Source organism: Netta rufina, assembly GCF_964035555.1.
Source record: "Netta rufina genome assembly, chromosome: 19".
NCBI classification, from domain to species: domain Eukaryota; kingdom Metazoa; phylum Chordata; class Aves; order Anseriformes; family Anatidae; genus Netta; species Netta rufina.
The window spans coordinates 268,150-527,126 of record NC_140143.1 but is presented as its reverse complement, the minus strand read 5'-3'; the positions used below and the strand labels follow the sequence as shown (position 1 = coordinate 527,126).

The window sequence follows — 258,977 nt, the reverse complement described above, 5'->3', positions numbered from 1 at the left end:
CACCGCACGCACCTTGTGAGAGTCGAAGCCACCACCGACCACATCCCCACGGGCAAAGACATCAACACCGATGTAGACGTCGGCGTGGCGCTGCCCGGCCAGCCCGCGCGTACGCTCCAGGTGCTCCTCCTTCCAGTTGTAGTTGACGAACAGCCCGTCACAGGCGTCAAAGAACACCCTGGGGACAAGGGGCGGCGTGGGAGGGAGGATGCTGTGCCTGCTCCCCACAGGACACCCCACCGAGGGGCTGTGCTGGCCGTGGCCTGCCCACCCCAGCCCAGGACTGAGGTGTGGGGTGGGTTCATGGCCTCTCCCTGGGGCTGTCCTTGCTCAGGTAAAGCAGCAGGGCAGGTGTGTACCCAGCCACTCACCTATTCTGCTCGTTCAGCTCGTTCTGCCATCTCAGCGCGCCGTTCTCCAGGACGCTGTCATACCAAATCACCAGCCCGCCGGGCACGGCGCTGTGCACCTGCGCAGTCAAACGCCGCAGGAAGGGGGACAAATTTTCCACCGCCACCGCCTGGCAGGAGAGAGCAGAAGGCAGCTGGACACGGGCCGGGTACGGGAGCCCTGCACAGGGACCCACCGGCCACGGGAGCAGCGTGTGAGCCCCGGAGCCAGGGGGGCTGAGCCCCTGCAGGAGGCAGGGAGTGGGGGCAGGAGGCAGGCGGGGTGTGGGTGCTGCTCACGCTCAGCGTGTTCTCAATGTTGATCAGCCACCCGTCGAAGCGGTAGTGCTGGGCGATGCGGGCCAGCTGGTCGCTCACGGCGCCGTACGCTTCAGCCCCAGCAGCCAGGAACGCCTCGCACAGCTTCTCCCCACCCGTCCACTCCGTGATGAAGGTCCCTGGGGAGGCGACGAGGGCAGTGTCGCTGCATGTCCCAGTGAACTCACCACACGCCCCGGGGTGCCAGGCCTCGGCACCACATCACGTCGCAGCCGCCAGCCCTTCCCTCACCCAGCACGGGGACACCATTCCGGTGAGCCGCGTTGGTCCAGCACACGGGCGGGATGGTGACGGTGTGGTGGCTGAAGTAGACGAAGATGTCGATGTGCCGCCAGTGGTAGAAGACGTAGGGGTTGCGCGTGGCCGAGCCCTGGATGAACCTGCAGCAGAGGAAAGAGAAGAGGGTTAGGCAATGCGGGAGCGATGCCGGCGGCCAGCTGTAGGGCTGGGCAGGAGCCTGACTCACTCCCCGTGAGCCGGGCAGAGCAGCGGCGCTGCCACCCCTGCGGACCCCGTCTCGGAGCAGCCCAGCAGAGCGCACAGCCCTGCCTGGCCGCGGGCTGGGAGCGCACCCAGCGGGCACGGAGCATCCAGCCACCGCATCCCGTGCCCGGCAGCACCCACCGGTCCTCCAGGTATCCGCCCCGCATGTCGTGGCACACCAGTGTCCGGGGCCTCCGGCTGCGCAGCGGGGGCTGGCGCTGGGCCAGGGGCACGGCGGCGACGTTGAAGTCGTCGTTGGCATCGGGCTGCCAGGCCAGCAGCTCCTCCAGGCCGGACAAGAAGAAGCTGACGGGTTCCGTCGTGCCGGTGTCGAACTGCCGGGCTGTGGCGGGCGAGAAGCGGGCGGTGGCGGTCGGCGGGGCCAGGGTGGTCCCACCGCCACCCGAGGGTGGCTCGGCCCGCCACCCAAGGGTGCCTCACCTGGCAGGGGCTGCGGGCGGGTGCTGATGGCTTCGTGCAGGACCGTGGTCCCCCGGTGCTCCGCCGCCGGCTGCAGGCTGCCCGGGGATGGGGATGAGGCCGGGGCCGCCCAGCACCGCCGGGCCGGGCCAGCACCGTGGCCAGCGCCCGGCGCCCCGGGACGAGCCCCGAGCAGCACCGGGCCCGGCCCCGACCCCGCTCCCGGCCCCGTCCCCGTCCCCGTCCCGCCGCCCACCTCCTCCGCCGCCGGCCGCCCCGCTCCTCCTCGGCCTCCCCGGCCCCGGGCCTCTTCCCCCGCCGCCCGGGCCCGTCCTGCGCCGCCGCTGCCGCCGCCGCCGCCATCGCCGCCGCCTCCCGCACTGGCGGCCGCGGGGCCCGGCCCGGCCTGGCCCTGCCGGGGGCGCGGCCGCCGAGCTCCGCCCGGCCCCGGCCCGGCCCCGCCGCCAGGCCCGGCCCCGCCCCGGCTCCGGGCCCCCGAGCGCCCCCGGGGCCTCTCCCGGGCCTGGTCCCGGTCCGACCCCCCCCGCCACCACCCCCGGGGCACCGGGTGGGCCCGCGGCCCGAATTAATGGGCCCGAATTGGCCCCGAGCTGCCCTCCAGCCCCCGTTGGGGTCTGTTTAAGCTCAGCCCCGGTCCCTGTTTCCTCCCCCAGCCGTGCTGGTCTCCAGCTCAGCCCTGCCTGGCTCTGGGCCCACTGCTCGGGGCCCCCATCCCACAGAGCCCCCATCCTGCATCCTCCCCATCCCGCAGCCTCCCCCGCTTCCCCTCGGGGCAGCCCCATGTCCCCAGGCCTGGTGGATGTTCCCGGTGACCCAGCCACCATCCCCAGCCTGCCCTGCCCGGCTCGCTCAGCAGCTGTAGGATGGGCGCTGCCAGCTTCATCACACCCTGAGCTCTGGTTCCCTGGCCCTTGGGGCACAGCCGGCCCTCCTGCAGCCCGTCCCGGGGGTCCCGGTCCTCCCACCAGCCCAGCCCGTGGTCCTCAGGGAGCCCCCACACCGAGCGCCTGCAGGCATGGACCAGGGAGCACAAAGGTGTGAGCAGGGACCTGACCCGTGGGTGTTTAATGTGATCGCAAGCCGTACAGGGAGCGGGGCGCTGCCCCAGGCCCTGCTCTGCTGCTGCGTGTAGGAAAACAAAAAGCCTGGCCAGCAGATAGCCTAACCGAAGAGGAGCAGCTGAGGCTGAAGGCCGTGAGCCAGCCCCCTCCTCAGCGGGTGTGGAGCATGAGAAGAGGCTGCAACATGGGGGCAAGGAGGGCACCAGCAAGGGGAACGGCTGCAGCCCCCTTCCCGCTGGGTGCACGCAGGGGAGCTGCCAGCCCGGGGACACCCCAGCGCTGTGCTGCAGCCTCCTCCTCGCTGGGGCCCGGTGCTGCGGAAGGAGAGTGGCCGTTAGTGCCGTTATCGCCGCTCACCCTTATCTTTCCTGTGGGGCACCGAGAACCCTCTGCCCTTTTCTAGGAACAAGGCCAGTAGAGCACGTCCGTGAGGGCTGCATAGTGGAGGTGCCCTCGCACACAGCGCTGGTGGCCAAACCCTTTCGGCTGGTGCCAGCTCACGGCCAGAGCCACACGAATCTGTGCCCCAGCAAAGCCAGCTCTGCAGCAGGCACAGGAGGGGCTGAGGTCCCTGCCCGCCCCAGGCCAGCAGCCACCTCCCAGGGCACGCACGCAGCAGAGGCTGGAAGTGTCTCTGTCTCCTCTGGGTGCATCCGCTCGGCCTCTCAAGGAGCGGGGGGTATTCACGCAGCTGCTGGGGTAGTGGCATGTAGGAGGGCTAACAGCTTAATGCAGAGCGGCACGCGGGGGGCTGGGGGGTCCCCGCGCCCCAGGGGAGGGGAGCAGGGCGCAGCAGGCGCTCAGGGGTCCCCGCTGTACTTGATGAGGTGGCCGCTGAAGGTGATGTAGGTGTCGTATTCGTCGCTGAAAACTGCGTTCTCGCGCTCGCCCTTGTAGAGCCGCACCCAGACCTCATCCTGCTCCTGCAGCTCCAGCATGACGCTCTGGCTTTGCATGATGCTGCGGTCGCTCACCTGGGCGTAGAGGATCACCACCTCCGCCCCATTGCGCATGATGTGCAGGTAGGTCTCCTTCTGGTTCCAGGTGTGCACGTTCAGGCTGAAGTAGTAGATCCCAGGGACGTAGCAGTAGAACTTGCCCGTGAACATGTTGAAGTGCTCGTAGAGGTTGACAAACTCGGTGTCGAAGATCAGGGTCTGGTAGTAGTCGTTGCTGTGCAGGGGTTTCTTGCGGCCCACCGAGAAGGCAGCGTAGTGGCTTTTGCAGCGCTCCCCCGGGGCGCCCACGCTGCCCTTCTGTCCCTTGGGCCCCGTGTGGCCCCTGCTGCCGGCCACCCCCATCTTGCCGTACTTCCCCTGCACGCCTCGCTCGCCTCGGTCTCCCTTCTCACCTGGGCAGAGCGGAGGGGACGGTTTTGGTGTCAGAGGCGGGTGCCAGCTCCAACCCCAGCACCGGGAGCCCAGCTCTGCACCGCTCCTGGGGTCTGCAGGCGGGCTGACGGTGCCCTGCAGCACGGGATTTGGCTGGGGACAGAGCCCCCCCCCCAGCCCTCACCTTTCAGGATGGTCATATTGATCTGGGGCTGGTACTGGGGGTAGGAGAAGCGCTGCTCGGGCGGCTCACAGCAGCGAACGCAGCGGGGCCGGGGGGGCAGCCCCTCCTGAGCATCGCCAGCCTTCTGCTCCTGTGGGGGCCTGGGGGGAGGCACAAAGCAAAGCGCAACAGGGAGCTACGTGTGGGGACAGGGGCCCTTCGCGGTGCCAGGCCTGCTCTGTGCCCCCACGGAGCACCCCTGTCCCCGGGGCCCCCTCACCTGGCAGCGTGGTGCTGGGACGGAGCCTCCTCGGGGTCCATCGAGCGCCCATCGGGGCCGGGGCTGGGGCTGGGGCTGGGGCTGGTCTGGCTGCCCGCAGGGGAGGGCAGTGACAGGCAGGAGAGCAGCAGGACACCGAGCACCCCGAGCCCCTTCATGCTGCAGCAGCGCCCTGTGAGACACCGGGGGTGGCTGAGGGGGTGGCAAAGCCCAGCAGCACCCAGGGGTGGGCAGGGGGCAGGCAGGGACCCAGCCCCGCAGCGGGATGGGGGTGCAGCTGGTGGGCTTTGCGGTCCCCCTCGGCCCTTCTGAGGGCTGGCGGCATGGCTGTGCCCTGCAGCGTCCCCAGCGCGGGGCCTGGGGCACCTCACAGCCCCGGGCAGGGCACAGCCGTGGCTCCAGCCTGGAGAAGGCTCTTCTTGTGGCAGCCCTTCCCCAGCAGAGCCCACAGTGTGAGCACGCGTCCTGCAGCTGCAGGGCCCATCTGGAACTAATATCCAGCCACCTGGGCCTGCCTGGCCTCAGCGATGCTCCAGGGGGTGTCTGGGGATACCCTGCTGACCCCCAGGAGCAGCAGCTTGGAGCCCCAGCCCCTGGAAAACGAGGTGGCTCCAGCTGCTGCGGGGCAAACAGCAACGCTGCCTGTCCTGGGGGGGTCCCAGCCCTGCCCATGGGGGTCTGCACGCCTCCTCCCACCCCCATGCTGTGCAGGGATCCCTGCGCAAACCCCGTGGAAGGGGCTGCCCCTGCCCCAGGAGCTGCTGGCCCCCAGCCTGCAGCGCTGCGCCTTGGCCCTTGGCAGGACGGAGCAGGAGCTGCTGCCCCAGAGCCACGGTGCTGCCGGCGGCCCCAGCCGGGAGCCAGCCACCCCCAGGAGAAACCTTGCTGGGAGCCCACATCCTGCGTGGGGCCCAAGCTAATATTTGCAGTAGATGGAGGCACCACGGCCCAGCCCTGGCTCCTGCCCTTCCTTGCTTTATCGCCCCCGTATCAGCTTGGGGCCACGCGGAGTCATGGGGCTGAGCAGGGTGCGCCGTGCCCCATGGCCCCAAAGGTGCCAGGTGAGCGTGTGGCACTGCCCAGCAGCTCCACACCCGTGGCCGTGGGGCCCAGGGCAGTGGCAGTGTGCCAGGGCTCCTGCTAGGAGCCGGTGTCCCGCTGGGGCACAGCCGGGCAGTGGCCTGGGTCCGCACCGGGAGCGCACCCCCAAGTGCCAGGGGTGAACGGGCAGCGGGATCCTGAGAGGCTGTGGGGAGCCTCGCTGGAGTTTGGGGCGGAATCCCACTCTTTTGGTGACTGCCTGGGTCCTCAAGTGACGGTCAGGGTGGGACAGCCCGGGGCTGGCTGCCCCCAGAGCACGGGGCTGCGGGGACCCGGACAGGCGCGCTGCGGCAGCAGGCTGGGAGGGCGTTCAAGGGCAGGATGCCTGGCTGGTGACTCACATCCATGGAACAGGGAAGGGGCGGAGGGATGGGGAAAATCTCCAAAGGGCTTTCCCTCCGCTCACGCCCTCTGCAAAGCCCTTCACGTGCTTCTCCCGTGCCTGCCCTGCCCCAAGGAAGCCCCGGTGCGGGGCTGTCCCCCAGCTCCCGGCCCTACCTTGGCTCACATCCCGCTGCCAAGAGGCAGGGCCGGCGGCACCGCGGGCAGCCTGGCGCCGTGTCCTCCCTCCCCGTGCCTGCCGCCTGCCCACGCACGGCCTCACGTGCAGGGAGAAGCAGCGAGGAGCAGCCCCAGCCTGGGGCTCGTGAGCAGGCAGCAGCCGGGGAGCAGCAGCCCCGGCTCTCTGAGCCCCGCCGGGCCTCCAGCTGTGCCAGCCATATGCCGGCGATGGCAGCCCGCTGCCGGGGAGCCCCTGGCTTTCTCCCCACCCCAGGACCACGGTGCTCAGGCCTCCCGTCGAGCCAGACGATTCCCGGGAACCTGCAGCAGGCTCAGCCCCAGGGAACACACAGCTTTGCTCAGCGGGGAGGAGAAATCCTTAGCCAGGGCTGTTCCCCCTGAGAAAGGCAGGCTGCTTGCAGGCTGGTGCAGGGCTGGAAATGGAGGCGGGCGCGCTCTGCGCACGTGGCGCTGCCTGCAGCACGCGGGGCTCCCCAGCACCCCCAGCAGGCGTCTCCCCCCTGCGCCCCGCAGGCACGGCGGGCGGGCAGCACGCACGTATGTATGCACGGGCATCTCCGGTCTTGCTGAAGGGACTCTGTTTTTTCCTGTCGGGGCTGGATGCTCTCCAGGAGCAGTTGGGAGATTTAAATCCAGCGGCTGCTGAAGCCCCGGGACTGCAAGTCAAAACATCCTGAAAACATTCCAGGCAGCTTGAAAGAGCAGGATGAAAGAAGAGCAAACGCCGGGGAGAGATGAGGGGGTTCGGAGCGCTGCAGGACCGGCACAACCCCCTCACCCTCCTCGCCCTCCCGTGGTGGACGCAGCCCCCCCTGAGCCGCAGCAACGGGAGCTGGGATGCCTCTGGCGTCCGGGGATGTGCTGGAGGGACGGCTCCCCCCAGCCTCTCGCCCCAGCAGCTGGGATGTTTGCGGAGCCATTTGCAAACTGGGAGCAGCCCAGACCCGGTGGGCAGCGGGGCTGGAGCTGCACGGGGAGGGTGCAGCCCCCCAGCCCCTGCGGGCAGTACCGGTGGGAGGTTGTGCTGGGCACCCCGTAACTGTGGTGTGCCGCTGCCCTGGGATGGCCCAGCCCTGGCTTTGACGTGCTCATGGGGGCCGACTTTTTGGACGCAGGGCTCAGGTAGGGCTGGGGGGGCTTCAGTGGCCCCACACCGTGTCGGGCCTGATCTGCAGGCGCCAGCACTAACTCCCCCAGGGCTGCTGCAGGTTGAGCTGCCCCCTCAATGGACACACGAGGCTCAGCCCTGCGGTCCCCACCACCCCCTTGCGGGTAAAGCAAGGTCCTTGCCCAGCTACCTGGGGCACAGCCAAGGGGACGGGACTTGCCCCAGGGCACCCGTGCACCCACGCCACCTCCTGGGTGAGTCCACACCGCTGCTGGGCAGCCCGCCGCTGGCAGCAGGCACAGGGGCGCAGCTCCACGGCACTCATCCCGGCTCGGCAGCCGCCCCCAGCCCTGCCCCACACCTACCTCTGGGGCTGCTCTGTCCTGGCGCTGCCTCCCCAGCCCTAGAGCATCGCCCCGCACAGCCCCGAGGCGCAGGGCAGAGCCCAAGGCAGCCGCGCTCCCTGCCTCTGGCAGCCTCCTCGCCTCCCCTGGCCGGGCGGAAACTTTCTGGGAAGCAAAAGGAGGGGAGCGAAGAAGCAGCAGTGGGATAAACACAGCCAGCAGCCCTCCCCCTGCCAGATGCAGCCCAGCGCAGCGCGGGCGGCCGGCGTTAACCGTGTGCGCGCCTGGGCCTGCCGCCAGCGGGACGTGGGCCCGGGGGCAGGGAGGGGGCTGGGGGGGGCAGGGAGCGGGGGCTGTAAGGTCGGGGAGGGGGCTGGGGGGGCAGAAGCACCCCAGATTTTGGGGGCAGGGTGCCCAGAGGATGCGGCTCTGCTCTGGAGCGGGGTCTCCCCATGGGGCCACCGGCCCCGTCCCTGTGGTCCTGGGCCCCGCAGAGCCCTGCCCAGGGCCGGGGCTCCCTTGGGTGCCCCCGGTGCTGGGCAGCCCCCGAGCAGCGCCCCCCGCCCCGGGCAGCACTGGGGCTCGGCTCAGCGGGGTGCTGGGGGGCACTGGGCACATCCCGGGCCCTGCTGCGGGGCGGTGGCCGGGGGTGATCCGGGGGGACACGGGGCCGAGCTGGGGGGCTCCGGGCCGTCCCCAGCCCCCCCCGGGGCACACACAGCTCGGGGCGCCTCTGCCCCCAGTCCCAGCGCAGCCCCCCGGTAGCCAGGACTACAACTCCCAGCAGGCTCCGCGGCGCAGCGAGCTGCGCGGCGAGGGCGGTGGCGGCGCGGGGGATGCCGGGAGCGGTAGTTTTCGTCCCGGCGGGGAGAGGCGCGGGGGAGGTTGGCGGCGGCCGCCGGCAGCCGGGGCGGCGCGCGGGGGCTGCTGGGAGTTGTAGGCGGCGGCAGCGGCGGCTGCGCGCGGCGGGGGGAGGCGGCGGCGGCTGCGCTCGGGCGGCGCCGCGGTGAGAGGGGCACGGGGGGGGCACCGGGGGGGTACCGGGGGTTACCGGGGGGTACCGGGGGGTACCGGGGGTTACTGGGGGGAACCGGGGGCTGAGGCTGCGGGGCCGGGCCTGGGGCCGGTGCTGCCGGGGCCGCTGCGCTGGGGGGCACCGGGGGGCGGCGGCGGGGTCCCGGGGGGCCTGGCCCGGGCTGGGGGCGCCGGGGGGGGCCCGAGCGGCTCTGCCCGGGGCGGGGGCAGCGGAGCCCCCGATGCTGCGGCCCCGGGTGGGGGCTCGGGGTCCCGGGGGGGCTCCGGGAGGGGGTCCCGGGGGCGCTGGGCACCGCACCGGTGTCCGGCCGCCCCCCCCCCCGGGACGGGACCCCCGGGGCTGCCCCCTCCCGGTGCCCGCGGCCCTGCCGTGCCCGGGGGCTGCCCAGGGTCGCCCCCCCCCCCCCCGCCCGGTCCTGCTGGGGGCCCAGCACCGGGCTGGGGCCCTGCAGCGCCCGGGGGGCGGCCAGCCCCGTGGGGAGGGGTCCCTGCCCGGCGGGGGTCCCGTCCCCGTCCCCTCCCGTGGGGTGAGGTGAGAATGGGAGGCACCGGGCAGCGCCCAGCCACGGGCACTCCCTGCACAGCCCCGGGAGCCGCCACGTCCCCGGTGCCCTGCGGAGAGGCGGCACGGCCGGGACCCCCGCTGGGGCGAGCTGGAGGTGCCCCCCCCCCGCGTCCTGCCCGTGGTGGTGACATGAGCGTGGACGGGCCCGGCCGTGGTGCTGGGGGGGGGGCTGCTGCCACGGAATTTGTCTAAAACCAGCTCTGGGGCCGGGCAGGTGTGGGTGCGCGTCCCTTGGACCTGGGCGCTGCACTTCCTGCTCGGCCCGGGGCATCCTGCTCGGGCGGAGCTGCCACGTGGCCCCGGTGGCCCCGATGTCCCCGCGTCCCCACGGGCCTGGGGCTGCGCTCACCCCGGGGCGAGGGCCGTCCGTGGGCAGGGAGCGCTGCCGTGAGGAGCCTCCTTCGCCCCGGGCAGTGTGAGGATGAGGATGCTGCCCAGCAGGACGCCCCAACGTGGGGCTGGGGGCTCGCTCCTGCCCGCTGTGTTGCAGGCCTCTGGGTGGGCAGCGGTGCTGGGCCAGCTGTGCCTGCCTGCTGGGGCTCTGCCCAGTCTGGGGGGGCTAAGGGGGAGGATGAGGAAGGGCTGAGGATGGCAGGAGGGCTCCCGCAGTAGAACAGGTCCTCGGGGGGCTGCTGCTGCCCTGCACGGTACAGCGGTGCCTTCTGCTGCGGGACAGGGGCTGGGGCTGCCCGCCCGCCCCTGCCATCCTCCCCAGGCTCAGCGGGGCTCCAGGCCCCAGCTCTCACCCTCTGCTTCCCCCCTGTGCTGCCAGGATCTCCTCGGCCCCAGTCTGATGCCCGTCCCGGCGTGCAATGAGTCTATGAGCCCCCTGCGGATCAGCGTGGGCGGCCTGCCTGTCCTCGCGTCCATGACCAAGGGCGCCGACCCCCGGTTCCGCCCGCGCTGGAAGGCCATCGTGCTGTCCTCAGCCTGCGTGGCCTTCGTGCTGCTGCTCTTCTGCTTGCACCGGCCGTCCCCAGCACGGCCCGTCCCGCCCAACGCTCACAACTGGCAGCTGCGGCTGCGGGCAGAGGACCGCTACAACGACACCTACCCGCTGTCCCCTCCCCAGAGGAACCCTGAGGGCGTGCGCTACCGCATCGGGGTCATCGCGGACCTGGACACTCAGTCCCGGGGCTCCGAGGAGCACACCTGGTTCAGTTACCTGAAGAAGGGCTACCTGGTGCTGTCGGCCAGCGGGGACAGCGTGACGGTGGAGTGGGACGAAGAGGAGAGCGTGCTGCGGTCCCACCTGGCCGAGAAGGGCAGGGGCATGGAGCTCTCCGAGCTCGTCGTCTTCAACGGGAAGCTGTACTCCGTGGATGACCGGACGGGGGTGGTCTACCAGATCGAGGGCAGCAAGGTGGTGCCCTGGGTGATCCTCTCGGATGGGGACGGCTCCGTGGGGAAAGGTGAGCCCCCCCCGTGCTGCCCTGCTCGCTCCGCCTGATGCTGCGGGTGCAGAGCAGTGAAACCCTCGTCACTTGTCACCCTGTGAGCTTGGCCAGGCTTGGGGGGGGCTGCATGCAGTGCCGAGCTGTCCCGCCTAGCACCCGGGGAGCGGGGCCGTGGGGTGCCCTAACAGCTTCGTGCTTGTGCTGCTCTCTCTGCTGCAGGCTTCAAGGCGGAGTGGTTGGCGGTGAAGGACGAGCACCTGTACGTGGGGGGCCTGGGCAAGGAGTGGACCACCACCACGGGAGAGGTGGTCAACGAGAACCCCGAGTGGGTGAAGGTCATCGGCTACAAGGGCGACGTGGGCCACGAGAGCTGGGTGGCAAACTACAACGCGCTGAGGGCTGCGGCTGGGATCCGACCCCCAGGTACCGAGCCGGGCTCCCTCCCCTCACCGTGCACCCCTCGCCCTGCCTGGGACTGGGGCTGGGGTCTCCCCACAGGCAGTGGGACCGGCTGAGATTTCAGGGAGGCTGGGGAAGCCGGGGCTTGCCCTGCCCGGTGCTCTCCCCCCTGTCCGTGCTGGGAGCAGCTCGGGTGCCTCGGCTGGTGCTGGGGCAGCGGGAGGGGGCCAGCACCCGGCAGGAGGCGGTGGAAACGTTGGCAGCTGTGGTCTGCGTGTGGCTGTGACCCCACGGCGGTGTCTTTTTGCACGGGGCTGGGTCCTGCCCCGCAGGTGGGTGCCTGTGCTGCCCCGTGCCACCCGTCCCACTCCCTGCTGCAGGTTACCTGATCCACGAGTCGGCGTCGTGGAGCGACACGCTGCAGCGCTGGTTCTTCCTGCCGCGCCGCGCCAGCCACGAGCGCTACAACGAGAAGGCGGACGAGCGGCGAGGCACCAACCTGCTGCTCAGCTCCAGCCAGGACTTCGGGGACATCACGGTGGGGCGGGTGGGCGAGGTGGTCCCCACCCACGGCTTCTCCTCCTTCAAGTTCATCCCGGACACGGATGACCAGATCATCGTGGCGCTGAAGTCAGAGGAGGACAACGGCAAGATCGCCAGCTACATCATGGCCTTCACGCTGGACGGACGCTTCCTCCTGCCGGAGACCAGGATCGGGAGCGTGAAATACGAGGGCATTGAGTTTATTTAACAGACTTTGCACTGGACCAGAGGGGCGGGGAGGACGGGGGCTGTGGGGCAGGCCCTGCGCTCGGGGAGGCACAGGCTCCGAGGGACGCCGCGCTCCCGGCTCTGCTCGGTGTCGGCGTCCCACGGAAAGCGTTGGCCTTGCCGCAGCGTGCACGGTGCGAGCGTTTCGGCAGTGGCACCTGGTGGCAAAGGGCTGCCACCACAGGGTGCTGCCGCCTGCCACCAGCCCAGGCTCGGGGCGGTTTCCCCATGCTGCAGCCATCGGTGCCCGGCACCTCCGCGGGCTGCTGGCGCTGGTGGCGGCCGCGCTCTGGGTCGCAGCTGAGGACGGAGCCCCCGCTCGCTGCCCTGTGCCAGCCCTGTGAGGGCCCCGTCCTCGCACCCCTGTGGCTCTGTGCCGGGGGTGGTGCTGCCCTCTGCTCCCTGCTGCCAGCCGGAGCCCCCCTGGCCTTGGGTGGTGCTTTCCCCAACCTGCCTGGGGATGGGGCCAGAGCTGGGCACAAGGCCCCTCGGTGCCAGCGGCGTGTCCTGCGGGGCAGCCCCTGACCTGCCTCCCCAGCACCTCGCTGGGAGCACACAGGAGGTGTGGGGACAGATGTCCCCATGTCCCCCATGAGCGTGGGGGCAGGAACGTGCTTGAGGGGGGCGTTGGCCAGATCCGGCCCCGGGTTGGGACACGACCGGGGGGGGACACGGCCACAGCAGGGCGTCAGCAAGGGCAGGGCAGGGCGAGGTGGTGGCTGCCGGGGATTTCATCAGGCTGTTTTTCGCCAGTTAGCTGGTTTTACTTCCCCTTTCACATAAACCATGTGGCAAGTGAATGGGTAACGGTTTGCGTGGGCCCGTGCTTTCTGGGGAAAGCTTCGTGTGGGAGGGACTGAGGGGAAGCCCCCCCTCTCACCACATCCCCCTGCTCCACGGCTGGGCTCGGAGCAGCAGGCAGAGGCCTTGCGGCCAACCCCTCCCTGGGGCCGTGCCCTCCCGACTGCCACAGGAGCTCGGAGCAGGGCTGCGAGGGGACAAACGCCCCAGTGCCAGCCTGGCTGCTGCCCCCAGGCCCTGCTGCACCCATCTCCCATCTCTGAGGGCCCCAGGAATGGTGCAGCCTCTCCCCCTCTTTAGGCTGTTCATGGCCACACGTGGAGCCTCAATCCCCAGCGTCCTTCCCCTCCCCTCCTGCACCCGGCTGTGCTGGGAGAGGGCAGGAGGAGCGAGGCCAGGGCAGGAACAGGGTCCAGGAGCGCGCAGCCTTGGCACAGCAGCACCGGGGAGCCTGCACCAGCTCCGTCCCCGTCCTGGCCGGTTTGGGGTGATGCCGTTAGTGGGGTGCACACACGGTACGGGCACGTGCTCCGTGCCTGTGTGTGGATGCACGCATGGGGCTGGCTGCTGCAGTCCGTGCAGGTCCCTTGGCCTCGGCCCCCCTGTGCCACCCCCAGCTGCAGGGCCCAGTGGTGCCTGGGGACTGGGGGGCCATGCCCGGGGTGATTTTGTTGTGCTGGGGGGGGGAGGACCCACGGCGAGGCGCGCAGGGAGGAGCCAGGGGCCTCCGGAGAGCTCAGCTGGGCTGGCCCTGTCCCATCCCCCTGTCCTGCCCCTGTTTACAGTGTCCAGCATCTCTGGAGAGCTGCGTAAGAACCACGTTAGCAGCCGGACATGTGTTTCCATTTAGCCCAAACAACAATGACTCACGGCTGCGAGCGGCCGCGCTCGTCTGGGGGCACCAACCTGCTCCCAGCGCCAGCCCCGGCCCTGCCCCGGCCATCTGACCCCGGTGACCGCTCTGCCCTCGCCTGTGCCCGGCTCAGTGCAGCCCCTGGGCCTGGCCCGGGGCCCTGCAGCACCCATTGTGGCCCTGGGGCTGTCCCCCCCCCACCTCACAGACAGCGGGACCTCGCAGCACCCCATCACCTCCTGCCCCAGCCTGGCTCTTATCTCCGAGAGCTGGCAGCACTGGGGCTGCTGGAGGCTGCTGGGGGTGCTGGACCCCGGGGGCTGGGGGGCTGCCGGGCCCATACAGCACAAACGGGACCAGGCTGTAGGGTCCCTGCACCCCCAGCCCCACATAGCTCTCAGAGCCAGGCCTTGCTGCCACAGCCTCTGCGAGGCCAGGCCCTGGAGCCCCACCGCCAGTTTTCATCCCACCATGCCAGCAGCAGGGGCACCATTCACCTCCCACAGGTTCCCCGCGGGCTCCAGCAGGGCTCAGACCGGGTTTGGCTGCCCACGTTTCCGCTGATCCTTCTCATCCTACAGCACCAGAGGCTCCGACACCTCCTTCAGCCACAAGCAGCCGTGGTGGCCCAGCTCTGTAGCAAGAGGCTGCCCCGGGAGCAGGCTGCGTGGCCGCAGTGCCGACCATCCCGTGTGCCCACGGTGCCCGGCTTGGCCACGCTCGGGTCTGCACGGCCCTGCCCGGGGCAGAGCTGGGCCCTGCAGGACGGGCACGGGGAGGCCGGCAGCACCCCAGCACCTCCAGCAGCCAGGGCAGGGATGAGCTGGGGGGTTTTGGGGACGTGCTCCAAGCCGGAGGGCTGCGGGCACCTCGGAGCCATGCGGGACCCCCGGTGATGGTCACGGGCCAGGAGTGACCCCCAAGGGGAGGCAGTGGGAGCAGGAGGAGGCACGAGGAGCACAAAGGGGGTGAGATGAGCCGGAGGAGGCGGCAGGAGAGGAAATGCTTGGGCACAGACACAACCACGGCCCCCGCCTGTGGGCTGGGTGCCAGCTCTGCGAGCAGGGCCCGGCTCCTGCCCCAGCCCCGTCCCGTCCCGGTGCCGGCCCCCCCGGGGCATCCCGGGCCCCGCCGCTGCCCCTCGGCGGCTGCTCCGCGGCCCCGCCCGGGACCGGGACGGCGGAGCCGGGGCGGCGGCCGGGGGCTGCGGGCCGGGGGTCGGGGGGGGGGGGCTGCGGGTGCCCGGTGCCCGGTGCCCGGTGCCGGGCGGGGCGGAGGGGCCGGGGGGGGGGCGAGCTGGGCGCGGAGCCGCATCCCGCGGAGGGGCGGGAGCAGCGCGCAGCCGGGCTGGCCCCGCGCCATGCAGAGGAGGAGCAGCGGAGCCCCGGAGCGCATTAAAACGCGAGGCTCGGCGGCGGCCGGGGGCAGCCTCCAGCTCCGGGGAGAGGCGGCGGAGAGCGGCGAGGGGCCGGGGCGGCGGCGGCGGCTGGACCCGAACTTCGCGGCGGGCGGCGGCGGCTCGGCCGGGCCCGGCGGTGGATGAGGCTTTGTCGGCCGGGTCGCTGAGCCCGCAGCCCCCCGCACCATGCCCGCCGCGCTGCCCGGCCTGCTGGCCTGGCTGGCGGTGCTGCTGCTCGCCAGGGCCCGCCCGGCCGACGGCTGCAGCTGCTCGCCCATCCACCCGCAGCAGGCCTTCTGCAACGCCGATGTAGGTGAGCGCCGCCGCCGCGCCCGCTTTGTCCCCGCCGAGCCCCGGCCCGGGGCAGCCCCGGCACGGCCCGGCCCGGCCCGGCCCGCACAAACTTCCCGGGGAGGGGGCGGCAAGTTGGCGCGGGGCGGCACGGCGGGGACGGAGCGACCCGGTCACGGTCCCGGTCACGGTCCCGGTCCCGGTCCCGGTCGCGGTCCCGGTCCCGGTCCGCGGCACCTGCCCTGCAGCCCCCCGCGTGTGCGGGGCTCGGCTCGGCTCGGCCCGGGGGTGTGTCGGGAGGGAGCTGTCTGTGTGTCCGTCCCTCCGTCCGTGTGTCCGCCCGGGGTGTGTCCGCGGCTCCCCGAGCCTCTCGCCGGCCCGGCCGGGTCCGCTCGGCTGCGCCCCGCAGCGCTCCCCGGGGCCGCCCCCGGTCCCGGCGCGGCTCGGTCCCGGCTCCCGGCGGCGGGGCCCGGGCCCGGGCTCGGCTCCCGGGGGCGCGGAGGAGCCGGGCCCGGGGAGCGGCGGCTGGGACGTGGCAGCGCGGGGAGCCCCGGGGGCAGCGCGAGCGCCCCGGGTCCTGCGCGGAGCACCGGGAGCGGCCCCGAGCGCGGAGCCAGCACCGGCCCCTGAGCGCCAGCAGCGCCGGGCTCGGCCACCTCCCGTCTGTTCCTTATTTCCAGGCATTTCCTCTCCCCCGTCCCACTTTGTTCGGCTTGGATGCTGCTGAAAGGGAGGGCTTGGCAGCGCCGGGATCTGGATTCCTCTTTCTATGAATAATGCCCTTATTAAATTTTAACATATTAAACAAACAGACCAGCCCCAGTTCCCGACGCTCTCCTTTGCGGGGCTGTTCCCAGGCTGGGCTGGCGAGGTAGCATTCCCAACCCCTTAGGCAGCCCGCGCCTCTGCACGGCCCTGCCCCGGCCCCTGCTCCGCAGCCAGGATGCTCCTGAGATTCCCGGGCTCCCCTCGCCCCTTCCAGGCCCCGCTCGCGACGTTTCTGCTCCACGAGGGCGAATCCCCCGAGCACCCGGCAGCTGCCCCCGGCGCTCCCAGGCCTGGCTGGGGATGGGGAGGTTTCGAGACAAAATGGAGCTCCAGAGTTTCAGAGCTGCCGCGTGAGCCGGCGTCCCCGGCACACCGGATGCCCCGCAGCTGCTCCGGGAGCAGGGCTGAGGCTCCCTCCCGTCACGCTCGTGTCACACTCACGCCGGGATCATCTTTCCGGAGCTCTGGTGACTTACCCTGCCCTTCCCGGGTGCCGGCTCAGGCCGTGACTCAGCAGCTGAGTCACGCACCGTCTGTCTCGGCGTCTCGGCAGTCCCGGGCAGGGCGAAGCCGGGGCCAGGCAGCAGCCGCTTGCCCAGTGCCCCAGCAGGTGCCTGCCGTGCTGGCGCTCGCAGCTCGCCCTGCCCAGGCAGCCCCTTCCCGGTGCCACCCCCGGTGTTGGCACCCCCCAGCTCCCAGCCCGAGTCCCTTCCCAGCTGCTGTGGATGGGTTTGATCCCGGCAGGAACCCGCCAGCCTTCCCCTCCCACGCAACAGGAGCCCCGTCCCTGCTGCCTGTGATCCCTGCCCTTTTGGCTCCCGTCTCATCTTCCCTCTGGAGCTGGGAGGCTCGCAGCCAGCTCCCTCCCCGGGGTGAGCCGGCCTGGGCCTGGGAGCTGCTGCTGCTTCCCCTGCCAGGTCTCCTCTGCTGCCCCACAGAAACACCGCCTGCTGGGCACGGGGGCAGAGAGCGGATGGGGGAGGCTGGGACCCCCGTGCTGGGCTCCCCACGGAGCCCCCCGTGTGTGCCTGGGTGCCCCCATCTGTCTGTGCCACCCCAGGGCCCTGCCCTCGCTCGTGCCCTGGCAGCCGGCTGCGAGGCACCGCCTGTGGTTTGGAGCAGCCGGAGCCCGGAGCTGTGCTTCCAGCGTGGGGAGAGCGGGATGTGGCTGTGCTGCTGGCCACGGGGTGCCAGAGGGGCTGGGAATCACCGCAGCTGGAGACTTGTGCAGTGTGGGACAAGTGACCCAGCCTCTCCATGCTCACGCTTCCCGGCCCGGCAGACAGGCAGCAGCTTTCTGTGGGGCTCAAGGGCTCAGTGTGGGTGCGGAGCTGCCCCGTGTGCTGTGCCCGCAGGGGCTGTGCCCAGGCATCTGCTCGCTGCCCTCTGGGGTTTGCTCTGCCCGTGTTGCTCGGGTGTCAGCTGGGGGCTGCAGCAGCAGAAGCTCCAGCTCCTGCTTCTTGCGCAGCATGGAGATGCAGAGGGTGAGGGAGGTGATGCTCAGGCTGTGGCTTCGGCTCCGTGGGGCAGTGGTGGCCCTGGAGGGGTGTGTGGGGCAGTGCCGAGGGTGACAGGGCAGCCAGAGAGCGGGTGCTTGGCCTGCCCCTGGGATCCAGCCCCTGGCAGCGCCGTGCTGACCCTGGCTGTCCCAGGGCTCGGTGCCTTGCGATGGGGCGCAGCGATCGGGGCAGGAATGGTGAGGGCTCATGGTGGCCAGGCAGGGACTGGGGCAAAGAGAAGGTTTGGGGAGCAGAAGTGGGACCGGCCCTCGCTGCTGGCCCCGGGGGCAGCGCTGCCCCTCGGGCCCCGCTGAGCCGTGGCCGAGCAGGAGGCCGCCAGCCCCGCTGCCGCCCCGCTGCCACCCCGCTGCGCTGTGCTCGCGCGGCCGGGAGCTCCCAGCGCCGGTCCCAGCCCTTCCCGTGCAGCTGCGGCAGCGGGGCCGTGGGCTGACGGCTCGGGGCCGCCGCTGATTGGGCCCCGTCCCGCTCCCGTCAGAGCCGGGATGACGCAGGCCGCGATCGGGAGCGCTGCGCACGCTGCAGCAGCCGCGCAGGCCGCGGGATGAGCGGGGCCTGGTGTGGGGCTTCCCCTGCCCGCGGGGCCGGGACGCGGGGCTGGGGCTGGGGCTGAGCCCTTGTGCTCCCCGCCGGGAGCTGCCGGGAGCAAGGGGAGCCCGGCCCAGCCCCAGCCGCCATCCAGCCCGAGCTGCGCCGCGTCCCCCGGCCTCTGCGTGCTCAAAGCTGCCCTGGCCGCGTGCTGGGGCTGGGTGCCCTGCTCTGCGCACAGGGCTCGGGCAGGTGCCCGGGGCTGGCCCCAGCCCGTGCTGAGGGTCTGGGGTGGAGGAGCCCTCCCTGGGGACGTTTTGCTGTGTTCTGGCTCTGCCGGTGCCGTGCGGGCTGCGGTGACCCCGGGGCTGCAGTCGCAGTGGGGCCGGGCAGGCAGCGGGCAGGGCTGGCACTGGCAGGCGGCCCCTGGGCTCCGCTGGCTGCCAGCAGCCCCGGAGAAGGGAGCTTTGTTCCCCGGCCATTCAGCCGGGAGCGCTTCCCGTGCTCTGCGGGCACCCGCGCTGCCCAGGCGGCCACGGGCGGGGGCCGTGCGGTGGGTTTGGGGCAGGATGTCCCGGGAAGGGGCTGCTGCGCGCAGTGCCCCTGGCTGGGAGGGGAGCTGCGGGGGCTGAGGCACCTCGTGCTGGCCCTGAGCCCCTGGGGCAAGCACGGGGAGACCTCTGGAGCTGGGGTGGGCAATGGGAGGATTCGCCCCGCTGCAGGGCAGCACCCGCACACAGCCCCAAGCCGTATTTCCTCCTTCCCCCAGGAGAACCCGGGGGGAGAACCCGCATCTCCCTGCAGCACCCTGGGGGCGTCTGCACCGGGTGCCTGGAGTGGCTCCTGCTGCAGTAGGGGCTGCCCGCAGCAGGGACATGGCTCGGTGGCCCTGCACGCCCCGTGGTCACCCCATGGCACAGGGCAGCAGCTTGTCCTCCTGCTCATCCCGGGTGGGCTCAGCCCTCGCAGGGAGCTGCAGGCTGGGTCCTGGGGCTGACAGGGAGCAGAAGGGTGATCGTGATGGACAGCGAGCCACAGTAGCCTGGCACAATGTGCCAGTGGGTTTTACAGTGACGGGTGGCAACCTCTGCCTCCAGCCCCACTCCTGGAGCTGCCCCTCAGCTGTGGTGTCCCAGCCGGTCGCGTGCTCGTCTCCCAAACAGGGGGGCTGGGACGTGTCCCAGCGCGGGGCCATTCCTTGTACAGGGACTGGTGTGCCGAGGGGTGCCCGGGCCTTTACAGCCCCCTGCCCCAGGCCCTGGGTCCTGTCCAGCCCAGGCTGGTCAAGGTGCAAAGCTGCCATATCCCGGAGGACACCCACCAGGCTCCTGGTGGCACGTTGTAGGGTGTCACCACACAGCTGAGGACATGGCATCGGCTGCCAGGCTGGGGGAGCTGCACCGGGGAGGTGCTGGGCACCCCCACCCCATCCCACGGGGCTTCCACAGCGCTCACGGCAAGCAGGTGCTGTGTGCCCGCAAGCAGCACAAGTGCTCCCCACCACGCTGTGGTGCCGGCCCTGCCCGAATCCCACCAGGACCCTCCTGAGCCCAGGGGTGAAGCCCCCTCCTCTGCCTCCCCAGTGCCCGCTCCCGGGGTGTTGTTGTGGGGCCAGCGCTGCTGGGGCCGTGCTGTGTCAGCGCAGCGGGGTCATCACAGGCACTTGGATCCCAGCCCCGCATCCCCCGAGCCAGGGGCACAGGGAGGGGGGTAACACAGCCCCACGCTGCGGGCAGGGCCTGGGGTGCTCCCAAGGCACAGCTGCGGGCACAGAGGTGCTTTGGTGGCAGCTTCTGTGCAGGGTGCTGAGCTACGGGCAAACACCGGCATTTCTGCTCAAAGGGTGGCGAGGGGACACGCTGCCCCATGGGCGTGGGGTCTGCAGGGGGAGGGAGGTGGCTGCGCCTTGCAGCCGGGCCGGGGGGGTCGTGCCTGGTACCTGCAGGAGCCTCTGGCTCGGTTCTGCCACAGGGTGAGGCAGCCGTGGCCGAGCCTCGGCCTCTGCGTGATCCGGCCTTTGTGGAGACCCGGGGAGGCCCTGGTGCCGCTCCCCAGGTGCCGGGGTCCTGTGGCACCCTCCTCCTCCTCCCCGGGGACCTCGGCTGCGCCTCCCCACCTGGGCTTCCCCCCGCTGCCTCCCTCCGTCCCTGCCCTGCTCTGGTTCCTGGCCTGCGGAGCAGCTTGGCTGCGCTGCTGGGGTCTTGGCGGGGAAAGCACAGCGCAGCCGTCCCCTCCACAAAGCCGCACTGTTCAGAACAAATCCGCCTAGAATTGGGCTGCATTTTTGTCAAGTGATTCATCAGCACGTGAATGGAAACGGCTGGAGCCCACTGAACCAGTAACCGTCCCCCACGCCTGCAGCCACGGGCAGGAGGCGGCTCCGGCTCTCGGGGCTGCCGGCAGCGCCGTTACACCGCAGGCGCACGGAGCGGGGCCGCCGCGGGCCTGGTGCCCTGATGGACGCGGAGCCTGGGCTGGCCCCACGGGGCCCAGGGGCTGAACCCTGCCAGGCAGAGCTCCTCCAGCCAGGACAGGGCCTGGGGCTTTGTCCCTTTGTCAGGCTGGGGCTTTCGGCACGGCCGCGGGCAGCGGGTGCCCTGCCTGGGCCAGGGGCTGCTGCCCTGGGCAGTCTCTTCCCTGTCCCCAGCCCGTGCTGGTGGCCGGCTTCTCCTTTCCAGAGTAAACTGAGTCAGCGCTTACTGTGCCAGCGCTGACCTTGAGTCTAAATAGCTCGTCTGCGTGCCCGGCTCGCCCCGCTGTATTTATAGAGCGCGATCAGATCCCCTCTCCGTGCTGTGCCAGGCTAAAGAAGGCAGCCTCCGGGGCAGCGGGGCTGGCAGCGGCCCCATGCACGTCCCCCGGCTGCCCAGCTCTGCCCCGTCCCCCAGCACCTCTCTGTGGGGACGTGACCTGTGTGCCCCAGCTTGGCTGGAGCCTGCCCCCGCTGACGCAGCTCCCTGCTTCCATCCCCCAGGGACACGGGTGCAGGGGCTGCCCGGGCACTGGGTACCCCCAGAGACAGGGGTTGGCCCCTCTGGGGACCCCACGGCACAGCAAGGAGCCCTGCCCTCTGCCAGGCCCCCTCCCCAGCTGTGAGGATGCTCATGAAACCCCACAGGATGGGGCAGAAGGGACCTCGTTGTCCCCGCCAGGAGGGTCCCGGTGGCCCTGGAGGGAGGCAGGCAGGGTGCGGGGCCGCGGCTCTCGGGGCAGGGACCCGGGATCGGCCGAGAGCTGTGCGGCAGGTTGCAAGCAGCTGTCCCATCCCGAGCTGTGGTGAGGGTGAGCTGGCTGCCCGCCCGCCGGGAAGGTCCCTGCCATGTGCTGGGCGCTCACGTGTGGTTCCCGTGTCCCTGGGCTGTGCCGGCGGGGTGACCCCGGGGACCTTTCCACGGCAGAGCTGTCCCCACAGCGCTCTCCTGCCCCTGCTCACCTGGGCTCTGGGGCACTGCGGCCTCACCAGCTCAAGGGCACCCGGCCTTGTCCCTCAGCACAGAGTGAGGGGCCTGGTGTGTGTCCCCGGCCGTGCCCGTGCCCGTCCTGCTGCCGGCGGTGCCGCTGCGAGTGCTGGGGGAGCAGTGTCTGTGCGGGGTGCAGGGGGACGCTGCCGTCCCCTCCCGCAGCCTGCAGGCCCCTCTGCGGGTGGGTGCTGCCCTGCGGGGAGCCGCATTTTGCACAGGTCTTGTAGGGAAAGGAGGGTCCGAAAGCGGGGGTCAGGGACAGCAGGCTGGGGCGCAGCTCAGCGCAGAGGTCCGGGGCCTTTGCCCAGGCTGCCCGGGGGCCACCTCACCGCCCCCTGTACCTGGCTGCATTTTTCTACTGCCCCGGCCTTCAGCATCCCCGTGCAGCCGGCCGGGTTCTTGCTGCAGGCAGCGAGGGCAGGAAGCGGCGCGGGGCGGATGCGGTTTCTGTGCCTGCATGACGTGGAGGCTCCGCGGCCGGCAGCCGACATCTGGCAGGGAGCTGGCAGCCGAGCATCGCCCCGCGGTCACCGGGGCACCCCCGGGGCTGGACAAGGACACAGTTCCCTGGCTGCATGGTGCAGGAGGGGGCAGGGACGGACCCTGCGCCCCCATTGTTGGGTGCAGGGGGGCCAGGAGCTCCCTGAGCCCTGCTCCCAGACCTTTCCGTGTCCTCCCCGCTGAGGGTGCTGCCGCGGGGCTGCCCATCGCGGTGCTGCGTGTGCCAGCGCCATCCCTTTGGGCACCACGCGTGACAGCAGCTCCACGGGCAGCGGGGTGGGTGCGTGGTGCCTCGGTGGGACGGGGGAGAAGCGGGTCGGTCCCACACGGGGCAGCAGCACTGGGAGCTCCGCACGGCCCCCGGCATGGGCAGGGACACGGCAGCTCCTCCGGTCCCCGCCACCCCTGCTGAGCTCTGCACCCTCTGTTGCAGTGATCCGAGCAAAGGCCGTCTCTGCGAAGGAGGTGGATTCGGGGAATGACATATACGGGAACCCCATCAAGCGAATCCAGTACGAAGTCAAGCAGATCAAGGTATGGGGCACGGTGCCTGGGCCCGGGGCGGGCAGGGAGAGGCAGCGGGGGGCCGCTCACGCCTGCGCTCTGTCCCCAGATGTTTAAGGGCCCTGACAAGGACATCGAGTTCATCTACACGGCGCCGTCCACAGCAGTGTGCGGCCAGCCACTGGACACGGGAGGGAAGAAGGAGTACCTCATCGCAGGTAGGTGCTGGGCAGGGACTGGGGGCGGCTGGGGAGGAGCGGACCCCAGACCCCCGGGCACCCGGTGCTGCCGTGGGGTCTCGGGGCGCCGTTGGGGACGGTCTGAGCGGCTCCGTGTCCCCAGGCAAGTCAGAGGGCAACGGCAAGATGCACATCACGCTGTGCGACCTGGTCGCCACCTGGGACTCGCTGAGCCCAACCCAGAAGAAGAGCCTCAACCAGCGGTACCAGATGGGCTGCGAGTGCAAGGTGAGCACCCAGGGCTGGGTTTGGGGGGGGGGGGACACGGAGCTGCCCCCCGTCCCGCGGCGGGTGGTGACGGTGTCTGCTGTGCACAGATCTCGCGCTGCCTCTCCATCCCATGCTTCGTCTCCTCCTCGGACGAGTGTCTCTGGACAGACTGGGCGATGGAGAAGATCGTGGGCGGGCGGCAGGCGAAGCACTACGCCTGCATCAAGAGGAGCGACGGCTCGTGCGCCTGGTACCGCGGCATGGCCCCCCCCAAGCAAGAGTTTCTCGACATCGAGGACCCCTAAGCCAAACGAGCGCATTCCAGTAGCCAGTAGAAAAAAACCTGCGAGATGTTAGACTGGTCCACGCTGATATCAAGTCCTGGAGACAGCATGCAAATCCGCTCGGCCCCGCGGGTCCCCAGGGTGCGGCGCCTGCCACGCGCGTGCACGGGGCAGGCTCGGGGCCCGCCGCGCCGCACTCAGCTCTGTCCCTGCCCGGCTCCTCGCCCCCCGCGGGGTCAGCGGGGCCGGGGGCTTCCTCCCCGCCGGGGCCGCGTCCCCTCCCGGCCCTGCTCAGCCCTTGTGCCCCTGAGAGCTGCGAAGGAAGCGAACGCCCGCGAGCGGCGGGCGCCGTCCCCAGTCTGCGTAGCAGGTCTACCAGGGGCCCCGCCGCGGGACGGAGCCGCCCCCACGCCTCTCACCAGACCCCGTCCCGACACCCGTCCCTCCCCTTGGGGTGCCCGAAGGCTGCAGCAGGGCACCGCGGGCGTGCACGGCGCCAGCAGCTCCCACGCAGGCGTCCCACCCACCCACAAAAGCCACGGGGGGGGCGTTGGTGCAGCCGGGGTGCCCCCAACCCACGGGCTGCAGCCCCGCTGCCCATGCGCTCCTCTCCGCGGTCGGGCACGTTGCGGAGGCTCTGGCTCAGGGCAAGCCCCGGGGTGGGTGAGCGCTGCGCCCGGGGCCCTCCGGTGCCACTGCTGAGGGGCCCAGACCCCCCCACCCCAGCCGGGCCGGCACCCGTGGCCGTGCTGGAGCTCGTCCCCACACAGGATGGGCGCCAGGGCCGGGAGCCCCCAGCTGCGGGGCTGCCGATCGCCGTCGCACCCTGCGTGGATCGGGGCCCCCTGGGTGCCCCCCCTGCGGTGCAGGACCCCCGTCCCCTCATCCCGTCCCCCCCCCACCTCCCCGGGCCCCGCTTTCTCTGAGCCATTGTCCCGCTGCGGCGGCGCCCCGTGCGCTCGGTGGCGCGGCCGGCCCCGGCTCGTGCGCGCAGCCCCCGCCGCAGCCCGCAGCGATTTCATGCTGGGCGTCCCCGCAAGGCTCCACGATGTCGTACTGGACCAGTCTGGGCAACTTCGACGTATTAAAGGAAAAAGAAAAAGAAAAAAAAAAAAAAAAAAGTTAAAGGAAAAAAAAGCCCCAGCCGCCCTCTAACCAGTGCCATGTAAGAGTCCCGCTCGCTTCCCGTGCGGTTGTATCAGCTCGCGCCCCGCTCCGCTGGTAGTCTGCCCTTAACACTGCCGTGCTGCCGTCAGCTGCCGCCTCCCTGTGCCGTGATTTGATTTGGGGGGGCCGGGGGGGCCCGGTGCTGCGCCCCTTCTCCTCCGGGGTTCTGCTGGGGGGTCCCAGCGCGGGGGAGGACGGGGAGGGACCGCGGGGTGCCCCGAGCGGGACCCCCAGAGCCCCCCAACCACATCTCGGGGGTCCCGGATCCCCCCTGCTCCGGGGGCCTGGACCCGGGGAGGAGGAAGGGATGGGGGAAGGGAGGGAGGGAGCCGCCGCCCCGGGACCTGCCGCCGTCCCCGGGTGGGCCCCGCACCGGGCTGCAGCTGCCGGGGGCTTGGAGGGGACCCGAGGGGCGGCTCCGGCCGGTGGGAGCGGGGCTGGGAGCACGCGGACACTGAGGGCCGGGGGCTCGGTGGGGATCCGGCACGGCCGCTCTGCCGGTGGTAACGGGGTGCGGTAACACACGGGGTACGGTGATAAGCGGGGTACGGCGGTAACCGGGGCTATCGCCGGTAACCGGGGCCGGTGCCAATAAACCGGGCTGCCGGTGGTGAATGGGGTCGCCGGCATCACCCCGGGCTGCCGGCACCGCCCTGCACCGCTCCGCGCCACCGGCAGCGAACGGGGACACCGGCACCGGGCAGCCACGGGGCGGGGGGCGGGGCTCCGGGATGGGGCGGGGCTCCGGGGGTAACGGGGCGGGGCTCCGGGAGGCAGGGGCGGGGCGTACCGGGGCGCGGGCGGAGGCTGCGCGCGCTGGGGGCGGGGCCGTTGCGGTGCCCGCCCCCCGGAGGGGCGGAGCCTGGGGGCCGGAAGGGCTCCCGCGGGCAGCGCCCCGTGGAGGCGGTGACACGTGCGGGCCGCCGGGACCCGGATGGTGCGCGGGGACCGGGGGGGGGGGGGAGCGGGACCGGGGCCGCGGGGGCGGGGCGGGACCGGCACCGGGAGCGGGAACCGGATCGGGATCCGGATCCGGATCCGGATCGGGGCTGGGATCGGGGCCCGGACGAGGCCGGGAGGCGCCGCGGGCGCTGTCCCTGCGCGGTCCCGGCCGGAGCCGCCGGTAGCGGCCGAGCCGCACGTGGCGGGAGGGACGGGGCCGGGGCCGGGGCCGGGCGGTGGCGGCGCCGCTGCTGAAGGTCGCGGGCGGCGGCCCCGGGCCCCCCTTCGGGCCTAGGCCGCGGCCGGGCCCCGCTGAGCGCCCCCCTCCCTTAGCCCGGCCCCCGCCATGCCCATCGTGGAGAAGCTCCGCGAGGCGCTGAAGCCGGGCCGCCGGGAGCAGGGCGAGGACGCGGAGCTGGGCCGGCTGCTGGCCGCCTCGGCCAAGAAGGTGCTGCTGCAGAAGATCGAGTTCGAGCCCGCCAGCCGCGGCCCGGGGCAGCCGGAGGGGCTGCGGGGCAAGTACCTGCTGCTCAACCCCCGGCCGCCGCCCGCCCCGCCGCGCACAGCCCCCGAGGGGCCGCCCGGGAGGCAGGGTACGTGGGGGCACCGGGATGGGGGGTGGGGGGGGCTGCCCGGTGCCCCCCACCCGCCGCTCATCCCCCTCCCGGTGCCCGCAGGCGGTGAGCATGGGCCGGGGGACGGGGTCCCCGCGCCGCAGAAGGTGCTGTTCCCCGCGGAGCGCCTGTCCCTGAGGTGGGAGCGGGTGTTGCGGGTGGGCGCCGGGCTGCACAACCTGGGCAACACGTGCTTCCTCAACGCCACCCTGCAGTGCCTCACCTACACGCCGCCCCTCGCCAACTACCTGCTGTCCAAGGAGCACGGCCGCGCCTGTGAGTGGGGGGCTCAGCCCCGGGGGGGGTTGGAGGGGGGGAGCAGCGCTCACGCATCCCGGTCCTGGGCTGTGCTCAGCACCCCTGTGTGCAGCCCTGCCTGTGGGTGTGTGGGGGTCCGGTTTTGCCTCCCCGTCCCCCAAATGCCCCTTTCTGTCCCCGCACACCGCTGCGTGCAGCCCGCTCAGGGCCGGGGCAGCTCCGTGTCCTCGCGGCTCTGCTGGGACCCCTGGGTCCCATGGGGGCTGCTGGGGACTGGGGGCTGGGGGCTGCACACAGCACAGCCCGCGCGGGGCCATTTGTGGTCGGGTTCGCTGTGCCAGCCCGGGCTGTGCTGCTCCCTGTCACCTGGGCTGCTCCCGCGCTCTGCTGTAGCAGGGAGCTCCCAAGCAGGGCTCGCAGTCGTGCTCCCAGTGCACTGGAGCAGAGATTCCCCTTCCCCTGCGCTGCCTCCATCCCTCCCGCGTTGTTCCCAATGTCCTTTCTTCTCCCCTCCTGCTCCAGGTCACCACGGAGGCTTCTGCATGATGTGCGTTATGCAGAATCACCTGATCCAGGCTTTTGCCAACAGCGGCAACGCCATCAAGCCGGTGTCCTTCATCCGAGACCTCAAGAGTAAGGATGCCTGCCCCCCCCGCCCCCCCCCGCAGCCTCCCTCCCACAGCTGCGCTCGCCGGCGCTGACTAACGCATGAGCAGAGCCTCAGACCGGGGCAGGTCCCGGCGGGAGCTCTCCCGAGATGAGTCACGGAGCCGACCGGGTGCCCCAGCACCATGTGGGGCTGCCCCTGCCGCCGGCGCGAGCCTGCCTGGGTCGTGCTGGGGGTGTTGGAGGCCGGGAGCTGATGGCTGTCTCCCTGCAGAGATCGCCCGGCATTTCCGCTTCGGCAGCCAGGAGGATGCGCACGAGTTCCTGCGCTACACCATCGATGCCATGCAGAAGGCCTGCCTCAACGGCTGCACCAGGTACCGGGGGGCAGCGGGAGGTGGCTGTGCTGCAGCCCCAGGTGCTGTGGCTGCCGGGGGGTCCGGCCGTGCTGCATGGTGCAGCCCCCGTTGGTGGCCATGGGGGAGCAGCTCTCCCCTGAGCCCTCAGTCCCAGCATGGTGGCATCTCCTCTGTCTGCAGCACCGGGCTCTGAGCTCCAGCCAGGTCGGCTGTGCCTGGGGGGTGTCCTGTGCCTGCAGCCTGGGCCTCTGGGCTCCCCCCAGAAAGGCTGCAGCGTCCTCGAGCTCCCCACAGGCCGGGCAGGGGTCGGGGCTGTGCTGCTGCAGCGCCTGGGGACACGGCGGCCCTTTAGGGGCGCCCCTTGTGCAGGGGCGGTGTGAGACCCGTGGCTTCTTCCCCAGGTTGGATCGCCAGACCCAGGCCACGACGCTGGTTCACCAGATCTTCGGCGGCTACCTGCGCTCCCGTGGTGAGTCCGTGGCTTCAGGAGCACGGCTCGCTGGTACCCCGAGAGCCTGGCACTAGGAATCTTTGGGGGAAAACAGCTAAACCGGAGTGAATTACCCAGAACTGCAGCCCTACGCTCGTGCTGTGCCCGTGGGTCTCGGCCCCTGCTGTGGCAGTGCAGGAAGCCGCTGGCTGCGGGCCCCTGGCTCGTTGTTACCCGGCAGAGGAGCCGGGGTTTGCAGCTGTCTGGTGACGCTTGCTGTGCCAGCGAGTGGTGGCACTGCCAGCCTGCCTCCCCGCCAGCTGCGGGCACACAGCGGGGGCCTGGCGCTGAATTCCTGGTGCCCAGGAGGGGGGAGCCCTGCAGCTGCTGTGGGCGCAGAGCTGTGAGCGCTCCCTGCTGCTTCCTTTGCAGTGAAGTGCTCAGTGTGCAAGAGCGTCTCGGACACCTACGACCCCTACCTGGACGTGGCGCTGGAGATCAGGGTACGTCAGAGGGGTGGGATGAGCTCTGCTCTTGGAGGGGGTGCTGCTTCTGCAGCTGCAACAGTGCTGTTCTCACACAAACGTCACGGCACCGTGCAAGCAAGAGGGGAGCAGCAGCTGCAGTGCTGCCTTCCCTGCGGGGCAGTGCCCTCAGCTGGAGCGGGGCCGTGGCCTCTGCTGGGGCTCGGAGCACCGGGCAGCTGCGGTGGTGGTGGGCTCCCAGTTTGGTGTCCCCTCGGGGCACTCAGCCGTGCTGTAGCCTGGACAGCCCACCCATTCCCTGAGCTCTGCTCTGTCCCTGCAGCAAGCTGCAAACATCGTGCGGGCGCTGGAGCTGTTTGTGAAGTCAGACATGCTGAGCGGGGAGAACGCCTACATGTGTGCACGGTGAGCCAGGGCTGCGGGGGGGAGCAGGGGGAGGCTGCTGCAGAGCGGGGGCAGCCCTGGCTGAGGCACGGGACACGAGGCCCCAGAGCCTGCAATGGAGCTGTTCCTGCTCCCACTGCCTCCCCTCACGGCCGTGAGCCATGCGGTTTGCCCCTTGGCCCTGGCTAGTAGTCAGGGTGGAGTAGTTTGTGTAGCCTGAGCCCTTTCTCTACAGGTGCAAGAAGAAGGTGCCAGCCAGCAAACGTTTCACCATCCACCGGGCTTCCAACGTCCTCACGCTCTCGCTGAAACGCTTTGCTAACTTCAGCGGAGGCAAAATCACAAAGGTGAGAGCTCGGCGGGCCCCCAGCCCGAGGCCCTGCTGGCCAGAGCGGCGTGAGGGGTCCTGTGAGGGGTCCTGTGAGGGGTCCTGTGAGGGGTCCCGTGCGCAGCTTGAGCTGAGCTGCAGCCCAGCAGCCTTTCCCCAGCGGTGCTGGGTCCCCTCCCTCGAGAGATGGGCCCGTAGGGCAGCCGGAGCTGCTTTTGCTCTGGCAAGAAAGATTGCTGAGACGCCCTCTCCCCGCAGGACGTGGGGTACCCCGAGTTCCTGAACATCCGCCCCTACATGTCTCAGAACAACGGGGACCCCGTCATGTACGGGCTGTACGCGGTGCTGGTGCACTCGGGATACAGCTGCCACGCCGGGCACTACTACTGCTACGTGAAGGTGAGCCCAGGCTGCTCCCCGGCACCCCTCTGGCTCTGCTCCTGGGTCCCTGTGGGTGCTCAGCGGGTGTACATGGCCCGGGGGGGCCCTGGGCAGGGCCTGACCCCCCTCTGCTCTCCCTCAGGCCAGCAACGGGCAGTGGTATCAGATGAACGACTCCCTGGTCCACTGCAGCAACATCAAGGTGGTCCTCAACCAGCAGGCCTACGTGCTCTTCTACCTGAGGTGAGGTGCCCTGCGCCGCCTGGCCCCGCACCCTGCCCTTCAGCGGCTCTCCTGTCTTGTGGGGCCAGGCCGGCAGCGTGTGCCCCGTGTTGTGGGGTGCACGGGCTGGGATGGGTGTGGGGGGAGAGGTCTGGGGCTGGTCAGGGGTCCTGTGAGGATGAGGAGCACGTTGCTGCCTCTGAGCTGCTGCCTCCTGCTGCTCCTGTACGCATCTGAGATGAGCCCCCTGGTTTTGAGCCCCTGTGCTCTGCCTTCTCCAGAATCCCCAGCCCCAGGAAGGGCTCCGATGGGGCCATTGCCAAAGCCAGCTGCAGCCTGCCCAGCCGCCCGGCCTCCGTCTCTGACCAGATCAGGAAAAGCTCAACCAACGGGCCCCTGCCGTCACCGCTGCTGGGCCGGGTGAGTCCCAGGGGCTGCTGCCGGGTGGGGAGAGGGCCCTGGGGAGGGTCCCGTGGCGCCCAGCCTGCCAAGGGAGCGGGGGCAGCGTCACCGTGTCCCTTCAGCGTCACCGCTGAAGTTCCCCGTTCCTCCTCACCCAGAGACCGGAGGTGCTGCCGGGCAAGAAGCTGCCGGGGCCGGAGGAGGTCGGGGTCCCGGTGGCCCGCGGTGCGCCGGGCACGGGGCCGAAGCTGCTGAACGGATGCACCCCGCCGAGGCCGCCCGCTGCGTCCCCGTCACCCAAGCTGCCCCTCAGAGCCACCCAGGCAGCCGCAGCGCCCACCGAGGACGTGACCCGGAGGCCCAAGAAGCCGCCGTCCTCCCCGCAGCAGCCTCAGGCGCCCAGGGCAGCTCAGGGCCCCGGCAGCACGGCCAGGCCTGCGGCGGATCTGCCCCGGCAGAGCTCCGGGGACAGCAAGCAGCCACCCACATCGCCACAGCCCGGCCCCGGCACTCCGGAGCGGGGCTCCTGCAGGAGCAGCACCACCAGCCCGGCACACAGCGCGGCGGGGGACCTGGCCAAGGCGCCCCAGAAAGCCAAAACCGCAGCGGGAGGCTTCTGCCCCTCTGAGGACACGGACTGTGGCGCGGAGCTCCCCGCCGAGCCCGCCGGCCTCGAAGACTCCAAGGTGGTGAAACCGAAATCCTCCCAGCTGGGCAGCGCGGCGGGGGAGCCGGGCAGCACCATGTCACCGCCCCCGGCCAAGAAGCTGGCGCTCTCTGCCAAAAAGGTGAGTCTGGGCCTCGGGGTGTCACCGGGTGCCGGGTGCCCCCCGCGTTGGGTGCGTGTGCTCGGGGAGGCGCGGAGGCAGCGCTCGTGAAGCTGGGGTTGGTGTGGGAGAGCCCCCCCGGTCCCAGGGCTGGCTCCTGCCCTCCTGCTGGGGCAGGGCGCGGGGCCAGGCCCCTGCTGCTGTTGACGGGTGGTTGGCGACCCCGAGCCCCGCAGGGAAGCAGCTCCTTCCCTCCTTCCTCGCTCGAGGGAGCGCGTCCCGGTGCTGGGCGCATCTCGGTGGGGTGGGGGGGGACCTGCGGCTCTCCAGCTGCAGGGCTGCCCCTGCCTGGCCGATGGCGTGGGGGGGGGTCCCTGGGTGCTGCCCTGCAGCCCGGGGCCTCGTGCTGGGGTTTTTGTGCTTTTAAATTTCCTTCCTTCCTTTTTTTCCTTTGTGCTTCTAACTGAGAACACTTCTGATTCTTCTTCTACCACCCCCCCACTTTCCTCCCCCCCGTCTGTGTCTGTTCCCCTCCCCTTTCTCTGGGCTCCCCTTTTTATTTTCTCCTCTTGGCTCTCGGAAACCTTTTCGTTAGACCACCAAGTTTTTATTTATGTCGATAACTGCAGGGCAGCACCCCGCGGAGGGCGAGCGGAAGTGACCGCCGCGCGCAGCCTCACCCGCCACCCGCCGGCCACTCCTTCCCCACGACCACCACCCACCCCGACTCCTCTCCCTGGCCTCTCGGCAAGCCCAGGTAAGCGCACGGGGGGGCTCCCGGACTCCCCCACGACACCGAAGCCAGCGGCAGCCCCGGAGCTGGTCCTGGAGCTGGTCCTGCGGCGCTGGTCCCGTGTGGCAGCTGGCCGGGGGCACCTTGGCACCCGTGTCCCTCGTCCCCAGGCTGTCGGGGCTCGTTCTGAGCCCCAGAATCGGGGCAGTTTCTCTGATTTGGCACAAGGCAGGCACTCTGCAGGCTCTGGCCGTGTGTTACTGTCCCATGGCATCGGGAGGCACCAGCCTGGTCTGGATCTTGTTCTGGGGCTCCCTTGCACCCTGTGCTGTGGCAGCACTCACCCCGTCCTAATTGTGCTTGCAGCTGCCCCGGAGCAGCTCTGCCATGGGTTTCTTGGCTTCATGGCTCAGGTGGTGCCCGTTGGGTGCCTGTGCACCTCGGGTGGGGAGGCAGCGGGGGGGGCTCCTGCTCCTGCCTTGGCTTTCAGAACACGTCAGCCTCTCTTTCTGTCCCTCAGGCTGTCCTCATCTGCTCTCAAACTGCCAAACCCCGAAAAGCCCACCTTCAGCTTCGCCCCCAGCTCAGCCCCTCGGCTCCCGGCCTCCCCCCTGACCAACGGTTCCACGGCCCCCTCCTCGCACCCCCGTCCTGCCTGCGGCGGGGAGCACGGGCCCGGCCACAGCCACCCCGCTCCCCTCAAGAAGAAGCATCGCAAGCAGCACCCTGAAGCAGGCGGCAGCCCCTGCGCTCTGGCTGTGAACGGCAAGGACGAAGCCTGCAGCCCCCCCAAGAAGAGGAGGAACGTGGCTCAGGAGGGCTCGCTGTCCCCTGCGGGGAGGGGGGCGGCCGCTGCAGATGCTGCTGGGGGCCGGGAGGAGCAGCAGAGCCGCCCCAAGCAGCAAACATCAGCCCCCGGCTGCTTCCCGGGCACGGAGCCTGTGCCCCCGCTCAAGAAGAAGAAGAAGAAGAGGCGGCTGCAGGAGACGGAGGAGCGCTGCCTCGGGACGCTGCCCTCGGGCAGGTGAGGGGATGGGGGGTCGGGGGGTGCTGACCCACTCTGCGGGCAGCTCCCCCCAGCACACAGCACACCTGGCCCAGGCAGGGGCTCCTTGCTCCTATTGCCCCTTCCCCGGGGCTGTCCCAGGCCGAGCTAAGGCGTGCTGCCCTCCCCAGCTCCAGGAGGGCCGAGGCAGAGCCCTGGCAGACGAAGCAGCAGAGCCCGGGGCCCGGCCCCGCAGAGAGCGAGCATCGGAAGCGCAAACGCAGGGAAAGCCTGGGCAGCCCCCCCGCGGAGCAGGAGGCTGCCCCCAGCGCCCCAGGTACGGCCGCGTGCCCCTGCCCTGCAGGAATGATCCCTGGGGGGGGGGACACAGGACAGCCCCATAGCTTGTCCTTACCCCGTGCTCTTCCTGCAGCAGCACCGAGTGCCTGGGGCAGCCCTGGCCCTGGCAGCCCCCCCCGCAGCCAGGAGCGCAGCGTGGTGCAGGAGCTGCTCAGGAACTCCTTGGACAAGGCTTACGGCAAGCAAGGTACCGCACCTGGGGGGCTGGGGGGGGCACGCAGCCCCCAGGTCCTGCCCCAGATGGGGGCAGAGCGGCCATGGGGGGGCTCCTGGAGCTGGGTGCTGCTTGTTTTTTGGGGGGGGGAGGTGGCAGCGAGGAGCCCGGGGCCCTGCTGGTGCTGAGGGGGGGTCTCTTTGCAGTGCTGACGTGGGGGGGCGAGCTGTCGGCCGTCAGCCAGGACGCCATCCGGGACGCGGCCTGGGCCCGCAGCGAGACCGTCATCGACGAGTGGGACGAGGAGTTCGACCGAGGGAAGGTGAGCGCTGGCTGCGCCCCCGGGGGCTGGCGGGGGGCTGCAGGACCCCCCCCATCCTGACCCCAGAGCCTTCCTCCCGCTGCACAGGTGAAGAAGGTGAAGAAGCTGAGGCGGGAGCGGCGGCGGCACCTCAACCCCTTCCAGCAGCTGCAGAGCAGGAGAAACTTCTGGGCCGTGACACACCCGGCCAAGGTGGCCAGCCTCAGCTACCGGCTCTGAGGTGGGCTGGGGGGGCTGGGGGGGGCTGGGGGGGGCAGCTGTGCCCCCAGGGGTGCTAACGCTGCTGCTGCTTCCCCCCCAGGTGCCGATCGCAGCCACCGGAGCAGCGCTGGGCCCAGCCCCGAGGAGCAGCGCGGGGGTCCTGGAGCTGCGCCCCCCTGGGGTTGGGGGGGGGGGCTGGCCTGCAGTGAGCGGACCCCCCCTGGGTGGGTGCTGCTGCGGGGGGGCTCGGTGCAGCCCCAGCCCTGGGCAGCTCCTGGGTCCCCCCCCCCCCCTTGGGGGTCCCTGCACCCCTGGGGGCTGGGGGCTTCCCTCCAGGACCCCTGGGGGGGGGGGGCTCTGCCTGGTTGGGGGGGCCCCGGCCCTGCTGTGCCTTCCCCAGCCCCCGGTCTGGGACCCCCCCGGGCCTCCCCCTCCACCCGTCCTTGCTGGGACCCCCTGGGTACCCCCGGCCCCCCCCGGACCCCTCCTGCCCCCCCGGGACCCCGGGGCTGTGCCCGCTGCAGGCAGCCTGCGCCCCCCCGTGTGCCCCGGGGCTGTTGGGGGGGGGCTGCCCCCTCCTGTCCTCCCCCGTCCCGTGGGGGTTTGGGGGGGGGGGGGCACATCCCGAGCCCCCGGACCGTGCCCCCCCCCCGTGGAGCCGCCCCCCCCGCAATAAAACCGCGACCGACAGCGAGCCGAGTGCTGGGGGCGGGGCCTGCGCCGGAGGGGGCGGGGTTTAGGGAGGGAGGGGCGGGGCCTCACACAGCGGGGGGCGGGGTCTGGTGCGGGGTGGCCCCGCCCCCTCCGACGTCACGCGCTGCCGCCCGGCGCGGCCTCGGTGCCGCCGTCACGCGGGCGGGGCCGGAGCGGCGGCGGCGGCGGCAATGGAGGAGGAGGGCGGCTACGGTCAGAGGGGGGGCACCGGGCTGGGGGGGCACCGGGCGGCTACGGTCAGGGCGGGGGGGGCCGGGAGGGGGGGCACCGAGTAGCTACGGTCGGAGCGGGGGGGCACCGGGCGTGGGGGGGGGGCGCGGGGCGGTGTCGGCGATCTCCCGGTAGCACCGGGATCGGTGCGGGGGGGGGGCAGCGACCGGAGCCCGGCGGTGCGGGCACGGCCGCGGGGCCGGCACCGGGACACCCCAGTCCCGCTCGGTCCCGGTCCCGGTCCCGGTCCCGCTCGGTTCCGGGCCGGGCCCCGCCCGGTGCCGCCCGGGAGCTGCCGGCCGCGATAAGCTCCGGGCCCGGCCCTGCGCGGGCGTTGCCGGCCGCGGCCCTGCAGCGGGAGCGGCCCCGGGAGCGGCTCCCGGAGCTTCCCCGGGGCCTGCAGCGAGCCCCGGGACGCTCCCACCCGCGGGGCTGTGCCCGTGGCGGCGGCCCCCGGGGCACGGGGGGGGCCGGGCGGCTCCCGGCGGGTCCCCTCCCCGCGGGGGCACAGCGAGGGGCGCGGGGCCGGTGCCCCCCCGGTGTCAGGGCCGGGACCCGGCCCCGGTGGCGGCCCCGCGGGCTCCGTGCCCCCCCCCCGCGCCCTGTTGCGGCTGGGGCCCGGCCCCGGGGTAATCCCGCAGCCCCCGGGGATTACAGGCGGCGGGGATTAAGGGATTGCTGCGAGCAGCCTCTGCCCGGCTGGGGGCCGAGCTGGGGGGGCGGCTGTGCGGTGCCTCCTGGGGGGGTCCTCACCCGCTGCCGCCCTGCCCGGCCCCGTTCCCCCGCAGGTGCCCCGGCACGGGCTCAGCGGGGCCCTTCGCAGGGTGCAGCGGGGACACTGCTGGCAAAACCCGGGGTCCGTCGAGCCCCCGAGCCCAGCAGAGCCCAGCAGAGCCGTGGGTCTGGGCCAGAGGCAAGGGGACAGCGTGGGGACAGCAGCCCAGGCACAGGGACCAGAGCACAGCGCTGGGGCCGTCGGGGCTCCAAAGGTGGTAACGTGGTGGGGAAGGCGATGATTGAGGTGTTTGGGAGCAGAGCGCACCGAGCCACGGTGCTGGCACGCAGTAATCACACCCCGGGGTGCACGTAGCGCCCCGTAGAGCCGTTGTTTCAGCCCCAATGCCTGGGGCACGCAGCACAGTGCCCGCTGCCGAGCTCCCAGGGCTGCATGGGGCACCTGGGGCGATGTGTGGTGGGCAGCAGGGGGGCTCGGCACAGGCCCTGTTTTGGGGCAGGCGCAGGCTGGGGGCATTCCTAGTGCCCGGGCAGGGGGTGAGGAACGAGCTGGGTGCAGGGCTCACACAGCCTGGAAACAGCCCGGCCCTGCCCCAAATGTGCTGGGCACCCGCAGCTGCCCTGAGCGTGGGGCTTTCCCCAGCTGCTGCTCCCGTGCCCGGCTCAGCCCGAGTCCCTCCGGCTCCTCGCATCCTTTTCCTTCCTCGGGTTGTGGCAGCGGCTGCCTCGGCCCCCAGGGAAGGGGAAGCAGTGCAGGCCGCTCGCAGAAGCAGCGAACTCCTCGCTGCCCTCGTGCCCCAGCAGCAATCTTCTCCCTGCCACCCATCCGCAGCCACGCGCTGCTCCTGGGGCCTGGGGTCCCCCTGCCCGGGTGCTGTGTCCTCCCGGGGCACAGATCGGTGTCCTGCACGTCCCCTGCCACCCGTCCTGCCCTGCTCGGGTTCCTCCTGGCTCAGCACGTCCTCGTGCTCCCAGCGCCTGGCAGCCAGCAGCCGGGTGTCTGCAGGGCGCTGCCTCGTGCCCCGCCAGGGACTGGGGTTTGTTACTCACGGCCGTGCCCCCGCCGGGGCATCGCTTCTGCTCGGAGCGAAGGGAGGAGCTGGCTGTCCGGGCTGGGTCTGCTCGGGGCCCGTGGGGCCAACGGGTTGGGGTGCAGCGGGGCCGGCAGGGTGCCCCCCAGCTCTGCCAGGACGCAGAGGCCGGGAGCTCAGGGCAGGGCCCCAGATCCTGCAGCAGCAGCACCCCGGGAGCAGGGAACCGGCTCCAGCACCGGCACCGCGCTGCCCCATCCCCAGCTCTGGGTTACAGCCCAAGCACGGAGCGGGATGGCTCAGCCCCATGGGGCTGTGCCGGGAGCAGGCAGCACCCAGCACCCCGTGGCCGGGGGCCTGGCAGCACCCCGCTCCCCACGCCTCGCTGCAGCCTGTTGTGTCTCTTTATGCACCTTCCTTTTATGCAGGGGAGGTTGCTACGCAACCAGCGGCTCTGGATGCTTAAAGCTCTAATACGGAGGGATAAAACCGCTCTAAAAATACCCCGCCGTCAGCCGCCGTGGGGGCCGGGGGCTGGCAGGGGGCAGGCAGCCCAGGGCCAGGGGGCCGCTGCCACGAACTTCCCCGGCTCCGTGTCCTCCAAGTGGCTTTGAGCCGCCGGCCGCTGCCCGGGCGCCCCAGCGGGCCGCTGTGCGGGCAGGGAGCGGGGATTGGCTGCGGCTGGCGCGTGGGCTCCTGCCGCTGGAGCCTCCCGCTGCCAGAGCCGCCTTCCCCTGCTCCAGGCAGAGCGGGGACGCCTCGGGCTGCCCGGGGTCCCGGCCGCAGGGAGCTGCCGCCGCGCCGCACGGTGCCCGCCGGGCTCCCCCTGCCCCGCTCGGGGTCTGCGCGCCATGGGGACGGTCAGCGAGCTCTGCGCCTCCAGCTTCCAGGCCTTCCTGTGCCCCTCGGTGGCCGCCAAGGCAGGTAGGTGCCCCGTGCCCTCCGCTTCCCGCAGTGACCCCGTCCCCACGGCAGGGCCCGTGGCTCCGGCTCCATATGGCTCCTGCCATCGGCGGCACGGAGCGTCCCGCTCGTCTCGCCGCCCCCGCGCGCTGCCGGGCTCAGGCCCCCGCAAGCACGGCTCCGGCAGGACGGCTGGGTGCGGGGTGCTCCCCACGGTGCTGGTAGAGCCGGGGAGCCCTCGGCAGAGCCAGGGGGTGCGCACAGTGTGGTGGGGCTGAGCTCTGTCCTGCCCCAGCCCCTCACCCCTCCTGCCTCCAGCCCTGCAGGGGCGATGCCCTTGCTGCAGCCCCGCTTGAGAGCAGGGTGAGCGTGCGTGGCTGCCCTCTCCAAAGGAAACCTGCCCAGGTCAGGGCTGCCACTGCGGGCTGTCAGTGCCTGAGAGCTGCTGCTGCTGTCCCTGGGCTCCTGCTCGCGGGCTGAGAGCAGCTCCCGGCAGCCCTGCGGCAGCGCTGCCTGCGCTGAGGCCGAGCATGGTGAGAGGTGCTGGAGTGGAGGGGGAGCGAGGTGCGTGGCAGGGCGAGCAGCACACGATGCAGGGCTGCAGGACGGCACAGCCGGGTGCTGTGGCTGTGTCAGTGGCTCAGTGAGAGTGGACGTGGCCAAGCTGCTGCTCGTGGGCCACGTCGTGTGCCCTGGTGGTGCTCCAGCCCCACGGCTGGGCCCCTGAGCCTGGAACTGGTGGGGAGCGAGGCAGCGGCTGCGGGGTGCAGGAGCTGGGTGGCGGGGAGGGCAGGGCCCTGGCCAGCACTCGGCACTGGACCTGGCTGCCTGGGAGGGTCTTTTTGGAGCCCCCTGACCCCGAGCCCTTCTCCTGACGCACCTCGGCTGTCTGGGGAAGGACGGGGCTGACGCAACCCAGGATGTGCACAGAGCACGGTGAAAACAGGATGTGGTGCGCCGAGGCGGGGGCAGGAAGTTTCTTGGGGCCCCGCAGCCCCCCCCCAGCAGTGGGGTGCAGCGGGAGCCCCCCAGCACAGCCACGGCCGAGCCCGCTGGTGACACCCCGCTGCACTGGGGCCAGCCCCACGGGCAGCCCCTTCCCGCGGGGTGTCCCCGTGGTCTGTCCGAGACGTGGGGCCGCCAGCACGGCCCGACAGACGTGGCATGGGTGAGAGCTGTGCCCTCGGCCGGCAGGAGGGCTGGGTGGCTCCGCAGCTGGGGCTGAAAGGCCTCAGGAGCCTTTTTTAGGCCCTTCCTTCCCAGGCTTTCCGGGGAGATCTCCGTAGCCGGTGTTCCGGGTGCTGTTTTTCCATCTCACGCTGTGGAGCAGGATTTAGCTGAGTCAAGGTGGCTGAGGCTCACGCGGCCTCTCCAGGCAGCTGACAGCGGGACAGCGACGTGCCGGGGGCTCTGCTGCTGCGGGCGCAGCCCCGTGGGCCCCCAGGCCCTGCCTTGGCACCGTCCCACGGGCAGCAGCGCAGTCTGAGCTGGGATCTGCCCCGAGCTGGGGGTGACAGAGAGACAGCGGTGACACCCCGGGGGGACCGACACCACTCCTGGGGCTGCCTGCCCCCAGTCCTGTACTGGTCCCACTGCGCGGGGTCCCCAGCGTGACCACAGCGAGCTCGAGACGTGCCAAGGCGCACACGTCCTGGCGGCCCCCGAGGAAGGAAGGGCCGGGCTGGCTCCGGGTGCCTGTGGGCAGCAGCAACCCAAGGGGTGGCGGAGCCGTGCGTGGCCCGGGGCCGGCCATGGCAGGAGCAGGGCGGTGGCGGTGGCGGCGGTGCCGCGGTGACGCCCGGCGCGGCCCCGAGCTCATTGGCGCGGCGCGGCCCTGACTCAGCCCGGGCGGCGCGGGGCGGGCAGGTGCCCGCGCCCCTGGGAGCTGCTCCGAGCTGCGGCGCCACGGCCGGCCCCGGGCGTCCCCCCACCATGGTCCTGAGCGCACAGGGCAGCGGTGAGCACGGCCGCAGGGTGGGGAGGAGCTGGAAGGAGGCCACGGGGACCCCCGCGTGGTGGTGGTGGTGGTGGTGGTGGGACTGCGCCTGGTGCTGGGCATGGTGGGGGCGGTGGGCGCGCTGCTGCTGCTGCTGCTGCTGCTCTCGGAGCCCGGCGGGCCCCTCACCACTGGGTGCCCGTGGGCTGAGGCAGCAGAGGGTGGGGGGACGGCACACAGCACCCCCGTGTCGTGCTGGGAAGCCTCCTGCCTGCGTGTGACAGCCTGGCACCTGGGCTGGTCCCCTCGCACCCCACAGCCCCCCACAGGGCTGCCGGGGGTGAGGCTCAGGAGCCCCCCGGGACCCTGCTGGTGCTGCGGGGAGGGGGTGCCGCCCTCTTCCTTCCCCAGAGAAGCTGAAGCTGTGCCTGGGGTTTCTCTTCCTCCTGCTGCTGCTGCTGACACGGCTGGCCCAGGGTCACGAGTGCTTGTCCCCGTGCGGGGGGGGGGGGGCTGGGTCCTGCAGGGGACCCACGCAGCCCCTCGTCAGCCCGGGGGTTGGGGGGGGGGGGGGGGCAGGGAGGCAGCACAGCTCCAGCCCCAGCTCCCCCGCGCCCGCCGCGTGCCAGCACGTCCCTGCACTGCTGCAGCCTCCCTCCCACCCCCACCCACCCGCTGCGGGCTCGGGGGGGGGGGGGGGTGCTCAGTCTGGCACCGAATTTCTCTTCCCACGCGGCCGCGCAGGGCTCGGGGCTGTGCGGGTGGCTCCGAGCGAGGCCCGTCCCTGCCCGTCGCGGCACGCTGCGTCTTGTCGGTGCCGGCCGCAGCCGCGCGGCAGAGGCTGGGCCCCGGTGGGACCGGCTCCGCGCCCTGGTGGGGGCTGCGCTGGAGGCTCTGGGCGTGCGGCGGGGCAGAGCCCGCGGCGTTTTGGACGTGGGTAGCTCAGAGCCCAGCGCTGGGGACTGCCAGGGTCACGCTTCCGTGCGTCGGGGGCCGAAAATATCGGGAAGTGTTCTGGAGTCCGGAGGGGTCGTGTCGCAAGCTGAGGCTGTTGCTGACCTCGGCAGCGGGGGATTGCTGCGAAGGAGGAAGCTCGGCAGAAAACACGAGCGGAGCGAGGAAAGTGCTGAGCTCACAGATTCGCTTTGCGTGAGCGCAGCTGCCCCAGAGGCACCCGCGGGGAGGGAAGCGGCTCGGGGGTGACGCGCGGCTGCGGACAGCACCCAAGGGTGCAGGGACAGGGACGGGGCCCCAGCAGTGGACCCCCGGAGAGCGCTGGGGTGAGCCGGGGCCTGGTGGTGACACGGGGACAGAGCAAACGGGGCAGAGGGGGCCTGGAGACTGCGGCGGCACCCGGTGCCTTGATGGAACGCCACAGCTGGGGGAAGGAGGGCACGAGGCGCTCAGTGGCACACCAGGGCCCTGCCTGTGGCCTTGGCATGGGGCAAGAGCGAGCTGCTGGAGCGTGCGGGCAGGGTGGGGGGCAGGCGGGGGCTGCCAGAGGAGCAGGGTGACCTTGGGGACGGGAGCAGCTGAAGCAGGAGGTCACGCGCTGCAGAGCACCAGGAATGTCACCCGTGGGCTGCGGCGTGAGAAAGGGGACGGGAGCGCACAGCTGCGGGGGCTGCAGGGGCTGTGGGGTGTCCGGCTCCCGAGGGGGACAGCAAGGCAGCGGTGTCACCACGTGCAGGCAGCGCCTGTTGGGGGGGCTCTGCCTCCAGCCCCCCACTCAGGAGGGGGGGTTCAGCACGGAGGAGGCGGCGAGGGGCCGGCTGGGAGCCGGTTTTCTCTGGGGCTCGCCCGGTGCAGCTCCAGGTCCCTGCAGGGCTGGGACCGAGGCTGAGCAGGGGTGGGCTGCGGGGAGGAGCGGGGGCCGGGGCTCGCTGCTGGCTGAATCAGCAGGACTCGGCCGGGCCAGGCTCCCCCGCTGCAGCCGCTGCCCGGCCCGGGGAGCGTGGTGCCCGTCGCATTCCTGGCGTGCCGTCAGGGGCACTCGGCCGGGGGCGCTGCTGACGGAGCCTCCCAGCCCCGGGCGGGCACCGGTGGCTGCGCACGGGTGCGGGTCTGGAGCCCGGCACGGGGACGGTTCCCACGGTCTGTGTGCGCTGACCTGTCCCTGTCCCTGTCCCTGTCCCCTCGCAGTGCCCAGCGACCTAACCCCGGAGGAGTGCCAGGAGCTGGAGAACATCCGCCGCCGCAAGCAGGAGCTGCTGGCTGACATTCAGGTCGGTGCTCAGGGCTGCCGTGCGTGCTCCCCCATCCCCGGCTGTCCCAGGCAAGGCGGCCTCTTGTGCAGGCTCGTCCCTGTGTCCCGAGTCCCCCTACCCCACTCCTGGGCACGGGGACGAGGCAGGAGGAGAGGCTGCCTTGGCCGGGGCTGCCCAGCAGGCTGCAGTGCCCGGGATCCAAAGTGCCCGTGCCGGAGCCGTGCAGGGCTGGGATCAGGGTTGTGCCCCCGTCCACTTCCTTGCCAGCCCCGCTCCTTGCAGCCTGTGCAGGCTCCCCTGGAATTTCTGGGGCAGAAAATTGGAGCTGCTGGAAGCGCAGGGCAGGGAGGGCCGGGCACATGCGACGAGCAGCTGCTGCAGGGAGCCCGTCATCTGCCACCCCAATAGCGCTGCCTCCACGGGGCCCTGGGAGGGGACAGGAGCCGTGTGGGGGCACGGGGGGGTCCCGCAGGGCAGAGGCAGCCCCAGCCCTTCCTCGTGCTCTGCAGAGCCCCGGGCTGCTCCCTCGCCTGTGCCATTCCCCGCGGCCCGGGGCATCGATGTCTCCGTGGCACAGGCAGGGGCCGTGTTTCTGGGCCGTGTTTTGGGGCTGTGTTTCTGCCCTGGCCGGTGGCTGCGAGGTCAGTGCTCATCTGGGACACTCGTCAGTCACGTCTGTGATTAGGGCAGCAGAGGCTAATTACTGCCATATGCTGAGCACCATCTGAAGGGATTAGGGGGTAATGTCGTTAACCTCCGAATCTCTTCCTTCCTGCGTGCACGGAGACGCAGCAAGGGAATTAGCAGCAGGGCACAGCCCTCTGCCAAGTGCCCTGCGAGGGGGTTCAGCCCGGGGCAGCACGTGGGGGGCTGGGGGGGCCCAGGGCTGGCACCTGCCTCCGCCAGGCCCTGTTCTGTGGGGACCCCCTGCCTGCTGCCGGGGCGCCTGGGGTCGGGGAGGCCGGGAGGCAGCTCCTGGCTCAGCGCACGCTCTCTCCCCTCAGCGGCTGAAAGATGAGATAGCAGAAGTGACGAATGAGATCGAGAACCTCGGGTCCACGGAGGAGAGGTGAGTCCTCTGCTGGCACAGAGCTGGCAGAGCCCCTTCCCGCAGCGTGCCCAGCCCTGAGCTCACCCCCTTGGCCTGGGAGCTGCCACGCGGCGCGGCCCCGTCCCGTGGGTGCTGGTGCCGGTGGCTTTCCCAGGCACTCCTAATGCTGTAGGATTCCAGCCTGAATTGTTCCTCCGAAGGTCTGTTTGTCCAAGCCTCATCCCCCTGTCTAGCCGCACAGACGTTGTTGTTCTGGGCTGGTGCAGACGGTGCCGCTGTGGGATTAGGGGTCCCGGCGGGAGCTGGCTCGTGGCACCGTTCCCAGTCCCCCTCACACCGGCCCCACTGGGGCACGAAGGCTGCTGTCCTCAGAGCCCTACCAGGCTCGCTCCAGCCTCTCCCCGTGCAGAGGGGACCCGTTGGGATGCTCTGCATGGGGTGACCCCACAAACAGGCTGTGGCAGCTCCTCCTGGCAGACTGGGACCAGCCCCAGCCACTCGGCTGTGGGGTGGGGCAGACCCGAAGCCCTGCACTGCATCCCCCAGGGTGGGCTGTGCCCAATTTGAGGCTGGGGGCCTGGCCCGGACCACGGAGCTCGGCTCCCGTTTGAGTCCACGCAGGGCAAGGGGCTGGGCAGGGGGAGCCCGGTCTGTGCACAGCACTCAGAGCTGTGCTGTTCCGCAGGAAGAACATGCAGAGGAACAAGCAGGTGGCAATGGGCAGGAAGAAGTTCAACATGGATCCCAAGAAGGTATTGGGGTCTGGAACCGGGCTCCGGAGAGCAAGGGCAGCGCTGCAGCTCTGCCACCCCGTGCGCCGGGTGCCCCCTGCCTGAGCCGCGCCTCTCGCCCCGCTGCAGGGCATCCAGTTCCTGATCGAGAACGACTTGCTGAAGAACACGTGCGAGGACATCGCGCAGTTCCTCTACAAGGGGGAGGGCCTCAACAAGACGGCCATCGGGGACTACCTGGGCGAGAGGTGCGCGGGGCTTCGGGCAGCTCGGGGACGTGGCGGCCCCTGGGGTTCGCTGGGCAGCCCCCGGCACAGTCCCAGCGGGGTGTCACTGGCAGGACACGGAGTCTGGGCCGGCTGCAGCACCAGCAGCTTGTGCCAGCACCTCGCTGAGCACCGGGGCCGGCAGCTGGGTGGTTGGAGCCGTGGCTGCCACTGGGAAGAGGCCGGTGTGTGCAAACCAGGCTGGCCACGAGCAGGACAGAGCCGCAGGGTGCCTGCCTGGAGGCGAGCAGGGCCTGGAGCAGAGCAGGGAGACGTGGGGCCGCTGGGCAGTCACAGGACTGGCTGACCGTGCGGCCCTTGTGCTGCGGCTTTGTTTCCGCAGGGACGAGTTCAACATCCACGTCCTGCACGCCTTCGTGGAGCTGCACGAGTTCACCGACCTCAACCTCGTGCAGGCGCTGCGGTGAGCCAGGGGCTGGGCCGGGGCCGGGAGCGGGGCCCTGCGGGCGGGGGGCTCGCAGGGGCTGCAAGACGGGAGCGTGGCCGGGGGGTGCTGGGGCCCCAGGAGCAGCGCGGCACCTCGCTCCGCAGGCAGTTCCTCTGGAGCTTTCGGCTGCCCGGGGAGGCGCAGAAGATCGACCGGATGATGGAGGCCTTTGCCCAGCGCTACTGCCAGTGCAACCCCGGCGTCTTCCAGTCCACAGGTGGGCAGCTGCCTGGCCCCACTCCCCAGCCCCCCCCCCCCGCCTGGAGGCTGATTTTCTCCTCTGTCCCTGCAGACACCTGCTACGTGCTCTCCTTTGCTATCATCATGCTGAACACCAGCCTGCACAACCCCAACGTCAAGGACAAACCCACGGCGGAGCGCTTCATCGCCATGAACCGCGGCATCAACGACGGGGGGGACCTACCCGAGGAGCTGCTGCGGGTGAGGGGCTCAGGGCCAGGGTGCGCAGCGGGGCTGTCGGGGGGGAGCAGAGGTGACCCCGCGTGTCCTTGTGCCAGAATCTCTATGAGAGCATCAAGAACGAGCCCTTCAAAATCCCCGAGGACGATGGCAACGACCTCACCCACACCTTCTTCAACCCCGACCGGGAGGGCTGGCTCCTGAAGCTGGGTGAGTGCTGGCAGCCGGGTGGGTGCAGCTCGGGGACGGGGCCAGGCAGGGGCACGATGCTCCCGGCTCGCCTGCGCCTTGCCCACGGGACGGGCTCCTTGGAGCATGGCCTCGAGAGGGGCGAGAGGCTGCGGGCCGGCGGGGAGAGCTCCCACCCGCAGCTCTCCCTGGGCCGGGCAGCAGGACCAGAGCCGCAGCCGGGTGGGTTCCTGGGGGGCTCTGCCTCTCAGAGCAAGCCCTGGGGTGGAGAGCTGGTGCCAGGGCCTGGCGTGGGAGCAGGGGGCTGGTGAGGCTCCTGTCGGCACCGAGGCACAGCAGGGTCCTGCCGGAGCAGGCCCCAGGGAGCGAACGGCGAGCTGCCCCCAGGCTGCGTCCCCTCCATGCCAGCGGCCGGTCCCTGCCTCACCTTCCCACGGCATTATCACCTCCGCATCCCAGCTCCACATGCAGGCAGCGTGCATGGCATCCCCGCGGCACAGCCCAGCTCTCGCAGACCACGAGCCTGCCCCACGCCCTGGCTCCCGTGGCTTCTCATCTCAGCACCTCCTTAGGGATCTCTGCCCGGGTCGAGCAAGGAGAGGGGACCGGGGGTGCTGGCAGGAGCAGGGGCTGGAGGCGGCGTTTCCCGGGGCTCCTGCCGGGGTGGGGGCTCTGTCCTCTCACCAGGGGGTGTTTTCACCTTACCACCACCCCTCGTGATGGGAATGGGGTCTTATCCCTGCCCAGCACGGAGCCCTGCCCCGTGCCAGCCCGGGTGCCAGACGAGGCATCACCCACGCCCCAGCTACATGTTGGGGGGCCCTGGAGAGCCCCAGGACCCTGTTCCTTCTGTCCCTGAGCAGGCCCCAGCCCCTCCGAGCCCAGTAAGGGGGTGGTGAGGCTGTGGGCGGGTTGAGAGCCCCTGGGGAGGCCGTGGGGCAGGGGCTGGGTCCCCCCATCCCACACAGCCACAGAGAACCAGGGAACTCAGTGGCCCGGCCCCTTGGGGCTTCCCTGCTGCAGCCCTGCCCCGCTGCCATGCGTGGCCCTGCGCGGGGTGAGGGGGGTTCTTCGGGGTTTCCTCTTTTTATTTTTTTTTCCTTTTTTTTTTAATTTTCTTTTCTCCCTCATTTGTATGTTTCCATGATTTTGGCTCTTCCTTTCCTTGCCCCCAACTCCAGGAGGTACGTACCCCTATCCCCTGCTCTGCTCATGCCTCTGGGGCTTCGTTTCCTTTTCGTTTTTAGTTGCTGGCGATTAGTCTCATTGCTGCTGCTGCTAACCACCGCGCTGCCCGGGGGACCCTGCCTGCCGAGGGGACAGCCCCGTGCCCGCCACCACCACCGTGGCAGGGTGCCGGGCTGCCGGTCCCCGCCGATGCCGAACGCTCCCCGAGGCCTGCCGGGCCCTTCCCCTGCCCCGGTCCCGCAGGGCAAACGCCAGAGCCCGGGGACAGACGGGGCCACGGCCGCTCCTCGCCCGGGTGCTGCCCGGGCCACCCGCCCCCGGCGATTCCCTGTGCCTGTGGGTGTCTTGGCCCCGCCGCAGTGGGTCTGCATCTCTGGCACCGCAAGGGATGGGGCCGGGTTTGGGGTGTTTGGGGGGTGCCCAGGAAGGGCCCAGCCTGGGACACGGAGCACCTGGAGCTGGCTGGGTGCAGGGAGCAGGTAGGAGCCCGCGCGCGGTGCCCCGTGCCGTGCCGAGGCTTGCGGCTGTCCCAGAGCTGGGCACGGCCCCGGCTCGGCCGCCTGCAGCCCCGAGGTGCTGGGAGTGCTGAGTCCCGGGGCTGCGCTGCCTCTCGGTGCCATACGGTTCCTCCTCCAGAGCTGCTGCGATGCGGCTCTTCCACCCACAGCCCTGCTGAGGATGCAGCCTGGAGGAGGGCCTGGGGGAGCTGGAGCTCCTTAGGAGGGCTGGGGGCTGGGGGGCATCGAGCCCAGGGGTTTGAGGGGTGAGCTTGGCTGGAGGAGGGCAGGGAGCCTTGTCCTTCTAGGAAACCCTGGTCTCAGCCTGGCTGTAGGGCAGGGACTGGGGTGAACCTTCCCATAGCAAGGGGCTCTGGCTCTGGCCAGGTGAAGGGCTGGGAGGTAAGGTGGCACGGAGGGGCAGCGAGGCAGGGCTCTCCTGCAGACACGGACGGGGTGGGGGAGACGAGCCCATTGTGCACACCCTGCTGCTTTGCGCCTGTGCCCACCCTGAGCAGCATGGCCTGGGTGCCCAGCCCGCGGCGCTGAGCAGAGCAGCCGGTGCCGCTGTGCCGGCCGGAGCGTGGCGGAGGGGAGCCGGGCTCAGCTGGGAGCGGTCCCCGAGCGCAGGGGAGCAGCTCCTCCCTTGGCAGCGCTGGCTGTAGAGCTCCCCACAGCCCAGCCTCCGCGAGCTGCACGCCGGGCTCCTGCTTTGCCCAGCGTCGGGCTGGGATGGCAGCAGGAGCACGGCCGGTGCAGGCGGGAGCCCCGCGCACCCCCGGAGCCCCCCGCTGCAGCCGGCACCCGGCGTGGCTCGGTGCCGTCGGTGCGACCGGGCACCGTGCTCCCCGCCCGGCTCTGCCCTCCCGCCACCCTCCGTCTCCATCCCCATCCGCCTGCTTTCCGCTCTTGCTCGTGCGCTGCCCGGCGTGGTGTGTGCTGCCTGCTGCTGCTGCGCCCCGGCGCCGCGGGGCTGCCTGGCTCTGCTTGCGCCCCGGCGCCCGCTGCTTGCCTGTGTGTGTCCGCGCGGGCCCGGCCTCGCCGTGCCGCAGCCCGGTGGCGCCCAACACGGCTCTCTCTGCTCCCAGGAGGCAGGGTGAAGACGTGGAAGCGGCGCTGGTTCATCCTGACCGACAACTGCCTTTACTACTTCGAGTACACCACGGTCAGTGGCCTTCGTGCGGGGTGCTGAGCTGGGGCAGGGAGGGTGCTGCTCCTGCTGCGCCAGGGGGCCGGGGGGCAGGCAGCACTCGGTGCCTGTGCACGGGGGTGTTGGCAGCTCCCAGCCCTTCCTCCTGGGGCACACGGAGGGGTTGGAGGTGTCCGGCCTGCGACTGAAGCCTCTGCTTGGCCCCCCCAGGATAAAGAGCCCCGTGGCATCATCCCCCTGGAGAACCTGAGCATCCGCGAGGTGGAGGACTCCAAGAAGCCTGTGAGTGCCCGGCGGGGTCCCCTGGGGCTGGAAGGAGCATCCTGGTGCTTTGGGGGGACAGGAGCAGGCAGGGAGAGGCAGGAGGGCCCCACGGGGTTGCTCTGCCCATCCCCATGACGGGCAGCATCTGGGGCTGGTGGCAGGGGATGCCTGGGGGCGGTCAGGGTGTCCCTGTCCTGCTGCAGGGGGGTGCCGGGGAGCACCCACAGCCCCACTGCTCTGCCTTGTCCCTCCTGCCTCGGGGTGCCCGGGGGAGTCCCCGCTGCCCTGGGGGCTGTCCCTGAGGGGTCTCTTCCACCCCAGAACTGCTTCGAGCTCTACATCCCCGACAACAAGGACCAGGTGATCAAGGCCTGCAAGACGGAGGCAGACGGGCGGGTGGTGGAGGGGAACCACACCGTGTACCGCATCTCAGCCCCCACGCCCGAGGAGAAGGAGGAGTGGATCAAGTGCATCAAGTGAGTGCTCCGGGGGGGAACCGTCCCCTGTGTTTGGGGTGGGGGCAGCACATCCTGGGAAACCCCGCAAGGCAGGGGGGCAGCGGGCTCCCCCAGGGGCACAAAGGGGCCTTCCTGAGACCCTTCGGGGCAGGACGGCTGCGTGGCTGACCCCAGCCCCGTTCCCTCTGCCAGGGCAGCGATCAGCCGGGACCCTTTCTATGAGATGCTGGCCGCCAGGAAGAAGAAGGTGTCCTCCACCAAGAGACACTAGCAGCCCCCGCTGGCCCTGCGGGACTGGCGCGCCCCCGTCAGCGCGAGCATCTCCCCTTCCCGGAGGGCTGCAGCCCAGCCCGCGGTGCCAGGACCCAGCTTCAGCTTCGCAGTTTCTTTACCATGGGGGGAGGGAAGGGGCAAGGGCGTTCCGGTGGCTCTGGCCCCAGTGCCACCGTCTCACCTCCAGACAGTGCTGGGCTCGAGGTGGGACACCCCTGTGTGCGGGGAGTGCCCGGTGCTTGCCCCCCGGTCGGCCGCGGGGTGGTAATGCTGCCTGTGGGCACCGGGCTGGGCAGCAGGGCCGTCGGGCAGCCCTCCTGCTCCGGGTTCCCCCGGGTGGCAACTTCCAGCCCTGGGCACTGGCGAGGGGGCAACTGAACAGGAGGGAGGGGAGCCTGGCTCCGGGGAGGGCCCTGGGGGGACCCAGTGCTGGGGACGTGCTTTTGGGTCCCCCCAGCACTCGTGTCTCCTGAAGCACTTGGGGTGCCCCACCGTGCGGGTGAGCAGCTGGCGGTTTTGGGGTGCTGCAGGCACTGGGGGGCCGGGTGGCAGCCCCAGGGTGGTGGGCACAGCCCCGCGGAGGCAGGACTCGTGGCCCTCGTTGTAGCGGGCCTGGGTCTGTGCTGAGCTCCCCCACGCTGCTGCCTTGGAGCCCCCCAGCCGTGCCCTGTGGGCGCAGGGAGGTTGTCGCCGTCAGGGTGCCGCGGTGCCACGGACCTGGCCCTGCCCTGCCTTAGGGTGCCGGGGCTGGGCTGAGCGCCGTGCCTCCAGCCCCTCCTCGCAGCCACGAGCCCCGTGCCAGGGGTGGCTCCTGAGCAGGGGGGCGACGTGCTCGGGGGCTGCACCGAGCATGGGGCTGCGCCCATCGGGGCTGCACCCATCGGGGCTGTGCCCACTGGGGCTGTGCCCCCGCCTCTGCCCCACAAGCGCCGTGTCCTGTCCTGCTCCCCCCGCACAGGGTCTGGAGGGAGACGCCCGGATCAGTATTAGTCTATTTATCAGAGGTGTAAATATTCCTGTATAGTTTTCTCCTTTTAGATTATTTTGTATGTTGGGGTCGTTCCGTGCAGAGGCCTCTCCGGAGGGGGTGGGGTGTGGCAGCATTTTTTATTCTTTTTTTTTTTTTTTTTTTTTTTTTTTTTTGCCACGGCCTTGTAAACTAGTGCTGAGGATCTGCAGCAAATAAACACCGAACTGCGCTCATCTCGGCTCCTGTGCTCTGTGTGCGGGTCTGGTCCGGGCCCCGCTGCCCCCAGCCCTCGCCCCCCACCTTTGCCACCAGGCTCGCGCTTCTCCCAACCCCAAAGTTTTGGTGCCCAGCCCCGTGGCGATGTCGTGTGGCTGCTGGGGGTGCTGGCAGCCCCGGCTGGGCAAGGGGGGCTTGGTAGGGGGCAGGGGTGGGGTCTGGGGGCTGTGGGAGGGCGGGGGGTGCTTGGAGGAGGCGCTGCAGGCAGCACGGTGCTGGTCTGAGCCCCCAACTGATCCCATCCGAGGCCTTGGCCGCTCCTTTGATGGGGAGCTGGGGGGAGCCCCGGGGTTCCGAGGCCGTTGGGCTGCAGCCGGTGTCGGTTGGGGCCGGTGCTGGGACCAGTTGGGGCCAGTGCTGGGACCAGTTGGGCTGCGGAAGGTGGTCGGAGGCTGCTGAGGGGCTGGGGGTGCGACGGGGGGGGGGAGCAATAGGGCTGGGCAGGGATGGGGCAGGCTGGGGGGGCTGCGGAGCCAGGGGGCGGTGGGGCCGGGCAGGGATGGGGAAGGCTGGGGGGCAACGGAGCTGGGGCTGGCAGCCCCCTGCAGGGCTGCAGCGTGCAGCAAGAGGAGGCTGAGGGCAGGCAGGGGAGGGGGGCTCGGTGCAGCCCCCGCTAAGCCGGGCTCTGACCCCCCCCAGCAGGCGCTGGGGCTCTGTGGCTGAGCCCGGTGCCCGCGGGATGTCGGCGGCTCCAGATGAGCGGCACGGCTTCCTGGAGAGCTTCGCCACGCTGCTGCTGCGGCTGCGGCCGGACAAGTGGAACAAGTTTGAGGGCAGCGAGGATGCCAGGGCCGTGCTGGACGAGTTCTTCAGGCAGCCGGACACGCTGGAGCTGCTGCTGTCGCTCAACCCCGCCGGGCAGCTCCAGCCCTCCACCGGCTTCCTGCCCACCCTCAAGGGCAAGGGCATCTACTTCGTGAAGAGGAAGAAGGAGAACATCACCCGGGAGAACTGCCAGGCTGCGCTGCTGGTGGGAGACATCAGCCCCTGGCCGGTGGAGCAGCTCATCGTCGTGGTGGAGGAGGTGGGTCGTCCCCACGGGCCACGGCTGCCCGGGCTCCCGTGCCGTGGGGCTGCTGTAGCCAGCACTCGAGGGGGGGCTCGAAAAGCAGCCGAAGGAAATTTGCTGACAGATTTTCCCCAGTGCTCACCCTGACCTTGCCACCCATGGGGCCGCCCGAGCCTCGCCGGTGCCGGTCACAGGGCTGGTGTTCTCCCAGCACAGCCGGATCCCTTCCCCTGTGCGGTTGTAGAAACGCCATAAATCCCCCTGCAGCACACCCCATCACCGGGGAATGTCAGAGCGGATTCCTCTCAGACGTGCTGTGAATAGTCCTGCTTAGAGGACTGCCCATTGGGGGCACTGGGAGCCACAGGCCTCCCCTTCCCAAATGTTGGTGCCTTTTGGCTGTGCACCAGCCCGTTCCCCCCACGTGCACTCACTGCAGCTCACCAAGAGCTCCCAAACCACGAGAAGCCCCACGCAGGGTGAGCAGAGCCTGGAAGCCCCGGTCCCAGAGCCAGGCTCGTGAGGAACGCAGCTGCTGCTGCTGCCAAGGCTGCTGGGGCTGGCGGCTCGAAGGGACGCGACACAAGCGGCTGCTGGCACGCAGAGCTGGCGTGCCCAGCCCTGGTCCTGTCCTCCAGGTCTTGTCCTCTCTGCTCCTGAGCAAGGAGAATGTGTTGGGCTGGCCCAGGGTGGTGGTGGAGGACGTAGTGCGACAAGCCCGCAGGCTGAAGAATGAGATGTTCGTGATGGGTGGCAAGATCCAGGGGAAGCCGCTGCTGCCGCTGCCGGAGCACCTGGACAGCCGGGACGGCTCCAGCACCGTCCTGGACTGGTGGGTGCCGCCAGCACCAGTCCCCCTGGGAGCTGCTGCGGGAGCTGGGACGCTGGCTCCTTCCCTGCACAGCCTGTGGCCATGTGTTGGCTCTGCTCCCGCGTCCCAGCACCAGCCTTGGGCTGCCTGTGCTGAGCTGCACCAAAGGCTGACCTCGGTTCAGGTTAACGGGGGAAATCTGGGGGTTTTACCCCAGGTCCCCGAGTGCAGCAGCTCCTCAGCAGCACAGCAGCTCTGAGCGGCCCGTGCCGGGTGGAGGTGGCTGTGGAGGGGCGCGTGGGGCTCCCCGGGGGGGTCGGGGCTCCCTGGATGGATCGGGGCGGGTCGTGGGACTGCTCCCTAACCCGGCTGCCTTCCAGCCTGGCGGGGCCGGTGGACGGGTCTGTGCTGCACTCCATCGAGACCATCGTCATCGACTGGTCCCACCAGATCAGGGACATCCTGAGCAAGGACTCGGCGCAGCTGCTGCTGGAGGGGCTGCACCCCTTGCCCAGGACAGAGTTTGACTTCTGGCGCACCAGGACGAGCAACCTGCAGTGCATCAACGAGCAGGTAACGCCTCGCCCGGGGGTGGCCGGCACCGCGCCCCCGCAGCCGAGCCCACCGCGGTGCCTCTCCCGCAGCTCCTCTCGCCTCGGGTGAGCGCCCTGGCCGAGATCCTGGAGAAGGCCGACAGCTGCTACTGGCCGGCGCTGCAGGCCATGTTCCGGGACGTCAGTGCAGGTAGGGCTCCGGGCGGCTGCGGGCTCCTGCCCCTTGCCTCGCCAGCGAGGTTTCCCGGCCGCTCACGCTGTTTCTCACCTGTGCCAGGCTTGCAGGAAGCCAACAACATCAGCCTCTACCTGCAGCCACTGCAGACCCTGCTGGAAGAGATGGAGCAAGCGGAGTACGCCCAGGTGGGTTACACCTGGTGGGATTACCGGGCCCTCCCTGCCCTCGCACTGCGGGCAGAGCCCCGGAGGCTGTGCGCGGGTGCGGGCAGGGACGCAGCCTGGTTCTGCCAGCCCATTGTCAGCTCAAAGCCTGCATGCTAATGGGGACCCTGCTCCGGCAGCTTCAGTCCTACATCGACAGGGTTCTGTACACCGTCTGCCTCACCTGGGTGCACTCGGAGCACTACAACACTCCCTCCCGGGTCATCGTCATTCTGCAGGAGATCTGCAACCTCCTCATTGAGATGGTACTGCCGGGGCTGCGCGGTGCCGAGCCACCCCTGAGCCAGGGGAGGTGGCGTGGGTCATGGGGGGAACCCGGCCAGGGCAGCGGGAGGCCCCCATAACACCCCCACCGGGCTGGGGGGCTTGGGGCAGGCGGGGGCTGCGGGGAGCTGGGGAGGCCAAGGGGCACGAGGGGCCCCCCTGCCCACAGCAGCTTTTGTCTTTTCTAGACCCGAAACTTCCTGAGCCCTGAGGAAGTGATGAAGGGGCTGCAAGGAGAGCTTGAAGAGACCTTGGGAGGGATCAAACTGAGCATTTCCACCATCGAGAAGCTCTTCCAGTCCTACAGCAGCTGCTGCTCTGACCTGCTGCCCACCCTGTTCACGGTAGGTGCTGGGCTGGGTGTGGGTCTCCCTGCACCAGCTCCGCTGTGCCGACGGCCCCGTCCGCCCCCAGGACAAGGAGCCCCGGCTCTGGGAGTTCCCCCCCTCCCTCGTCTTCAGGAGAATGGACGCCTTCCTGCACAGGCTGAAGACCATCGAGGTGACAGCACAGCACAGGGCATGGGGCTGGGGGCACCAGGGCAGACGGGGGGCAAACACCGCCCTGACTGCCAGAGGCACCCAGCAGCACGGGGGTGCCCACGGCTGGGCTGGTCCCGGGGAGGATGCTTTTGGGAACATTGGCTCACGTGGCACAGCCCGGCCCCGGTGCCGCAGCTTGGGCACCGGCAGTGCCAGGGAGTGGGGAGCCAGGGCTGGGTACCCAGCCAAGCCAGATGTGGAGGCTGTTGCTGCTCACCAGGAGCTGTACGAGATATCCATCGAGTTCCTGAAGCTGGAGAAAGCAGAGATGGGTGGAGCGAGAGGGAACATCCTTGGGAGCCAAGTGTTTCAGATCTACGAAGAGGTCTCTGAACTCGTGAAGGGATTTGCCGACTGCAAGTATGATCCCTTAGATCCTGCAGAAGAGGTGAGTGAATGCTGGTACGGAAAGTATGGGTTTGCTAAATGAAAAAAAAAAAATCTCTTGATGGAACATTCTGGAAGACCTGTATGTAAAATTGTCACCACGGCAACTCACGTGCTTGCTTTGGGGACAGTCGTGGGTTCTCTTGGCCGATCAGGTTAAGCAAATCCTCCTGTAGGGGCTGGGGAATGAGGGCTGGAGGCTGCGCCCCCCTGAGCGCTGTGCTCTTTCTGACAGCAACTGGACAGGGATTTTGCAGAGTTCCAGAGCAAGATCCAGGACTTGGACAGGCGGCTGGCCACCATCCTCTGCCAGGGGTTTGATGACTGCAACAGCCTGGCCTCAGCAGTGAAGGTACCTGCGCCGCGCGGCCAGCTCGGTGGGAGGGACCCGCCACCAGGCCGGGGGGGTGGCTCTGTATGAATGAGCTGGAAGAGGTGAACGGGGCAGAGATTAAACCCACGAGCAATGGGCAAAAGCTGTGGGAGAGGCTGAGTGCCCCAGCACGAGCTCCTGCCCTGAGCAGCGTTTCAGGGACGGTGTCAGGCTCAAACAAGGGAACAAAGCTGGGGTCTGGGGAGAGGCAGCCTGGGGGGGTGGGTGCTGGCGTGGGCTGAAAGCTGGCCCGTGAAATAGTTCTCTGTCAGGAGCAAAAACAATTGACATAAAACCCAAATGGTTTTAATTCATAAAGGTTACGGGTTCGATTGTTAAATTCCAAACAATTTATTCAATGGAAACGCTGTGGGTGATGTTGTCTTCCATGTAAAAAGAAAAATCCACATTTTGGAGCTTCTCAGTGATGCTGTATTCACCTCCACACTGGAAGATCCCCTGCACAAAATGGCTTCTAGGAGAAAACGAGAAATTCACCAGTTCCCTGAAACTGGCAAATTTCCCTGGAATTCCCCCTGAAGTTTAAATCCTTCCACCTCATCGCCTGCACCAGCGGCACGGGCAGGCCCAGAAGCGAGCACATCTCTTCCCTTTCCAGCTGGTGCACATGTTCTCCTCCCTGCTGGACCGGCCCCTGATAAAGGCCGAGGTTTCCCCCTACTATTCATCCCTGCTGGCCGCGTTCAGCGCCGAGCTGGACGCCGTGAAGGTGCTGTACGACACCCAGACCGCCCTGGCACGGGCCGGCGGCGGCGCCCTCCCCGCGCACACCAACATGCCGCCGGTGGCCGGGCAGCTGCAGTGGTCCCTGGAGCTGCAGCAGAGGCTGGAGGGGCCGCACCGGGAGCTCTTCGCCATCGACCACCCGTGCGTGAGGCTCACACCGCTCCACGGGCTCTGTGCGGGGCCGGGCAGGGCGCAGCCCGGTGCCCCTCCTGCAGCCTGCTGCGGCAGCCGGCGTTTTGCGGTGCCCCCACAGCGCCTTGAGCAGTGCCGAAGCCGAGCTGGTGTCCAGGAAGTTCGAGGAAATGATCGCGCTGCTGCAGGGCTACCGGGAGGAGACCTACGGGCAGTGGATGAGCGGCGTGGACGAGGGCTGCCGCTTCAACCTGGAGCAGCCCCTGATCCTCAGGGACCCCTCCAGCTCCCTCATCAGCGTGAACTTCAGCAGGAAGGTGGGTGCTGGCGCACAGCCCCTGCCCGCGGAGCCCTCGCAGTCCTCCGCTGCGTGCCGTGGTAACACCAGCATCAGCTCGCCCGAATGCACACCCGACTTTCTCACGGGGCTGTTGGGAAACATTTTGGGTTTTCCTAACGAGCGCTGTCTGCACCGTGGTGTCTTGCAGCTCGCCGCCATCCTGCGGGAGGTGAAGTACCTGAACTTCCAGAAGCAGAAGGATATTCCAGGCAGTGCCGAGAGCCTCTTCGCTCAGAATAAGACTTTCCAAAAGTTTGTGGATAATCTGGATCTCATCACTGGCTGGTACAATAAGGCAAGTTGCAACACGGGAGGCAACCTGCTGCGGTTTTGCTGCTGTCCCATGCCCTGAGCCTCGCTGAGAGCCTGGCAGAGCCTCACAGCAAAGGGGGCTCCGATGAGATAGGTCCCAAGGGCCCAGGGTGGTTGGGGAACCCCAGCACGGCACCGGCATGTCAGGGTGGCTGACCCCAGGCACCGGCTCCTGCCAGCCCTGTGTTGGTGGCCAGGGACCCCCAGCCTGACCCGAGGAGCGCGTCCCAAAGGGCAGAGCGGGTTCCCTCCTGCCCGCAGCTCCCTCCTGCAGCTGCCTCTGCTCCCCAGGTGAAGCTGACAGTGCTGCCGGTGGAGATCCCACTGGTGACAGAGGAGCTGGAGGACATCGACAGGCGTCTGAGCACTGCGGAGCAAACCCTGTTTTGGCACCACGAAGGTACAAAGCCCCCCAGGGCAGGACCCTGCCTGCACATCTGGGGGTTCCTGCAGACGGGAGCCATGCGCCCCAGGGTACAGCACTGTCCTGCCTCGCACCGGGTCCCAGCAGGGCCTTTCACCACCTTTGCACCTGAAACGCAGGTTCCCAGCCCCCGGGCAAGGGCAGGTGGGGGGCAGGCAGCGTGTCCCCGCTGTGGTAAAGTGCCCCCATAGGCTCGCTGACCAGGCGGTGCCAGCATCATCCCCACACCGCCAGCTGCGCTTTCCTCCCAGGTGTCATGGAATACATTCAGGAGATGAGAGATATCTTGTATGCCTTAGACAGCCGAATCCAGAGAACAAAGTTAAACGTGGAAAACGTCAGGCAGCTGATGGAGGTAGCAGGATTTTGCTGGTTGCTTTACAAACGCCTTTCCTGGTGAGCTTCTGAGAAGTCACACCGTCTTCCTTCCCTTGCAGGAGTGCTCAGCCACCCCCATGTTTGAAAGGAAAGACAACAAGGAGACGGCGCTCCTGGACCTGGACGGGAGGGCAAACAACGTGAGCAAGCGCTACGCTGCCATTCGGGCAGCAGGCGACAGGATCGAGGCCGTGGTGAAGGTGAGGCACATCCCGCGTGGAGCGCTGCGCACCCTGACGCCGGCGTCTTCCCACGTTTTGTAACTGAGAGTTGGGCGCAAATTTGGGTTCAACCCTCTGGTCTCTGCTGAGTCAAAACTCCTGGAGAGACCGTGAAATACTACACGCAGAAATTCGCTGCCTCCTCACGGGAAGGGCTTTGGCCACAGCTTCTGGTGTTGTATAGCGGAGAGAAGGATCTGAAGAGTAGCCTCACGAGACAAAGCTGTCATCGGTCCCAAGAGAGGGCTCACTTCCAGGGTGTTGGGAACTGGTACATTTGCTGGGAATTTATCAGCAAACATTAGGTTGGTTTTCCTTGGCTTGCAGGAGAATGCAGACCTGTTTAAGGCCGATACATCATCGCAGATATGGCAGAACTACGTAGAATATATACACAAAATAGTGTTGGATGGATTCAACAGACTTACTCACAGATCCCTAGAGCTGCTGCTCACCAACATGGTCCCTGATGTACGTCCAGGTTTGCCCTGCTGCTCCACGCCCGTGCTCTGCATGTGCTCGGGATGCACCCCTGCGTGCCTTTCCTTTCTGGGGTGTTCTGTTCGGTGGTAAACGCGCCCACCTCAGGGCTCCCTGGGGGGAATCCTGGGGCCAGGGGTGGAATGGGAACGGGGACAGAGGCCACGCAGGGTGCTGACCTCTTTCAGGACAACGTGGCCCCGTTGTTCGAGGTGCACATGGATCTGTGTGACAGCAGAGTGGGGTACCGTCCGTCCCTGGAGATATTAGATGACAACAGCTTCTTGGAGCTGGTGGAAAACCTTCTCAACGACATCTACGGAGCCGCAGAGTGCATGCCCCTCCTGCTGGAGGGGAAACTGAGCTACAAGGTGGGTGCCTGGCAGGTGAGCGAGGATGCTGCGGTGTCCCCCGGCCGGTCCCCAGGAGCTCTGCCCGTCCCTGCAGACCGAGCTGGAGGAGCATGGGGAGCTCAGCAGGATGCGGGAGGAGGTGGTGTCGCTGGTGGTCAACGCCATGAAGGAAGGCGAGGAGTACAGTGCCAGCTTTGAGGAGCACGCCCAGCTGTGGCTGGAGGACCCCGAGGAGTTCCTGCAGCGCTTCCTCACCTCTCGCCGTGCCCCCAGCCCTGGGGAGCCAGAGGAGCCCCCTCCCCGCGGGCCCCCGCCCCTGCAGCTCTTCAAGCAGGAGGTACCGGGGGGTTCTCCAGGGGGCTCGCAGTGCCAATGGAGGTTCTGGGTGCCCGGGGACCATCAGCCGTGGGCTGCAACCATCTCTCATCCCCAGATTGACTCATATGAGGCGCTGTGCGAGGAGGTGTCGGGGTTCGCCAACACCTGCGTGTTCGGGGGGTGGCTGCAGAGCGACTGCCGCCCCTTCAAGCAGGCGCTGCTGAGCGCCATCAGGAGACGTGAGCGGGTGCTCAAGCAGTACCTCACCAACCTCGTCACAACCAGGTAGGGCACGGGGTGCTCCTGAGCACCCAGGGGCAGGGCTGGCCCCGCAGGGATGGAGTTAGCAGGGATGCGTGCTGCAGAGCGAGCCCCGCTGAGCTCCCCTGCCTTCTGCACAGCCTGCAGGAGCTCGAAGGCTTCATCAAAGAAGCCACTGCTGGCTTGACTAAGCCTGTGGAAGAGGGAGACTACGATGGGCTGGTGGAGGTGATGGGGCACTTGATGAGGGTAAAGGACAGGCAGGCCACCACCGACGGCATGTTCGAGCCCCTGAAGGAGACGATTGCGCTGCTCAGCACCTATGGAGAGGAGATGCCCGAGGAGATCCACCTGCAGCTCCAGGTGAGTTGTGCGAGGTGTCAGGGCTGGGCAGAGGCTCCCCGGGGCCGGGCTGTGACACGGCGTTCGCTGCAGGAGCTCCCCGAGCAGTGGGACAACACCAAGAAGCTCTCCTTCCGCGTGAAGCAGAACGTGGCACCCCTGCAGACAAACGAGGTCAACATCATCCGCAGGAAATGCCAGCAATTCGAGGTGCCCACACGGGTCTGGGAAAGGGGTGGGGGTGAGCCTGCAGCTGCTCGGGAACACCCCTGTGCTCTCCCTGGGCCACCAGCCCCACGGCCCCAGCTCCCCCAAGACGCTGTGTCCCCCGCAGGTCCAGCAGCAAGCCTTCAGGGAGAAGTTCCGGGAAAAAGCCCCCTTTTTGTACACTGATCCAGACCCCTACAAATCCCTGAACAAGGTAGGGAAGGCGAGGATGTCGGGGCAGGGGCTAGGCCCTGCGGAGGGCGATGCCTGCCCGTGCCACGCTGCTCAGCCCTGCAGCAGGTTCTGTCCCCGCCGCACCGCAGTGAGTGCCGCAGGATGGTGCTGCCCCCAGGGCAGGACCCGCGGCCTCCGGCTGAGCCTTTTTCTTCCTCTCCACTAGCAACAGAAAAGCATCGCCGCCATGGAGAGCGAGCTGGCTGCCCTGTCCAAGTCAGCCGGGCTGTTTGAAGTGGCAGTGCCGGAGTACAAACAGCTCAAAGCTTGCCACAGGGAAGTGCGTTTGCTGAAGCAGCTCTGGGACATGATCGTCCTGGTACGTGCTGCTGTCTGCGAGCCGGAGGAGCAGGGGCACAGGGACGGGCAGAGCAAGCTCCGTGTGCGTGCCAGGCTGGCCCCATTGCAGGGCTGAGCCGCCCTGCAGCCACCGACGGCCTCGCACTCCGGGGAGCACTGGAGGGGTGGGGTGGGCACAGGGCAGTTTTTCAGCCAGTGCATTTCTGCTGGTGCGGGGGGTGTGCGGGTGCTGGCAGCACGGCTCTTTGTCCCGGGCAGGGCTGCTCCTGCTGAGCGCGTGTCCTGTAACGGGGTGTTCCCAACCTCAGGTTAACACCAGCATTGATGACTGGAAGACCACCAAGTGGAAGGATATCAACGTTGAGCAGATGGATATTGACTGCAAGAAGTTCTCTAAAGACATTCGGAGCCTGGATAAGGAGATGAGAAGCTGGGACGCGTTCACAGGGCTGGACAGCAGCATGAAGAACATGATCACATCCCTGCGCGCCGTGAACGAGCTGCAGAACCCGGCCATCAGGGACCGGCACTGGCACGAGCTGATGCAGGCGACCAAGGTGTGCCCCAGGGGGTCCCCAGCTCTGCACCCCCAGGAGAAGCATGCAGGCTACATCAGGGGTGGCTGTGCACAAATGTTTGTGCAGGCTCTTTAAACGTTTGTTAAGGAGCTGCTCTGGGGAGCCTGCAGGGGGGTGTCAGTGCCCAACGGTGCCGGTTCTGCTGCAGGTGAACTTCACCATGTCTGAGGACACAACCCTCGCGGATCTGCTGCAGCTGAACCTGCACAAGTTCGAGGATGAGGTTCGTGGCATCGTGGACAAAGCTGTGAAAGAATCAGGGATGGAAAAGGTACGGCAATCACGGCTCAGTTCGTTCCCAGTTTGCTGAGAGCCCCGTGCTCGAGCGCGGCTCTGCAGCTGGGGGCACTTGTGCTCCTGCTGCCAAGGGCTGGAGCCCATGCACAGCATGGCCCCAGCAGCTTGTGCTCTGGAGGAGGTTTTTGTGTGGCTGCCCTGCCTTCCTGCGGGGCCCCTGCCAGGGTTTGCCCTTGGTGCGCGGAGCTCGGCTCATTCTCACGCTTGCTCTAAAGGTGCTGAGCACCCTGAACACCACCTGGGCCACGATGCAGTTCGAACACGAGCCCCACCCCAGGACCGGCGTCATGCTTCTCAAGTCAGACGAGACGCTCATCGAGACGCTGGAGGACAACCAAGTGCAGCTGCAGAACCTGATGACGTCCAAGTACCTCGCCTTCTTCCTTCAGGAGGTGTCGGGCTGGCAGCAGAAGCTGTCGACCACCGACTCCGTTATCAGCATCTGGTTCGAGGTGCAGCGGACGTGGTGTCACCTGGAGAGCATCTTCATTGGCTCTGAAGACATCCGCAGCCAGCTGCCAGAGGACTCCAAGCAGTTCGATTCTATCGATCAGGATTTCAAAGTGAGGATCCCAGCCCTTCCTGCGCCCCCGTGAGCTTGTCACTGGTTCAGGTACGACTGAATCCTTTTTTGTCTCACAGGAATTAATGGCCGATGCGGTAAAAACTCCCAACGTGATTGAAGCTACCAACAAACCTGGGCTCTACAACAAGCTAGAAGCACTGCAGAAAAGGTGGGGTTTGAGTCACCCTGATGAAGCATCGTGGAGAAGCCTCCACCGACCAGTCTAAGCCCAAAGAGGCGTTTAATTTCTCCAGCAGTCAGTGACGTCAACTTCAACATAACAATAACTTTGCGGAGATTATAAAACAGTACATTTTTAACTGTATTTTTTTCTCTTCCTGGTTTCCTGTTAGACTGGCCATCTGTGAGAAGGCTTTGGCTGAGTACCTCGAGACAAAGCGCCTGGCCTTCCCTAGATTCTACTTCGTTTCCTCTGCAGACCTGCTTGACATTTTGTCTAACGGAAACGAGCCCGTTGAGGTACGGGTTGAATGCAAAGCCTGGAGACAAGTCCAGCACCTCTGACGTGCTGACTTCGTACAGCAGTTTTAAAATACTCTAAAAAACAAAACTGCATCCCTGGTATGCCGCTTCTCAGGGCTGCAGCACCCTGGGCAGTACAGGAGTGAACCAAAGCTGTAAAATAGCTCTCTGCACTGGTCAGGTACAGCCGAGTCCTTTTTCATGACTCTGCTGTCGTGCCTCTGTCTGTAGGTGTCCCGTCACCTGTCGAAGCTGTTTGACAGTCTTGCTAAACTGAAGTTCAAGATGAGCCCTGACAAGAAGCCCCTGAAGGCTGCCCTGGGGATGTTCAGCAAGGAAGAGGAGTACGTGCCTCTGGACCAGGAGTGCGACTTATCTGGCCAGGTCAGCGAGGTCTCCGGCAGGTCTCTGCCTGGGGGGTGGAGATGTGCAGGCTCAGGACCGAGACAAACCTTCTGCTTGTGCCGTAGCAGACTGGCAGCAGTTTTAAAATGCTTTCATAAAGGTTTCCATGAAAACAAACAAACAAACAAACAAAAAACACAGAAATAGGACCCATGTTACAGGTATAGAACAGCTGCAGCAATGTAAGAGAACGTGGAAACAAGCTGGCCTTGCAGCCCTCAGCCAGGGGGGGCTCCCCTGGTGTTTGGTCCCCAGGGCCATGGGGGACGGTCCCACTCTGCACCGCTCCCTGTCTGTGATGTCCCCGTGCCCCTTCTTGGGGCAGCCGGGGCACAGGACGGAGGCTCCCATCCCCATCCGGACCAAGAGGCCACTTGCAGTGTGCCAGCTGCTGAGGAGCCACAGCCGGGCAGCTCCATGATAGCAGCCGGCGGTGGGAGCCGCACGCAGCCGGGACAGAAAAGGGCTGCCGAGGGCTCGCTCAGAGTTTGCTGCTTGCACCAGGTTGAGGTGTGGCTGAATCGCGTGCTGGCGAGCATGCGCTCCACGCTGCGGCACCTGATCCCCGAGGCCGTGGTGACCTACGAGGAGAAGCCGCGGGAGCAGTGGGTGTTCGACTACCCGGCACAGGTAGGGAGCTGCGTGGGGCCGGGGCCGAGCTGAGGGGTGCGGGGCAGCCACCACAGGGGTGGGCACGATGCAGGAACCGGGGCTGCTACTGCCTGCGGTACGGGTCCCCAAAACGGGACAGCAACAATCTGCTTCTGCGCAGGCAGCAGATTGCAGGGCAGGGGAAGCCAGATGTTGCACATCAGTGCTGAGCTGCTGCAGCCTGGCTCCTTTAAAATTCTGGCCGAGAGTGGGAACAGGCAGTAATTTACAGGAAAATCTGGTTACCTGCCCAAGTCTGAGAGGAGGAGCACGGGGCAGCGAGGACAAGGCCTGTCCCAGGCCATGGTGGGGAGGGCTCGTTTCCCCTTATTGCCGCATTTTGTCGCTGTGATTTATTGCAGGTTGCTCTGACATGCACCCAGATCTGGTGGACCACAGAAGTTGGCATTGCCTTTGCAAGGCTGGAGGAAGGCTATGAAAATGCAATTAAGGATTATAACAAAAAGCAGGTTTGCATCCCTGGGACCTTGTCCTGCAGCCCCTCCCGGCTCTCAGCAGGCTGAGGTGTCTCAGACGGGTAGGGAAGTACAACGCCGTTTTCTGTTTATCATTTCTTTCCTCCCTCAGATCACTCAGCTGAATGCACTGATTTCACTGCTCATTGGAAACCTGACTGCAGGAGACAGAATGAAGATCATGACAATCTGTACCATAGACGTGCACGCCAGGGACGTGGTAGCAAAAATGATTGTTGCAAAGGTAGAAGCTACACGATGATGCTTTCACTGCTTGCTTTCTTGGCACTTCTGAGCAACGTTTTTCTTCTTATTCTTTTATTTTCTGATACTTTCAAAGTATCCAAAGTGTGAGAAAGCACAAAGAAGGTAAAAAGGTGCAGAGTTCGGGGTACCTGGGAGCAGGGGCGGCAGCACAGCAAGGCTCACACCAGGCTGGGTCTGAGCCGTGCCAGGAGCACGAAGCTCTGGGGGTGGCAGGGTCCCAGCCACGCAGCTGCTGCCTGGGACCTGCTGGTGGCACAGGCAGGGACCCTGAGCAGTGACCCTGAGCCCCGGTGGAGTCACTGCAGGCATTCCTTACCCAAAGCCACTGTGGTTCTGTGCTGGGACCCAGCTCGAGACGCTGCCTCGGGGGAAGGAGTGCTGAAGGCAGGCCAAGGAGCAGCTCTCCTGCTTCCCGCAGCGCTGGGGGGTGCAGAGAGCCCGGGTCCCCAGGGCGGGCGGGCTGTGGGCTCACGCTCCCCATCAGGAGGTGGTGGATGCCCCGCAGGTGGAGAGCGCGCAGGCGTTCACCTGGCAGTCCCAGCTGCGGCACCGCTGGGACGAGGGCAAGATGCACTGCTACGCCAACATCTGCGACGCGCAGCTGCAGTACTCCTACGAGTACCTGGGGAACACCCCGCGGCTGGTCATCACCCCGCTGACCGACCGGTAGGGCTCGGCTCCCCGCGCCCCGTGGGCTCAGCTCCGCAGGGGGCAGCGGCAGCGCTGAGCCCGCCTGGCCTCGCCCCAGGTGCTACATCACCCTGACGCAGTCCCTGCACCTCTACATGGGGGGAGCCCCCGCCGGCCCCGCGGGCACCGGGAAAACGGAGACCACCAAGGACCTGGGCCGGGCGGTGGGCACGATGGTCTACGTCTTCAACTGCTCCGAGCAGATGGACTACAAGGTAGGGCCGCGGGGAGCAGGCGGTGGTGCCAGGCAGGTGAGAGCCGTCCTCCAGGACGAGGGGAGACTTTCGGGAGGCACCCCTGCAGCATGCCCCCCGCCTCCAGCTGCAGCGCCCCGCACTGATGCCTGAAGCCAGGCTGGGCTCTTGGTCTCCTCTCCCCCGGCTCAGCTGCCAGCGAGGGATGTGGGTCCAGGCAGCTGCTGCCGGGCTGTCCCGGGGGAGCTGGGGGCAGCTGTGACGCTGTGAGCCATTTCCCGAGGGAGCAGCACGAAGCACAAGAGCCGAGTGGCTCCCAATAATTGAGCTTCGTAACAAATCCCCAGGCTGCAGCCTTCTTGGGGAGGCTCCGTGTCTCTGAAGCCTCTTTCCTTTGCTTTGATCTCCAGTCCTGTGGCAATATCTACAAAGGGCTGGCTCAGACCGGAGCCTGGGGCTGTTTCGATGAATTCAATCGCATCGCGGTGGAGGTGTTGTCGGTGATTGCTGTGCAGGTAGGTGCCCTCCTTACAAAGCCACACTGCAGTGCCTCCCAGTATGGGATGAGTCCATCGGACTCTCTAGTCTGAATTCCCAGCCCATGCACTGAGCTTGCCCCAGGTTAAACCCAGCTTTCAGAGGGACCCTTTGCAGCCACTGTCTGCGCCGTGTCGCGGTGGGGAGCGTGGTGACACGGGGTCGCTGGGCACGGTTACGAGCAGCCAGCCCCAGCGAGCACTGGCAGCAGGGACCCGCGGGGCTGTCCACACTAACACGTCTGCTCACCTGCCCAGGTGAAATGCGTTCAAGATGCGATTCGTGCCAAAAAGAAAACATTCAATTTTCTTGGAGAGACAATAGCGCTGGTCCCGTCGGTCGGACTGTTCATCACGATGAACCCTGGCTACGCAGGGCGGACAGAACTGCCTGAGAACTTAAAAGCTCTGTTCAGGTACCTGCGGGCAGATGAGGCACCGCTAACCAGCAACCTCCACAGCATTTGCCTGTGTTGTAGCACATCGATAATATGGACAAAGCCTTTGCTAGAGCAAGTGAGGACACCCGTGTGTCCTGAGCGCTGGTGTGAGACCTTGGCTCCCTGTGGCTGGGGGCAGTCAGAGGCTGTGGGGTTTGGCTGCTCAGCAAGCAGGGGAGGCTCGGGGCTGCTCGTTGCCACCGTCAGCTAAGTAGCAGGGATTGCAGAGAGGACAGAGCCAGGCCCTTGGAGGCGCGGGGGCTTGTGGCTGCGTGCACAGCTCTGCTGACCCTGTGCTGCTCCCCTCCAGACCCTGTGCCATGGTTGTCCCAGACTTTGAGCTTATCTGCGAAATCATGCTGGTTGCAGAAGGTTTTATGGATGCCAAGCTTCTAGCAAGAAAGTTCATTACTTTGTACACACTCTGCAAAGAGCTGCTGTCTAAGCAGGTAATTTAACCATATCCATGGTTCTTTAAGTGAAAGAGTTAATCCGAATTTCAACCCTGAGAGACAGTTTAAAAGTTTCTCAGCTGGCAGTGATGTGCTGGCTTGTGCTCTGTGAAGTTCATGTCTATGGCTGGACGAGTTCCACTCCACGCTAGTGTGTCATATGGCATATTTCTGCCTTATGGAAGAAATCAAGAGGTTCAAAAATAGAATAGAGCGTAGCCCGTTGAGGCACGAGCATCCAGATGTTCTGCATCCCAGCAGAAGTGATTTACAAGCTGGATGTGTGACAGACTGCCATTTGTTCCTCGGCTGACTGGGGCTGGCCTTGCAAACAAGCTCACTTCAGGGCAGCCGGACAGGCACCGTGTAGATAACCTGGGCATGGGGCGAAATGAAAATGAAATCCTCACATTTTGCCACCCACCTGGCAGGACCACTACGACTGGGGCCTGCGGGCTATCAAGTCCGTGCTGGTGGTAGCGGGCTCCTTGAAGAGGGGGGACCCCGGCCGCGCTGAGGACCAGGTTCTGATGAGAGCTTTGCGAGACTTCAACATCCCCAAGATCGTAACGGATGACCTGCCCGTGTTCATGGGGCTGATTGGAGACCTGTTCCCTGCTCTGGACGTCCCCAGGAAGAGGGATCTGAACTTTGAGAAGGTTTGGGCGCAGGCACAGCCGGGAGGGTGGGAGACGTGGAGGCATGCGCGGGGCTGGGGCATGAGCCCAGCCCTGGCACCGCCGGGCGCTGGCAGCTCCCTGGGGTCTTGCTGGGGCTGATCCAGCTCTGCGTGGTCAGCGCCTGCTCTCCCCCCCAGATCATTAAGCAGTCTGTGCTGGAGCTGAAGCTGCAGGCGGAGGAGAGCTTCGTGCTGAAGGTGGTGCAGCTGGAGGAGCTGCTGCAAGTGAGGCACTCCGTCTTCGTCATCGGCAACGCCGGCTGCGGCAAGTCCCAGGTAGCGGCCACGCGCGGCCCTGAGGTCTGCAGCAGCCCCGCCTGTGGCTGCCCAGGCCTGGGCACGCTGCAGCAGACGGCAGCGAGGAGAAGGAGGTCCAGGGTTGCAGACGTCCTTGCAGGAGCAGCTGTCGCCGCTGCACAAGTCCCCTCTCCCGCAGGTGCTGAGGTCGCTCAACAAGACTTACCGCAACATGAAGCAGAAGCCAGTCACTGTGGACCTCGACCCAAAAGCTGTGACCTGCGATGAGCTGTTCGGGATTATTCATCCAGCTACACGCGAGTGGAAGGACGGTGAGACACCAAGGCTGGCATGGGCGGTCCCAGGGTGGCACCTGGCTCGTACAGCCAGCAAGCGAGTGGTGGGTGCACAAGCAAACACCCTCTGGGATGCATCTTTGAGAACACCTCTGTGAGCGGTGACAGCAGTGGGAAGGCCTCTCCTTGGGGCTCTTTGCTGGAGCAATGGGGAGAGGAGGGAGGGTGGCGTGCGCAGGGGAGGCACCAGTGCAGCGCATCCCCCCCAGCGAGCACACTGCAACGATCCACGCGTCTCTTTGCGGGCAGGCCTCTTCTCTTCAACGATGCGTGACCTGGCCAACATCACGCATAAGGGGCCCAAGTGGATCATCCTCGATGGAGACATCGACCCCATGTGGATCGAGTCCCTGAACACGGTCATGGATGACAATAAGGTTGGTGCCATCGCACCTGGGGAGCTTTGCTTGTGAAGTCAGCTTGCATTCATGCCTGCTCCCCAAAATTGGAGCTGCCCCCCCTCATGATGGGCCACTTCCCTCAGGTTCTCACCTTGGCCAGCAATGAGCGCATCCCCCTCAACCCCACCATGCGGCTGCTCTTTGAGATCAGCCACCTGCGGACCGCCACGCCGGCCACGGTGTCCCGGGCAGGAATCCTCTACATCAACCCCGCGGACCTGGGCTGGAACCCGTGAGCACGGGGATGGGATGGGGGCAAGGGCAGGGATGGGGTGGGGATGGGGATGGGGACAGGGATGGGACGGGTGGGCACCAGACCCTGCACTCGCCTGCAGCCTTGCCCATCCCTTCCACAGCGTTGTGACCAGCTGGATCGAGAAGAGGACCGTGCAGTCCGAGAAGGCCAATCTGACGATCCTGTTCGACAAGTACCTGCCCGTGTGTCTCGAAAAGCTCAAGTTTGGGTTCAAGAAGATCACCCCCATCCCCGAGATCACGGTGATACAGATGATCCTGTACCTGCTGGAGTGCCTCCTGACGCCGCAGAACACCCCGCCGGACTCACCCCGGGAGCTGTACGAGCTCTACTTTGTTTTCGCCTGCACCTGGGCCTTCGGCGGGGCCATGTTCCAGGACCAGGTACGGCTCCGCTGCGCCCACCAGCGAGAGCCTCGCGCCCGCTTCCTCCCGCGGCCACGTCCCTGTGGGAAGGAAGAAGCTGCGGTGGCCACCTTCGGAGCTTTTCTCTGTTTGGTTCCTTCCAGCTCGTGGATTACCGTGTGGAGTTCAGCAAGTGGTGGGTGAACGAGTTCAAAACCATCAAGTTTCCTTCTCAGGGGACAATTTTTGACTATTACATTGATTCGGAAACAAAGAAATTCATGCCATGGACTGAAAAAGTGCCAACGTTCAGACTCGATCCTGAAGTCCCTCTGCAGGTAATTCCCACAAACTGTCTGCATTTGCATCCTTGATTTGTTTATTACCCCGTGGTGTTTCCCCCAAGCAACCGTGGGCCAGAGCACGCATCTGCAGCAGCGCAGGTACCTGGGCTGCCCCTGCCGCAGCGCGCTGTGCAGGACGGCATCAGGCACACCCCGGGGCTCGCTGCGCTTTGCTTTATTCCATGGAAACCTCAGTAGAGCTGCAAGTTGTAACGCTGCTTCTTCAATTTCACTCTAACGTGTGGCTTTACAGATTTTCATGAAATAATTATAACTATTACCTGAATGCAAAATGCACTTAAAAAAATATTTGCATATATCTTTTGAAATGCTGTGATGAGGGAGGGATGGTTGCATCAAAGATGTCAGGGAAAAGGGAAATGTTACGGCCGAACTGGGCAGGGACGTGGGCAGGTTTCAGCTGTGCTGTGTTGTTTTGTTTTGGTGGCATGTTTTTCTGACAGCTCCTATTCTGGGTCAGAAAGTTTTTACAATAACCAAGCACCTGAGACCTTTTGCTGTAGAGAGGGACCAGATTAGTACGGCAGGACGGATCTTTGGTTAGAGCAGCTGGTAGTGCTGGGAGAACCGGACAGCAGGCTGGAGGGAAGTCAGAGCTCGGCAGCACGGGGTGAGCTCTGTGGGATCAAGAGCATGACTTCTTTTCCCCAGGCCTCCATGGTGCACACGACAGAGACCATTCGCATTCGGTACTTCATGGACATGCTGATGGAGAAGCAGTGGCCGGTGATGCTGGTGGGGAACGCGGGGACGGGGAAATCGGTGCTAATGTGGGACAAGCTGGAGGCGCTCAGCACGGACGAGTACCTCGTGCAGTCCGTGCCCTTTAACTTCTACACCACCTCGGCCATGCTGCAGGGTAAGAGCTGGCCGCAGCCAGCCCTGTGCTGGGGGCACCCTGCAGCACTGCCCCACCACAAACCCTCTCCTCCCTCTGCAGCCATCCTGGAGAAGCCCCTGGAGAAAAAATCGGGGAGGAACTATGGTCCGCCGGGGACCAAGAGGCTCATCTACTTCATCGACGACATGAACATGCCCGAGGTAGACAAGTACGGCACCGTGGCACCGCACACGCTCATCCGGCAGCACATGGACCACGGGCACTGGTAGGTGGCCGGCTGGTGGCACGGCCACTGCAGCTCGGAGATGCTCGGCACAGAGGCGTGTGCCGTGGCATGGCTGTCAGGCCGATCCTTCCCGTCCTGGTGGAGGATCTGCAGCCGTGTCCCTGCTCACGCTGCCTCTGGCGTCACACAGCCAGCAGAGCCCAGCAGCCCCTGCTCAGCAGCTGCTGGGAAGGCTTTGGCAGAGGAATTAGGAAAACTGGCAGCTATCCCAAACCCCGCAGACCCATCCAAAGCAAATAACCCCTGGCTGGGACCCCCCGTGTGGCACGTAGGGTTTGCTGGGAAGCGAGGAGGGGGTGACAAGTGCCAACTGCTGCAGGGTGTGCGTGGGGCCAGGGCTGGCCTTGGGGCATGGGGAGGTCTTGGCACAGAGCACTGCCAAGAGCGCTGCCAGGCTTCACCGAGCACTGGGGAAGCGGGCACCCCTAGCAGAGTCCAGAGGGGCTGGTGGGGCTGGAGGAATGTGCCCCAGGGGAAACATCACCGTGACGGCCCTGGCACAGGTACGACAGGAACAAACTGACCCTGAAGGACGTCCACAACTGCCAGTACGTGGCCTGCATGAACCCCACCGCGGGGTCCTTTACCATCGACTCCAGGCTGCAGGTACGCAGGGCTCGCAGTGCTGGGGTCCCAGCCCGGGGCCGGAGCCCAGGCGGGGTTGGAGAGCCCCGCGGTGCTGGCTGGCTCCGTCGGCCCCTGCAGGGCAATGCTCCCGCCTGAGTCTCTGCTTCCTGCTGCAGCGACACTTCTGCGTCTTCGCCGTGAGCTTCCCTGGCCACGAAGCACTGCTGACCATTTACAGCGCCATCCTCACGCAGCACCTGGCCCTGCAGAAGGTGCCGGTGGCAGTGCAGAGGCTGCAGGCCCAGCTGGTGGCGGCAGCACTGGGTGAGCCCCTGCCCTCGGGTGGGGAGGGCAGTGCGCGGCAGCCCCTGCATCGTGTGCCCTGTGCCAGGGTCCCGGCAGCAGGGCGTGGGCAGCACCTGCAGTGAAAGCCTGGCCTCCCCCCTCTCTCCAGTTTATGTTCCGAATGCAGCACTGGGTCCCTAGGAATTGTGCTGCTGAAGTCTCGGGGATAACAGGGTGGGGGTAGCACGGAGCGAGGTGCAGCCACCCGATGGTCCTGGGGTGCTGCCCGCCTGCTCACCCTGTGTCCTGCCCACAGCCCTGCACCAGCGGGTCACCTCCACCTTCCTGCCCACGGCCATCAAGTTCCACTACCTCTTCAACCTTCGGGACCTCTCCAACATATTCCAGGTACCGGTGGGGCTGTTCCCTTTAAAACACACTTAGTCCACGCTTTCCTTTACTGTGTGTCCTTGTAAGTACCCCGACCTTTTCCCAAAGCCAACTTCTTAACTCAGCTCTGAGTAGCAGCAAAATAAACCTTGAGGACTTGTGTGTTTGCCAGGGCTTGCTGTTCTCCACCCCCGAATGCCTGAAGAGCCCCATTGACCTGGTGCGGCTCTGGCTCCACGAAGCCGAGCGGGTCTATGGAGACAAGCTCATTGACGAAAAGGATCAAAAAAACTTTGGAAAAATGCTAACCGACACCTGTAAAAAATTCTTTGATGTAAGTTGTGCTGGAAAACAAGGGAGGGCCCCAGCCCAACAGGGCTGCGTGGCAGGCTGAGCTCAGCCGGAGCGTGTGGCCGTGCCAGGAGCGCTGCGCGGGGGCAGGCGGCGTCCCTGTGCCTCGTGCCCAGCTCTGCCCCTGCCTCTCCCAGGACCTCAGCGAGGAGCTGGTGTTCGCCAAGCCCAACATCTACTGCCACTTCGCCCAGGGCATCGGGGAGCCCAAGTACCTGCCGGTGCCAAGCTGGCCGTCGCTGAACAAGCTGCTGGGAGATGCCTTAGACAACTACAACGAGGTCAATGCCGTGATGAATTTGGTGAGCGCCCTGCCGCGGGACGCCTGCGCCGAGGCAGCGTGTGGGCACCGCTGTGACACCGCTCTCAGTCAGCTCTGTGCGATTAGGGGCGTTCACAGCGTTTGGTGCTGTGATTCAGAATATTAATCCTTCTCCCGTGTTTTCTTTAGGTGCTCTTTGAAGACGCGGTGTCTCATATTTGCAGAATTAGTCGGATCTTAGAGTCTCCCCGAGGGAATGCGCTGCTGGTGGGAGTAGGAGGCAGCGGGAAGCAAAGCCTTTCGCGGCTAGCAGCTTACATTAGCTCTCTAGATGTGTTTCAGATGACGCTGAGGAAGGGATACGGCATCCCAGACCTTAAGGTGAGTGTGGCTTTCCTCCCACACATCCTTGGGTGGTGCAGCCCGCTGGCAGGGACAGAGGTTGCAAACGCTCTGCAGCGAGCCCTGTGTCTGAGGTGGGCACACGCGGGCACCCTGCTCTGCCCTGTGCATGTCTGCACTGCACAAAGGTGTCTGCTGAACACCCTCGGGTCCTGCTCCCCACAGCATTCCCCATCCATAGGGCGGGTGCACCGTGGGCAGCTCCATCTGAGCACACAGCATCGGGCACCCTGCACCTTCCCGAACACAGCCCCTGCATCTCCGAGGGGTGCCAGGCTGGTCGCAGGGCACCTGGCGTGGTGCTGCCCCTGCACCACACCGGGCACCGTGCCTGGTTCTGCTCCGGAACGGCCGCGGGTCTGACGGCTCCTCTCCCCTGCCCAGCTGGACCTCGCCTCCCAGTACATCAAGGCAGCCGTGAAGAACATCCCCACCGTGTTCCTGATGACGGACTCCCAAGTTGCCGAGGAATCGTTCTTGGTCCTAATCAATGACTTCTTGGCATCCGGGGAGGTGCCGGGGCTTTTTCAGGATGATGAACTGGAAAACATTATCAGTGCCATGAGGCCGCAAGTGAAGTTTCTCGGATTGCAAGACTCAAGGGAAAACTGCTGGAAATTATTTATAGAAAAAGTCAGGCGTCAGTTAAAGGTAGGTGTGCCCCCACAAAGGGTGTTTTACAAGTGCTCTGACGTGCTTAATCCAAAATCTGTTTGCAAACATGACACAGAATACTGCGGTTTCATTATGCTGTAATGAGTCCGAGTGAAAGACATTTTCAAAGCATCCTCAGCCAACTGCAAGCCCCGCGGCCCCAGGGGCGCAGCTGCTGACGCCCACGTCCTTACCTCTCAGGCACAGGGGTGCGAGCGGCACTCACAGGGAGGCCGGCACCAGCACCAGCGCTGGCCCAGCCCCTGCTGAGCAGAGCAGGGCACGCAGCTGCACAGCGGCCCTGGGAGCAGGGAAGGACTTTAATGGGTGGGAGGCAAAACCTCAGCGTTCACCAGCGCCGCGTGCAGCAGTGGGGAGCAGGCAGCGCTGTGCCAGCAGCCGCCCCACTCAGCAGCACCGCCTGCCCAGGTGATCCTGTGCTTCTCCCCCGTGGGCTCCACGCTGCGGGTGCGGGCGAGGAGGTTCCCTGCCGTGGTCAACTGCACAGCCATCGACTGGTTCCACGAGTGGCCCGAGGATGCCCTGGTGTCCGTCAGCAGCAGGTTCCTGGAGGAAACGGGGGACATTGAGGTGAGCGCCTCAGGGGCCCCGGGTCAGGGCACAGCGCACCGCGAGGGGAGCAGCAGCTGCATTCTGCTCCCTGCTCCCTGCTCATGGGACCCCAGGGATGGGAGCGGGGACGAGCTCCCAGCTGGTGCTGGTGTCGGAGGCTGCAGCCTCACACAGTGCACATGGGATGAAACTGTCGTCCTTAAAAAGACACCACAAATGACAGCCAGGACCAGCTTTCCCGCAGTGCAGCACAGGCTAACCTGGGTGGTGGGAGTCTGGGGAAAATCAAAGCAGGGCTTGAGAACAAATGTTCGTGTTGTGACCACCTGCATTTTTCAGCCGTGCGCTGTGCTGCTGTCGTGAAGCAGCACTCTGCCCACCAGCTTCTGCTTCTAAATGCGTTGCTAACACTGCACAAACACTTGGATCACCCCTCGTGTGTGTGCTGCAGCAGTGCCACAGGGTGGCTCACTGTGTTGTTCTGATGCAGCCCGAGGTCAAGGTGTCCATCAGCCAGTTCATGTCCTACGTCCACACAAGTGTCAAGGAGATGTCCCAGATCTACCTGGCCACAGAGAGGCGCTACAATTACACCACGCCAAAGACCTTCCTGGAGCAGATAAAGCTCTACCAAAACCTGCTCTCTAAAAAGAGGAGTGAGCTCATTGCCAAGATCGAGCGGCTGGAGAACGGCTTGACGAAGCTGCAGAGCACGGCGTCCCAGGTGCCTGCCCCCCTCCTGGGGTGGGATGGGGGGAGCGAGCTGGGCAGCCAGAGCCAGGCTCTCAGAGCTTGCCCCACACAGGGTGGTCACAGTGGCCGGGGATCTGAACCATGCCAAGCTGCTGCTGCGAGGCCGGCAGGGCTTGGTAGGCATCCCACCCCCTCCCATCCTCCCCCATCCAGGTGGATGACCTGAAAGCCACACTGGCGATCCAGGAGGCAGAACTGAAGCAGAAGAATGAGGACGCAGATAAACTGATCCACGTGGTGGGCGTTGAAACAGAGAAGGTCAGCAAGGAGAAAGCCATCGCTGATGAGGAGGAGCTGAAGGTCCAGGCCATCAACACGGTACGAGGCTGGGGCAGCACGAGCTCTGTCAGCACCGTGGTGCTGTGGCCGTAGCCAGCACCGGGCACGGCTGCTCACCCTGTCCCATCCCCTCGCCTCCCCAGAACGTGGCTGAAAAGCAGCGAGCTTGCGAGACCGACCTGGCGAAGGCAGAGCCTGCGCTCATCGCTGCCCAGGAGGCGCTCAACACTCTCAACAAGGTGTGAGAGCCCCCCGTGGGGTGCGGCTCCCCGGGGGTGGCGGCACGGCTCTGGGGCCCCAGCCCTGCCCGGTGCCAGGCGATGCTCAGCAGCCCCTGGTCCCTCCCCAGAACAATCTGACAGAGCTGAAGTCCTTCGGGTCCCCACCACAAGCGGTGGTGAACGTCACGGCAGCCGTGATGATCCTGACAGCCCCCAACGGCAAGATACCCAAGGATAAGAGCTGGAAGGCGGCAAAGGTCATGATGGGAAAAGTGGACACCTTCCTTGATGCCTTGAAGAAGTTTGACAAGGAGCACATCCCGGAGGCGTGCCTCAAGGCGTTTCAGTGAGTGCCACCCGGGAAGGACCGGCGGGGGGCTGGGGGCAGGCAGCTCAGCTCCGAGCACCAAACCCAGACGTGGGCTCTGCCCTCCAAAACTGCGCCCGTGAGCTGCACAAAGCAGAGCGGGACAGGAGCCACCGCTGGCCTCGGCGGGGAGGCTCAGCACGGTGTGTTCTCCCTCTCCAGGCCCTACCAGTCGGACCCCAGCTTTGACCCGGAGTTTATAATGTCAAAGTCGACGGCCGCGGCAGGGCTGTGCTCCTGGTGTTTAAACATCGTCCGCTTCTACGAGGTGTACTGTGACGTGGAGCCCAAGCGGCAGGCGCTCGAGGAAGCGAACGCAGAGCTGGCAGAGGCGCAAGAAAAACTCAGTCGCATTAAGAACAAGATCGCAGTAAGTGCGCGCTGCCTCCCGGGCAGTCCCCGGCCAGGGCTGGCTGCTGCAGCCCGCGGCTGTTTGCCTTGGCTGGCATCCACCGTGGCTCCGGATCAGCCGCTAACCATTCAGCTGCGGGCCGCGGAGAGATGCCAACAATGAATTAGAAAGATTCTTACCATTTGGGCAGCCCGGAGTCCAGGTGCTGTGTCTTCTCAACAGGGACCGCAAGCTCATTAGTGTCTGCAAAGCTTTCTCCTGGCCGGCAAGCTTGCTGCAGTTGCATTTGGTATGTGTGGGAGCTAACTGTAAATGTGTTGTCTTTTGAAGGACCTGAATGCCAACTTGGCAACTCTCACTGCACAATTTGAGAAAGCTACAGCCGAGAAAATCAAATGTCAGCAAGAGGCTGATGCAACTAACAGAGTCATCACGCTAGCAAACAGGTACTGTGCAAACAGGGCTCCAGCTGCGTGGGGCTGGGGGCAAGCAGCTGGCACTGCTGCTGCTCCCCGCCTTGCCTCGCTCCCTCTGACACAAAGGTCAAGGCCAGATTCAGGCTCCTCGCTTCCCCCAGATTAAAAATTCCCACATATGAATTGGGCTGGAAACTCACAGCAATGCGGTGGGGCAGGATGGTGCAGTCACAGAGCTGTGGGCCCTGAGGCACAGCCCGAGCTGCCCCTCTGCCAAATTCACAAGCAGAGCTGGGTTCATCGAACCGGGCGTTTGGCGAGGGCTGCGCTGTGTCCCGGCTGGGTCCCTGCACCTTCTGCTCCGTCCCTGCAGGCTCATTGGGGGGCTGGCGTCCGAAAACATTCGCTGGGCTGAGTCGGTGGAGATGTTCAGAGAGCAGGAGAAGACACTGTGCGGGGACGTGCTGCTCATCTCCGCCTTCGTGTCCTACGTCGGCTACTTCACCAAGAAGTACAGGGCCGAGCTGATGGAGAAGTACTGGATCCCCTACCTTGAGGCACTGAAGGTGAGTGGCTGCAGAGCCCCCCCGGCAGCTCTGCCCCCTGCCCCAGCACCAAGGGGCCCGCGCTGCTCGGGGGCCGGGCACCCAACGTCCCCCCATGGCAGGTGCCCATCCCCACCACCCCGGGGCTGGACCCCCTCAGCCTCCTCACCGATGCTGCCGACGTGGCTGCGTGGAGCAACCAGGGGCTGCCCAGCGACCGCACGTCCACCGAGAACGCCACCATCCTCTGCAACACCCAGCGGTGGCCGCTGGTCGTGGACGCCCAGCTGCAGGGCATCAAGTGGATCAAGAACAAATACGGGGAAGAGCTGAAAGCCATCCGGCTGGGCCAGAGGAGGTGGGTCAGGGGGGCCGGCTGCCCACCCCCTGTGCCCTACAGGCTCTGCACACCCATCAGAGCCGAGGCATCTGAGAGGAACGGGGGCCAGGGTGTGCTGCAGGGTCTGGCTGGGGGGCATTTGCCCAAGCTCACCACAAGCCCCCCTCCCTGCCCGGCTGCAGCTACCTGGACACCATCGAGCAGGCGGTTTCTGAGGGACACACGCTGCTGATCGAGGACATCGGTGAGACCGTGGAGCCGGTGCTGGACCACCTGCTGGGCAGGAACACCATCAAGAAGGGCAGGTTGGCACGCACACTTGTCTCTGGTGGCTGAGGAGTTGTACCTGCTGGGAGACCCACTGCTGCCCTAAAATGTCCCTTTATGCCCCATTTGCATGACAGCAGCTGAGGCCACATCCATGCCCCCTTCACATGGGAGCCCCTGGTCACATCCCTCACTTTTCTCATGGTTTACACTTGTAGTCCATGGGACTTTGGGGCCGTTCTGGTCTGCTGAGTTCACTTAGTGATTCAAGAAAACCATGTTCCCCAGTGCACCTGCAGGATAAAGCCTGATAAACCAGGAGTTTTTTTCCTGGCAGACACAGGCGCGTGGTCAGTGATGGGGCTCTTGCCCCATGTCCTGCACCGTGTTGGTGCTCCCAGCCCTGACACAGGAGCTCTGCCCCCACCGGCTGCAGCCGTGGGGAGCTGCACCCCTGGTGGCCCTCCCTGGGCTCATGGTGCAGCACCCACAACATCAGGAGCCCAGAAGCAGCCTCAGATTCCCTCTGCTCCTCAGTCCTTTTCCCTGCCCGGGCTGTTTTGGCTCTTCTGCCCTTGCTGTGCCACTTCCCGAGCAGAGAAAAACATCTCGAGGGGCTGGAAACAGCACGCAGGTGGAGGGCTCCTCTCTGTGAGGAGTCGCTGCCAAATATACAGAGATCAATCTAACTGCCTGCACAGATACATTAAGATAGGCGATAAAGAAGTGGAATATCACCCGCACTTCCGCCTGATCCTGCACACCAAGTACTTCAACCCCCACTACAAGCCCGAGATGCAGGCACAGTGCACCCTGATCAACTTCTTGGTGACCCGCGAGGGGCTGGAGGACCAGCTGCTGGCCGCCGTGGTGGCCAAGGAGCGCCCGGACCTGGAGGACCTGAAGGTGCGGGGGCTGCGGCGGCGGGGAGACGGCTTCTGTCTGCTGACCGAGTCCTTTGTGTGTTCTGGGGGTTGGCTCGTTCGTTTTTGTGGTTGCTTTTGCTTATTTATCTACCTATTGGTCTGTTTATTTATCGTTTGTGGGTTTTGTTCTCCCCACGCCTGCCGCCTGCGGTGCGCTCGCTGCTGCGCCCTGCGGCCATGCTTCAGGGGCCTCGTGAGCTGGGGTTGTTCTCTTGGGGACCCATCGCTCGGCCAGCCAGCGCGTCCCCTTGTCCAGATTGTGCTTGTGAACAGAGAATTTATAGTTAATGCAAAAGAAGATAAAGCCAGCAAAGCTGCTAGTGATCTGCACTCCACTGCACACTCTTTGTTAGGGAGCTCCCAGTGCAGATCCTGGCCAGCAATGCCGGGGGGGTCACCGCAGGCTCTTGAAAGAGTCCCAGCTTCCCTGGGCGTTGGTGTTGCAGGCAAATCTCACAAAAAGCCAGAACGAGTTTAAGATCAACCTGAAGGAGCTGGAGGACTCCCTGCTCGCCCGGCTCTCTGCCGCGTCAGGGAATTTCCTGGGGGACACCGCGCTGGTGGAGAACCTGGAGACAACGAAGCGCACGGCCATGGAAATCGAGGAGAAAGTAGGCGAGCGGCCCCCACGCTGGGAGCAGCGGCCCCACGGGCACCAGCGGGGGATCGGGCACTGCCTTGGGATGCGGCAGTAACACCGCGCTCCTGGGCCTGCAGGTGAAAGAAGCAAAAGTCACGGAAGGTGAAATAAACATTGCTAGAGAGAACTACAGGCCAGCGGCAGAAAGAGCATCCCTGCTGTACTTCATCCTGAGCGACCTCAACAAAATCAACCCCATCTACCAGTTCTCCCTAAAGGTGAGCATAAAGCGAGGCGGTAATTGATGCGTATGGGGCGGGCGTTTGGGGGATGCAGGAGGTTCGGTGTTCCGGCTTTATGCTTCCAATAAAGCACCCAGGAGCACAGGTGCTGAGCCCACCCCGGCTCTCCATTAGGCCTTCAACGTGGTCTTTGAGAAAGCCATTCAGCGAACGGCTCCGGCCGAGGACGTCAAGCAAAGGGTGATCAACCTGACTGACGAGATCACCTACTCGGTCTTCATGTACACTGCACGGGGACTCTTTGAGAGAGACAAACTCATTTTCCTGGCCCAGGTTGCCTTCCAGGTAATACGAGCAAATGCATCAGGCTGCTGTATTTTAGTATCTTTTCTGAATTTGTGTTATTTTAGACACATTTTCCTACTGTTGTGCTGCCACTGGGGGCTCAGGAGCTTCTTGCCCGGTGCACGCCGTGCCGCAGGGCTGCAGGCAACTGTGCAGCAGCCACAGCAACGCGCTCCCTCCTCACCAGATCCTGACCATCAAGAAAGAAGTGAGCCCGCTGGAGCTAGACTTCCTCTTACGCTTCCCTTTCAAGGCCGGCATCGCGTCCCCTGTGGATTTCCTGCAGTCCCAGGGCTGGGGAGGCATCAAGGTGGGTCCCGAGTTCACCATCGGTGCTGGTGCGGTCCCACGCGCGGTGCGTCAGCGGGGTCAGGCTGAGCTGTGACACCCAGGGAGGGAGCACAGAAGCCAGCACCAGCTGCAGGTGGTGAGAGGCGGCTCCTCTCGGCCCCATGCGACCGGGAAGGAGCAGGGGCAGCAGTGCTGAGGGTGGGTGCTGAGCACAGCCACTGCCTGAGGGGCTCCAGGGGCAGCACCTCCCTCTGTGCTAGCTGTGCCCTGACTTTCCTGCTCATGGTAGGGTAGGGCATAAGGGAAAATGGACAAAAGATTGGTCTCAACAGCAAAACGATGCTTATGGACAAGTTGTGTTATGCTGCAGTTTGGGCTGTCATTGGTAGCAGCATCCCCCCTGTGTGCCCGGCTTCTTGCCCCATGAGGGGATGTCCCAGCCGTGCCCCCACGTTCAGCATCCCCTTTCCAGTGGCACCCTGCACACCCTGGGGGGGGCCCATTCCCCTCCTCACCCTGATACAGCTGTGCCCAGAACCAGGCTGGTCTCAGAGCTGCAAGGGCCCATCTGTGGCACCACACACCCAGCGCTGCAGTGACCCCCGGGCCGGGTGGAGCAGCGCCCAGCGAGGGTCTGGTCTTTGTCTGCCGGACTCCCAGGCCCTCTCAGAAATGGATGAGTTCAAGAACTTGGATAGTGACATCGAGGGCTCAGCAAAGCGATGGAAAAAATTTGTCGAGTCTGAGGTGCCCGAGAAGGAGGTGTTCCCGAAGGAGTGGAAGAACAAAACGGCCCTGCAGAAGCTGTGCATGCTGCGCTGCATGCGGCCGGACAGGATGACCTACGCCGTCAGGTGCCCAAAATCTGCCTGGCGTGTGCAGCTCGCCTGCTGCCCGGCGAGAGGCCGCGTCCCCAGCAAGCATCTTTGTTCCCGGCTCACACGCGGGGCTTTGCCTTTCTGTAGGAACTTTGTGGAAGAGAAGATGGGCAGCAAGTTTGTGGAAGGAAGAAGCGTTGAGTTCTCCAAGTCATACGAGGAGAGCAGCCCCTCCACTCCTGTGTTTTTCATTCTCTCCCCTGGCGTTGACCCTCTGAAGGACGTGGAAGCCCTGGGTAAGGTGGTCCTCAGCCAGCACCAGCTCACAAAGGCTCTGGGCTGGTGTTTGTTTCATGGCAGGAGCCGCACAGCCCCATCTTCCTGACAAAATACGCATCGTGGCCGTCTCCTCCCCTCCCCAGGCAAGAAGCTGAACTTCACCATCGACAACGGGAGGATCCACAACGTCTCGCTGGGGCAGGGCCAGGAGGTGGTGGCAGAACGCGCGCTGGAGGTGGCGGCCGAGCAGGGGCACTGGGTCATCCTGCAGGTGGGTGGGGGCTGCCCGGCCCCATGGCACAGCCATGCCCCGGGAGCTGGGGTCCCAAACGCAGCCCAGCTGAGCCTGCAGAGCCCTGCAGCACTGCTGGCCTGGCACAGGGAGCCCCGCACGCTGGGTTCTCAGCACTCCCCACACCACCCCAGCGGTGCTGCCCGGGTTGCTGTGGCATCCCCAGCCCAAGCAGCATCGCATCGCACTGCAGCTGCTCCCTGCGGAGGGCACGGCAGCGATTCCCAAGATTGGATTTCAGAGCACGCCGTACAGCAGGGCTCTGTGTTGCAGAACATCCACCTGGTGGCACGCTGGCTGGGCACGCTGGAGAAGCGGGTGGAGCAGCACGGCATGGGCAGCCACGCCGACTACCGCGTCTTCATGAGTGCCGAGCCGGCCCCCAGCCCCGAGGCGCACATCATCCCGCAGGGCCTGCTGGAGAACGCCATCAAAATCACCAACGAGCCGCCCACCGGCATGTACGCCAACCTGCACAAAGCCCTCGACCTCTTCTCCCAGGTACCCGCACCCTGCTCCCCCCGTGCTTCCTCCCCCAGTGCTGCCAGCTCCCCTGGTCCCCACCGAGCCCCCGCGGTGCTGCGCCAGGACCCAGACCCAGACACCTTCACTGGAGCATCGGGGAGAGCCGGAGCCCCCGGGGCTGCCGGGGCAGGGCGGGCGCTGGGAGGCTGCTGGCTCGCCCTGGAGCCGGGCGGCACCGCACTGCCCCAGCCAAGCATGCCAGGGGTGCGAGCCCGAGCGTGTCTGTGTGTATAGATTGCTCATTTTTTTAGTAAACAATCAAGTGTAATAATTAACCACCCAGCAAGGCTTTAAAAGATAAGTTTATGTGTGTGTGTGTTTTTTTTTCTTTTTAAATATACCGTCTTCAGTTCTCCTTTGCCAGCTCCTGTAAATTTTCTTCAACAGCCAGAGGGCTGATGGTGATATTCACTTTTTCACTTGCAAGCCCACTCTCTTTTCTTCCACTGCAGGACACATTAGAAATGTGCAGCAAAGAGATTGAGTTCAAATGCATCCTGTTTGCACTCTGCTACTTCCACGCCGTGGTGGCAGAGCGGCGCAAGTTTGGTGCTCAGGGCTGGAACAGGTCTTACCCCTTCAATAACGGTGACCTGACCATATCCATTAACGTCCTGTACAACTACCTGGAGGCGAACCCAAAGGTAAGGGCCTTACAAACAACCATTCCTCAGGGGAGGGGAAGGGGCAAAGCCCTGGTTTGCTGCACAAACGCCTGCTCGTGTGGGAGCTGTGCAGCAGGGCTGTGGCGCACAGGCATTGAGCACGGGCCGGGAGCAGAGCACACGCTGGCTCAGCCCCTGGCTGGGTCGTTGTGTTGTTTTTTTTAACATGCCTTTCTGCCCCAAACACAAAGCGTGCCCCAACGGCAGTGCAAGGAGCAGGCTTGGGCTTCCCACTCGAGCAGCGTCCTGCCCAGCCCTGCCCTTCAGCCACACACTGCTGACCCGAGCAAAGCCGGAGGGTGGTGCAGGAGCCCAGACGGGGACAGGGGCAATCGGTGGGCGAGCACAGGACACCTCCATGGCCTCGGCCCCGTGTCCTCTTCCCCTTTGCTTCTGCAGGTCCCGGGGCACTATTACATCTGTGGGTCAAACAGAGCTCGTGTGGCTCCACAGCGAAGCGTGCAGCCGCCCTCACCTCCTGCAAGGGGCTTCTTGGAGCCCCAGAGGCAGCAGGAAGCTCACGGGGAGCATCTGCGTCCTTGTAGGTCCCCTGGGATGATCTCCGGTACCTCTTTGGTGAAATCATGTACGGTGGGCACATCACAGACGACTGGGACCGCCGGCTGTGTCGGACTTACCTGAGTGAATACATCAGCTTAGAGATGCTGGACGGGGAACTGTACTTAGCTCCAGGCTTTTTGATCCCTCCCAGCTTGGATTACAAGGTAAGACGGATCTCACTCATCATAGGCTGTGGTAATTAGCATTACAATTTGCTGTGGAAAACCAAAGTTCCCTCGTGCAAACCAAGAGGGAGTGTAGGAAAAAAGTTGTGCCTTTTCAATCCAGTGGAAACAGGCAGAATTACTGGAAAAAGAATTCTTGCGGCTGGTGTGGTAAGGTAAAGACTTATTTAAGACACGAGTGGAAAATCATCTTAAATAAGCAAGGCCAACTAGCTGTAAAGCACCATCAGCAGGAAAGCAATGATGCACTTTCAAGGCTGAAGTGAAACTCTGCTCAGACGTAAGTACCCGCTGAGGTGACATCAGTAACTGCCTCGTGCTCAGGGCTACCACGAGTACATCGATGACAACCTGCCCCCAGAGAGCCCCTACTTGTACGGCCTTCACCCCAACGCAGAGATCGGCTTCCTGACCGTCACCTCGGAGAGGCTTTTTCGGACAGTTTTAGAAATGCAGCCCAAAGAGTCGGACGCTGGAGGAGGTGCCGGTGTCTCCCGAGAGGAAAAGGCAAGTGCAGCTTCTGCTTCTGCACAGCGAACACGGCGCTGCAGAGGCCACAAGGGGGCTGCCCGGGGAGGGCAGAGCCAGGCCCCGCACAACCCCCCAGGGAATGCGAGGGGCAGGGACACCCCCCCGCTCCCTGCAGTGCGGGAGAGCAGAGCTGCAAGGCCAGCACAGCCGCAGGCTGCACGCTGCCAGCCTGGCACCGGGGGAGCTGCCAGCTCAGTGCTCACGAGCTGGACGCTCCTCCAAGGTTTTATTTGAGTGTGTTTGCACTGGGTTTGTGTGACCGTGCTCTCCCTTCCCTTTGGTACTGGCAATGGAAGTGAAGCAAGCGGCTCAGCCCTCTACAGCTGCTGAGCTGTGGCACTGCCACCGCAGCCAGGGGCCTGAAGCCAGGGCTCACAAAGTGGTGGCCACAGTCACTCTCAAGGCCATTCACTGCTCTCTTCCAGCATCTCTGTGAAACCCAGAAACGCTGCTACCAGTTCGTGTTTACTCAACATGAGCACACGGTGCAGTTACAAGAGGCAGCAGTGGTCAGAGAGGTCACTCGGATAGGTAGAGACATACCAAAGGCAAAGCGTGGCTCACACGCAGCATCCTCCACAGCCTGAGCATGCCTAGTAATTTCTGTGCATGATGACAACTACTAAAAATACAGACTTTATTTTTTTTAAAGTCTTCCTTCTGACTCCTTGGATTTTACAGTTGAATTTCAGATGCCTTAGCTTGAAATCTTATCTTTTTAGCTCTCAACAAAGAGCTGCCGCTTTTTAAGATTAAAGAGTTGTTAGTAGAAGTGTAGAGAATTACTAAGGAGGAAGCACAAGAAAGGACAAAGGCAGAAAAATTGTACTAGCTTAACTAACTGTTAACTTGAAGCATTTTTTCCCTAGATAAGAGGAGTTTTATGGTCTCTTTCCAGGTGAAGTCAGTGCTGGACGAGATCATTGAGAAGATGCCAGAGCCATTCAACATGATGGAGATCATGGCTAAAGCAGAGGACAAGACGCCCTACGTGGTGGTTGCCTTCCAGGAATGTGAAAGGATGAACATCTTGACCCATGAAATCAGGCGCTCTCTGAAAGAATTAGATCTGGGACTAAAGGTAAGCGTTCAGGTAGCTGGCTAGAAAGCACCTCTCCCTCCCGAATAATTTCTCGTGACTTGCACGTGGCCGTTGCTTGTTTCACACCCTGTCTTGTACAAAGCCCTTGGCTACCATTGCTCACCCCCTTACACATCCCACCCCGTGAGGTACAGCCCGGCAGTACCAGCCCTGTGCTTTGTGCTGGGTCTGGAATCAAATACTTCCACCAGTCTTGCTTTTTCCAGATAAAACTGCCCAGCCTTTTCTCTTTTTTAAAGGGAGAACTAACGATTACATCAGATATGGAAGAGCTGGCAAATGCTCTCTTCTACGACAACGTGCCCGAGTCGTGGACGCGTTACGCCTACCCCTCTCTTCTTAGCTTAGGAGCCTGGTATGCAGACCTGCTCCTTCGCATCAGGGTGAGCAGATTTCTTCTGAACGTTAGATCTTGTGGAGCAAGCAGATACCACAGAAGGCCAGGAATCACTTCCATCAGCGTACACAGTGGTTAACTGTTTTATTTTTCAATATTAATTTAAGCAGTTTGAAGTATCTGAAATGGACTGTAACCCCAAGAATGAGAGCAGAAGTTTGAACAGGCCCACCCTTAGCATATATCGCTGCTTTAGAAGAACATTAAATATCCCAGTAGTAACTTTAAGTCCCAGAAGATAAAATATTTAATAAAACCATGTATTTAAAGAGTGGCTTTGTTAAAAAGAAATAGCAGCAGTATCTACTGCAATCCAAATTAACAGCTGAAGTTTAATTGCTGCACTGCAATCTGATATTTATTTATCGAAGACCACTCCATCCCTGTCCACCCGTTACCCGAAGCTTGTGCATTAGGCACATCCTTGTTACAGCAAAGCAGCACTCCACTGTCCAAAGGCCACACTTCACTCTAAAGGACTTTGCTGTTTTATTTTCCAGGAACTAGAAGTCTGGACAACGGACTTTGTGCTGCCTGCGACAGTGTGGCTGGCAGGATTCTTCAATCCCCAGTCTTTCCTCACTGCTATCATGCAGTCCATGGCCAGAAAAAATGAATGGCCACTGGACAAGATGTGCCTTTCAGTGGAAGTGACCAAGAAAAACCGTGAGGATATGACAGCTCCACCCAGAGAAGGCTCCTATGTACATGGATTATTCATGGAAGGTAAAAGACTGCATCCTTTGTGAGATGTTTCAGGCACTGAGAAATCCCAGGTCAGCCTAAAAAATTACTGCAAACAGAGCAGGTGTTAATACTCTACAGCTTACTCAATTTTGATTTGTACAGCTTTTGCAAAGGCTCCAAGCAGCAGAGCCTTGATCCGTGCTAGTGTCAGACACGCCAGCTGAGGGCAGCACCCATCCAGTTTACGTGCGGAGTTTCACAAACCAGATTTATTTTCTGGAAATGCAGACTGCATTTTGTGAACCTGAGGACTGGGTTGTTTGAAGCTACACGTTTCTAGTGAACAAACATATGACCCTGCTATTTAATGTGTGAATAAGACAAACCAGGAAACTCAGAACCTACAGTAATTACTGTTAAAAAAATGAGAGGGAATGAGATGGTAGCATTAGCTGAGCACCAAAAGGGCCGACTTAAACAAGGGCACAGAGCACACCGGACAGCTTGTTGTAGTTCCCCCCCATGGCCAAGTTCTACCTTCAGCTATGCACCTTCCACGCAAACCTGTGCTGAAGGGATGAGCAGGGGCACAACTTATTTAGACATCCCACACCCAGCAAGGCAAAATGCATTCATGAGTCACAGCGAGGCGATAACGTTAGCCCTAACGACTACTAAGCCACAGCTCCCCAACCTGCACGCTTTATCCCTGAACTGTGCTGCTAGAAAAATTCCTTCCCACCCATTAACAGTTACAAAAACAGCCACCTCTAAGTGAAGAGGCCTTTGGGTAGCTGGTACCACAACAATTTTGTAATATTGCAGGCGCTCGATGGGACATCCAGTCTGGGGCTATCGCAGATGCTCGGCTGAAGGAGTTGACGCCCATGATGCCAGTCATCTTCATCAGAGCCATCCCTGTGGACCGCATGGACACCAAGAACGTCTACGAATGTCCTGTCTATAAGACACGGATGCGAGGTCCCACCTATGTCTGGACCTTTAACCTAAAGACAAAAGAAAAAGCTGCCAAGTGGATCCTTGCTGCTGTTGCTCTGCTCTTGCAGATCTAAAACTGAGTGACTATGGAAAAAAGCAGATGCTTTTACTTGCCAAAAATAACAACAAAGTTGTGTAACTCTGAGTTTGATTGTGCCAATACTACTTTAGCAAAGTATCAATAAAAATAGTGCTGGAACTGCTGTCACGTGGAGACTACTCTTACAACCTGTAGAGTTTCTTATGACAGATACCAGTCAATTGGTGGTTTTTGATAAAGGGCTGGTTGGGAGCCAGGGCACTGAAGCAAGCCAAATGGAACAATGGCTTGCAACCATCTAGACTCCTTTCCTTCTCGGAGCTCTCTCTCTTCACAGCTACTTGTTTGATCACCCATTAAACTTTACCCTCCATCCCGTTAAATATCTGAGTGACTGGTTCTAAAATACAGTTGCACAAAGCTTCCAGAAATGCTGGTAGGTGGTTCTAGTCAAAGTGATGAGTAACTCAGGAGAAGAGAGACACCTGATTTTTTTTTTTTCCACATCTGTGTATTTCCGTCATCCGTTTCTTCCACATGAAAAAGTCTACCACAGTAATAAACCACAGTCAGTATCATTTAAATTCCCCGTGAAAATGGCAGAAAACTCACCCAAAGCAGCAACTTCTCTTCTTTCAAAAGAAATTCTTGATCAGAGGTGTTACTAGCTTCACCCACAGCTTCACATACCGATTTGGCTGCTCAAATGTTGATGATGAGACTACGCCTGAGCAGAGGTAAAGCTGCTCCTGCTCCTGTACAGGGAAAGAAACACCATCCCAGTAAATTCTAAGTGTTCAATTTTTTCTAATATAATGACCTTTAAGAAAAGGCAGTTCTCAGGTAAAACTGGCCACTGATCCTGCCAAAAGGATGCATCATTTCTCCCACAAGCCTGAACACGGGAGTCTCATTCCATGCAGTACAACTCACAGAGCAAGCAAACCACCAAGGAGTTAGCACAGGATCCGTCCTTCAAACCCGCCTGCCACGTTACTCCTCCTTCTGATGACTACCATCGAGCTAAGTAACTGACCATCGAGAATTAGCAATTTAAACTCTACAAAGAGCAAAGAGAGAACGTTTTGCCTTTTTGTGCCCTACAGTTTCAAGAGAGCTAACCTTCAGTTTCAGAAGAATCCTAAATCCCTTGCTGTAATTGCCAGAAAAGGAAACTATCATAATCTCAAGAGACTGGCTTACGCAGCTCTTTCTAGACACAGCTCAAGCTCTGTGTTTTCAAATGAATATGCAGTCATGATTTCAACTAAATTACCAGAAACACTTAGGCTTCTTCAGTGTGTACACAATACTGCTGAAGAAGGAAATGAACCATCGTGATGATGATACATGCTCGAGTTGCACGTGAAAGCAGCTGCTTGATCAAAGGTAGAAGTGGTTTTCTTATCAATGGTAGTTAGGTTTCTAGATTTGCAGGCAAACAAGAGCAGACCAGCTCCTGTAAATCTGTTCTTAATCTTTTTTTTTTTTCTTTTTTAACTAGTTAAACTGTCACAAACAACAGAAAGAACACTGTGCTGTTAAAATTAGGAGTGGAACACGGAAGCAGGAACTAAGCATTGGAAAGGAGCACCAGAAAGATGAACCAGTAACAGACAGCAGACATTTGTGTGCCAACTCAGTTTAATTTTAGAAACCCAAAACGCTCAAAATGCTATGATCAACCCTGCAATGAAGAATCTTTGCCATGGCCATCTGATACAGTGAGGTAATCTGACCACTGGAAATGAGACCAGTTATATGAACTGAAATTCGGAGACTTTAACAGGATACTCCGTTCACTCAGTGAGATACCCAAACCACTCAGTTTTTCCCCATTTTAAAAATCCTTGGTGAGGTTTGGAACTGAACGCTCCATAGCCAAAGTGATTTCATGGCACAAACACGTTAAGTATTCAGAAGCAGCTAGTGCACATCAGCTGCAATATTAAAAGCTCAGTTATTATTCAGAAGGTTATTATTAAGAAGACAGAAAGCTTAAACGCTCAAAAAAGAAATGTCAAATAGAAAAGCCCAGAACACACTCTTTTACATGTCAAGATTCCTTGGAAACCAGACACTGGAAAAGCTAGGTATTCGGGTTGTTCATACAGCTGAAATGTCACTTCAGCTAGGGTGCTGAACAGAGTTACAATTTGCACAGAGAAAGAAACACAACGCTCCATTAGAGGCTTTATCACCTTGGCATAAAATTAAGTCTTCTAAACAACGATCACAGAACAGTAAACAGACAGCTAATCTCAAAATCAGCTTCCAGCAAACGGGAATCATTTAAAGCCCTTTAAATTAGATCATTGCAGCAGCACTGGTTGAGAAAAATTCCTTTGTCATATTTTCATTGATTCTCTCCTTCCATTAGAAACAAGTAGAGGCAAGATATGAATTGAAATATTCAGGCAACTCTTCCAGTAATAGAATTGTTTTTGATTAGATATACTCTGACTCATTCTGTGGAAGAGCCCTGATGCAATAGGGCAATTCCCATTGATCTTGAAGACAACCGTGCCTTCTTATGCCAAGACTCAGCTTATTACAATACATTTTTCAGATCCTTAAGTCACACACAAAGGCAACAAAAGCCAATATGCTTTGTAGCAGAGTACTACATGAGGAACTGCGTGGGACAATGTCAGCTCCAGCAGCAGATTCAGGGTCAAGACTGAGTGAAGAGCACTTAACAGACTAAGCTGCCTAATGAAAACAGAAAAACCTGGGACACTGAACACTAAGCCACTGAAAAATGCTTGTGTCAACACTGGGAGCTGCAGCACGTAACTTCAGGGGCAGCACAACCAGCCCAGCAATGCTCTTACTGCAGAAACTCCACTACGATCCCCTGCCCTTGTTCACCTCCGTAGCCTGTGGGCAGCCACCCAAAAGCTACCTGCTTGGCATTTATGTTCCTACAGAGGATTTCCCGAACACCTGAGGAGCAAAGTCCTCCACGGGTGTGAGATTGGTGGTTAAGAGGGCCCGACCTCGTCACCCCAGAGCACGGTGCTGCCTTGGCAATGCCCAAATATCGGGGGATGAGGCCCAAGAACGTGCTGCATGATCCTCTCTGAACGCCGTGTCTCAGCATCCAGCGCCTGAGCGCTGATACTCGAGTTCACTGGGGACACATGTTCTTGCCCATTTATGGCCTCCATTTCCCAGAAACAGGCACTTGTAGCAGGCATCTCATCAATAGTCACTTAACTGACAGCTCCTTGAGACTTCCTATGCTCGAGAAGGGTTTGAATGATTGTGGCTGTAGGTTTTTATTGCGACTGCGTCATCAGCATTCCCTCCGTGACCAAGAAGCACGGCATGCACATCATCTCCCCTGAGCAGCCACTTACCTGATGGAGCTGCTGCTGCAAAGCTTTATTTTCTGTCACTATCGCGACCTGGGCTTCCAAATCGCGATGCACGGATCGATACCCAAAATTCGGAGAGCCAATCAGCGTTAGGCAGGGAAGGTTGCTTCCCGCCAGGTACAGCCAGAGGCCTGCAGGAAAAACAGGAGAAGAAAGGAAGTGTGGCAGACAAAGGAAATGACTGGGGTAGCCTCAAACAATTGCTTCACTTAGAAGAAATGAATTAAACATGTTGGATTTACAGTAACCATAAATGACCACGACACAAAGCAAGTTGTCAAAAACACGCTTCCTTCTGGCCAGTGAAGTGTGCAGAGCTCTTGCAGAGCTCGGTGCAGACCCTGGGGGACACCTGCAGAGCTCGCGCTGCCCAGCCTTGCGTGCCCTTTGCAGGGGCTGCGGCACCCGCAGTGCCACCCCAGGGACCCGTTCTTAAGAACATAAATGCACTGCAAGGGGGGCCCAAAAATAATTCAGAATGAGTCACCATCATTACGTCCGAGGTCGTTTTGCACCACGACATCTCAGTAACACTGAAATAAGGCAAACAATTTGTGTGTTCTCTGCAGCAGGGAAAGGAAAAGCAGCAGCAGGCAGACAGGCCGGCACTGCAGCTGTCAGCTCGGAGCGAAGCAGAGCGGTTGCAGTGAGTAACTCCTTTCCTGAGACCTCACAAGACAGTGGTGTGAGGAGGCATCTCCCCGCTCCGCCAGGTGAATTCACATGAAATAAACACTAGTAAGAGAAGTGCAAATTATTACGCCCACTCACTTCCTGAGGAGCAACCAGAAGATGAATTCGGTTCTTGCCAGGATGAAGCCTCCCAGGTCCACCCACCCCTGCAGCTCACACACAGCTTCACCAGCACAAAGGCAGCGCAAGCGTGAGACAGCCCAGGACGGTTTGTCAAGCACAGAGCTGAGCGTGGCAGCAAACAGCAGCTGGGGGTGCCAGGGCCAGCTCCACAGCCCACAGACAGATCCAGGCAGCATTTGCTGGCCCCTGGAGCGCACCAGCGCTCAGCAAGGCCCCCGGCAGGTCCCTGCCAGATGCCCTATCCCTACCGCAAGTCACACAAGGACTACAACAAAGAACCCGTAGCCAAAAAACCACCTAGTCCTTAAAATAGAAGCAGGTTTCCTAACTCAACCCCAGAGCAGTTCCAAGAATGCCTTGAGTAAGAAGCTGCCGATTCACCGCTGGTTCCTGTAACCTCCTCCCCGCCCCCACGTCACGCACTCAGCAGCTCCGCGGCCGCTTTCAGTTGCGTCTCCCGGCCCTGAGCTGCCGCTGAGCCCCCTGCCAGCCCCCTGCCACCCTCCTGTCACCCCCCTGCCACAGAGGGACACAGTGCCCACCAGGCGAGGAGGCCGGGGGCCAGCAGATGGCACAGGTTTGGCCATCCCTGCCACCAAAGCCAGCGGCTGCAGCAACTGCCCAGTGCCCGAGCCCCGCAGCCGCAGCAGGCTCCCCACGGCCAGCCAGAGGCGTGCTGGGCAGCAGCCCCGAGGATTGCATTGCCACGCTCTTCCTAAGCAGCCCTGCAGCAGCCCTGCAGCCTTTCCCGTGCCTCTAGCTTTATGGCCACCTGGCAGGATCTGCTCAAACAGTGACTCACCTTTCCAGAAAGAGGAAGAGCCGTTTCCCAGCCGCCGCTCAATAGCAGCACTGCAGGTTTATCTCGGTGCAAACAGCCACCTGCCCGCACTCTGTCACCTGATGCTTCTGTGGAAGAGGCCCTAACCCTAAAAGATAGGCCTGCCTCACCTGCAGCACCGCACCCAGAGCGCTTCCGCGGGCCCATTTCGTGGCATCGCCCCCAGGAAAGCTGCTCCCACTGCCCAGGGCTGCGTCTCCCACCCCACGCCCCCGGCAGCCGCGTGGTGCTGAGCTGGGCTGCTGGAGCTGCACCCACACCCAGCAAAGCTCCGGACAGTCACAGCCCCGCAGGAGCACATGGTGCAGGAAGCTGGGCTGGGGGATACAAAACGCTCGGGAGGAGCTGGAAGGGTTTGCAGAACACCAGCCGCAGCACGACCGCGTTGGGGGCGCATCAGCTGGATCCCACGGGAGGCTGACTGAAGGGCGGCCTTCACCTCAGCCCGGGGCGGTAACAGGCGCCCTGTGCCGCTGCAGACGCGTTGTGTCCCAGCAGCCAAGCCCCAGGCGCCTTTCCTCTGTCCCCAGGCTCACCCCTTTTCCCCTTTCTGCCCTGTCCTCTCTCACACACTGCATCACTCCTGCAGAGGAAAATGGAATCAAACGCGGGCCAAAGGGCAGAGTGTGCCAGAGCAGGGAGCCAAAGCTGCCCCGTCCTGCACCCCACAGCAGGAACGGGCACGAGGCGGTGGCACCAGAGCCTGCCCCTCCTGCTAAGCCCCCAAGCCTCGTGCTGCTCCCCCAGACGGGCACAGCCAGGCCAGGAAGGGGCTGGCTACCAGGCGGGTGCCCTGTGGTAGCCTGGAGAAGCAGCCCGTGCTCAATCCATGCCAAACCACAAAGTCCCACTCGGAGCCAGCAGTGCCCGGCAAGAGGAGGAACCTGCAAACCACAGAACCCTTGAGCACGTGCTTCCTGGAAGGCAGATCACTCACGACTTCCCAGCCAGGCAGGCACCTCCTCAGCAGAGCCCCCGGAGGGGGATAGGGGTTTTAGGGCACCCGAGGTGCCGGTGTCACTGCTGTCGAGGCACAGCGCTCGGCAGGAAGATTTGTAGTTTCTATATATAGGCAGCCCCGTAACACTCGTTTGTTTTCTTTAGACAAGAGAAGGCCGAATCAGCAGCTTTCTCTCCTGCCACCTCTGAACCTTCTTCCGAACAGCGCTGCAGGAAGCAGGGCAGATAGAGGCATTCCCACAACCTCCTTAAACAAACAAACCCGGATGAACTACCGGCCATGGCCCCCGAACAGGCCCGCGCTGGCTCCGGAGCCGCATCCTTCACCTTCCCATCAGACACGCTGCAAACAACGCGGACGCCCCTCAGCACGCCGCAGAGCCGGCCGGGGAAACGTGCGTGGTGCCGAGTGCCAGGCGGGCAGCGCTTACAGGAACAGAGCTGTCCTGGGGGACCCGGAGCCACCGCAGGAAGTGACAGCGCAGCAGAGCTCTGCCTGCCGAGGCCTGGGGTAGGACAGGCGCCGCGGCACGCGGCACAGACGTCTCAGCTGAGCCGAGGGCTGCGCTCAACCGCGACTCCGAGTCATTCTGGGAGGTGCTGCACCAGCATGCCTCAAACGGGGCGACCGTAAGAGGCACGGCACTGGTAAAGTCACAGGCGTCAGACTTCTTAAAAAGACACCCCTGCTCCAGCAGAGGTTTGGCACGTCCCAAACTATTTGCATTAGTAACAACCACTGCCGAGTGGCCAAGTGTTTCCTACAGCGTCACGTAGAAGAGAACAGTCAAATTTAGAGACTACCAGCAACAACCAGTCAAGGGAAAATATTCACGCTCTGCTCAAGGTGGTGGCGGGCTTGTGAAAGTTGTGCCTTTTCTTTCCATCAAGTAAGAAGGAAACTGGAGTCTTCCACAGAAGACTATGATGGCAGAAATTGTTTTCATTTTTAAATTAACTGCATTTGAGGCAAGACATGACGCTGCATAGCTGTCTCCTGAGTGATCCAAACACTCAGGTTTGTGCAAGCCAAGTGTTCGAGCCCTGGATGAGTAATCTGGCGGTGAAATCCAGGCTCAGCACCCAGCCATCCCCTCGCTAGTCACACACCCCAAGCATATGGAAAGGCTCACATGCGTTCTGAACGAGTCCCCTTGAGAAATGGGCATCTTACCTTTGGCATGGAAAGTCCACCCAGCCCTCGAGTACTCCTGCAGCTGGACCCTCTCCTGTTGGTGAAGGTAGCAGACCTCACTGTAAAACTGGTGTTCTATGTAAACATAGGCAGCAGGGATGGCGCCTGCCACCCCTTTGGCACCAAAAAAGCCATTCACCTCTGGTGAGGCCAGGAGAATCCGATACTCTGCCCGAGTGCCCAGAATGAGGTCCATGTAAGCTTGTGTCAGGTTGAAGTAGCCAGTGGTGAGGTATATCCTGGCATCCCGCTCAGCCTCTGTCAGCAGCGTCTCTGTGACCATCTCGTCTATTTGAATGCCAAAAGGTTTCATTTGGATTAAGGGATAAATCCAGGTGTCAGGTTCTGGTTTCAGACCCCCAGATGCTTGAGAGCCTTGCTGGGATAACAAGGAGTTGCTTTGCTGGCTGCTGTGGAAAGTCTTTGCATGCAGGAGTTCTTGTCGTGTCCTGGCAGAGTTGATCACTTCCATGACCCTGCGATTCGCTATCTCACAGTAAGCCACCTTGTCCCCTGCAGGAAAACCAGGACAGGTCGCATTTAGGACCTAATAGTTCCGAGCTATGCACCACCTATGACATAGCAGGAAACGCTAATGACAGGACATCAATATCAGAACAAAAAGGAGTTTTTTGACACAAAAACCAAACAACTTTCTCCTCTATGCCTGAGAAACAGATGTTTCAAAGGCAGCTAGGAACTGTGCTACAAACATCCTGATAGATTCCGTTGCAAAACTCTAGCAACCTTGTTTTTCCTAATGGATGGCACAGAAATGGGATTCCCCACAGCCTGTAAACAGAGGTCAGACACTCTACAGTTCACAGATGGGTAGAGTTCACATCCTCCTTAAATAAAATGCTGGCCCTCCTCTGGATCCTATCACCCAACCAGACAGGGAGACTCCCTCCTACCTTGGTACGGGTGCACCATCCCCTCCATCATCTGGACTGTATCATCCTGCTGTAATTGCAGAGACACATCTCCAATTGCATCCACTAGCTCCGTGAAGAAGTCTGCAATCTCAGGAGAGTCCTGCAGGAGAACATAGCGGTCCTGACGATTGGTGAAGTACAAATCACTCAGGTTTGCACTAGGAGAGAAAAAGGAGAGCTGAGTTCCAGAACAGAGCATATACTTGTGATCCTGAATGCCCCAGCTGAAGCTGCAGATCACACTCCGCATATAACAAGACTAAAGCACAAACTGGCCATTTCCTTTTGAATCTTGAAGATTTTGTTTTGTTTTTGTTTTTGTTTTTTGAAAAAGGCTGTCTTTCTTATTAGAATCTCGTGTGACAGACCTATGGTTGCTCTTCCGTATCAGAAGAGCATTGCTATCATCATTACAGAAAAAACAGATGCAAATACTGAAGTTCAGACAATACTGGTGGTACGCATACCTTGCATCAAAACCTCAGCTAAATGAACCACAGAAAGGCCTGGAGAGGAAAGGACTCACCCGCTCAGGATCACATTATCATCAAAGAGATAGACCTTGATGTGCTGCAGCCCAATGGTCTCATTAAAACGCTCTGGAATCAGGAGCTTGAGAAGTCCACGCAGGTTTGGGGTGTGGAAGAGGGAAACACGGACTTGTTCGGGGAATCGCTGCAGCAGCGGAATTAGCATTGTCCGAGAGTTCTTCCTGCCTGGGAGACACGGGAGTTACACACACGGGATCACACCATGCAGGGAACACACCTTGGCATGGCACAACTCCTCAGCTAGGAGCTGCTTACAGAATGAGCGCCTGCCTCATCTGCATGTGCCTAACTTTTTTTTTTTTTTTAAATCACTTTCATTTACACTTACGTCAATATCAAAATATCCAGACCTGTACGTTTGTTGATGAATGGGCCTTGCAAATGATGGGCAGGACTGACACTGCCCACACCCAGCACTAATAACACGTGCTACAAGGAGTCCCCACAAAAGGTTAAGTGTACTGCTACCTCCAACAATTCCCCCACTATCCTTTAAAAATGAAAACATAAGAGCATGATGGATAAGGGCAAATGTGCTGACAAGTGAACTGAACAAGCAAGAAAGAACAAGTTGCACAGAGCACAGTCAGGAGCCAGAAGATCACTGGCCAAACACCTATTTTCTTTAAAAAAGCTGCTCATCCTGAAGATTTTCTGGGAACGTGCAGTTACTGGTATATAAGAGGACAGGTTTTGAAACACGTGATTTAAGCCTGCAGGTCCAATCAGCCAAGGTAGCCTCTCTCTTAAAAATGACAGCACGTCCAGTACAACTATAGAACAAGCCTTTGAAGAAAGCAGAGCATCATAATACCTACCCCGAGACCCCCTGGTGTAGTCAAGAAGAATGGAAACTCTGAGGTCTGGTGATTCTTTTGCTTGCAATGATTTCTCCAGTGTTTCTTCTAAGCAATCCACCTGCGCAGAGAGATTGTACCACTCATTACAGAACGCAAACGAAGCTTTATAAGGAAAGTGTTCAGAAACCAGGAGTCAGTGGTCACGAAAGTTTCCACACCCTACTCGAAGTCTTTCCTAGTCATGCAAAACACTGTGGTTTAGGCTCTGCATCTGCCAGACTGGCATCCTACTCTATCAGCCTAGAGCAGCATATGAAAGGGCATCAGTTCTATGTGCATAATCTCAGGCCTCTGAACAGCAATTTAATTTAGCAGAAAAAGTTCCAACGTCATTCCCAAACTGCAGATTTGTGTTACGAAAGGAAAACCTTGGGAGAGTTCACAAACGATACAGAGGCGGTTTTATTCCTTAACCTTGAGGCTGTTTGTCACATGCAAATTCAAATCCTGTGTGCAAGCCCAGACAAAGACAGGCATAAAATGCTGCTCAGGACTCCGTCCACCTTTACCCTGCTACAGAATCTGAATTCAAACATAAGAATTTGGCCAAGGTCAGGCTTCTCCCTAAAGGACTTAGGGAATGCTTTTGTTTCTAGAGGGAAGGACAGGAAACAGAAAAGGTAAACAACATGAAGCAAAACTGACCTCTGTCTTAAATGCAAAGAGCTAGCAACGCATCAGAACCCACCATTTGCAGGATAAACACAGCACTACATACATACAACTTTAACCATGTTCAAGAAAAATGGCAAGAAAAAAAAAAAAATCACGCGTGATCCCACAGTTCTTCAAAAACCCTTTGAACACTATGCCAGTAACCTCTAGCTGTCTGAAATATCCAGGCTCATTACCCCATGAAAACATTCATGAGTTACGTGGCTCTGTACTGGGCTTAGAAAAAAATGCCTACACCTCCCTTCTCCATGCCAAGTGCAAGGACACAAACACAGCCAGGAACCATGAGACAGCTCTCAAGGAGAGGAGAAAATGTGTGTAAATGTTTTTGCAAGGGTAGGCATTTTCTTTCTGCATTCATTTTCACCCCTTCCCAACCCCTTCCCACACTCACCAGCTCCTGCTCGAGGAGCCCCGTTCCCAGGTACAGTGAAGCCATCACCACTCGCTGCTTGGCTGTTTTTATCTGCACCTGAGAGGAGCAGAAAATAAATTCAGGTTCATCCTCGATCGCTGTGATCACTAGGAGCTAACAATTCAAACCACAGAAGAGCCATAGTTCCCCCCGAGGAGGAGCACTTTGCCTGATCACCACAGTCTGCACAGAAACAACAACACACTGACAGCACGGACGTAAAACACACGGGTCTTTCCAGAGCAGGATCAGCACCGCTGCTGCATCCAAAAGCTGAAGTGCTTTTGGGAAGCTGAGGAACGCATTCCCTATGCTTAAAACTATCAAACACAAGAGCAGTTACACAGCCCCAGCCGCAGCCCTTGGAACATATCACTATCACACTGGCAATCCCAGTTTTCATTCTGCAACTGCTTTAATTCTCCATAGCCCACCTTGTGAACTGGCCAGAACCTAGCTGGATCTAAACTCAGAGCTGTTCCTGTTCTGTGGGAGGGATCAGACCTCCAGAGGTCTTTCCCAACCTCGAGTCGTTTGTTGTGTTATTCCACGACCCTGAAGTCTTGCTCTCCAACAGCTTACTGCAGCCTTCTAAAACATGTTCCAGAATGACTTGAACTTCCTTTACATACACGTTGTGAAAAGACTCAAGCAACTGAGCTAGAATTCCCCCCTCAGTCCCGCTACTCACCTGCGAGATGCAGCGTTACAGGACTCACCCTGTAACGACCAGAGGCCTTTGGGAGGGCCTGAGGGAGCTGTGCTTGCTGAGTGTTGCAGAGAGAAGGCCAGGAGTCACCTAGCAGCAGCTTACAGCTACTTGAGGAGCAGTTACAAAGACAGAGGCAAATTTTTCTTTGTAGTTACAGTCATATAAATATTTATATATACATGTGGTAGCCACAGACAGTGCTTTGGAAAGTTCAGGTTGGACACAAAAATAATAATAATAATAAACAGCTAAGATGGCCCAACACTGGAACTGGTTACTGAGGGGGGGAATCTCTGCCCTTGACAGTTTTTAAGACTCAGCTAGACCCAGCCTGGCCGACCTGACCTAGTGCTGACAGCAATCGTGTTTCACGCAGAAGGCTGGGTTATTAACCTGCAGCTGCTCCTTCGCGCTGACCTGCCTGTGACGCCCATAACCACTGCAGTTCCCAAAACCCTTTCGTGCTTGGAACCCACAACTGACCTTCAAGAGTTCGTAGAATTCAGCCGGGGATGAAAGCACCTTGACGTGAGAGCTGGAGATCCCAAACTCTGGCACCAGGTTCCTGATCCACTGGAACCTGTGTGCTCCTTCCGGACACAGGGAGCACGGCGGGGCGGTGACCACGGGGACAGGAGGGGTGAGCAGCGGGGCTAGGAGAAGCCATGAGGATCTGTGAAAAGAGAGGTGGGGGAGTTCTGTGTGACACAGCCTTTGCTTCCCACAAACAGCCCCCAAGGAGGTAAAGGAAGAGCCACAAGCAGGGCCAATACATCGGAAGGGTTCACAATAGCAAGAACGCCCTTCCCATACTTCCAGCAGATTCATCAAAACCAAAACTGAGGTAGAAAACATACACAAAAGGGGACAGAACAGATCTGAACATCCTCGGCTCCTGCCCCTAACCGGCAGGGGATGCAGGGGGAAACAGCTCATTCAGAACAGGACAGGGCTAGAAGCTTAAGAGACTGAGCTGCCAGCTCTTCCAGACACCCACAGACCAGGAGCCTGGTGCTGCTGGGGCTGCCAGCCATCCCCGTCACCAATCGCTTCTGAATTCTGCCTCAATCTCAATCACACATGCACAGTTTTTCTGTGGTTAACTGTGATTTCTATGTCTAGCTTAGCTCTCAGCGGGGAAAAGGCTCACTTGTTTCTACTTCAAGTAAAGATGTTTCAGAACAAGGCACACTGCTCTAAAAGTTCCTTAGTGAAACAAAGGAACAAGCCTCAAGCCCTCAAACTCATCCAAAAAAAGATCCTGAACATGCAAAGTGCCTGAACGCAGTCCCAGCAAAAGCCGCAGCACCAGAGCACTGCTCACGGGCAGTGTCTCGAGGGGCACAAGGTGAGGGACAGCCCCACTCAGCCCCACTCAGCCCTGCTGCCCCCGCTCTGCCCCAGCGCTGGCAGGACTCCGCTCCTGCCACAGACTTCCAAGTGACGGGAAGTCGTGGCACCAGCAGGAGGCTCGTTCCTCAAGAAGAGATTTCAGAACAAACTGCATTGCTCTGAAGTCACTCGAAGAAACCAACTGACTGCTAAGAGTCCCGCTCAGGGGGACGGCAAGAAGGAAATGGTGATTTTCTCCTCTGGAGGCTTCGCATGCATGCAAGATCATCAAGGCATACAAAAAAACCCGGTAGGAGCCTGTCCGCATGACAAAACCACATTTCAGCACAATTAGCAGCAACAACTCCCATGAGGTCCAGGAATCAAAGAGCGAGTGACCCAACTGCCTCCCCAGAGCCGACAGAAAGGGTCTGGGACTGCGAAACCTCCTCGCAAGAGTCCGGCTTCGGTCAGGCCAGCACGGGGGCGGCTGCCTCGTCCCAGAGGAGCGCCAGGTCCCGCGGGGCCAGGAGGCAACCACCAGCCTGCGGCCCACCCCGGCGCATTCTGCCATCACCACAAACCAAGGAGAAACTTGATAACAACCTTTACCAGAATTCGTTAGGAGGAACTTTTAGGTTTTACCATAATCCAAAGCCCAGATGACCACAGATTCCAGGAAGATGATTTCACCCAACTGCTTCATGATAAAACACTGGATCTTCACAAGGTTTCCGAGTACCCTTACGCAGAAGCCAGACACTTTGTAGTTGTGTTTCCTGGAAAATCCACTACTTTGTCACTGACTATTCATTGCAACAAAGGTCTGAGTCAGTTTGTGCAAGAATTCCTGGGATTGTGTCTTTCACCAGATCACGGGGACTAAGCTCAGACTGGACACCCGTAAATTTTACAGATTACGCAGTTCAGCTGTGAACAACAGAAATCTCCCGTAGGAGATGGAGAAAAAAAAAGTTCTTTTTTTTTTTCAAAGCAGAAAAGGAATACCAGAAGTGCTGGTTTTTAAGCCCACACAAGTCCATTTTTACAGAACTTGACAGGGACCTTGCCAAGCTCGTGTCTCAAGGCGCCGGCCACGTATGGGCCCAGGGTCCCACCATCCCTTTATCGTTCCAGGGCACGTGGCGAATGGAGCCAGGACACCCAAGCGCCCTGAATTCAGATTAGCATCCCCACACACACCGTGAAAACAAAGCACACAGCTCACGGAGCAGTAACAAACTCAGGACTACAGCCTCGCCCTGCAGATTACAAATTATGTTCTCTACGATTATTCCCACCGAGGTAACAGTAGCAATTTTTTATGGCGTTATATGACAATAATTAATCAGCAGGAAAAAAGCTATTTTCCTTACTGCTCCACTGGCCAGAGCTGGCCGCTTGCCCTCGCAGAAGGCTGCGAACCCCCCTTCCTAAAGCAGGATTCCAAGCCATTTCCTGAGCTGCAGCCTCACCCACACCCTCGCTCCACCAGGCCAACGCTCGGCTCATGGGCTCCTCTGCGCCAGCAGCACCAGCTTACAGTCAGACGAATTCTGTGCGGGTGCTGCTACCCGCTAACCAAACTCCCTCCGTGCCTTAGAGATCCCTGCTGTGTTTGAGCTGGTAATCCAAGACAGAACTGTTTGAACTCATTTAGCGTCACGCGCCCAAGACTCGTACAGTGATCAGGGAAAGCAGTATTTTGCTCCAGCCCGCACTAACAACGCCACAGCAGCCGCTCACCAAAGCGGCAACTTGTACCCAAAAGTGACTACAAAAAGCTCAAGCACCAGCCTGAGTGTAACACAATCCTTCAGCAGCACACGACAACAGAAACCCTGTAACATTATGAAGAAATCATCAAAATTCCACACTTCAACAAAGGAAGCTTTCAGAGAAACAGAAACCAGCGGCGGGGGGAAACCCTTCCCGCGGATTCCACATCATCGCGTTAACCGGAAAGAGAAAACAGAACCAAGAGGAACCACCTCAGATCTCTTCTACATAAGAAGCTGACCCTAAATATAAACGAGGGATTTTTTTTTTGCATGTTCTATTTTTAAAAGCTGTGGTTTTGGTACCAACTCATGATGGAGCTGAAACACTTATTCTCTGTAAAACCTCATCTGCAGGGCCCGAGGTGAAGTGAAACTGCAGGATCCGGCGCTGTCCTTTCACCCACAGCCGCCGCAGGGGATCCACGCGCTGCTCACCTTTGTCAGATTCCCTCACGCCTTTCCAGGGCTCAGTTCAGTAATTTGTCTGCGCTAACAAACCCCGATGGACCCAAACGAGAAGTTGGAAAACCACCTCCTCGGCTTGCCAAGGGGAAGCAGCAGACGCTGGGCAAACACAGAGCTCTGGGATGACAGCGAGCGTGGCCACCACGCATCTGCTGCCCGCAGGGAAGGGGGGACAGGCACGGTGCCACCAGAGCTGCCCCCGGCACACACGCGATGACCTCACGGGGGCGGCTGCACCGGGGGCACCGAAACAAACCCGAAGCGGACAGGGCCCCGCTGCTGCCCGCACCACGAGCAGCGGGAGCCGTGCCCGAGGGTGCCCGAGGCCCCTTTATCCAGGGTTTCTGTCGAACCGCTCTGTCCGACCAGCCCTGCCCCGGGCCGCGGTTCTGCAGCACGCGGCCGCCTCTGCCCGGTAGCGGCGGGGGCAGCCCCGGGATCCTCCCCGCGGCACCGCCAGGGCCGGCCCCGCGCCCGCCGCTCCCTGCAGGCCCCGAGCGGTGCCCGGCAGGCCCGGGGGGGGGGCCGGGGCAGGGCGGCTCCGGGGGCCGCTCCCGGCGGTCTCGTAGAGGCCCGGCAGCCGCCGTCAGGCCCAGATCGGCGGTAACGGGACCACGGGGACCACGGAACCGGCCCCCCGCGGGCCGGGCTCCTTACCTGCGGGCGCGGCGGTCGCGGCCGCGGGACAGGCGGTCGGAGAGGCGGCCGAGCAGCGCGGCCAGGCCCAGGCGGCCCCGCGGCAGCCACGCCGACAGCCGCCGCCACAGCGCCGCGCCCCCCGCCGCCGCCGCCATCAGCCCCGCGCGCCTTCCGCTTCCGCCCGCTGCCATGGCGACGCGCCCGCCACGCGCTTCCGCTTCCGGGCTGCCCGCGCCGCGCCGGTTGCCCCCGGCCCCGGCCCCCCCCTCAGGGCCCCCCCCCTCAGTGCCCCCCCGGGCCGCGCGGTCCCCACGGGCAGCGGCCGCACGCCCCGAGCCGTGCCCGGTTCCCCCCCCGGTGCACGGCCCCGTCTCGCTGCCCCCCCCCCCCCCCAATTCCCGGCAGGGCCCCCCCGGGCCCGGGGCTGTGCGGGGAGCGCCCCTCCCCCAACACCGCCCCCCCCCCCCACCACGAGGCTGCCCCGGGCCCGGCCGGGCGAGGAGGGGCCCCGGGAGAGCCCCCCCCGGGCTGGGCAGGGGCCGGGGGCCGGGGGCTGGGGGCAGGGGGCCGGGGGCCGCCCCCGTCCCATCCCGGGAGGAGCCGCCGCTGGGCCCGGCCGTCCCGGAGCCTCGCGGCCCCTCCCCGCCCCAGGCAGGGCTCCAGGGCTCGTTTGCGGCTCAGCCCCGCGGCTTCCCCGCGGCCCCGCTTCCCAGAACCGCCCCGCGCTGCTCGGCCCCTGCCTGGCAGCGGCGGCTCCGGGGCGAGCCCCACGGCTCCGAGCGAGCCCCGCGGACGGAGCCAAGCCCGCAGTGCTCGGGGCCCGCTCACAACACCCGAACGAACGGGGGAAGCCCCCCCCGGGGGTCCCGGTGCCGCTCCCCGCCCGGCTCCCAGCCCCCCCCCCCCCCGACCGGGCTCTGCCCTCTCCCGGGGCGCCGGCACCGCCGCCCGCCGGGCCCGAGGCGACGAGGACGCCCCCCGGGACCGGCCCCGGGGCTCCCGGCCAGGGGGAACAAGGGCCGTGGCCGCTCGGCCTCGCCGCGGCTCCCCGCAGACCGGCGCCGCGGCCGCCCGGAGCCCCCCGGGGGTGCCGGGCAGCGCTGGCCCCGGCCGGGGGAGGGGTCGGGGGGGCTGCGGGCCGGGCGAGCTGGGCGGCCCCTCGGAGCCCCCGGGCCCCAGCCGGGGGGGGTCACCCCGGTCGTTCCCAAGCGTGCGAAGTGAGGGCGGTTTTGTTCCCTGCAGGTCTGCTGGGAAGTGCAACCGAGGCCAGCGCAGGCTGGAATGTGGTGCTTGAAATAACCTCGGCGAGGCGCAGACACCCGATCCGCCGGGGGGCTGCGGCCCCCTCCCCGCAGGGCTCGCGCCCCCCGGGGCGCTGCGGGGCTCCGGGCGGTGGGCGCCGGGCCGGACCCCCCGCCGCAGCCCACCGGGGACGGTCTGGGGGGCTGCCGCGGGGCGGGGGTCCCGCTGCGGCTCTCGGGGTCCCCGCGCCCCGGAGCAGCCTGGGGGTGCGCCCCCCACTCCGTGCCGTGCCGCCCCCCGCCCGCTGCCGTGCGCCCCGGGGCGGGGGGGGGGGCGGAGCGGGCGGGGGGCAGCGGCCCCCGGGCTGGCCGGGGACTCACCTCTTCTTAGAAGGAAAGAGCATGAATGGGAGCGGGAGGGGGCGGCCGCGCTGCCCGGAATGGGCCGGCGGTGCCTGGCGGCGAGCCGAGCCGGGCCGAGCCGGGCGGGGCGCGGGGAGGGCGCCGGGGAGCGTTACAAGAAGCCGCGCAGTTCCAGGAACCCGAGGGCGGGCTCTCCGCCCGCTATAAGAGGCCTCCCCGGGCGGCCCCGGCAGCTCCGCCGCCGCCCGCCGCCGCGCACCGAGCCCCGCGCCCCGCGCCCGGCCGCCGCCGAGACCGGCACCCGCGCCCCAGGTACGGAGGGACGGGACCGGGAGGGACGGGACGGGACCGGATCGGATCGGGTCGGATCGGGGGGAGGCGGGGGGACCGGGGGGACCGGGGGGCGGCCGGGGGTGCCCCCCGGGAGGGACGGCCGGGGCTGGACCGGAGTCGCGGCCATCCGCGGAGGGGAGCGGGCGCCGTGCCCCGGGGGCGGCGGGGCCGGGGGTGCCCCGGGCAGGGTCCGCCGGTCGCTCACCGCCGTGTCCGCCGCAGGTGATGGTGTAGCAGCCGCTGCTCCCGGCAGCAGCACCCCGAGCGCGCAAAGCTGGCTCCCTGCGCCATGGTCACCCACAGCAAGTTCCCCACCGCCGGGATGAGCCGCCCCCTCGACACCAGCCTGCGCCTGAAGACGTTCAGCTCCAAGAGCGAGTACCAGCTGGTGGTGAACACCGTGCGCAAGCTGCAGGAGAGCGGCTTCTACTGGAGCACGGTGACGGGCGGCGAGGCCAACCTGCTGCTGAGCGCCGAGCCCACCGGCACCTTCCTCATCAGGGACAGCTCGGACCAGCGGCACTTCTTCACCCTCAGCGTCAAGACGGAGTCGGGCACCAAGAACCTGCGCATCCAGTGCGAGGGGGGCAGCTTCTCCCTGCAGAGCGACCCCCGCAGCAGCCAGCCCGTGCCCCGCTTCGACTGCGTGCTCAAGCTGGTCCATCACTACATGCCGCCCGCTCCCTGCGCCGTCCCCGAGCAGCCGGGGGGGGGCCTGCACCCCAAGCGCACCTACTACATCTACTCGGGTGGCGAGAAGATCCCACTGGTGCTCAGCCGCCCGCTCTCCTCCAGCGTCTCCACTCTGCAGCACCTCTGCCGCAAGACCGTCAACGGGCACCTGGACTCCTACGAGAAGATGACTCAGCTGCCGGCCCCCATCAAGGAGTTCCTGGACCAGTACGATGCCCCCCTCTAAGGGGCCCGCGGAGGGAGGTCGCACGCTACAAGCACAAGAGCAGGGGACAGGCACAACACCCCGCAGAAGCAGGGACTTGCAGGGCGCGAGAAGCCTCTCCCTCTGGGAAGGAGAGGAGGGGACTGGGGGCGAGCCGTGGTGGACCCGGGGCTGTGGCTCATGCCCGTCGTGTTGGGGGGGACACCCCGAGGAAGCGCGACAACCCCCGTCTGGGGGAAGGAGACTGCTCTGGTCAAACTGTGGATGTTACAGTGCGCCCTGGCATGGGGGGAGCCGGGTCGGCAGAGCCCCGGGGCGCGGGCAGCCCAGGGACGGCGCCCACTGCACGGCATGGCCACCCTGGTGGGACCGCGCCGGAGGGGTCTGGCGACAGCCCTCCCGCCAGGAGAGAATGAGAAGCACTGGAGTCCAGCTGGTGCCTGACGCTTTTCCTCGGTTTTAAGGGGAAAGTGGTTTTTGCCCGTACTTTACCTCTTGCTGCCTCCTTGTGGGTGGAAGCTCCTTTCACACCAGGCCCCAGACTTGGAGGTCGCTGCCTTTTTGCCCTCGTTGCCATTTTCCAAGGGACTAAGCCTTAATATTCTTCTCGTCCCGTGGTCTGGGTTACTGCACATTGTTTGGCGACGCGGAGTGGTAATGGTCCCGGCAACACGCCGCGAAGCCGGAGGGGAAGCAGCCCGTCCTGACAACAGAGTCCTGCGTGCTCACATCTCCAAGGAGCGCCGAAGGGACACGGAGCTGGCACCGGGTCATTACTCCGAGTGTTGCACCCCACCTGCCCGGCCTCTCCCCACGGACCCCAGCTCTCCATCCCAGCCGGGCCCCTGGCCGTGCTGCTCCCTGGGGCACCGATGCCTGCGGGAACGCGGCAGGAGGATGCCCTGAGAGCGCTGTCCCATGAGCGTTCCTCTGCGTCTGCCTGGAGAAGCAGTTGTGGTGTTTTTTTTTGGCCTTTTTTCTTTATTTTTTTTTACCGAAGAGATGTTTACAGGTCTACGTGAATCACTGTCTTTTATAAAGATTCCATCTTCACCTCCAGCCTCGAGGGCTGAGCAAAACCATGCTTGAAAATTCAACCAAAACAAAACTCAGATGAAACTTTGCACATATTTATATTTATATTCAGAAAGGAAATGTTTCCATAATTTATAATAAAGAGCACTATTTTTTAATGAAACCCCCAAATCTGGTCTGTTTCCTCCCCTGCACTCCCCAAGGCCACCCCGGCCCCGCGGCGTGACGCACGTCCCTCCCGGCCGCTGCCCTCGCTGCGACGCCGGGATTGTGTTTACACCACGTAAGCGCCGGCTTCCTGGAGCCGTGCTGGGCGCTGGGGTGATTCCTGCCGCGGTGACTCACCGCCCGGCCTGCGTAAGCACTGCTCCATCGCTCAGGTATGTCTGAGCCCAGACGCTGCTCTGCTGGCTGCGCCGGGGCTGCGAGGCGCTGCGGGGCCGGGGCCGGCTGCGGACACAGCTGGGAAGGGGTCCCCTGGGACGCGGGGCACGGTCCTTCACCCCGGGCACGGAGGTGCTGGTGGCACGGAGGCAGACCGTGGCGTGAAGCCATCCAACCTGTGGTGTGATGTGAGGCTGTGCTGCAGCGAGCCCACCCTGCCAGCGAGCTGCCCCCAGCCTGGGGTGAGCGAAGGGCAAAGAGCTCTGAGAGCAAAGCACCGGGGGGCACGGGGCTAGAAAACACAGCACCGAGGGCAGGTGGCACTTCTACAAGTGAGGAGGGGTCAGCTGAGAAAGGGTTAAGCAGGGTCAGGGTGTTTGTCCCAGGGTACAGGGCGCTGGCTCCATCCCCAGCCACCAGCCCGGGTGCCACAGGGAAGGGCCAGACCCCAGCCCGTCAGCCCCCGGCCTGTCCCAGAGCAGGTGCCCAAGGCAAGAGGAGGAATTCCCCCGGGAACCCTGGGCAGCTGCCAGGAGGTGCCGGCCCTTGGGTGCATGAAACAGCTGAGAGAGTAAATTCCAGCTCCAGGAGGGAGCCCGGGTTCCGTGCCTGGATGCCTGGCAGGACAGGGGCAGCTCCAGGGGTGCCAGCCCACCCGCCAGGCAGCACAGAGCAGGCTGTGCCCAGGTGCCCCGCAGCCCCCTCCATCGCCAGCGAGCCCCCTCAGCACCCCCAGCCCGCAGCCAGCCCTGGGGCCACGTGCACGGTGCTGGGCATGGTGCCCTGCGCTCCTGTCAGGGATCCCCAGCTGCTGGGAGAAGGCTTCCCTTAGGAATCGCCCCGGAGCAGAGGGATGGCGAATGCGCCCGCCTCGGGCTGTGGGCACGGCACGGCCCCAGTGACTATTTTGGTGCTGTGCTGTGGGGCCACGGCTCGTGGGCTGCCAGGAAGCGCCTCGCAGCCTGCCCGGGCACCCGGCAGAGCTATGTGAGGAATGTCCATGCGCGCGGGTGGCCGCCCGCCAGGCCCTGCTGAGACTCATCCCAACGTCAGGGCTCCCCCCGCCACTCCCTGCCCCAGCCCCCCGGCAGCACCGGGCTCCCAGCCCACGGCAGGACCGGGGTGGGAGCAGGGCTGCAGGGGAGAGCTGCCCCCAGGAGAGCATCACTCCTGCAGCTCACAGCCTCCCTGGGGAGGGACCAGGAGCATCGCTCCCAGGAACTGCTGCGCCTCCCCCTCTGCCTTCCTCGGAGCTGGGGGTGTAACGGCAGGGCTCTGTGACAGCAGAAGGTGCAGCTCTACCTGGAAGATATTTTACCTGGTATGCCAGCAGGACCGGGCAGCCCCGCTCACTGAGCCCCTCCGGGTGGAGGGCAGCCACCTCGCATGGCCTGGGGATGGGCATGGCAGAGGGGGGACCCGGGGTCCCTGGAGGGGTTCGGCGCCCCCAGGCTCCTGGGGGGCAGCCGGCAGCGCCCCGCTGTGGGGCAGAGGGGGGAAGCCGCCCACCAGGAGCCGGCAGCCCCCGCATCCCTGTGGGAACAGCTCCGGCCCCGCTTCCCAGCAGGGCCCCGATCCGCTGCCTTTCGGGGCCCCTTCCCTCTTGCCTCAGGCTGCGGCGCAGTGCTGCAACCCGCTGCTGACTCGAGAGTCCGGGAAGCCCTGTGAGCGCCGCGGGGTTCTTGGAATACACCCAACCTCGCAGCGGCGGTGACGCGGAGGCCAGTGGGCAAATCCCTGCCTAAGGTTTCACAAACCTCTCGCCTTCCCCAGAAAAGTCGAGCGGACTTGGCCCGGCTTACGCAAGAGGCCGCGTGTTGTGGACAGGCAGCCCCCTGCTGCGCCGCCGTGCCCAGGGCCGGGCTGAGCGTGCCATCCCTGAGCCTTCCTGGATGGGGACAGCTGTCCCCGTGGTGCTCGGACCACTGCCGCAGCGTGGGGCAGGAAGCAGGGCAAGCACAAGGGACTGGGAAGGGGCTGAGACAGGGTCACCCTGCCCGGGGAGCTGGGGCAGGGCAGGGAATGCTACAGCTGGCCTCCAGTCCCAGCTCGCATCCACCCAGCCAGCATCCCCGGCCAGGCACAGGCACTCCCAGCGAGGCAGCAGCCCCACGCCCCATCCCGTCCACCCTGGATGGGTAAATAAAGCTCCAAGGCTGCAGTCCCCGGGGCTCTCCTCCTGCACCGGCCCCGTGTGTTAACAGCCCAAACCAGGCACAGCGGGGAGAGGCACACCGGGCACTGCAGCCACCGCCACCGAGCTGCTGTCCCACCGGGGAGGCTGCAGGCTGTGGCAATGTGGCTGGGCTCTGCCCGCAGCCGTCAGCCCCGTCTGGTGACCGTCAGCAGCACCCACCTCGTGCCCTGGGAACGGGGCCAGCCCGGGGACGGACGCACTCACAGCCCCACTGCTTCCCCAAAACCCACTTGTCCTTGGGATGTGCCCGAGTCGTGCCAGGAGGGCGCGGGGACAAAACCCTCTGCATGGGAACGTCCCAGCCCCTGGCTGCAGGGCAAAGGGGCTTTGTGCCCAGCGCCTCAAGCAGCACTGCCACGTGCAAGGTCTCACCTCCCCCCCCAGCCCACCCGGCACTGCCCTGGGGAAGGTGCACGGCCCCAGTCCTGGGCACCAGCCCCAATGAGCCAGCCCCAAGCAGGGCTCTTCCTCCTGGCGTGGGCAGGGGCTGCACACAGGGCACGCAGCATCAGGAACCTGCCCTGGGGATTGGTGCTTCTGCTCACGGGGCCCAGTGGGGAGAAAAGAGGTCCTGGCACCGCGCACCTCTCCGGGGTTTGCATGGAGCAAGAGCAAGCGGCCGCACCATGAGCAGCCCACGGACACTTCCCACCGTGCTGCCACCTGGTTACTGGCACGAGAAGGAAGCATCCACCGGGATGGTGAACCCGAACCCTGCAGGGTCAGGGGGTGGCAGGAAACCCGCTCCGTGGTGTGTACCAGCATCTGCAGACCCAAAAACAGGAAACAACTGCAGCCTGCGATTGTCGCCGCCAGACAGCCCCCAGCAGGACAGGCAGCTGGCACAGCTCGGCCGGGCACGCGGTTCTGCCACGGGCACCCTGGGTGCGGGGCAGCCCGACCAGGCACACCCCGAGGCCATCCCCGGGGAGCAGGGCAGGCTCACCAGGCACCGCAGCCCCACACGGGGATGAGCAGCCTGCCCCAGCTACCAGAGCGTGGGCAGCAGCCTGGTGCCCAGGCTGGAGCAGCAGCTGTGGCACGAGGGCACCTCCCCGCTCGGAGCCCCTCTGCCCCCGCTGGCTGCCTCCAGGCAGGCTCCTGGCAGCCCAGGCTGTGCTGTGAGCCCCGGCCTGCAGCTGGGACACCCGGGGACGGTGTCAGCGAGCAGCAGCACCGCCTCCACCGGGGCCACAGAGGCAAGTGGGGAGCGCAGTGCACACCCCGACCCCGCGGCACGGCCCTCGTGCACTTCCTCCTGCTCCGCTCCCCAGCCCCGCAGCGCCAGGACGTTCCCACATCCACCACCGCGTTTCCCAGTAGGATGCAGGAAAGGGCTGTGCTGTGCAGCAGCCGGGGACTTACTGTAAATGGCACCACCTGCTCCTTACATGGCAATTCCTCCTGCGGGGCCAGGGCCGTGGGGACGGTTGGGAACAGGGACCGAGACATCTGCTCCCGGCACGCGCTGCCGGGAAGCCCGAGCTCAGCTGCAGTGGCACCGCTGCGTTTCTGACCGCGGGCTGGGGCAGCGGCAGCTCCCAGGGGAGCAGCTCCACAGCTCGGCCTCTCCAGCACCCGCAGGAGCCCCGTGTCCCGCAGAGTCCCCCCGGCTGCCCCCGGCAGGCGCAGGCAGCACAGCCCCGAGGTGCAGTGCAGTCCCTGGTCCCGGCAGGGCTCAGCGGGCACTGCCCCGTCGCTGCCTGCAGACAGGGCTGTGGCGGCCGGGGGGCTGCTGGGCTGCCCCGTGCCCCTTCAGCACCCACCGGCCTTGGTGCCCAGCTCTGCCCGGCGAGAACTGACGGCCATCCGGGGAGCACATGGAGCCACGGGGCCCCGCGGCGAGCCCAGGGTGTATTTTGGGATGCAGAAGTTAACGGAGAGGCCTGTGTACGTTGCCATGGAAACTGCTCTCTGTTGCTGGATCTCCAGCGAGACCCGCCGTAAACTGGCGGAGGGAGCCAGCAGCCGAGCATTCCTCATTCCTTCCATCAGCCCCGATCCTCGCGGGGGCTGCGCTGCGCCGGCCGCCTCCCACCAGGCACCTCCACCAGGTCCCCCCACGCCCCGTGCCGCGCACCCCGGGGCTGGCGGCAGCGGAGGCCACGGCCACGCGCTCACACGGTGCTGGTGAGCGCGGCGCTGCCCTGAGCCCTGCTCCCGGGGGCATTGCCCTGCACGGGGCCAGCCACGGCACCGTGAAGGACGCGGGCACAGCCCGGTGCCAGAGCCCACGGCTGATGTGCGGGCGAGAGGAGGGTGCAGGCGGCCAGCACCCGGGTGTCCAGGGCAGGAGGGATGTCCCAGCCGTGCCCTCACAAAGCGTCTCGGCTGTGCCAGGGAGCCCAGGCACCTGCCTGACGGCAGCACCACCCTGCTCTGGGCTCATCCGCCCGCTAAGAGCACAGAAAGGTGGCGTGCATGGAGAGCTGGGGCAGGGGGGGAAGGAGACGGGAGGGGTCTTGTATCTGCACCCACCGCCAGCCCCTCAGCCTTGGCTCCCGGCCCCACAGCGGGTGGGGAGGGGTCCTGCTGCCTGCAGGCTGCAGCTGGCAAATGCTCCTGGCCCCGGGGAGCTGCCGCACGGAGCCGTGCTCCAGGGTGGGCAGAGACAGGGGCAAACGGCCAGGAAAAGCAGATCCTCCACCACAGCACACCGGGACCGACCGGGTCCTGCTGCCAGGACTGGGGGCTGCCCAGCTGCCTGGGGCAGAGCTCCCACTGCCCCCGGGGGGCTGCTCAGCGGGGAGCACCCCCTGCCCCCTGTGCACCTCCAGAGCAACAGAGGAAGTTTTCATCCCGGCAGCAGAAGCTGCAGCCCGTAGAAAGTCCTGACATTTCAGAGGAACGTCTCAAACAAAGCCACGTTGCTGTGGCAATGGAAGCCGCAGGCCGAGTCTGGGGACACGGCCAAGGATGAGGGAGCAGCAGCAGCCCAGCGCCAGAGGTGCCGGGGCTGCCCGGTGGGAGGGCGGCTGCGAGCCACGGCCCTGCCAGCCCCCGCCCTGCCCGTGCCGGGGGCATCCCCCTGCCCGAGCCGGGGGTGGGCTGGGGATGCCACACGAGCAGGTCCTGTCCCGTGCCAGCCCCTCCTGCACGCTCTCCTGGTCCCGGCTGGTGACCACGGCTCGGGGCTGTGCCGCTCCCGCACCTGCACGTGCACGGAGCTGGCGAGGCGCCTGCCAGCTGCGGTGCCGGCTGGGCACAGGCACGCTGGGGGCACGGCACTCCAGGGCCCCGTGGATGCTGCAGGCTGCCGGCTGCCGTGGGTGTGTTTGCCCAGCACGGAGCAGCATCCTCAGATGACCCCGGCGGAGCAGCTGTGGGCAGGTGCCAAACCCCAGCCCTGGAGCAACCCTTGGCTTCGCATCAGCCCCGGCCTCCTCCCCGTCACAGGAGCCGGCAGCTGCACACGCGGCTCGGGGCAGGGACGCGGACCCTGCCTCTGCGGGGCTGGTGCTGCTGTCCCTGCCCCAGCCCTGCCCCGCTCCCACGGGTGCAGAATGCTGGGGGGCACCGAGGTCCCCTGAGCCTGGTGGGCTGCGTCTGCCTGACAGCTCCCGAGTCCCACGGGCAGGATTTGGGGGAGCGGCTCTGCTCCTCCAGGACGGCTGCTCACAGCCCAGGGGAACGGAGCAAAGGGGAGCTGCTGCGGGCCCCTGGCTCGGGCACATCAACCCATCACCAGCCTCCCCGGAGGTGCCACCCTCTTTCTTGCTGGTGCCACAGAAAAGGGCACGTGGGGATGGGGCAGGGGACATCCACAGCTGGGCTGGCCGGGGAGCAGCGAGAGCCACGTGCCACCACTCACAGGCTGAGCACAAGCCCAGCGGCTGCGTCCCAGTCTCTAGGTGACCGCTGTGCATTGGTGGCACCAATGTGGGGGCTGCAGGCATCACCCCAAACCCACCGCTGGGTGCAGTGCAGCCCCAGGAGCCCACGCATGCCCTGGTGCTTTGGACCACGCTCTGCACACAGGGGACTTGGGGAGTGGGGACCCCTCCACCAGCTGTAGTGTGGGGACAACAGCCCCGGACCCCACTCGGTGCCTGCTGGGCTGGGGGCGATGGGGCGCAGGAGCCACCGCGCTGGGCGAGGGGGGGTGAGCGGCTGACACAGGTCACAGCTGGAGCAGATGTTCCCTAGAAGGACCCGCGGGCCCCATCTCAGCATTTAACGAGTGGGAATGGGAGCACTTTACTGTAATTCCAGCAATTACATTGTTCATCCTTGGCAGCCGACACCAGTTGGTGTCCAGCGCCATGGGATCACGATAAGCCACCTGGCACGGAGACTTGGCAGCGCGCCGTGCCTCCGGGCAGCTGGCCAAGGCAGGGCAATAAAGGGCTGGGAGCGAGGTGCGAGGTACGGTAAGGGCCCGCCCCGGGAGTTCCTGTCACCCGCCCAGCCCTGGCCCGCAGGTGCCGGCGAGGAGGGGCCGCGGTGCCCGGCTGATGGCCGAGCCCCTGCCCGCGGCTCCAAGGAGCGGAGCTGCCACCTCGCGAGGCCCTGAGCAGGAGCTGCCAGCAGGAGGGCAGGGTGCTCAGAGGGCAGGGTGCTCAGAGGGCAGGGTGCTCCATGAGGACCAGCCTTGGGCATGGAGAGGTCCCAGGGCACCAGCAGGCAGCAGGGGAACCCGCACCCATGAGGCAAAGAGGGGGCTCAGGGACGGGTGGAGGCTGAGCTCAAGGGCCCGTACCCCTGGGGACCCCCCGGTCACCCAGCGTCCAGCCCAGCCAGCCCCTCTCCAGCCCTTGCTCGCCCACAGCTGCTTCCAGGCAGGCGCTGCCCCCCCGGCTGTGCTTCCCCGCGCTGCCTGCCCAGCCCGGCCGTGCCGCTGGGTGGTCCCTAATGATCCTTGGGGCCGCATGGGAGCAGGGGACAGTTGGCACCCAAGGGACGGGAGCGTGAGCCCTGCTGAGTCATCACTTTGCTGTTCTCATTTTTCCATGGTGCTGTTGTGCAGTTTGCTGGAAGCCAGCTAAGAACCATGACTAATCTGTTCTCAAAACAAGCACAAAGAGAGCAGAAAGGTTTGTGCAAACCCCGCGGGGAAGGGGGGGCTGAATCACAATGCAGAGCTGGAGGAAGGCGAGCAGCTGGGAGCAGCTGGAAATGCCCCAAGGCAGAGCAGTGCCCCGTGAGCAGCACCTGCAGGGTGGGCACGGGGGCTGCCAGGACCCCCGTGCAGCAGGGCTGGGCTGCGGTGACACACGGACAGGGCTGAAGCACGCGGGACAGCTGGCGCAGGCCACCGGGCACTGGGAAACGCACGGGTGGGACCCGGGGCCTGCGCCCCCATCCCCTGCACCCCTGCCCCTGCCGGGAGCCCACCTGCCCAGGCGGCCCCGGGAAGGAAGCGGCAGGAGTTTGCTCTGGCCGGAATCGGGCATCCATTGATTTGCTGTTATTAAAACCAGAGCTGCTGTCGGGAACTCCGCAGTCTGGCTGCCCTTGCACACGCTTCCTGGAAGGGGCTGTCCCGCGTGCCCTCACTGCTGGGGGAACGGTCCCACCGAAGCACCTGGCCACAGCCCTCACCAGTGCCAGGCTGGGACCAGCAGCCAGGGCAGGGGCTGCCAGGACATCCAGCCCCCACGGGGACGGGGACAGGGCAGGGAGTTTGGTGCTCGGTGCCCACGTCCCCTCTGCCCAGCGTTTCATGGCCCCGCATTGCCCTGGACCTCCCTGGGCAGGCTCCTCCGGCCCCACAAAGGCAGGGAGGCAGCGGGGCGGGCAGGGGCTGTGGGGGCATCACCCCACATCTGGTTCTGGTGATAACGAGGGCGCAGCGGCGCTCGCTGCCCCTTTCATCTGCTCGCTGAAGAGGGTTTACTGGAGACACGAAGTCATTGCTTCCAGCCTGGCGGGATGAATCACCGCATTGCAGGAATTCTGCCCAGGGGCTTTTCTGTAAGAGCGGTGGAATTTCGAAATGGCCAGAGGGAAGTCACTGCCTGTGCCCTCCCTGGGTGTGTGCGAACCAACATGCGGGAGTGTGTCCCTCCTCCTTGCACAACCTCCCATGCAGGAGGTTCCTGTTCCCAGCCCCCTGCACGTACGAGGGTCCCCAGCTCCTGTGCCCACAGCTGCAGCTGCTGCCACGGGGCACAGGCACAGGCTCCCCGCTGGGGTGCTCCCTGCCCAGGGCCCTCGGAGCCGCTGGGGACCCCGGGGCTGCCAAGGGATGAGCCTGGCTTCCCGTGGTGGCACGGGCTCCCCTGCCCACACCACTGTGCCCCCTGCGCTCCCCGCAGCTGCACAGCCAAAACCAAGTCCCCGTGGGGCCCCGGGCGTGCCGGCACCGCCTGTGCTCAGCACCGCGCAACCGCTGCTGGCAGCTTGTCACCGCGGCGGTTGGACGCGGGTCGGAGCCCCCAGCTGCTCTCGCACTCAGGAGCAGGTGCTGAAAGGAGGGGAAGTGGCCAGACCCAGCCTCGGTGGGTGCACGGTCTCAGCAGCAGCATCTTCCCCCATCTTCCCTCTGCCCTGCGCATCCTGCCCAGGTTCGTGCTGGCAGCACCCTGGGCGGTCGGGAGCCGAGGAGGCGTCCTGCTGCGCACAGAGGGACAGCGGCTGGCAGCCCCCCTGACCTCCCCATGCAGCCCCCTGCAGGGTCACACAGCTCAGGGACGCTGCCAGCCCAGGGGCACCCCCAGCAGGGCCGGCGGGGCGGTGGGGAGGGGGCTGCGGCCGGGGCTTTCCGGGCAGCCAGCGGTGGCCCCGTGGGAGCTGCTGGGCCGAGCCCAGGCGGGCGGCAGGGCTGTGCTGGGGCTGGGGGTTTCTCTCAGTTTCCACATGTTGCAGAAACTCTTTCCCAGCGAGAGCAGAGGGGTTTCTTGATAAAGGGGGAAGCACACTCTGAGCAGGAACTGAAACGTCATCTTTGAGACGGGCAGCTCTTCCTCTAAGCCAGACGCCGACTGCGGCCCTGGCTGCTCCCCGGCAGCTCTGCAGTAAACGTGGCTGCAGCAGTGACAGTGGCAGCCCCCAGCCCATGCCCATCGCGGTGCGGGGTCCCGCTCGCTCCAGCATCCTGCTCCAGACCCTGCCCGGGTGGGCTCGTCCCGGTCCCTTCTCCTGCCCAACATCCCTGGTGCTGGCTGCCGGGGCTCCCATGACGAGCACTGCGATGCCCAACCTGCACCGAGCCCTCCCAGCACAGGGCTGGATGGGGAGATCAGGCGGGCACCAGGCGAGCGGGGGCACACAGGGGGCTCAGAGCATCCCTGTGCTGGCAGGGGCCAGGCAGCGCTGCGGGAGGCAGTGAGCTCCAGCCGGCGAGGGGGCTCTGACAAAGCTGGCCGTGCAAAGCTGGCAGGAGCTGCTGCGGGAGAGCCCCGGGCTGGTGAGCGCAGCATGAGGAGACAAGCCCTGTAGGACCCCAGACAAAACAAAAGCAACCCCAGGTGAGGGGAGCAAACGGCCCTGGCCGCCCTTGTTCTGGTGGGGCCCGTGCTGGAGAGCCGAGCGCATCGCTGTGGGGAAGCAGAGATAACAGGGCCCGCTTCCTGGCGCCTCCTTTCCTGCACAAAGGGCTGCGGAGAGCACTGTGCCGGGGGAAAGGCGCCGAGAGCCGCCCTCCCGAAGGCCTGGGGCAAATCCCCCGCAGCGAGCCCAGGCCCAGCCACGCCGGGGGGACGCAGCCCAGCACCGGGCCAGCCGCAGCCGCTCGCCTGCCACAGGCAGCCCCAGCACAAGGAGCCCACGTGCGGGGCCCCGTGGCCACGGCGCCGTTTCCTGGCAGTGGCCACGGGCCGGGGTGGCAGCCACCAGGCACAGCTGCAGCGATGCTTCCCGTAGGGCTGGGTAATTTGCTTACCCTGCTTTGCATGCCTGACGCTGCCCGGGGGCAGGGGGACACAGGGCGTGCGTCACGCACAGGAGGCCTGGGGTGTGGGGCAGCCGCGGCCCCGGCCCCACAGCAGGGCACACGTGGGGCAGAGCCGTCCCCACGCTGCCCCCACACCATCCCCCTGCCCCAGCGGTGCTGAGCACGCAGCAGCCTCTGCAGGGTCTGGGGGAAGGGAGGCGGGGGGCGAGGGGGGAGGACCAGGACGCAGCAGGACTTTGGCCGTGGGGAGCTGCTTTATTTTGTTTTACACTTTCCTGGAAATGAACAGCTGCAGGGGCCGCTCCAGCCGGCCTGCTGGGAAGCCGCAGCCCCCTCCCCGCCTTTCCAGGATGCTCCGTGCCCAGAGGCTGCCTACGGCTCCCCCAAGGAGCTGCTCTGCGCCCAGAGGGGCCTGCACAGCCGCCCCGGTGCTGCCAAACCCAACCTGCCCCTGGATCCGGGCACAGCTCATCCAACTGCACAAACCCACAAACAACATTAACATCTCGCTGTGGCAGAGCAACCCCGGCCCCGGTGGCTGGGCTGGCTGCGCACAGCCTCCCCTCCACAGCAGGCAACACCGGGCAGCCCGCGGGCTGCGAACCCGTGCACCGAGGCTGAGCAGATCCATCCCAGCCAGCCCCGTGCATTAGCACCAGGTTGATTTATAGAAATCCAATGGCTGGGGCTGCCAGTGCCTCCTGCCAAACCTCATTAACGGCTGGCCTGGGAGCAAGGCAAACAGCTCGTGCAGCAACAAGGAAATCCTTGTTTAAGCATTTCTGGCCATGCATGGCCCTTCCCCTCACACCCGGGGGAGGAGGGGAGGAGGCACAGGAGATGTGAGAGATGCAAGCCCCAAGCTCCCGGCTGGCACCACCTTGGCACCTGCAAGGAAAGGGACGCACGGGGGCCTGCTCAGGGTGGGAGCCCCCAGGACAGGCTGCAAGCCGGGAGGCAGAGGGCAGCCATGGCACGGTGGGGGGCAGAGGGTCCCCCTGCCACATGCTGGGGTCTCCCCTTCCAACACCACCGTGGCAGCACAAATGACCAGGAGGGACATGGGGACAGCAGGGGTGCCAGCAGTGGGTGACCAAGGGACTGGCTCAGGTGGGCAGCGCGGCTCAGCCAAGGGCTTCAGGCAGCCAAGGGACTCTGTGCCTCACTCCTGCCCCTCTGCACCCCTGTGCCATGCCGTGCTGTGCTGTGCAGCGGGGCACAGCTCGGCCAAAAACAGAGGGATTTGCCCAAGAGACACCCTCTGGTCTGCCCTTTGCAGAGCAGCCTGGAAGGAGCTTCCAGGTGGGGTCTCCTGCCCCTCAGTGCCCCTGCTCCTGCCCATGCCAGGTTCCCATGGGCACAGCATGCTCCAGGCACACGGGGCTGCAGGAGGTGGTGGAGCAGGCACCGGCACCAGCACGCCTGCCCCATGGTGGGCACAGGGCACCAGCACAGCCAGCGCGCAGACCTGGCACTGGTGAGCTCCAGAGCAACCTCAGCGACCTGCATCCGCCCGCCCCACGTGTGGCGCAGGATCTATTTCATCATCTGGAGAAAAGCATTTACTGCCAATAAACGGGCTAATTAATTCTCCTCAAAGACCTCTCAATTATTCATCTCGGGCCACAGAGAAAACAATTACAGCACTTACCTCAGCCCTGCCTGGGCCAGTGCAGCAGCCAGCGTGGGGCCAGGGCTGGCGGCAGGCAGGGCACGCCAGGGGCAGCCCAGCACGGAGCCCCGATCCCGGGGGCGCTGGGAAGGGCATGCCAGCCCCCGTGCCCCTGTGCAGCGCCACCTCCCTCCCAGAGTGCCCCCAAGAGCTGCTCCCCACCTCGCAGGAGCCGTCCAGCACCAGGACCCCCTCCCAGCCCAGCCCCTCACACAGCCAGGCTGCTGCCCCGGCCCGGCTGGCTCCTGCGGGGGGCGAGGAGGGCGCAGGCAGGGCTGCGATGGCCACGGCTCCCTCCTGTCCCCACGGGTCACGCTCACCCACTGCTCCCAGCGGCTGAGCTGGGCCTGGCTGGGGGTGCCCGCTGCCTGTGGGGAGGGCTGCACCCCACCAAGCAGCACCGGCACCACGCAGCCCTGCACAGCACCTCTCTGCTGCTCAGCTGGGGGCGGGCAGGACACCGTCCCGCCGGGGGACCCGGTGCCTCGCTGTGCCATGGGCAGGAGCCACACTCGGGTGTCCCCCAGGTATCTGCATCTATCCCAGACCGTGCTCTGGCTCCTCAGCCTTCGGGATGCTCCTGCCCTGCCGCGGGGCTGAGCCCCCTCCCCGCGGTGTCACCCCCACGGTGTCACCCCCACGGTGTCACCCACACCCTGAAAAGGCCTCGCAGCGCTGGCAGTGACCGCTCGGCACGGCCCCGCACCGCGATGCCAGCCTGCCTTCCCCCCGCGCCTCCGCGGGGCCGGGGCGCAGTGGCCGTCCGGGAGGGGGGTCGGGAGGGGGCCGGGGGTCTGAGCGCTCTCCCTCGACCCCCGGACCCGCCGCCACCCGCGGTGGGACCCCCGTGGCACGGCCGCCCCGCGCCTGGCGCACGAAGCCCACCGCGCTCCTCGAGGGCGCGCGGCCCCGCGGGGCGCCTCCGGCCCCGGCCCCTCGCCCGCCGCCCCGGGGGGGGTCTCGCCGGGCGCGGAGCCGCCGCCGGGCGCGCTCCCACCTGCGCCCGGCCGGGAAGGGTTAAGCGCCGCGGCCCCCACCCGCAGGGCAGCCGAGGGGCGGGCCTGTCGGGAAGCCGGGATTTCTGCAGTGGGTTTACTGGAAAAGTTGTTGCCGGCGGAGGGAGGGGTCACCCGGGCGGCCGGCAGGTTGGATGGGGGCGCCCGGCCCGGCCGCCCCTCCGCCGCCGCTCCCGGGCCGCCCGCAGCTCGGCGGGCACCGGGCGGCCCCGGCGCTGGCTTGCCCGGGGTGGCCGGGACGCGGCGGCTTCGGGGCTGCCGCCCGGAGCCTCCCCGCCCGGCCCCGGGCCCCGCTCCGCCGGGGGACCCGGCCCCTGCACCGCCGCGGTGCCTCCTCGGGGGGGGGGCCGCCGGTGTCGACGAGCCCGGCCCCCCGCCGGCCGGGCCCCCGCCGCTCCTCCGGGCCGCCCCCCCGAGCCGTGCTGGGGCCGCGGCGCCCGCCGGGTGCTCCCCGGTGTCCAGGCGGGGCCGTCGAGGCTTTGTTCGGGGCTCGGTCTCATTCGGGTGCCGCACGTGCGAACGGCTGCCGGAGTGCGCCCGAAGAGCTTGGATCGAACACGTCAAAGGCGCGGCACGGCACGGCACGGTGCCGGCACACGGGGACAGCCACAAGACTGGCCGTGCTGGGCAGCCCTGGTGGCTCCCGCACGCGGGGGCACTTATGGAGGGGCCAGGGCTGGCAGCTGGTGCGGAGGGGCCACACAGCACCCCACCCTCGGTGCCAGCCTGCACCTCCAGCATGACCTGGCATGGGCAGCAGCACTGCACAACGCGGCACGGCATGGGACAGCACGTGGCATAGCACGGCACAGCACAGTGTGGCATGGCACGGGACAGCACAACGTGGCACGGCACAGCACAATGTGGCATGGCATCGCACAACGTGGCACGGCCCAGCGCAGCACAGCGTGGCACAGCGTGGGACAGCACAACGTGGCACGGCACAGCACGGCACAACGTGGCACAGCACGGCACAGCACAGCGTGTCGGAGGCCTGGCTGTCCCCCTGACAGGCTGAGCCAGGAGCCCAGCACATCCCAGCGCTTCCAGGCATCGCTCCATGGTTCCCGACAGTAGGAAATCAGTTGGCTCCACGGCTCCTACCACTCGGGGATGATTGATGCTCACGCTCCCTTTGCCCAGGCCTTAGCGGGGCCCTCCAGGGCTGGCCAGCTCCAGCCTGCTGGATAAGTTATCGCGCCCCACAGAGCACACTGCGAGGTCGTGGGGCCAAGGCAGCACAAGAGGAAAACACCCCCAGCACGTGGCGAGGGCTGCAGCCAGCCCACCTCCCCATGGCATGGGATGCCCCGTGGCACCAGCACCCCGCAGGCCCTGCACCGCACACCCTGCAGCCCGGCAGGGCTGCCTCCACAGCTCCAGTAGCACCCAAACCCAAAGTAGTCCCAAATCCAGTAGTCCCAAACCCGAGCAGAACCAGGCATCTTGCTGCACCCAACCCCCCGAAGGCCCCACTGAGAGACCCTTCCCTGGCCCAGAGCCCCGGCAGGGCAGCCCCAAGCCCCATCCTGCCCCCGCCCCACGCAGAGCCCCAGCAGGAGCAGGGCAGCAATCAGGGAGTGCACACCCCAGGCGGCAGCGGGTGCACCCCAGCAGCCCCCAGCCCCCTCAGCCCTCTGTCTGGGAGGCAGGGAGCAGAGCTCCCGGTGCTCCCCAAGCCGTGTCCGCACAGCCTGGCCGGCGGCCCTGGGCACACGTGTGTGCAGGGGGGGGCAGTGGCTCAGCCCCGGCCGCAGCGATGGGTGAGGAGCCTGGAGCTGCACCAGCCCCCAGCCCAAGCCCCCCCCGAGGGACCCACAGGGAGGACACCCAGCAGGGCCCCCAGCCCCAGGGTGGCAGCCGGGGGGGCAGGAGGTGTGCTGCCAGTGCGGGCAGGGGCGCGGTGCCGGGCCCTGGCTGCTGCAGAGCCGCCTGTGGGGCCGGAGGCAGGGGGGAGCCCGGCCCGGCTCCGGGAATCGCCCCAGCGGCTGCCAGCTCCTGTGGCAGGGGGAGGGCGTAGGGAAACCCGATCCTCCCCAGCGGGATGTGGGATCCGCTCCTCGGCCAGGGCCCAGCAGCTAATTTTAGCCCTGGGGAGGCACCTTCACAGCATGCGCTCAGCCCGACGGCGGCTGCACGCTCGGTGGGGCCGGGAACCGCTGGGTCGGTGCTGGCAGGTGGTGGCCACAAGCCCGTGGCCAGCCTGGCCCCGGCTGAGCCCCCCCAGGCACCAGCCAAGCCCCCCGGCTGCCAGCCAGGCGCCAGCACTGCCCTCGGGCTGCCCACGCGCCTGTGGCCTTGGCTCCTCCAGCCCCGCACGCGGCCACAAGCCCTCCCCTGGGTGCCCGGTGCTGGCTCCCGCTGAGCCCCCCCACGGCCCCGCTGGGCTCCACGTGGCCTGGGGGGGGTGGGGGGACAGATGCTGGCGGCTGCGGGGTCCTGCTGAGGCCGCTCCTGGTGCTGAGCATCGCAGGCAGAGCCCCGGTGGCTTGCAGTGAGGGGGCTGCAGGACCCGGCAGTCCGCAGAGGATCCTCACCACGCAGCAAGGTGCTGCAAAGGGCTCGGCCACCTCCAGCGAGGTGTCCCCTGCCTGGTGCCAAACTCCAGGCCCACACCAGGGCCGCCACGGAGCTGCTGGTGGGAGGCTGCAAAACCCCGCACAGCCCCGCCAGTCCCTGAGCTCAGCATTGCAGACACCGCACCCAGCCCCAGGCCGTGCATGGTGCTGATGTTGGCCTGACAGCCCTACGGGCACCCCGGGCCCCGCCGGCAGTGCCAGGAGCAGCAGGAGCGGGTGGGCAAGCAGCCGAGGGGGCCGCAGCCAAGGCGCGAGGCATCCGCCTGGAGGTGCCGGGTGCCCAGCCCACGGGCACGCTTCCCCCAGCCCTTCGCCCACGGCCTGGCCGCGAGGCTGCCGCACGCTTACTGGAAGGGGAAGCTGCTGGGAAGGCAGCGCGTGCGGCGGGGAAGCCTCGGGGAGGAGAGGCGAGGCGCGGGGAGCCGGCAGAGCTCGGCTGTCCGTGCTCCCAGGTCCAGGGCCAGTAACGGGAAGCGTCTGCTCTCAGTGACGGTAAATCAGATCGGGGAGATTAGAGGCCTTTTTGCCTAATCATGAGCAGCTTGAAGTTGGAGGACAAGTTCCTGGAACAAAGAGGAAATGGAGGCAGTAAATAAAGAAAAACTGTTAACATGTGGCCCTGTGTGTGAAAAACGTCTCTGTGAAGGACTGTTTATGGCTCACTCATCTGCAGGGTGACAGCGCGGGCTGTGGCGGGCGGCAGCGAGGAGGCCCCGCGCCCAGGAGTGCGGGCAGCGAGCCAGGGGGGCTGCGGGGGCCGGGGCCGGGCGATGGAGGAGGAAGGCAGCAGCAGAGCGGGGCCACAATGCATGCGGCTGCACCGGGAACATGGCACGGGGAGGCTGCGGGCACAGCATGCATGAGAGGAGCGGCACCAGGCCCCTGAGGGGAGGGAGGGGGCCCTGCATCGCCATCCCCCAGCACCAGCAAGCTGCAGCGCCCAGCCCGTGGCAGCCCCGCTCCTCCTGCAGCACAAGGGGCACAGCCCAGGGGTGCAGGCCCGCTGTGTCCATGGAGCATCCCGCGTGTGCAGCCTCCCACCCGGTCCAGCCCGAGGGCAAGGAGGCGGGGGTCTCGCTGCTGTGCCAGGGATTTGTGCCAGCAGCCAGGTGCCCACAGTTCCCCCTCCCCAGTGCAGAAAGTGCTGAGAGCTGCGGAGCTGCCCGCGGCTGACAGCAGCACTGCTCTAATCCGTGTTTACCCGGCAGTGCCACAGGGCTGCTTGTCAGCTGTTTGCAGGGGCAGATGCAGCCAGAAGCTGGAGACGATTCCCAGCAGCAAAGGTCACCCCGTGCCTTTCCTGTCAGCAGCGTGGCGGCAGCAATTGCCATTAAACACACTTCTCTGTGTGCGTGCAGACTCGCAGGTCTGCCCGAGGAGCCGCAGCTGAGCGGGGCAGGCAGCCTCGTGCCACCCGGGCTCCCCGGGCAGCCCTGCCGGTGGGACGAGGGGCCACAGGGGGGCACGGGGGCATCAAGCAGCGCCCACCCCACAGCCCCAACCTCCACCTGCCCCCATGGTGACACCCGAGCGGCCACAGGCACGGCACAGGGGCATGGGACGGGGAGGATCTGCAGAGGGCCGGGCGCTGCAGGGCACCAACATCCCCTGAGCCGGCCCCGGGGGGTGCCTGGGGGCCCGTGAGGCAGCAGCGGGGCACCCGCCATCCCCGGCTGTCCCTCGGGTTGCAGCCCTCACAGCCTGGGTGGCCTCGGGCTGCCCCCCACGCTGCAGCCCCGCTGGGGAGCGTGGCCGGCTGGGCCGCAGGCAGCGGTGCAGGACGGCCTGTCCCTGCACGGACTACGCGCCCCGGGAGCCCTTGCGGCGGGGCGGTCCCGGCCATCCCGGCGGTCCCGGCGATGCTGGCGGTGCGGGGCGCGGGCGCTGCGCTCCGCCGGGCCTGGCTGCACAAACCGGGGCCCCGCCACAGCAGCAGCAGGGCGAATGGGGGCACCGGAGCCGGGGGCGATGCGTGGCCGGTGCGGGGCGGAGCGGCCCTGGGGTGCGTGCAGGCAGCTGGCAGCAGGCTGGGGGTCACGGCTGGGCTCAGCACCGCCTGGGTGGGCTGCACGGGACCCTCCCAGAGCAGGTGCTGGTGCAGGCCCAGCTCTGCACAGCCACTGCTGCGGGGTCTGGCTTGGTGCAGGGCACGGGGGTGCGGGGCAGGCCTGTCCCCGGGGACTGGCGCAGCTGCAGGGACCCCGCTGTCCCCAGCAGGCACCCGCAGCACGTGGTGGACCTGCGCAGCGACACCGTCACCCAGCCCAGCGAGGCAATGAGGCGTGCCATGGCCCAGGCTGCTGTGGGAGATGATGACTATGGCGAGGATCCCACGGTCAATGGTGAGCACGGGGGAAGCTGCTCCTGAGCTGCAAGGGACAGCGGGGCCAGGGCTGGGGAGGGGGCCAAGGCTGTGGGTCACGGGGCTGCGGTGCCCCCTCCAAGGGCCAGCACTCAGGCTGTCTGTGCCTTTCCTCCATGCAGAGCTGCAGCACCTGGCCGCAAAGTTGCTAGGGATGGAAGATGCCCTTTTTGTACCCACAGCCACGATGGCAAACCTCATTGCAGGTGAGTGCCCAGAGCTCAGTGCAGCTCTCCCTCCCCAGCCTCACTCCTCTCTAGGAGAGCCCCGGTTCTGCTCAGAAAGCTCCAGGTACATCACGTCCGAATGGCCACAGGGGAGAGCCCGGTGGAGAAGGCAGCTCGGAGCTCCTGCTCAGCTGGGTGCCTCTCCTGGTGTGCTCAGCCCATTCAACCAAAAGCTTCAACAGTGCAGCATGAATCCAGCCAGACCCCAGAGCTGCTGTCCTGCTTCCCCTTACTGGTGGAGAGGGTTCCCATGGCCACCCCTCGTGCTCCATTAACCTTTACCCAGCTCGCTTTCCTGCCCCGCGCATGAGCAGGGCTCTGCTGTGTGCTGCAAGGAGGGTGGGCTCCGCTCCAGCTCTGGCCACGTGCGTGCATGGGGCAGGGAGGGCGAGCAGGGCCCCCCCAGCTGCTCCCCACCCTCACCCTGCTCCCCTGCCTCCTGCCATGGCAGGCAGGCCCCACGAGGACCTGCCCCACGCTCGGAGCAGCTCCAGCACTCCCCCAGGGTCGTGCCCCCGTCCCGCAGGCGATGTCCTGCTGCAGAGCGGTGCCGCGGCCGGCACCGGAGCCCTGCAAAGCACCAGAGCCGCAGGGCCGCGGGCATCCCCAGCTGAGCCGCCCTGCTCGGGGCTGCCCGCGGCCGCGCAGCTCCCTCACGGCCCCTCTGTGCCGCAGTGATGTGCCACTGCCAGCGCAGGGGGGCTCAGCTGCTCCTGGGCGCCGGGGCGCATCTGCACGTCTACGAGCACGGCGGGGTGGCGCAGGTAGGTGCCGGGCTCCGGCCCCAGCACGGCTCCCTGCGGGCACGGCGGCTTGCTGCTGCCCTCCTCTGGCTGCCGGGGCCGCATGGAAGGCTCCGGCCCGGCCCGGGACGGCACGGCCCGAGCCGCAGCCCGGGGCTGGCGCTGGAGGCAGGGATGGAGGGGACGGGGAGGGCAGGGCCGGTCCCCCCCAGCTCCGCTCCCTGGGCGCAGGTGGCTGGGGTGCACTCCCAGGCGCTGCAGGACCTGCCCGACGGCACCTTGGACCTGGAGCAGCTGGAGCTGGCCGTCCGGGAGGCCCACGGCAGCCGGTACCATCCCCGCCCCGAGCTCGTCTGCCTGGAGAACACGCACAGCTCGGCCGGGGGCCGCGCGCTGCCCCTCGCCCACCTCCAGCAGGTGGGAGCCGGCGGCGGGTGGCACGGAGGGGCTCATGGAGGGGCTGGCGGCAGCAGCTCCAGGGGGCACCAGCAGCTCCCGGGGACACCGGTGGCTCCTCCGCCCCTGCCCAGGTCCACCAGCTCGCGGAGCGCTATGGGCTGCGGGTGCACATGGACGGAGCGCGGCTGCTGAACGCGGCAGTGGCCCAGGCCGTGGAGCCAGCACAGATCACCCAGCACTGCGACTCGGTGTCCCTCTGCTTCTCCAAGGTGAGCTGGGGCAGGGAGGGAGCTCCCGGGACTGGACAGGAGCAGCTCAAGCTGGGGCCTCGCCCTCCTTCAGGGCACGGGGCAGGGGCTGCGCGCCAGCTCATGGCCAGGGCAGGGCAGCGCTCAGGCTGCCCCCCTGGACCCCCAGGGCCTGGGTGCCCCAGCTGGGGCCGTGCTGGCCGGCCGCCGGGCGTTTGTGGCGGAGGCCTGGCGCGTGCGGAAGCTGCTGGGCGGAGGGATGCGGCAGGCAGGGGTGCTGGCAGCCGCTGCCCGCATCGGGCTGGAGCAGGCAGAGGCGACGCTGCGCAGAGACCACAGCAACGCCCAGCGCTTCGCTCGAGGTACCTCGGGCCCTGGGCAGGGGGCCCCAGCATGGGCTCTGGGCAGGGCTCGAGCAGCCGCCCCTCGGGGAAGCCGGGCACCGGGCTGGCAGCCCGACAGCCCCTGCCTCCCTCAGGCATCCAGGAGCTGCAGTCACCTCTGTGCTCCGTCAGCCTCCCGGCCGTGGAGACGAACATGGTGATGGTGGCGGTGCCGGGGGGCTGGCCGTCTCCAGCAGAGCTCTGCGCCTACATGCGGGCAGTGAGCGAGGAGGAGCTGGCTGAGACAGGCCATGCTGTCAGCGTGCTGCTCTTCCCCTGGGCAGCGCACACTCTGCGCGCGGTCTGGCACCGCGACGTCTCAGCCCGCGACACCGAGCTGGCACTGAACAAGCTGGGCTTTGTGGCCAGGAAGTGCCAGGAGAGGCTGGCCCTGGGACTGGGCCCTGGGCCTCCGAGTGCTGCGGGGCACTGAGCCCAGCCGGCAGCGTGCCTCCCCCAGCCCCAGTGGGGGACAACGGGCAGGTCTGCAGCCCGCAGAGGGGCTGGGACCACCCGCAGCGTGCTCCAGGCTGCAGCACAACACCCCCCACCCCTGCCTGCAGCCCCCCAAGACAGCCCAGAGCCCCGGGAGAGCGCAGGTCACAGCTTCCCTAGCGAGCCCAACGCCTCCTAGCAGGGAGCTCCTTCCCAGACGTGCCCTGGGAATGGAGGGGAGCCCAGAGCTGACACCAGCACCCACGCTGTGCCAAGGCAGCTCCTCACCCAGCAAACACCATCTGAGCACCCTCTGGTCCTCAGCCCGCACAGCACCCAGGGGCAGAGGCAGGCACCCCGCTCCAGGCACCCCAGCATCTGGGGCCGTAGGGGCCGGGCTGCACAGGAACAGCAGGGCAGGAGGTGTTCCATGCAGCCCTGTGTGCTCAGCTCAGCTCTTGCTGCTCCAACTGGGGTCTAAATAAATGTGTTCTGGCAGTGCTATGGCTGTGCAGGGTAATTCCTCCCAAGGGTGCTCCTGAGCTCCCTGAGCTCCTGAGGACCTGAGCTCTGCAGGAGGGCAGCTTCTCTGTGTGTCAGCTAAGAGTACTCTAGCTGAGCACAGCACCGCCTTCCCTGGAGGATTTACACCCAGGCAGCATTTATTCCTATTTTATTTCATTTTGGCAATCAGTAGTTTAGAGGAACCTGAGGGAGCAAACTGCATCACCTGGTCATCCAGCCAGACCCCCAGCAGGCCTGCAGCCCTGTGCACCGCAGCTGGCCCAGCCCCAAGGACAGCCCCAAGGCACAGGAGCACCTCGGTGGGGGAACATCAGCACAGGGAGCAGCAGGGGGGTAACTGCTGCTCTCCTCCTGCAAGCCCCCCTGCCTGGTGGCAGGCTGGGGGGAGCAGAGGAGGCACATCTGCCCCAGAGAGCCCTTACAGAGGGGTGTCTGGGGCAGCAGCCACCCAGTGCCACCACAGGAGACCCAGCAGGCTGGAACAAGGGTGGAGCAGAGCAGGGTGCAGAGGCTGTGGTTTCCATCTCCTGCACAGGGCTGTGGTTTCCATCTCCAGTTTGCTCCCAACGTGCCATCAGGCTCTTGCAATCATGTTCAGAATGATCTGGGATGAGGAACCAAATGCTGTGAACAGTGCCTGGCCCCACTGCTCCTAACCCAGGGGAACGATTCCCCTTTCCAAGCCCTGCAGGTGACAGCCAGGCCCCGTGCAGCAGTCCTGCGCTGCCCCTCGAGGCAGGGGAAGCCCCCATCACCACCAGCCTCCCTCCTGGCCCACAAGGCTGAGCTGTGCTCAGGACAGCGAAAGATGCTGGCTGCAGGGGACGGGGGCTCCTCACCTGTGTGAGGATGTAGGTGTCCTCCGACAGCTTCTCGATGATGTCAAAATGATCCACACTGGCAAGATCCAGCAGGGAGACAGCCCAGCCGGCTGAGCGCAGGGCCTGCGGGGAGACAGCACAGGGCAGCGCGCCCTGCTCAGGGCCCGGAGCGCAGCAGGAGCGATGGTTCATTGAGGACTAACGTCCTCCCCTGCTGACAGCAGCCACCACCCCAGCCGCAGAAGGTTCACAGAGAGAGAATATGTCTGAGCAGGACAGCCCGGGCAGCATCCCCGGGGAGCTGGGCGAGGCGCTGCGGGGCTCACCTGGCTGTACTCCTGCGACTGCCTGCGGAACTCCGGGGAGTCGTGCTGGGCCACGGCCACCAGCACCTCGCAGGCCGCAGGCACTGCCTGCGTGACACACAGCATGGGGCTGTTCCTCTGGGCCACCTCCCTGGGGAGGAAACGTAGTGGCAGCCAACTCCAAGTAGCCTCTCACTCCAAGAGGGGGCCCCTGTGTGCACCCCATGCCCTCGGCAGAGGCTGCAGGCCCTGAGCCGAGGCTGGCAGAGCTCTGCAGGAGGGCAGCGCGGGCTGCACGGCTCTGCTGCTTGCCCAGGGGCTGCCCTGGCCGAAGCCACGCACACACAGGCGGCCTGGGCCCCTTCCCAAGCCCATCCCTGTGGCAGGCGGCCTCACCGGCTCATGTTCAGTGCGTCGTTCACGTAGGTGTGCAGAATGGGCTCCAGGTCATACACGCCGCTCACCAGGACAGCTCCTGCAGGCACAGATGGGGGGGGTGAGCGGCCCCGCAGCTCAGCCTCCTCACGCCCAAGTCCCAGGCCTCCAAAGGGCAGAGGAAGACCTTGGCTCTTGGCAGCGCTGCTGACCCCAGGGCAGCTTGCCCAGGAGCCCGGGTTCTTGTCCCCCCAGCACCCACGGACTGCCCCCATTGAGTCAGGTCATCCCCCTCAGCTTTCCAGACTGCAGAACTGGCTGCCTCTGGCAGCTGGTACAGGCAGCAGAGAGGGCCGTGTCCAGCTGCAGACACCAGCTCAGCTGCAGCCCTGCCCTGGGCAGACTTTCTGCCCAGGCCCCTCCTCACCAGCAGACTGGCAAAGTTCCCTGCAGGGAGCAGCCCCCACTGCCACGTGTCCTTGGGCCTTGGCAGCTCAGAGCCAAGCAGCTGGGTCAGGAAAGCAGGAGATGCCCCGGTGCAGCCCCCTGGTGCTGAGCACCAGCCTTCCAGAGCAGGGGGAGCAGAGGTCTCTGGACACTACCTCGAATATCAGGAACCACTCCAAACTCCGTCCAGTCTGTGCACAGCACCATAGCTGCCAGGTGAGCCCCTGCCGAGTGTCCACACAAGTAAATTCCCCTAAAGAGAAGGAGCCATGAGCAAACACGGGAAGGAACAGCACAGCACGTGCTGCTTGGGGACATCCCAGGCAGAGTGGAGGCAGCAGCACAGCCCCAAAGGCTGCAGCATGGCCACGGTTCCCAGCACATCAAATAACCCCTTCTGCAGTGACAAAGGAGCGTGGACGGGTGCTGCCCAGCACTCAGCCTGGGGCACTGAGGTTTTATTACAGCTCAGGGCTTGTTTACCCCATCCCATTGCTGCTGCAGCCACCTCCGAGCACCGAACCACCCAGGGAGTGATGTGGGCTCACTGCCTGAAGGGGCTGCAGGAGCAGGGGACGGGGACACGGAGCCGTGCGCTGCCCACCTGATCCCGGAGTACTGCTTCGCCAGGAAGGCGAGGCTGCGCCGCACCTGCAGCACCATTGCGTCCATGTGGCCTGGGCAGAGAGCAGGGTCAGGAGGGCACCGGGCCAGCGAGGGGCGTCCCGGCCACAGCGGGACAGCGCCTACCTTTGGGAGCTGTGTCGTAACCCACCGCCACCACCGCGACGCCCCGTGCCACCAGCGCCGGGGCTGCGAAACCCGAGGCGTCCTTACTGGGGGGAACAGAAGCTGGCCACGCCGCGGGGACAGGCGTCCTGCGGGGCTGCCTGGGGGCACCCACGGGTCCGGGGCACCCGCGGCGAGCCCCAGCGGGACACCGCTCACCGGAGAAGAAGAGGTAAAAGCAGGGCCGGCAGCTCCCTCCGCAAGGGAGCCCTCACCGAGGGGCCGCCTTACCTCAGGGACTGCCAGTAGCCACCGTGGATGTAGACGAAGGCGGGGAAGGCTGCGTGGGACAGCACGGCACGGGACAGGGCACGGGACAGAGCACGGGACAGAGCACGGCATGGGACAGGTGAGCAGCGGGCAGCCCCCTCCGGCCCCGCCGCCCCCCGGCCCCCACCTACTCTCGGAGGGCTCCTCGGGGAGGTAGAGGTCGAGCCTCTCGCCGTCCTGCTCCCCGTACGGGACGTGCAGCGATGTCCGGGTGCTGGCCCGCGCCCGCTGCGTTCCTGCGGGCCGGGGGCAGGCTCAGCGCCGGGACCGGGCGGCCGCCGCCCCCTCGGGGCCCGGCGTCCCCGGTGTCCCCGTCGGTGTCCCGGTGCCGCCGCTCACCTGCGGTCACCGCCTCGATGTGGGCCCGCACCGCGGCGTCCCCGCGCAGGCGGCGGGCCCAGCGGCTGGGGGAGTACTGCTGCTGCAGCTCCTGCGGGAACGCGCGGCGGCTGCGGGGGCTGCGGGGACCGGGCCGGCGGCACCGGCACCGGCACCGGCGCCACCGCCACCGCCCGCCCGCCCGCCCCGCTACCTCCGCCGCCATGTGCTGCCACCGCCCCCGGCCCATGCCGCCGCCGCCGCCTCAGCCGAGCCGAGCAGAGCCGTGCCGAGCCGAGCCGTCACCGTGCGGTGCCGAGCCCAGCGGGGCCGTTCCGGGTCGGGCCGTGCCGTGCCCGCCCGCTGTCATTGGCTGCCGGGGCCGCCCGGGGTCGGGCTGTACCGTGCCGGACCCGCCCCGGGGCCGTTGCCCGCCGGGGTCGAGGTCGGGGCCGGGGCCGCGCCGTGGCCGCCAGGGGCCGTTCGGGGCCGCTCCGTGCCCGCCCCTCGGCCCCGCCCCCCAATGGGCCCCGCCCACCCCGTTCGGCCCCGCCCCGCTCCGGGCCGGCCCATCCGAACTCTCCCGCCTGCGCCGCCATTGGCCGGGCGCGCTGCCAGCCCTGCCCGGATTGGCCGGCGGGCGGCTCGCGGGCGCGGGGCCGCGTCCGGTTGGGCGCGCGGCGGGACCCGGCGGGAGTGCGGCGGGAGCGCGGGAGAACGGAGCGGGGAGCGCGGAACACGGAGCACGGAACACGGACCATGAGCTGCCTCACGGTGCCCGGTGTCCACCCCGGCTCGCCCGGCCGGCCCCGCGGCCAGATCCAGGTGCGGCGGGGCGGCGACGCCCGGTCCCGGTCGGTTACCGGGGGCCCGATCGGTACCGGGAGGGCGCGGGGGCTGCGCGGGGCGATGGCGGGGCGGGGGGCGGGGCGGTGCCCCCGAGGGGCCGGGGCTCTGCGGGGCCGGGGCCGGTGCCCCGCTGACCGGCTGGCTCTGCCCGCAGGTGATCTTCGGGCCGATGTTCTCCGGGAAGAGGTACGGCCGGGACCGGGGGGGGGGGTGGGGGCAGGGAGCGGGGCCGTGCGGGGCCGCTGACCGGTGGTGTCCCGCAGCACGGAGCTGATGCGGCGGGTGCGGCGGTTCCAGCTCGCCCAGTACCGCTGCCTGCTGGTGAAGTACGCCAAGGACACGCGCTACGGCACCGCCGGCCTCTCCACGCACGACCGGTGAGTCCCCGCGGCCCTGGGACCCCCCCGCGGCCCGGCCGCCCGGCTCACCGGCCCCTTCCCACAGGAACACCATGGAGGCGCTCCCCGCCTGCCTCCTCAGGGACGTGTACCAGGAGGCGCTGGGCGCCACGGTCATCGGCATCGACGAGGGCCAGTTCGTAAGTGCTTGGCGGGGAAGCCCGGGGTGCTCTGCGCTCTGCCGGGACGCCCCGTGAAGGAGGTCAGAACCCTCGGCTTTATGCTCGGACACCTTAGGGCGGTTTGATCCTGCTCCACGATATTCACTGCAGTCAATCCCTTCCCTCTCCTCAGTCCCACAGGCTGAGGACAGGGGCCCTCCGTTTCAGGGGCTCTCATTTCCTCATGTGCAGCATGGCTCTCGTTTTCCTTGCGGCCCGTGCTGTGCCTGGGCATGTACTGCTGGATCTGGAGCGAAGTGCTGCCCCTTCCTCCTGAACCTGCTGTTTCTGTGCCTCCTGTAGTTCCCAGACATCGTGGATTTCTGTGAGATGATGGCTAATGCTGGGAAAACGGTCATTGTTGCTGCTCTCGATGGAACTTTCCAGAGAAAGGTAAAGCATGTCTTCCAGTACAGTAGCTGTACTGGGAGCCTCGTGGAACTCAACCAACAGAACCGCCCCTGTCTTGGCACAGGCGTTTGGGAGCATCCTGAACCTGGTCCCGCTGGCTGAGAGCGTGGTGAAGCTGAACGCTGTGTGCATGGAGTGCTACCGAGAGGCCTCCTACACAAAGAGGCTAGGAGCGGAGAGGGAGGTGAGTTCCCTTGGAACTGAAAATCCTTCACTAGTTCTGTCTTGCTAGCCCTGCTGGTCTAGAAGGGATCTCCTCGGGTGAGGTGGGCCCTGCAGAGTCCCTCCTCCCGTTTCCTTGCCAGGTGGAGGTGATCGGGGGCGCAGACAAATACCACTCCGTCTGCCGAGCCTGCTACTTCCGAAAGCACCCTCAGCAGCTGGGGTCAGACAACAAAGAGAACGTGCCCGTGGGGGCGAAGCAGCTGGATGTGCCTGCTGTCCGAAAGATCTTCGCTTCCTGATTGCTGGGCTTCGGCGGGGGGGTGGGGGTGGGGGAACGAGGGAAGAAGCCGAATGCTGTGGCTCCCAGACTTCAGATCCGGCTTCCCCTGCTTTTAGCAAAACTGTAAAGGGTCCCAGCTCTGCCTGCCAAACCAGGCTGCGGGGCTTCTGCTCCAGGTGCCAGGATCAGCTGGAGCTGATGCCAGGGGGAGCTGACGACAGAGTCTGACTGTACGGGAGTTCCTTTCTCAGAGCACGGAAAAGAGTTTTAATGTCTGATGCTGCCACACAAGCAGGTACTGGAAAGCTGCCGCGCCGGGCTGCAGGGCACTGGTAGCTCGTCACAGCCGTGGTCTCGCCTGCACCCAGCGTGCATTCAGCCTGGTGGCTGGGTGGCTTGCAGTGAACACAACCAGTTCTTTCTCTCCTGTGCTGTTGCTAAATTCCAGGTTTCTTAAGACAATGTGCAGTAACTTAGTATCCGAAACCCATTTTCTTTTTAATGTAGTCTGGGGAGATGACCCTTTCCTTGCCATGGAGCCGTGGCACAACTTCAGCTGACACAGCAGCAGCCTGGCCCTCAGCAGCCTCTTAACGACGGTGTGCAGCCTGCTGTTAACTTGCTGGAGGTGTCTTGCAAGTTTTTTAAAATAGAAGAGGGGAGAAGGAGGGCTTGATTTGACTGCCTGACTCCTAGGCTCTTTCTAGCCTTTGAAGTTATAAAGTGCGGAGTCTAGTAATAGTCTGCATGTTAAAACAGACTCCTTTTGAAATACACCACTTCAGGAAGAGTCACCTCTCTAAAATCAGGACTTTCTGCTCAAGTGCTGCCACTTCACAATGCTTAGTTATCTGTGAAGGGTTTGGAGGCTCAGGACTGAATTTGTAAAGGATTGGGCTACAGTTACTGTTAAAACGCAGCTACCTGGAAAAGGGTCTCTGCTTTGAGTAAATGGTTCTTGACTCTAGATCCCATATCCAGCTCCCTCCTGAGCCTTCCAAAAATTTGAGCCTGCTTCCTTTGCTGTAACATAACTGGAGGATCTTCTTCTTTCTTCTCCCCTTTGCTTGACTCAACTTCTGGAAGGGGTTTCTCTTTTTTTTCTTTTTTTTTTAACTTCTCATAAAAGTGCTTTTTTAAGTCAGAATCCTCAAGCTCCAAGTGGCGGGATTCTGGTCAGGCTGATTAGGTCAGATCTCCGTGCTCAAACCGACTCCTTTCTCCAGTGCTTGTTTACTTACACACTAGTGAGGAGGAGGCGCCCGCCAAGATAGTTTTGAGAGTTGCCTGCAATCTCTTTGCTCTGCATTCCTTGAAGCAATTACAGCTTTAGTATTCACAAGCACTTCACTGCCAGGCCTGGGCTTTCCCCTGAAGGACGAGGGGAGGCAGTAGTACTACTGTTCTGGGTTAATAAATAACTTGAAACTGCCCACGTGTGTCTTCCTGGAGTGGCCTGGTACGCAGGTTCCTGCAGTTTGCAGCCTGTGCAGAACGAGCGCTCAGAGCAGCAGCGTGTTGGCCGGCCGGTCACGGGTGCTGCAGGAGCTGCCTGCTCACACTGCTAAGCTGTCCATGAGGAGCAGGACTTGCTAAAAATAGGCGCTGAGCACAGTGTTTGTGGAGCAGCAGGCGGCTGGCTTCCACGGCTTCCCCTCCTGGAACCCCCAGCCAGGACTCCTGGGGCCGAGGGGAAGAACCTGGTTCTGCTTCCTCAGAGAAGAAACGCAGGTGGCGGCTAGGTGAAAAAGTTTATTCCATCTCTACAGTGACAAACAAAGGCATGTTTGAATATCAGCCCCAGCAGCTACAGCTCGCATACCCCACACCGCTGCTGGGAACAGCTTCACAACAGGCACAGCAGCAAACAACCTGAGACAAGCCAGCCCGCCAGGCCCAGCACAAAGGCACGGTGTGGCCCCAGCTCGAGGACAGCAGCTGCCGAGCAGAGTGTGGCTCAGAGCAGCACGCGGGACACAGGGGGACAGCCTCGTGTCAGCAGGGAAGGTGCTGTAGGGGGACCTTCCCTGGCAGCACCTGGACCTGTGACAAGACCGGGGCCGCGGCCCTCCTGCGATCCCAACACCCACCGCTCCCACAGATCCTAAAAAATTTCATCTGAGCGCCAGCTGCTGTCGTGCGGGCTCTGGGGAAGGCACAGCACAAGGGTGCATATTCAGAAGATGGGACTTTGGCATCAAGCTCAGCCGGCAGCAGCCGAGGGAGGGGAGGAAGGCACGCGAACCCAGTGGCAGGCAGGAGCTGAACCGTGTCACACGGCTGTGCTGGGGACGTGAGGCTCGCTACAGCAGTGAAAGGTGGCACTTAAAGGACTGCAGCCGGCAGTGCCAGGAGGGGCGTGGGCCGTGCTTGCCACCGCTTCCCCAGAGGGGCAACAGCAGGGCTGCAGCTCGGCCGGCCCCCGCGCACCAAACCCACCCGAGGAGCTCGCTGCGCGCAGCGGGTCCTGCGCGGCACCTGCCCATCACCGCTGCACGGCGGGGAGCTCTCAGCGCCGCAAGCGCCAGGCCCTCTCCTCTGCCCCAACACCAAAGCCTGGTGGCTTCCACGCGAAGCAGCTGCCACCCTCCTGCCCCCTTCCCCGTTCAAGTTGCAGGTCCCTTCCTTCCCACCCCAGAGAAAATTGCACTTGTACAGCCGTCCCCACCGGACCGCCCGGCGCAGGGCTCAGTACACCGGCGGCGGCTGGTAACCCTCCGTGGCTTCCGCGGTCTGGGTGAAGGGCGGCTGCTGGTAGCTGTCGTGGCTGATGTTGGGGTAACTGGAGTAGGGAGTCGAAACCTCCGGCGTGGGGTCGACGTAGCTGTGAGCAAAGTCCTCCACCCCCATCTTGTATCGCTTGTAAGCAAAGGCGATCAGGAGGCCCTGGAGAGCAGGGGGCTGTCAGAGCCAGGCGCCCGGGCAGAGGGCAGCCCAGGCAGCAGGGCCAGGGGCTGCTGCCCAGACCCTGCCGGCAGGGATCACCCCGGGATCCCCGCGGGGGTCACTCACCCACGAGAAGATGGAGAAGAAGCTGAAGGTGATAACGGCACGGGCCGAGTCAGCCCCGATAAGCACGTCCTGGGCCTGCGTCCAGGACCACTGGTTGGTCAGAAAGCAGAAGCCGACGAACCAGAGGAACGTCCAGAGGCCTGCGGGAGGAAGCCAGCGTGAGTGGCGGGGGCCGCGTCCCCCTGGTCCCCCCGGGTCCCCGGCCGCAGGCAGCGCAGCACGGCTGGGTCCTGCTTGCCGCCAGCCGCCACTGAGGTGGGCTGGAGGCAGCGGAGGTGCACGGCCCAGCACAGGTGCCTGCACCCAGCTCCACAGAGGAGCTCGGGCTGGCAACGCGTGGCCTGCAGGCAGCGTGCCAGGAGCAGCTCCCTCTGCCAGGCACCGAGCGGCAGCCACGTCACGGGACGCGGGCGGCCATTGCGGGAGGCACGGCCCTGCCCCGGGGCGCCCGTACCCGAGAAGCCGAGGTCTGCCAGCACCAGGTACTTGCGGTCGGTGGCGTTGCTGATCTGGGGGAAGTAGACGTCCACCACGAAGAAGAAGATGCAGGCCAGGAAGGCAAGGACGCCGATGCCGATGCCGTAGCGGCAGGCGTCCTCGTTGTGGTTGAAGATGCAGAAGAGCTCGCGGGAGCTGGACTGGTTGGTGTAGCCCTCCCCGACCAGGCAGGAGAACACGATCAGGGCGAAGACCTGCGGGGGGCGGCGGGACCCCCGTCAGCGGGGAGAGGGGAGGGGAGGGGAGGGGAGGCGGGCAGGGCGCGGGGAAGGAAGGGGAAGGGGAAGGGACGGGAAGGGAAGGGGAAGGGGAAGGCCGTGCCGTGCCGTGCCGTGCCGTGCCGGGCCAGGCCGTGCCGGGCCGATCCGGGCCGCGCCGCCCCCCGCCGCCCCCCGCCGCCCCCCGGCCCCGACTCACCGCGCTGGCGATCCGCGCCAGGACCTGCGGCTGCTGCACGAAGCGGCCCGGGTCGAAGGCGCCGCCGGCCTTGGCCGCCCCGTAGGCGCCGCCGCCGCCCTCCATCGCTCCGCCGCCGCCCGCTGCTCCTGCGCGGCGCCGCCCCGGGGGGGGCCGGGCCGGGCGCTCCCAGCTGCTGCGAGCCCGCCCCGACGGGACGGGGCCGCCCCGGGGCGGGGGGAGCGGGGCCGCGGGGGGGGCTCCCGGGGGCCGGCGGGGTCGGTCCCGAGCGAGCGCCGCGAGACGGGGGGGACGCGGCCCCGGGGGCGCCCACGCCGCGCGAACCGGCCCCGCGCCCACGGCTCCTGCCGAGCGCTACCGAGGGGGGCTCAGCACCGGGAGCCGCCGCTGCGCTGCGGGACCGGGCTCGGCGCCCACGCGAGCCGCCGCCGGGACACCCGGACGGGTCTGCGACGGCTGCGGGTACCGGAGGGGCGCTCCCGTAGGTCCCGGGGGGATCGCGGGAGGGGGGCGGCTCCCACCGGGGGGCGCGGGGGGCCCGGGCACCGCCGGCACCGCCTCCGGCCCCGAGCCTTTGTCTGCACGGGGCGGGGAGGGAAGGGAACGGGACGGGAAGGGAGGGGACGGGACGGGACGGGGAAGGGAGGGGCCGCCGCCTGCCGAGCCCCTCTCTCCCCGCTTTCCCCTCGGCCGCGCTGCCGGGAGGGGGTCGGGGTCTCTGCCCCAGCCCCCGGCTCGGGACGGGGCTGCGGGTTCCGGGGCTGCCGCCGCCGCCGGGGCCGCTGCGGGCTCCCAGCGGATGCTCAGCACTGCGGGCGGGACCCGGCCCCGCTGCCAGGAGCAGCAGCCCCGCTTTCTTCCGCACGAAGCCTCCTCCTCCCTCCTCCCTCCCTTCCTTCCTGCCCTCGCTGCAGCTCTCCCTGGGCCGTGGCGGCTCTGGCTGAGCCCCGGCTGAGCCCCGCGGTCCCTCGGCTCCGTCCCGCGGCCAGGCGGCACCCGGCGCGCCCCGGACGAGCCGCGGGAGCGGGGGCGAGGAGCGGGGGGCGAGGAGCAGGGGGACGAGGAGCAGGGGGACGAGGAGCAGGGGACGAGGAGCAGGGGTCCGTGGGTGGGCGGCACGGGGCCGGGCTGACATCCTCCGCTTGCTGTGGCAGGACGGCGTGAGAGAGGCCGTGGTTGCTGTGGAGGCTGCTCGGCCCCAGCAGGATGTCCCAGCCGCCCCCCTTCACCCTCCACATCTCTGAGGACACCGAGAGCGACAAGTGAGTGCCTGCTTTGCTCTTCCACTCCCCGAGCCCTGCCCTCGCTAACCCTCAGTCTGTGGGATCATGTGGGATCCTGTGGGATCCTGCAGCCTTGGCTGGGGGATGCAGCACGGCCCAGCTGCTGGGCAGCACCACCCGGCTTTGGGCTGGTGCTGGGGGCTTTTCCAGGACACCATCCCCAGAGCCAGGCTGGTGGTTTGAGCTTTGTGTCCCCGCAGCCAGGAGCTGAGCCCGGACAATGAAGGAGCCATGCACACCTCCTTCCGCGAGCTCATCCAGGAGCAGAGCAGCTTGGCAGAGGCGGGCACAGAGCTGGAGCTGCAGGAGAGGGGCAGAGGTAAAGCACGGCAGTCGCAGCAGGGGGTAGGATGGGGACAGCGTGTGTACCCGGGGCTGCCTCCTGCCTGCAGTCCCAGCTGGGGCTCACACCGCTGCCACAGACAGAGCACTCGTGGCACCGGGCTGCACCAGCCTTTGGGGACACAGAGGAGCATCCCCAGGGATGGGGTGCTGCAGGGAGGGCATATGCCGGGGTGGGCACCCAGCCTCTGGGCCCTGAGCACCCCAGCTCTCACCGCCCACATCCTGCCCCCATCCCCAGGCCACCCGGCCCACCTGGCCCCCCCGGACACCTCTGCCTCTGCCTGGCTGGAGCCTGGGCAGGGCGAGCAGCACCCGGGCGACTCCGCCACCCTGCGCATCCTCGCCAGCATGCCCAGCCGCACCATCGGTGAGTGCCGCCTGCCCTTCTGCCCCCCCCTGGAGCCACCCTTGCCCGAGCTACACCAGGCTGGGAGCTCTCCCACCTGCTGCAAGCATGCCCTGCTCTCCCTGCGGCCGCCCACCCCAGTGTCCTGCTGCCACCCGCAGGGCGCAGCCGCGGGGCCATCATCTCCCAGTACTACAACCGCACGGCGCGGCTGCGGCGCCGGAGCAGCCGCCCGTCCCTGCAGCAGCTCAGCCGCACGGCGCGGCCCAGCCTGCGGCAGTACGACCTGGAGAGCGACCCGGCCCGCGCCACGCTGGAAGGTGAGAGCTCCCATTGGGGTGGGGGCAGGCAGAGCCGGGCATCGTCCCCGCACCAGGGCTCGGGACGGGCGTGTCGCACCCCGGCCAGCCGTGTCCTACCGAGCCCTTTGTGCCCCCAGACAAGCGGAGCCTGCTGGCAAAGGAGCTGCTGAGCCTCTCGCCCAGCCAGCGCAGCCACATGCTGCTCTCGCTGCCCCTCTGCCTGGCGGAGAAGCGCGCCCTCCGGTAGGTCCCCCCGGCAGCCTCCTGCGGGTCCCGCAGACAGAGCCACCCCCTGACACCCCCCCTTTGCCGGGCAGGCGGGAGCTGAACGAGCAGAGGAGCCCCCTGGGGCTGCGCCCCCACCCCACAGCCGCCCCGTCTCCCTGCGGGTGGTGCAAGGACTACATCACTCTCGTAAGTCTGAAGCGCAGCGGCTGGCACAGCCGGAGCAGGCGGGTGGTGGGGGCTCTGCTGCCGCGGGGACCCCGGCGCCCTCACCAGGCTCCCTTTCCGCAGGGCTGCCGGCACCTCTGGTACAGGCTCCTCGCGCTGCTCCCCGCTGCACAGCCCTGGCACTATGCCCTGAAGCAGATCAGCGGCCGCTTTGGCTCCAGTGTCCTCTCCTACTTCCTCTTCCTCAAGACGCTCCTCATGTTCAACATTTTCTCACTCCTCATCCTCCTGGTCTTCGTAGTGGCCCTGCAGGCTGCGTATCCCCCTGCCAAGGCCAACCAGCAGCCCTTCACTGGCTTTGAGCTCCTCACAGGAGCGGTAAGCACCTCCAGAGCATCACTGCCTGTGCCTCCCTGGACCCCCCAGCACTGTGGGTGCGAAGGAGGGTGCCCGATGCTGCCCCGGGCTCTGTGCCCCTGCAGGCTGGTGCAGCCCCGTGCCAGGCTGGGAGCCGTGGGCACCCCTGAGGTCACCATGGGCCTTGTTGTGCACTTTCCCACAGGGCTACTTCACCCACTCGCTGCTGTACTACGGCTACTACAGCAACATCACCCTCAATGACCCCTCTGCCTCCAGCCTCAGTGGCAGCGTGGTCCCCTCAGCACCCCCCCGGCTCCCCTACAACATGCCGCTGGCCTACCTGTTCACCATTGGGGTCTCCTTCTTTGCCACCTGCATCCTGCTGGTGTACAGGTGAGTCGGCAGCGCCTCAGCCCTGCTGGCCGTACCCTGGCCGCCCAGCCCTGAGCCCTGCCGCCACCCCTTGCCCCTCTGCTGCAGCATGTACCACTCCTTTGGGGAGAGCTACCGTGTGGGCAGCTCTGCGGGGGACCTGGCCATCAAAGTCTTCTGTGCCTGGGACTTCAAGGTGCTCCAGAGGCGCTCGGTGAAGCTACAGTGTGAGAACATCTGCACCCAGCTGAAGGTGAGGAGCTGGGCTGGAGCTCAGTCCGTGCGCGCTCTGCACCCCGTGGTGGGAAGGTGAAGGCGTGCACAGGAGCCAGCCCAAGCCACGGGGCTCAGCTCCCCGCTGCCCACTGCACGGGGGGTCTTGCAGCAACACGTGCACCTTCTCGGACCTGGAACATGTTCTCAGCTGCCCCAGGCTGCTCAGCAGCTCCGCTGGCACTGCTGTCTTCCAGGAGCTGCTGGCCGAGCGGCGGTCCCGCTCCTGCCCCCTGAGCCTCTGCCAGCGGCTGGGGCACGTCGCTGTCCTTCTCCTGGCCTGGGTCCTTTCACTGGGCACGGTGCTGGGCTGCGTGGTGGCCGTGCACTACCTCTTGGAGCACATGCATGCGGTAAGCGCAGCCCCCGCACCGCGCTGCAGCTCTGCAGGCCTGGGCAGGGCTCTCCAGGCTGACCTGGGGGCAGCGCAGCCGGAGGAGGCAGGGGCAGCCCTGCGGCACCTCCACGGCCGGCACAGCGAGCCCCAGGGCGCGGGGCTGCAGGCGGTCGGGCTCACCCAGGCGCCTGCTTGCCAGGTTCAGCAGGAGCACCGAGCCCTGGCGGGCAGCACGTGGCAGTGGGAAGGCATCCTGCTGGTCCTGCCCCTCACCGTGTCGCTCCTCAACACGCTGATGCCCCATCTCTACAACTTGCTGGCGCTATGTGAGAGGCAGGATTCCCCGGCAGTGGAGGTCTACGTGGCCATCTGCAGGTAGGCTGCCTGGGGACGGGGCAGGGGAGCCCCCCAGCCACTGGCTCGCTGTGGGGAGAGGCCCTGGGGCCGGGGGACCCCCATACGTGGGGTTCAGCCCCTCTGCCTAGGGCTCAGGGCCTCCTGTCCCCGCTGCTGCTCTCCAGGAACCTCCTGCTGAAGATGCTGGTCCTCGGCCTGCTCTGCTACCACTGGCTCAGCCGGAAAGTTGTCTGCTCCGACGAGGAGGTTGGCGCTGGCCAGCGATGTGGGGCAATGTGGGGCCGGGCTCTGCCGAGCTGAGCTGGCAGGGGATGTGCCACCCGGGCTGCCCCTGGCCCAGGGAGCATGGAGCAAAGCCAAGGCTGCCGTGCCAGCACCGTCAGGGGTCTGGCAGCACGGGGCCTGCTGGGCAGCACTGCTGGTGGGGAGGGGGCAGTCAGCCGGGTGGGGACACCCCAAAGCTGGGGCATGTGGGAGAGGAAGAGGTCACCCAGCCCTTCACAGCCCATGGGGGAGCCGTGGCAGGGGAGAAACCTCCCCATCTGCCTCGTGCCACCCGTGTTTGTCTCCCCAGTGCTGGGAGACGTGTGTCGGGCAGGACCTGTACCGCTTCATGGTGATGGACTTTGTGTTCACCCTGCTGGACACCATCTTTGGGGAGCTGGTCTTCAGGTAACATGCCCTGGGAGGGGTCCCCCCAGCACAGCCCCGCTCTCCTGCTGGGGCAGCTCTGCAGCCACCAGAAAGAGAAGACCGGGTGCCCGGCTTCTTGCAGCGGCTGTCAGAGCAGAGCTCCTCTCGTTTCCCAGGCTGATCTCAGAGAAGAGACTGAAGAGTAAGCAGAGGCCTGAGTTTGACATTGCCCGAAACGTGCTGGAGCTGATCTACGGGCAGACCCTGACCTGGTGAGACATCTTCAGCCTGATGTGGCTCGTCCGCTGCTGGCAAATGCCACTCGGTGCTGATACTGCCTGCGAGCCCTGCAGCACACAGAGACCCCCCCGGCCAACACGGGAAGGACAAGGGAAAGGAAGCAGCAGCCTGGCAGACCGTGGTCACAGCGCTTGGTGCTGGCACGGTGCAGCCACACGCACACACTAGGAGGTCTGGCTGTGGCAGGACGGGTGAAAGCCATCAGTGGAGTGTCCTGGTGCCAGCCCAGTGTCACCTGCCCAGCTGGTGCCCTCCAGAGCTCTGGAGGAGGAGCAGGTCCTGGTGCACGTGCAGCCCCTCGTTTGTCCAAACCATAACAGCACTCTCTGCTCAGGGCTCCCCTCTGCAGCCCCCAGCCTCACACCACCCTGCACGATTCCCAGCCAGAGGAGGAGGTCCAGATGTGTGCTGCTGTGTGGCAGCACAGCTGACAGACACGCAGGCTGTAAATGCACCGGGGGTCAGTGAACCCTCAGGTGCTCCCAGCCCCGACCTGCAAGATGAGCCCCCAGGCACAGGCTGTGCAGCAAACCCAGCGCAGGGACGGGGTGCCCACTCACTGCTTTATGAAAGCCAAACTGCAGCTGGCACTGCTGTCCTGCTCCTCTCATGGCTCCGAGCACCGTTAGCTCCCGTGGGGCTCAGTCCCATCTCCCTCTTCCAGGCTGGGTGTTCTCTTCGCACCGCTCCTGCCAGCTGTGCAGGTGCTGAAGCTGCTGCTGCTCTTCTACATCAAAAAGGTGCGTGCTACCCCGCTGCTCCTGCTGCAGCCTCACCATGGGCAGTGCTGCAGCACACAGTGAGCAGCATCGTCCTCACGTGAGGGCAGAAGTGTTGCTGGGGTCCCCCAGCTCAGGTGGCTGCTGGACGGGGGGACAGGAGGGCGCAGCCACCCTGCGTTTGCTCCTGGGGTCTCTTGGGAGGCAGCAGCACACAGCTCTCTGCTCCTTGTCCCCAGACCAGTCTGATGCAGAACTGCCAGGCCCCCAGCAAGCCCTGGCAAGCTTCTCGTATGAGCACTGTGTTCATCACCCTGCTCTGCTTCCCATCCTTCCTGGGCGCTGCCATCTTCATCTCCTACATCATCTGGTCGTGAGTACCTGCCAGACCGCAGGGCACAGAGAGCCCGACACCCTGCACAGGGCTGTGAGGTGGTGTCCCCAGCTGCGGGCACTGCCCCAGGCAGGGAATTGCTGCCCTCTGCCAGTCACCGCATGTGGCGTGGCAGCCGCTGCTGTGTGCCTGCTTCTCCCACCCAGCCATTCCCAGATGCTCCTCAGTGCTGGGCAAGGCGATGGGGACCCCCCCTGCTGGGAGCAGGGCAAGGCTTGGCCCCTGGAGGGCTGTAAGCTCGCCCCGAGGGCCAGGACAGTGCCCTAGAACCCAACAATCCCCCGCTCAACAGCATCCAACTGACCCCACTGCTCTGTCCACTCAGCGTGAAGCCGTCAGAAACCTGTGGCCCCTTCCAGGGGCTGGAAACCATCTACAAGTCCGTGAACGTCTGGGCAAAGTTGATGGAGAAGTCCAGCCCCAACATCACCTGGCTGACCTGGATCCAGCAGTACCTGGTGGAGAACACCTTCTTCCTCTTCTTCCTGTCGGGGGTGCTGCTGTGAGTATGGGGAGAACCCGAGGCTGAAACCCACACCCACACTCTGTGGGTCCCCCTGTCACTGCCGTGGCCCTGGCAGCTGGGGTGTCCCTCCTGGCCCGGGGCAGGGGCACAGCATCCCAGCCCCAGGGACGTGTCGGTGCCACCATCCCCATCGAGCCTGTCGTTGCAGAGCCATGACCTACTGCCACATCCAGGTGGTGAGAGGCCAGCGGAGGATCATCTGCCTGCTGAAGGAGCAGATTGCAAAGGTGCGTGAGCTCTGCCTGCTGCCCTGCGGGCTCTGAGCCCCCGTCCCTGCAGCCCCCAGCCCCGGGGCAGCTGGATCTGGGTGCCAGCCCTACCCCTGCTGCTGCCTCCAAGCTGCAGGAGCACAGCCCACAGGGCTGCTCACTGCGGCATCTCTGCTCTTGCAGGAGGGAGAAGATAAAATATTTCTCATTCAGAAGCTTCACTCCATTTACAAGCAGAAAGAGGAATGTGCCTGAGTCCCAGGTAAGGCCCAGAAAAGGGGGACAGGCAGCTGTCAGGGTGCCAGGGGTCATCAGGATGGGGGGCTACCCCCTTCCCTGACCCTCAGCGTCTCACAGAGACCGTCCCTCCGTCTCTCCCCGCAGTGTCACAGTCCCCAGGAAGGAGCGAGACAGACCAGGACCACTCCCTGCCAGAGCCTGGATCCGCGGCCACCTGGAGCCACCGCAGCACGGCCCTGGAACCGGCGGGGCCTGGCGGGCCGGGGACGCTTTCTCTCCACTGGCCTGCAGTGGCCAAGGAGTGACTTGGACTCGCCACCCAGCAGCTCCCCGGGGATGCTGCGGCACAGGGCTGGGGGCACTGCCCCCAGGGACACGGCAGGACCGGGGCCAGGACCGGGGCCAGCACCAGGGACAGAACCGGGGCCAGCACCAGGGACAGAACCAGGGCCAGGACCAGGGACAGGGGCGGGGCAGGAGCGGAGCCCTGTGTCCGGGGGCACAGCTCCCCGCGGGCCGTGCAGCGGAGCCCTGTTGTAAACAGCTCTGCTCCTGGCCGGCTGCCGGCAGCTTCTGGAACGCGGACCGAGGATTTGTGCCCCGGGACGGGGAGCAGCGGCCTCCAGCCCCCCGCACAGCGCGGCCGCCGCCGTCCCGGTGAGCGGCCCAGGGGCCGCCGCGGCGCTGCCCGGGCCGTGGGGGGGTTGGGGGGGGGTTGGGGGTTGGGTTCCGTGCCCAGCAGCCATTAAAGCCGCTCCCGCAGCTCGTCGTGGGCGCCTCAGCTCCGTGGGGGCGGCAGCTCGGGCTCGGGGGGCTGCCGGCAGCCCGGGGGACGGGCGCCCGCTGCCGGCCGCGGCCCGGTCCCGGTCCCGGTCCCGGAGGGTTGGGCCACGGCGGCCGCGGCTCGGCCCCGCTCCTCCCCCGCAGCCCGAGGCGGAGCCGGGACCGCGCCCGGGATCCGGGGCAGAGCCGAGCCGCGGCCATCCCGAGAACGGAACGGGCCGAAGGGGGCCGGGGGGGGCAGGGCGCGGAGGGTCTCGCTGTGATGGCGGCCGGGCTGCTGTACCTCGGCGGGGACAGGTAGGGGGCACCGGGGGGGCACCGGGGGGGCACCGGGAGGGCCGCGGGGGCCGGGACTGGAACCGGAAGAAGAGCGCGGGGGGCACCGGGGAGGCCGCGCGGGGGGGAGCCAGGAACCGGGGGGCGCTGGGACGAGCCCGGGAACGGGCCGGGGAGGCTGGGATGGGGGGGGAGACCGGGAACGGGTCGGGGGCACCGGGAGGCCGGGAGCGGCCGTGGCTGGGCCTGGGGCAGGCCGCAGCCGTCGCGGCCCCCGCTCAGGCGCTGTCGTTCCTTGGGCAGGTCGGGGGCTCGCATCGGCACCGGGGACCGTGTGTGCGGGTACCGGGGCAGCACCGCGACGGCACCGGCACCGGGACTCGGGCGGCCCGTCCCCAGCCTAGAGGCGCAGCGCTGCGGCCTCGCCCGCCCCCCCCCCGCGGCCCTGCAGCAGCCCCTCGACGGCGGCACAGCGGCCGGGCGGGCAGCCCCCGGCCATCGGCAACGGCCCCGCGGCTCAGGGCCTGGAGATGGCCTCCGAGTACGTCCAAAGGAACCGCGGCACCTCGGTGCCCTTCACGGCCCAGCCCAAGCTGCGCCTGAGGGTGGGTGGCCTGGAGGGGACGTTGTACGAGGGGCAGGATGATCTGCTGCGGTGGTGCCAGGCGCTCTACCTGCCACAGCCCACCCAGATGGTCGTGGTGGGCACGGTGGATGACGTGCCCTGCCTGGCCACGGGGCAGCAGCTCCTCATCCTCGTCGCGGAGAGCAGCGAGGTGTATGCCTACGAGGAGGAGACGCTGCACAAGGTGGCCCGGAGCCTCCCCGAGTTCTTGGAGATAGGGCTGCAGCTCCTGGGGAAGGAGGTGTACCGCTGCGGAGAGCTCATAGTGCCGCTGGTAAGCTGGGCTGGTGGGGAAGGAATCTTCTTGCCTTGGAAAGATTCAGCCTGAGTTTGCTGGTGTGCTGGGGTCTGCCGTGCCATTGATCCCACATGCTTCGGTCCCTAACAGCTCCCTGATTGTTCTTCCAACAGGATGAGGAGGAGCGGGACAAAGACCCAACAATCCAGCAGATCAGACAGAATGTCAATGAATTCATTAAGAAAGGGGAGGAAGAGTTCCATAGTCTGCTGGAGCTACTGGACAGCGAGCCTGCTGTTGCTTGTTGAAACTGTGTGGGGGACAGGGAGATACGGGGAAACGTACTTCCAAATCTTGGTGTTGTAAAATTGCATTTTTTAAATGCTTCAGTGATGTCAAACTGTATTTTAAGGGATAGTTTTTTGGGAGCAACTCTGGAAGTGAGTTCCAGAAGCTTTGTATTGATTTAAGCATTTAAAAAGTGTGTGGCTTTTGATGTGTTCTGCTTTATCTATGTTAAGAGCTTGACAAATGGCTTGGCATGCTGAGATGCCAGCCAGATTTCAGGCCTGCTAAGAGGTGCTGCTCCAGCCTCCCCATCTGGTAACTGGTGACAGAGCAAAGAGAGGCTTCAAGAATTACCTCATGTTGGCTGACAAAGTTTGTAATAAACAGTGAAGCTGAACCCGTCCTTGTCTCAGGACAGGCGACTCCAGCAGAGCCAGGGCTGTGCCTCTGTCCTGGAGGCAGCACGCTCCCTCGTTTGACGCCCCCCTGCTCAGGGTTGGAGTGGGTTTTGAGCCTTGCCCACGCTCCGGACGCCCGCTGTGCCTACGGCTGGGGCAGACCTGCGGCTCCCCACGGGGCTGTGTCTGCCACTGGGGGTGGGGGCAGGGCCTGCAGCTGTGTGGGCAGCAGCTGATTGCAGGGTGTGGTGTTATCTCTTCAAAACACCTTGGCAGGGCCATAGGTCAGGCGGCTTGAGGACATCGTTGTTTTGTGGAGATCTCCACAGCGCATGTGGGGCACGAGCGGCTGGGGCCCCTACCACTTGTGTGACCAGTTTGCCTTGGCTCTGTGCCCATGCTAACAACTTGTTGGCATTTTGTGTGTCACGGGTGCCAGGGGAGCGGCTAGCCCATAGGAGTGACCTCAGGGGGACACCCCGAGGCATCCCCACTATCCGGGAAGGCTCGTTAGCTCACGTTCAGTTGTCTCTGTCTCTCCTGGGCAGCCCCCCCCCCCCTTCCTCGCTTTCCGTGCTGCTGGCACCCACTCCCCTGGCCACTGCGCTGCAGCCTCTGAAAGGCTCCGTGCCCCTGAGGAGCCCCATGACAGCACCCACCCTGCCGGCAGTGGGGGCCAAGGTCTCTGGCCCCAGCGAGCCCCCACGCGGGGCACTGGTGGGGCTGAGCCCTCCGGCTCCCCACGCCCAGGGCTCCAGCACGATGGCGCGGTGGGCGCTGGCCGCCTGTCCCCATGCGGAAGCTCTGAGCTCTGAGGTTTGAGTTTCGTTTCTGGAGAAATGAAAGTGGAAGCAAGCGTCTTGCTCCTCCCTCACACAGCTCTGCCCTCACGCTCCAGCAGTGCAGTACATTTGTAAAAGCTGCTGTGCCGGCAGCAGGGTGCGAAGCACCAGGTTCGAGCAAACGCCGGTGGGATTCCTCAGGCTGGGACTGGGGTAGGAGTGCTTGCACCAAGCGCTGGTGGCAGTGCGGGGAACTGGGCGTCTTCGTTACGACAGCATACCCTGCGCTGTTCTGTGGCTCAAGAGCTTGAAGGCAGCACAGACTCCAAGGATTCTTTGCTTCTGCCAGGTACGTGCTGTCGCTTGTAAGTAAGCTGTCTGCTTCCCCTGCAGACAGGCCCCTCGGGAGCAGGAACCCATCCCCAAACCCTCCCAGGGAAGCCCTCCTGGGCTTACAGCTGAAGGTGGAGGAATGCCAAGGCAGCCTCCCCAGCGTGAAACTTGCTCAGCCTGGGGCTGCAGCAGCTCTGCTGATGGCTTGCTGTCGGGGAAGGTGCCCTCAGGTGTCTGCTCCGGCTGGGAGCAGCCCCGGGACCCCCAGCCACGCACCGCATGGCGCTGCCCAAGCAAGCAGCCGGCACCGCGGCCGCTGCCCGGTGTCCCCAGGGGCACAGGTGCAGGAGCTGGCCAGCCTCAGGGGGGTGACCCAACCTCCTGCCCTTCCAGCACAGCACCGTTCTGCGGGCTGTTTTCCTGGAGCCCTGCGGACCAAGACACAACCGCTGCAGTACCAGGCGACGTGTCCCCGATGGACTTTGTGCACCAAAACCAGGTGTGTGAGCACTGCCCCTTCTCCCCAGGAGGCCAGGAGAGACGCTCTCCCGTGTAGTATCTTGGCCGGCAGGTACCGGTGCTGCCATCTTCAGATGCTGAGGGACATCCCAAGCCCATGCAGTGCCTGGTGCGTGGCATTGCCTCTGGCGCACCCAAGCCTCTGCGGTGCTGGGCCTGGCTTCCCGTGCCATTGGGCACGCCGAGGGGCTGGGCCCCCGCCTGTGTCCTGCAGTGCACACCAGTCCCTGGGGCAGGCAGCAAATACGCACGGTGCAGCCACCAGCCCGTGGCAAGCTCTGCTCCCACGCCTGCCCGCAGCTCGGAGCCACACTCCTCGCCGTGCCACACCACCAAGCCTCCTCTTCCTCCACAGGGCCCTGGCTGTGCTGCAGTGCAGGACACTCGGAGGTAAGGCTGAGCCTCGCCTCCCCTCTCCCCGCTCGCCAGCAGCCACCCCCAGCCCGGCCATGCCCCAGGGGGATGAGTGCTCGCCCCGCAGCCCGGAGCACCCCGGCACTGCTGCCACTCGCTCCTCTGTGCTTCTGCAGGATGCTGGCAGAGCAAGAGGAGCAGCGTAAAAGCCAGTTACAGATGAGTGGGAATCTCTTCATCAAGCAGTTCTTTAAGTTGCTGACTCAGAAGAAGCTGGCTGAAGACATCAAAAAACACTACATAGAAAAGGTCAGCGCTGCCACCCCTGTCCTCCCCACCCATCCATGGCCAGCCGCCGCGATGCTGCAGGTCCCAGCTCCTCCGGCAGGAGCCCCAGGCCAGAGGCACTGCTGCTGGTTTGAGCAGGGAGCTGGTGCCCAGAGTGGAGAAGCTGCTTGGAGCACGGGCAGGCAGGGAGGGGCAGCAGGGGGCGGGGGGCTGGGGGCCGGGCAGGCTGGCACGGGGGCTCTGCAGCCACGGTCCAGGCACAGCTCAGTGCCGGGGTCTCTGCTCGCCAACAGGTGCTGCACGCGGTGTTCTTCTTCGGAAGGGTGCACAAGAGGGTGGTGAACCCCGTTGACTTCCTAGGGCCCAAGATTTGCCAGAGCCTGCAGGCGAAGTTCCCCAGGCCGTTTGAACAGTACAGCACCCACCTCCCCAGCCTGACGCCCTACTCCATCCTGCTGCAGTTTGTGAGTATCCCCACACGTGCACGGCTCCGGAGGTGGCTCCCTTGGAGCTGGGCGTTCAGTCCCAGGGCTGGGACAGGACGGGCGGTGGGACAAACCCAGCACGGCCACAGGGAGGCCCAGGGAACGACCCTCCCAGGATGGGCAGGGCAAGGGCTCTGCCGCTGGGAGAGAAGCTCCTCCGGGCGGTGACATTTCCACCTGTTTGTGCAGCTGCTGCCCCAAACCCTGCACCCTGACCTCGGCTGGCCACTCACTGGCTTTGTTGGGCACTGCTTTGTCTATTTAGCGGCTGGGCCATTTCCCTCAAAACAGCAGCCTTACACACCTCCAGCAGCATTTAGCCTTCACAACAATCTCTTTTGCCAACGGTGCCAATCCTGCTCCAAAGGCAGGCTGCCACTAGGCAGCATTTCAACAGACAGACACACTCATGGCCAAAGCCAACCCAACCTCCTTACTGCTTCTCTGAATGTCCCCGTTTTGTTAAGTCAGAGCCCTTCTTGTAGAAGTTTCTCTCTCAGACTTTGCAGTCACCATGAGCTGCACTGACCAGCTGGTGCTGAACGGACTCAGGGGAACGGCCAATTTCTGAGTTTGTCTTTAAACCCCACGCTCATCCCCTTCTCTTGCAGAGTATTGTTTCCTGGGAAATGAAAGAGACAGGGAGGGGTCTGTACAAAGAGCTGTGTCTATTCCCAGGGCACTGAAGTAGCGGGCTGCAGCACCCAAGAGCAAATGGAGTCTTTCTTGCGTGACTTTAACGAAACTCTGCAAGAAGAATTGGAGCAAGAAGCCAACCTGAAGCCCAGTGAGTTCGTCTTCAGAGCTGCAGTTGTTTCTTTCAGCATCTACAGAGACCCCAAGGATGGAGCAGCCACCCCTCTCTTCTATGGAGCGTCCCTGTCCTGCAGCGGGCTGCTGGAGAGGAAGATCATGATTGCCGTCCTGTGCATACAGACGTGGCACAAGGCGGTGGCGTTCGCGGTGCACCACGGGGAGCACGACCTGGCCATTGTGTTCCCTGATGGGGTACAGTCCCGGGCCTTCTACTATATGCACGGAGCCTTCGTGGAAAAGCAGCCCTGCGTGAAATGCAGGAAGATGTTCAAGGTTGACTTCAGGCCACCCGCAGGCAGTGCCAGGGAAAATTCCCGATGGCCATACGGAAACTGTGCCGAGAACGAGAGCCTGAGCAAGCTGCTGCAGGGCGTCCCGGGGCTGCAGGAGAGGGTTGTCTCCACACACACTCCCCCCCAGCCAAACACCTACCAGGCCATTGAGCAAGAATTTGCAGACATCATAGAAAACAGTTTTAGAAATCACCTTGTCCAGTTGCTTCAGAAAAGACAATTTTTTTCTCACCTTCCTCTGCAATTCTTTTGAGCCCAGGTGAGCGCTGGAGGCAGCCGCAGGCTGGTACCTGCTGCAGCTCACGAGACAACCCCAACTGCAGCCCCCTGGCAGCTCTGCCTGCCCCCACCCATGAGCACCCATGGGCCCCCACCTTTGCACAGGCTCCCCTGGGCCACCTTGCTGCGCTCTGGCTGGCGCAGGGCACGCGAGGCCACAGCAGTAAGAGTGCTTCCTGCATGCAGCCCCAGCCCCACTGACCCGAAAACTATGACTGCTCTTGCAGAAAGGACCGGCACAGCCCCAGCAGGAGGGCAGGAAAGCCTTCTCACCCTGCCTTTACGTTGCTTCCAAACCCAGGCTACGTGCTCACAGCAGCAGAGTCTGGACAGGACACAGAAGAGGCAAAAGCGCAGCCTCTGCGTGGCACGAGGCAGCCCAGCTCCATGTCTGCAAACTGCCCAGCGATGGGGTACCCGTTGGTTGCTTGCTAGATGCAGCAGCACAGGGCGCTGCTTTCAGTCTGTGGAAATGAAGATGTGTCATTTTAAATTATGCACCCGATGATTTGCAACAGAGACCATTCATTTGTGAAGCCTCCTCCTTTCGCCTCTGTGTAGATCCAGACTGTCGCGCTCTCAGGCACAGGAGCTGCATCCTCCTCGTGACACAAGCAGCCAGCAGGGCCTGCGCACGCAGCACGCCCTCAGCCAGGCTTTGCTCACAGGGGCTCGAAGCCTGGAGCAGGCAGGAGGAAGGGGCAGCTTGCCCCGGTGTCCGAAAGGAGCGCAGGCCTCGAGACAGCCCCGCGGCAGTGCTGCAGAGCTCCAGGCAGAGCTCAGAGCCAGACGTGGCTACGGACAGCTTGCTGCAGGAGCACAGCCTGAGACTCCTGCTCAGCCCCTCCCTGAGAGGCCGGGGCTTGCACCCAGCACAGGGAAGTCCGGACAAGGAGGTGGAAGTTTCCCAGTTTTACTGTAAAGTCCTAAAAAGCCGCCGCAGGCAAAGCCCTAGGGAGCTGCCCCCTGCCACCAGCCCCTGGCACTGCCCAGGGCAGGGCAGGTCAGCCGGGGTCCCTGAAGGTGTCCTTCAGCCACTGCAGGACGTCGGCCAGCCCGGTGCCGTCGCGCGCGCTGGCCTCCAGCACCGTGACGGGCTGCGTAGCGCAGGAGACGATGTCTTGCATGCGGAACAGCGACTTCATCTCCACCAGCGACATGTAGCAGGGCAGGTCACTGCGGCCAGAGGGCTCCGTGTCAGCCACCGCCCTGCGGTCCTGCCCCCCCAGCACCCCGCACGGCCGGCCCGGGGGCTCACAGCCCCGCTGCCACCCCGCGGAGCCGGCGGCCTCCCGGGGCATCGCCCTCCGGGGGTGCCTCGGGAGCTCCGCGCCCCCCTCGCCCCCGTTTACATCTTGTTGAAGAGCACCAGCACGGGCACGGCGGCGAGCTGCGGGGCGGACAGCAGGGCCAGCAGCTGCACGCAGGACGAGGACACCTGCGTGGGGTTGGCGGCGTCGACCACGAACTGCGGAGGGAAGGGAGGGGGCGGCTCCGTGGGGGTGTCCCGGGGCCGAGGGGGGGGGGGGCGGGAGCCCCGGGCACCCCCATACCCCCGGGCCGGGGCTCACCATCACGGCGCCGCAGTCCCCGTAGTAGCTGGGCCAGATGGGGCCCATGCAGCCGCCCAGCTCCCGCACCGTCACCCGCGGCGGCAGCGGCAGCTCCGTCAGGTTGGTGCCCACCTGCGGGGCCGGGACAAGGCGGGGTCGGGCCGGGGCCGGGGCCGGGGCCGGACCCGAACGGAGCCGGGACCCCGCTTGTCCCGCCCCGACCTACCGTGGGCAGCGTGGCCGGGGGCTCGCCCAGCTCCTTGGCGCCGTCCCGGGCGCTCAGCTGTGCGGCGCGTTAAGGACGGGCACGGACGGGCGGGGAGAGCGCGCCGCCGCCGCACCGGGACCCCCCGGAGCCCCCCGGTACCCCCGGAGCCCCCCCGGTGCCCCCCGCCCCGCGCGGATATGGCGGAGCCGCTTCCCCAGCAGGCTCTTGCCGACGCCCGCGGCGCCCAGCAGGAGGCAGCCGCCCCCGCGCCGCCCCCCCGCCGCCATGGCCGCCCCGCCCGCCCCGCCGGAAGCGGCGCCGCCCGCCCCGCCGGAAGGCGGAAGAAGCGGAAGGCGGAAGCGGAAGCGGTCGCGGGCTGGCGGCGGGGCGGGCCGGGCCGGGCCAGCGGCGGGGGACGCGATGGGGCGCGGCGGAGGCACCTTCGAGCGGCTCCTGGGTAGGGGCCGGGCCGGGCCGCCACCCGCGGGGCTCGGCCCCGGTGACCGCGGCCGGTGGCGGCGGGGAGGGGCGCGGCGGGGGCCGGGCAGAGCCCGGGGCTGTCGGGGCGGCCGCCACCGCCTCGCTGTCCGGCTCGGGCCGGGCTGACGGCGCCGCGCTCCCTTGCAGACAAGGCGACGAGCCAGCTGCTGCTGGAGACCGACTGGGAATCCATCCTGCAGATCTGCGACATGATCCGCCAGGGCGACACGCAGTGAGTGCCCGCCGGGGGGCCCGAGGGGCGCTGCGAGGCGGCCGCCCCCTGCCCTGCGCCCTCCTCCCGGCCTCGGCTGCGGGCTGGGCCTGGCCCGAAGGCTGTGGGGAAACACGAGCCTGAGCGTGTTGGTTCCTCCTCGTCCCAGTTTGCGCTGGGGGAGCTGGGCTGGGTGTACTGGGAGCTGACCGCACCTTTTGTTAGTGGGGGTCGGGGGGTTGTCAGGGGCAGGGGGAGCATCCTTGCAGACTTGTCCTCGCCCAGGAACGTGTGCTCTCTTTCTCCATCCAGAGCAAAATACGCAGTCAACGCTATCAAGAAGAAAGTCAACGACAAGAATCCCCACGTGGCGCTCTATGCGCTAGAGGTAACTTCAGCCCGAACCCCCAGCCCTGTGGGGGCCCGTTCCACAGGCCAGAACCTCCCATCCTTCCCAAGCCTGCCCGCTGGGCTGCAGCCTGCGCAGCGTTCCCTCTGCCCTGCCCAGCAGCATCAGGGCGTGACTTGGAGTCGCCTCCTGGCTCTAGCGCAGAGGCATCGTGACTGGGTGACAGGCTGTGATGTTTTGTTCTTGAATTCAACCTCAGAGCTAGAAACAGGCCAAGCCAGAGCTTGTGTGGGGGTCTGTTTGCTCGCCTCTCTGTGTTTAAATAGTAGAGGTCCAAAGGCCACCATGAAGCTGAAGTATAGCTTATGCTTTAGCCTTGTGGTGTGCGTTTCTCTGGCTTAACTGACACTTCTTTACTTTAATCATTATTTAAATAGTGCCCCCTTCTTAGCTTACCTGCTGCAATAACCTGTAACAGGTGCTGAAACACCGCTCTTTTGTTTAGTCTCTGTAGGCCACAGAGAAGGAAGAAAGTGGCAGGTTAATGCTGTCCTTTGCCCTCGCAGGTCATGGAGTCTGTAGTTAAAAACTGTGGCCAAACAGTCCATGATGAAGTAGCTAATAAACAGACTATGGAGGAGCTGAAGGAAATACTTAAGGTAAACTTAACTTGCTTTACTTCGGTTTTTGAATGAGGTTGTAAGGCAACGAAAGGAGGAAATGTACATGTTCTCTGTTTCATTCCCTGTGTATAAGGAACAGAGACTTGGAAATGTCTCTCAGAGAAGAGCAACCTGTATTGTTTAATATGAAGAGGTGAGTGTAGAGAGCTGAAGAGTGCCTGCTGGGGAGAGAAGATGTCATGAGAGCAAAGATAATGTTTGGCTATACCATGAAGTGGGGAAGGAATATGCTGTAAAGGCATAGACCATCTCACGATAGGTGATCATGGGTGTGGTGCTTTGCTTGGCCAGAGACTGAAAACAAACCAACAAACAAAAAACAAACAAACAACTGTCAGAGTTTCACCAAGGATCTGAGCAGGGGTAGGTGAATACCATTCCTGTAGTCCAGTGTAGGACACCAAGAAGGTGAGTAGCAAGGTGAAACTGACAGAAGTTTCCTCTTTACTATGACAATTTCACTGGCCTGTGGAACTGGCCTGAGGAGCTTTTCAGGTTGTGGACCTGTACCACTTGTCAGTTTGGTACCACGTGCTGCCTGCAGGAGCTCCTTATGCCCCAGGACTTGAGACTTCCACAAGGGAAGGGTAAATGAGAACTCATGTCTTTGGTTTCCAGTCCTGAGAACAGTAACTCACGGACAAGAGGTTGTTACAGTAATGCTGTTACTTCCTTGTAGTCCCTATCTTCTGCCACAAATAGACAAGTTGATGACCCAAATATCTGTGGAGTGAGCTGTGCTGCTCCTGCCACCTCACGCCCTGTAGCCGGGTGTCTCCTGCGTGAACTTCCTGTTCGGGGCTGACTCAGTCCTCGTACGGCCTCTCCTGATGAAATGGGAATGCTGCAGCAGTGTGAAGGCCGGGTGCTGTAGCACAGCTGCTCTGAGCACTGAGGGGATCAGATAGGATCAGATCAAAGATTCTGGGACTCTCTCCAGTCCTTGTCTGCCTCGGCAGTTTCATAACTGTCGCAGACCCGTTGTCATCCTACACTCGGAAATTTGCTGCCTGTGAATGCCTCGTGCTGTTTAAAATGGTGTTAGCTCTGATGAGGCTCAGGGCTGTGCCATTTGCGGAATGTGGGGTTTTGCCAAATCTCCTGGAAGTTTGGAGCTCCAGGAATTGTCACTAGGTCACACTGTGCTGAGCTCTCGGATGAAATGGGAGCTTGACGATCTCTGCTTCCTGGGGGACTTCTGGAGCAACCAGTCATGTGAGGCGGCGATGACTCGGTCAGCTGATGGCAGGGCTGCTCCTGGGCCTGGGATAGGAACGGGCTTGCCAAGTTTCCTCTGGCTTCCTGAGCTGTGATACAGCCGTCCCTTGCCTCCAAAGGGCAGGCTTCCCAGCTGTCCTGATTGCATCATGTCTTGAGGTAGTTCTGGGTATTCCTGCACAGGAGTCTCTGAGCTGGAGCTGCTGGCAGCTGGGCACCAGCAGCCTCAGCCACCTTCCAGCTGTGTCTGTGGTGCCCTGTCAGAACTGGGGTGAGACAATGGTGCTGTCCCGGGCAGCTCTCACCCTTGCAGTTTGTGGAGTGAGGGACGAGCAGCTCTTGTGAGGAGGTAAACAAGAATGTTGGCAGGCCAGTGCTCGTGCCTGCCCTGGGGAGTAACCGTGTGAGTCTCCGTGGATGTGTCCCAAAAGCATTGTGCCTGCACACCTTTCCAAGTTATTGTGCTGCTCTGAGGACAGCCTCCTGTTCATGGTGGCGCAGGGAAGCGGGAAGCTGAAGGAGGATGTAGTCCTTGCTGTAGATTGTCCTGCTTGCAGTTTTCTGACAGCTTTTACCTTGCACGAGTATTCTGAAGTCTCTCTCCCTATGAATGACATTTCTGGTTCCTGTCTGAGGGATTTGTAACATCCCTTGGGCTTCGGGGTCTTTTTCTCAGGCTTTTTTTTTTTTTTTTTTTTTTCCCCTGCAGAGGCAAGTGGAAGCGAGTGTGCGCAGTAAGATCCTGAACCTTATCCAGGCCTGGGCTCATGCCTTCCGCAACGAGCCTAAGTACAAGGTGGTGCAGGACACCTATCAAATAATGAAGGTCGAAGGTGAGGGAACTGGGGGCGAAGGTGGCTGCCAAGTGGCTGTGCTCTGGAGGAGCCTTGCTGGAGGAAAAAATGGGTTTGGGGTCCCTGCTAGGTATTAGTGAGGTCTGGATTTACAATGCTCAGCTTTTTCTCAGCTTATTTTTGTGCAGTTCTTCTCAGCTCTGTTTGAGCAGTAGGCACCACAGGCAATGCCGCCTGGCCTCCTGCAGCAGGAAGATTGCTGCTGCTCTTATCAGAACAACCTAACGGTCAGGGTAGAAACGCTGAGCTGTGTTTGGCGTGTACGGCTGGGACCTGCAGCACTAGGCTGAGTCCTGGCACCACAGCGTCCCGGTGCAGAAGCCTTTCACAGGGGAATGCTGTCCCTTCTCCCACAGGCCATGTGTTCCCGGAGTTCAAAGAGAGCGATGCCATGTTCGCTGCGGAAAGGGTGAGTGAGCGCTGCTGGCGGGGAGGGAGCTGGTGCTGTGGGACAGGCCTTGCCGTTGTATCCCTCGGGCTACTAAACCTTCAGTTCTTGCTTTTCCTCAATTTCACTCGCGTTAGAGACCTTGCTGTGTGCATTGCTTGCTCCCTGCTGTCACACGGGCAGTTCTGGGTTGGTGTGTAGCAGCTTAGCCTAAAATTGCCAGAGGGAGAGGAGAATTGGCCAGGACAGGACATTAGTCTCAACCTGCTAAGCACCCCCCAGAGTGGCCCTACTTGGTGGCCTTCCAGCAGCATGGTAATCTGAACACAGTAGCAGGGTGCTGCTGCAGAAATTGCTGTGCAGATGTGGTCGCAGAAACTCTTGCTGACTGGGAAAGCATCACAGTCAAGTAAGGTGAGAGGTGATCACTTGCGAGGACAAATATTTCCTGTTGGGCTGCAAATGCTTCCTGCCTCCCCCATTCGTGTCTGGGTTAGCCGTAGGAGCTCCTGAAAGGTTCTGTGACAACACCGTCCGTGAGGCCTCGCTCCTTGCCTTACATGAGTTTCCTTAACCCCGCCAGGCTCCAGACTGGGTAGATGCTGAGGAGTGTCACCGATGTCGAGTGCAGTTCGGAGTTGTGACACGGAAGGTGGGTGCTGCTCCTGCCCTTCTGGGTTCCCCGGTCCTGTGTGGAGGTGCGTCTGGGTGACTGCCCCCAGCCACTGCCCGGGACGTGCCGGGACCGTTTGAGGGATATCATCTAACGGTGAAGCAGCATCTTGCTGCCACACTGATGTCTCCCATTCTTTGCAGCATCATTGCAGGGCCTGTGGGCAGATCTTCTGTGGCAAATGCTCCTCCAAGTATTCCACCATCCCCAAGTTTGGGATTGAGAAGGAAGTGAGAGTCTGTGAGCCCTGTTATGAGCATCTCAACAAGTCAGTACCCTTTGTGGCATGTTGCCGGGACTGTGAGGGGAGAAACTTGGGATGGAGCCACCTCTCTGGCAATTAGCATAAGGGTTTCCCAGTTGTGTAGGCTGGCTAGGTTCTGTTCCTTCCTGGGAGTGGGCTTTACAGCTGTAGTGTTGTGCAGAGCTGGGGCTCCAGTGCTGGGGAAAGAGCACTCGGTCTGTGCTGACACCTCTTTCTGACTGCAGGAAAGCTGAGGGTAAAGCTGCTGCAACCTCCGAACTGCCCCCCGAGTACCTGACCAGCCCCCTCTCTCAGCAGTCCCAGGTGAGTGGCTGCCCTCTGGGTGACCTAGTGATGCTGGCCTGCTCCTTCATCCCTTTAGTGACTGCCGCCTCATCTTTCTGCTTGCAGCTGCCCCCGAAGCGTGATGAGACAGCTCTGCAAGAGGAGGAAGAGCTCCAGCTAGCCATTGCTTTGTCTCAGTCAGAGGCTGAGGAGAAGGAGAGGATGGTTTGTACACTGCTGGGCATCTGGGACTGCTTTTTTGCCACACAGCTTGTTGCTGGCTGGTTGATTCAGAGGAGTCTGGACGGTCCCCGAGTTGACTTCTTTTCTCTCTTGCAGAGGCAGAAGACATCCTACTCCATGTACCCGAAGGCTGAGCCCACACCCGTCACATCGTCAGCTCCGCCGGCGGGCACGCTCTACTCCCCACCTGTGGTACGTTCATGGGCTGCTGAGCACGAAGTGACCGGGCACAGGCCAGTTCCCCAGCCCAGCTCTGCCCTGCTCGGGTCAGATTGGATCCCTGTTCTGGGAAAAACTTTGCCCCCTTCAGTGTTTTTTGTCCAGAAGCTCTGTGCTCAGCTGGCACTTAGGTGCCTGTGTTGCTGGCATGAGGCTCGGGTTGCTGCCTGCAGCAGCTGCAGTCTGTGCCTGGAGGAAGGAGGTGGCTGCCCCCCTCTCGGTGCTGGTGCTCAGCGCTGGTGGCTGTGCCAGGGCCAGGTCTGGACAAGATAGCTGCGTGGGAGCTGCAGTTTTCTTGTTTCTCTAAATGGGATTCCCTTTCTTTCTTCACAGAATTCCTCTGCTCCCCTGGCTGAGGACATTGACCCTGAGGTAAGGACGCGGGGCTGGTGAGCGCTGTGGCACCGGGTTGCTCCCAGCGTGGCTGTGGTGCTCATTTTCCCTCTCTTCCTGGCAGCTGGCTCGGTACCTGAACCGCAACTACTGGGAGAAGAAACAAGAGGAGGTTCGCAAGAGCCCGACCCCATCGGCACCTCTGTCCCTCACGGAGCCAGCCGCGCAGCCGGGGGAAGCCCACCCCACCCCACTCGGCGTCGTCGAGGTAAGAGGCGGCCTGGGTCTGTCCTGCAGCCCGCAGGGCTGAGCAGCACCCAACCTGTCTGCGTGCCCAGGCACAGCTCTGCGGGGCTGCTGCTGGCCCTCGGCTCGGGATGTCCTTGACCGGCCGCCCTGTCCCCCCAGCAGCAGTACCAGAACGGCGAGTCGGAGGAGAACCACGAGCAGTTCCTGAAGGCTCTGCAGAACGCGGTCACCACATTTGTCAACCGCATGAAGAGCAACCACATGCGAGGCCGCAGCATCACCAACGACTCTGCCGTGCTGTCCCTCTTCCAGTCCATCAACAACATGCACCCCCAGCTGCTGGAGCTGCTCAACCAGCTGGATGAGCGCAGGCGTACGTGGCAGCGGTGCTGCTGGGGGTCCTGGGGAGGGGCGGGCGGCTGCCAGGGCATCCCCCAGAGCCGGTGCTTGGCATTCCCTTGGCGCAGCCTGCCTGGAGAGAAGCCAGAGCAGTGTGCAGGGACAGTCTGAATGCTCTAGAGGGTCCCTGAGGCTGCCTTTCCCCCGCAGTGTACTACGAAGGCCTGCAGGACAAGCTGGCCCAGATCCGGGACGCGCGTGGGGCTCTGAACGCGCTGCGGGAGGAGCACCGGGAGAAGCTGCGGCGTGCAGCAGAGGAGGCAGAGCGCCAGCGCCAGATCCAGCTGGCCCAGAAGCTGGAGATCATGAGGCAGAAGAAGCAGGTGAGGCAGGAGCACTTCCAGGGATCCGGGGCCTCGCCAGCCTGCAGGCCTGCCTGTGCTCCTGCTGGCACCGTAGGCTAGCCCGGGTTTGGCACGGAGAGCTGCGCTGGCCGGAGGGGATGCTGCCGCATCCTGGCTCCTGGCTATCGCGGCGTTGTTGCCACAGGAATACCTGGAGATGCAGCGTCAGCTGGCCATCCAGCGCCTGCAGGAGCAGGAGAAGGAGAGGCAGCTGCGCCTGGAGCAGCAGAAGCAGACCATCCAGATGAGAGCCCAGATGCCAGCCTTCTCGCTGCCTTATGCCCAGGTAAGGCTGCTGGGTCACAGACCTGAGGCTGCGTCCCCCGGGACCTGGCAGAAACGCTTGCTTTTCTTCCCTCACCAGCTCCAGGCCATGCCAGCAGCCAGCGGGGTGATCTACCAGCCCTCTGGGCCCACGAGCTTCCCCGGCACCTTCAGCCCAGCGGGCTCTGTGGAGGGCTCTCCCATGCACACCGTGTACATGAACCAGGCAGCGCAGGGGGGCACAGGGGCGTACACAGCGATGCCCGTCACAGGGACAGGTTCGTGAGCGAGCTGGATCCAGCGTGGGTAGAGGCCGAATGCAAGGCAGCTGCTTCAGTCTCTGCTCTCTCCGCTGCAGATCCCAACATGGTGAATGCCTACATGTACCAGGCGGGGGCTGGCAGTGGGCAGGCGGCTCAGCAGGGCCAGGCGGTGCCCACCACAACCCCAGCGTACTCGTCCTACCAACCCACCCCAACGCAGGGCTACCAGGCGAGTGAAGGCAGCAGAGCAACTTGTGGCCAGCTGGGGCAGGGCTGGGGAGTTGTGTGGGGCTGGTGCAGGTGATCTGACTCTGGGGGCGAGTTCTCAAGTGTGAGGAGGAAGCTGTTCGGTCCCACACCTGGAACTGCTGCTTCCCCTCTGGGAAAAGGCACGGAGCAGAGCCAGTTCTGGACTCCCCACTGTGCAGAGGGGCAGTATGCCCTGCTTCCAGGGGAGAGCCCTACTGGTCCCAGAGCTCCTGGGTGGTTTGAGGTGAGCTAAAGCTGCCTGGGCCACCTCTCACCAGCAGCCTTTCCTCCCCAGAACGCAGCATCGCAGTCACAGAGCATCCCTGCCATCTCGCAGGCCCCCCAGTCCGGCGCGATGGGCTACATGGGCAGCCAGTCCGTCTCCATGGGCTACCAGCCCTACGGCATGCAGGTCAGCACCCACGGGCTGCAGCCAGCGGAGCCTCCCTGGGCCTGCGCTGCTGGGGGCAGGGACGGGGCAGGCCTGGAGCAGGGAACTGCAGGCTCAGGGGTGGACAAGGCTCAGGGGGCTGCCTGCCTCGGGCCTTCTCCCCCGCTGCGAGGCCGGGAGCCGCCCCGACCTCCCCCCTTCCCCTCCCCTCCCGCAGGGCCTGATGTCGGCGCTGCCGGGCCAGGACGCGGCGCTGAGCAGCCTGCCCCCGCAGCAGCCCTACCTGCCGGGGCAGCAGCCCCTCTACCAGCAGGTGAGTGCCGCGGGCCGAGGGGCGCGGGGGGGGGGGGCGGCTCGGGGCCGCCCTGACGGCGCCGCCTCCTCTCCGCAGGTGCCGCCCGCCGGAGCCGCTCCCCAGCAGCAGCCGCAGCCGGCGGCGGCCCCGGGCCAGCAGCCCCCGGGCAGCGGCGAGGCGCAGCTCATCTCCTTCGACTGACGGCGCCGCGGGGCCGCCCCGTCCCTTAACGACACTACCGACACTACCGACAGCCCCGCTCCGCGCCGCCCCCCCTCCCCGCCCGGCCCCGCTCCTGCCCCCGCCGCCCCCGCACCGGCTCCGTGCGGGCCGGGGGCGGCCCCGGTCCCGCCGCACCCCCCCCGGGGCAGGCGAGCGGCGCTGCCCGGCGCCGGGCTCCCCCCTCCCCTCCCCCCCGCTCCCCTCCTGCCCCCCGGTTCCCGCGCTCGGTCCCCGCCGGAGGCGACGGAGCCGCAACGGTGACAATAAAGTGTGCGGAACGAACGGGGCTGCGCTGCGCCGCGGGGGGACCGCCGGGAGGGGGGCGCGCACCGGGCCGGAACCAACGAGAGCTGGAGGACCGCGCGGGTAGAGCGCCGCCCGCGCCCCGCCAGCGAGGAGAGGCGGCGCGGCCTAGAGCGGCCGGCGCGGCGCGGGGGCCGCCGGGAGCGCGGGAGGGCGCCGCCGTGTCCTCTGGGCCGCCATGCTGCCCGCCGCCCGCCGGGCGCTGCCGCTGTTGCCGCTGCCCCTGCCGCCGCCGCCGCCCGCCTGGCGCTGGGGCGCCGCCAGGCCGCTGGGCACGGGCCGCGCGCGGCGCTCCGAGGCGCTGGCCGGGGCGCCGCTGGACACGGCCGCCAAGCGGTACTCGCCCAAGGTGCAGCAGCTCGTGAGGGACATCGCGGGGCTCACGCTGCTCGAGGTGGCCGACCTCAACGCGCTGCTCAAGGTGGGTGGCACGGGACGGGACGGGACGGGACGGATCGGATCGGATCGGATCGGTCCCGGCTCGGTCCCGGCTCGGTTCCGGCTCGGTTCCGGCCCGGCCGGGCCCGCGGCGCCGCTGTGCCCGCTGCCGGTGACGCCGCCGCTGTTCCCGCAGGAGACGCTGAAGATCTCGGACGTGGGGGTGATGCCCGTGGGGGCGGCCGCCGCCCTCGTGCCGCCCCCGGCAGCGCCGCAGGTACGGGCCCGGCCCGGGGCCTGGGGTCCCGGGGCGGGGGGGGGGGGGGGAGGGGGGGTTGGTGGAAGGCGGGCCCGGGGCCGGGCGCCCTCACCGAGCTGCGGCTGCTTCCAGGAGGAGGAGGAGGAGGTCCCGCGCAAGAAGGAGAAGATGGTGTTCTCCGTGCGGCTGACGGAGCTGAAGGCCGCTGACAAGGTGAAGCTGATCAAGGAGGTGAAGAACTTCGTGCCGGGAGTGAACCTCGTGCAGGTGAGGAGGGCGCTGCCCACCCGCAATGCCCCTGCAGCCCTGGGCCCGCTCCCAGGCACGGGCAGGTTCCAGAGCACATCATGGGCTGCTGGCCTCACTTCCCTGCTCAAAAGGAGCCCTGGATTTCACTGTCCTCAGAGGAGCAGTCTGCCTGGGGGCTGTGTGCACACCTCAGAGCAAAGAGGGCGAGACAGAGCAGGAACCTCTTGCACCTGTCTGTGTGGTGTTTCTCATAAGAGCCCGTTCCTTCACAGCTCTGCTGAGTGGTGAAGGGCCAAGCCCCTAGCAGAAGTGAGATGAGAAAGGAGAGTCAGAACAAAGAGCTCTAACGTGCTTCTGTTTTGTACTGAACCTTGCTTCCGTATCTTGGGGATGGTGGCAGCACTTTCTGTTTACCCAGTTCCAAGGAAGTGATTGCTAAGCATTGTAAAAATCTACTTTGATGTGCAACCCAGAACATCAGGGTTTGCAGAACATCCTCCAAAATATTTTTAATGCTGTATCGTAAAAGAAATGATTCAATAACAGGAACTCGGGTCACAGTGGTGGTAGTTTCATTGGCTCACTGGGACCCTTAGCTGACTGTCAGCTTGGTTAGTCTGACAGTTGTTTATCTGTTATCCATCCCAAGCAAATATTAAAATGCCAAAGCCCTGTAACAGGTACAGCCAGTAGATAACTAAAAACCATTTGCAGAACTAATGCTCAGTCAGAACAGCATAGCACGTGGGACCTGTAAAGCAGTCTGGTTACAGTTCTAACGCACCTACACGGTTAGCAGATGCAGGTTATTGCTGGTAAACTCTGTGAAGTGTGATTCACCCAACGTGATATTTTGTTTGAAAACACACACAAGAACTGCTACTGAGGGTAGTTCTGCCTGCGGGAGTTGTATTCAAAGCGTAGCTGACAAATCGTCACTGTAAGCAAGGAGTTGTCATCCAGGTGAGGTGCTTTTACGTGAGGTTTGAGGTGTTTTAAAATGATCTTCTCTTTGGGCTGTGAGATTGTTAATGATTTGGAAGAAGGTATTGCCAGTAAAGCCCTTGGACGTCGCGTGCTGATGAGAGATTTTGATTGACTCCAGTCAGTCAGTCCCGTAGAAACGACCGCTCAGTGTGACAGGCGTGTAGTCAGAGCGAGCTGGACCCACCTGTCTGCACCTCTGAAAGCTTGTCCAAAGCCTCTCCAACGCACACTTAGCTCACTCCTTTGCCTCTGGAATTCTCATCTGCTCAGACGGGTTGAAGATGTCTGATGAAGATGTCCTGTCCCTCCTAGTGGCTGTTACTGCGCGGGTCCAGCTAGGGCCCTGCTGTTCCTTCCTACAGATGCGAAAAGCTGCTTTCCTTGGACTGAGGCTGCTTTAGAACAAAAGTTGAAGTGTTAGGGAGCAAGGATCTTACATGAATAACTGCAATTGTGTTGCGTGTCCTCGTTGCAGCAAGGCAGAGCAGGCTCTCTTCCAGATCCTGCCCTGGGCTCCTGTGAGTGCAGGCACACCCACGCGGCAGAGCTTTGCCTGCGCAGCTCTACGCCTTCTCAACTCTTGCAAACAAAAAAATGTTTTCTGCCACTGTCAACGAGCACCCAACGTGAACTAAGCCAATGAAACCTCCTTTCTGTCAGCAGTGGTCACTCCGTTAGTTTCCAGAACTGCAGTTCTGCATTCCCGCAGTGCCGTGGGGGGAGCTGACAGCGGCTCCTCACTGTGGAACCCCCCAGGGTTTGTTGCTGCTGCTTGGTGTGAGAGCAGCGGCACACAGACTGCAGCAGGCATTTTTCCTCCCGCACCCTCTTGCCTTTTTTCACTGCATTTTAAAAATAAAAATAAATAAATAATAATAATAATAATAAAAACACTATTCTAGGGAGTCCCTTTAAACCAGTTACAGAACTTTTCGGATTGTCTTAATTACTGTGGTACTTCATGGTGGTTTTGTCTATAAGTCCTGAAAATACCAAATCGTGCTGTCAAGCACAGTCTGTACCGTGACTCTACGCAGTACAGCAGATTCTCTGACTTCCCTAGCACAGCTGTGTACAAAACTTGAGAGAGCCTCTCCTTCCCGCTGGCAGAAATATGTAAACCAAAACATTCTCACTGAAGAAGCCCGGGTCAGTGGCTGCGTTAGCTCATGACGTGGTAGCTCTGTGTGCACCCCAGGCGCCTTCGCAGGCCAGGCTGCACATGGGGGAACACAGCACACGTCATGCACCCGGCACACGGGACTTTGTGGGCAACTGCACGCAGAAAAAGGCCATACATGGCTGTGGTCTTCCAGCAGGATGTGCTGCGTAGTTCATGTAGAGGTCTGGGTTCCAGAGCATTAGGCGAGTTTCTCTGGTCCGCTTACGCAGAGGTCAGGCTCATGGCTTTAAATCTGTTAATCTGGTTAGCGAAAGCTCGTTTGCAAGTCTCATACTTTGCCCCCTCACAGGCAAAGAAGCTGGTGGAGTCCCTGCCGCAGGAGATCAAGGCGAACGCGTCCAAGGAGGAAGCGGAGAAGATCAAAGCGGCGCTGGAGGCAGCAGGAGGGACTGTGGTTCTGGAGTAGAGGGCCCCGTCTGACCGCGGGGGGACTGGCCTACCGGCAGCATCGCCGCTGCCTGCCGGGCACCGCTCGCTGACCGAGCCAGGGTCCCGGGCGTTTCTGGGCGAGACGTCCCCCGGCTGCGTGGGGGGAATGCTCGCGCAGCGGGGTTCAGCGCAAGGATGGGGTACGGTTTGGCGGGGCCGCTGCCATGTTCCAGCAGCACCACGAACTTTACAGTCATAAATGTCCAGTGGGAAAAAGCCTGTGGAAGCAGTCATCTGTGGGACACCAGCCTGCCCCTGGGCTCTGCGGGTGGTAGCGGGGCTGCTGCAGAGGGGCTGCTGCAGAGGGGCTGCCCGGGTGCGCACTGCTCCCCCCGCAGCACGCCGCGGTGGCTGCTCCGCGCTGCAGCCTGCCCGCCCCTCGCCCACCTCCGCCCCCCGCGCTGCGGGCCCGGCGCCTGCAGCCGCGTGGGAGCGGCGCCGCGCCCCGGTTAATGGCGAGCGGGTGAGCGGCGGCCCCGGTGAGCGCCCCCCCGGCGGGCACCGCGCGGCCGCAGCCGGGCCCTGCCCCCCCCCCCCAACCCCCCCCCAGCTCCGCGCGGGGCCTGGCGCGGGCGGCGGCGGCGCCGGTGTGGGCGGGCGCGGGGCGGGGCGCGCAGAGCGGCGCCGATGGCGGAGCGGCGGGTGTCCCGCTGGTACTTCGGGGGGCTGGCGTCCTGCGGCGCCGCCTGCTGCACCCACCCGCTCGACCTGCTCAAGGTGGGCACGGGGTGGGGGGCGCGGGGGAGGCTACCGGGGGGGCTCGGGAACGGCCGCCGGGGACCGCGGAACGGCTGCCCCCGGGGGAACGGCTGCCGGGGGGACCCGGAACGGCCGCCGGGGGATGCGGCTGCGGGGTCCCCTGGGCCCGGGGTCGCTGCAGGGGTCGCGGGGCCGGGACGGGAGCGCGCCCGGTGGGGTTGGGCTGCCCCGGGGCCCGCCGGGCAGCGCGACCGCCGGCCGCGGCGTCCCCCCGGTGCCAGGTGCAGCCGGGACCCGGACCCGTGCCGGGGCTGCCCGCTGCCGGGACCCGCGCGGGGTCGGGGCGGACGCCCCCCCCTCGGTCCCCCGGTGCCCCCGCAGGCCTGGCTCCGGGGTGCCCGGAGGGGCTGGGGCCGGGTCCCCCTGGCGCTCCCCCCGGGGCTCCCCCGTGGCCGATGCCGGCAGCAGCCCGGGCCGGCACCGGCTGCCCCGGGGTGTTCACAACTGGGTGCTGGGCACGGGGCCGCCTTTGGACCAGGACTCTGGCCGCGGGGCTGGTGCCAGGTGTGGAGGAGACCTCTGAGCCTGGTGGGCAGGGGGCCAAGGGCACCGCTCTGTGCCTGTGGACCTTGGCCCCTCGGCGGCCCCACCCAGCCCGGCCGGAGGTCGCTCGCGCCCCTCTGGGGTCCTCGGAGCTGGCCCCGTGCGGTGCTGACCGTGGGGCTCCCACCGGGCCCCGCTGCCCCGGGCTGCCCACAGCCCTCACCCAGCTGTGACACCGCCAGCTCTGGTCCCTGAGATCCCAAACCCGCTGACTCGAAGGCAGGGCCCCTTCCCTGCACGTGCAGGAGATGGAGGCCACGCTCCCGCTGTGTGTCCCACGCCCCGGTGGCAGCAGGGTGTCTGTAACAGGAGCCAGGCCTGGTCCCCGCCGGGGGCCCTGTGTTTGCTTTAGTTTGGTCTCCTGGGGCCTCTGACCCGCGTGTGGTCTGTGCAGCACGGAGCTGGGGGGTGCGCTCGGGACGTGCTCTGGCAGAGGCCAGCGCAGCTCCTGCGCACGAGGGCTCTGCTGCAGCCGGCCCCGGGGCAGCCCCGCTCCCCCCCCGCTGCTGGGAAGCGCCGGGGCGCCCGGGCTGCAGCCGGCGGTGGCAGGGAGCAGCCCAGACCCAGAGCAGCACCGCGGGGCCGTCTTCTGCCTGTGCCGCTCCTGAGGCCGGCAGGAGGAGGAAGCTATTTCTGGAGGCCTGCGTGGCGAGCGTGGAGGGCAGCAGGAGGTCACGAATTTAGCAGTCCTGTCTGGTTCCCTCCGACCAAACCTGCGCCGGTTGCTCGCTTGCTCACGTGCTCCTGGGTCCTCCCCCCTGCTGGTGCAGTCCAGGACTTTTCTTGGACGGCTGGGCACCACGACTTTGTCTTAGGACACGTTCTTGAGGCCACCCAAGCTGGGCGGCCATGTGGGAGGCAGGGACTGCCGGCAGGTGCCTCACACTCCGCCTTCTGCGGCGTCTCCATCCCCGTGCTTCTGGGCTGGGCCAGGAAAGGTTCCAAGCACCGCGTGGGCGTGTGGAGCCTGGAGCTAGTGCTGTTCGCAGGGAAGCTCCTCGTGGGTGCTGAGGAGTTCCCCTGGCCAGCACCGAGAGCTGCCCCGCGAGCTGCCCTGCCCGCTGCGCCAGGCGGCCCAGGGGGGCTCCCTCCCCTTTCTGCCCAGCCCGTGGGGCCGGGCTGTGGCGGTGCGGGGCTGGTGCTGACCCTGCCAGGCTCTCCCCCAGGTCCACCTGCAGACGCAGCAGGAGGTGAAGATGCGCATGATGGGGATGGCGATGCGCGTGGTCCGCACCGACGGCTTCCTGGCTCTGTACAACGGGCTCAGCGCCTCGCTGTGCCGCCAGGTGAGTGCCACTGTGCCCCGGGGCTGGCACGGCACGGCACGGCACAGCACAGCACAGCACGGCGCTGCCCTCCCAGCCTCACCAGCACCCCTGGGCTGCCCTGAGTTCGGTGCCAGGGCAGGCAGGCACCCAGCAGGACGCGGCAGCTCGTTCTCTCCTGCAGATGACGTACTCCTTGACCCGCTTCGCCATCTATGAGACTGCGAGGGACCGCTTGGGCCAGGGCAGCCAGGGGCCTCCCCCCTTCTACCAAAAAGTGCTCCTGGGTGCAGTGGGAGGTGAGCGAGGAAGAGGGACCCTCGGCCCTGGCTCCCTCCGGCCGGAGGAGCCCCAACCCCAGCTCTCCTCTGGCCGCAGGTTTCACCGGCGGCTTTGTGGGGACCCCGGCGGACATGGTGAACGTCAGGTCAGTTCTGCCGGTGTCTCCGGCACTGCTGGGGAGGGCCGTTTGCTGTTGGCTTGCAGCTGGGGCGCAGGGCTGCTGCCCGTGTGCCTGGCTTCTCTCCTGCCCCAGCCCCTCCGTGGTCCCTGGCCCGGTCCCGGTGGGGATCTGTGTGTCTGGCAGGCCAAACGCGGCTCCTGCCCTTCAGCAGGGCCCCGGAGGTGCAGGCCTGGGGCAGGTTTCTCGTCCCTTGGGACAGAGACACCGTGGGACCTCTGCTGGGCCTCCCCCCGCAGCCCTGAGCGGGGGCCTGCCCCCCTCCCCGGTATCCCCCCCCCCGCAGCCCCCCATGCTCTGCCTTGCAGGATGCAGAACGACGTCAAGCAGCCGGCCCACCTGCGGCGAAAGTGAGTGGGGTGCGGGCCCTGGGGTCCGGGGGGATGTGGGGGGGCTGCGGGGAGGCAGCGCTGCACCAGCAGCGGTCGGGAGCTGTGGGAGCCAGCGGGTGGGGGGGAGCTTTGGGAGTCCCCGATCCTAACACCTTCCCCTCTCGCCCCTTGCAGCTACTCCCATGCCCTGGATGGCATGTACCGCGTCCTCCGGGAAGGTGAGGCTGTGCCAGCCGGGGGGGAGCCCGCCCGGGGCCTCCTCCATCAGCAGGAGCAGCCACGGGCACATCGCTCTGTGGGCACTCGCTCAGCGTGGGGAGGGAGAAGGGCAGAGGGTGGCCACGGGGCCAGCGGGGCCGGCGAGCTGAGGCTGTGCAGGGCCAGCATCCCCCCGACATCTGGCGCAGGCAGGGGGGACGCGGCTGCCTGCCGGGAGCTGCTGGTACAAAGCACGGAGCTGGAGCAGGTCGGGGGGATGAATGGCAGGGGGGAGAAGGCGCTGTGCTGAAGGAGGCTCCTCGCCTGGGGGTCCGGGGTATTCGCTGTTGTAACACACAACAGCACGTAACACGTGAGGGGTTTAGGGGACAGATCAGCGGGGAAGGAGGCTCCTTGGGGGAAGGGAGCGTGAGTAACGTGCCAGGACTGTGCTGATCACTGTCTGTCCACAGAGGGCTTGAAGAAACTGTTTTCAGGAGCTACGATGGCATCCAGTCGAGGGGCCCTAGTCACTGTTGGGCAGGTAGGACAGTTCTGCTGGGCAGCAGTGCCTGGGGAGGGATGGGGCAGACCCTGGCATGGGAAGGAGGGGGCTGTGTCACTAACACACTATGTCTTTGCAGCTTTCCTGTTATGACCAAGCCAAGCAGCTGGTTCTCACGACTGGGTTGCTGTCAGACAACATCTTCACTCACTTTCTGGCCAGCTTCATTGCTGTGAGCAGGGCTGGGTGGAGGGGAGGCAGGGCTGGGACTGGGTTTGCCCGCAGCTGGGCTCAGGACCCCGGGCATGGCTGCCAGAGCTGCATTTCAGGACTCTGGTGAATTTGGGCTCGGTGCTGAGGCTCCTGTGCAGCTCCAGCGTGGACTTGGACCCAGGCTAGGCTGCAGGCCTGGCCCTCTCCCCGGTGACACGGGCCATGCCAGCAGCCAGCGGCCGGGTCTGCTCTGCCAGCTGGAGCTGGTGACCTCCCCCCGCCTCTCCGCAGGGCGGATGCGCCACATTCCTGTGCCAGCCCCTGGACGTGCTCAAGACGCGCCTCATGAACTCCCAGGGCGAGTACCGGGTGAGTGCGCAGCCTGCCCGGCCCCTCAGCGCAGCCTCTGCTGCCGGGCACCTCGTCACCTCCCCTCTCTCTCCAGGGTGTCACCCACTGTGCCATGGAGACTGCCAAGCTCGGGCCCCTCGCCTTCTACAAGGTACCTCCCCAGGGCGCGTGGGTCGGCCTGTGGGGAGGCTGGGAGCGGAGTTAGCGCTCGGTGGTTCTGGAGCCAGAGCTTCCCAGGGCTCTGCCGCCTGCAGCCAGACTGCTTCCTGCGCCGGGCCCTGTCCTGGCCCCGGAGCGCTGTGAGCCGTGGCCTCCTTTGGGTTCGCTGCCTGGGTCCAGGTTCTGCAGCAGCTCTGCTGTTGCTCTTGTTCGGGTCCCAAACAGGAATGCGGGTCCTGGCAGCAATGCTCCGGCACTTGCTGACCATTGCAGACGCTGGTCGGTTCTTGGGCCCGAGGTGCAGGGCTGGGTGCAGTCACCCGTGTGCTCATCTCGCTCCTGGGAGGGCCCCTGAAGTGGGGTTTCAGACCCGAGGTTTCTTCCAGCTGTGGCCAGTCAGGCACCCTCCGTTACAGCCTGTCTGCTCATCTTCCCCAGGCAGCGTCCATTCCCCTTCTGAACCGGGGGCTGTGGGATCTGACCCTGGCTTCTACCGAGATTCTGCCTACGTAGTGGTGATGCCAGCACTGATGTGTTTGGGGGCAGAGGGGCTCATGCATGCTGCCGACACCTGCGTGCACAGCGATGGCTGCGGTGCCTCCCTTGCTGCTCTGGCAGCCTTTTGCCTGTCACCAAGGCCCCGGCTGCTTGGGGCTCGTGCTGCATGCCCAGCCAGCCTCCCCCGTGCTTGCAAGTTCGTGCTGCTGCCCGTGGGTTGGGCTGCTGGGCACCCTTGGCCCCGACAGGGAAGCCGGAGGCCAGGCACGTGCTGACTCTTCTCTCACTGTCCCGTTCCAGGGCTTCGTTCCTGCTGCCATTCGGCTCATTCCTCACACCGTCCTCACCTTTGTCTTCCTGGAACAGCTGCGCAAATACTTTGGGATCAAAGTGGTCACCTGAGGGAGGGCTGGACCCTGCCTCGCCCTGGGGGTGAGCGTGCAGGTCACCACCGAGATCCCAGAACCCTTCCCCACGGTCCGGGGCCAGGGCTGTTCCCGCTCCCCTCATCCCCACTCCCGTGCCTTGCCAGGGCCTGTGGCCAGCCAGTCCCAGGCTGCCCTTCCCTCACTCCCCCCCGTTCTCAGCACCTCCGTTACCTCTGGGCTGTCCTTAGGCCCCATCCCCTCTGCACTCTGCTTTTTTTCTTCTTCATCATCCTCCCCTGCCCCGCTGGCCTCCAGGTCTGTCCCTGCCTCCCCCCAGCGCTGGCTGGAGAGGCGGGCTCAGCAAAGGGCCCTCAGCTCTGTCCCCACAGCCTTGTCCCGGGGCGGACGGGGAGCAGCCCCCTGCCTCTGCCTGGCCACAGCCTGAAGGGGCAGGGGCTGGAGGGGCCCTTCTGCTTGTGACAGCGCCGCAGCCAGGGCCTGTGCAGGGCCAGGGCTCACTGCTCCCTGCCTCTCCTGCAAGCAGCAAGGGGGGGAACGCAGGTTCAGCCCAAGGCACCGTCCCCTCTTCGGTGCCTCTGCCCCCCTCCTGCTCCCCTCACGCAGGCCGGCCTCTGCCTCCTCCTCTCTCTGCTGCTCTGCTTCCCGGCCTCCCCCCACCCCCTGCGTCCGCTCAGCCAAAATTCGCCAGCGCCCGACGGCCGCTGGGTTCTTCAGGGATTGTGCCTTATACCAATGATGACAGTGGGGGTGCGGGGGGTGTGGGGCAGCCGCTCGGCCGTGCTGCCCTGCTGGGGCGCTGCCGGTGACCACCCCGCTGCCAGCACCGGGCGCTGTGTGCCCGTGGACCCCGCGGCCTCGGGACAGCACCCGGCATCTGTCCAGCGTCCCCGCAGCCTCGCCACCCCCGCTGTCCCTCACTGCGCCGGGGCAGACCCAGCCCCGCACACCTCCCGCGCACCCTCCCTGCCTGGCGGCCACCTCGGCCCTGCTCGGGGGGCTGCGGGCACCAGCCCTCTGCTGTGTACGGTCCTGCGCAGGGCGGCTCTGAGGGATCAAAGAACTGGAATATCTGTGACCTTAACGTATGACAAATAAACAGCGGAACAAACACGGTGACCAGCATCCTGCTTGGGGGGGAGGAGGCGTGCCCCCTCCTGCAGCAGGAGGGCTCAGGGCGGTGGGAGCGCAGCGCTCGTGTCCCCGCTGCACCGAGCGGGGTCTCACCGGCTCCGTGCCCCCAGCCCCGCACAGGGGGGACCGCGGGCTGGGCCCGGCCGTGCTGGGAGGGGGGGGGCTCCCGGGCCGAGCCGGCCTCTGCCTCTGCCCCTGCCCCTGCCTCTGCCTGCTCACAGCCCCGGCTGCCGCTAATTGGGCTCAGCGGGCGGCGCGGAGCCGGCCCGGAGCCAGCCTGGGACGGCGGCGAAGTGAAAGCTCAGAAGTGAAAGCTCGTCACCTTAACGAAGCCTAACGATGCGGCTGGCGCCGCCGCTTTGTTCCCGTGCCTGGTCCCATGCGAGAGCCGCGGGCAGGTGGGCGAGGGGCGAGCCGGGCCCCCGCTCCTCCCGGCACCGCTTCCAAGAGGCCGGCGCCGGGCGGGAGGGGGGCTTTGCCCCGCGGGGCCCTGCCCCGAGCTGCGGAACCCCCCCCGGTGCCCTCCCGCTCCCCGGTGCCCTCCCGCCGCCGGACCCCGTGCGCCAGGCGCAGCCGGAGGCACGGAGCCTCCGTCGCGGGGCCCGGGGCGCCTCCCGTCGGTGCTCGGCCCCGCTCCGCGCACCACGAAGCGGGAGGGGGCCGGGGGCTGCCGGCACTCTGCGCTCCTGCCGCCGCTCCCGGCCCGGCCCCTGCCCCGGGCTCAGCCCCTGGAGGGGCGCCCGGTGCCCCCCGCCCGTCCCGGTCCTCTCCCCGCACAGCCCCCCCCGGGCCTGGGGGGCTCGAGGCGGCCCCGGGGCAAACGCGCGGTGAGCCCCGGCCAGGCTCCGGCCCCGGCCCCGGCCCCGGTGCTGCGGGGGGGTCGCGCTGCGGGACGTGGTTACCGGACCGGGCTCCAGCAGGACGGCGCGAGGCAAACACGGACCCGTCACCGCCAGCGGCGGCCGGAACGAGAGGGTGGCGGCAGCTCCCGGCCGCCCGGCGGAGGCTCGGCCGAGCCCCGAGGGGAGCAGCCCCGCTCTCGCGGGCAGGAGCGGCCGGCCGCGGGCACCGGAGCCGGGAGGCGGCGGGGCCTCGCCTCCTGCCAGAGCTGGGACGGGGACACCGGGCGGTGCCGAGGGACCCGCTGGGACCTCGGGGGAGCCGGGGGGACCGGCGGGCCCGGCCACCGCGGCTGGGGCCGGGGAAGCATCCACGGGGCACCCCCCGGCGGGAGCTGTACCGGCGGAGGCACGGGCGGCCCCATCCCTCCCCCCCACGGGGCGGTGCGCGCCCAGCTGCCCCCGCCCGGCCCCGCCGCTCCACCGGCAGGTCCCGGGGTGGTCGGCACCGGGGCGGAGCGGAGCGGAGGAGCCGACACCGGAGACCGACGGCAGCGGCAAGCGCGGGTGCTCGCAGCTCTCGGGCGCTCTCACCGGTGCTGGAGGAGCCTCGCGGCAGCGCCGAGCACCCGGTCCGGGGGCACGGGGCCGCCCCCCCGATCCCCTCCCCGTGCCAGCGGGAGGAGCGGGGCGGTGGGAAGCGGCTCCTCGCCCGCGGTCCCTCCCCCCCGCGCCGGTCCCTCCCCCCCGAGCCGCCACCGCCGCCGTCGTCGCGGCTCCGGCAAAAGTTTTCGCCGGAGCGGCCGAGAGCACCGGTCCCGGTCCCGGTCCCGGCCCCGGCCCCCGCCAGCACCGAGATGCGCACGGGATCCGCCGCCAGCGCAGCCCCGACAGGTACGGGGGGGGGGGGGAGAAACGGAGGGAGGGAGGCGAGCGCCCATCCCCGCGGTCTCGGAGCTCCCGGACGGCACCGGCGGACACCGCGCGCCCCGACGCGTGGCTCTGGACCCGGCCCGGGGCCGCTCGGCTCCGGGGCCGCTGCTCGAGCCCCGGCGCTCCGCAGCCGCAGCTCCCCGAGCCGCCCGGTGCCGGCGGCCGGCCCCGGCGGGGCTGAGCCCCTGGGCGAGGGGTGTCCGGTCCCGGGGGCGTCCCGCGGGCCGGGCCCGCTCCGGAGCCTCCAGCCGCCTGGGCAGGGCTCAGCCACCCGGCACCCGGCGCTGGCGCGGCCTCCGTGCTCCCCGGGAAAGCGGCACCAGCCGGGCTCGGGCGCAGCGGGAGCATCTCCCCGAGCAGCCCTGGGCAGCGCGGTGCCCGCGGAGGGCATGGCAGAGCGCGGCTTTCTTGGCGGCACCAAAGCCGGGGACGCTTCGCCCCCCTCGCAGCACTCCCCAGGCTCCCCGGGTGCCGCAGGGGCCCGCTGCGAGTGCCCTTTGTGACTCTGTCCCGAGCTCTGCTGTGTCAACACGGCGTTGGTAAATGGCTTTGTTTAACCAGGACATGTCGGGTATGTGACCTTGCCGGCCTTGTGGTTGCATGCGCATCTCCAAAGCAGCAGCAGGGCTCACCTCTGCCCGGCGCTGTGCTTCCCAGCCCACCTGCTCCCTGGGGTGACAGGGGAGAGCAGGGCATGCCGGTGCCGGGCTGGCTCAGGCACAGAGGGCAGAGGACGGGCGGCTGCGGCTGCCCAGCCAGCACTGGCCAAGCCCTGTGTCCTCCCAGTGCCTCGCTGCACACCCTGTAATGTGTCTGCCTTACCCCACACAGCACTCAGCTGCACGCATTGTGGGTGTCCTGACCCATGACGAGTTCAGCTGTTGCCCCTGTGATTTCCTCGGCTTTATCTGTGCATCCGCGGGAGAATTCAGGGCCTGCAGTACCCCTCCTCGTCATGTTAGTGCCGCCCCAGCTGCGAGCTCCTGTCCTTCCCACCAATCCTCACTCCTTTCCACACACTGTGATGTAGATTTTTTTGTTCTGTTGCCTGGAGAGGGGAAGAGAAAAAAGGCTGAGCGGAGAAGAGGCAAAATATGGATTAAAAATAGTTAATGAAAAAATGTGACCGCAAGCCCTGAGCAGCAGTGCAGCGTTGAGACCAGCTGCGGAGCACAGCTCTGCTCTGTGCACCTCTCTGTGCCAGGCACAGGCAGAGGCAGGGGCTGGGAAGCCAGCAGCAGGAGGGGTGGGACTGCTCATGTCCCCCTGTGCTCCTCCAGCGTATCCTGCCCGGCCTTGTGTCCCCCACGGGCAGGGCCCCAGTGCCTTCCAGAGGCCCGCATGCTGGGGTCTGTCTGTCCTGGTCCGGGGAGCTTGGCCAGGAGCGCTGCCTGCAGCCCTGCACCACCACCATGGTGCTGCCTCGGGATGGGGGGGACCCTCCTGGGACGGGGCTGCTGCAGGCGCCGTGTCACTTCCCACTGAGACACCCAGACCCCGGCACAGGGACGGCCACGGCGCTCATCCAAGACATGAGCTGGGCTGGAGAGGCAGGTGCTGAGCTCCCAGTGCAGGCACACGCACACACGCCTGCCTGCACTGACCTTTTCCTAGGCTTTTCCCAGCCCTGTGCTTCCCCTGCGACACGTTAACCACACGTGTCACCCGCTGCGTCTCTCGCGCTGTCCTCCTGTGCTGCATGGGTTTTTCACATCCCCGCTCACGCGGTGTGATGAACGAGACAAACCCGTTTCCCGGAGCTAAAGCCCCTCTCCCAGAGCCCCGGGCAGCGGGTTTATCTGACCCCTTCTTGGCTGCACCTGCAGACCACTCCTCTCTTGTGCTGGGAGATGCCCTTCCCCTTCTCCTTCAGTGCCAGGGCAGTGCTGGAGGTGATGGAAACAGCGTTCGTCCTAAAGGCACAGGGGCTAAAAACATTTGCTTGCATCCTGTGTTTCTGTTGACGAAAATGCTGTCAGGGCTGGTTTAGGTTTTCTTGGTCCAAAGCGACACAGACCCCAACGCTGTTGGTGCCTCCTGACGTCGGCTCTCTCCATGCCGCCGCTCCGTGTTTCAGAGCCACGCAGCTCTGTGTGAACGAGCCGTGGTCCTGCAGCGTGCGAGGTGCTCCAGGCAGCTCAGCAGTTCCTCCACCACGGAACTTCTGTGTGCTGGTTCAGAGGGGAGGTGGCGGCTGGAGCAGTTGTGGGTCGCAGGTGGGGAGCAGGAGGCGTCCCAGAGCTCAGGGCAGGGGCACAGACAGGGGCAGCACAGGGTGCGGGACAGCCTCCCCCCCTGCACCTCCCCACCGCAGCCATCCCTGGCCACCACTCGTCCTGCTCGCTGCAGCCCTGGGAAAAAAGAGGAGCAGTCGGCAGGGCCAGGCTCACGCTGGCGTTGCATCAGCCCTGGCCTTCCACCGTCCCCTCCCCTGCCAAGTGCCGAAGCCCCTGCTGTGCCGGCTTGTAGCTTGGAGCTCAAAGCCAAGCCAGCCGTGGAAAGCGCTGCATTAGCGCACTGGGGGCTAATCCCTGCGCCTGGAGGGCAGCAGCCCCCACCGCCGCCTCCTGAGCTCTCGGAAAGCCGCGCTCCCACCCCAGCCCCTGGGATTGGGGGGGCGAGAGCCGTGTGGTGGGACCGGGCTTCAGCCGCCTGCGCCAACCTCCCCGGCGCTTGTGTGGGGCTGCGGCTGTGCCAGAGCGCTGCCAGGTCACGTTGCAGATGCCCATGAGTGTCCCCATGGAGGCTTCACCAAGCCATTGATCCATGTAGCAACAAGCCGCAGCGATCCCAGATGTGGGGCTCGTTGCCTTGTCCATGTGACGGCAGCCCCAGGGGGGTGAGGGGGTGGGCAGGGTGGCGTCAGGCCAGCGGCAGGGCCTGCACACCCTCAGGCTGGGGCACAAAATCCCCAGGTGTGCAGCCTCCTCCGGAGCCGGATCCTTCTTCCCTCCTCTCCAGTCGCAGGCACAAAACCTCCCCACTGCTGCGCTCAGTGTTTGCAGCCCGGCCTCCGCGAGGGTCAGCAGCTGCAGGGCCGTGACACAGGGACACGCTGCATTGCCCAACGCCAACATGGGGCAAAAGTCCCCTGCACAGCCTGTTCCGGAGGCTGCAGCCCCCGGCAGATGCTCCCACCTGAACAGCAGCTGCTGGGTGCCCACGGCTCAGCACAACGGGCACCCACAGGGCCTGGCAGGTGGGGTGTCAGGTGGTGGGGCCGAGGAACACATTGTCAGGGGCCAGTCAGTAAAGGCAGCTGGTGGCAAGGAGATGGGTCTGTTCTGTGGTGCTGCCTCCATCAGCAAAGGACAGGGTGCGGGGGCCTCACGGCCCCGGTGGCTGCAGCGCATCCAGCAGGAACAACCGAGCCGAGCACCGTGGGCACCAGAGCCGGGTCCCAGGAGGTGCCAGAGCCACACCGGACCCTGCTGTGCCGGCCCCGTGGGGCTGTCGCCCCTCCTGAATCGCTCCCTAACCCTGCAGAGCCAGGACAACCAGCCCTTGGTTCCTCTGGCACGCCTGTACGCCTGCTAGAAACCTCAGTGTGGGGCTACCGAGCGGTGGGGTCCCCCCGCCCCGCAGCCCAGAGGGGAGCAGGGTCAGTGCAGCTCCACGGGCAGCTGGGGCAAAGGACTTGGGCAGGGCCCACTGCAGGGCCAGGGTGCGGCGGGGGCCCCGTGCCGGAGGAGCGTGACCGGCCCCGTGCGCCAGAACCCCTCACCCAGTGCAGTCTGCCCAGCTTGGCCGCAGCAGGGCCCCGGGGCCTGGGGACCGGCTGCCAGCCAGGGAGGGGAGTCTAGGGCAGAGGCCTCCCCACCACCAAATCCCACTGCAGGCCGCTAAAAATAGAGACACCTCTGCCCCAGAGCTGCCTGCCCAGCCCGGAGAGGGGCCGCACTGGCTGCACGTCGCTGCTGGCCCGCGGTGCCCCGGTGCGGCGCTGCTCCCGGTGCGGGGATGCTCGGGGCAGGGCCGGGCACCTGCAGGTCCCCGCGGGGCCACGCCGTGGGTGGCAGCACAGGGGGGCAGGCGGGGATGCTGTGGGATGGGGATGCTGGGGCAGGCAGGTGGCTGGCGGGCACCCACCAGGACAGGTCCCCGCTGCCAGAGCCCAGCCACGAGGTCCGTCTGTCCCCGGCGGCCGCGCCGTCCGTCCTGGGCTGCCTAAATAAGGCAGCGAGCCGGCAGGTCCGGCTCCCCGCGCCGCATCTGGAGCGCCATGGGCTGATTAATGAGCTTCTCAGGCAGCCGTTGCGACATGGCAAGTGGGTCTGCACGGAGGAAACATGACTTTCCCAGGGATAAAAATAGGCACGAGCAGCGCGGCGAGCCCTGGGAGCGGCGGCGGGCCGGGGAGCACAGGAGCACAGCGCTCCTGCCGCTGCTGGGGGAGGCCGGGGCTCGGCGGTGCCACAGCATCTGCAGTGCCCGCGGCACTGCCCCCGCCTCAGCTGCCCTCGTGCCTCCTGGCCACGCCGTGGGGCTGCCCACAGAACGGCCCCTTGTCAGAGGGGCTGAAATCCCGCTCAGGAGCCCCGTAACCGGCTTAGGGTGGATGGAGAGAATTACGGCTCCTCGTGTGCTGAGCTTTGTGGGTGAGCTCCCAGGCACCGTGTCAGATGAGGCACCGCGTTGCTCACCCAGGCTGGGAGCAACAAAGCCAGCAGCAGAGCTGGTCTGGGGCCACGGCAGCCCCGTGAGCCGGGGATCCCTGCGGGTTAATGGTTAACCACCCCGGGGCTGGCAGAGTCCCTGTTGGATCGGGCTCCGCCACCTCCACGGCCACCTCAAAACCCCACGGGTGCTGAGGCCGGGGGACCATGGGGCGAGGGATGGGGTGTCCCAGCCATGGGCTGAGCTGGCTCTGGGTACCGTGGCCATCCCGGGGCTGTCCCAAGGGCCCGGGCACCTCCACAGGCAGCCAAACACCTGGGTGTAGATCCAGAATCAGCGATGCTGAGAGCCACAGCACCATGGGGTAGAGGGGAAGGGGGCAGCTCAGGTGAGGGACGTTCCTGGCTGCCTCTTGAGATCCTGGGCTCTCAGGGGTCAGCACCATCGCACAGCTGAGCACCAACACCAATATGGGGGGGCCTGGCCCATGTCTGTGAGTGGTGTGTGGCAGGGAGGCTGTGCCCCCGGCTGTGGCCATGGGGAGGATGAACACATGCACCCCATGCCAGGGGTGTAGGAGGGAGGGGATGTCACGTCCTGCGTGTGGCTGTGCTCCTCTTGCTCAAGGCTGGTGAAAACGCCAGCCCGAGGCACGCTGGCTGCTTGGTGTGCTCTAGGAAGGCAGAGAGGCGACTTGGCCACTGTCACAAAGACATCCTGGGCAGGAAATGGCAGGTGCTCAAGGGCTGCAGTCTGATGGGAAAGTGCACAAACAAGAAGGTGAAAGTCAGAGGCAGGTGGGCTGACAGAGGATGGGGCCACGAGTGTGGCGGTGTGAGCGGGGGCTGCTCCCTGCAGCGCATCCCCGGGTTGTGCCCTGGGGCAGGTCCCACCACGCGTCCCCATGACCCGTCCTCTTGTTCAGGGTCACCCAGGCACCAGGGCCCTCACCCCCAGGGCAGAGGAGCTCCCGAGGGCCAGTAGGAAGCCAGGTCCCCCGCTCCTTATGCAGCTTGTGGCCCAGCAAAGGGATGTCCCAGCCACGACTCCTCGCCCTCCTGCTGCTGCTGCTCTGCTGCCAGGTAAGGATGGAACCCCCCAAGGAGCCCCTCACCACGCCATGCTGCGGCAGCCACTGCCCAGCCCTGCCATCCACATGGCACGGCATGGCACGGCACGGCACGGCACGGCACAGCTCTTCAGCCTGTGCCTGCCCACAGCCATCCTTGAACCCCGGGGCCAGCGGCCGCCTGCCCCTGCCCAGCCCCGGTGACCTCTGTGCTGTCCCCAGGGCCCCTCCGCCCAGATCACAGATTCCCTCTTTGAGAACTGGAAGGCCTACAAGGAGGAATGTCACCGCAACATGAGCCGGATGCCTGCGCCCACGGGTGAGAGCGGGTGCCCCACGTGCTGCCCCGGCCGGGATGGGGACCCCAAGAGGGTGGGCACAGGGGGACAGCGGGGACCCTCCGTGGGTCGGCCCCGAAAGCCCCACCACGTCCCACCCCTCCGCAGAGCTGGTCTGTAACCGAACCTTTGACAAGTTCTCCTGCTGGCCCGACGCGCTGCCCAACACCACCATCAACGTCTCCTGCCCCTGGTTCCTGCCCTGGTACCAGAAAGGTGAGGGCAGGGCATGGGGCAGGGCCAGGCGCATGGGCAGGGTGCGCAGCTCTGTGCGTGGTGCTCGTGTGCCGTGCACGCGGCTCCGGCCACCTCCCCTGGGCCAGTGCACGGAGCCCGGCCATGGCTGGGGGCCCGCAGCAGCCCCGTGTCCCTCCTCTCCGCACAGTGAGGCACAGGTACGTCTTCAAGACTTGCGGGCCGGACGGGGAGTGGGTGACGGGCCCCAAGGGGCAGTCCCTGCGGGATGCCACCCAGTGCCAGGTCGACGCCGAGGACCTGGAGGCGCAGGTGGGCAGGGCTGGCAGGGGGCTCCGAGCAGCCCCCCCGCCCCGTGCTCTACAGCCCCGCACCCCGCCCTCACCCGCTCCTTCTCTCCCAGGAAAAGTTCGCCAAGACCTACGGCAGCTTCAAGGTGATGTACACGGTGGGCTACTCGGTGTCGCTGTGCGCGCTGCTGCTCGCCCTGGCCGTGCTGCTGGGCTTCAGGTAGGGGCGTGGGCAGGGGCGGGCAGGGGCCGCGCGGGGCAGAGCACTGACGGCGAGCCGCTGCCTCCCCAGCAAGCTGCACTGCATGAGGAACTACATCCACATGAACCTCTTCGCCTCCTTCATCCTGAAGGGCGTCTCCGTGCTGGTCATCGACGCCCTGCTGAAGACGCACTACAGCGACAAGATCGATGACTACAAAGTGCGCATCTGGCTGAGCGACGAGGTGAGCGGGGGCCCAGGTGGGGGCACGGGGGCGTGGGTGGTCGGCAGCCCCTGACCCCTGCCCGCAGGCTGCCGCAGGCTGCCGGGCGGCCACGGTCTTCATGCAGTACGGCACCGTGGCCAACTACTGCTGGCTGCTGGTGGAGGGCATCTACCTGCACAACCTCCTGGTGGTGGCCGTCTTCTCCGAGCGGAGCTACTTCACCCTCTACCTGTGCATCGGCTGGGGTGAGTGTGGGCAGGCGCAGGCTGCGGCGGGCTGGTGCCCCGTCCTCACCCCCGACCCCAGGCCATGCCTCACCTGCCCCTCCCTGCCTCCCCCCCAGGGGCACCCATGCTATTTCTCATCCCTTGGGTCGTTGTGAAGTTCCTCTACGAAAACATCCAGTGAGTACAGCCCGTGCATGGCGCCACGAGGGGCGTGTGGGGGTGTGGGTCATGGGCAGGGGTGTGTGGGACACGCCACGGGGGAGCAGCCCCAGGGAGGCTCTGCGCTGCCATCCACGTGCGGGGAGCACGGAGCAGGGCTGCAGCGCTGGCTTGGCTGCGCCTGCCGACACCGCGCTGGGCTCCAGCAGCCGCCCTGGCCAGGGGCTGCCCAGCAGTCCCCGTCCCCCTCCTCCACAGGTGCTGGAGCACCAACAACAACATGGGCTTCTGGTGGATCCTCCGCTTCCCCGTGTTCCTGGCCATCCTGGTGAGTCCCCAGCCCGCAGCTCTACCTCTGCTCAGCCCTTCACCTCCACGGCTGCCCTGGGCAGGGGACAATGCTGGCCGCCCTGTCCCCGCCACCACCCTGCTGGCCCCTCACAGGCTCACTCTGCTCTGCTGCAGATCAACTTCTTCATCTTCATCCGCATCATCCAGATCCTCATCTCCAAGCTCCGTGCGCACCAGATGCGCTACACCGACTACAAGTTCAGGTGGGTGCTGGCTGCAGCCCCAACCCTGCACTGTCTGTGCACAGTGCACATGCTGGTGCGTGTGTGCGTGTGTGCGTGTGTGTGTGTGTGTGTGTGTGTGTGTGCGTGTGTGCACAGCCCCTGGCCCCGGCGCTGACGCTGGCCCCTCCAAGCAGGCTGGCCAAGTCCACACTGACACTGATCCCCCTGTTGGGCATCCATGAGGTTGTCTTCGCCTTTGTCACGGATGAGCACGCCCAGGGCACCCTGCGCTACGTCAAGCTCTTCTTCGACCTCTTCCTGAGCTCCTTCCAGGTGAGCCCAGCTCAGCTGGGACCGGCCACAGGGACCCTCCCTGCTGGGAGGGACCAGACCAGGGCCGGGGCTGGGGATCACCTGTGCTCCTCTCACACCTCTCCTGCCTCCGCCCAGGGGATGCTGGTGGCCATTCTCTACTGCTTCGTCAACAAGGAGGTGAGCAGCTGGGCGGGGAGCAGGCAGCTGAGGGCCTGGGGGGCCGCGGGCACAGGGCCAGGCTGATGGTGGCCGCCCCCAGGTGCAGTCGGAGCTGCTGAAGAGGTGGCAGCGCTGGAAGCTGGGGAAGGACCTGGCGGAGGAGTACAAGCACACCTACAGCCACGCGCCCAGCGCCCGCAATGGCACCGGCAGCGCCTGCGAGAAGCACCAGCTGGTGAGCGGCTGCGCCAACGGGCTGGGGCGCAGCCCGGCCGCCTCGCGGCCCCCCACCCACTACCTCGAGAGGAGCGGCCACGGCACCGCCGAGCACCTCGCCCTGGGGGACCGGCACCACTGCTATGAGTTCCCCGAGACCACGGCCGAGAGCCACTTCTGAGCCTGTGGATGGACCGGGAGGGCTGCACTGGTCCTTCTGCGGCAGACTGAGCCTGATGCGGCGGCCACTGCCTGCCCCCCCGTCCGGCCGCCCCCCCGGTGCTGCACGGGGCCCTGCCTGCCCGGCGAGGACGCTGCGACAGGCTGGGGTCGCGTGGGACAGTGGAAGCGCCTGGGGCAGGCGAGCGGGGCCTGGACCTCTGTGGGAGGGGGCCAGGGGCTGAGGGGAGACCTGTGGGGCTGGGGGATCTGGGGGGGGTGGGGGGTGGGGGGGGTTCATCCTGTGGTGCTGCTCTTGTGCGCCTGCGAGACCCTTTGCGCAATGGTGTAATTTATCTGTCGTAATTGTGTAAATAGGTGTGGGCCCGTGCCGGGCTGCAGGGCCAGCTCTGAGTGAGCCTCTCTGTGGGGAACGGGGTCGGGGGACCAGGGACACTGCGGCCCCAGAGCGTGCCCCTGAGCACCCCCTGAGAGCGGGACGGGGCCCATCGCAGCAGGGAGCTGGGCTGCACCAGGAGCCGCCACGCCGCCTGCCCTCCAGCCCCACGCAGGTGAGCGAGGCAGAGCTGAGGGGGCCGTGGGCTGCAGCCCCCCCTCACCAGCACATGTTCTCCTCTGGCTGCTAATCAGCTCTGTCCTCACACCGCCAGGAGCCCTTAATTAAATCATTTGGATCTGCCCCTTGGGCACCCGCGCTCTCCTGGGAGACGGCACAAGCCAGCGGTGGCCGCTGCCGGCACTGAGCACCACGAGCACTGTGGGGCACGGGGCCGTGGGGCACGGGGCCGCGGGGTCCCACACCCAGGGTCCGGGAGTGGCGCCCGCACGGCCCCGCGGGTCGGGCCAGAGGCAGCCAGCGTGTGGAGGAGCGCGGGGGGCCGGCACCCTAAGAGGCTTGTGCCTCGCACATGAGCGCTAAGCCCGGATGCCGCGGCTTTAGGAACCACAACCGCTTTGTGCGGGGATTAGCCGCAGTCACGGCCCCACGCCGGGGGTGCACCCTGCTGACGGGGGGCGCTGGGACGGGCAGCCGGCTTCAGACACCTCCATGGCCCCGCGAGCCCCGGGCACGCTGCAGGACCCACACGCACCCAGCACATGGGGCGTGCCGAGGAGGCGACGCTCGGTGCCGTGCCCCAGCAGCCATCCTCAGCCCCACGCAGCCCACAGACCCCCCCAGCCGAGCATCCCCCCACGCAGCCCTGGCCCCAGCCCTGCCTGAGCCTGCCAGGAGCGAGCCCTGGGCACAGTGAGGGCAGGGGCCTGGCGCACAGTGGTGAGGGCCTGCCCACGGCATGGGCCCCGGCTGCATGGTGCTTGGCTCCTGGCAGCAGCGGCGTGCCGGGCACGCAGTAATTTTCCTCTGTTTACTTCACAAGTTGCCGCCTGCCCCAGCTGGGCGTGCTCTGCTTGCCCACCGTGTGGCCACTCCAGCGCCAAGTGGGGGCCGTGGGGCCCAAGCTGTGATGGACGGGGTGGCCGGGGCTGCGCGACCACAGCGCTAGGGCAGCAGTGCCCATGGGGGAGTGGTGCCATGGGGCCGCGTGGGGATGGGGACGAGGCTGGGGATGGGGGTGAGGATGGGGATGGGGATGAACCCTACCCAGAGCTGTGGTCCCACGCCAGCCAGGGCAGCCCCTAAGCAGACACAAGCTGCTCGCCCCCTTGGCTGTGGCCGCCACCGCGGCCTCCTGACGCGGTAACAAGCCTAATTGAAGCAAATTGCTGGAGCACGAGGCGGTTTCTGGGAAGGTAAATATGGTCATCACGCGGCGCCGGGCTCAGTGCCTGTTGCTCCAGCATTGCCATGGCAACTCCCCCCTGTCCCCCCCACCATCCCCTCGCAGCACCACGACGCCCTGATGGGGCCAGGCTGGCCCCACGGCGCTGGGGACTTGGGGACCCCGGCACCCCCCCACCAGCAGGATTCCGCTGGCACCATGCGGTGGCTGCACCGTGGCTGCGGCTCCCCCAGCACCCCCAGTCCATGGGCGCCCTGTGGCAACGCGGGCACCCAGCAGCACCCCCTGTCCCCAGAGCCGGGGGGCCAGCAGCGCTGCCTGTGTGCACACAGGGTCCTGACACTCACACCCCACACACGCACCCCCCACAGCGCTCACACACACACACAGAGGCACAGATACACACACAGAGTACAGAGACACAGACACACACACACACCTGAACACATCCATGCTGCACACACACTCACAGCCACGCTCACCCACACGCTCACCCACACGCACCCACTCGCCCACCACTCCGCCGGGTCTGGTACTCGCAGCCCCCACCCGGTACCCACAGCCCCCAGCCCGACGGGGCTGACATGCTGACATTTGTGGGCAGAGCAGCGCGGCGATGCGGCCGCTGGCGCCTGCGGGTTCCCATGGCAGCACTGGACGGGGACGTTCTGTGCCGGCCCCGCGCCGCTCGCCCACCCACGGGCGCCCCGGCAGCCGCCACCGCGGCACCAGTGCTGGGCGAGCCCCGAGACACGGCCCCGGCATCCCGGGGAGCGCCGGCTGTCTGAGCGGGGCTGAGCGCCGCTGCTACGGAGAGGAGCGAGCAGCAGAGACAGAAGACGGGGGAGAAACGGCAACCCGGGAGCGGTACCCGCGGGGCGCCCTCCTCCCCGGGTCACGGCGGGCAGCCCCCCGCTGCCCGCGAGGCCGCGGCGCTTGGCCGCCGCCCGCCCGCAGCAATACTCCTGCTTCATCAAGGTAATTGGAGACCACAAATTGGTCTTCTAAGTAGATTCTGCCCGTTACCATTCTCTCTTTCCACTACTTAATTCAATGATACAACACATACCTCTCCTCCTCCCACAACTTAATCTAATGATAAAAACCGCATCCGAGTCACGGCGAAAATAAACCGTGGCCAGGTCCGGTTTTTATAGGTAAACAGCCTGATCTCGCTGCCTCCGGCCTCCCCCCTTCGCAGGGGCTCCCCCCGAGCCTGAACTTCACACTTCCTTTCTGCTGCTTCACCGCGGTCACCCCGTGGTTTGTTATTAGTCTTTATAAAAATCGCCTGTTTATAAAATCATTTTTGTATGACATTTCATTAGAGCCTGCCTGAGTGACCGCCTCGCCTCCAGCTCCACAGCGCCCGAGCCAAGAGAAAAACAAGGCAGAGGCCGTCGGGCTGGGCTGACAGAGCCCCGCGCGGCAGCGGGCAGCAGCTCCCCGTGGCCGTGGGGACGATGGCAGCACGCTGCTGCCCACGGTCTCTGCTCGCTGCTGCCCGGGGTCTCCGCACACCTCTGGCAGCGGGGACCCACGTGCAGGCATGGGGCAGACCCACCCGCCGGCACGCACGCTCCCCACAGACCCCTGTGCCTTGCCTCGGGCTCTCTCAGCTCCATGACGGTGGAACGGGGGCACAGCCGCAGCCACAGCCCAGCCTCGTGCTGCAGGCAGGGGTCAGCCGAGCAGCGAAGCCCAGAGCCAGCGCAGGCGCTCTGCTCCCTGCCTCCCTCCCTCTGCCCAGCGCACACCAGTCAGCCCGCAGCACCCAGCAGACCACCAGCAGAGCCCCTCACCTCCCCTGCAGGCACTCGAGGCAGGACAATGCAGGACAATGCACACAGTGCGGGACAAGGCACCTCTGTGCATGTTTGGGGCCCCCAGAGCCAGGGCAACCCCGCTCGGCTGCCGTGTTCCTGGGACACGGGGCTGCAGCCTCCAGCACATCACACGAGCCCCTGAGAAGCGCTGGAAGTGCTGCTGCTCGCAAACAGCCCTGAGAAGCTCCAGGGAAAGGCCCACCCGGCAGGAAAGGCCAAGGGAGACGGGCTGTGGTGGCAGTGACCCTAAACCCTTCGCTGCTGCTCCCAGCAGAGGGCACCTCCTGCAGGGCCTGGGGTGGAGCAGGGCCCGGGCACCACGCGGCCAACACAGCTGGCACGCGCCCTCCTCGGCGATGTTTTGGAGATGGGAGGTAAACAGGGTCACTACGCAGCACGGAGGTGCACTTGAGGAGAAATTCTAGCAATGCTAAGTATAGTTTAAATGCCATTAAAGCAGGGGAGGGAAAAGGATACGAGTGTATTAATAGTCTCAACATTTAAATCTTTGGTCTAGCAGCAGCTTCTAGGATGCTGGCTCACAGGAGGGCTGCCAGAGCCCAAGGGCATTGTGCTACCAGCTCGCAGTGAAATTAAGAGCCCCAAGCAAGTGCGGGAGCAAGACCGCTTCTGGAAAATAAATAAATAAAAGAGGTGGTTTCTGTTCTCCACCCTACTTGTCCTCAGGACTTGTCTGAAGGGGCATAGAAAACCCCGACGCTTATTGTCAGCACTCAAGTCTAAAACGGGAAGCGCAGGGTTTGAGTGACAAAACAGGAAAAGTTCTGAACTCTAAAAAAGGGAAGAACAAGGGCGCTACACCAGACAGGCTGCAGGCACAGGCGGGCAGAGCAGCGAGAGCTCGGCAGGACACGGCCCCGTGCACCAGGTCCAGCACCCACAGCAGCGACGTGGCCGAGGCCTCTCCCCAGCACCAGGCGCCGGCACTGCCAGGGGCACCCAGGGGCCGTGCCGGGTGCCACCGCCCCGACAGAAGCCCCCGGAGGGCAGCAGGCAGCAGCGTGTCTGGCAGCCACGGCCCCGAGCTGATGGATGCTGCGGTGTGCAACGAGAGGAGCAGGCAGAGCCACGCAGAGGCAGACTCAAAAGGACACAAGCTTTTATTTACAACACTCCTCAAGTGACAGACAACAGAAAAAAAAAGAAAAAAAAAAAAAAAAGAAAAAAAAAGGGAACAGTACAGCTCAATGACAACAAAGGAAAGTTAACAGCAACCACAACTCCCCTGCACCCTGCATCTGCCACGAAGCCCACTCGTGCTGGGCAGAGCCCCAGCAGCCCCCTCCCCACCAGCTCTCTGAGCTCAGGCAGGCAGCAGGCGGCTCCCACAGCTCCCCGCGTGTCCCAGGGACAGCGAGCAGCCCCGCGGCCACGCAGCTCTCTGCCCGCACGGCTGAGGGTGCAGTCACTCTCCCTTGCGCAGAGGTGGTTAGGCAGAAGGAACCTGAGCCTTGCCAGGGAAGCCAATGCCCGCAGCGAGTCAGACCTGCTCGCCACAGCTGCCACACAGCAGCGCTTCTGCCAGCTGTGGAGGCCAGGTCTCTTCAAAGGGTGCGTGTCTGGAAAGCCATGTTAGTGCTAGAACAGTGAGGCATTGCTCAGGCAAGGATGGAAATAAGCTTCTTTCCGCAAAGTCAGCGCCAGCCCCCCCAGCCCCCTCCCGCCACCTTCTGCGTTGCTGCCAGCGCACTGAGGCTGGGGGGAGCTGAGAGCAGCCCAGCGCTCCCCCTCCGAGCACCTCCAGGATGCTTGGGGCTGGGGCCAGTGCTGGTGCCCTCCTCTCCCTCCACCTGCAGGGAGAGAGGAGTAGCTTCATCGTCAGCACCGCGGGGACCTGGCCCAATCTAAGCACAAGGAAAATCCGGCATCGGATATGGACCCAAGAGCTTTGGCAGCACTGATGAGTCCCAGGCATTAGCAGCCTGGGTACAAATTAAGCCCTCCCACCAGGGAGCCAGGAACAGGCAAAGTGTGCCAAAGCAGCAGCAGCCAGCTGCCAGAAGGTGCTGAACTACCTGGTGTTGAACTGGGGCCACCTGTCTCGAGGCACAAGGTCAGCACCAAGTCTCCTTCATTCTCCCCTTGGCCTGCTCCAGCAGCTGTGAGCCTTTGGTACGCAGAAGGGAGCAGAGAACTGGCACTGCCGCTACTGACAACACAGCTACTCGGCTCTGCCCTGCCGTACGCCAGACCCCAGCGAGCCTGAGTACGCAGCGCGTCAGGGACAGAGATGGAAGGAGAATAAGTGACCTGTGAGCCCAGCGTGAGGTGGAGGAGGACAGCTGGAGGCCAGAGAAAGCTGCAGGTTAGGGGCTGGTATCGTTTACAAGGGGCTCCGGATGCCTTCGGCAAGCCCCTAAGCATCTTGGAATTCAGGTAGCATCGAAGCCAGCCCCGAGGCCGACCGGCTCTCCACAGGCAGAGTACAGTAACCAGAGGAGGAAATCAACACAAAAATCTCAAATTAAATCTGCTTGAGGACCTTGGGAGACAGCCAATCCGCGCCGAGGGCCCGCCTTAGGACTTCTTCGCGTCCTGTGCGTTCCTCCGCTTCAGATCGCTCAGGTCGACGGGCTTGAACGCTGCCGGGGAGAGAGGGGAGGGAGACACTCGGGCGGCAGAGGCCGCGCCGCCGCCCCCCCTCCGGCCCGGCCGGGCCCCGCCGCCGCCTCCGGCCGCAGCCGGCGGGGGGCGCCGCGGCGCTCACCTTTCAGGCTGGGGTTCGGCATCTTCTCCACGTACTCCTCGACCAGGCCGCGCTCGGCGCCCATCTGGCTGCGCAGGTCGCGCTCCACGCACTGCCAGGCTGCGGGGACACGAGAGGGGCGGCTCGCCAGGGGCAACGGCCGCCGGGAGGGCCCCGCGCCGCCGCCCCGCCGCTCACCCTCGTAGATGAAGCGCACGTTCTCCTCGTGGGCCGGCGTGAACAGCTCGCCGCCGGCGCCGGGGGAGCGCGGCCCGCCGCTCCGCTTGCCGTTGTACACCACGCGGGACACGGGGGAGCTGCAAGCCAAGCGCGGGGCTCAGCCGGGCCGGGCCGGGCCGCGGCGGGGCCCAGGGCCCGGGGCCCGGGGCCCGGGGCCGGCCCGGGGCGGAGCTCACCTGGCCATGGCGTCGTCCGTGCGGCGGCGCGGCTCGGCTCGGCGCGGCTGCGGGGAGAAAGGAGAGGGCGGCCAGGCCAGGCCGGGGCTAGGCCGCGGGCCGCCCGCCGCCCGTCGCCATGGCAACGCGCGCCCCTCACCTGGGCCCGGCTCCCGCCTCCGCTCGCCCTCGGGCCGCCACGGAAGCGCCGCAGCGCGCAGGCGCGGCCCCGCCCCGCCGCCGGCCGGGCCCCGCCCACAACACCGCGTCGCGTCGCCCCGCCCCCGGTCCGGCGCGCGCTCGGCCCGGCCCCGCCCCTGCACTGGCCCCGCCCTTGGCCTTAGCCCCGCCCCTCCCGTTGCCACTAGCCCCGCCCCGGCCTTTAGCCCCGCCCCGTCCCGCCCATTAGCCCCGCCCCATCCCGGCCCTTAGCCCCGCCCCTCCACCGCAATGGGCGCCGTCCCTGCCCTGAGCCCCTCCCCTCCTCCCCCCGTAGCCCCGCCCCTTTCCTTGCCCCCCCCCCCCCCCCCCCTGGCCCCGCCCCAGCCGTGGCGCGCAGCGTTGTTTGCAGAGCGCTTTATTGGAAGGGGGGGGCCGGGCGGCGGCACCAAGCGGCCCCCGGCCCCCAGCCCCGGCCCCGGCCCGGTGCCAGCCCGGGCCCCGCCCCGCCCCGGCCGGCCGCAGCCCCGCTGCCCGGCCGCGAGCCGCCTCAGCCCACGGTGGCGGCCTGGAAGAGCTGCAGCAGCTCGCGGTACTCGGGGTCGATGAGGTCCGACGGCTTCTCCCCGGCGTCCGTTGTGGCCTCGGGGCTGGCCCCCAGGGCCATGAGGTACCTGCGGGGACAGCGTCAGCCGCGGGCCGCGCCCCCCCCGCCGCCCCCTGAGCGAGCGCCGCCTCCCGCCCCCCGCGGGGCTGTGCGGGCAGGGCCCCGGCCCCCGGCTCTCACCGGGCTATGTCGGCGTAGCCGTCGCTGCAGGCCATGTGCAGGGGCGTCCAGCCGTTCTCGTCCCTCTGGTGGATGTCGGCGCCGTACTTGACCAGCAGCTTGACGCAGTCCAGGTTCCCGGTGAGCACGGCCTCGTGGAGCGCTGCCATGCCTGCGAGGGACGGACGCTCAGCCCCGCGGTTGGCGGCGGCCCGGGGAAGGGGGGTGCCAGCGAAGCGGCGTTGGTGGGGAGATGAGTTTGGAAAGAAACAAACACCGAGGAAGCAAGAGGGGCTGCTGCAGGTTTCTGTTTCCCTTTCACAGCCCAAATGCCGCGTTCAAGGTGCAGCGCCTGGCTCCCCTGCCGGGTCAGGCAGCAGAGGCTGAGGGACTGCAGCGCAGTGCCCGAGGCTCCTGAAGAGCCCCCCGCCAACAGCCCGACCTGAGCCCCTTCCAGGACACCCACGGGCACAGCAGGAGGGTGTCTCGAGGGTCTTGCTCTGCTTGCCTTTCAGCAGTCCCTTGCAGAGCAAGCGATGAAGCAATCAGCGTACATGGGAGGAAGCCCAGGTCATTTGAGACCATGCCTCCATGGCCATGTGATGGCAGACGCTGAAGCCAAGTACGAGAAAGAGACAAATCTGGGCTCTGAACCAGCCTGTATGGTTCAAGGCATTCCGTAAACAATTTTTAGTGAGGCTGGGTACAAACATAACACAGTGCCGCCTTCGTAAACAATTAATTCTGCAAGTCCACAGACCCACACGTGAGAGAGAACGATGTTTGTGAGCAACGGACAGAGCCAGGAGCAAGAAGCAGAACCTTGCTTCTCCGCACTCCTTTTGCCAAATCAGGACAGGAGATACGAGTCCTGCTGCCCAGTCCAGAGCTCTGCGTTCTCTCTCATGTTCTCTTTTTGCCTGCTCCTTTCCTACGCCACGCCACACCGGGTAGGTGTGTAGGTGCACTGTCGTGCCTTGAAGGGACCCTGACGGCAAATCTCCCCCTTTCCTGCAGTGCTGTTAAGGGGGGCGTTGGGGCAGTGAAGCAGGACTTGGGCCCTGCTGGCAATGGTAGGGGGTAGTACTCCTCACTGGGGAGGGAAAACAACTTGATTTCAACCTGCTGCCCTGCCCGGGGCGGCCCACGTCTGAGCTTTGGCCACGCTGCTCTCTCGTCTCCCTTGCCGTCCACTGAGCCGTGCCACTGCCAGCCCCAGCAGCACTCACCAGAAGGGTAGATGGTGTCCAGAGCGACCTTCCTGGCACGGATGAACCTGCCCACCTGCTCCAGGTCCCCCTGCCTGATGTGGTCCTGAAAGACGACGTCATTGGGGAAGCGCACGGTGCGCGATGCTCTCAGTCTCTGGGCATACCGACTGTACCGCGGCATCGAGACGGGGAAATAGTCCTTCATGCTGAGCGCAGCCTTAGGCCGCTGCCGAGGAAGAAGGGGGCAGAGGCATGTGGGGGCTGTAGGACAGCCCGGTGGGTCAGTGCTCAGCACTCGCTGGCCTCGAAGCACTGCTCTCCTCTTCTGCCTCGTGGTCCCGTTTCACCAGTTGGGTGGTGGGCGCTGAGCTGGGCGCTGCTGCCAGCCCTCCTGGGGCCTGTCCCCTGCTGGAGCCTGTCCCCTCCTGGGGCCTGTCGCGGGTGCGTGTCCCTCGCCGCAGGGCCCCTCGCAGCGTGCAGGGGCGGCGCTGGCCTCGTGCAGCTCCCTCAGGCTCTGGGCCCAGGACTGAGGGCTCCCCAGGCACATGGCGTTATATAGGCTCCCGCAGGCTATTTTGGGTTAGTGCAGCTCATGCTATTTGCCGTGATACTTTGTAATCGAGCCGCCCAGGCCCGTAGCCTCCCACTTTTGGGCAGAGGATGACGGCTCATCTTACTGCCCACCTGTTGATGTGCCCATCCAAGGGGTCAAATCCATTGCATGGCTAGCCTTCAGAGCAGCCCAGGGCCCCGAAAACAGAACTGCCCCACAGCATGTCCTCACAGCACCACGAGCACGCCAGGGAGAAAACACAAATCCACTCAGCAGGCGAGGGGAGCTGGCCGCACACATACCGAGTAGCGAGCCTAACAGACATGTCATCGCCGTGGTGCCGAATGCATTCAGAGCCACGTCACTTTCCTGTCGGTGCGCCAGCTGACTGGAAGGGAGCAGCATGAGCTGTGCTTCCCCACACGACCGCAGGACGAGTGCAGCGAGGCACGGAGCACGCTGCAGCACTGCGGTACCGCCGGTGACCTCGTGAGGCTGGGGCTGCTGCTGCTGCTTCTGACAGATGGAGAACCAGAGTACGGTGCCTGTCCTCGGTGCCCAACACCGCAGTCCTGCTTCAGACTTCGCACTGGCTGCTGCGTCAGGGTGGGCTTCTACAGGACAGTTTCAGGAGAAGAGCTCTGCCGCCAGCTGCTGCTGCAGTCAAAGGCCTGAAATGGGCCATCTACTCAGAGGAATCTTTCAGATCACCCAACAGCCAAGGGTTCAAGCTACAACTGCTCCTCCATCCTTTTTCCTGTCATAGTTTGGCCATTTCAGACACACAAGCACGTTGCATTGTTTCTCACTGACGGGGCCTGCCCAGCAGCACACCAGGAGCAATCCCTGTCCCACGCTAAGTCAGAGCATTCAACTGCGCTGCTGCAGCTTGACCCCGTGCCAAGCTCCCACCAGGTCAGCCCATCCCACACCTGGGAACTGCCTGCTGCAGCTCTCCATCTTCTGGCAAATACAGGGATCTTGCTGTGTCTGCTCAGCCCTGCTTCAGGCACCACACGACAGAAGGCTGAACTGGCTGCTGCCAAGACAGAACACTTGCAGCCTGCTGTCTCGCAGCAGCAACGAGTTGTGTACACAAGATGCCTCCCATGGAGCCCTGCTCCACCAAGAGCAGCTGTGGTGCATGAGAAAAGCTCCCCTCCTCTGAGCAGGTCTCAGACTATAAACAAAAGAGAACCGCCACAGAGTGGCAGTCTTGTTTACGCTTTTAGTCACTCCTCAAAATGGACTTTTTTGAGCTGATTTCTAGGCAGGAGCACTCCCATGGAAATTCGTACTCACTTCTCTTTCTCTCCTCCCTCAAAATGCAAAGCAGCTTTCTTATTCAAAGCTGCTGCTGACAGCCAGCCCTTGGAGGCCAGAGAGCCCCTGCCCTCTTCAGGTGTCACAGCATTTATCAGCAGCCCCAGCACTGCTGCACACCAGAACAGGACCAAGAAGGGTCCTTGCTCCCAGGTGACTGCAGCAGGTCAGAGCCCAGTGTTGTGCCACATTTGTGTTCTACCATTCCAGTGCACCCACATTAGGTGATTGGCACCGGTAGCCTCCTGAGGTGCCCTCCAGATTCACTAGGCCTCCCCACGTGACATTTATAGCATATTTCCTTACAAAAATATTTTCAGCAGTAAGTGACTGGTGTGGAAATAGCAGTGTGGCTCACTGGATCATGTGAGCCTGACTAGCAGCACTAGGGGCAGTCCCAGGTCCCCCTGTAGGCAAATTCCTTGGTTAACTGCTCAGGAGCAATGAGGTCCCACCACCCCAAGCCAGCTGGCAGGCAGAGCAGCTTACACTCAGCAGCCCCACCAATGCATGCTTACTGCTTGCAGAGCTGGTAATTGTGTACCTCCAACAGCTCATTTAATACAGTATCTAGCAAGAGCTTGAAAATCTGATGGTCTTCTCTAACACCACTTTGGAAGAATCACTTGAGAACCAGCCTGGAACTCTGATCTTCTTCCAGCTCAGGTCCAAATATTTCTTACGGGTCCCAATAGATGGAGACAGAGTAGTATTAAAATCTCAACTTTATTTGGCCAACAAATGCAGTTCCAATGTTATTATAGCGGAATGCTAAGAGCAAGCCTGACACTGATCAGGCCTTTGAGGCACTCCCTTGTTCAAGTTCCTCCCCCAAACCCAGTAATTTTAAGTCCCATGTTTTAAGTCCCATGTTTGTTTTGCATTTGATGTGTTTTTAATCAGGCCCTCCCACCCCCCACCTGCCTGGTCAACCCATTCAAAATAATGCATGTAAAGTGACTGCAAAATAGTCTCGCATTTGATCAAAAGGATGGCAACACAGCTAGGTCTCATCTAAGCTGGTAAGCCAGCAATCACCTCCACCCTCAGAGCCTGCCACAGCCAGTGCACATAGTATTCCACCCTTCCAGGTGTTTCAAACAGTCATCTCCAAATGTCTTAAAGTACAGGGAAAAGCTGGCCTACATGAAGAGAAGCACCTTCATAACCACCTTCCAACCAGGACTGATGCAGTCAGCCTAATCCTTCTTCCCTTACAGATGAAGGCTCCAGGGAAGAACAGCTGAGACCAATAAGGAACCTGCCAGGTGGTAAAAATCAGCTACAGGCTTTAGTTTTCAAAGATAAAGGGAAAAAGCTTTCTTGGAAGGTATTAGTGGCAAGGCTCCAAAATGTTGGGCTATTAAACTCATGCTACCACTTCACAACCTGCTTCTATCCAGAAGAACAGAATACTTGAAACAAAAAGCTGTGTACAAAAAAAGTACATCACAATAAAAAAAAGAATGAACCCAGCTGGCAGGGCTGGCTACCTAGTGACAGATCCCTTTTCGAAAGTGAAAGAAAAAGATAGTCAAGTGTAAAGAGAAGTGAGGGTGAAGTGTTACTTTAAAAGCCAATCCCTGGATTTCCAGTCATTCACCTTCTGTTTTAAATCTTAATGGGTTTCTGACTCACTGGGCTGCGTAACAGCAGCCAATTTAGTGTCTGATTTTTGGGTGATGTAGATCAGTCTTCTTTACAACTCATCCTTTTGGATTTTCTGCTCATCATCACCTTCCTCAAGGTCTGTTTCTTCATCTGTCTCCAGATCCTCCAGATCCTGTGTAGTAGACAAAGATAACTACTTGTTTCTGGCATATTAGTCAGATCCAAAAACAACAGTTTCTCTAACATATTTGCTGCTGCCATGTCAACAAGACATCCAGAGACTACCAGGAGTAGTCAGTTTAGGAAGTTACATGTTAGAACCCTCTGAAAAGCAGCAAGCAAGAGCTCTTAAAGAACAAGCCCTACATACACCAGCAGTTTGCACAAACAGGCTGCCTCTGGTCATTAAGTTTAGAGGTTATTGTACCAATAGTTTCCATGCTCTTGGTATTTTAGCCTCTCAAGAGGCATTTATTTCACACCCACCTCAAGTATTATTAATAAAAGGAGTCCATTACAACAGGCCAGTGGCTAGCCAGGCTGCAAATGAATTGATGGGTCACATTTTATGATGTGGACACTTTTGCTCACCAATACCCTTTTCCTGCCACATAACCCAGGATCTTCAGGGCTTAGGATTTGGTCACTCCACCCAAAGCAACCCATACTCTGCATTTTGCAGAGCTAGAGTACTGTATTAATTTATATTACTCACATCATCAGCTGCTGCCCCATCCTGTCCTCCACTCTCCAAGAATTTTTTGAATCCTTCTAGCGTCCTCTCCCCATTATAGTCAATTACCTACACAGGAAAACACATCAAGATAACTGTTACATGCACCTACAGAACCACACACCTGGAAAGGAGAATTATCTTTCTGAGCAACAGTTAACATGCCAAGCAAAAGGGAATTTAAAAATTCACCTTCACCCATATGAGACGAAGGAAAACAGCTCAGCCACTAGACTTCAGAGATCACTGCGAGGAGAGAATAGCCTGCAGATGAGCACACTGTCTTCTGCTATACTTCCTCTTTTCCCCACTCCCACTTCCCATCCCCAAACTGTTTCCTACAACCCAGCCCCCCTCCCAAAAGGGTCTCAGATGTCCTGTAGACCTGATGTGTTCTATCCCTACAGAAGGGAAAGCCCTCCCACAAGCCTGTCCAAAAAGGAACTCAAATAGGCAACTTCAGCATATCTAGTGCTCCCTCATTATTTGATCTGTACGAGTGTCAGCTGCCTTCTTACATTTCTGCCAGAGCCTGCAGGGAAGAACTTGAGTGTGGGAAAGCTGTGGATTTTCACTGCTTCTACTTCATTGGCTGTTGAATCCATCTTGGCAATGACAATGTTCTCATGGTCCCTGTAGGTCTCTCCCAGCTTGTCCCAGATAGGAGCCAGCTGCTTACAGTGACCACACCAGGGGGCATCTGTTAATTAACAAACATATTTAGCACCAACAGCCCAACAATTTAACACCACACACCACCTAGACCCCACTCCAGACAAGAGTTCACATTTGTTTTCAACTGATGCGCTCCCTTTGTGGCTTAGACTCTGTAAGATGCTTTCTCCCCAGTCCTGGTCGTGAAGTATTTTGGCATTCCTTTTATACCAGTTACTTGGAATTTGTTGAAAAATACGTACAGAACTCCACGAAAACGTTCTTATTCTCATCAAAAGCAACTTCTTCAAAATTCTTCCCAACTAGAACTTTGACAGGCTGTTTGTCCCAGTCTTCAGGAAGATCTTGGCTCATCAGATGGGGCTGGAATAGAAAGTGAAATTCAGACACACGCAATCTGCTGTACAGCTACTTGGAATGTCCATCAATGACATAGGCTGGAAAGCCTGAGTTAACCATACCCAAGTGCCTCCAGTCATAGACTACAAGCAAATCGGATACATCAGTCACTTCCTCTTCTGCTAATATAAAGTTTACTCCCCACCCCAAAGTGTGAAAATGGGTGCTCTTGTGTGGGAAGAAATGCAGTTTCAGCTCTGGTAGCAATACTGTTTCCTTCCCACAATGTTATTCTCTAAGGACAGAGCTTAGCTACACAGTCACTGCTGAAGTCACATGCATGTAGCTACCTCCACCAAATTAGAGCCAAGAGCTCTTTTAACTGTGCCATGCAAGTTAGTACCTTCCTTGGCTCATTAGCAGAAAGAACAGCACAGCTCCAAGAAGCAGGAAGAGCAGACCTCAATTGTACTCAGGTACCAGCATGTAACTTGCTTTCCTACTGTCTTCATGCCCCAATGGTTTTACACTATTTTCAGCACAAAGGCTGCTAGATATCCTGTACATCAGTTGGGTGATTTGCACATTTCATACAGCTCTTCACAGAATGCATTTTTAGCACTTGCTCAGCCAGTAAGTTTAGCATTAGCAGCATTGTTACCTTGATCTTGCCCTCCAGGAATTTATTACAGAACTCTCTGATCTTGTCTGCTGTGAGGTCATCTGATTCAGGTTTGTATTTGGTCATTTCTTCCTCCAGGGTGATCAGACGTACAGCTGGACATTCTTCTTTCTTTAGGCCAAAGAACTCCAAAATCCTTTGATTGTCACTGTGGTCACTGTCTATGAAGATGAACAGGATCTTCGGAGGAAAGAGATAACATGATGAGGACAGGCATCTCTTGGCTAAAGATACTTTATACAGACACTCGTAGAGCTAGACAAGAGCTAAACAGCCAAGCCTGTTAGGAGGGCACCCTGTCACAGCACACCTGCTAAAGCTGCAATGCTTTAAGCAGCACATGTGCAAGCCTGGCATCAATGTTTAAGTCAAATCTAGAAGGAAAGTCATAAGTTAACTACTATTCCTTAATCGGTTATACAAGCCAGTGACTCAGACGCCTCCTACCAAGAGAGGCAGAGGAAGTGCTAGCTTCAAGTCTTCCTCCACAGCTGTTAAGTGGGTATAGGCAGAGTGTTACAGCTCTGTAGGAGGTGGTCACATAATTCATAGTCCCAGCCATCCATCTTACCTTCCCTTTGAAGCTTCCAGCTGCGCTCTTGAAATTATCCAGTTTCCCTTGATAGTCAGACACACTTTTTGGTAAGAACAGCAGAATATGAGTCTTGATCTCTCCTCCGAAGATTTTAGGAGCAGTCTGAGGAGTAGAAAATAAAACCGAAAATAAAACTTCGCTCTGCTATTCTCATTAGACCACAGAAGTCAGAATACTGCAGGACTGCTTTGAACAGCAAGCTTATACCTCCTTTCTCTTGTGTTCTTCCTTCACTTGATTCAGCTCTAGCATAAGCAATTTTTGACCACTCCATAATATCAAACTAGTTCCAGCTCCAAGCTAAGAGCTGAATCTACATTTTAAACTTTGTTGCATTCATACAGTAGCTACGGAAAGGCCTCAAATATCTGAGCACCTACCTGTTCAGTGAACTCTATAACCAGAGGCAACTGATTAGACTTGATGAAGTTCAGTAAGTTATCTTTTGTGAGATCTCCTTCAAAGTTGTTACGGCCTTCATCAAACTGCAAAGAGAAATATGGTCACCACATTTTCACATAGAGAGCGAATCAAGGTTCTCTTCCTCCTGGCAAGCAGTTTTAAGTCACTCCCTAACAGCTAGCCAGACATCCAGCTTACAGCTTAATGTTCTGCAGAAGCATGAGAACACTTGTGAAACAGGTCACCAAGAAGAACTTTTTGTAGCAGCCTCACGGCACTGTAAAAGACATTAGGTAGACCAGTGAGGAGCTTCCACAGCACAGACAGCTTCCTGCTTATGAGTTTGCAGCACCAGAGTAGATACGCACACGTTAACTGGCCAGTGCTATGAAAGAAGTCTGACAGCAAAGCCTCACCGTGCTGTGGAAGTAGCAGCTTACTGAGCTCTACACGGTTGGTTCAGCCTCTATCGTTACAGCAGCCAGCACACGTTCAACACATTGCACTGTAGGTGCCAAATCCCTTCTTATATCAGACCAACACCTGCATCTGGTCAGGATTCTCAGAAACCAGCCAACAGCCTGGAGATGGAAATAGCTTTAAAGGAACATCAAGGTTAAAGAGAGGATGTGCAGAACAACACAGCAGTCCCACGGCACAGCAACCCTCAAGTTACTGGCAGAAGCAAGATAGTGGACTCAGATAACCTTCTACTAGAGGAAGCAAAAAAGTCACAGCTGAAAAGCTGAGCAAAACACTAAACATTTTAACATGGCAATGAAGTTACTTTCCAGAGTAATGCTCATGTCCTTAAAGCCTTCAAAGCAGTTGTTTGAAGGTCTTTGGAAGCATGGATAAGGCACACAAAGAATAAGGCAAGAACGATGAGCCACAAGGGCCAACAAACCCTCTTGATTTAAGCTCAGCTAACCACAGGACTCTGAGCCAAAGTCCAAAATCAGGACTGCTGGTAAAATAAAAGGCAGGTCAGTTCTTATGCTGTATTTGGTTACCACTGGTGCTCATTTTCACCTTGGTCTGTGGGAGACTGAAGACATTTTAGAACTCTCATGGCACATTACAATGACTACCAGTGTCAGAAGACAGTACATCAGATCAAATCCACACAATTCCATTTGGTTGCTTAGCCACCTAAGACCGTGGAATGCACTGCATAGAACTAAGCATGTAAAAATGGGTAGCACAGGTAACAGAGTAAACCCAGCGTGACCACCTGTTAGTGCTGGCTGCATCCTAGCCACTTAAGGCAACATCCTCAGTTGCTCTGAACTCAGAGCCAGATGCTACTACTCCCCACAGCTACCAAAGAGACGGTTTTAACAGAACATTTCTATCTGGACTTGTGTTTGCAAGGATTTTTCTTAACTTTTCATGTCCTTCGACAAGTAGCTATTTCAGCCGGGTATTACCCATGAATAGAGTATACACAGGAGTCACATACCAAAAGCTGTACCTGCAGGAACAGCAAGGTACAGGTAGTAATTCAGCCAAATCCAAATACTGCTGTCCTACCCCAGCCCCAGCTTCTCCAGTTGTGAGATCAACTTGAAATCATCTCAAACCTGTTAGCCAGAAAACAGCCGGATGGGGCTTTGAGCAACCTGGTCTAGGGGAAGACATCCCTGTCCATGACAGGGAGGTTCAAACTAGAGTATCTTTGAGGTCCTTTCCAACCCAAACTATTCTCTGATCCTACGATAGTCTACTTGCACCCTTAACCATTTTAATCTGAGGAACCCTCTGACTTCACACCACAAAGTTAACTACAATTTCAGATGTACAGTGAAATGAGACAAGCTATTTCAGCTGGAAGAAGAATAAAGTAGGAATTCATTAAGTTCTTTAGCCTGTCTTAGGCCAGACTGACAACTGTGATTAGATTACACATGTCAGTTGGAACCCACAGCTGCACTCTATCCTACCTTGCTGCACCCATCTGTGCAGTACAACCCAACCTAAGGAACCTCGACTTGTCTTCTCAAGCTTAAAATTACATCCCCACATCTTGGCTTTTAATAGACAAGATGACATCAGGAATTTTATTTCCGATTCTGTAGATGACCAATGTCCCTTCACACATAATCCAACAGCCCCAGCCTTGTCAGCTGAAGCTGCAAATCCTCTTAGGAACTTTGCTGTAATCGCTGTGCAGCAGAGCCCACAGCAATGAGACAGAACTCCTGGAAGCAGCCATCAACTGACTGCAGAGCTCAGTAATGAGTGCATTTAAAGCAATTTTGTTAAGCCACAATCTAACAGAATATCACGGCAAGTCATCAAGAACTTGGCTATCGTTCTGTTAAAGGCCTTTAAAACTCAAGAAGGGACACAGAAGACATTAGTTACAGCCATAAGTATTTTAAAGATTGTGTTGACCGTCACCGCACTGCAGCCAGAAACTCGAGAAACAGGAAAGTGAAAGTGAAGAAACGTTCTGAACACAAAGCTCAGAGGCCGCACGCAGCCAGGGAGCTGCCGAGGCCGCCCTCTGCCGTCCAAAGGCCACTCCCCAGCCTACTGCTCCCTGCCAAGGGACTTGGCTCCAATTGCCCCCAAACAGGACCATGGACTCGGCTTTTCCCCCCTCCTCCAGTCTCTGAGGCTTGGAAAAGGCTTGGAAATTAGACACAGCACCGAATCTTCTGAAGTTTCATCCGGGAGCACCCTCTTAAATCTAGTTCTTATAGAAAAGGTAAGACAAGGAAAAAGACTGAAGTTGTGGTGGTAACGTTTGCACCACCCCGTACCTTCTTGAAGAGGACCACTCCGTCTTTGCTAAGCTGGTACTTGGAAAAGACATCGTCACTGGAGGAAATCCCAAAAGGAATGTCATCCACAGATTCTGCTGCCAACAAAAACTCCTTAGCAGCCTCTGATGTCAAATCCTGGGGAATAAAGGAAAGCGTTTCACATGAGACACAAACTAGAGCATAAACATCCCAGGGCTTACCAGCCAGAGAACTTGAAGATCAAGTAGGACAGGACAGCAAGTGTTTCACAACTTATGAGGAGCCTTCCCCAGCTGTCGGATCCCCATGGGGCAGAAGCAGGAAAGGCGCTGAACATACACAAGAGCTGCGCAGAGGGAAGCACCAACTCTACCTTAAAGAAGCCAATGACAGCCACTTCATTGGAGTCCACCAACGTCTCTGCTGCAGCAACATCTGTCAGGGTAGTTGCAGCCGGGCCAGTGCGTTTCTTCAGCCAGCTGACAATGTCATCTGCTTCTCTGCCAGCTACACCAGAAAGATAGAGAACACCAATGCACTTTTTATCCCCCGACTAATACAAAAATCCTAAGTCTTCAGAGAGACTGCTCAGCAGCTGGCTGATAGCTTGGGGAAAAGCTGAGATATCGTTTACGCAACTCTTTCTCTCCCCTCCTAGCATAATTAAGTGCATCCATAATTGTCAAGTCACTGTGCGAGGGCTCTCAGGAATCCACTCTTCTCACAACTGGTCTAGCCCAAGCATGCTCTTAGACTTTGATCAGCAACAGAGAACTGCTGAGATACTGCTGCTGTTTCAGGGAAACGTGCCGTGGCTTCCTTTCAAGATTCAGCGCTCTGCAGGTTATTCTCAGAGCCCTGAACCACGGGGCTTCACACGGCTCATCTCTGCTGTGCTAAGTCTCGATTACCCTTTTGTCTCAAGCTTTCTGTGTGGCCCTTTACCCAGCTGCTCAGGCACTTTTCACCTCTTGGTGCCACGCTGATTGAGCCGGGTCAAGCCAAGGCACAGCGCAGGCTGGGAGCGCTCTGCTTCCCTCCAGCAGGACGGCTCTGCCTGTGCCCACCACTCCCCGTGCTGGGTGCTGTTAGAGGCCCCCCCCACCCCCCCCAGGTGCAGCACGCGTGGCCCCGCTCACGTGCCGTGCTGGGCACAGCAGGCTGCGCTCCCAGGAGCTCGCCGTGGACCTTGTCCGGCCCCGGAGCGGCGCCACGCGGGGCCCGGTGCCACGTCGCCGCCCTCTGCCCCCGGCACTCACCTGTGTACTCGCGGGGGGCCGCCCGGTCGCCGTTGCGGAAGAACTTGATGGTGGGGTACCCGCGCACGCCGAACTGCTGCGCCAGCTCCGACTCCTCGGTGGCGTCCACCTTGGCCAGGCGGATCTCCGAGCCCTCCGCGCGCAGCTTCGCCGCCGCCTTCGCGTACTCGGGGGCCAGCGCCTTGCAGTGCCCGCACCACGGCGCGTCTGCGGGCGGGGCGGGGCCGTCACGGACCGGACGGGACCGGCCCCGCGGCCCCGGCCCGACACCACCGCCCCCCGGCCCCGGCCCCGGCCCACCACCACCACCACCACCACCGCCCCCCGGCCCACCACCCCCCCGGCCCAACGCCCCCCCCGGCCCGTCCCCCGCTCACAGAACTCGACGAGCAGGTACCGGTGCGCCGCCAGCGCCCGCTCGAAGGAGGCTGCGCGCAGCACCAGGACGCCGTCCTCCTCCTCCTCCGCCTCCTGCCCGCCGGGGCCCGGCTCGGCGCGGGGCAGCGCGGGGTGGAGGCAGAGCAGCAGCAGCAGCGCCGCGATCGCGGGCGGCAGCGCGGCCATGGCGGGACGGGACGGGCCGGGACGGGGCGGCCGCGGCGCCGCCTCCGCTTATAAACCCGCCTCCCCCCGCCGCCGCCGCGCCCCATTGGCCGCGCCGCGCTGGCGCCGCCGCCGCCAGCCATTGGCTCGGGGCCGGCCGCGCGGCTCCCATTGGCCGGCGCGCCGGGCGCGCCCCCCGCCCGCCGCCGCGGGTTGGCCGCCGGGCCGGCCGCGCCGCCGCCGGGCCGCCATTGGTCCCTCTCCTCGCTGCGGCGGCTCCCATTGGTCGGCGCCGCCGTCTCGCGCGGCCGCCCGCGCCCAGTCGGCGGCCGCCCGTCCTCGGACGTGGCAGTGGGGCGGCCCCGGCGGGCGGCACTGCGCCTGCGCGCGGCCAGACGCGCGTGGTGCGATCTGACTGGGCCGCGGCCGCCGCCCTCTGACCCGGCCGGAAGCGGAAGCGCTGCTGCCGCCGCGCGCCTCGCCGCCGCCGCGGGGCCCGCGGGCACGTGGCGCCAGGCCCGGGGCGGGCGGCGGAGCCGGGGCCGGGCCGGGACCCCCGGGTCCGCTGCGGGACGGTCCCGGCTCCAGGAAGCTGCCGGGCCCCTCCCGGCCGCCCGCCGAGGCGCAGAGGGGCCCCCGGGTGCCGCCGACGCCCGGCGGCCTCCTCACGGCTCGGGCCCGCGGCACCGGCGGGGCGACCCCGCGCGGGGAGCAGAGGCCTCGAGCCCCGGGGCCCGGTGGGTGCCGGGCCCTGCGCGCCTCGTGCGGGGCCGCCGCGGGCTCCGGGCTGCCGCAGGCCCCAGCGGGGCACGAGGGCCTCTCCCTGCCCCCCCCCCCCCCGCGGGGAGCGCGCCCGGCCTTTGGCTGCGGCGTTGGCAGCGGGCGGGTGGCCGAGGGCACCACCGGCACCCCCCTGCCCGCTGATAAGGGCGGTGCAGGAGCCGGCCCCGCTGCCCGGCCGCACCCTGCCGAGCTGCCAGCATGGCAACTGCTGGGGAGTCAGAGAACGGCTGAGTTGGAAGGGACCCGCGGGGATCAGCGAGTCCAAGGAGCAGTGAGATCTGCTCTTTGCTCTCCGTTCTTCCCCTTGCGAGGGCTGGGCCACGAATGCCCAAGGCCAGCAGGGCTGGGAGCATGGCGCTCCCCAGCTCCCTGACCGCCTGGGCTCTCTACAGGCACCACGAGCAGGTGCCTTTCTGGGAGCTCTGGCTGGGAACAGGGCTGGGCGCCTTGCTGTGGCCCGGAAAGAATCCAGGTTAACTCTAGGTGACGAAGGTACCATTGGCAAAGCAGCAGCCAACACCTTGAGCACGCCACACAGGGCTGCAGGCCAAGGCATGTCGGGCAGCCAGGGTGGGGAATCAGCTGCTGCCAAAAAGATCCTGCATTCACACTTGGCTGCCTGGGCTGGTTCCACACAAAAGAGTGTTTGGGAGCCGCTGCCCTGAGCGAACAGCTCCTACCTGCAAGCAGGGTGAGGTGGGGGGTGCTCCCTTGTGTAGGGGCTGGGCTCTGAGCTCTGGCAGCTTGTGCCAGAAAAGCTTCACCCGGTGGTGCCGGAGGCAGGGTTTGCCAGCAGCCAGAGTGGTGTTTGCTGCTGCCAGCAGTTTGTGGGGTTCAAGGCAGGGAGCTGCTGCGCTGCCACACGTCAGTGCTGCCGGTGGGGCCCACCTGTGGGGCCAGGCTGCTGGTGTTTGCTCAGCGGTGCTGGTGAGGCAGATGGGGCCCTCTGACATCTCGGGCGTGCTGCAGCCCTCTTGTTCTTTTGGGTAGTGGTGGGGAGCCTTTCCCCATTGAGGGTGGCATCCTTACAGCCGTGTTCCAGCATTCCATGAACAGTACACTTCTCTCTTCAAATCCCTTTAAACATCCCTCTGCTGCTGTGGCTACAAACACCAAAGTTGCACAGGTGGGGCACTGCCTGGCCTGGCTGTGTACAGGATGCTTCCTCTGCTCTCTTGTTCCCTGCTGGGCCCATAGCCTGGGACAGAGCAGCCCTCGACTTCCAAACCCAACCAGCCAGTGCAGGAGGGCCAGGCCCGTAACATCGAGCACCACCCAGGATTTAATGTCACCTCTCCCCCGACCTCAGCTTTCCCAGCCTGCTGTTTGAGTAGAGGTGCGTGCACCCTGCCACGCCCGGGGACCTGCAGCTCTGCAGCTTCACAGCCGCTGCGCTGTCAAAGATGGAGCTGCTGCACTGCGAGCAGCCGCCAAACCAGAAGAGCAGCCCGGCCCCGCTGTTGTGCAAACGCAGAGCCAAGGTTTACGAGGTGCAGCTCCTGGAAAGGGCTGAGGCCTCTGCTTGGAAGCCACGAGCAGGGAGAATCCCGTGGCCCACCCAGCCACCACGCCCGAGCAGAGCCCCTCGGGGTTTGTCCCAGTGCACAGCGGGGGCTCGGCTGCCAGGAGGGAGAGCCCGGCTGGCAGCCCTGCGGCCACCACCGCACCCTGGGGGGAGCTGGGCGGTGACCGCTGAGCCACGGCAGCCCCCGGCAGCCCCCCGACCTCACCCCCCGCCACCCCCACCGCAGGACCCATCTGGCAGCAACGCCAACGTCGGCCGTTTGGGAAAACTTGCCAAAGAGCCGGAGATTGCATCAGACAGGAGCCGGCCCTGACAGTAACTGCCCGCAGAGCGGCTGTTGGGGGCCGCCACAAGGAGCCTTTGTTCGTTTTATCGGCACATCTGGGCTGGCGCTAACCGACACCGGGAGGGTGACGCCTGGGTGCCTGCGGCGCTGCCCCTCGGGCCCCGCTGCACGGGGGGAGGCGGCCGCAGCGCCCGGCTGGGCTCAGCCGGGGGGGATGAGGCAGAAGCGAGGCGTGAGGCAGGCGCAGGCCGTGAGGGTGCCGGCAGCACTTCCCCCCCGGCTGCAGGTGGCTCCTGCCCTGCTGTCGCTGGGTCCTGGCACTTTCCTTTGGGCTCCGAGTGACGTCTCCTCCCGCTGCAGCCTCAGGCAGCCCTGGCAGCTTTCCGGGGCCAGAAGCGGCCCTGGCTCTCAGCACCATCGTTTCCCTCTCGTGTCTGGAGCTCTCACTTCCCGTTGCGAGTCCTTGAGCGCAGGAGCAGGGCTGAGCCATCTCTAAGGCTTCTGCAGTGCTGTGGATTCCTTTCAGTGTTTCCCAGTTCCCCCGTGAAGTTCCTTACCCACAGCACAAACGCCGCGTGCTCCGTAACCCCCCAGGCTCTCACCACACATCACCTCCCCCGGGTTCTGCTGTCCCTCCAGCTTCCCCCCTTCCCCTGCACAGGAATCACCTCGCTGCTGCAGGCAGGCCAGGGCTCAGAATCTGCTGCTCTCAGCTGGCAGGAGGCGTCCCCTCACTGCCTCACACCCGCCGTTTTCCCTCTTTCCCCTTCTCACCCCTCATACCGCAGGCCATAAAGAACAGAGCGAGCAGCAATGTACAGATCTTAAACACAAACCCCTGAGAGCAGCAAAGGATGCGGCAGCCTGGGCTTCCTGCCTGTTCTCCTCTGGCAAGGACTTCCCCAAAGTGCTGCTGCACAACACAGGCAATCCAAGGATTCTGCTCTTCTCCCCACCACGGCTGTTTGCAGGAATTGGCTCTGGGATAGCAGTTCTGCCACTTCCCACAAAGACCCAGAACAGACCCAGAAGGGACAGCAGGCAGTCAGTTCAAAGATTTTATTTAACTGTCATAAAAGGAGAAGCAGACGATGATTCCAAACCTGTTAACCCGGGTCTAGGATTTACAGACAATATGCACCAAATCAAATTAACAAAAATCTCTCTAGGGGCAGGGCGAGGGAGAGTTAGAGGCAAAGACGTAGCTATGAGAAAGCCACATGTACTTGGTCCCAGTTCTAATACAACCTCAACGTGGGAAGATCCAAATAAGAGGGCTGCGGAGCTGGAACATGCCTGCCGTCAGGGACTCGTGGGCCCCAGAGGCCCCCATCGCCCCAAGTGCCGTGTCAGCGCAGCCCCGAGAGGCAGGCTGGAGTGCTGCAGGGGTCTGCTGTGGGCTCGGGGCACGGAGTCGAGTGTCAAGGCAATAAATACTGACAGGCCAGGCACAGATTTTAAAGGCAGAACAGATACATAAGGCATTAACCGCTTCTGAATACTTGTCCTTTGCAAGCTCTTTGTTGATCGCATCAGGAGAGCAGCTGCAGAAACAGACTAGTCCATCCTCAGCCCAAAACAGCCGGGAGGGCAGGTGCTGTCCTGGTATTTCAGTGCTTTGCAGCTCCTCTGGCTGCAGTAAGTCTGAGGTGATGGCACCACTGGTGACTCCCGCACCCACCTGCCTTGCAACCCCCTCTGTGCCTCTGGAGGTACCAGGGCTGCCCAGAGAGTCCGGAGACAAACAGGGACAGGGCTCTGCCAGGCCAGCTCCGGGCACTGGGAGGGTGGCCTGGGGAAGGGGCGGGATGTCACCCGGGGTGTCACAATGCCCTCCTCTCCGGAGATGTCCAGTCTCGGGTGAGGAATGGACCAGCAGCAAAGCAGGAAGTTGTGAATCTTTCCTAATACCCAGGAGGGGCGTGACCAAGCTGAGTGCCATGCCAACAAACAGGGGGAGGGCGGGTGGCATTTAAAAAGTGTAACAAGGGCAGGGCCCCCTCCCTAGAGGATACGTGTTACACATTAAGGCATCATGGTTACAGGGAACATCCACAAATGAAGGTGCCAGCGTCCTCGGGACACTGACTGTGGGGAAGGGGCAGGCTGGACATGATTTTAGCCAACAAATAGATTCAAATAGCTGCCTGGCATCAAGGTTCTTCAGCTACTTGGAGGCAGTAGCTGCCCTGAGCTGTGCACAGGAGAGCTAAGCACAGGATCCCACACCGAGTGCAGGAGTCTCCCCTTCAGCACCAACCAGAACAGAGGAAGGTGAGAAGCAGCGAAGCGCCTGGCAGGGGAGCGAACGCTCCCACCTGTGCTGGAACAGCGCGGCCCTGGGACGAGCAGCTGGAGATCAGATGCAGACAGCAGGGTTTGGTCAACGGATTCAGTGATTCTCTGGGGAGGGGGCACATTACAAAACCGAGCGCTCTGGTCAAATTTAACAGGGGATGGAAGGTAAGAGGGTTCCAATGTCAGCACTTTGGTACAGGGAGGGATTTCTACGGTAGCCACTGTCTGATTCACGCTCTCTGGGGATTGGCTTTGGGAAGGGCTAGTCCTTCCAATCCTTCTTGATGGTCAGGTTCCACTCCCAGGACAGGTGGTCAGTCTTATCATCATCTGTGAATTTGGATTTGATGTTGTAGCTGCCCCGGGCCAGCATGCCCTTGGGGGCTTCTTCCATGGGGGTCAGGAACTCGTACTCCTCTGCTCGGGGGCCATAGCTCCCAACCATGTACTCAGTCTTGTCAACTAGGAGAAAAAGAAGGAATGTAGGGAAGCTACTTAAGAGCCTCCCCTGCATTCGGGGCAAATGAAAGCAAATGAAGGGTCTCTTACTCCTACAATTCACAAACTGTAAAGGCCTCTGTAAGAACACGAACTGTCACCCACAATTCGCAGCACCATTCGCTCCAGGAGCAGCCCTGCAGGCAGTGCCTCCCCCCAGCAGTACCGCTGTCCGCACACAATTGATCTGACCACCTCTGGGCTCCAGGACCACAGGCTGCCACCCCAGCGCAGGCCTGGGAGCCTTCACACGCTGCCACTGGCCAAGCGGCACAGACGTGGCCGTGCTTCCCACTAGAGTCTGCCTCCTCCCATCGCGAGCAGCTGGGGCAGCAGGCAAGCCCCCGCCACAGCAGTGGAAAGCGCTGGGAGCCTCACACGAAGCAGTACCCGAGCCACAACGAGGCACTTACTTTTCACTCCTTTCCGGAACGTGTGCTGAATGTACTTCAGCCCTGACACAATCTCCCTGTTAACCTGCAGAGACAAGCAAAGGCCGTTGAAGACAGATCTTTTCCACACACTGCCTGCCCCACCCACAGTGGCCTATTTGCTCCATCCCACTCGTTTTGGGGCCCAAGCACGCCCTGTGCTGGGATTGCAGTAGTCAGATGCTCCCAAGTTCAGTGCTGTTCACTTTTCAGATCTGAATTCTTACCCTAAAGGAGATTTTTATCCGGTATTCCACACCCTCCTTCAGCACAAACGCCTGCTTCTTGTAACTCTCCAGGTCACCTGCAAAGAAGGGAGATGGTGATTCGGGGTCCCTTTCTATCATGCTCTGGGATGGATTTAAGTTGCAAGAGGTGATCAGGACAGGATGTGCAGCAGCTGGGGACTGGACCCCTACTGCACACACAGCTCGCAGTTTATCCTTTTATTTTGTGTTTCAGGACTCAACTTGTTACACTGCTCGTGCTACCTGAGGTGGGGAAGCAACGCCCTACGAAAGGGAACTGCAGGCAGCAACGCGGGTCATTCACGGGCGTCGCTTTGTAATGTCTGCCCCAAAGCTGTCACCATCTCGAAGCTGCCATCAGCGTCGCTGTGCTGGAGGACAGCCGGCTCCCCCGTCTGGCAGCTCGCACATCTACAACGCCAGGGCAGGCAGTGGAGCGGAAGCAAAAGGCCGCTGCTCAGACAGGGGAGCTCAGACACAAGGAGCGGGGCTTGGAGCGGAGAATCCTCTGTGGCCGGGGCAGTGGCTCTGCACCCAGCGAAGGGGCAGGAGGGCTCGCCCACCGCGCCACCGGTGCCTTGGCAGCAGCTTCTGGAAGGCCCCACGTTAAAGCAGCTTTGACCTGGAAGGGCCGATTCTGGTTCCCAGCTCACCTGTCAGGTCCAGCTCCAGAGGGCCGGGAGCAGTAGCACAGACCAACGTCAGTTTGGTCACCACCACGTTTGGAGCATTAGGGTCTAGAAGACAAAGAAAGAGGCTCTCAAACACCCACCCCTCACACCAACCAACACATCGTTCCTCCCAAGGCAGTTTTAGAAAAAGCAAGAACAGAAGCAGGGGGTCCTTGCTGTGTTCTGCCCAGCCCAGTCTCTCCCTGAGCATCTCCCCCTCAAGGCAGGAGGAACCCCTCCGTCCCCGCGCCCTGCTCCAGGGGAACAGAGCGTCCCAGGGCTCACCCGCAGTCACGGTGACGGCACCAAGCAGCGCCTCCTTGTACTTGCGCAGGCTCTCATCGTCCTTGTCCAGCTCCTGGATCTCCTGGATGCTCTTCTGGGCAGGTGGCTTATAGTTGACGGAGTGCTCGTCCTCCTCGTTCTCAGCTGCAATCTGGGCCAGCTGCTCTGCCGTTGGCTCCTGCTCTGCCATCCTCACACACGCGACTTACACTGAAGGGAGGAGAAGTGAAACTGCAGCTTCCCATCAGCACCGGCTCCTTCCCGAGCGGCACAGCCCGGCAGCACACAGAGCCTGCCCAGCACGGCCCCGTTACTCCACGGGCTCCCTCTCACGCTGGGGCCCTGCTCAGGCTGTCCCTGGGGGGACACATCCCTGCCAAGCGCCAATACCCCGCAGCCTGGGCAGATTCCTCCGGTAGCTCAGGTCTCACGTTCAGCCCACGCAAAAGAGAAACATCGGCCTCTGCATTGTGTTCATAAACTGCAACAGGCAAATAAATACCCCAGGCCATAGGAAACACGACTCCTCCACAAGAACACCCGGGCAAAGCTTTCCCTTATGATAAACCCAGGCCCAGAGCAAACCCAGCCCAGTTCTGCCTCTCTCCAATACGGCTCCAGCCGAGACCAGGGCTCTGCGCACCACTGGTCCAAGCGCCAGCAGCCCCCGGCTGCTCTCCCTTCCTCAAGAAATGCCGACTCGTTAAAGAAGAGCCAGGTCTCCGCCCGCAGCGTGCTGCACAGGTTGCACCAGGTCAGCCAAGCACCTTTCTCTTCCCGTCTGAGAGGTGACTGCCAGCAGCACGCAGCTCAGCTGCTCCGCTTCTCCCACGGTGCCTCCCGACCAGGAGAGGATCCCCCAGCGCTGCCGTTCCTCACCCCGCTCGGGGCACAGCGACACGCCCAGCCCTGCAGGGGCCTGGCAGCGGCTCCTCGCCTTTGTCCATAAATATGAGGAGCGTTCTGCCAGGCTGCCAGCTCGGATGGCACCGCGCACATCTCCAGCCCCGCCAGCGAACGTGTGGGGCAGAGAAGGGAGGGCAGGGGCAGGGGGGCCGAGCCCAGCCACAGAGCCCCTGGCCTGGAGCCCCCAGGAGCGGGAGGTGCAGCCGGGGCTCTTCTCGCCCGCAGCCAAACCTGGGAACGGCTCCGGAGCCATCCCGGGCCGGCCGTGCTCCCCCCATGGAGACTGGCCCGCCTCTCTGGGCAGCCGGCTGGTACGATGAAGCGTTCCTGCTGCTGCTGGGTGTTAAACGTGACCAAAGGTTACCCCTGGGCTCGGGGTGGGGAAGGTGTGAGGGTTCGAGATCGTTCTGGGGGCTCTGGGTCTGTGGGGGGAGCTGTGCCCCTCACACCTCCGCGCCCCTGAGCCCCAGCAGCCTGCGCCCACCCCTCAGCTCACAACAAACCGGCCCCCCTGCAGGGGCTCCCCAGTGCCTGGCACGGGATGTCACGGAAATCTGTACTCAAAAGGCCACTCAGCTCACACTGTGCGTGAACTGCCTGGATTTCACCCGGGTAAATCCTTATCAAACCCAGCCACTTCCTTTGGGCTCCTGTCCAAAAAAGCTCCAGCCTTGAAGGCTCCCAGAAGTGTTCAGCAATCACTCCCTCAAGCATTTGTTCCCCTACTTTAGCCCCTTACTTTGCCCTGTGCCTCAGCTCCAAGCCAGGCATCGCCCCCAGGCTGCCCCCCCCCAGCTGAGGAGCTCCGGGACCTCCTCCAATGCCCGCAGCCCCCAGGGAACGGCAGCGGCTGGGTTCCAGCGAGAGCCCCGAAGAACTGCGGGTGACTCCCGAGGTCCCTAAGGCTGAGCCTTCCCTAAGGCGTGGTGCAAGGCCCAGCCGTGCCCACATGAGATGAGCCAGGAGCCGTGTGCTTGCTCCAGCAGCACCCCCAGGCACACGCTGCCTTCAGCTCCCGGGCTGGGCAGAGGCAGAGGCAGAACTCCTCAGCACCGGGCCGGCGAGCACCTGCAGCGGCTGTCAGACAGCTCCCGGGCCGCAGGAGCTCAGCAGGCAGCAGCCGCAGGCATCGGCGCAGCGGGGCCAGGCCGGGAGCTCGCTGCACAGCGCCCGGGCGCTGCCGACTGCTGGGAGCCGAGTTCTGGGCCCCGGCACCCCCCCGGCAGCGTTAACAAACGGCTCTCCCGGCCGACACAAACCCCCGGAAAGGACGAGCGGAATTCCAGGCAGCAGCTTGAGCCAGGACCCAGCTCTGCCAGCAAGCACTGGAAAAACATCACTGTGCCTCCGGCACCCGGCCTGCTGGCAGCAGGGCCCGAGCAGGCACAGAGCCCCCCGTGGGGCAGGCACAGAGCCCCCCCGCGGCAGCTCCTCTCGGGCGCCTCCTCCTGGCACGTGGCCACTTCCCGCGCCCTGGGCCAGAGAGGAAGGAAGGAGGCTCCCGGTGGCGCCTGAACCTTTTTGGGGGCCCCAACCTCGCCCTTCAGGCTTCCAGGACAGAGCGTTTGTTGCTGCTCCAGTCAGCAAAGCGGCTCTTCCCCAGGCGCGTGCCAGAGCAGCCGTCGCAGCGCCAGGCAAGGCAGAGCCGCGGGGCTGGTGACAGCAGGATGCGGGGCCAAGCGCCCCCAGCAGCCACCGAAGCACTTCCCCCCGTCTGACAGCCGCGCGCCTGCAGTTCCTCCTGGATTTTCTGGGTATTTTTCGTGCAGCGCCCAGGAGCCAGCAGCAGCGAACGCGAGAGCCCCACCTGCTGCTGCAGCGAGAAACTGCCCGGGAAGTCACTCCGTTTCCGGACAGAAAACGAAAAACTGCGACTTCTGCCCGGGCTGGAACTGAGACCCCGGGGCAGCAGCAGCAGGAGCTGCTCAGAGCCTCTGTGGGTCAGCGAATTGTTTCGGATGTCCACAAGGCAGCCACGGCGGGGCCGATTCCGGCAGCCCCCACCCTTGCCCCGTTCCCCATGGGCACAGGAAGGCCGCGCAGCCACCCCGCAACCCCCAGGGACCCGGTCCAGCCCACGACCATTTCTGCGGGGTTGCCTTCCCCCAGCTCAGCTCGCCGACCCAGCTCCCTGCGGGGCTGCACAGGCTGCGGGCACAGGAAGCCCCCAGTGCGGCCACCAGCGGGGCCGTGCTGTCGCCCCGCGTGTGTGGGAGCCCAGGGAACAGGTGACGGCGGGGCTGGGCCCAGGGGACCTCAGGCACCGGCGCTGCCTCCCCGCACGAGGCCCCGCCGAGCTCTCGCCTCGCCCGAGGCTGAGCCCCGGCACCAGCTCGGGGCAGCGCTGGCTCACAGGGGAGGCTCGCAGCCCCCCGCGAGGTGCCGGCCGTCTGCCTGTGTGTCCGCGGCAGGGAAGCGCTGAGCCCCGCACGCTCCCGTAGCGCACCAGGTCCGGGAGGCCCCCGCAGCCCCCCGCTGAGCCCCGCCCCGCGCAGCCCCGGGCGGGACGGGCTCCGCTCAGCACCGCTGCAGCTCCCTCGGCACGGCCCCCGGGCACGGGGCCGCAGCGCCGCGGGCCGGACCCGGCACCCGCCCGGCCGCAGCGCGGGGCCCTTCCCCCAGCCAGGAGCGGGGCCCGGTGCGCGGAACCCGCCGGGACCCCGCGGGAGCCCCGCCGCTCGGCCCCTTCCTGCAGCCGGGGCGGGGCGGGGCCCGCGGCTGCCCCCGCCACAGGGCCCGGCCCCGGGACGCGGCTTCCTCCCGTCAGCGGCGCCCTGCCCGCGGGGCGCTCCCGGCCGGGCGGGGCCGGGCGGGGGCCGCGGGAGCTCCCCGGGAGCGGAGGCGCCGCCCCTCCCCCCCCCGAAGGTCGTTTGAGGGCGCTCGGGGCCGGGCCCCCCCCCCCCGGCCGCTCCCGTTCGCGCGGCGCCGAGCGGCGGGGCCCGGCCGGGCCGCAGCGGGTGGGACCCGGCCCCGCGCCCCCCGCCCCGCTCCCCCGCCCCCGCCCGTCCCGGCTCCCCCCGCCCCCCCGCCCCGTACCGGCCCTGCTCGCGCTCCGCGCCGCGCTGACACCGCCGCCGGGATCCGCCCAGCCGCCCGCGCACCTCCGCACTTCCGGGCCACGCCCGTCACTTCCCGTTACGCGCGGGCGGGGCCCACGCCTCGCTTCCGGCCCGGCAGCGGCGCGCCCATTGGCCCGGGCCGTGCGCGCGCGCGATGAGGGGCGGGGCCCGCCGAGCGGGCGGGGCACAGGAAGGGGGCGGGGCCCGGAGGGGGGCGGGGCTTGGGGCGCGGGCGCGGGAAAGGCGCGCGGGGCGCGGCAGGCAGCAGGGCTCTAGACACGGTTCTAGTTTATTACGGCCGAGGTGAAAAAGCCCCCCCGGCCGGCAGGCAACCAGTAAAATGTATCCCAAAATAACTCGGTACAAAACGGGTCTGCTTCGGCATTAAAAAAAACCTTTACACGAGGTTAAAACCTATCCCAACCAAAAGGAAAACGATCCCGTCCTCGGGGCCGGCCGCGGCCCTCCCGCGGCACCACGGAGCCGGGCGGCCGCAGCCCCCCCGTGCGCCGCGCCGCGCCCGCCGCTTTAGCTGGTGTCCATCTGCAAGAGAGGAGAGAGGGGAGAGAAGAGCCGTCACCGCCCGGCATCAGCACCCCCCAGCATTACCCCCCCCCCCAGCATCACCCCCCCACTGCACGACACCTCCCAGCTGGGGCCAGCCTGCCACCCCTGGAGCTCAGGCACACTCCCTGCATTCCCCGTCCTCCTCCTCCACCCAAATCTTTCTCAGATGATATCGAAGCATCCCGGGTTCCAGAGAACACTGCTCCAGAACACGGCTCTGTGCCAATGTTCTCTGGAACTCTGGAATTCAGCTCACTCCATCTGTGCCACTGCCCCAACCATGTTCCCTTCCCTCAGCGCAGACAGCACGGTTCAGAGCACACCGGGTGCACGTTTAACCTTGATTCTCTATCGAGATTTTAACCCTGCTGTGGTACAACATCGGGGCTCTTTCCAAATGACACAAGGTGCGTTGCTCTGTTCATCTTGTTCTGCGTTAGGGACCTGCACGCTGTGACCAGCATCGCTTTTATCTCTCTCAGCATCCAAGGTGGTTCCTTCACTTTTTTTCCTTTTGTTTTTCATTTTTCCAGCCCACTATCTCTCTGGGCATTGTTACACAGCTATTGCTCATCCCAGCTGTTTTGGCTACAAACGAGCCTGGCCTACACAGCCCCTAACAAGTCTGGAGATGCTGGAAAGGGCCCGTTTCTTATGAGCAGCAGTAATTCTGGAGACCTAAGGTAACTAGAGGAACAGGGCAATGCTCAGCTTTGGACGGAAACTATTTCAGCCCAGTAAGCTGAAAGATGATTTCTCCTTGCAGCCAGCCCTGGGCTGCCAGTGCCCACTTGGAGATGCCGCAGGGAACCTGCGCACAGCCAGCACTTACCCTGGCATTGTAAGCATCCAGCTGTGCATCTAGTTCTTCTGCAGAGAGCTGCTGTTTGGAAGTTCTCCCAGCTCCTCTGCCTCTTCCTCTGCTCCCGCCACGACTACCTCGCCTGTTGCCTCCTCCACCACCAAATCCTGAACCACCACGGTTTCTGGTCATGCCACCTCTGTTTACACTGCGATTTTGAAAAAGGACCCGTTACAGCGCGTTCTGGGTACCCACACAGGCACCCAGAGTTTGCAGCACGGGAGACGAATCCATGCTTCCCGCAGAGGGAGGCAGCTCGCTCCCCGCGCTGACCCACACAGCGACTCCTGCACGTGGCAGTGCCGCCCCTCACCTCTGTGCCGGTCTCCTCTGTGTGTCGATCTGTGACGTAACCAGCTGTATGTTCATGGGGCGCCCTGGGGAAAAGCAGCCGGTTAGCTTGGGAGCACGATGGCAAGGCAGATCCCTCCAGCCAGGCAGGGAAACGCCTCAAACAGCCGCGCGGACTCACCATCCAAGGGGACTCCATTGTACTGCTTCATAGCTTTCAGAGCATCTGCCTTCCTCTCAAAATGCACGTCTGCTGTCCCTAGGCTGCGGCCAGATCTGTCATAGTGCACTGCCGCCTTCTTCAAGGTCCCAAACTCTGCAAAGAGTTCCTGAGAAACAGAGAGAGAAGAGAGCACGCTTCCATTAGCGCTGCAAACGCTGAACAGCCACGACGCAGCAGAGGCAGACCTCCCCACTTGCTGTCAGGATTTACACGGGCTTCCCGAGCTTCCGTGGCAACTCAGAGAAAGCAGCCATGGCAGATGGGAACTTGGGATACGAGAAGAGTTTCAGAAAGGAGCCATCAGTGGCAAAACCAAACAGGACTCCTTATTCACCACTCGCAGGGCGCACGTAGGGTGTCAACAGCACAGCCTCAAGGGACGCTGGCCTGTTTCTTTTCCCAGGGACACCACAAGCCTTTTTGTAAAGCCTGAATCTACAGAGTCACTATTTTAGGAATTATCCAGACCCTAACCCATTTCTCTAAGGAAGAATGATCTCTAAGAATGCACAGAGCCACCTGGTTTGTTTCACAGGTCCTACGTTTAGTACATCACCTAGGGATACATCATCACACTGCGGGGTCCTGCTACGCCCCGTGCTTCCAAAGCTCCAAACCCACAGCAGAACCGCAGGGTGTCCCTGGTGGGCACCGCACGCCACCTTTTGCGTTGCGTGCTGCAGAGCCCAGACACGGCTCTGCCGTCTCAGAACCACTACCCAAGCATTTGAGAAGAGCACTATAAATATTCTTTCTTTTCGCCAGCCAGCAGCACTTCAGGCAACGTCGACGGCGAGCTCCTCCCTCGCATTTGTTTACCGGACACGAGCACCATCACAGCACCCAAAATAAGCTCTCAGAACGCAGTGCAGCACGGGAGGAGACGCTGCGACCCCTCTCGCTGCGCCACGGGACCACCAGCTCCTCCTGAGCCGCAGCACCGAGCAAGGCGCACGCGAGGCTCCTTCCAGTGCCCTCCTGCCAGCGCTCGCTGAGCTGTGCTGCCACGTTGCTGACACCATCAGCACAGAAACAAAGAGAACAGGCAGCGCATCTCAGGCAGCGCGACGTTACGGATGGGTGGAAAGAGCAAGGTGCAAACACATCCATCAGCTCTGCTGCTGTGTAAGACCCTCGTGGAAATTCGTCCACTCCTGCAGCCCAAGCCAACAGTGGAAGAGGCAAAACGCAACTGTCCTGCAGAGCACGTGGGCTCGTTACACTGCTGTGACTTGACAAACTGCATGGCACTTGATGCGACTTTACGCAGCAAACCCAGGAGACTTCACAGATCTGCTTTCTTACTGACTACAGATCTGCCTGACTACAACAAACGGGAAACTTACTTAAACCAATCCCAAACTTACGTGAGAAAAAGAAGCGTTTTAAGCACATCACCCGGTAATTGGGTGACCTAAAAAACCTTGCTTCCAATTCTCCCGACACGGACAGATCAGCATGTGGAAAAACTGGAATAAATTAACAGATGCAGAAAGCACGGAAGTGCTGTGCCCTCAGCCCCAGCCCATCCCAACCAGCTCAGGGACGAACCGTACCGCACGCCCGAGCAAAGAGCCTGGCAGGTTCTTACCCAAGGCACTGCTCAAACGAGCGATATAACTGGGACCAGTAACGGGGCTAGGAAATTTAGCTACTGCAAAACAGATAAAGTAATTAAAGAAGTTGCAGCACAAGGAAGCAGGCTCTCCCTCACAAATCAGTCTCCTCAGTGTCACTGGTTGACGCGTCTACAGGAAAACCTTGGCACTTAACAAGATGTGACTTTAAAATAGAAGCCACGCAAAGAGGTCCTACACAAACAGAGCAAACGGATGCCCGCATCCAGTTACTGAACTGCTGGAGTTACACGGACCTTGAGAGCTTACAGGGCCCGTTCTAACCTCTGCAGTCACAGGAGGACTGAGCCACCCAGCAGCATCTTCCCCCACGCACCGCAGCAGAGCCATTTACAAGGGGATTAACCACAGCTCTGCACAGCACCGCGGCCGTTCAGAGCCGCAGGCACCTCGAAGCCACGGCCGGAGCTGCCCCCAAACACCCGCGGCACAAAACCAGGCGGGGCCGTGGGGCCGCCCGGGACGGAGTTCCCCCTGCCCGACCCCAGCAGGCACCGGGGCCGGGGTGGCTCCCGCCGCCGCCCCCTGCCCCCGGCCGCGGGGCGATGAATGAAACCCCCCCCCCGACGGCCCCCGCGCGCGCGTCGCGGCCGCCCCCGGGCCCCTACCTGGATGTCCGCGTCCGAGACGCCGAAGTCGAGGTTGGAGACGAGCAGCTTCCCGCCGGTCTCCACGCCGGCCCCCGCGCCGAAGCCGCTGTCGAAGAGGTCGTGCTGCCACTTCTCGGGGAGCTGCTTCGGCTGCAACGACACCGGCACCTCGCTGAGCGCCGCCGGGCCCCGCCGCCCGCCGGCAGCGCACAAAGGGCCCGGCCCGGCCCGGCCCCCTCCGCCCCCCGCCCCCGCCCCCGCCCGGCCGCCGCCCGCGCGGCCCCGTCCCGAGGCTGCCCCCGCGCCGCCGCCCCCTGCCCAGGCCCGGCCCGTTCCTTTCCCGTTCCGTTCCCGTTTCCGTTTCCCCGGGACGCCGCCGGCCCGCGGGCAGCAGCAGCAACGGCGGCGGCGGCTCCCCCCTCCCCCCGCCCGGCGCCCCCGGCCGTACCCGGCTGTAGGGCGCGGGCCGGTTCCTGCCGCCGCCCCTGGCCATCACCGGCCGGTTCCGCACGGGGCCGCCGCCGCCCGCTCGCCCGGCTCCCACGCCGCCCCGGCCGGGCCCGCCCCCGCGGGTGGCGCCGCCCCGGCCCCGGCCGCCCCGGCCGCCGCCCCGCCCGGCGCCGCGCTGGCTGCGGTTGAGCTTGATGATGTCGTCCAGGGACATGTCCATCTTGTCGGCCATGATGGCGGCTCCGCTCCGGGGCCCGCACTTCCGGCCGCGCTGCGCCGCCGCCGGAAGCGGAAGGGGCGGGGCCGGCGGGGGGAAGGCGCGGCGCCGCGCGCGCGTGCGTGCCGGGCTCCGCGGGGCGGGCGGGCGGGACTTCCGGCGGCGCGGGGCGGGCGCGGGGGGGACTTCCGGCGGCGCGGGAGGGGGGCGCGGGGCGGGGCTTCCGGCGGCGCGATGCGGGTGCGGGTGCGGAGCTGGCACGGGGTCGCCTCGTGGCTGTGGGTGGCGAACGACGAAAACTGCGGCATCTGCCGCATGGCCTTCAACGGCTGCTGCCCCGACTGTGAGCGCGGGGCCGGGCGGGGCGGAACCGGGGGGGGGGAACCGGGGCCGGGCCGGGGCTGACGCCGTGTCCGCGCCGCAGGCAAAGTGCCCGGGGACGACTGCCCGCTGGTGTGGGGGCAGTGCTCGCATTGCTTCCACATGCACTGCATCCTCAAGTGGCTGCACTCGCAGCAGGTGCAGCAGCACTGCCCCATGTGCCGCCAGGAGTGGAAGTTCAAGGAGTGACCGGCGCCGCCCCCGGTAAGCGCGCGGCCGCCGCTCGCCGCCCTCGTGCGCGGGGGGAGCCGGGGGGGGGGGGGGGGGGGGTGGAGGGAGGGCGGGCGGGGGCGAGCGGCTCCTTGCCGCGGGCTGCGCCGCCCGGGGGGCCGGGCCGGGCCAAGGCGGGGAGGGGGCGGGCGCGGCGCCCCCCGTCGGGCTATAAAGCGGCGGCGGCGGCGCCCCGCAGCGCTGCGGTCCCGCCGGCACCATGCGCGCAGCCCGCTGCCTGGGGCTGGCGCTGGCGCTGCTCTGCCTCTGCCGCCCCGCCGTGCCCTGGTACCGGCAGGCGGCCGGGCCCCGCCTCTACTCGGTGGGCAGAGCCTCGGGGCTGCTGTCCGGGCTCCGCCGCTCGCCCTACATCCGCCGCTCCGACACCGCCGAGCGCCATCCCGGAGCGCTGCCGCCCGGCTCGGCCCGGCCCCCCGTGCTGCCCCACACCGCGGTGAGTACCGGGGCTGCCGGGGGCTCTGGGCACAGGGGGCACCGGGGCTGCTCCCCGAGGGGTGCTGGGCACGGGGTCTGCTGGGGCTGCCCGGCTGTGGGCACCGGGACCCCGCGCTCCAGCAAGCAGCAGGAGCAGGATCTCAGCTGCCCGCAGGGCTCCGGGGCACTGGGGCAGCCCGGCTCCCCCGGCAGCACCGTGTCCTGGGGCCCCCGGTCCTGTTGATGGTCTCCCCCGCAGGCACCGTGCGTGATGGATGTCGCCCCCGAACCGCGGAGCTGCCAGGCGCTGCTGGGAGTCCCCGGCACTCTCCAGTGCAAAGCAGACGTGACCTTGTCCCTGGACCCCAGGGAGTGCGTGGATGCCTGAGCCAGCACCGGTGGCTCCGCAGCAACAATAAATGCACTTGGACTGGAGTGATCTCGTCTGTCCTTGCGGGGAAGGGAGGTGCTGCTGAAAGCCCCGGCAGGGGTGGAGGAAACGTACTGGGGTCTGGGGCACACAGGGGCTGCCCCGCTGGGCGTAGATCCAGGGAAGCAGAGCTGGCGTGGGGTGAGAGGCTTACTGGTGCTGTGGGCAGGGGGACAGAGCCAAGCCTGGGGCCCCATCGCTGGGCTCAGGATGAGGGGACAGCCCAGGGAGAGGGAACCCATCGAAATGGAGCACCAGGTGCTGGAACAGCACCTGACTTAGTTGGGAAGAGGGGCCCTGAGGTCTGTGGGACAGGCATGGGGGGGGGTTCCATGCCCAGAACAGCTCCAAGCATCACTTCTGTATCATCTGCAAACAGCTGCTGCAGGGGAGGCAGATCCCCACATCACTGCTGAGCCCCCCACCTCGCACCCCAGGGTCTGGATCCCTGAACCCTTCAGGAGCCTTGTCTGGGGCTGAGAGGGCTGCCCAGATCAGGCCAAGCAAGGCCTGGGAGGGACTTGGGCTGGGCCAGGACAACCTGCACAGGGCACTGGCGATGCTGCGGACTCAGAGGATGAGGACAGCCCAGCTGGGTGTGCGTGGGAGCAGCTGGGGCTGAGCACTGAGCGACCTGCAGCCCTGCTGCCTCTGAGGGCCAGGGCTGGCATTCCCCAGGTGCCTGTGGCTGCTCAAACCCAGGTGGAAAAATCACTTGTGGATCACAACCAGCAATCACCACCCTGCTGGAAACTCACAGATGGCCCCACGCTCCCGAGGGCTGTGTGAATGCCCGTCAGCTGTGGCTGCAAGGCACGGTGCCTGCAGCAGTGACGGGGTGATAGAGCCTGAGCTGCAGGGAGCAGCAGAACCTGACTCGTTTTGCTGGGTGAACTGCTGCAGCCAGGGCATCGCTGTCCTGCCATCCCCCCAGAGGGCCCTGCTGTGCCCATCCCCAGATGCTGCCCAGCCCCAGGGCACCCAGGCTGTGCTCTGGCAGCAGAACCCCGGTGCAGCACCACCAAAGCCCTGGCAAACCACCAGCGAGTGCAGCCCCAGCCCAGCCTCGCAGGGACCCTGCCTGCCCCGGGCAACAGGAGGAGCGCAGCCCCCAGTCCCCGAGTGTCGCCTGGGCAGGACGCAAGGCTGAGTCCTCTGGGAGCTGCGGGCAGGAGCAGCCCCTCCCTGTAGAGGTGTCCCCTTTGTTTGAAGCTGCCACAGGTGGCCCCGAGCTCTGCCCAGATGAAGGCTGCCCACACCACCACGTCCCCCCGAGGCAGGGGCAGTCCTGGGCACTGCAGCTCCAGCCCAGGGTGAGGGCCAGAGCTGCTGCCCTCCTGCACCAGGGTCACCATTGATCTTGTAAGATTTAGCGAGCCTGATTCAAATGTGCCAGCAAATTAATTCCCATGAGAGAACTGTCAGACACTTACTGCACATTGCAGGGGAGGCCTCCTCAGGATTAGTGCAGCAGCCAGTCTTGTCTGTGCTTGGTAAAAGAAGGAGAGAGAAAGGAGGAGAGAGAACTGAGTCACAAACTTGAAATTCATGCAATTTATTTCCCTGGTTTAACTCCCCATTCATTTTTGCCCTCCGGGACTCACAAGATGTCAGCGAACGCAAGGTTGGAAGGAAAAGGGCCCAAAGGCACTTGAAGTAAGAAATATGCAAAAGTTTTCTGCTCAGAAACAGCAGTGAGGACATGCAGAATGGCAGCTCCACCACGCACCGCTCACTCATCTGCACAAGTGAAGCTGAAATTTCCAGGCAGAACAGTTACACCAGCAGGCAGGCACACAAGTGTTGAGAACGCAAATTAAATTGTTTAGTCATTTTTTAATAACAACAGCACTTGTTTTGGTCCCAGAGGCAGCTCATTTACACGCAAATGCTCAGCTCGGGGTAGGTTTGTCACCGTGTGGAGTTGTTTGTTTTTAATGACAAACTCCCTTCAGTTTCTGGGGGGACTCGCCACAGCGGGGCTCTTTGTGCTGTTGGCTCAGCCTGGCCCCACGGACCATGAGGGCCGCGGAGGATCTCAGCCAGCAATAACCTGGCCTCCACTCTGACAGCAAGTGGCAGCGGTGGCCACCTCCAGTCAGGAAGAGAAAAGCCCCAGCTGGAGAGCAGCAGGGGACAGCCCCGGGGGAGCAGCCTGCACAGGAGCTGGACAGGCCCCAGCAGCCGGGGCTGGCCTGGCCCCACAGAAAGCAGCCACCCCCATCCTTGTCCCCACGTCACCAGCTAGGCCCAGGGCCCAGCAACGCGCTTTCCCCCACAGCCACGACCCTGCTGACAGTCAGCAAGGGCAGCATTTTTCTAGAGACAAAACATCTTCTGCCCAAAAACAGCAGGTGGAAGCGGGGTCGTTCCTACACTTCCCCAGGGCTGCCCTCAACCTCCCTCCAGCTGCTGAGCTGCTCTGGAGAAAAGCTTTCTGCCACACACAACACCACCATTAGAAGCCCTCTCTGCTCCTCCAGGACCAGCACCAGCGTGGCCCACACAGGACAAAGCCGGAGCCGAAGGCCCTGCCTCAGCTCCCTGCATCCCCCAGAGCAGGAGCATCCGCAGCCCCCCAGCAGCTGCAGAGCTGAGGGGGGCGCAGGACAGGACAGGACTCAGGGCATTGCCGGTGCCATGCTCGAACACTGTCAGGCACCTGAGGAGCTCCAGCAAGGTTTTGGGAGAGGACAGGAGGCTTCGAGTTCTCCAGTTCCCCCTCCTGCCCTGAAGGATCTCCTCCCACACAGGTGGGTGGTTTGGCTCCTGATAGCACCTTGTCACAAATGACACATTCATTAGGAGATGCCAATATGCAAACGCAGGATCTGGGATTAGCACTTGCACAGCCGTGAGATGCTGAGGCCCTGTGGCAGATGTGTGCACACTGCAGCCCTTCTGCAGGCAGCAGGACAGAGCCACCAGGGCCGCTTGTAGACATTGCTTTAGCGTTGCAACACACCAAGTTACCAGCAGAATCCTAACTCCACACCCACCGTGTTTGAGTGACTGCCGAACTGCCAGGACACCTTTCCAGTGCAAGTTGTGCTGCAATCCAGAAAGCACAAAAACTTAGAACAGCATAGCAAAGATCCCCTCACCTGGCCTAGTTCGGTTTTTGGGTGAATTCAGCAAAAATCTGTTCACATGGCAAAAAGGAAGGGCTTCTAGCTAGAGTGATCTCTAACCCTTGTACCAGAATAAATTTAAGATTTTCACAGAGCTCAGGCAGAGCTGCCCACAGCAAAGTTTGTTTTGATGCCTCCGGTGAACTCTTGTCCATTCTTGACATAGCTTCCAGGGAAAAGCCTCCACCCAAAGACCCGAAACCTTTCTACCACCTGGACTCAAGGCCTGAAGAGACCAACAGACAACTCTTCAACATTTTATTAATGATCAGCAACAGAAATTTACAACAGAGAGGACAAAAAATCGGCTTGGAAGGACTGTACAGCACAGTGCAGGGAGTGGCTGAGACACCCAGCACAGCACCCTGGAATGTACGAGGCAGAGAAGGGCTCAGCCCAGCACCTGGCTCTTCCCAGACTCATCCCCTCAGGCCCTGCAGGTTCCCACAGGAGGTAAACATGCTGCACTTCAACCCTAAGAAAACAGTCTTGAAATTCCAGCCCACAAGGTCACTTCTCTTGGTAACATCTGTCAGGCACAAGGTGGACTCTGGCAGCAAGCACAGCTCTGAGCACGGTTCACAAGGAGCGCCAAGTCCTGCGCATCTCGTAGCAGGTGGAGCCTTTGGCAAAACTTGCCAGTGTTCTCATGCCTTGTGCAGAGAAATTCCTCAAACTCACCAGGGAACACATTAGACCTGAGGGTCTCTGTGCCACGAGCCTCGCAACCCGCAGCAGATGCTGAGCTGCTGCCTGTCACTGGGGAAGTGAATGATTCACTGGCAACAGTCACAGCTGGAGGAAGGCTTTATCCAATTAGACCATAAGCAGCTTTTGATCTGGTATTTGTGTAGAGGCAGCAGCTCAGCTGAGAAGCACCACCACCAGCAATCTCAGAGCACAGGGCGCAGTCAGCACCGCCAGCAGCAGGCACACTGATTGGCCTAGCATCCCTACCCATTTTTTTTTTGGGTAAAAAGCTCACAGAGGAATTGTTGGCCGCCCCTTTCTCCCAGGAACGCTGTTCTCTCCAGTCTGTCAAGCAGCCCACACCACCACCTGAAGGGGTGTTCTGAAATGCAGACTCCAGTCAGGACAGCAGAATGTGGAAGGAGGCAGAAAGGGCCCGGGCAGCTGCTTCATTTCCCACCTTGTAAAAGCCAGAAATGGCAGAAAGTAAAAGCACATCAACATGTTAAAACATTAGTTATAATTAAAACCATTTTTTTCTTTTTCAAATCTTCTCCTGGGAAAGGGAATGGGGGCTGATTAACGGAGGAAAAACTAGGCAGCAGGATCCCAACTCGTTATGTCTGCATAATTAGTGCAGGAGGAGCTAGGACAGCTAGGCTAGCACATCCTGTGCACACCAGCAGCGGCATCCTTGTTCAGGGTCCTCTCCAGAAGAGCTCTTTGCTCCTCCAGAAGAGGGCGAGGCTGCAGCATTCTGCGACCCAAGCATCAGCTCTCTGCTGGTCTAGTGCTTCTCTTCCAGTTTCTTCATGGCCTCCAATACTGCCAGCTCTTTTGCTTCCTTCTTCTGGTTCCTAGCTTCAAACTCCAGCCTGCATCAATCATAAAACGCTATCAGAGTCTTATCCGTTCGTCCTTCTAGGCAACCAAAACCCTCTGGAACAGGGGAGCACCACCTTCTCCTACGGTGTTTTGTTACAAGAGTACTTCAGAAGCTTCACCATTAACCTCCCACCCTCCTCTTTGAGAGAGCCAGCACCCAGAGCTTCCTCCAAGTGTTACAATCACTTCTCTCTGAAGTCCCAGGCTCCCACACCAGTCAAACAACACTTCTCCCTCTGAAGATGCTGCTGCTGTTCCATGCTTGGTCTGTCCTAGGACAGACCACTTAGTGCTGCAATACCAAATTCAAATTTACAACTGACCTGAGCTGGAGTCACTAAAGGTGAAAGGCTTAAAAGAGCAAAGCACTGAAAGAAACTGCATTCTAAATCCTTAAGAATACAGCAAGGAAATTTTTTCATTGATAGAGAAGGAGGAGAAATAGTAAAACATGCTGTGAATCACATTCTAATGTAGTATAGTTTACCTATTCCTTTTCCTGTATAGTCTGGTAAATCCACATTTAAGCAGCCTGCCCAAAGTTCCAGAACAAAGCTTTCGAAGATGAAGGACCATTTCACTGTTTCCCTCCTCTGTGCCCTCAGATATCCCTTCCCTTCCTGTTTGATCCCATTAATCAGGCCTCAGACAAGCTGGACTGAACAGCATGCAACAGAACTAGGGGATGAAGAAAGCCAACCTGTTCTTGATGATTCTTTGCACGATTAAATCTGTGGTAAGATTGCTGCCACTGTCCACCAGCTGGAAAATGCCACGTCTCTTCGGTTCCTGTGAACAAACAAAGCAGACTCATCTGTGAAAAACATGAAGGACCTCTGGGTTTACAGCTCAGTAAAGGAAAGCTGAGCAGAAGTCATGGCAGGTCCTGTGGGCACCCAGCCAGGCACGACACAAAATCATCTCCTAAGCTGAATAAATCACTGATGAAAGCAAAGCTTCACGTATTTGGGAGCTGAGCGAGGGATTTGCATAGAGCAAAGATGACAGGATTTCTCATTCTGCCGTGAAGGCATCAGAAAAAGGCAAAACAAAACTGTGACTAAAAGAATGGAGTTGTGAATGATTTACAGGCTCTGCTCCAAGTAGCCACCTGAGAGGCTGATAAAAAACAGAATCACCTGACAAAGACTTGCTTGGGTAGCATCCACTGCAATACTCTGCATGTTAACTCTCAGCCCAGAAGCATGAACAAAGCCATGCTGTATCTGTCACAAATGCTGGCAAAAAAGCACAGATGGCAGCAGCTAGCATCTTACCTCATATGGATCAGAACCATCCTTGTCCGACACCACCTCTGTCATTCCGTGACATACAAGTGTTACCTAAAGAGGAGCACAGAGTCACTGACACAATGACATTCCCTCCAGAAAGTGACAGGAACTTTCCCACTGCACTCCCTGAAGCACAGGCAGGAGATCAGGAAGCCAACCCTCATGTACCAGGCTTGGCAACTCATCCAGAGTTCCCTATTATTATGCTGAGCAGGACCACCTCTGCTATATTGCTGTTTTCCATCACTTTAGCTCTTTAAGCACATCAAAAGCCAGCATCTTTATGTACATCTATATACAAAGACTCTCACCCTGAAGTGATCCAGCAGATCAGCAGTGACAGCATATGGGGCTCCAATCACCACTTCTGAGACATACTAGAAAAAAAGAATCCAGATTAGAAAAAAAAAAAAAAAAAAAAAAGCCACAACAAAGACCAGCCTATCTTCTACATGGACTTGAGTAGGCCACCTGATTATAGATTAAGGAACTCAAATAAGGCAAATAGGAAAGTGAGTTGCTTGGGGTTTTGAGCAACCTTGTCTAGCAGAAGGTGTCCCTGCCCATGGCAATGGGGTTGCAACTAGATGATCTTGAAGGTCCCTTCTAGCCCAAACTATTCTATGATTCTATGATCTTTTTGTTCCACTAAAGATTATGCTTTCTGGTAGGGTGTATACAGCAAATCCCAGAATTAATTGCTCAAAGCATAGATCTCTGGGCCTCCCTACATTTCTTTCCCAGTAAGTTTTTACCCTGCTGCAGAAAGTAGATAGTTGTCTGCAAGAACACAGTTGTCTTTGCATAGAGCAGAGCAGCACTCTGCCTTTTCACTGCTGGTGGAAGAGGTGAGTGGGTGCAATGGCTCAGATTAACCAAGACAACAGATAAGCCCAATGATTCCTCACAGGAGTGTGCCAGCACCTCTGGTAGCATGAAGTGATCAGTCTTATCTTTGCTTTCTCAATGAATAATAAAGATCTTGTACAAGGTTGTTAGCTATGGGTGAACAACATCAGCTTCTAGGCAATTTCTGGAACAGTGGAAGGTGACAGAGCTGTAGGCACTTACCCTACAGGCCAAGACACTGAGTGTTCTCTCATGGATGTTCATGATGGGATAGTTCTTTCCTTTGTAACGATTTACTTCCTAAGGCAAAGCATCAGTCACAATTAGAAGAAACACAAAGCAATTCCTTTCCTTCTCACTTTCTCCCAGTATGAAAAACCAATATTGGCCAATACAACCCTTTCTTGTCTTCCAGCGCACTGCCTGCTCGTTTCAGAAAGAACATGTGCCAAGCTGCTCCATCTCTGAACATTACATACAGACCTGGTCAAAGTGCAACCCAGCGATGATGTAGGGTCTCTCTGACAGCTGGTGAACCTTCTCCAAGAAATCTACGTGCCCAATATCTGCAGACCTGTTTAAGGAATTGAAGCTAACATGGAAAATGGGGAAAGGAAGCCAGAAACAGATGTACCAGGAAAGCACAGCAGACGACAGTAACCCCAAGGATTTTATTTCTGTATTGCTTTTTGCCTATGTGCTAGGAACAGTTGCCTTCCTCCTCCTCTGGCCCTCAGGCTCTGGACAAAAGCCAGGCATCTTTTCAGTTCCACTATTACATGGACTCAGCTTTGCCTCTGTCCAGAATTTCTACCCATTTTGGGTGTTCTGGCACAATGCCTCCAAGACTGTCCTGGGGATGAAGTGTCTGCTCCAAATACCCAGTGCTTTCTAGCAGCAGTCACTTGGTCTGTGACAGCCAGACCTCAAGAAGGACAAGCGTGTGATCAGTAGAGCATGGACAGTATCCAACTATCGTTCTGAAATCCTCTAGCAGCCACAAGTCTCTCTAGAGAGTAGTTCTAACTCCTTGCTCTGTGTCCTGTGACTAAGAAACTGTCATTAGAAACTCTTGCCTTTTCCCTCACCCACATACCTAAAAAACAAAGCAAAGCAAAAACTAAGTCAATATCCTAGTCTAGTGCCTTAAAATACAAGAACAAGCACACCAACACTGTTCTCATAACAAAACAGTCAAGGATACGGAACAGGTCAAAGGCTCCAGCCACATAGATGATAGTGTCTCCTGGCTGCGGTTCCTTTCCTGATGCAAACTGGATGATCTTCTGAGATGTCTGCAGGAACTGGGAGACACCAGTCCATGGACTATGACCTTTTGGTCCCTGGGAAAACACACACCACACACATTTCCTTTTCAAGCTCCAAGAGGAGATTTGGACCACACACATACAGTGCCAGAACACAGCTGTAGGCAGGATTGCATCTTAATTTGCTAGCAAGTATTGCAGCTCTTAGCAGCTTGCACTTTCTACCTGCCTGGCACCAAATATTTCTGCAATCTCACAAAAGCCTTTTTCACTCTGTCAGACATCACCTAAATCATTCCTTCAACAGCCAGCTAAGGAGATGCTGAGAAGAAAGCTTAGGAAAGAAGAAGGCAACAGGGCAGTCCAGGATTTCCAGGAGAGGGAGAACTTACTAACAGAAGAGATACGCAATGCACAACCTACCTATATCTTCTTAGGCATATAATCTTTTCAAGCTGCAAGGCAGCCTACCCTTTCACCTGGCTGAATGGTATGCTAGGCTGGTATCACCCAGAACTTAGCAGGGGCCAAATATCCCAACTGCAGCGAAATCGAAGATAGAGCTTGAGCCCCACCATGCGGCAGTTCTGGAAAGAGCCACCAGGTCACTGGCCCTGGCACCTGCTTTGCTCCCCTAACGTTAGGAACAATAAAAGACGCAACAAAACAAAGACAATTATGCTATGACCAGGACAAGCCACACAAACAACAGCATGCAGAAGGGAGTATGCTGCTGGCGGGGGTCATGCAAAGTACTTAGTGCCCAGATATCCTTCCTTAGATCCAAGAACCAGGAGACACATTAGAACAACAGGCCTGACAAAACCTTCTCCAAAATAAACAAACAAACACACCACCCAACAACATGGTGGAGAACAATTCAGCCTGGTCAGCAAAATCTAAGTGAGTAAAATACTTACTCAAGCTGTAGGACCAGGTGGTTGTTAATGAGGGACAAGCTAACACCCAGAAAAAGCTGATAGCTCTTTAGAGGCAGCCCAAGACATGAGCTGAACATAACAGCAGAGTGCCCCAGGAGGAACACTCTGCTATTTGAAGACCAGGCAACTGAATTCTTTGCAGTATGGAATGCTAGTTACGTGCCTGCTACATAAATGCTTCCCAAACCTAATGCAACACCTTTTAAAACGTAAGCACCAAAAGGAGCATCGCTATAAGCTGCCCCTAGGCTGGAACTCTGGGCACCTGCATCCCAAAGGAAGTGGCAACAAAGAATTTACAAGCAAGCCAAACGAACAGCAACAGCTCAACAAGTGCAGCAGCACTGTGGTGCCGCTAGCATACTGTTCACACCACCAGTACTGCTGGTCCCTTGTGCAGCCACACCTGCCCATTTCACCACCTACAGCAGTGGCAAACATTTACTGAGGTTACTACTAAACGTGAGGGGAAGAAACAAGCCTGCAATACAGGCCAGAAAGCACATTTGGAATCCTTCTCATGACAACAACCAGACGTCTGAGGCTAGAACTCACATTACCTTCCCAAAGTTGTCAGTGTGCTTCCGATAGTCTAGGTCCTCATCCTGAAGGGAGATAAAGAATCAAAATGTTTAAGCACTCACATAGCTCATCCAACCAGAAATATGCATGTGTGTGGCAGAAGTGCTGGGAGGTCCAGGCTTAAACTGCTCATCATCGATCGCTGGCACTAAATGCTGACCAAGTAGTTAATATCTAAACCAGAATCACGTCCCAGCTGGAGTCAAATGGAACTTCCTTATCTGACCTCGACCTGGCAGTGACAGTGGTTCTTGTTCTTGCCCAACCTGCACAGCTGATAGCACTGCACACCTATGCCCTCTCTCAACTATGCAAGCCCCCAATAGGGCAGCGTCCCAACATTTTCCAAAAACACTCCACTGGAGATGGGCTCAGATCTGTGCAGACAGCTAGCGATGCTGTGTCAAATCTTGATGTGAACTTACATATTACTGCTAAGCCAATCTAACAGCCCAGCACGCTGAAAGATCTCCCTCTACCCCCAAATTCTCTTGTTTCTCCATTGTCTCATCCCTGCTATTATCTCAGCGATTCCATTCTTCCATTCAATGGATTGCTTGTTTACTGAGACAATTTAACTCGTTAACCAACAGAACACTACTTCCTTTATTTTGCTTTGGCTAGGTTAGCTATTTATCACATAGTGAGCTGAGGAGACTAGAGAAAGGCCTGATAAGACTCAGAGACAGCAGAAGGCGAAAGCATACAGCTCTGTTAGAAGGAAAAGAATTTCCAATTCTGGCAGCGCTGGGCTGCTAGATCAATGGGGCTGCACAACGTAATTCCACACTCAGAGAAGCTGTAGACTAGCCTGCCTTTCCAATAACATTTCTGAAGCTCACACCAATCGTGATGGATCAAAGCTTTTCATCTCCATACACCTTTTGAAAGCAGCACAGGCTCTGCACTGTGATCTCAGGCAGACTTAAGCAAATATAAAGAGGGTGTTTTGCTGTCACTGCCCATCATCGGTTTGCCAGTTCTCCAAGAGCCTTGGAGCCAGACCCAGGAGCTGCACCACCATTTTGGGACAGCAAAAGGGAAGAGCTGGCATATGCCCTAGACTCCAAACTCCCACCCAAAGCCCTGTGACTCACTATGTTGCTGTGGTGAGCCTTAGTCATGAGCAGCATGCGGCCAACAAGGTCAGTAGTGGACACACCTTGGGTGCGTTTGCATTCCCTGCAGGAAGACAAGCAAAGGATAAAGCAGAAGCCATAGGAGCATATGCCTCTTTCTCTTCCCACTGTTACCACTGGAACACGTGTAAAACCTGGTAAATCCAAACCAGGGATCATCCAGAGAAAGTCTTCCTACTATCTGCCCTTGATATAAAGTACACCGCTTGCCTGCTGAACTTCTGCATCTTCTTCACACAACAGCAACCCATCGTATGAGGAAAACTTACCTTGCACGGACTTCCCAACAGACCTAACTCCCAGTGAGGCTTCAAGACTAGAACCAGCATATACGAGGAACAGGAAGCCCCTATCACTCAGCTGCTAGTCTGCATCACCTTCTGGAAACCAAAATGCCTGGAGCAGCTAAAGCTCTGACGCACTTAATAACAAAATTAAAGTGTGACCTGAAGACAGCTGTATTTCATCTGACTTTCCTTCAGGACAGGAACTCTCAGAAACTGCCCAAAACCGTGTAAGAACCAAAGGAGAAATGTGTTACCTGTATCGCCCAGCTGTCTTCACTTCCTCATAGGTGTCCTTGCCATCTATGGTTAAGGTGATGTCATCTGCAGAAAGAGAAAAGCCTCAGAACTGCACTCCAATCCTTCCTGCACAAGAGCTGTTAGAATTATAGCAATAACTGAATGCGTCCAGCACATAAGCCAGACTGTAATTCCTGCAATCCGAATCATGGTGCTTACACATGTAGTATGTCCTGCATCCCATGGATATATCATGGGATTGCAAGACTCATCTATCTGTAGAGACAAGCATATTCCTGGATGCTAAAGGCCGTTAGCCATCTCACCAATTGTTTTTAAGATACTCCAGAAAATCTGAGCTTGTTGCCCTGGTAGCAATTCCAACAGCAGACACAACGGAGTTGTTGTCTGGAGGACCATGAACAGCTGCAAATATTCCCAGTGTTAAAAAGCACCTTAACTTTAATTTCTCTAGCACTATTTTTATCTGTTCATGTTATGGCTTCCCTAGTCAATTAAGCAGTCCTTCAACACCCAATTCTTCCCCTCAGCGATGGCACTTTTACCATGATATTAATATACCCCTTGAACTCCTATAGAATTAACTATGGCTCACCTTTGGCATGGTTGCTGACTCACTGTACAAAAACCACCTGCTTTTAGTGACAGCTTAAAATCTTCAACAGCAAAAATCTAAGCTGGCTTTCAATTGGCATAATACCCTGTTTACAGTGCAGGCATCGGTAACTCACATGTACTCTCTCTTACATAGTAGCAGTGGCACTCTCAGAAAAGCTGATGAGTTCTAAAACTCCACACCCCGACCTCAGGGCACAGGGACAGGAGAAGAGAACATACTGCAGTTATGACACTGTGTGCCAGAAGAGAGGCACTAACTGCCACTTTCCCAGCTAAGCCCAGCTATTTCTAAACTTACCTTCTGCATAAACACAGCCTTGCAAATCTGCAGCACCTAAGAGTATTATTCAGGTAGAAGTATTGAATTATTTGACAAAAAAGATAAAGGCAGGGAAACTGGAGCAAAGGCCACAGGCACTTCTCTGTTGTCATAATCCCTCACCAAGTCCAGTACAGGGTCACGTACCCCAAAGGCACTTTCAGGACAAGCAATTAAGTTAGCAAGTAATGTGATAATCACCCTGTCCACGTGAAAAAAAAGCATATCTATCTAATTGAACATTAACAATTTATCTACATTAAACAAAATACTTGTCTTATCAATAATAGATAGCTGGGGTCAAATGAGAAAGGAAAAGTGAAAAACTGCAAAGACTATTGCAGATTCAATTAACAAAATTAAACCCCCTTCAGAGGGGTAGGGAGGAGGGGCCAAAACTGAATGAACATGAGACGTAGTCCACGGAAGGGACAGAGTACAAAACCAAGAATGTTTCACCAGAACACTGTTTCTCTTCGGTGACTGCAACCTGAAGAATGTTCATAATGAGAACCGAGTCTCTGACCACAGTCAGCTAAGCACGTTAACAGCTTATCAGCTAGATAGGGACAGAAGCTTTTCAGATCTGATCTCATCCCAGGATAAGCAGATATAAACATGATTGTGTTTTTTGCACACTTTTGAACTTCTGTAACAGTGTTTTTCATGTTTAGGTTGTATAAATAACTTTTTTTCCCGTGCACAATTTTTTTCTTGTGTTAAAGACAATCTCGGGATAATTGTCAGACAACACATTTCATCTTTGTAAGTGAAAGGGATGCTTAAACCAAGAAATCTGACCACTCTCACAGTACCTAACACAAACATGTTTCCCTGAAATACCTGAACACCTGAGTAGCTGCATTGACTAGCGCAGGCACTGGCAACACAGAAATCTGTACAAATGAGGTATCCCCTGAGCCAGAAAGTTCCTTGTTTTGCAGCAGGAAAAACACATAGGCCCTGAAGGTCCCTTGTTAATACAACTGCCACCTCAGAACACCACTCACCACCATGCACACAGAAGTCACAGTTATACTTGTCCAAGGTTTCCAGTGTGGTGACATAGGGAGCTCCTGGAGCAATCTCATCCACCCACTTGATGGCTTGCACCATTTTGTACCTCTCCTCTTGTGTAAAGACAGGGGGGCCTTTGTGCTTGGCAATCTCTTCTGCGTGGGGAAGAAAAATCCAGTTAGAAGCGTTTGAGAGAAACTCAGCTTGAAATTGGTTTGCAGCAGGGAAGGAAGTCCCAGGTAGGTCAGGAAATGTTTTAATTCAGTCTGCTTTTTAAGCATGTGGCAAAGGCCTTAGAATTCACTCTGAAGGCAAAGGGTATCTGTGATTCCCTGCACCTCATACTTCTTCCTGAGCGGATTACCCAGCCCCCTGGCAGCCCCCTAGGGAACATCTCCTCTTCAACAGTAACTTCAAGCTACGTTGGTTTATGCTAGAAAATACGCATCCATACATCATTTTAAAACCAATCTCTACAAGCAAGAATTAATGTGTAGCACTTAACTCTCACATGGGCTTGAAATGACCTTTCTCCACACAGTAATTTGGTTTGGAATACCAGTTCTGCAGTTTGCACCTGCAACACCGATTGATTTTCAACTGGTTCTATTGCTTTGCAGAACAGAACGCAGATCCTCCCCAGAGGAAGCCTGCAAGCTCTGAACTACGCAACCATCGCTGAGGAAAAAGTGAGGATAACTCCACTGCCTCACCCGGGGAAGAAATGCTTTTTCTGTTGGTAGCTGCTGCTCCTTCAGGACACGTAGGAAGAAAGCGGCTTTGTACCGGGATCTCCCCCCTCTCAGGGCTCACGTTGCAGGCTGATTTGAGAGGCAGCACGAGGTGAAAAGCTGAGAAAACCTCTTACCATCCGTGTGGACTCCGACAATCAGATAATCCCCCATAGCCCGAGCCTGGCGCAGCTGGTTGGAGTGCCCGTAGTGCACCATGTCGTAGCTAGAAAGACACAGGCCCTGCTGAAGGCGGGGGCTCGAGGCCGCGCTCGGCGGCCCGTGACCTTCCCCTTCGCCCCCGGGCGATCCCCGCCACGGCCCCGCAGGTTCAAGGTCTCGCTCCCACCTGCCACGACGCACCCGCCCGCGGCCGGTTCCTCACCGGAGGCCGGGGCAGCGCCCTCAGCCTGCCGGCGGGGCGCCCGTTCGGAGACTGCTCCCGCCGGGGGGGGACCGGGCCGCGGCCCCGGGCTGCCCGCGATCGCCACGGGGCCGGCCCCGGGCAGCGGTCGCCCCGCGGCCCCGCCGATGCCCGAGGGCGCCCCGCCGCCGGCCGGCCCCGGCTCTCCCCGCTGTCACCGCCCCGGCCCGCCCGCCCCCGCCGGCGGTCAGAGAGGAGCCTGAGGCACGAGCGCAGCCGCCGCCGTTTATTTCCGCCGCCGCACTCACCAGCCGTCGCACCAGACGCGGACTGGCCGGTGTCCCGCCGCGCCGCCCGCCGCGGGGCCGCCGCCGCCCGCCGCCCCGTTGCGCAGCATGGCCCCGCTGTCACCGGCGGCGCCGCCGCCGACCCCGCCGCGGACCGGGGCCTCCCGCCCGCCCCCGCCCCGCCCCGCGCCCGCCCCCGCCGCCATCTTGGGGCGCGTCAGCACCGGCGGCGCGGGGCGGGCCGGCCCCGAGCCCCCCCTCCCGCGGCCCCCCCCCCCCCCCGCCCTCAGTTGCTCTTCCTCCGCCGGGCGCCCTTGGCGCAGCCGCGGCCCAGCCAGCCCCCGGGCCGGGCGGGCGGCGGCTCCTGCGGCGGCTCCTCCCGCGGCTCCTGCGGCGGCTCCGCGCCCGGCGGCGGGGCCACCGGCTTCCGGGAGTGCGTGCCCTCCTCGCCGGGGCGCAGCGGCTCGGCCAGCGCGAAGATGGGGTCCCGCGCCCTGCGGAGACACGGAGGTGAGGGGCCGGCCGCCGCCCGGGGCACGGCCCTGGCGGGCCCCCCTCGCTCACCGGTCGTAGCTGGGGATGTCCAGCCCGAGCTCCTCCATCAGCAGCCGCATCACCTCGTCGCAGCGGCCGTGCAGCTTCAGGGCGGCCAGGTCGTCCTTCGGCGTCCACTGCAGGAGCAACAGCAGGCCTGCTGCCGCGCGCCTACCCACTGCACAGCCCGGCTGCCCCACGGGGCGGGTCGGGGCACCAAGCCTCGCACCCTGCCGGCATGCTCTGCACCGACAGGCGTGTCACCACGCCCTACACGAGGCTTCCCCCAAACCTGCAAACCCAGGGCCAGAAAGGCTCTCACCTGTAGGTTCACAATATATAGCTTCGGACGACGAGTTGGTGGCTTGCTCATGCACCAAAGACGTGGGTATTTTTTCAAAACCTGCCAGAAAACAGAGATTATCAGCACAGCCAAAGGCACGTGTAACTGAACGGTATCAGCGAGAGGAAAAGGATTGTATTACCAGGAAGGGAAAGAGGGAGGAAGAGAGACTATCACAGATGGTGGGCGAATCCTGACACCAGAGTTTACAGTTGTCTGTTTGGGAGGAGACTGCTCAGCACCAAGGTGTATCACCAAGAGGGAATGCTGCTAACAATCTTCACCGAGTCTCTAAAGTTACCTTTAAGCTGGAACCCAGACAAAGAATCACATCTGCTTTGCTTGCAGCTTCTGTTGCTGCTTCCCAGTTCAGGGGCTGTGTCAACGTCCCCTTCTCCCCAAAGTGGACGATAGTATCTCTCAACTGTGACCCACACTTGTGGCACATCCTGCCAGTGTGATGCCTGTGCAGGGCTGTGCGTTCTGTCACATCAAATACTCGCACATACTCTCTGTTAGGTGTACAGGAAGTGCAGACCTGGTACAGGAAGAAATAAATAAAAGAACAGTTGCATCATTAGCCTCTATAGCCCATTAAAGCCCAGGAACCAGACACTTCTCTAAGAGCAGCACCTTTTGGGGACAACAAAATTGGAAGCAGTAGAACGAATCATCTGGGATCAGATGCTAACTTGAAAACAGTCAGAAGAGCTCGACTAGCAAGTGGCGCTATGGAGTACACACTGGCTATGTGATAGAAGGGATTTAAGGGAAGGCCTGAAGAAGAACAGTCAGACACAGAAGGCTCTAGCAAACACAGAGAAAAAGTTTTGTGGCTTGCTAAGTAGTTCATCCAAAAAAAAAATGATGACCCAAAGATATGAACTAAGCTGAGACTAGCCAATGGACTAATTCTTCCCCTCCAGGGAGAGATAAATAGTTCACATTACCTTCTTGTGAGGCCACCTGACAGTATTTTCATCCCGTTCTGGCTACCTACCTCTATGTACATGTTTCCATGAAGCTCAGATATGGCTGTTCGGGGTAACCCACTCCGCAGGTGCAGCCCATCACAGTTTTGAGACACCACATGCTGCACCTTGAAGAGAATAAAACACTGAGCTAACACAAACAGAAAGCACCCAAAGTATTACTGAAATGCAGGTAACACGTATGTCCTAATATGCACTAAATAGATCTGCTCTGGTATACTGAGCTAACAAAAGAAAAGCATGGAGAACAGACCTCTATGAAAGCTAAATGAAAAGATTCCTCCTGCTAAACAAAGCTCTACTAGGTCTGGCTTACTTTGTGGACACGTCCTCAGGCCAGCCTCACAAGGAGGCAAACACAAGCTATTGAAGAAAAGGCACAAGGGAAAAAACATGCCTGAGCTACCATCTGGAGCTGGCCTGATGAAGACTCAACTGTACAGGAACACAAGACAGTTGTTCCTACATGGATGTAGTCACCTCAGTAAGGGCACTGGTTATACAATCTCATGAAAATAAAATTATTCCTTTTGGGTTTCATTTATCTTACTTTGGCAGTGCAGCTCAAGTAAGACATGGGGAAAAAAAGTCTTACCAAGTTATGCTTGTGTAGGGAAGCAATGCTCATATGGGTGAGCGTGGGCTCAGCCTCACTCAGATCTGTAGCCCTGACAAGAAAAAAAAAAAAAAAAAAAGCAGAAATTGACATTAATTTCTCTTTCAGTATCAGCTTTCTGCTTGTCATTGTCAGTTCAGAATTAGTCTCCTGAGTGGCTGCAGAACTGTCGTTCCAGAAAAGAGGAAGGAAGAGAAGTTCAGTAGTCACCTCCTTACCTGATGCTCCTGCCCTTCTGCAGCAACGTCCATATGCCATTAGGGCCTCTGTAGTCTGGGATCGAAGCTGCCTGCATTATGGGGAGAGACAAAGCATGACACCCTGAGTCATGTACAAGGCGTGATGGGAAAGCTCATGCTTCTTGTCCACAAATGCATCAGCCTGCTCTCACCCAGGATGAGATGCATTCACCACTGCATTTTTATTCAGTCCAAGTTTTCTAGCGGCTCCCTAATTCTAGCAACCTTTTTTTTTTTTCCCCCATATTTTTACATTTCTTTTCTCCAGCATCTCTTCTCCTACCTTGCAGTTCTCATTTTCACCCCCAGTATTTATTTTCTCCATTACTGAATCCCTCCAGAACTCTTTTTTTTTTTCCTCCACTTGTTACTTCACATTTCCCCAGACAGAACCCTATTTTTGAATCTTTTCGTTATTTTCACTAATCTGATTCCTGATAACTTGTACACAGTGATTGTTAGCACATATTTATGACATTAGCGTTCATACACCCTGAACTCTGCAGTTCAACAATATTAATACAGCATCCTAGACATCACGTCGTCATTTGGATTCCACAAAAAAAAAAAAAAAAAAAAAAGTCTCCAAACATTGCAATACTCCTGAAGGAGCTCCCAAAGCTCCAGCCACTCACCCCCAAAGAATCCTACCGTACTGATCCCTGCTCCCGTGTAGATGACAAGGTGCTTGGCATTCCGAACAGCAGCAGCCAGCTCAGTGACCTTTCTCTTCAACTCCTCTGGTTCGTCACAAACCTAGGAAATAAAACTGAGCAATTCCACGTTCCCGAGATAGAGCACGTCACTGACCCTGAAGGAATTGCTGTCTCCCTGGAAATTTTGACATGGGTCTAGCCTAGCTGAAAGAAGTGACGCACAAATACGATCACAGGCAGTTCCGAAATAAAAGAAAGTGGGTGTTTGCTGGCCGCATTGCATATTAAAGACTGAGGAAAGAAGTTTCCTGGGTGGTGGCACACGAAGACCCACCCTCCCAGGAGGCACACCCGATGAGATCCGCACACATTTTGGCAAACGTGGAAATTCTGCAGCTTCTGAACGTCTGGAGCCGGGAGACGGCCGAGCACCGCCACCGCCTCAGGGGCCTGGCGCGCTCCGAGTAAGGCGGCACGGCGGCTTGCAGCCGGGGCCGGCACAGCTCCGGGCCCCCCCGGAGCACCGGGCCCCCTCCCCGGCGCCGTCCCCGCCCGCCCGCCCGCCATCCCGGCCCGGCCCCGCCGCCCACCTCCTCCTGCCGCCGGCGCAGCCGCTCGCGCCGCTTGCGGCGCCGCTCCAGCTCCCGGACGATGTCGTCGCTCTCGCTCAGCACCTGGCACTCCTCGGGGCTCCGCTCCGCCGGCGGCTTCCTCCAGATGCGGGACACCTGGCGGCACACGCAGCGCGTCACGGCGGCCCGGCCGGCCGGCGGGCGGGGGCCGCGCTGCCCTACCTGTCTGCGCCGGTCCCGCTGCTCCTCCTGCTGCAGGAGCTCGGCGCGCGCCGCCGCCTTCCGCTCCGAGCGGCTCAGGCTGCCGCCCGCCGCCATCGGCCCGGAAGCGCCCCGCCAGCGCCCCGCTTCCGCCCCCGGCGCCCGCCGCGCGGCGCCGCTTCCGCCGCCCGATCGGAGCGGCCGCCCCCCACCCCCCCCCGCCCCGCCCCGCCCCGCAGCGCCCCCGCGCGGCCGGCGGAGCGCGGCCGAAGGAAGCGGCAGGCCGCGGTGTTTGAAAGCATTTTATTGTCATGTACAAAACAACGGCGGCCGCGCCGGCACCAACACTATGTACAGCAATAAATAACGCCCGGCGCCGCGCGGGGCAATAACTTAGCAATAAATACCGCCGCCCGCCCGCCCAGCGCGGCCCCCGGCCCGGCCGCCCCCCGCCCCGCCGCCGGGACCGGACCCCCCGAGCCCCCGGGCGCAGCGGCCCCGGCCCCGGCCCCGGCCCCGGCCTCGCCCTCGCCTTGGGGCCGGGGCCGGGGAGCCGGGCAGGGCCGGGCCCCGCTCGGTGCCCGGCGGCGCTGCGTAACGCGAGAGGAACTTTACACAATTCACCACAAGATACACAAACCCCGCGCCGGGGACACCTCACGGGGCTGCTCCGCGGGCAGGCGGGGCCGGAGCCCCCCCCCCAACCACTGCATCAAAAGGGCACCGGGGGAAGGAGAAAGGAAACACAACACCCTCCACAGCAGGAAACCGAACGGACGAGCACCTTAGGAACAAGAACTGTCACACTCCAGAACGCTATATACGAGAGAAATAGAGGGGAGAGAGAGAGAGAGAGAAAAGAGAGAGAGATCGGAGTGATGGGCTTGGGGCAGGGGCTGTCTCACACAGGCACAGGATGCCAGGTGGCAGGGGACGTGGTCCCCTTGAGCATGACGCGAGATTCCTTGGACGCTGCAGAAATACATTACTTGGATTCCAATACTTCACTGAGAACAAAACCAAAAACACCACGCTAGCATGGGGAAGCAGCACTCACGAGGGGACCACATCCCCTCCAACGTCCCCAGGATGGAGCCGGACAGAGCACTTCACGAGCAGGGAACCATCTCGCCTGCAGCCAGAGCCTGAACCTGCGTGGAAAGGATCCCCACACCAACAGAGCTGGTTTACCACGCAGGCACACTCCAGCAGTAGCTTCGCGCCTGCTCCCCCTCAAGCAGTGTCCTCACCAAATGCATTGAGCCACTCAAAGCAAACTGGGACCACAAGCTAGCAAATAAAGCACAGGGGAGGAGAAGTGACAGCATTAATGGCCGGTCAAGTCAGTGCTGATGCCTGCTCTCTTTGTCCTCCTGACTCACAGCCTCACTCCAGAGCAGCGCAAGCTCTTACTGGCAACAACAGCTGCCATCCAGCAGGCAGGGAAGGACCAGGGTGTTCGCAGAGTACAATGAGAGCAAATTCACCAGGGCTGTGGGACTGTCTGCCATCGCCCACTCTGTTGATGGGATCCTCCTCACAACAGTCTGCAGCACCTGGAGCTCAGCTCTTACCCAGTCCCATACACAAAACCTCATCTGCTCACTCCACAGGTTTCAGGCCTCCAGCTGGGTTTAGAACAGCTCTCTTGCCAGGTTAGATCTCAGGCTGGCTCCGGTAGGGACATGGTTGAGATTTACACCCTGAGCCAAACTGGAGGACTCTTCTGTTGTGGAGCATCCCCTCCCTCCTGTCACCATCCACCAGGTGGAAGACAAAGGCTGGAGCCCAGAGATCTGTGCTAAGTGCTGCACAGCAAGCAGCCCATCCAGCAAACAGCAGGGAAGCAGCGTCCCAGGCACCTCAACTCAGAGAAGAGAAAGCCCAAGGGCTGGGAGGGTGAAGCCTGAAGGCAATGTTCTCACCCACAAAGTTCACTGGGAAAAGCACCCCAAACAACTTCTCTCTAAATTCACAACCAGTGCAAAGCTGATGTTCCCCCTCCAGCAGGAAATCCCCACCAACCACTGGCTCCTCTCCTGCCACTGTAGTTTTCATCAGCTTTACCTGCTTCTCAGCCCAGAGAAGAGCAGTACCAGTTCAGCTACGTGAGAAACACATCACCAAAAAACTCCTGGTGTAGCGAACTGCACTTCCCCACAAGACTACAGCTTCACTTGTCCCATCCTTGCCTGTCCCCTGTGCTCAAGAGACTTTCAGCAACCAAGAGATCATCACATGGACTTCAGCTCCATGTCCTGCTTCTCTAAAACAACTCAGTAATCAGCTCAAGTCTTTCAGGGAGGCGAGGGAGGAAGGGGTTGTTAAAGTGTTTGTGGAAACGGATCCTGACCACAAATAGTTTCTCAGCTGTGTCACGCAACTGTAAGTCTAAGCACCTTACCAACACCCACAGCCAGAAGCTGAACCAGGAAAGAAAGCAACCACATCACAGCTTACTTTTCAGTAATATGCAGACACTCAGCACAAGAGGCTGCAGCTCCAGGACTGGTGCAGGTCCTACGCTGCCCCAAATGGCTGGCAGACTTGCCTCTTGTCAGAGGAGCCACAAGAGCAACACAAGCTCTGACCACAGGACCCAAATCCAGTTCCAGAGTTCAATCCCATCAGTCTCCTCCTCTCCTTAGTTCTCCCATGTGTTACTTCTCCACCAGCGTTGCTGGAGGAAGGAGAGAGCAGCTCCTCTGGCAACATTTCCACCGTTCAGGTAACTCGGGTACCCAGCATCGGCTGGGTAGCGAGAGGCCTGAGCTGTCTGTGCAGAAGCAACTGCTACAACACCCAGAGAGAGAAGCAGACCTCGTCCTGCAAAGCACCTCTGCAGAACAGCGTTCTCTGGGCAGGCATCACTACTTCATTGCACCAGCTGCTCCTTTTTGCCTTTAAGAAAAGCAGCAACTTTGCCTGTGTGCCAGAATCCTCCTGGAGAATTCGGAGAGACTCCAAGTCAATCTCTCGCTTAAGCTCAGGGAAAACAATGGAAGCATGAAAACGACACCACATGGCAAAGGCAGCCACTGGCACCACCACACCACAGCGCCACGCACGAGCTCAGAGAGCACAGAGAGCGCAACACAAGGGGACACAACGGAAGCCAGCAAGATCGAGAATAAGTCACTTTTGGTACAATTGCAAAAAGATATCAAACAGGACTTGCCTCTTTTTTTGTCTTTTTCTAAGTTTTATAAATAAAGTCTGATAACTCTTTATAAAAACTAACCTCAGAGCCACAATCAGTTTGCGGGAGGTTCACGAGAAAATTTAAAATTATTTATTTATTAACTTTTAACTAGCAAAGTCTCCGAGAATATTTCCCCATTTATATGGCCAAATATTCTCACCCTCTCGGATAAAAAAAGCTGACTATAAATACGCTCTTCTCTTCTGTCTGATTTTCATTTTAAACTTAGATAATTTAATAACTCTTAAAATGATGTTTCTCTCTTTAAATAAAGGGCTATTTAACCACATAAACTGGTTGTGTAAACCATCACACTAGAGACACTTGATACCCTCAAAACACGGGGACAACTAGTGATTTTGGTCTTGTTCAGTGCAACGCATTAGGCACAAAACCGGCCTGCAGTCAATATGGTACCTTCCCTCCCTCCCTCCCTCTCCCCCAGGTGCTGGGCCCCCTCTGTGGGCCCTGTCCTGGCTCCCTCCCCTTTGCTGGAGCAGAGGCAGCAGGGCACGGCAGCATCTTCCCTTCCACCACCACTAGTCCGCATTGCTAACGCAACAGAAGTTTGAAGGAAACCCACCGCTCTGGCACAGAGGCACACCTAGAAACAAATACCAAATCTATTATTACACAGAACACCCCAACTGCGACTACTGGTACCAGATGAGACAAAAGCAGCAGGCTCAGGCACCTGGCAGTCAGGCACCGCGATACACCACCTGGAAGAGTAATGAAATAAAGCCTTTGGAAGTGACTGAAAACTAGGGTTCCCAACCCCCAGCAAGAAAGCCTCCCTCCACGCCTCCCCCAAGCCACCAAAAGCCCACTTGCCGCGCCGTCGGCCACGCTGCGCAGACTTCCTTTGGCCAGAACACCAAGATCTCACAGTCTGTCCCAAGGGCAGCTGAGGGCTACAGACTGCTGGGTGGGAGGCTCTGTCTGCACAGGACAAGGGATGCATCACCACTGCTCATACAAAATAAAACCAGAGCGATCAGCAGGCCAGTCCTGGGCCAAGAAGAAGGAAACCGGACCCGTGTGGGGAGGGTTTGTGCTTTGGGGATTCCAGGCTGGTTTTGTGCCTAATTGCCCTGCACAGACAAGCTCAGGCAACACTCGCTTCACTAAGACCGGGCGTCCGTTTTGGATTTCACTATTGTGATGACACTAGTAGTAGCAACCTTGCCAGGGACGAGGGGCCCCATGCTGGAGGCGAGAGGCCCCCGCACAGGGGTGACAGGGCTCCGGGCCACGGTTCTGGCGAAGTTCTGGAGTGCCTCGTATTTGGAGCGGAGAGCATCGAGTTCCATTTTCATGCTGGCGTTCTCAGAGGCCAGCTTCTCCACCTCCTGCTGCAGCTCTGCCTTCTGCTTCTCCAGTTCCTCCTTCTGGGTAACACGCTTGACCCTACAGCTGGCTGCGTAGCCTCGGTTCTTCAGCGTGCGGCGACGCTGCTTCAGCTGGATGATCTCCTCCTTTGACAGGCCCCGTAGATGCTGGTTCAGCTCCCGCACAGACATGGTCACCAGCTCCTCATCTGTCAAGCTGGTCCCATTCTCGCCTGGCTCCCGCTTCACCTGGAAGAGAAGGCCGCATGCATTCACGAAGCCTAGAGCAGGTACCCACACCCGCCCCCGCTTCCCTCCCCTTGCTGCTTTACCTTCAAGGCCTTGTTTCCTTTGTTGGGGGTCGTCATAACACGACAGCCTTGTCAGTCGGGTTCTGGAAGGGAAGGGGAGGTCAGGTTAGCCCCACAAGATGAAGCAGAGCCTGCAGCTCTCTGCTTCTGGAGCGGAGTCCAGCAGCAACGCCCCGTGCTGGTGCACATCCCACTCGCCTCCCCAGACAACGCTCAACAAGCCCCCAACTGCACTGGACTCACAAGCGACAGGTTCTGTCCCCGAGCAGAAACTGCTGCCCTTCTACACCCCTACGCCCATGGAGACTTGCAGCAATGCTGTTTTTTGTTTGGGGTGGGGGAAAATTAAAACAAACTAGGAGGAGCCAGAATACACGGAAGCCACATCTTTAAAAATAGCCTGGCAGGCAGCAGGCTGCGTCCAGAGCACGCCTGCTCCGGGCCAGTCACGCTGACTCAGCACGCTGGCAGCCTGCGCCTCTTGCTCCCAGCCTCAACATCGCAGCCCCCAGGCACGGCGAGGCGCCTGGCCGCTGCAGCACGCCCTCCCCAGCTGCTGCCCGAGCACAACCAGAAACTCCTCAGGACAAGAGTCCTACCAGACTCCTGGCGATCCCAAGGACACAAACCAGCGCGGTTCATGAGCAGGTGGCCCTGGTAGCAATCAGAGGGGAAGCCTTCGCCTCCACAATGCACCTCCCCGGGCACAGAACACCATTACTGCGGTCGCTCCTCTCCAACCTTTCTCTGCTTCCCAGCAAAGCCACCGCATGTAGATTGAAGTCAAAGACCTGCAACCTGACACTGCCGCACAAGCAAGCATGTGGGCACGCTGGGATGCCATCACAAGGTTGTGCTGACACCTCAGCAGCCCCCACCTCTCCCAGTCACCCAAAGCTGACCCCCAGCTGCAGGTCTTTTCTATAAGGAAGTCCCTATCAGTCTGAGGCAAGGTCAGGACAGCACCACCGTCTCCCTCCCCTATCTTCAGAGCCACGATACACTCACAATAGAACAACGATTAAGGGAGACCAAAACCAGAGGAGAGCAGACTCCTTCACTGCCAGGGAAGGTGGGATTTCAGAACAGGTATGAGCAACTCACAAGCTTGTTTTTATACTGAATCATATCGGAGCTCCTGTTTCTGTCCCCACATACCTCCTCCTCTCAGGCTTTAGTTCAGAATGCTACTGCACCACCCAATGAATTGAACCCCCAGATATCACTCGACAATCATGTCTCAAGCAATCTGGAGCTGAGGGCGTCCTTAAGCAAGGCAAGCATTCTTGTACAAGTGCAATCCACAAGCACCTTTGTACCTTCAGTCCCAGTCAACGGCAATTTAGTTTGCTACTATTTTGGTTGCTCGATTTAAAGGCTAGAGTTATTGCCAAGAACAAGCCAAGGCGTACAAGTCAGCAAATATGAACTTGTGCTCTTCTAGCAGCTGTGGCTCAGGCTCCCCACAGTGCATCTACTGCCTGTTAGAGGTGAGCGGGTTCAGCATTCTCTAGGACACCTAGCAGAGAAGTAAAATTCAGATGTTCCCGAAGACTCGAGCCTGCCAGGAGGCAGGCTATTTATACCCAGAGGACAATGTTCCTTGCAATGAGATGTCCGCTACAACCTGACAGTGCTAGTGTAAAAGGGTCACTTTGCCAGCCAAAGCAGGTAGCTGCACCAAAGCAGGCAAACAGAGGATGGATCACACACAAGATATTGCCTTGTGAAGATCAGTTCTTCACTTTCCCATACCATTCTATTTTTTTCCCCTCTGTTCCCCCCGGCAAACAAAATGCCCACCGGGGAAAGGAGCAGAAGGAAGGGAATCACTGGAGAGGCTAAAAATATAACCACTTCAGCACCTCTCTGCACTGCTCTCTGGTGAGCACAAGGGACACCAAGGGCAGCTACAGTCAATGGTGCTGCAGAAATTTGTTTGCCTTGCAGTGCTAAACAATTCTCAGCTGTCTGGCAAATGCTCAGACTTCCTTCATTATAGCAGAGCTGAAAAAACAAACAAGGCAACAACCGTGCTGCACCAGGCAGGGCACAGGGAAGAGAGCTTCTTGGGGCAGGCTGCAGAAACAGGAGAGGTGCTCACACAGTCTAGACCCTACAAAGTCAATGACTTACTCCATCCTTTGCATTACGATTTCCATTAAATCTATATAAACCCACAACTGGAAATGCTAAAGAACGGACTAACCTGTGGGAGGAAATCGGATGTTCAAGTTTACAGCCAAATTTGCTCAGCAAAACCCTTTACTAGGAGAATTCAGAGGTCTATCAAGCACTAGAACTTCTACCTACATCATATAGCTAAAGGTGATGAAGTGACTTTTTCAAGGCTGCCAAGAGGAGTAATTTTAACAAACCTCACTGCAACCTCCCAAACCCACAGCCAAACCACTTTCAGACCTGAGAGCTGCTGTGAGGAAAGTCAGTGCAGATGCGAACCAAAAGGGTCTGTAGCTGAGAGACAACAGCTGGGGTTACCCCGCAGACTGTGACAGCCCCAAAAGCTGAGATGGGGTCAAGAGAGCTATCAGAAATCAGACAAAAGAAGAGACTGGTTCCAGCCCCCTTGCAACAGGGAATTAACTTTCTTGAATTGAGTATTTTTACCCAGAGGAACAGAACTTGGTCAGGCCTTGTTCTCAGAGCAGCCTCCACTCTGTAACAAGGCCATGCCTGAAAGCACCTGGCGATTTCACCTCCCCTTTATCCCACAGCCCCCTTTCCAGAAGGACCAAAACGGAGATGCAGCCACACACAAGCCTGCCAAACAGAATGGGAAGAACGGCCTGGGAACTAGCTGGTGGCTGTCTTCTGGTCACGTTTAAAGGACTGGAGATGGGGCTATCTGGCGGCTGGCCCATAGGACACACAGAGAGCTGGCGCTGAGACAGACCAAACTTGGTTCAACTCTCCAGACTACTGATTTCTCAGCATTTGATAGCTTCCCAAAGAAAGATCGCACTGAAAAGAGCCAAATGTGATGACTGCAGTGAAGAAAATGCAGCCTCAACACATTTCCCGAGAGCTCTAAAGGCCTGAACTCAGCACAAGTGCAGCCAATTCTTTCCTCAGCTTGAAAGCACCACAAGGGAGCTGACAGCACCGCGCATGATTCAACGCAGGCCCCATTCTCCACATTCCTGATCGCGGAACCGTGCCACGAGCCCAGTGTAAACACGGTGACGTCAGGCGCAGGCTGGCCGGGACGGCGCCGGGAGGGAGGCCCATCTGCAGGGACGTGGGGGCAAAGCAAGGGGCCGAGCTCCTCCGCAGCCTCCGCTGCGCAGCACACACAGAAGCGTGCGGTTTTGCTGCCAGCTGTTGGGCACACAGCACGAGAACGCTCTCCCCCAGTGTGGATTTCGCATTCTGTTCGTTTGTTTTTTGTGCAAATTAGTTCGCGCGGTCCTCCCAGGAATCCAAACAGATCAGGCAGTTTCCCCCATTACACCTGACGTCAGGACAGCGCCTCTGCTGTGTGTCCCCACTTCTCCCTCGGGAGTCCCCGGTGAACTCGCGTCCAACCCAGAGCACTTCCCCAGCAATTCTTCGCTCGAGGAATCTGCCCACGGAGCCGGCTTTAGCGGAGCTTTCACAGATAACGGCAACAGCCAGCGCTCCGAGAGCCCGTCCAGCCTCCCGGGAGCGCCTTCCTTCCCCCACGCGGTTCAAACAGCCCCATCCTGGAGGCGGCCCCGTCCACGAGCTGCAGCACCCACCCCGCGCACCGCGAACAGCAGCGTGGAGCGAAGCCCCCCCCCGGTCGGGGCTCCCGCCCTGCTCCGCAGCCCGGCGGCGGGCTCGCCTCCCGCTACCGACGGCGGGCGTTCGCTCCGCTCGGGGCCAGCCCGGGGCCGCTCCCGGCGCCTGCCGGGACCACGGGGACTGCCCGGGGCGGCGAGACCGCGGCCCGGCACCGGGCAGGGGCCTCAGCCCCGCGGCCGCGAGCTCCCTCCTGGGCGTCCCGGGCGGGCCTCGGCGGGGGTGGGGGGGAACGAATCCCGGGGCCGGCCCGCGGGCGCCTCGTCCCGGAGCGGCGGAGCCGAGGAGCCGCCGGGAAGAGCCGCCCGACGGCCCCGTCCCCCGGAACGCTCCCGCTCGCGGGACGCGGAGGGGCGGGGGAGGCGGCGGGGGCCGTGCACCTGTTGCCCGGCCGCCGGGGGGCACCGGGCAGGGCAGGGCAGGGCCGCGCCGCGACACGGGCGGCGCCGGGCGGCCGCCGAGCCCCCGCCATGAGTCAGCGGTGGGGACCCCGCGCGGCGCCCGCCGGCCCCGCCCGCGCCGGCGCCCCCCGGCCCCCCCCGGCCCCGGGCGGCGGCGCCCGCCCCGCCCCGCCCCCGGGGACCGGCCCCGCCGCCCCGCCCCGCCCGGTGCCGGGGCCGCGCCCGCGCCGCGCCTCCCGCGGCCGCCGCCGCCGCCTCCTCCGCCCGCCGCGCGGCCCGCGCCGCCCGCGCCCACCTCGCGACGGAGCCGGCGGGGGCCGGGGCCGGGCCGGGCGGAGAGGCCGCGCTGCAGGGACCGGGACCGGGACGCCGCTCGCCGCCGCCGTCCGCCGCCGCCGCGTCACGTGATGTTTGGGTCACGTGGCTCCATTCATGAAGCGCCCGGCGCAACCGCCCCGCGCCTTAAGGGGGCCGCGCGCTGCCGGCCCAGGCGGCGGGGAGAGGGGCGGGGCCGGGCCGGGGCCGCGCCTTCGGGGGGGGGGGAGGGGGAACGCCCCGCACCGGGACCCCGCGGGCGGATCGCGGTAGCGCCGCGGGTCGGCGCCGAGCCCCCCCCAGCCGCAGCGCCGAGGGGCAGCGAGGCTCCACCGGCGGCCCCGGCCCGGCCCTGACGGGGAGGGGGCGGGCGGGGGGCGCAGCTCGGGAGCGGGGCCCGGGCAGCCGGCCCGGCGCCGCCCGTCCCGGAGAGCCCCGCGCTGGGCACCCGCAGCCCCCGCCCGGCTCCGAGCGAACGGCGCGGGCAGCGGCAGAGCCCCGCTGAGCCGCCGGGTCAGGGCGGGCGGACACGGGTTAGCGCCCGAAGCCCTCGGTGTGGGGATTGCAGCCAGACGCCTTCCTTCCTTCCTCTCGAACACAAACCGGTGGCGCGGTGCCCCCCAGCAGCCCGTGTCGCCGCAGCAGCGAGGGCGGCAGGCCAGGCACTCCCCACACCCACACCTGCCCGAGCCACGGCACAGCGAGGGCCTGGTGGCTGCTCTCGGAGGCAGGAGCCGTACCCACTCCCAACAGCCGGCACTAGCCACAGACCTCAGTCAGAGAAACAGTTTATTATGTAAAGAGCAAGGAGGAGTAGCTATCTCATGCCTACAGCATCATGCCCTGCTACCAGCCTAACACTAGAAACAATCAGCACTAGCACCTTTGACAGCTTCTGCACTGGTCAGTAAATGCATTTCCTGCATCACCTAAATGCACAGGATTCCTCCGGAGACAGCCCACCTTAAGTGTCTTCCTTGTACCAGTCCTCCCTCAGTGTACCTCAAGGTAGAACATGGCATAACGCATTTATCCACCCAAATCCATTCTGTCCCATCCAGCTTGCTGCTCCCCCTGTAGCCCAGTAAAAATGACAAGGGCAGCACACACATTTTGTGCAGTTTTATGGCTTGAGATAGGACTCAGGCTCAGGGAGAAGAGTAAAGGCAGGGAAAACATGAAGGGAAGTTAGCTATAAAGAAACCACATAAAGCAGTAGATGCTAACTCTTTAGGGCTGTTACGGGGATGAATGCCAGAACCGTGCCTGAAGGCTAACTGCCTTTAAGTGACTGTCTGTCATCCATCATCTGTCTGATCAGCATTGGTCCCTTGTGCTTTGAGGCTACAACCACAAATCCCTCTCCCTGTGGGTCCAGAGAAGAGAGCTGCTATGTTGACCCCAGCTGTCCCCAGCCCATCACACCACCAGCTCATGCCTGGCCTGGTGCTCAGGGCTGTGCCAGCACCAGGAAGGACTAAGGCTTCCCTCTCTGCTTTCTACAGCCACAACGCTGGCCAGATTCCTTCCCTCACAAATACTGGAATTTGGCCGGCAGAAGAAACCACTGCTTCTAGACCCCATACTTCTGTTTTTTTGTTTTTTTTTTTTGCTCATGAATTTAAGTTAGACTTGGGAAATTCTTCACACTGGAACAGCAAGTCTTACTCCTCTGCAAAAGCATAGTCAGCTGGATGTATTTCAACAAGCAAGTCCTTATTGCCAGATAGGTATGAGGCACTCATGTCCCACCTTGACCACTTTTGTGTCAAGCAGGGACTGACTTTCCTCCTGGGTCTCATGCAAGATGAGTTAGGTGAGATAGGACAACATCTGAGCCGCAAGCTAGGCCAGGTGACTCAGTGTTTCCCTTTGGTCTTGTATCCTAAAGAAGTAGGAATGCAAATGCGTGAGGCACCCCCCAACGCATTTCTAGGCATTTTCCCATTTTAGCCATTAGCAACATGACACCTTCAAAGAAACAATGGTAAAAGAAAAGACATAATTGTGCCAACATAAAGTGAGCCTGAGGACTTCTATGCTGGAATTCACCAGCCCAGGAGCTCTACTGGGAAAAGTGCTGTCTGGAAGGGACAATCAGCTCATTGCAACACTGATGGATTGCACAAGCTTAAGCAGTGTTAATAAGCATCAACACTGCAGTCTGAGAAGGAGGTACAGCCTGAAGCAAAGAAAGGTGCTGAGAAGAGTCCTGACATCAACCGGTAGCCCAGCACCCGGGTACCAAACCCTGCGCAAGCCTAGGGGAACATACACAAAGTTTTCTCTGTAGGAGGGTGTCCTTCAGCTTTGCTCCCTGCTGCCTCAGAAGCAGTGCAAAGAGCAGAGCATCAGGGAGCACAGTGGAATCAGAACACATATATGGGTATGTGAGAGCAGATCCTGGCCATGGAGAGGGGAGGGAATAGGGAGCACTCACTACTCCTCTACCTGCCTAATCCATCAAGCAAAGCTAGCAGCAAAGGAAGGACAGCAAGAGCAGTTCATAGTTCCTCAAACCACATGGAGTGGGGAAAAAATTGGTAAACAGCAAAGAAAGAAATGGAGCGTGGCCCAGGGGTTCATGCCATCACTTTGTCAAAGTCAAGGCTGATGGGAAATGCAGAAGATGCACTTTCGTACCTTGTAGGAGGTACATTAGAGCCCAGCCTCTAATGTAGTACACAGAATTGTATTTTTGTGGCAGTACCTGCTTTAGCTAATACAGACAGCAACAAGACACAAGCTCTGACAGCAGATGCAAGATGGGTTAAGTGGGATCCAAGCCTGATTCAAACCTTTGAGATCAAAGAGCATTTGGAGACTTCTTAAAAAAACTATTAGAAACCATTTCTGCATGGGACACAAACACTGCCTGAGTTCTGAAATCATTCAAGGCTTCTGGTCAAATGATGCCCTTGATAAACTCTGATGATGGTATCACACCTGCCCACTGGAGAACAGCAATGCTAGGGACAGTTGGCACAAACTCCTCTAGAGGTTACAGACCCTTTTCTACAGCTCTGCACTGTCCCACAGCTGCTGCAAGCCAAGAGCCAGGTATGGAGGACACCAACATTCAGAGTAAGCATTTTCCTTAGACAAGACAGAAAGGGCATGGAGGAGACTGATGTTCAGCAAAGCCAGACTACGGCAGTCTGTTCAGTTCTTCTTGCTGCTGGGGCTCTTATTGGTAAACAGACTGACTTTGCTGGCAGATGCCAAAGACAGAGAAGGAGACTCCAGTTTCACCTTATCCAACAAAGTCTTCTTTATGGCTGCTGGGGAGATCTTCTCTTGGTCTGCCAAATGCTGCAGCTCCCTGCAGAGGGGTAGTGGGAGAGAGACATAGCAAGAGGAAGAAGCAGGGTTTGGGAGGGAAAGTTTGCAGGCTCTTTAGGACTTTGTGTTGCCCACCTTGTCCGGATGCAAGAAGCCTCCACAGCATTGATCAGGAGTGAGCGAAAGCCACCACTCTCTAGGAAGTGCAGGGCATGGATGGTGGCTCCCCCCGGAGAGCAGACGTTGTCCTTCAGCTGACCCGGGTGCTGTTCAGATTCTAACAGCATTTTGGCAGCACCCTGTAGAGAGGAAGGGAAGACAGCTACCAGAACTCTGACTGAGGAAACCCACTGTCAAATACTCCTGTTCTCTGCTGCACAGAGCAGCACCTAAACACACACAGCAGGCAAAACTTGTCTGCCTGAGAACTATTAGCATGCTGCCAAAACACTTTCCAGAGATGAAAAAGCCTGCACAGGAGTGATGGTTCCCCTAGGCCTGGGCTCCCACACCACCATCAGTGCCAGAAGATTGCTGCAGATGCTTCTTATGTCCCCTCACTGAGAATGTGTGTGCATTCAAACCAAACATATTTTAAAGTAGATTCAGTACAGACTGAGATCGTTTTAAACCATGATGTGCAGAATTCTCTGCACAGAGCGGGCACAAACTCAAGTGCATTTCAGAGAAGAAACACTGACCAGTAAAGCCTGGGCTCCAAGCCGGACAGCCAGCCTGCGGGGAAGTCCCATTTTCACACCTCCATCTGCCAGAGCATCCAGGGCAGTGAATGCCTGAGATAAGAAACAATCAGAAAGTGACTGAAACACTCTATTCCAAGACTAATACTCTTATGGAGGACAGAATCCAGGGATCTAGGATCACATTGTGACTCCTGTCACTTACAAAGACTTGACAGAAGTCAGACCCTTTACTGTACTGATGCCATGCCAGGCTTCCCTCCCACTAGTTACAGCTGAGCTATGGAGGGAATGGGAAAAATTTAGCTTCTAGGTCATACTAACAAGAGGCCCAGGTTTTGCAACGTGGACATGCGAACACTGCACACTGACTACGGACTTCAGACTCATCCAACTGGTAATGGAATTTTGTTGTTGACCTATACTGGTTATAAACCAGATACCTGGATTACATGTCCCATCACGAACGTGAGTAATGAGAAAAACAAGAAACCACATGCTGAAGTTGCACAGATTTTCACTGCATGCAAAGTCCACCGTTCTCCCCTAGATTTTTACAAGTTGAGGAAGCAGCACATACATACGCAGGGCCGCTGCCACTGAGCCCCGTTACAGCATCTATGAGGTCCTCTTCCACTTCCGTGCAGAAGCCTACACTGGCCATCAGCTGTTCCAACAGCTTCCCATCCTCCACGTCCGCATGAGTTCCAGTGGCATAGACTGTAGCACCTTCCCGGACAATCACAGGGGTGTTCGTCATGCACCTGATTACTTTAGGTGTGGGGCAGAAGGCCGAGAGTTTCTTAGGACAGAAAATCATTGGAGAGAGAGAAAGAAGAAGGAGAAAGAAAAAACTTCAGTGTATATCTGGCATACCAAATAGGCTGTCTAGGAAAGGGCTCCCAAGGGGCAAGAGCAATTCAAGCAGAGGAGCGGACAGACTCCTGTATCCCAAATCCCCTGTTTTTAGCCAAAGCAGGCAAAACTTGAAAGGGAAGTTTTTTGTATCACCAGCAAATACAAAGCTGAGCAAAGCTACTGTTGGGAACAACATCCTGAACACCTCCCACATCAACTCACAAGTCTCCAAAACAGCTCCTGCAGACACTTAGCAGAAAGTCTGCAGAAATTCAGGGGAGATGACCCACCTCTGTTGAGAGAAAAAAGATCTGATAGCATTACACACGATAAAAGAGCTGGCACAAAAACTACTACAGATTATTTTGATGTGGGCAGGCAAAGGGGGCCCAAAGCGACCAGGAGGGTGCAGTATAAACACGGTACTACCGGGAATCGCAAGCAGTGCCAGCCCTTTGCACCAGCTGCTGGAAGACGACAGCAGGACAGGCTCGAGGCCGTCTCCAGCATCATCCTGCCCTACCAGCTTTGACTCCCAGGGCGGCCGTCGCAGCACGGGGCCGAAGGACGCGGGCCCGGCGGTGGCTGGGCGCCAGGAGGACCCTGCCCGCGGCTCCCCTCACCTTCTCGATGGAGCTGATGGTGACGCCGGCAGCGCAGGAGACCACGATGTGGCGGGCCTCGATGTCGGGGCCCACCTCGTCCAGGATGAAGGGGATGATGGGGGGCTTCACGGCCAGGAAGAGGACGTCGCTGCTCTTCACCGTGTCCTTGTTGCTCACCGTGAAGTTCACGCCCATTTTCTGCAGCGGTCGGGGACAAACGGGAGGGCTGTGGGCCGGGGCTGCTCGCCCGCCGGGCTCCCCGCCGCGCCCCCGCACTCACCCGCAGCCCGCTCACGGTGGGCAGCTCGGTGTCCGGGGAGCTCGCCGTGATCTTGTGCGCAGCCAGGACCCCTGCGGACGGCACCGCGCGGCACCGCGTCAGCCGGAACGGGACGGGACCGGACGGGACGGGAGGCGCCGCCCGCCTCGCCCGCGCCCCGCCACCCACCTGCGGCCGTGAAGCCCCTGGCCAAGGCGAAGGCGAGCTGCCCGGCCCCGATGAACCCCACGCTCATGGTGTGGAGCGGAGCGGAACGGAACGGAACGGAACGGAGCGGAGCGGGTCGGGTCGGGCTGCGCCGGGTCCCACCTGCGGCCACGCCGCCGTCCACGTGGCCCCGCGCGGCGCGGGCGGGCGATGACGCGGCGCGGGGGGCGGGGCGGCGGCGCGCAGCAAATGGGAGCGCTGCAGGGCGGGGCCGCGCCGCGCCTCCGCCTCTCAGGGGCGAGGGGCGGGGCCTCCGGCTGAGCCCCCGCCAGCGATTGGCGCAACCCGCGCCGGGCCTTGCATCATTCGCCGCCGACGGGGGCCGCGCGGGGCCAGCTGCGGCCGCTCGCCACGCGCCGCGAGGCGGAGCTCTCGGCACGCCCGAGCCGCGGCCGCCGCCCGCCGCCTTCTGGAAGCTTCGGGCGCCGCCCTGCGCCGGGGCGGCCGCGGCGGGGCAGGGACCGGGGGGCCGCGGGGCCCGGCGCCGCCCGCGGAGAGGGCCCTCGGCCGGCCGGCACCGCGCTCGCCCGGGGCCGGGGCGGCTCCCGGGGCCTCCGCGCCTCGACCCGCGGCGCCGGAGCGGGACGATCGCGGCGCGTGCCCGCGGCGCGGCCCCGGGGCCTCGGCGGCTCCGCCCCCCCGGGTGTGGGCGGCCGCCGCCAGCCGCAGAGCGGGGCCCGCGCGGCCGGGGCTGCCCGCGGCCTCCCGCGGGCCCGGGGCCGGCGGGGAGGGCCCGGCTCCAAGGGGCCTTTTCCAGCTGCCGATTCCAGACATTCCTCGGATGCTTCCGCGCCTTTGTCTGAGGCCGCGCTGGAATCTCGCCGTGCGGAGCGGTTTCGCTGGGCGTGTGGCGCGGCCCAGGAATCCTGCGGGCGGGGGCGCGGGGTAATGGGTGCAGCAGGTGTGAGGAAGGAGTCCCCCGAGCCCCGCCTGCTGCTGGGCTTTTTTTTGTTGTTGTTTTCTTTCTCCTCTCCCGCGCTTGCTTTTTTAACGCCCCTTTTATCCCGTCGCCTTTGCCCTTCTCGCCCTCCTTCTCCCTGGCTAGCCCTGGGTTGGGCGGTGGGTGGCCAGGAAGCGAGCTGATGAACTGGTTCTGCCTCGCCGAGCAGCAGCCCTGCGGGTTTTTCCTTTTCTTGCCCGTACAGGTTCTTGTTTTGCTGGGGAATGACTCACGCAGCCTTTGATTCTAGAGTGGCGGTTTTCTCACTTTCTTCAGATTACCTATAGATTTCCTGAATAAAAAGATTTTCCTACACTTGAACCAGGATGGAAATTTTTATAACCCAGCGACCAGAGAAGTTCCGTTAGCACAGCTAATAGATACCTGCATCGAGTGCCTCAGCTATCATCAAGGAAGTCGCTTGGGTGCTCAGAACAAAGGCTGGTTTCATCTCATCTGTGGCAGGAGCTAGTGCTTCAGAGAAACAGGCCTGTGCTGTGGGTTCACTCAGAGGAAAGGTCCATAGCAATGGCCTGTGAGGAGACCAAGACATTGTGAAATACGTAGCTAGGCAGTGTTTTTCTTCCTCAGTGTAATCTTACCACACCGATTTTTTTTCTTTCCTTCTTTGGCTTTTTACTATTTCCTTTATTGACAAAAATAAAGTCCGTGTTTCTCCTGTGGGCAAATGTTCCTGAATGCTGTCTTTCTGTGATACTAAATCCTAGTCGCCTTCATCAAGGTGGTGATGAGAATACTAAAGATTCAGATCTTACTTTTTATTTAATTTTTTAAAATACATGCTTCTATGACCTGTGTAGGCTATCTGCAAGCATAAATCCCTAGTTCTAAACAAGCACATGTGCGTTCTGACATAAGCTTAACAAAAAACTTTGAGAATCATTGATCTTATTTTGCTTTGCAGCAGAATACAAGTTACTTGATCATAATTTATTAATTAAGGAGAAAAATGAGCTCTGGAAATAAAAGGCTTTTTAATTAATTGGATCATAATAGGGTTGGTTGTTAAAATCATATTAAGCAGATATTGGATGTTCTCTGTCCTAGATTGGGTAATCTCATAGTTTCCAATGGTTAGAGGGTGTTTTAACCACTAAAGCATGAGGTTTTCATTTTTTTTCCCCTAAAAGAGTGGATTGTTGTCCACACAATCTTTATTTTTTTTGCCATTTTGACCATGCTAACATTTTTTGCTCAGTCTTTGGCTGGCAGATGAGAAAGCTAAATCTGAACACACTGTTCTTGGCAATGACTATTCTTTCCACTCCTCCAGTCAGTGGTATCATGATTTCCATGTTAAATTCTATTTCCTCCTTGCTGTTGAGACACTAAATTTTACCCCAATTGTTTCCCAGTTGCCTGTTTCTCTTGGGCCTTGCTTTATGCCCCTGGCATTGTATAAATTGCATGAACTTGTGCCATTAGCAGATTTTTAATCATACTCCTGCTAATTGCTTGGTGCAAAATCTTCACAGCAAGAAGCAAGCAAAATACATAGCTGAAAAAAGGTGTTAACCAGCTGAGGAGCTTGGCAGCATCACCTCCAGGGCAAGCAGCCCCTGCTGGGCACCTGTCACTGACACCCCTCTCCCTGGTTTCCACCAGCTCCTTGTAGCCATGATGGAGCCTGCAGGAAGATGCTTTCTTAAAACAATATATATAAATATATTTTTTCCCCTTCAGGTTAAAATTTTATAACAGAAACCAGGATGGTTTACTGTCACCTTATTTTTTTTTCCCACTCCGGAATAACAAAAGCTAAATAATTTCCAAGCATTACACAGCTTAATTTGTCCAGGTTGTCAAGTTTAAAAAAATACATCATAAATGCTCTAGATTCTTCTTGTATGCAGTAACTCTATTTGTACATTGCCTGCTCTACTACAAATAATTTCTTTTCCAAATGTAGTATTTCTTGTTTGTACAATGCCTTAGATTATCTGGTTTGCAAAAAAAAATAAAGCTCCCTAATGTCCTTTCTTATACCTATACTAGGTAGTCTTAACTCGTGCCCTGGAAGAAGCTGGCCAGCCTCTTGCTGGGCCATTATTTTTAAAATTTCCTGCCCTTAATGGGAATTTGTGCAAGAGAAAAATCCCTTGGAAGGCTGTTTAGTGCACTCCCTTTATGATAGATACTGATTCTTGTCCTGTTTCATGGACTAATAGTTCCCAGTTCTAAATGCTGGTTCCTACTCAGGGTAGCAGAATTGTCCAATGCAATCTGTCCCAACATATATTTTTTTCCTTTGCTTTTCAAACCTCGTACAAACAACAATGAAAAATGCATTTCCTTCCTTTTTCCTGAGTGAGTCTGCTACAAAGAATGTCAGTCAGAGGTCTTGGCGGTCTTGTCCATACATTTTTTTAGGGCTGCATTCAGGCTTCATACATCAAAATAAATTGAACTGTGCTTTCTGGCAGAAAGCAGAAGGGATATGCCTGGTGAAATAACAACTGTGCAGAGAGCAACATGAACGTACACAAACCTCTGGAGATGTAGTACTCAAGTCTGCCATTCAGCTTTATTTTAATTTGGTTAAAAAACAAATCCTTCTTCTGACAGTCAGCTACTTCTAGATTTTAATCAAACCTATCTAGTCTGCGTGCCTTCAGCAGAAGTACTCAGACTGCTTTGGTTTCTTGCTGGATCAGAAATGAACAGTTCTTCTATTAAGCTTGAAATCTGAGCCATGCTATGTGAGACTTCAAAGTGGGTGTTTTGTGAGGGATGGGTCAGAGAAGTGCAGCTGGTTGGTGACACAAAGAGTTCGGGAATCCTAGAACCTGATCTGGTCTGAGGCAGCACTCTGGATTTGTTACCATTATGTGCAAGGTTTTTTCCCCACAAATTTGGTCTTTTATGCAGAGCTGTGAGATCAATTAATCTTTGCATCCATTCCGCCCTCTCTCCCAACCCCCCCCCCCCCCCCCATATCTTTAATCATCTTAGAAAAAAAATTACATCAGTGTAAAGAAACAGTGGCACATGAACTGAGACAAAGCGCATGTCAAGATACCTTCTGGTCCTGCTCAAGTTCAGGTGTCTGATTATACAGTTATTTTGCAGTCTGGCTCTGTTCTGCACCCAGTTTCCTGGCAGTAGAACCCCAATTTCACAAATTTTCATTTCTGTAATGACCCGGTGTTTGCTAAATAAGAATATCCCATGCTTCCTACCAAGGCGCATGCTTGAGGATATTCTTTTTTGGTGCTGGAGAGAAAAGGGAGAGGGAGATGACTGGTAACCTTCAAAATAATGCTACAGCTATGTTCTTCTCAGAAACATCCTGACTGGAATTTCCCACACTTGTAAGCATTTCATGTCTCACCACATAGCCCAGACTAACCCAAACTTTGAAGGATTGTTTTTCATCTCCACAACTGGTGTTCCTTGATGCAGCCTTTAACTTTCCCACTTCCTGGGTAGTCACTTGATTATAGTTAAGTGTTGGTAACAGTTTCAAAATCCTTGGTATCTTTCCTAATATTTGGCTCAGTAATCCAGTAGCCTACAGACCTGCTATTGCAGCAAGCATTTTTGCTTTCTGGAGATGAAAGGCCATTTTGCATACTTTGAACCACAGAATTTCTTTGCTCTGGCACCAGGAGGTCGAAGCAGATGCTGAATGACAGGGAGGTGGGCAGCCTACCCACCATGGGCTGTTGACTTGCTGCTCCAGTCAGTCTTAACCTTGAAGTCTGGTTTGTGGCTCTCCCTGGCGCACCCGGGCAGTGCCTGCCTTTGCTGCATCCCGTCTCCTGCCGCTTCCCTCACTGCTGCTGTTGGAGCCAGGATGACCTCGCGGAGGCAGACTCAGACTTCAGAGGTGGGAGACGAAGCGGATGCGCTGGGAGTAGGCCAGGTCCACGACGTAGAGCAGCAAGTTGACATAGGTGAAGATGGCGATCACCAGCTGGCTGTCCCACGGGCACCTGCCCCTGGCGCAGAGGCCGGGGCGCTGTGGGGAGCCGTACTTACTGTCGAAGCAGAACACCGGCCAGATGACAGCCGCACTCACATACAGCAGGACGGCCCCAAAGGTGTAGACAACCACAGAGCGCTCGAAGGGAAACCAGAGCAAAGCGGTCTTACCTGTGACGCTGAAGGCGACCACCACCACTGTCACCACAAAGCAAAAGCTGTAGACAGCCACACACCACTGTGTCGCTACGTATTTGCTGTACTGGCTGTCGTTCACCAGCGCCCCAAAGATGATGCAGGCCACAAAGGCCTGAACGATTTTCAGAAGCCCAGAGACAGTGGCCATGTAACTGGTGACCTGTCCTGGTTTTGCCCTGGTCAGGAACACCTCCACGGCATACACAACGAACACGAGGCCGGCAAAGACGCTGGCTGCTATACGAAAGTCTCTCACCTCACAGCCGATAGGGTAACAGCCAAGCTGGACAAAGTAGAGTGGGTAGATCACTGCTGCCGTGACGGACATGAGTGTGGCAAGCATGGCAAAAGCAGCAGTGAAGTTTCCCCAGGAAATGCTCAGGCAGCTGTGCAGATGCGTGAACTCGCAGGTTATGATGAAGACAGTGACGGCAAAACAGAAGGTCCAGACAAACATGCAGAAAGTGCCGTATGCTGCACTGAATCCCCCTTGGTGGGCAACCAGGCTGAATGTGGTGCATCCAAACATTATCTGCAGCAAGCGAGCTATTCCCACAGGGGACGTTACAGCAGCGGTGTTCAGATATGGCCCTCCTGTGTTCTCCATCATCTTTCCAGTCCAGCAGACAGTGCACTAAAAAAAACCAAGAGCTTACTTTCAGGCTTTTGCTCCTTTGTCCTGAGTCACACCTGGGGCCGAGTCAGTGGGACAGCAGCTTGAATCCCTGCCTCATCTCTGCCGGTATCCGTAGGTGCTGTGTGTGACGCTGAATGTGCGTTTCTGGCAGCCTCTCAGCACAGACTTGCTGCTGCAGGGAGGTTACTGGCTGGCTCTGCCCACCGGCTGCATTCTCAGGGTGCCACGATCAGCTCGCTCTGCTTTCCCAGGTCTGAACGCTGCCCCTTATTCTGTCCTTTCACTGTCTCCTTTCCCACATGATGGCTGAAAGGATCACTTTCTCCCTGGAGGCTGACATTTATTCCATTTCAGTTCTGCAGCTGTAGCTCTCTGCTATGGCGTTTGCAGGAACCCAGGAGTATAAATAGAGGCTATATTAATAGTTCTGGAATGAGTCCTGCCCCTCTCAACTGCCGTGAGCCGGTGTTATTTAACACTGAAACTGTGAGGTCCATCAGGGGCTCCTGATTATCCTTCTGTTGCTCCTTTAGAAGCGTGTAGGTCACTTGTGCACTGCTGTCCTCCCCACAGCCACGCCACAAGGCTGTTGGTGGAGGTGGGCTCTGATTCAGCCATGGTGCAGAAACAGGGACACTGCCCCACAGACCCGGGGCTGCCTGAGAAGAGGCCCAAGCCTGAAGGCATTGTAAGCACTGCAAAAGGACATAGAGCAGAGGCTGTGATAAAAGCTGACTCACTTTGCTCCTTTTGATCTGGAGCAGTAATACATTTACCTGCTGTGAAAAGCCCTGCTGTGCTTTGAGCATTAGCGAGAGCATGCAGCTGTGAAGATTTTGATCGCCAGTCCTCGCTGTCTCCTTAAACTCTTCCCTGTCTCTGTTTTACTTCTATGGAAACCAGTTATTCTTGTATCTCTGAATGGCAAAAACAAATGCAGTTGTTGACAAAAAATGGCTTTGATATCCTTGGCTTTGCTTTGGAACACAGATTTCAATGTATAGTGTCAAACCCTTCTTCCTATTGGATCAAAGCTTTCCCAGACAGCTGTTTG

At 62.7% G+C, this 258,977-nt stretch overlaps 31 protein-coding genes across 49 annotated transcripts in view; 15 read left to right on the top strand and 16 right to left on the bottom strand.

Annotated features, from left to right (window-relative positions):
* The window catches only part of ENGASE (endo-beta-N-acetylglucosaminidase), a gene marked incomplete at its 3' end in the record, with an annotated part of 4,320 nt that extends 2,303 nt beyond the window's left edge, over window positions 1-2,017 (bottom strand). Inside the window, exons 1-7 of the mRNA XM_084298634.1 lie at window positions 1,888-2,017; window positions 1,653-1,729; window positions 1,353-1,554; window positions 960-1,108; window positions 690-847; window positions 372-520; window positions 13-178 (exon numbers count right to left, since the gene is read on the bottom strand). Of these exons, the coding sequence (XP_084154760.1) occupies window positions 13-178; window positions 372-520; window positions 690-847; window positions 960-1,108; window positions 1,353-1,554; window positions 1,653-1,729; window positions 1,888-1,994 (1,008 nt within the window). The 5' untranslated portion in view covers window positions 1,995-2,017. The remainder of the gene's footprint in view (window positions 1-12; window positions 179-371; window positions 521-689; window positions 848-959; window positions 1,109-1,352; window positions 1,555-1,652; window positions 1,730-1,887) is intronic.
* A 700-nt stretch (window positions 2,018-2,717) lies between these two features.
* Window positions 2,718-7,694, bottom strand: C1QTNF1 (C1q and TNF related 1). Of its 2 annotated transcripts, none has more exons than XM_084298390.1 (4): window positions 7,584-7,694; window positions 4,488-4,659; window positions 4,229-4,368; window positions 2,718-4,064 (listed from the first exon to the last, which is right to left on the bottom strand). In XM_084298390.1, exons 2-4 carry the CDS (start codon window positions 4,643-4,645, stop codon window positions 3,514-3,516), a joined length of 849 nt encoding a protein of 282 aa, XP_084154516.1. In that variant the 5' UTR covers window positions 4,646-4,659; window positions 7,584-7,694; the 3' UTR covers window positions 2,718-3,513. The 2 variants fall into 2 exon arrangements, with proteins under 2 accessions (XP_084154516.1, XP_084154517.1); XM_084298391.1 differs by lacking the exon at window positions 7,584-7,694 and adding an exon at window positions 6,087-6,143.
* A 791-nt stretch (window positions 7,695-8,485) lies between these two features.
* CANT1 (calcium activated nucleotidase 1) lies at window positions 8,486-12,516 on the top strand. Its single transcript, XM_084298716.1, has 4 exons — window positions 8,486-8,568; window positions 9,935-10,574; window positions 10,779-10,982; window positions 11,339-12,516. Exons 2-4 carry the CDS (start codon window positions 9,956-9,958, stop codon window positions 11,707-11,709), a joined length of 1,194 nt encoding a protein of 397 aa, XP_084154842.1. The 5' UTR covers window positions 8,486-8,568; window positions 9,935-9,955; the 3' UTR covers window positions 11,710-12,516.
* Window positions 12,517-14,756: 2,240 nt separating this feature from the next.
* TIMP2 (TIMP metallopeptidase inhibitor 2) lies at window positions 14,757-24,340 on the top strand. Its single transcript, XM_084298367.1, has 5 exons — window positions 14,757-15,095; window positions 22,282-22,382; window positions 22,462-22,570; window positions 22,695-22,819; window positions 22,909-24,340. The coding sequence occupies exons 1-5, from the start codon at window positions 14,969-14,971 to the stop codon at window positions 23,104-23,106; spliced, it is 660 nt and encodes a 219-aa protein (XP_084154493.1). The 5' UTR covers window positions 14,757-14,968; the 3' UTR covers window positions 23,107-24,340.
* Window positions 24,341-25,099: 759 nt separating this feature from the next.
* USP36 (ubiquitin specific peptidase 36) lies at window positions 25,100-33,817 on the top strand. Of its 2 annotated transcripts, none has more exons than XM_084298228.1 (20): window positions 25,100-25,189; window positions 25,528-25,787; window positions 25,872-26,084; window positions 26,589-26,699; window positions 26,947-27,049; window positions 27,433-27,500; window positions 27,894-27,964; window positions 28,269-28,351; window positions 28,566-28,677; window positions 28,917-29,057; window positions 29,182-29,282; window positions 29,543-29,681; window positions 29,822-30,451; window positions 31,060-31,187; window positions 31,684-32,187; window positions 32,340-32,485; window positions 32,585-32,695; window positions 32,869-32,984; window positions 33,072-33,204; window positions 33,286-33,817. In XM_084298228.1, exons 2-19 carry the CDS (start codon window positions 25,541-25,543, stop codon window positions 33,201-33,203), a joined length of 3,156 nt encoding a protein of 1,051 aa, XP_084154354.1. In that variant the 5' UTR covers window positions 25,100-25,189; window positions 25,528-25,540; the 3' UTR covers window position 33,204; window positions 33,286-33,817. The 2 variants fall into 2 exon arrangements, with proteins under 2 accessions (XP_084154354.1, XP_084154353.1); XM_084298227.1 differs by having other exon boundaries at window positions 32,582-32,695.
* Window positions 33,818-33,999: 182 nt separating this feature from the next.
* Window positions 34,000-49,036, top strand: CYTH1 (cytohesin 1). 4 transcript variants are annotated; one of them, XM_084298562.1, is made up of 13 exons: window positions 34,000-34,091; window positions 40,857-40,939; window positions 41,926-41,990; window positions 42,658-42,724; window positions 42,833-42,951; window positions 43,313-43,393; window positions 43,522-43,634; window positions 43,710-43,858; window positions 43,936-44,047; window positions 46,800-46,876; window positions 47,072-47,143; window positions 47,447-47,601; window positions 47,776-49,036. In XM_084298562.1, exons 1-13 carry the CDS (start codon window positions 34,070-34,072, stop codon window positions 47,852-47,854), a joined length of 1,194 nt encoding a protein of 397 aa, XP_084154688.1. In that variant the 5' UTR covers window positions 34,000-34,069; the 3' UTR covers window positions 47,855-49,036. The 4 variants fall into 4 exon arrangements, with proteins under 4 accessions (XP_084154688.1, XP_084154690.1, XP_084154687.1 ...); XM_084298564.1 differs by lacking the exon at window positions 34,000-34,091 and adding an exon at window positions 34,131-34,135 and having other exon boundaries at window positions 43,936-44,048; window positions 46,798-46,876; XM_084298561.1 differs by lacking the exon at window positions 34,000-34,091 and adding an exon at window positions 38,499-38,735.
* A 745-nt stretch (window positions 49,037-49,781) lies between these two features.
* DNAH17 (dynein axonemal heavy chain 17) lies at window positions 49,782-85,068 on the top strand (the record flags this gene model as incomplete). The annotated part of the gene is made up of 80 exons (XM_084298309.1): window positions 49,782-50,126; window positions 50,750-50,943; window positions 51,303-51,495; window positions 51,567-51,666; window positions 51,754-51,839; window positions 51,998-52,123; window positions 52,331-52,486; window positions 52,557-52,643; window positions 52,905-53,072; window positions 53,307-53,423; window positions 54,064-54,332; window positions 54,445-54,640; window positions 54,812-54,958; window positions 55,267-55,375; window positions 55,651-55,754; window positions 55,837-55,977; window positions 56,326-56,469; window positions 56,667-56,849; window positions 56,926-57,168; window positions 57,265-57,434; window positions 57,551-57,773; window positions 57,846-57,962; window positions 58,087-58,173; window positions 58,360-58,512; window positions 58,802-59,050; window positions 59,220-59,342; window positions 59,584-59,931; window positions 60,011-60,102; window positions 60,287-60,413; window positions 60,648-60,800; window positions 61,326-61,451; window positions 61,835-61,942; window positions 62,061-62,192; window positions 62,721-62,881; window positions 62,964-63,120; window positions 63,510-63,614; window positions 63,894-64,051; window positions 64,386-64,524; window positions 64,959-65,186; window positions 65,345-65,482; window positions 65,643-65,775; window positions 66,049-66,176; window positions 66,284-66,432; window positions 66,557-66,839; window positions 66,965-67,138; window positions 67,817-68,024; window positions 68,106-68,271; window positions 68,796-68,898; window positions 69,036-69,183; window positions 69,461-69,552; window positions 69,707-69,868; window positions 70,023-70,187; window positions 70,337-70,528; window positions 70,934-71,200; window positions 71,633-71,794; window positions 72,267-72,500; window positions 72,683-72,847; window positions 72,952-73,047; window positions 73,158-73,375; window positions 73,559-73,766; window positions 74,079-74,194; window positions 74,538-74,730; window positions 74,832-75,067; window positions 75,232-75,354; window positions 76,018-76,222; window positions 76,689-76,853; window positions 76,960-77,100; window positions 77,239-77,409; window positions 77,597-77,719; window positions 78,361-78,554; window positions 78,666-78,814; window positions 78,941-79,068; window positions 79,363-79,590; window positions 80,067-80,258; window positions 80,825-81,004; window positions 81,350-81,532; window positions 82,455-82,637; window positions 82,898-83,041; window positions 83,556-83,781; window positions 84,568-85,068. 80 exons carry the CDS (start codon window positions 49,782-49,784, stop codon window positions 84,813-84,815), a joined length of 13,383 nt encoding a protein of 4,460 aa, XP_084154435.1. The 3' UTR covers window positions 84,816-85,068.
* PGS1 (phosphatidylglycerophosphate synthase 1) lies at window positions 84,611-100,529 on the bottom strand (the record flags this gene model as incomplete). 2 transcript variants are annotated; one of them, XM_084298224.1, is made up of 11 exons in its annotated part: window positions 84,611-84,749; window positions 85,394-85,536; window positions 88,144-88,292; window positions 91,953-92,007; window positions 92,113-92,486; window positions 92,888-93,066; window positions 93,435-93,624; window positions 94,278-94,377; window positions 95,389-95,466; window positions 96,605-96,794; window positions 100,357-100,529. In XM_084298224.1, the coding sequence occupies 10 exons, from the start codon at window positions 100,527-100,529 to the stop codon at window positions 85,417-85,419; spliced, it is 1,608 nt and encodes a 535-aa protein (XP_084154350.1). In that variant the 3' UTR covers window positions 84,611-84,749; window positions 85,394-85,416. The 2 variants fall into 2 exon arrangements, with proteins under 2 accessions (XP_084154350.1, XP_084154349.1); XM_084298223.1 differs by having other exon boundaries at window positions 91,953-92,486.
* A 1,607-nt stretch (window positions 100,530-102,136) lies between these two features.
* On the top strand, window positions 102,137-104,350 carry SOCS3 (suppressor of cytokine signaling 3). Its single transcript, XM_084298218.1, has 2 exons — window positions 102,137-102,254; window positions 102,498-104,350. The coding sequence occupies exon 2, from the start codon at window positions 102,565-102,567 to the stop codon at window positions 103,192-103,194; it is 630 nt and encodes a 209-aa protein (XP_084154344.1). The 5' UTR covers window positions 102,137-102,254; window positions 102,498-102,564; the 3' UTR covers window positions 103,195-104,350.
* Window positions 104,351-121,750: 17,400 nt separating this feature from the next.
* LOC311216841 (uncharacterized protein) lies at window positions 121,751-125,102 on the top strand. Of its 2 annotated transcripts, none has more exons than XM_084298397.1 (8): window positions 121,751-121,892; window positions 122,108-122,232; window positions 122,375-122,458; window positions 123,155-123,243; window positions 123,454-123,639; window positions 123,753-123,890; window positions 124,039-124,231; window positions 124,348-125,102. In XM_084298397.1, exons 2-8 carry the CDS (start codon window positions 122,166-122,168, stop codon window positions 124,683-124,685), a joined length of 1,095 nt encoding a protein of 364 aa, XP_084154523.1. In that variant the 5' UTR covers window positions 121,751-121,892; window positions 122,108-122,165; the 3' UTR covers window positions 124,686-125,102. The 2 variants fall into 2 exon arrangements, with proteins under 2 accessions (XP_084154523.1, XP_084154522.1); XM_084298396.1 differs by having other exon boundaries at window positions 122,105-122,232.
* Window positions 125,103-125,378: 276 nt separating this feature from the next.
* On the bottom strand, window positions 125,379-129,032 carry AFMID (arylformamidase). Its single transcript, XM_084298300.1, has 11 exons — window positions 128,752-129,032; window positions 128,559-128,649; window positions 128,351-128,455; window positions 128,181-128,229; window positions 127,911-127,996; window positions 127,765-127,837; window positions 127,316-127,413; window positions 126,735-126,813; window positions 126,360-126,489; window positions 126,052-126,156; window positions 125,379-125,816 (listed from the first exon to the last, which is right to left on the bottom strand). The coding sequence occupies exons 1-11, from the start codon at window positions 128,785-128,787 to the stop codon at window positions 125,787-125,789; spliced, it is 882 nt and encodes a 293-aa protein (XP_084154426.1). The 5' UTR covers window positions 128,788-129,032; the 3' UTR covers window positions 125,379-125,786.
* A 264-nt stretch (window positions 129,033-129,296) lies between these two features.
* On the top strand, window positions 129,297-130,820 carry TK1 (thymidine kinase 1; the record flags this gene model as incomplete). The annotated part of the gene is made up of 7 exons (XM_084298522.1): window positions 129,297-129,362; window positions 129,541-129,572; window positions 129,650-129,763; window positions 129,831-129,924; window positions 130,249-130,338; window positions 130,421-130,540; window positions 130,662-130,820. The coding sequence occupies 7 exons, from the start codon at window positions 129,297-129,299 to the stop codon at window positions 130,818-130,820; spliced, it is 675 nt and encodes a 224-aa protein (XP_084154648.1).
* A 1,713-nt stretch (window positions 130,821-132,533) lies between these two features.
* On the bottom strand, window positions 132,534-134,888 carry SYNGR2 (synaptogyrin 2). The gene is made up of 4 exons (XM_084298670.1): window positions 134,729-134,888; window positions 134,268-134,505; window positions 133,814-133,953; window positions 132,534-133,687 (listed from the first exon to the last, which is right to left on the bottom strand). The coding sequence occupies exons 1-4, from the start codon at window positions 134,831-134,833 to the stop codon at window positions 133,490-133,492; spliced, it is 681 nt and encodes a 226-aa protein (XP_084154796.1). The 5' UTR covers window positions 134,834-134,888; the 3' UTR covers window positions 132,534-133,489.
* TMC6 (transmembrane channel like 6) lies at window positions 134,880-143,710 on the top strand. Of its 2 annotated transcripts, none has more exons than XM_084298667.1 (22): window positions 134,880-135,190; window positions 135,883-135,990; window positions 136,212-136,330; window positions 136,595-136,723; window positions 136,864-137,022; window positions 137,142-137,247; window positions 137,322-137,418; window positions 137,521-137,775; window positions 137,960-138,150; window positions 138,238-138,382; window positions 138,600-138,755; window positions 138,939-139,114; window positions 139,261-139,342; window positions 139,671-139,768; window positions 139,906-140,001; window positions 140,694-140,769; window positions 140,988-141,121; window positions 141,468-141,644; window positions 141,817-141,895; window positions 142,061-142,139; window positions 142,262-142,774; window positions 143,480-143,710. In XM_084298667.1, the coding sequence occupies exons 2-20, from the start codon at window positions 135,935-135,937 to the stop codon at window positions 142,130-142,132; spliced, it is 2,403 nt and encodes an 800-aa protein (XP_084154793.1). In that variant the 5' UTR covers window positions 134,880-135,190; window positions 135,883-135,934; the 3' UTR covers window positions 142,133-142,139; window positions 142,262-142,774; window positions 143,480-143,710. The 2 variants fall into 2 exon arrangements, with proteins under 2 accessions (XP_084154793.1, XP_084154792.1); XM_084298666.1 differs by having other exon boundaries at window positions 134,880-135,209.
* A 651-nt stretch (window positions 143,711-144,361) lies between these two features.
* LOC311216967 (uncharacterized protein) lies at window positions 144,362-149,547 on the top strand. Of its 2 annotated transcripts, XM_084298669.1 has the most exons (6): window positions 144,362-145,856; window positions 146,234-146,339; window positions 146,715-146,749; window positions 146,890-147,022; window positions 147,295-147,465; window positions 148,165-149,547. In XM_084298669.1, exons 2-6 carry the CDS (start codon window positions 146,316-146,318, stop codon window positions 148,846-148,848), a joined length of 1,047 nt encoding a protein of 348 aa, XP_084154795.1. In that variant the 5' UTR covers window positions 144,362-145,856; window positions 146,234-146,315; the 3' UTR covers window positions 148,849-149,547. The 2 variants fall into 2 exon arrangements, with proteins under 2 accessions (XP_084154795.1, XP_084154794.1); XM_084298668.1 differs by having other exon boundaries at window positions 144,362-146,339.
* A 75-nt stretch (window positions 149,548-149,622) lies between these two features.
* On the bottom strand, window positions 149,623-150,922 carry ARL16 (ARF like GTPase 16; the record flags this gene model as incomplete). Its single annotated transcript, XM_084298582.1, is given in 5 exon segments — window positions 149,623-150,050; window positions 150,227-150,342; window positions 150,446-150,559; window positions 150,654-150,715; window positions 150,718-150,922. Coding segments are annotated over 5 exon segments (669 nt in total). The 3' UTR covers window positions 149,623-149,878.
* A 26-nt stretch (window positions 150,923-150,948) lies between these two features.
* On the top strand, window positions 150,949-159,786 carry HGS (hepatocyte growth factor-regulated tyrosine kinase substrate). Of its 3 annotated transcripts, XM_084298580.1 has the most exons (21): window positions 150,949-151,092; window positions 151,263-151,347; window positions 151,639-151,714; window positions 152,242-152,334; window positions 154,286-154,409; window positions 154,787-154,839; window positions 155,402-155,470; window positions 155,635-155,759; window positions 155,981-156,059; window positions 156,147-156,245; window positions 156,360-156,455; window positions 156,816-156,854; window positions 156,940-157,083; window positions 157,224-157,437; window positions 157,614-157,786; window positions 157,953-158,093; window positions 158,172-158,349; window positions 158,430-158,563; window positions 158,879-158,995; window positions 159,192-159,287; window positions 159,366-159,785. In XM_084298580.1, the coding sequence occupies exons 1-21, from the start codon at window positions 151,056-151,058 to the stop codon at window positions 159,468-159,470; spliced, it is 2,277 nt and encodes a 758-aa protein (XP_084154706.1). In that variant the 5' UTR covers window positions 150,949-151,055; the 3' UTR covers window positions 159,471-159,785. The 3 variants fall into 3 exon arrangements, with proteins under 3 accessions (XP_084154706.1, XP_084154705.1, XP_084154707.1); XM_084298579.1 differs by having other exon boundaries at window positions 155,981-156,245; window positions 157,227-157,437; window positions 159,366-159,786; XM_084298581.1 differs by lacking the exons at window positions 150,949-151,092; window positions 151,263-151,347; window positions 151,639-151,714; window positions 152,242-152,334 and adding an exon at window positions 153,801-153,925 and having other exon boundaries at window positions 159,366-159,784.
* A 140-nt stretch (window positions 159,787-159,926) lies between these two features.
* On the top strand, window positions 159,927-163,512 carry MRPL12 (mitochondrial ribosomal protein L12). Its single transcript, XM_084298583.1, has 4 exons — window positions 159,927-160,215; window positions 160,369-160,449; window positions 160,564-160,698; window positions 163,140-163,512. Exons 1-4 carry the CDS (start codon window positions 159,973-159,975, stop codon window positions 163,254-163,256), a joined length of 576 nt encoding a protein of 191 aa, XP_084154709.1. The 5' UTR covers window positions 159,927-159,972; the 3' UTR covers window positions 163,257-163,512.
* A 355-nt stretch (window positions 163,513-163,867) lies between these two features.
* Window positions 163,868-170,059, top strand: SLC25A10 (solute carrier family 25 member 10). 3 transcript variants are annotated; one of them, XM_084298232.1, is made up of 12 exons: window positions 163,868-163,996; window positions 165,748-165,867; window positions 166,031-166,145; window positions 166,225-166,273; window positions 166,615-166,656; window positions 166,813-166,856; window positions 167,310-167,380; window positions 167,481-167,573; window positions 167,846-167,923; window positions 168,000-168,056; window positions 168,503-168,579; window positions 168,863-170,059. In XM_084298232.1, exons 1-11 carry the CDS (start codon window positions 163,907-163,909, stop codon window positions 168,575-168,577), a joined length of 834 nt encoding a protein of 277 aa, XP_084154358.1. In that variant the 5' UTR covers window positions 163,868-163,906; the 3' UTR covers window positions 168,578-168,579; window positions 168,863-170,059. The 3 variants fall into 3 exon arrangements, with proteins under 3 accessions (XP_084154358.1, XP_084154356.1, XP_084154357.1); XM_084298230.1 differs by lacking the exon at window positions 168,503-168,579; XM_084298231.1 differs by having other exon boundaries at window positions 168,503-170,059.
* A 1,639-nt stretch (window positions 170,060-171,698) lies between these two features.
* On the top strand, window positions 171,699-180,799 carry GCGR (glucagon receptor). The gene is made up of 14 exons (XM_084298294.1): window positions 171,699-171,815; window positions 177,397-177,553; window positions 177,763-177,859; window positions 177,987-178,094; window positions 178,264-178,385; window positions 178,477-178,583; window positions 178,656-178,809; window positions 178,877-179,036; window positions 179,135-179,195; window positions 179,436-179,505; window positions 179,643-179,731; window positions 179,887-180,025; window positions 180,143-180,184; window positions 180,267-180,799. The coding sequence occupies exons 2-14, from the start codon at window positions 177,503-177,505 to the stop codon at window positions 180,561-180,563; spliced, it is 1,497 nt and encodes a 498-aa protein (XP_084154420.1). The 5' UTR covers window positions 171,699-171,815; window positions 177,397-177,502; the 3' UTR covers window positions 180,564-180,799.
* A 5,797-nt stretch (window positions 180,800-186,596) lies between these two features.
* On the bottom strand, window positions 186,597-187,564 carry MCRIP1 (MAPK regulated corepressor interacting protein 1). Its single transcript, XM_084298714.1, has 5 exons — window positions 187,393-187,564; window positions 187,254-187,300; window positions 187,036-187,154; window positions 186,859-186,957; window positions 186,597-186,733 (listed from the first exon to the last, which is right to left on the bottom strand). Exons 2-5 carry the CDS (start codon window positions 187,259-187,261, stop codon window positions 186,669-186,671), a joined length of 291 nt encoding a protein of 96 aa, XP_084154840.1. The 5' UTR covers window positions 187,262-187,300; window positions 187,393-187,564; the 3' UTR covers window positions 186,597-186,668.
* Window positions 187,565-187,792: 228 nt separating this feature from the next.
* PPP1R27 (protein phosphatase 1 regulatory subunit 27) lies at window positions 187,793-189,889 on the bottom strand. The gene is made up of 3 exons (XM_084298728.1): window positions 189,387-189,889; window positions 188,179-188,329; window positions 187,793-188,065 (listed from the first exon to the last, which is right to left on the bottom strand). The coding sequence occupies exons 1-3, from the start codon at window positions 189,571-189,573 to the stop codon at window positions 187,942-187,944; spliced, it is 462 nt and encodes a 153-aa protein (XP_084154854.1). The 5' UTR covers window positions 189,574-189,889; the 3' UTR covers window positions 187,793-187,941.
* Window positions 189,890-191,951: 2,062 nt separating this feature from the next.
* On the bottom strand, window positions 191,952-200,909 carry P4HB (prolyl 4-hydroxylase subunit beta). Its single transcript, XM_084298409.1, has 11 exons — window positions 200,668-200,909; window positions 200,291-200,497; window positions 199,405-199,538; window positions 199,050-199,187; window positions 196,260-196,364; window positions 195,856-195,981; window positions 195,264-195,464; window positions 194,506-194,626; window positions 194,107-194,288; window positions 193,571-193,657; window positions 191,952-193,027 (listed from the first exon to the last, which is right to left on the bottom strand). Exons 1-11 carry the CDS (start codon window positions 200,852-200,854, stop codon window positions 192,944-192,946), a joined length of 1,572 nt encoding a protein of 523 aa, XP_084154535.1. The 5' UTR covers window positions 200,855-200,909; the 3' UTR covers window positions 191,952-192,943.
* Window positions 200,910-204,471: 3,562 nt separating this feature from the next.
* Window positions 204,472-211,913, bottom strand: ARHGDIA (Rho GDP dissociation inhibitor alpha). Its single transcript, XM_084298726.1, has 6 exons — window positions 211,801-211,913; window positions 207,859-208,068; window positions 207,556-207,639; window positions 206,882-206,958; window positions 206,637-206,700; window positions 204,472-206,187 (listed from the first exon to the last, which is right to left on the bottom strand). Exons 2-6 carry the CDS (start codon window positions 208,046-208,048, stop codon window positions 205,988-205,990), a joined length of 615 nt encoding a protein of 204 aa, XP_084154852.1. The 5' UTR covers window positions 208,049-208,068; window positions 211,801-211,913; the 3' UTR covers window positions 204,472-205,987.
* A 181-nt stretch (window positions 211,914-212,094) lies between these two features.
* On the bottom strand, window positions 212,095-216,998 carry ALYREF (Aly/REF export factor). The gene is given in 8 exon segments (XM_084298753.1): window positions 212,095-212,366; window positions 213,223-213,400; window positions 213,566-213,629; window positions 213,725-213,872; window positions 216,012-216,143; window positions 216,442-216,693; window positions 216,695-216,814; window positions 216,816-216,998. Coding segments are annotated over 8 exon segments (1,071 nt in total). The 5' UTR covers window positions 216,978-216,998; the 3' UTR covers window positions 212,095-212,351.
* Window positions 216,999-217,392: 394 nt separating this feature from the next.
* NPB (neuropeptide B) lies at window positions 217,393-218,121 on the top strand. The gene is made up of 2 exons (XM_084298754.1): window positions 217,393-217,705; window positions 217,946-218,121. Exons 1-2 carry the CDS (start codon window positions 217,472-217,474, stop codon window positions 218,072-218,074), a joined length of 363 nt encoding a protein of 120 aa, XP_084154880.1. The 5' UTR covers window positions 217,393-217,471; the 3' UTR covers window positions 218,075-218,121.
* A 3,375-nt stretch (window positions 218,122-221,496) lies between these two features.
* Window positions 221,497-232,930, bottom strand: PCYT2 (phosphate cytidylyltransferase 2, ethanolamine). Of its 2 annotated transcripts, none has more exons than XM_084298577.1 (13): window positions 232,796-232,930; window positions 232,261-232,349; window positions 231,386-231,547; window positions 229,435-229,501; window positions 228,852-228,936; window positions 227,733-227,777; window positions 226,168-226,306; window positions 225,447-225,529; window positions 225,186-225,263; window positions 224,426-224,491; window positions 224,100-224,165; window positions 223,523-223,611; window positions 221,497-222,812 (listed from the first exon to the last, which is right to left on the bottom strand). In XM_084298577.1, exons 1-13 carry the CDS (start codon window positions 232,882-232,884, stop codon window positions 222,725-222,727), a joined length of 1,146 nt encoding a protein of 381 aa, XP_084154703.1. In that variant the 5' UTR covers window positions 232,885-232,930; the 3' UTR covers window positions 221,497-222,724. The 2 variants fall into 2 exon arrangements, with proteins under 2 accessions (XP_084154703.1, XP_084154704.1); XM_084298578.1 differs by lacking the exon at window positions 232,796-232,930 and adding an exon at window positions 232,473-232,721.
* Window positions 232,931-233,059: 129 nt separating this feature from the next.
* Window positions 233,060-237,071, bottom strand: SIRT7 (sirtuin 7). Of its 2 annotated transcripts, XM_084298576.1 has the most exons (10): window positions 236,949-237,071; window positions 236,745-236,882; window positions 236,150-236,254; window positions 235,478-235,548; window positions 235,239-235,311; window positions 234,652-234,750; window positions 233,953-234,189; window positions 233,631-233,711; window positions 233,339-233,445; window positions 233,060-233,268 (listed from the first exon to the last, which is right to left on the bottom strand). In XM_084298576.1, the coding sequence occupies exons 1-10, from the start codon at window positions 237,042-237,044 to the stop codon at window positions 233,061-233,063; spliced, it is 1,215 nt and encodes a 404-aa protein (XP_084154702.1). In that variant the 5' UTR covers window positions 237,045-237,071; the 3' UTR covers window position 233,060. The 2 variants fall into 2 exon arrangements, with proteins under 2 accessions (XP_084154702.1, XP_084154701.1); XM_084298575.1 differs by having other exon boundaries at window positions 236,745-237,066.
* Window positions 237,072-240,548: 3,477 nt separating this feature from the next.
* MAFG (MAF bZIP transcription factor G) lies at window positions 240,549-246,351 on the bottom strand. Of its 4 annotated transcripts, none has more exons than XM_084298672.1 (3): window positions 246,251-246,351; window positions 241,793-241,854; window positions 240,549-241,709 (listed from the first exon to the last, which is right to left on the bottom strand). In XM_084298672.1, exons 2-3 carry the CDS (start codon window positions 241,826-241,828, stop codon window positions 241,257-241,259), a joined length of 489 nt encoding a protein of 162 aa, XP_084154798.1. In that variant the 5' UTR covers window positions 241,829-241,854; window positions 246,251-246,351; the 3' UTR covers window positions 240,549-241,256. The 4 variants fall into 4 exon arrangements, with proteins under 4 accessions (XP_084154798.1, XP_084154800.1, XP_084154801.1 ...); XM_084298674.1 differs by lacking the exon at window positions 246,251-246,351 and adding an exon at window positions 245,512-245,870; XM_084298675.1 differs by lacking the exon at window positions 246,251-246,351 and adding an exon at window positions 242,371-242,640.
* Window positions 246,352-247,042: 691 nt separating this feature from the next.
* Window positions 247,043-252,345, bottom strand: PYCR1 (pyrroline-5-carboxylate reductase 1). The gene is made up of 7 exons (XM_084298383.1): window positions 252,165-252,345; window positions 251,997-252,067; window positions 251,735-251,914; window positions 250,834-251,055; window positions 250,254-250,346; window positions 249,688-249,851; window positions 247,043-249,592 (listed from the first exon to the last, which is right to left on the bottom strand). Exons 1-7 carry the CDS (start codon window positions 252,229-252,231, stop codon window positions 249,433-249,435), a joined length of 957 nt encoding a protein of 318 aa, XP_084154509.1. The 5' UTR covers window positions 252,232-252,345; the 3' UTR covers window positions 247,043-249,432.
* A 3,777-nt stretch (window positions 252,346-256,122) lies between these two features.
* MYADML2 (myeloid associated differentiation marker like 2) lies at window positions 256,123-258,207 on the bottom strand. Its single transcript, XM_084298474.1, has one exon. The coding sequence runs from the start codon at window positions 257,894-257,896 to the stop codon at window positions 256,988-256,990; it is 909 nt and encodes a 302-aa protein (XP_084154600.1). The 5' UTR covers window positions 257,897-258,207; the 3' UTR covers window positions 256,123-256,987.
* Window positions 258,208-258,977: the final 770 nt, after the last annotated feature.

Coding starts and splice junctions, on each gene's coding strand:
- MCRIP1 (XM_084298714.1), bottom strand. Junction 186,958..187,035: donor CGTGCGCTTCATCTACGAGG/GTGAGCGGCGGG, acceptor GTGTCCCCGCAG/CCTGGCAGTGCGTGGAGCGC. Junction 186,734..186,858: donor GCCGAACCCCAGCCTGAAAG/GTGAGCGCCGCG, acceptor TCTCCCCGGCAG/CGTTCAAGCCCGTCGACCTG.
- NPB (XM_084298754.1), top strand. CDS start 217,472: ATGCGCGCAGCCCGCTGCCTGGGGCTGGCGCTGGCGCTGCTCTGCCTC. Junction 217,706..217,945: donor CCGTGCTGCCCCACACCGCG/GTGAGTACCGGG, acceptor TCTCCCCCGCAG/GCACCGTGCGTGATGGATGT.
- SOCS3 (XM_084298218.1), top strand. CDS start 102,565: ATGGTCACCCACAGCAAGTTCCCCACCGCCGGGATGAGCCGCCCCCTC.
- PPP1R27 (XM_084298728.1), bottom strand. CDS start 189,573: ATGAAGGACTATTTCCCCGTCTCGATGCCGCGGTACAGTCGGTATGCC. Junction 188,330..189,386: donor GGACACCATCTACCCTTCTG/GTGAGTGCTGCT, acceptor CGTCCCTCGCAG/GCATGGCAGCGCTCCACGAG. Junction 188,066..188,178: donor GGCTACGCCGACATAGCCCG/GTGAGAGCCGGG, acceptor CTGTCCCCGCAG/GTACCTCATGGCCCTGGGGG.
- C1QTNF1 (XM_084298390.1), bottom strand. CDS start 4,645: ATGAAGGGGCTCGGGGTGCTCGGTGTCCTGCTGCTCTCCTGCCTGTCA. Junction 4,369..4,487: donor TCCCAGCACCACGCTGCCAG/GTGAGGGGGCCC, acceptor GCCTCCCCCCAG/GCCCCCACAGGAGCAGAAGG. Junction 4,065..4,228: donor CAATATGACCATCCTGAAAG/GTGAGGGCTGGG, acceptor CGCTCTGCCCAG/GTGAGAAGGGAGACCGAGGC.
- MAFG (XM_084298672.1), bottom strand. CDS start 241,828: ATGACGACCCCCAACAAAGGAAACAAGGCCTTGAAG. Junction 241,710..241,792: donor AAGGAAACAAGGCCTTGAAG/GTAAAGCAGCAA, acceptor CTTCTCTTCCAG/GTGAAGCGGGAGCCAGGCGA.
- PYCR1 (XM_084298383.1), bottom strand. CDS start 252,231: ATGAGCGTGGGGTTCATCGGGGCCGGGCAGCTCGCCTTCGCCTTGGCC. Junction 250,347..250,833: donor GTGGCAGCGGCCCTGCGTAT/GTATGTGCTGCT, acceptor TTCTTATCTCAG/GCATTCACTGCCCTGGATGC. Junction 249,593..249,687: donor GCTTCTTGCATCCGGACAAG/GTGGGCAACACA, acceptor ACCCCTCTGCAG/GGAGCTGCAGCATTTGGCAG.
- LOC311216967 (XM_084298668.1), top strand. CDS start 145,980: ATGCCAAGGCAGCCTCCCCAGCGTGAAACTTGCTCAGCCTGGGGCTGC. Junction 146,340..146,714: donor ACTTTGTGCACCAAAACCAG/GTGTGTGAGCAC, acceptor CTTCCTCCACAG/GGCCCTGGCTGTGCTGCAGT. Junction 147,466..148,164: donor ACTCCATCCTGCTGCAGTTT/GTGAGTATCCCC, acceptor GTCTATTCCCAG/GGCACTGAAGTAGCGGGCTG.
- TIMP2 (XM_084298367.1), top strand. CDS start 14,969: ATGCCCGCCGCGCTGCCCGGCCTGCTGGCCTGGCTGGCGGTGCTGCTG. Junction 15,096..22,281: donor CTTCTGCAACGCCGATGTAG/GTGAGCGCCGCC, acceptor CCTCTGTTGCAG/TGATCCGAGCAAAGGCCGTC. Junction 22,571..22,694: donor GAAGGAGTACCTCATCGCAG/GTAGGTGCTGGG, acceptor CCGTGTCCCCAG/GCAAGTCAGAGGGCAACGGC.
- CYTH1 (XM_084298561.1), top strand. CDS start 38,711: ATGGTCCTGAGCGCACAGGGCAGCG. Junction 42,725..42,832: donor TCAACATGGATCCCAAGAAG/GTATTGGGGTCT, acceptor GCCCCGCTGCAG/GGCATCCAGTTCCTGATCGA. Junction 44,048..46,799: donor GGGCTGGCTCCTGAAGCTGG/GTGAGTGCTGGC, acceptor CTCTGCTCCCAG/GAGGCAGGGTGAAGACGTGG.
- MYADML2 (XM_084298474.1), bottom strand. CDS start 257,896: ATGATGGAGAACACAGGAGGGCCATATCTGAACACCGCTGCTGTAACG.
- HGS (XM_084298579.1), top strand. CDS start 151,056: ATGGGGCGCGGCGGAGGCACCTTCGAGCGGCTCCTGG. Junction 152,335..154,285: donor AGCTGAAGGAAATACTTAAG/GTAAACTTAACT, acceptor TTTCCCCTGCAG/AGGCAAGTGGAAGCGAGTGT. Junction 158,564..158,878: donor CCCCAACGCAGGGCTACCAG/GCGAGTGAAGGC, acceptor TTTCCTCCCCAG/AACGCAGCATCGCAGTCACA.
- SLC25A10 (XM_084298230.1), top strand. CDS start 163,907: ATGGCGGAGCGGCGGGTGTCCCGCTGGTACTTCGGGGGGCTGGCGTCC. Junction 166,657..166,812: donor CCGGCCCACCTGCGGCGAAA/GTGAGTGGGGTG, acceptor CGCCCCTTGCAG/CTACTCCCATGCCCTGGATG. Junction 168,057..168,862: donor GGCCCCTCGCCTTCTACAAG/GTACCTCCCCAG, acceptor GTCCCGTTCCAG/GGCTTCGTTCCTGCTGCCAT.
- USP36 (XM_084298227.1), top strand. CDS start 25,541: ATGCCCATCGTGGAGAAGCTCCGCGAGGCGCTGAAGCCGGGCCGCCGG. Junction 26,085..26,588: donor CAAGGAGCACGGCCGCGCCT/GTGAGTGGGGGG, acceptor CTCCTGCTCCAG/GTCACCACGGAGGCTTCTGC. Junction 28,678..28,916: donor GCGGAGGCAAAATCACAAAG/GTGAGAGCTCGG, acceptor CTCTCCCCGCAG/GACGTGGGGTACCCCGAGTT.
- SIRT7 (XM_084298575.1), bottom strand. CDS start 237,044: ATGGCGGCGGGCGGCAGCCTGAGCCGCTCGGAGCGGAAGGCGGCGGCG. Junction 236,255..236,744: donor TGCGCCGGCGGCAGGAGGAG/GTGGGCGGCGGG, acceptor TTTATTTCCTAG/GTTTGTGACGAACCAGAGGA. Junction 233,269..233,338: donor GACATCCCCAGCTACGACCG/GTGAGCGAGGGG, acceptor GTGTCTCCGCAG/GGCGCGGGACCCCATCTTCG.
- P4HB (XM_084298409.1), bottom strand. CDS start 200,854: ATGGCCGCGCTGCCGCCCGCGATCGCGGCGCTGCTGCTGCTGCTCTGC. Junction 200,498..200,667: donor GTACCTGCTCGTCGAGTTCT/GTGAGCGGGGGA, acceptor CCCCGCCCGCAG/ACGCGCCGTGGTGCGGGCAC. Junction 194,627..195,263: donor TCCTGGAGGGCAAGATCAAG/GTAACAATGCTG, acceptor TTTCTATTCCAG/CCCCATCTGATGAGCCAAGA.
- PCYT2 (XM_084298577.1), bottom strand. CDS start 232,884: ATGCTGCGCAACGGGGCGGCGGGCGGCGGCGGCCCCGCGGCGGGCGGC. Junction 225,264..225,446: donor CTGGGTTGCACTTTGACCAG/GTCTGTATGTAA, acceptor GCTTTGCCTTAG/GAAGTAAATCGTTACAAAGG. Junction 222,813..223,522: donor CAAAGAATCATCAAGAACAG/GTTGGCTTTCTT, acceptor TGATTGATGCAG/GCTGGAGTTTGAAGCTAGGA.
- GCGR (XM_084298294.1), top strand. CDS start 177,503: ATGTCCCAGCCACGACTCCTCGCCCTCCTGCTGCTGCTGCTCTGCTGC. Junction 177,860..177,986: donor CCGGATGCCTGCGCCCACGG/GTGAGAGCGGGT, acceptor ACCCCTCCGCAG/AGCTGGTCTGTAACCGAACC. Junction 180,026..180,142: donor TCTTCCTGAGCTCCTTCCAG/GTGAGCCCAGCT, acceptor GCCTCCGCCCAG/GGGATGCTGGTGGCCATTCT.
- TMC6 (XM_084298667.1), top strand. CDS start 135,935: ATGTCCCAGCCGCCCCCCTTCACCCTCCACATCTCTGAGGACACCGAG. Junction 135,991..136,211: donor GAGGACACCGAGAGCGACAA/GTGAGTGCCTGC, acceptor GTGTCCCCGCAG/CCAGGAGCTGAGCCCGGACA. Junction 139,115..139,260: donor GTCTACGTGGCCATCTGCAG/GTAGGCTGCCTG, acceptor GCTGCTCTCCAG/GAACCTCCTGCTGAAGATGC.
- AFMID (XM_084298300.1), bottom strand. CDS start 128,787: ATGGGCCGGGGGCGGTGGCAGCACATGGCGGCGGAG. Junction 127,997..128,180: donor GGCTACTGGCAGTCCCTGAG/GTAAGGCGGCCC, acceptor TGTTCCCCCCAG/TAAGGACGCCTCGGGTTTCG. Junction 126,814..127,315: donor AGTGGTTCCTGATATTCGAG/GTAGTGTCCAGA, acceptor CTGTGCCTGCAG/GAGCTGTCCTGGTGAGCGGC.
- CANT1 (XM_084298716.1), top strand. CDS start 9,956: ATGCCCGTCCCGGCGTGCAATGAGTCTATGAGCCCCCTGCGGATCAGC. Junction 10,575..10,778: donor GGACGGCTCCGTGGGGAAAG/GTGAGCCCCCCC, acceptor TCTCTGCTGCAG/GCTTCAAGGCGGAGTGGTTG. Junction 10,983..11,338: donor GGCTGGGATCCGACCCCCAG/GTACCGAGCCGG, acceptor TCCCTGCTGCAG/GTTACCTGATCCACGAGTCG.
- ARHGDIA (XM_084298726.1), bottom strand. CDS start 208,048: ATGGCAGAGCAGGAGCCAACGGCAGAGCAGCTGGCCCAGATTGCAGCT. Junction 207,640..207,858: donor TGCCGTCACCGTGACTGCGG/GTGAGCCCTGGG, acceptor TTTGTCTTCTAG/ACCCTAATGCTCCAAACGTG. Junction 206,959..207,555: donor TCTGGAGCTGGACCTGACAG/GTGAGCTGGGAA, acceptor CCTTCTTTGCAG/GTGACCTGGAGAGTTACAAG.
- SYNGR2 (XM_084298670.1), bottom strand. CDS start 134,833: ATGGAGGGCGGCGGCGGCGCCTACGGGGCGGCCAAGGCCGGCGGCGCC. Junction 134,506..134,728: donor TGGCGCGGATCGCCAGCGCG/GTGAGTCGGGGC, acceptor CGCCCCCCGCAG/GTCTTCGCCCTGATCGTGTT. Junction 133,954..134,267: donor GGCAGACCTCGGCTTCTCGG/GTACGGGCGCCC, acceptor TTCCTCCCGCAG/GCCTCTGGACGTTCCTCTGG.
- MRPL12 (XM_084298583.1), top strand. CDS start 159,973: ATGCTGCCCGCCGCCCGCCGGGCGCTGCCGCTGTTGCCGCTGCCCCTG. Junction 160,450..160,563: donor CGCCCCCGGCAGCGCCGCAG/GTACGGGCCCGG, acceptor GGCTGCTTCCAG/GAGGAGGAGGAGGAGGTCCC. Junction 160,699..163,139: donor CGGGAGTGAACCTCGTGCAG/GTGAGGAGGGCG, acceptor GCCCCCTCACAG/GCAAAGAAGCTGGTGGAGTC.
- LOC311216841 (XM_084298397.1), top strand. CDS start 122,166: ATGAGGCGTGCCATGGCCCAGGCTGCTGTGGGAGATGATGACTATGGC. Junction 123,244..123,453: donor AGCACGGCGGGGTGGCGCAG/GTAGGTGCCGGG, acceptor CCCTGGGCGCAG/GTGGCTGGGGTGCACTCCCA. Junction 123,640..123,752: donor CCCTCGCCCACCTCCAGCAG/GTGGGAGCCGGC, acceptor GCCCCTGCCCAG/GTCCACCAGCTCGCGGAGCG.